General features: G+C 44.2%; 4 protein-coding genes across 10 annotated transcripts; 1 reads left to right on the top strand and 3 right to left on the bottom strand.

The window, feature by feature from the left end:
• Positions 1–73,925: 73,925 nt before the first annotated feature.
• SRL (sarcalumenin) lies at positions 73,926–144,036 on the bottom strand. 2 transcript variants are annotated; one of them, XM_043976774.1, is made up of 7 exons: positions 143,960–144,020; positions 97,313–98,560; positions 89,356–89,454; positions 87,814–87,909; positions 82,796–82,912; positions 80,639–80,872; positions 73,926–79,174 (listed from the first exon to the last, which is right to left on the bottom strand). In XM_043976774.1, exons 1-7 carry the CDS (start codon positions 144,018–144,020, stop codon positions 78,363–78,365), a joined length of 2,667 nt encoding a protein of 888 aa, XP_043832709.1. In that variant the 3' UTR covers positions 73,926–78,362. The 2 variants fall into 2 exon arrangements, with proteins under 2 accessions (XP_043832709.1, XP_043832710.1); XM_043976775.1 differs by lacking the exon at positions 97,313–98,560 and having other exon boundaries at positions 73,939–79,174; positions 143,960–144,036.
• An 11,938-nt stretch (positions 144,037–155,974) lies between these two features.
• TFAP4 (transcription factor AP-4) lies at positions 155,975–225,628 on the bottom strand. Of its 4 annotated transcripts, none has more exons than XM_043974983.1 (7): positions 225,548–225,628; positions 164,046–164,211; positions 162,588–162,686; positions 160,533–160,703; positions 159,567–159,713; positions 157,811–157,978; positions 155,975–156,679 (listed from the first exon to the last, which is right to left on the bottom strand). In XM_043974983.1, the coding sequence occupies exons 2-7, from the start codon at positions 164,118–164,120 to the stop codon at positions 156,479–156,481; spliced, it is 861 nt and encodes a 286-aa protein (XP_043830918.1). In that variant the 5' UTR covers positions 164,121–164,211; positions 225,548–225,628; the 3' UTR covers positions 155,975–156,478. The 4 variants fall into 4 exon arrangements, with proteins under 4 accessions (XP_043830918.1, XP_043830916.1, XP_043830920.1 ...); XM_043974981.1 differs by lacking the exon at positions 225,548–225,628 and adding an exon at positions 178,580–178,883; XM_043974985.1 differs by lacking the exon at positions 225,548–225,628 and adding an exon at positions 178,358–178,474.
• Positions 225,055–272,521, top strand: GLIS2 (GLIS family zinc finger 2). Its single transcript, XM_043974980.1, has 7 exons — positions 225,055–225,298; positions 264,832–265,082; positions 265,988–266,196; positions 266,440–266,616; positions 266,705–266,838; positions 267,069–267,187; positions 268,335–272,521. Exons 2-7 carry the CDS (start codon positions 264,911–264,913, stop codon positions 269,120–269,122), a joined length of 1,599 nt encoding a protein of 532 aa, XP_043830915.1. The 5' UTR covers positions 225,055–225,298; positions 264,832–264,910; the 3' UTR covers positions 269,123–272,521.
• A 518-nt stretch (positions 272,522–273,039) lies between these two features.
• PAM16 (presequence translocase associated motor 16) lies at positions 273,040–282,835 on the bottom strand. 3 transcript variants are annotated; one of them, XM_043974988.1, is made up of 6 exons: positions 282,529–282,667; positions 276,559–276,643; positions 275,449–275,585; positions 274,973–275,038; positions 274,133–274,268; positions 273,052–273,425 (listed from the first exon to the last, which is right to left on the bottom strand). In XM_043974988.1, the coding sequence occupies exons 1-5, from the start codon at positions 282,529–282,531 to the stop codon at positions 274,182–274,184; spliced, it is 378 nt and encodes a 125-aa protein (XP_043830923.1). In that variant the 5' UTR covers positions 282,532–282,667; the 3' UTR covers positions 273,052–273,425; positions 274,133–274,181. The 3 variants fall into 3 exon arrangements, with proteins under 3 accessions (XP_043830921.1, XP_043830923.1, XP_043830922.1); XM_043974986.1 differs by lacking the exon at positions 276,559–276,643 and having other exon boundaries at positions 273,040–273,425; positions 275,449–275,581; positions 282,529–282,832; XM_043974987.1 differs by lacking the exons at positions 273,052–273,425; positions 276,559–276,643 and having other exon boundaries at positions 275,449–275,581; positions 282,529–282,835.
• Positions 282,836–288,358: the final 5,523 nt, after the last annotated feature.

The raw sequence follows: 288,358 nt of genomic DNA, 5'->3' as shown, positions 1-288,358 counted from the left end.
ATGGGAAAGGCTTCGGGAATTAGTCCCTTAGGCAGTTGGATGTTGGTCTTCACGTCCCTCTGGCAACTCCTGCTGTGGCACTGGTGCCAAACTGTATTGGCTCTGCCTCTCCTTTGGATCCACCAATGTCGCAGACAGGGAAAACCTGCTGCATGGGCAACAGCTTGTTTTCCAATTGATCTGCCCAGGCCAGCGCCCTGGAGAGGACACTCCTGCTACTCCTTATGGGGTAGATACAACACGGGATGCGACAATTACAGGTTATAAGTCACTCAGGAGCTGCAGCTCCCGTATGGGACTGCACAGCCACACTGTGGCCTGTGACTCTTCAAGGCGCTGATCCATGATCGTCCATGACTGGTGGAGGCCTACTAATAGGGAAGGGAGGACCTCAAACTCTGTATCAAAGATTTGACTTTCTTCTCAGCAAATATCTGTTCCACAATGAACACACATATGGCAAAGAGCAAAGAAACCGATTTATCCAAGTCAATGGCAAAACAGAAATCAGAGAAAGTATAATAGGAGAATATCTATATCAGATAATACAGAATGAGGGAGCTCCCCCAAGGGTAGCAAGATAATTCATCTCAACCAAGAGAGAGAGAGTCTCAGATCTCAGCCAAGAGGAAATTCCCTAAAGTCTCTAGTGTAGCAAACTAGAGATAGGGACATCATGGAGACTACTAGCTCTTCTCAAGTTGGCTTCTTCCCAGAGACTCATTCTCCTTTCAGCAACCCAAATTAGGGTTGGCATTGCCCATCTTCTTTCTGTAAGCTGGAAGCCATAAGGCCCTCCAAAAACTCAAAAGATCCCACAGAAACTGAAGAGCCCCAAAGGTCCTGAAGAGACTGGAGCTCTCTTCTCTCCTGCTCTCAATAATTCTGCCCTGCCATTCCTCACAGGGTACTGCTCTCCACCAATGAAGAGAGAGTCCCATATCAATGAGCTTTGGGACTCAGGTTACACCTATTAAATTTCATCTGATTAGATTTGTCTCTTCCCTTTCCTTTCCTCTTGCTCCATAGCCTTTTGGCTGTTAAATTCTATTGATTCCAGCTCCTCAACTTCTCTTACTTCTGTCACCTTTTCTCCACTTACATGGCAACCACCCACATTCAGGCTCTTATCATTTCTCACCGGTTATATTGAAATAGCCTCTTGACTGATCTTCCTGCTTGAAATCTCTTTACTCTCTAATTTGTCCTCTATACAGCTGCCAAAATAATCTTTCTAAAATATGAGTCTACCTAACCATCTCACTCCTTTATTCTAAAATCTATTGCCTCTAATATAAAATGCAAACTGCTTAGCCTAGCATTTAAGACCCTCCCTAGGCTGGCACCAACCTACCTTTCCAGTATATTGGAACTACTCCCATTCATACACTATGCTTCAGCCAAACTACCATATGTTCCCCAAACTTGACACACCACCTCCCACCTCAATATATTCACACGGGCTGGATGCAACTGCTTTCCATCCTCACATTTGTTTTTCAAAATCCTTATCTTCCTTCAAGGCTCAGGCCAGATGTTCCCTCCTCCCCATCATCTTCTTTAAAGACCCTTGCTGAGATTCTTTTTCCCCTTCAAATATTTCTGGCACTGACCTTGTCCCATCGATCCTTATCTTATACCTACCTGGGTAAATATGAAGCAACATGGCATCATGATTATAGCCCTGGAACTCTGTATTCAAATCCTCCCTTATTTGCTTAGCTTAAGCCTCTGGCCTGTAAGCCAAAATAGAAATGTAAATGCCATTCCTTGTATGGAGAAGTAGCACTTGAGCAGAGGACTTTAGCTAAAACCAGAAATTGGAAGCAAGGGGAAGCTCTACACCCATTGACCCACTGGAGCAATGCCTATCGGTGACCATAAGACCAGCAACCCACCACCCAAAAGAGACCAATGAAACAATGTCTATTAGAGAATACATATTAATGAGACCCCAGGAGAGCAGGCTGGGAAGAAGCAGTGGGAGGATGTTACCAGAAGGGTGGCCCTGCAGTGCTGAAATGATGAGTTGCCCTTCCCCTGGTATGTCCTAGTCACACTTGTTCCTTATGTCCATAGTTCTCCATGTGTTTTCCAAGTCCATATATGTTCACTATGTGCACCTCCCATTGTATGTATATCCTGGCTATACGTGTACCTCACATGTACCTCCATGCCTGAACCCTGACCACAAACGTATAGGCCTCCATGTGGTTTTTTCCTAGGTGTGTCCACACTTCCCACTAATGTTATGTGTATTTGTGAAGGGATGTGTCACAAGTTGATGGGAAAAATGTTTTATTGCTAATTTTCTTACTATGTTATTTCATTAAATGCCTTTGCTTTGAGCTCATTATTTCCTTTAGTAGACTAATAAAAATAAACACATAAGACTTAGGATCTATTTTTCTAACGGATATGCACCCAATAGAATGCCTTAAATCTTGGAATCATAGCTATAGAATTAGAAAAGAAGGCAGAGGTCAATTATATTGTTCACTCGAGCCTTAGTTAATGGAGGAAAAACAATATTGGTCTGTTTTCTAATAGGTAATTGTTGAATCATTTTTTAGTTGTATCTGACCCTTTGTGACCCCATCTGGGATTTTCTTGTCAGAAATGCTGGAGAGGTTTGCCATTTCCTTCTCCGGCCCATTTTACAGATGAGGAAATTAAGGTTAACAGGGTGATTCACCCAGCATCACATAGCTAGTAAGTATCTGAGGCTAGATTTGAATTTAGGAAATTGAGTCTTCCTGACTCCAATCCCAGCACTCCATCCACAGTGCCAACCTAGCTGTCCTTACAGTCTTGATCTTTTAATTAACTAACATTGCCCCTTTATCCTTTGCCTCTTGTTCTATTGTTGATCCTCAATATTCACTTTCTTTGCTCCTCATATGCTGAAGAACACCACCTGGGTCCACAACATATTTATACTGTCTGACTTCAACTGGCTCCTCAGTGCTATTCTTCCCTGATCAACTATCACACTCTCTTCAGTGACTATTCCAAATCTCTTCTCCCCTTAAGTCCCTTATATCACCCTCTTTTACCTCCCTTTAGGCAGTCTATTTTGTCTCCTTTTTTAATTAAAAAAAAAAATAGAGACTATCCTCTCTGAGCTCCTTCTTTTCCCCTATTCCAAACTTCAAAACCCCTTAAGGGTCTGAGGAAAAAATAATCCTTTTTCTTGCCAAGGACAACTCTTCTATTTTTGCCCTTGTACCCATCTGATTTCTCCTCCAGGAGCTTGCCTCTTTGGCTCATTCCTTCTCTTTCTCTCATCTTTAATCTCTCTTTATCCAATTACCTCCTTCTGTACCCTGTACAAACATTTCCAGGACTCTCCATGCTTAAAAAAGGATTCGCTTGACTCTGCCATCCCAAACATCCTATAGCCCTTCTTTTTACAGCCAAACTACTGGAAAGATTCATCTACACTTATTGTCTCCACTTCCTAACTCTCACTCATTTCCCAATCCCTGCCATCTGACTTCCAACCCCACCATTTGACTGAAATCATTCTCTCAAAGGTTGCCAGTGATTTCTTAACTCATATCCAATGGTTGTTCCTCAAGCTTCATCCTCCTTGATTTTTACAAGCTTTTGACACTGTTGACCACACTAACTTTTCTTGAATACTGTTTTCTCCATTGGTTCCATTGGCTACCATGAAACTGCCTTCTCCTGCTTCTCTTCCTACCTTTCTGATCTCTCTACCTCACTGTCCCTTGTTGGATCATAATTTATCTACTTTCCACTAAGTATTGATGGAAATAAAGGCTCTATCCTTGACACTATTCATTAATTTCTATAACTGGAATTATTTATTTATTTATTTTGGTGAGGCAATTGGGGTTAAGTGATTTGCCCAGGGTCGCACAGCTAGTAAGTGTCAAATGTCTGAGGCCGGATTTGAACTCAGTTACTCCTGACTCCAGGGCCGGCGCTCTATCCACTGCGCCATCTAGCTGCCCCTAACTGGTATCATTTATACCAGTTAGTCTGAAGCAAAACCCATTTGGTAATTAAAGGCTATGTAAGATTTGATGAAGATGGCCTAGAATCAATCTGGGAGAGGAAGACCTTCAGAGTTTCTGGCTGGAACAGAGTGAGTGTTATTTACACTCACTCTGAGCCTTCAGAACCAAACAATGAGCAAGTGAGGCTTGGACAGTGACCTCTTACTGGCCAATTAGTGAGAGCCAGAGTGATTTGGGTTTAAAGGCATAGTCATGTAGCTCCATTTGAATCTCAATGGGCTTTATCAAAGCCTGGTTTTTCAGAGCCATATTTCAAGAAATCATAAATTAAAAGCTAGCTCTTCCTTGAAGTTCATATTCCATCTCCCTTTTCCATACCTTTGCTCAGGAAGCTCCTTATGAACACACTTCCTTCTCCTCTCTATGCCCTAATATCCCTAGATTCTTTCAAAACTCAATTCAAATACCAATCCCTAAAGGAAGCCTTTTCTGACCCTCCCAGTTGTTAATGTTCTCCATGAATTATCTTTTACTTATCTGTAAAACATAAAGCTCCTTCAGGACAAGGAACTGCTTTGGTTTTATCTTTGTATCCCCAATACCTAGAACAGTGCTTTGCGTACTGTGAATGCTTACTACTATTTATCAAATTGAATTGCTGAATTATTATCAGTTGCTGCGGTGAAATATAATAAAGGTGAAGGGGGAAAAATGATATCCCATTTGCAAAACTGTGAACTACTGAAGAGTGAAAACATATAATAAGCTTTGCAACATTTGTCTACTGATGGTTCAAAAGTATATTTACATAAGCACACTTCAAGCACTGATAAAATTAAAACCTTGGGGTGGGGGTGGAATTTGTTTTTATTTGTCAGTATATTCTGTAAATAAATTCAAGCTGACAGATTCTAGAGAATCAAAGTATCAGATTTTGTAACAGAGAAAATTAGGCATAACTAAAGGTATTCAAAAAGAGAAATCAACAGGACTCTTTTTCCCTGGGGCTCCATTGAGTCCTTGACAAGGATTTGCCTGAAAGCAGAGGATCAATCGTTCAAGGCCTGCTCTCAGCAAAATTGTGAGGGCAGCAGTGTTTATCTGGTTCTTTCCCACCTCTCTGTCTGAGCTCCCACTCCCCTCCTGACTCTAACCCCTAAGGTACCCAGTCCGATCTTGGTTTCCCACCCTGGCACATTTTGACTTTTATGCTGCCAAGGCTGAGTTCAGGACTGATAGTGAGGGGAACTCAGTCAGGTTCTAGTCTCTGCTCTCCCTGAACGTCAACATTTATTAAGCTTCTACTATGAGCTTGTGACACTTTCTTGGCCCTTTCCCCTTATCTGTGGGGCTCATTCAGAGCTTCCTGCCTTCCCTGAACTGGGCCCCAAGCTTGAACTCATCTCTCCACCCTCCTCCAAGTAAAAATGATAACTGCTCTGGCTATTAGAAAAGAAGCTTATAAAGTGATTAGCATGAAATTCTTGAATCCTGGTGTTAGAAGGAAACTTAAAGGTCAGTTAGTCCAATCCTTGTATGGACCATGGATACTGCCTCCCTCCCCTCCCCCACAACATCCTTAACAATTCATACAGATTCTACTTAAATGCCTCCAGACTCAAGGAACTCACTACTTTTTTTGGGGGGGGGGGCAGGGCAATAAGGGTTAAGTGACTTGTCCAGGGTCACACAGCTAGTAAGTGTCAAGTGTCTGAGGCCGGACTTGAACTCAGGTCCTCCTGAATCTGGGGCTGGTGCTTTATCCATTGTGCCACCTAGCTGCCCCTGCTCACTACTTTTTTTGTTTCTTTTTTTGTTTTTTTGTTTTTGCAGGGCAATGAGGGTTAAGTGACTTGCCCAGGGTCACACAGCTAGTTAAGTGTCAAGTGTCTGAGGCTGGATTTGAACTCAGGTCCTCCTGAATCCGGGGCTGGTACTTTATCCACTGTGCCACCTAGCTGCCCCTGCTCACTACTTTTTAACAGCTGTTTATTCCATTTGGGGATGGTTTTCATGGTTCTGACATTCTGCATCATATTAGGGCTATAAACTATGTCCCTGCAAACCTTCCCTCATCCTGCTCTGCTCCCATAGCCAATTAGAATAATAATCTTTTCCCCCACCCCCATTAGAGTCCTTTCAAGCTAGAAGATAGAAGTCATGTGCTAAGTCCTTTCTCTTCCTCTGGCCCAACAGCCTCCATTTCTTTATTCACATACGTTGGTTTAGAACCCCTCCCACAACCTGGCAGGTCCCTCTGCTTACATTCTAGTTTATCAGTGTTCCCCCTGGTGACCCCACAAGATAGCAGTAAAAGAGCGGTCCCAGAGCAGTCTGAAAGTAAATGAACAAAAGAGTGGAGAAGACGAGGGCTGAGAGTTCAGCAATTTGGCATTAAGGTATAAACATCTGAAAATCAGTCCCCCTAGTTAGCCCTTCTCCCAGCAACAGTATAAAGGGTGGAAGACTTTGAAGCCTAAAGCTGCAATCAGCCTTAGGAAAGGATATTCCAGCACTCCTAAGGACTTTGGTGGTATAGTGTGTCCCTCAGATCACATCACAGAGGCATCCTCCATTAATAATAGATCTAATTTATAGAACACATTAATCACAGCAGTCCTGTAAGGTGGGGAATGGGTCATTACCCTCTTTTTACAGACTGAAGAAACCAAGAAGATAAGAATTTCTCCAGCATCACACAGCTAGTAAATTGGGGGACCAAGCCTTGAACCCTAGGTCTTCTGATTTCAAATTTCCTGTAAATCTGCAAAATGGAGATAATGATAACTTCCTTCCATAGCATACAAGGCTTTTCCCACCACACCATAAAGTCTCTCAGGTGGAAGCAATCCCTAATCATGTTCCTTCCAGCTATATAAGCTCTAGAGATCTGAGATCACACAAAAGCCTGTTTTCACATTAAAGGAAGTACGGCTTGGTGGAAATTAAATTACATTGAGTAAACATGTACTAAGCATTTATTACAAGCCCTGGAACTAAATTCTAATCCCTGCTCTTAAATCCTAATCTGAAACATGAGGACATTGAATTCTCTAGACTCTAAAGTCTTTCACCACTTTAAATTGATCATCCAATGGCCCTTTGATCCCTACCTAGTTATTAACAGAGTGACCTCACACAAGTCACTTTCCTTACTAGTCTTGCAAAATGAGGGAATTGGATTAGGTGATTTCAAATGTTCCTTCCAGTTCCCACCATTGTATGTTTTAAGGGCCTTCCAGATCTAACATTCCAAATGTTCTATGTCCTTTCCAACTCATTCTAAGGTTCCTGCTCATTCTGAAGATTTAAGATGTTACAGTTCTCTTTTTTTTCTAGGGGTCCAAGAACCTCACAAGGAAGCTGGTTTAACAATGTCATCTGCCGGGGCAGCTAGGTGGTGTAGTGGATAGAGCATCGGCCCTGGAGTCAGGAGGACCTGAGTTCAAATCTGGCCTCAGACACTTAACACTTACTAGCTGTGTGACCCTGGGCAAGTCACTTAACCCCAATTGCCTCACTAAAAAAAAAAAACAAACCAATGTCATCTGCCCCTTGACTGATCTGCTAGGCAGGGTGAGATGTTGGGTGCTAGTTAAAAAAAAAATACAATATCAGCCCCTTTGGGCCAAGGCTGGGAAGTCAGTCCAAGAGTCAAAGAAACAAAATTAGTAAATTGTGGCCTAAGGCTGGCTAATCAGTCTAATGCCAGGGGAGGGGAGAGACAGAGGGTGGTGGAACAAAAGCAAAGGTTTTGAGGTTAGATGAGGAATCAGAAAGGGCAAGGCAGCCAGGCCCCAAGAGCTTTGTACCATGTTGCTAGGGCAGCCTTGAAATCACATTCCTGGGTTACTTAAGTATCTAGAGAAGGCTAATACTTACTAATCACCCCCTTCAGTGACCAGCCTGACCTTGCTCTTCTGGTGTTGGGTTGACCTTGTGTGACACCCCAAAGCCCAAGTTGGTCTATTTCCGAATTCCTAACTGAGGGTATCATCAAGTATGGTTGTAAGAGAAGCACAGGCCATTTAGAAACAGAATCTCCACCTTCAAATGAGTCTTACAAATCGGATGTGAGAGCTGAAAGAGGCCTTAGAACACAGAATGTCAGAGCTGGAAGGAGTCCTAGAAAATAGGACACAGAACATTAATGATCAGAAAGAGCTTAGAACATGGAATGGTAGATCTTCAGAGGATCTTGGAACAAAAAATATCTGGAGATGACATGGATTTTATCATCTAGCGTGTAAAAGCAGGAAGGACTCTTAAAACAGAAGATAACAAAGTTGTCATTGAAAGGGGTCCAACTTCACATAGGAGGGAACTGAGGCCTGGACACTTTCCTGATGACTTGCACAAAATCAAACAGCAGCTTAGAGGTAGAGCTGAGACTAGAAGCCAAGTCTCCTGACTCTCCTTGTCCAGGGTTCTTTTCATCAAACCAAATTCATGGGGAAGCAAGGCAAAGCACTCTCAACAGACCCCAGCCAGGGTCGGTTCTAGTGGATAAGGGCCTGTATGAAAGGAGGAGGGGCTAGGCAGGCACGTGACTGGACTATCTCCTTCTCCACTCCCCGGTACAAGCCTTCGGGGCACAGTATTCCATCTGCAGAGCTGAGATAGACCCTGAGCATTAGAACATGTTAGGGCTCCCAAGGTTGCTACAGTCAGGCTGTTGGCTGCATGCAAGATTCTCAGGGTTTCCAAAGGCAGAAATCCATGAGCTACAAATGTGCTTAGGGCTTTTTGCATTATTAGGCCCTGATTGACTTAGCTGAAAGGGGAGACAACCTGTCAGTGCTGACATGATTGGACGATGAAATTAGCAATGTAAGTCACAGAAGCAGACTTCAGTCCTGCCCATTGCTCTCACAGTCAAAATCCAGCATCAGAAAGTCATCAGGATAGCAATAGTTCATGATTCTACGGGGTTTCCAAAGCACTTTCGCCACAACCACCCCATAAGGAAAGGAAGGATAGAATCACAGGAAGTATTGGGTTTGGAATGAAAGTATTTGATTTTGAATTTGGCTCTGCCACAGTGTAACCAGGGACAAAAAGGTCACAAGATAACCTCAGGGCACTTCAGTTTCCTCATCTATAAAATGAAAGGTTAGACTGCATAGATAAAGCATTTATTTACTAAGTGCCAGGTCCCCTTCCATTCAGAGAACCTGACAACAGGAGGTGATGTCAAGACTTACACTGAATTGAATGGCCCTGGATGTTTTTAAGGTAATTGGAGTTAAGTGACTTGCCTAGGGTCACACAGCTAGTAAGCGCATCTGAGGTGAGATTTGAACTCAGGTCCTCCTCACTCTAGGGCCAGTGCTCTATCCTCTGTGCCACCTAACTGCCCACCAGGCACTGTGCTAACACTGAAGATATAAACACAAACAAGCAAACAAAAAAGACAGTCCCCTACCCCCAGGGAGCTTACATTCTAAAGCAGGAAGGGTAGCTAGATATTAAGAGGAGGGGTATCTGAGGAACAAGGCAGAGGAGGGGGAGATGTAGAGAAGTCTGGGAGAACAAGAAATAGAGCCAGGAGTGAAGACTGGAAGAACCCAGGAGCCTGGGAGCTTCATGAAATGGTGCTCTAAGTGGAGTTTACCAATCAGGAGAACAAGCCTCAGGGAGGAGGCATCTCCAGGGTGAGAAATCTGCTGGTATAAAGATAGAGAATAAGGGGCTAGATGATCTCTAAGGTTCCTTCCAGTTGTAGATTCTATTAAGTCAGTCGTTTATCGTTCCCATTTTATAGATAAAGAAACTGAGGCCCCAGAAAGAAAGTTACTTCCTGGAGCAAGAGACTTGGACCTAGGTCTTCAAGACTTCAAGCTCAGGGTTCTTTCCCCTATAGCAGTATCTTGGGGGGTGGGGGGGAGGCGGAATGCCCTCCATGGGAAGGAGCCAGGTCTGGCGAGGTTCTTGGGCGAGATCCAGGTGTAACCACATTGTGCAGAGACCAGGAACATACAGCATTGATTGTTGCATTTCTGAGCCTCAGGTGACTGCATCTGGGCTTTCAGCAAAGAACTGTATCTTACAGCAGGATCTGGAAGAGGGGAAGCTGAGCAGCTTGTCAGATGGGCAGTGGGAGGTTTGTTCCAACCTCCTTGTTCACAGTCCCATGTCAGAGAAATGGTATTTCTGTGGCTGGCCGCCCTCACCCAGAGGAGAAATAGTCAGTGCTGGAATCCATAAACTGACCTTTGTCCGAAAGCCTGGCTCATGCTGTGCGGCTGGAGAGACTTCACCTCCTGCCAATGTGAATAGCTCAGGAGCCAAACAGGTGGAGCCAGCTATCTTTGTGGAGAGTTCCCAGGTGTTACGTACCCACTGTGACTCTCTCCGCTTGTATTTTATAGGTTTCCTACGGCTCTGCCTGCCCTATAAAAGCCCGCTCCTCACCATCCATACCCGTTGGTCCCTTCCCCCTTTTAATACAAATGGCAGACTAGATGGAAGGAGGGGGAAAGTGGCAGAATCATCAACCTAAAGGTTAGAATTTGAGAAGGTCAGAGTTGGGAGGAACCTCGGAGAAGATTCTAGTTCAATCCCACCATGTTACATAGAAGAAAATGAAGACTTGGGGAGGAGACTTACAGAACATATAGAGCAGCAACAGGCAGAAATGAAAGGATGGGGATATAGAAGGCAGAGAGGGAGCTGAGACTAGAGAGAACTCGGGTCATTTATTTCTTAATCTAATGTTCTTTCTGCCATACAAGGTCACATCCAAGGTAGCCTGGGAGTCAAAGAATAATTTAAGTAAAGGCTCTGATGTAGGATAATATGAGACAACACTGTGTATTGGTAGGACTAGATGACAACTGAGGTTGCATTCAACTCTCAGAATCTGTGATTATGCAAGACATAGAGTAGTTTGTTTTGGCAGAAGTATAGTGCCAATGCAGAGAGGAATAATATAAGCCACAACTTCTCTGGGCCTTTTTCTTCATCTGTAAAATGGGGATGATAATAATAACTACCCTACCTGCCCCTTAGAGTAGTGGGAAGATCACACAGATAATATATGAAAAGGAACTTTTAAAAGTATATAGGATTGGGAGCGGCTAGGTGGCGCAGTGGATAAAGCAATGGCCCTGGATTCAGGAGTACCTGAGTTCAAATCTGGCCTCAGACACTTGACACTTACTAGCTGTGTGACCCTGGGCAAGTCACTTAACCCCCATTGCCCTGCAAAAAAAAAAAAGTATATAGGATCGGGGGCAGCTAGGTGGCGCAGTGCATAAAGCACCGGCTCTGGATTCAGGAGTACCTGAGTTCAAATCTGACCTCTAACACTTAACACTTAATAGCTGTGTGACCCTGGGCAAGTCACTTAACCCTCATTGCCCTGCCCCCCCCCAAAGTATATAGGCTGTTTTGCATGACTGCACATGTATGAATGTTAAAAATTGTTCTTACATGAAATTGGAAAAAATAAAATATGATTTTTTAAAAAATGTAAGTATATGGTACATAAAGTACTTAGCATAGTGCTAAATACATAGTTGTTGTTCAATAGTTTGTTCATTGAAAAGAGCTTAAAACCTGACTGCTACCTGTTGCAAGAGAAACTATTCTATAAATTAAATGTTTTTTTAATTGACATAAATATGAGCAACTAAACTTGCCTAATAACTTTACATTAAAATTTGTTAATTTCTTTTTTTAATTTTTGTTCATTTCAATACAATATCACCATCATTTTTCAATCACTCCTCTTAGTCCCCATCAGAATTTTTTGTCCATTTGTCCTTATTCCTCATCCTTAAAGATGGTCTTAGAGATGGTACACAGAAAAGTGTACCACCTCCACATTCAAGAATCCTGAAATCCAGGGCAGCTAGGTGGCGCAGTGGATAAAGCAATGGCCCTGGATTCAGGAGTACCTGAGTTCAAATCTGGCCTCAGACACTTGACATTTACCAGCTGTGCGACCCTGGGCAAGACACTTAACCCCCATTGCCCTGCAAAAAAAACCCAAAAGAATCCTGAAATCCATGTTTTCCATGACTACTCATGTATAACTTGTTTTGAATTTCTTGAGTTCTTGTGAGTGGGGGGCTGGGAATGGAGGGAGGAAGAGAGATTGGAACACAAAGTTGGGTTTTTTTTTTCTTAATTTTGTTTTGTTTTGGTTTTTTGCAGGGCAATGAGGGTTAAGTGATTTGCCCAGGGTCGCACAGCTAGTAAGTGTCTGAGGCCGGATTTGAACTCAGGTCCTCCTGAATCCAAGGCTGGTACTTTATCCACTGCACCACCTAGCTGCCCCTGGAACACAAAGTTTTTAAAAATTGATATTAAAATTTGTTTTTATATATATCTTGGAAAATAAAATTCTATTTTAAAAAATCCTGAAATTCCCTTATCTGACCATAATCTATTGACTTTTTACTTCTCCCTCTGCCCTCCCTAAACCCTTCTCTTCCTTGCCTTACTCAAAACCCTATAATCTTGAACCATGACTTCCAATTCCTTGAGCCCTCAATTCTCTCTTAGGCTATCTCCCCTGCACTAGCCACTCTCTCCTCTTTTCCTCATCTTGATGCTTTGGTGGACTAATTCAACTCTATGCTTTCCTCCATTCTGAATCCTCAATCCCCTTATTATTTTGCCCATTATACCCAACCAACCCTCATCTTTGAATCATTCCCACCATTTGCTGCCTTTGCTCCTACATACACGTGGCTGAACAAAGGTGGAGAAAATCACACCACAGCTTTGAGTCCACTACAAATTTATGTTTATGTTATACAACCTCAACTAGGTCCTCACAGCTACTAGGCAAACCTACTATACCTCCCTTTATCAACTCACTATCTGACTCTCCATAGTGGCTCTTCCAAATCTTTTCATCCCTCCTCAAACCTCCTATTGCTCCCACTTCCCTCCCCGTTAGCTGAGAACCTTTCCTCATGTTTTACAGAAAAAAAGTGAGACCAGGACCTCCCTCTTCTCCCCTCTTTTTCATCTCCTATCACTCACATACCTTTCACCATCTTCTTCTTCATCCCTGTCTCACATGATGAGGTGGCCTTACTCCTTATCAAGGCTAACTCCAATACATGTTCAAACCATCCCTTTCCCTGTCTTCTTCAACAGATTACACCCCCCCCCCCGTTATCCCTACTCTATCATTATTTTCATTCTCTCCAATTCCTTGATCATTCTCTATCACTTACAAACATATCTATTTCTCACCCATAGTAAAAAACAAAAACAAACCCTCACTTGATTCTTCCATCTTTGTTAACCACTGTCCTATGTATCCTCTTAGTTTAGCTTAGCTCAGCCTGTTGTCCTTCCTTCTCAAAGAGGACCATGTCCAGGTGATGTCATGACTTGGATTTAAGTGAGGGAGGGCTGTGCAAAGTCACCAGTCTCCCTCTCTCCCCCAGAGCCATCTGGGTCCAGTAGCAAGATATAGATATAGATATAGATATAGATATAGATATAGATATAGATATAGATATAGATATAGATATAGATATAGATATAGATATAGATATAGATATAGATATAGATATAGATATAGATATAGATATAGATATAGATATAGATATCAGGATGATTGGAGATGGCCCCGGATGTTTAAAGCAACTGGGGTTAAGAGACTTGCCCAAGGTCAGACAGCCAGTAAGTGTCTGAGATGAGATTTAAACTCAGGTCCTTCCAATTTCAGGACAAGTGTACCACCTAACTCCTTGAAAAGGCCATCTACAATAGGTGCCTCCATTTTCTCTTCTCTCCCTCTCTTCTTTTTTTTTTTAAAGTGAGGCAATTGGGGTTAAGTGACTTGCCCAGGGTCACACAGCTAGTAAGTGTTAAGTGTCTGAGGCCGGATTTGAACTCAGGTACTCCTGACTCCAGGGCCGATGCTCTATCTACTGTGCCACCTAGCTGCCCCCTCCCTCTCTTCTTAACCTCTTACAATCTGGCTCCAGACCTTATCATTCCACAGAAACTGTTCTCTCCCAAGTTATCACTGATTTCTTAGTTGCCAAATCGAAACGCCTTTTCTGAATCCTCATTCTTTTTTACCTCTCCAGCCTTTGACATTGTTGATCACTCTCTCCACCTTGATACTTTCTTCTTTCTAGGTTTTCAGGTCATTTCTCTCTTTCCTAGTTCTTTACCTATGTAAGAGCTCACTCCTCAGTCTCTTTCGTCGGGCCCTTATTTAGATCACACCTAATGTAGGTGTCCCACAGTGTTTGGTCCTGGGCCATCTCCTCTTCTCCCTTTATTCTACTTCATTTGTGGATCTCATCAGCTCCCTTGGATTTAATTACCATCTCTGATACCATTTATGTTTTGTTTTGTTTTTTAATTTTGTGGGGCAATGAGGGTTAAGTGACTTTCCCAGGGTCACACAACTAGTAAGAGTCAAGTGTCTGAGGCCATATTTGAACTCAGGTCCTCTGAATCCAGGGCTGTTGCTTTGTCCACTGTGCCACCTAGCTGCCCCCTCCAAGTTTCTTTATAATCCTCATACTTGTCAGTTTTAATTGCATTAGAGTATTCCATTACATTAATATACCCTTCAGAAAGCTTGTGACAAAATAGATGGATAAAGCAGTTAGCCTAGATTCAGGAGGACCTGAGTTCAAACCTAGCCTCAGACACTTACTAGTTATGTGACCCCGGGCATGTCACTTAACCTCTGTCATCTGTAAAATGGGACCAATAGTGGTATCTACTTCCTAGTGTTGTTGCAAGGATCAAATGAGATAATATTTGTAAAGCACTTTGGAAACCTTAAAGCACCATGTAAATGTGATTACTATTAATAATAGATGGGCAGCTAGGTGGTGCAGTGAATAGAGCACCGGCCCTGGAGTCAGGAGTGCCTGAGTTCAGATCCGGCCTCAGACACTTAACACTTACTAGCTGTGTGACCCTGGGCAAGTCACTTAACCCCAATTGCCTCACTAAAAAAAAAAATTATAAAAAAAATAATAGGTGTTTGCTGTATTTAAGTATGTGTTTAATTGGATTCCTACATCTGATAGATTGTCACTTAGCAGCTGTGTGACATTGCGTCTCTGTTAGTCCCCCATGACTGGAATGCCCTCAGTTTCCTCTTCTGTCAAATGGAAATGATAATATTTTCATTATCTCATAGTATTGTTGTGAAAAAAACATGTTGTAGGCTCTAAAGCATTGTATAAACATAAGCATGGGGGCGGCTAGGTGGCACAGTGGATAAAGCACCGGCCCTGGATTCAGGACTCCCTGAGTTCAAATCCAGCCTCAGACACTTGACACTTACTAGCTGTGTGACCCTGGGCAAGTCACTTAACCTCCATTGCCCTGCAAAAAAATAAAAATAAAAATAAATAAACATAAGCATTTATATTCTTTTAAAGGATAAAACAGTTCCCCAATTGGGGATTCAAAATAAATAGACAGTTTTACCAAACCAATATAATTCTGATAATTATCAATGCATTCTTAATATCTTAATTTCAAAATATAATTTCTAGGGGCAGCTAGGTGGTGCAGTGGATAAAGCACCAGTCCTGGATTCAGGAGGACCTGAGTTCAAATCCAGCCTCAGACACTTGATACTAGCTGTGTGACCCTGGGCAAGTCATTTAACCCCAATTGCCTCCAAAAAATATGTTATATATATATATATATGTATATATATATATAAAATTTCTGTCTCTGAAAAGTGGTATGGACCTGTGAAAAGGACACTGGAATTAGAGTCTGGAAATCTGAGTTCCCTTTTCAGTTATACCATTTACCAATTTGTTTGATCATGAGCAAGTCACTTCTCTTTGACTCTGAGTTTTCTCTTTTGGAAAAAGAGGGGTTTAGACTGGATGACAGTAAGATACTAACAACAACAACAAGTAGCTGGTATCTTTATAGCACTTTGCAAAATGCTTTACAAATATCTTCTTTTTTATTCTACAACAATCTTGGGAGGTAGGTGCTGTTATCATCTTCATTTTTGTTGTTGTTCAGTCGTTTTTCAGTCATGTCCAACTTTCATTGACCCTATCTGGGGTTTTCTTGACAAAGCCACTAGAATAGCTTGTCATTTTACAAATAAGGAAACTGAGGCCAACAGGGTTGAGTGACTTGCCCAGGGTCATGTAACTAGTAAGTGTCTGAGGCTGGAATGGAACTCATGAAGATGAGCATTCCTGACTCCAGACTCAGCACTCTACCCACTGCACCACCCAGCTGCCCCATCTCCATTTAAAAGATGAGAAAACTGAGACAAACAGAGGTTAAGTAACTTGCCCAGGGTCACATGGCTAGTAGGTATGTAAGGCTGGATTTGAACTCAGGTCTTTCTGATTCCAAGTCCAGCACCCTATCTACTACATCGTTTCCTGCTCTAACATTCTGTTCCCAAGTCCCTTCTAGCTTTAAGATTCTTTGTTCTGAATTCACATAATCTGTGCTTCTGTACAAATTTAAATCCAAAACCTGCACAGAATATTTGGTTCCCCAGTCATCTTGGTTAGATCACTGTAGTTCTTTTGCTGTGAATCAATTCTGAATCTTCCAAAAGATTAGTTGAGTATGCCCAAAGGTCAATGGGACTGTGCATACCCTTTGACCCAGTAGGACCACTACTAGGTCTGTATTCCAAAGAGATCATAAAAAAGGGAAAAGGACCCACACGTACAAAGATATTTATAGCTGCTCTTTATGTTATGGCAAGGAATTGGAAGTTGAGGGAATGCCCATCAACTGGGGAATGGCTGAACAAGTTGTGGTATATGAATGTAATGGAATAATATTGTGCTATAAGAAATGATGAACAGAGACAGATTTCAAAAAAACTTGAAAAGACTTAATAGACTGATGCTGAATGAAGTGAGCAGAACCAGGAGAACACTGTACACAGTAACAGCAACACTGTGTGATGATCAACTGTGATAGACTTAACTCTTCTCAGCAATACAACGATCCAAGACAATTCCAAAGGACTCATGATGGAGAATGCTCTCCACATCCAGAAAAAAGAACTGTGGATTCTGAATGCAGATTGAACCATACTGTTTCTACTTTTTTTGTTTGTTTGGTTTTTTTTTGCTTTGTTTTGTTTTTTGAGGTTTTTCCCTTTTGTTCTGATTCTTCTTTTCACAACATAATGAATGCCGGAATTTGTTTAATGTGATTATACATATTTAACCTATGTTAGACTGTTTTCTATCTTGGGGAGGGCGAGAGGGAAGGGAAGGAGGGAGAAAAATTTGAAACTCAAAATCTTATAGAAACAAATGTTGAAAACTATCTTTACATGTAACTGGAAATTAATAAAATACTTTTATGATTTTTTAAAAAGATTATTTGAGGTGCCACTCAGTTACCAAAGACCAGTATTCTTCCTAGCATACACAGGCTTGAGGAAATTAGTGAGCTAACCTAACTATCATTTCATTTGGTTAAGAATTTTCTTAAAAAAGCAAAGAAGACAAGGTCAACAAGATAAAACTAGGGAGGGATGTAACGATTGGAATGACGCCACCTGCTGGATACTTACTGTAGAAGAGTTCTGCCCATGAAGCAAAGGTCTTTGAGGGCAAGACCAGGCTTCAGGAAGTGACGCGGACTAGTGGGAGGAGGAAGGAAGAGACGGGGGCTCGGTCTCGGGCTCTTTCCTCTGGACTCTGGCGGAGAAGGGAGCTAGAAATGCGCTCTCCCTTTAATAGATAGGAATCTAGACCTTTCTCTCTCTCTTTACCAAATTCTTATTCTCCTTAATAAATGCTTAAAGTCTAACTCTTGCTAAAGCTTATAATTTATTGGCGACCACTCATTAAATATTTTAGACAGACTAGCTAGAATTTTAACCCTTAACAGGGAGCAGTGACTCAGATAGACTATTAGGAGCCTTTGGTCTGGAAAACAGTCCTCAACAATGCAAATATTAATCCAAAAGTGCCACTGGAAAAACATTCCTCATGAAAAAGGATATAGAAGTCACTGGCACCTGAAGACAATGCTCCTTACCCCACCCCCAAACCCCCACCATCTCCTGGACTATTCTCAGCTAAAACATTGGCTTCCCACCTTATACAACTAAGGGACAGTGTGGTGTAGTGTCTAGAGGTCAAAACTAGAGTCAGGAAGACCAGGGGCAAGTTATACAACCTTTCTAAGCTTTTGTTTCTTTATCTGTAAAATTAAGATATTGGTGCCTATAGAAGGTTTCTCAAAAGTTGTCAAGGTCAAATGAGATCATGTATATGATCAAGGACTTTGCAAACTTTAACATGCTTTTTAAATGGTAATTACTATCAGCATTCATTCCAGTATTCCACCCGGTATCTTGAAATATTCAGTAGCTGGCCTTCAGTGATTCAGAATGATCATTTTTCATAAACCCAGTGTGGACATAGTATTACAAAAGTCCCAGACTGCAAAGTAGGTAAAGTTGAATTTCCTCCTCCTCCCTCCCCTGGACAATTTCTATCCTTCTTTCTTCCCCCTTCTCCTTTTCCCAAGGTCCCCAGTGTCCTTCTGCTGTCCTCAGTCCCATACTATTGGTTACTAATTGTTAAAGTGCCCAGACTCAAGACCTGGCTTTGGATTGCTACCAAGACACTTACAAGGTTGGGTTAGTGGAGCTTTGGAGCATGCCCAAATCATCTAAGATGGAAGGATCCACATGAGAGATGCTAGGGATCTGCTTCTGGAAGAAGACATTCTGTGTTTGCTAACCACATGGGAACAGCTTCTTTCCATTCTCTGCACATTGTTGCTCTGGTTACACTCACCAAAGCATGGTCACCATGCACTAATCTGCGTTGGAGGGAGAAAAGAGCCACCTTCCTGTAGCCCTGAGAAATGGGCTTGGGGTTTTGGTCTTGTTTCATTTTTGTCCCTTTCAGTTCTAGGAGCAGGGAATGAAATCCCAGAGGACCTTAGAACCCAGCATTCTAGGACAGATACTGCCACCAACCTAACAGTGAAGTCCTGAGGAGTTAAGGTCCCAGGACACAAGACCCAACAGTTTTGGATTTGGAACTCAGTGGACTGATGCTTTATAAAGTTGAATTAAGCTGTGAACCTAATCTCTCTCAACTCCTCAGTCCCTGAGGAGATAGGGGGAGGGGGGGAGGATTTTGCCCTTCCAGGTGTTGGGGGAAATGGTTTTATATTTATTCTTGTTATGCCTTTGAAGTAGTACTCCTTTGTAAAAGCTAATCTGATTTAAGTGGTTAAATGGAGCTGGGGGACTTGGACACCTAAAATTGGGAGAACATAATCAGTAGGAGCTTAAACCAAAGATAAAGATGAGAAACTCTCCAACCTCTTAAGGAGGTTGAAGGAGAGCCCTGAGGGAAAAATGAAATGTAATGTTCCTGACTTTCAGACTGTGTGGAGCCAGAGTAGTCACTATTACATTGGGAAAGTCACTTCCATGAACTTTGGTTTCTTCTTCATTAAAATGAAGGTAAACATATTTGCATGACTTACCATTAGCCCCATTTTATGGAGTGGCCTGTGGTCACATGTCTACAAAGAGGCAAAGACAAGACTCAAATGCAGGTCCTTCAGTTCCAAGTCCATTGTCCTATCTAGTATCACCCTGAGAGGTAGAGGAAGTTTGGTAGGGTAAGAAGCCCTTAGTTCTTCCATTTACTAGCTGAGGCACCTTGGGCAAATCATTTTCCATCTCTGGGACTCCATCTTGTCCTCTGTAAAATTAGGAGGTAGGACCAGATCTTTAAAGATCCCTTCTAGGGTCCAACTGGCAGGGGGTAAACTGAGGGGGCAGGTAGTTAAGGGAAAAATTACTATGGGGTAAAAACAAAAAATCAATAATAAGAGGATTATAATAATAAACAAAAGTCCCCAGCCCCTAGATTGAATGTTCTTTCACCCTGTGAGTTGAAGGTTGAGAGGATTAGGAAGCCTCTGACTCAGTCCTGAGCTTTTCTTCCTATCCTCTTCCATTCTATCCCATCACCCCTCAAGAAATATCTTCCAGGTTCTTAAGATGTCAGGAAACTGGGGCATCTAGGTGGTGCAGTGGATAAAGCACCAGCCCTGGATTCAGGAAGACCTGAGTTCAAATCTGACCTCAGACACTTGACACTTACAAGCTCTGTGACCCTGGGCAAGAAACTTAACCCCCATTGCCCCACCAAAAGAAAATTAAAAATTAAAATAAAAAAAAAAAGATGTCAAGAAACTTCCACCAGGTCAAGATACCTCAGTCCCCATCCCTAACTACCACCAAGCCTCTGAGGGCCCCATATTTCAGTCAAGCTAACTCCCCAGAGTCCTATACTCCCCTATTTTGGAACCTTTGTTCACACAGGTCCCTCCCTCCCAGAACCTCCCATCTCTACCCCGTGCCTATATCTCTCAATAGTTTCTTAATACTTCAAGAACCAGCTCAAATTCTACCTCCACCACAAAGCCTTCCCAGAAACCTCCAGACAGAATTCAGTGAACATTTGTTAAACGCCTAATATATACAAGGTACCCCATCTCCAGGGCAGCTGGGTGGTGCAGTAGATAGAGTTCTGAGCCCAGAGTCAGGAAGACTCATCTTCCTGAGTTCAAATCTGGCCTCAGACACTTACCTGAGGAACTCACTTAACCCTGTTTATCTCAGTTTCCTCATCTCTAAAATGAGCTGGAGAAAGAAATGGCAAACCACTTCAGTATCTTCACCAAGAAAACCCCAAATGAGGTCACAAAGAAGCAGACACACCTTAAAAAAAGACTGAACAACAACACTCCCCATCTTCTACATTCTCATACCATTTTACTTGTATGTCTCCCATGGCACTTATCTCATTCTGACTTGTATTTATGTCATTCTCCATTGTAAGAACCTGAATGAAAGTTCTATGTCTTATTCTTATTATAATCTATTATTAATTCTCTATTCTTATTATTATTGAGGTAGCTAGGTAGTATAGCAGATAGAGGGATAGAGAGCTAAACCTGAAGTCATTAAAATCTGAGTTCAAATATGACCTCAGATACTTACTAGCTTTGCGACCCTGGGCAAGTCACCATTTTCCTCAGTTTCCTCACCTGTAAAATGGGAATAACCTCAAAGGGTTGCTGTGAGGCTCAAATGTTACTGATGAAAAGACCAGAGCTGAATAAAAATTGGGGCTTTCAAAGACAAGACTTCAAGAGAAGTATAAAAAGATAAACAGGAAAGAGAAACCACAAGGAATTCAATAAGGTTAAACTGTTTATATTCCTATATGGGAAGATGATACTTGTAGCTCCTAAGAACTTAATCATTATTAGAACAGTTAGAAGGAGTATAGAGAGAGAGGGCATGGGTGTGAGTTGACTATGATGGGATGATTTTTTTTTTAATTTAAAGTTTTGAGTTCCAAATTCTATCCCTCCTTCCCTCCCTCCCCTTTCCCCTCCCTGAGGCAGTAAACAATCAAATATAGGTTATAAATATGCGATTATGCAAAACATTTCCATATTAATCATTTTGTATAAGAAAACTTGAATAAAAAAAAAGAAAGAAAGTGAAAAATAGCATGCTTCAGTCTGTGTTCCATCAAAATCAGTTATTTCTCTGAAGGTGGATAGTATGTTTTATCAGTAGTCCTTTGGGATTGTCTTGGATCCTTGTATTGCTGAGAATAGTTAAGTCATTCACAGTTCTTCATTGAACAATATTGCTGTCACTGTGCACAACGTTCTCCTGGTTCTGCTTACTTCACTATACATCATGGAATGATTTTTTAAAAAAATAAAATTAAGGGGTGAGAAAGAGAGATGCATTGGGAGAAGGTAGAAGGGAAAGGAAGAATGGGGGAAATTATCTCACATGAAAGACGTACAAAATGAAGAGCTTATACAGTAGAGAGGAAAATATAGGGGTAGCAGGCAACACTTGAACCTTACTCTCAGAAATTAACTCAAAGAGGGAATAACATACACAATCAGTGGGGTATAGAAATCTATCTTATCCTACAGGGGAGTGGGAGAGGAAGAGGATAAGAGAAGTGAGGGGGTGGGTCTGATAGAAGGGAGGGCAGTTCAGAGAGAGAGAGAGATGGAGAGAAATACACAGTAATTATAACTGTGAAAGTGAATGGGATGAACTCACTCATAAAATGAAAATGAATAGCAAAATGGATTAAAAACCAGAATCCTACAATATATTGCTTACAAGAAATAATGCTTGAAACAGAGAGACACACAGAGTAAAAATAAGGGACTATTGCAGATTCTATTATGCTTCAATTGAGGCTTTAAAAAAAGCAGAAATAGAAATCATGATTTCATACTAAGCAAAAGCAAAAATAGCCCTAATTAAAAGAGATTAGTGGGTAAATTACATTTGGCTAAAAAGTACCATAAACAATGAAGTAATATCAATACAAACTTATTCACCAAATGGCATGACATCCAAATTCTTAACATAAAATTTGAGTGAGTTACGGGAGGAAATAGTAAAACTGTACTAGTTGGGGAACTCAACTTTCTCTTCTCAGAATTAGATAAATAAAACCATAAAATAAACAAGAAAAAAGTTAAGGAGATGAATAGAATTTTAGAAAAGTTAGATATGATAGACTTCTGGAGAAAACTGAATGGGAATAGGAAGGAGTATACAACTGAGGCTGTATATGGCATCTTTACAAAAACTGACCATATATTCGGGCATAAAAACTTCACAACCAAATGCAGGAAAGAGAAAAGATTAAATGTATCCTTTTCATACCATAATACAATAAAAATTACATTCAGTAAAGGGCTGTGGAAACATAGATTAAAAATTAATTGAAACTAAATAATCTAATCCTAAAGAATGAGTAGGTCAAAGAACAAATCATAGAAACAATAATTTCTTTAAAGAGTATGACAGTAATGAGACAACATACCAAAATTTATGGGATGCAGCCAAAGAAGTATTTAAGGGAAAATTTATATCTCTAAATGTTTACATCAGTAAAAGAGAGAAAGAACAGACCAGTGAATTGGACATGCAAGTTTTAGAAACTAAAAAAGAACAAATTAACGATCTCTAATTAAACACCAGATTGAAAATCAAAGGAAAGATGAATAAAATTGAAAGTCAGAAAATTATTGAACTAATAAGTAAAACTAGAAGCTGGTTTATGGAAAAAAATAAGCCATTGGTTAATTTGATTTAAAAAAAAAGAAAAAAAGAAAGAAGAAAATGAAATTACCTGGGTCAAAAAATGTAAAGAGTGAATTCACCACCATTGAAGATGAAATTAAAGCAATTATTAGGAGCTATTTTGGCCAGTTATATGCCAATAAATCTAACAATCTAAGTAAAGTAGATGAAAATTTGCAAAAATATAAATTGCCCAGATTAACAGAAGAGGAAATTGAATACTTAAATAACTCTGTCTTAGAAAAAGAAATTGAATAAGACATAAATAAGCTCTTTACCAACACACACACACACACACACACACACACACACACACACACACACACCCTGGACCAGATGGATTCACCAAAAAATTGTACAAAACACTTAAAGAACAGCTAATTCTTTTTTTTTTTTTTTTGCGAGGCAATGGGGGTTAAGTGACTTGCCCAGGGTCACACAGCTAGTAAATGTCAAGTATCTGAGGCTGGATTTGAACTCAGGTACTCCTGAATCCTCGGCCGGTGCTTTATCCACTGCACCACCTAGCCGCCCCCAAGAACAACTAATTCTAATACTATATAAACTATTTGGGAAAATAGACAAAGAAGGAATCCTACCAAATTCCCTTTATGACACAAATATGGTGCTTACGCTTAAATCAGGAAAAGCAAAAAATGGAATCATAGACCAATTTCCATAATGAACATTAAGACAAAATTATAAATAAAATACTAGCAAGTAGATTACAGCAATATATTACAGAGATCATACACTATGACCAGGTAGGATTTGTGCCAGGAATGCACGGCTGGTTTAATATTAGAAAAACTATCAGCATAATTGACCATATGAATAACAAAAATGTTATGGGCCTAGCACCCCAGAAGTACTCCAGGGGTACAGCAAAGAACCTTCTCCTTGAGAAACTAAACCAAAGGACAGACACACCTAAAGAGATAAGTGGCACTGGATTGGACTGAGGTAGCTCTGGGACCACCACCCTTCATTGCTGTCTCCCCCACCCTGGGGAGATAAGATTATGTGTGGCTGCTACCTTTGTGGTGTGAAGAGGAAAGAGATGGCTTGAGAGATCTGCAACCACCCCTCACCCAATTCCCCCAGCCACCACCAGTGGGGGATGGTCCTCCCCCATAAGAGAATATTCCACAGTCAGATGATCACCCCCGTCAATCCTCTGTAAAAGTATCTGCCGGGGCAGCTAGATGGCACAGTGGATAAAGCACTGGCCCTCTATTCAGGAGGACCTGAGTTCAAATACGGCATCAGACACTTGACACTTACTAGCTGTGTGACACTGGGCAAGTCACTTAACCCTCATTGCCCCACAAAAACAAAAACAAAACAAAAAAACACCCCCCAAAAAAAGTATCTGCCTGTCTCCTGCTCAAGTAGATAGGTATCTCAGAGCCACGCCTCTGTGCTATGCCTTCTCCCCATGAGAAGAAGTCCAAAGATTTCTCTCTTGGTTTCCTTTCCCTAGCACCCTAAATAAACTATTATTTTATTCTAATTGGATTTGTGTGCAAGAGGGTGTAATTCTTTAAAGAGGAATTCCTAAGAACTCCTATCCCGAACCCCTATCCCAAACTCCTACCCCTATCCTGAACCCCCACTCTATTTCCCCATAACAAAAAAACAACGGAATCATATGATTATCTCAATAGATGCAAAAGCTTTTGTCAAGATAGAATATCCATTCCTACTAAAAACACCAGAATGGGGCAGCTAGGTAGTGCAGTGGATAAGGCACCAGTCCTGGATGAAGGAGGACCTGAGTTCAAATACTAACTGTGTGACCCTGGGCAAATCACTTAACCCTCATTGCCCTGCAAAAAAATAAAATAAAATAAAAAATAAAACACTAGAAAACATAGGAATAAATGGAACTTTCCTTAAAATGATAAGTAGTATCTATCTAAAACCATCAGCAAATATTACCTATAATGGGGATAAGCTAGAAGCCTCCCCAGTAAGATCAGAGGGTAAAGCAGTGATGCCCGTTATTGCCGCTGATATTCAATATTGTACTAGAAATGCAGTAAGAGAAGAAATTGAGGGAATTAGAATAGGCAAATGAGGAAACAAAACTATCACTCTTTGCAGATGATATGATGATACACTTAGAGAATCCTAGTTGAAATAATTAACAACTTTAGTAGAGTTGCAGGATATAAAATAAACCCACACAAATCACTAGCATTTCTATATATTACCAAGAAAGTCTAGCAGCATGAAATAGAAAGAGAAATTCCATTTAAAATGAATCTTTTGTCTCTTTTCATTCCATTCAGCTTGTCGACTAGATCTTCCTAAAACATAGATCTGACCATGTCATCCCCCTATTCAATAAACTACAATGACTCCCTGTCATCTCCAGGATCAACTATAAAATCCTCTGTCATTCAAATCCCCTCATACCCTGGCCCCCACCTACACGTTCAGTCCACCTAACTTCCCACTGCCATACACTATGCAATCTAATGATACTGGCTTCTTTGCTGTTCCTCAAACAAGTCGCTCTATCTCCTGACTGCATTTTCACTCTTCTGTCCCTCATGCCTAGAATGCTTTCCCTCCTTATTTCATCTTTATTTCTTCTTCCCCGGCCTCCTTCAAGTGCCAGCTAAAATCTTGTCTTTGTCTTTTCTCTGTTGATAGCTACAATTTATCCCATATCTTGTTTGTACAGAGCTATTTGTGCACTGTCTTCCCCATTAGACTGAGGGCAGGGACTATATTTTGATTTTCTTTGTAGACCAAGTACTTAGCACAGTGTCTGGCATGTAGTAGATGACTAATAAATGCTTGTTGATTGACTGGTATTGTTTCTTCATCAGTCTTCCCTCCCTATAGCCAAAAAGGTTTGTGTTTTATGAAGGAACCTTGTCCTGTGAGGTTATTACTCTCTTGAAGACTTACTACCAGGACGGTTCTGGAAACTTGGGGGAGTTAGAGAGGGAAGCTGTAACTCCAGGGTCACAAGAGAGAGTCCAGACCTCAGGTAGCAGCAGCAGGCAAGGTAGGATCTTCCTATGTCTTCCCCCAGTGACATGGAGAACCCACATTGGCACAGTCACCCTTTGCTCATAGAGCTGTGAACACTTCACTGCAAAGAAGCAGCCATGACTTCATGACCCATACATTCTTGGTTCTGCCACCAACTCACTGTGTGACCTTAGGCAAGTCACTTCCCTCCTGTGGGATTCAGTTTCCTTATTTACATAGCACTTTGTTGTTCAGTCATTCTTCAGTCATGTCTGACTCTTTGTGATCCCATTTAGGGTTTTCTTGGCAAAGACACTGGAGTGGTTTGCCATTTCCTTTTCCAGCTCATTTTTCAGATGAGCAAACTGAGGAAAACAGGGTTAAGTGACTTGCCCAGGGTCACATAGCTAGTAAGTATCTAAGGCTGGATTTGAACTCAGGTCTTCCTTACTCTAGGCCCTGCATTCTATCTACAATACTATATAGCTGCTCTATATAGCACTATAAAGTTTGAAAAAAAAGCATATTACATATGTTATTTCATCTGATCCTCATAACAACTCTTCAAAACAGAGGCTGGGGGGGCGGGCAGCTCGGTGGTGCAGTGGATAGAGCACCAGCCCTGGAGTCAGGAGTACCTGGGTTCAAATCCGGCCTCAGACACTTAACACTTACTAGCTGTGTGACTCTGGGCAAGTCACTTAACCCCAATTGCCTCACAAAAATAAAAATAATAAAAAATAAATTAAAAAAACAGAGGTTACAGGGCAGCTAGGTGGTGCAGTGGATAAAGCACTGGCCCTGTATTCAGAAGGACCTGAGTTCAAATCTGGCCTCAGACACTTGACACTTACTAGTTGTGTGACCCTGGGCAAGTCACTTAACCCCCATTGCCCCGCAAACAAAAACAAAAACAAAAACAAAAAACAAAAATCAGAGGCTACTATTATCAATCTCTTACAAATGAGGAAACTCAGGCTGAGAGAGGTTAAATGGCTTTTCTAAGGTTACAAAGCTATCTACTAAGTATATAAGGAAGTATTTGAATTCAGGTCCTCCTAACCCTAAGTCCAATACTTTATCCACCATGCCACCTAGAACTGGATGATTTCTAAGATCTCTTCCAGTTCTGACTTTCTGGCTATACTGCTTACTATCTGTGAGCAAATCATGACATCCATCTAATAATAGTGTAATGATTGGAGTGACGCCACCTGCTGAAGAGTTACTATAGGAAAGCTCCGCCATGAGGAGAAGGTGTCTGAGGGCAAGCCATGTGGCTTTGGCGTCAGGAAGTGATGTTTGTTCGTGGGTACTGTCTATCAAAGCTACCAGCCAATTAGCTTGGAGCTGTGTGTGCATGTGGAAAGAATGTTCCCAGTTTCACAAGAGGCTTGTGGGAGGAAGAAGGGGCAAGGCTGGCTCTCTCGCACTCTTTCCTTGGGACTCTCGTGGAGAGCGAAGCAAGAGACATTGGCTCCCTGAGATAGCTGAATCTAGGCCTCTTTCTCTCTTCACCAAATTCTTATTCTCCTTAATAAATGCTTAAAAGTCTAACTCTTGCTAAAGCTTATAATTTATTGGCAACCACTCCTTAGATATTTTAGACAGACTAGCTAGAATTTTAGCCCCTTACAATAGTAATAGCTCACATTTATATAGTACCTACTACATGCCAGGCACTATGCTAAGCACTTTACCATTGTTGTTGTTCATCCTTCATTTCAAAGAGGACCAGTGACATTATGAGGCAATGTCTTGACTCTCAAGTGAATTGGATTTAAATGAGGCAGAGTTTCACAAAGTCATCAGCCTCATTCTCTCTTCCAGAGACATTGAAGTCCAGGAGCAAGACAAAAGTCAGGACAACTGGCAATAGCCCAGGATGCAGGGCATGACCTTGGCATTGTCTTTGTCTGACCAAACTAAGCACTCCACCTCACCAGCTTCAGCCACTGTCATGGCTATTGGAACAAATTGCTATCATTCCACCAGGGAAAGTCTTCATGTGCTTGGTGAAGGCATCCCCCTAATTCGCTGACAGGTTCCAGGCCTGTCAATCACCTTCAACCTGGTTTGTCCTGTCTGCCAAAACTGTTTCACCAGAGTCTGGGCACCTCACATGCTACAGCTTCTTGGAGCCACAGGTGAGAGTTGGATGAAAGGTGGACACCAGAAGTGTCCTGAAAAGGACTCAGCAAGCCTTCACACCAGAGGTGCTAGTCCTCCCTGAACACCCCATATACCCCATGTATATATGTATACATGTAATGTATACATATATAAATATGCATACCCATACATATATATATATATATTTGCATATAGTTAAAATTGAGACTCCAATACTTTACTGACTGTCTGACCATAGGCAAGTTATTTTACCTGCTTGCCTCAATTTCTTCAACTATAAAATGGGAATAATAATAGCACTTACCTCCAAGGGTTGATATTAAATAAGGATCATATGAGATAATATTTGTAAAGTGCTTAGGATAGTGCCTGACATGTAGTAGGTGCTTAATAAATGCATGTTTTTCTCCTTCCTATGTGGGCAAACATCTACATGAACCCACCAACACAATGTCAACTGAGAAGTGTTGGATGAGTGATAGTCATGCAGATTTGTTTATAGAAAAAGGGACTTATGATGGCAATAAAAGGACAAGGTCATCTCTTGTCATCAGAAATGACAGAAACACTTACCCTAAAAGAACCTGGGCTTAGTGATCAAGGCAGCTCACTCCAGGAAGTAGCAGAAATGGGACGACATTATCACCAGAGGTGGCAAGACTTTAGTGTCTCCCAGGATGCTAAGAACAGAATCAGGCAGCTAGAGCTAAACACCAGAACTCACTAACCTTTATAAATGATAGGTAACAAATCCCTGCACCATAAATGCAAACCCCATGATAGTCTTGAGAATTCAGGAAATAAACTTTATAGAAGCCAGAGCATCATTACATACAGAACTATTGCCCACAACTGTCAGGATGTAACATTGGTCCATAAAAATTTAAGAACAAGGTTTTTAATAGCTATCCCCATTCCAAATACTTACCATCTCCTAACTACATGAAATGAAAGGCTTTCAAAATACTGAGAGCTAATGGGAGAAATTAAAACCATGTGAGAACAGGATGAGGTACATATTATCCCCGTTGTCCTGTCTGCAACTGGAATTGTCCCAAAGACCCTATAAAAAGCAGTCACTTTTTTTCACATGCACAATAGTCCACAGAACATTAAATGCAAAAGAATAGCAATGTAGCCATTTGTCTTTGGGGTATCTAGGTGGTAGAGTGGTTAGAATGTAGCACCTGGCATTAAGAAGACCTGAGCTCAAATCCAGGCTTGGACACTTACTAGCTGTGTGACCCTGGGCAGGTCACTTAACCCCATTTACCTCAGTTTTCTCATCTGTAAAATGAGGGGGAGAAGGAAATGCCAAACCACTCCACTATCTCTGCCAAGAAAACCCTAAATAGGGTCACAGAGTCAGACATGATTGAGGTATCCAAGGCTGGATTTGAACTCCAGACCTCTTGACTCCAAGGCCAGTGGGCTAGCCACTGTGCCATCTAGATGCTCAGGATACAGTTAGCCTTCAAAAAAAAAATCTGACTGGCTGGCTGGTAGGCACCATGGAAAGAAAGCTGGACTTAGAGTCAAAAGATCAAGCTTAGCATACTGGCTCTAACACTTACTAGTGTGATCCTTGGCAAGTCATAGAATCAAAGGATTTGAAACTGGAAAAGACCTTAGACTGATAGAAGGTAGGTCAGAAGCAGGGAGAAAAAAGGGAAAGAAAAGGAAGGGCAGCTGATAAAAGGGAGGGCAGATTGAGGGAGGCAGTGGTCAGAAGCAAAACACTGGTGAGGAAGAAAAGGGTGAAAGAAGAAAAAAAGTACAAACAAAGGGGAAAAGAGGATGGAGGGAAATAAACAGTAATTTTAACTGAGAATGTGAATGGGATGAACTCTCCCATAAAAGGGAACTGAATAACAGAGTGGATTAAAAATCAGAACCCTACAATATGTTGTTTACAAGAAATACATTTGAAGCAGAGAGATACACAGCTGAAGTCAGAAAAGACCTTAGGAATTGTTTAATTTAGACCCCTCATTTTACAGTTGAGTAAGATAAAAACCTAAAGCATTTAATGAGTCATCCAAGATCATCTAGATTTTAAGTAATGAACCTAAGATTCAAATCCTTATCCTTTGATTCTAAACTGATTACACTTTACACTACACCCAGGAGTGTGCTGGTAAGTATTCACAACTGACTGGGGAAGGAGAAATGTGCAATGACACACTTTAAAATTTAATCTACATTGTTAATACTTTATCACTTTCTTAAATCTAGACAATGAACAAAATTAATTAATCAAGCCCTGATTTATAGTATTTACCAATTTCTGATGCATAGGTTTTCACACTGAAAATTTAACAATCAGCTCTTGGGAGCTGGTTAGAGCTGGCTCCAGCACACTCCTGAACTACACCACCTCTCTCACAATCTCCCTGAGGTACAGCTTCCTCATTTGTAAAATGGGAATGCCATTACCTATATATCTGTTTCACACAGGATGCTACGAGGATTCAATGGTGCTCCCTTGTTTATAAAGTGCCTTGTAGTTTTAAAGTATTCTATAAATGTAAACCATTATTATTATCATCAAGAACAAGAAGATCCCTTCCATCTCTAACATCCTGTGTCTTAAAGTCCTGACATTCTAACTTCTAAGGCTCACCATCCTCCTCCACTCCTTAGCTCTGATGGTCTAGATTCTATGATTCTGTGGCTTATCTTGAACAATCATTTATGGGGGGAGGGGGGGAAGGGGAAGGGCTATTCTGAGCAAGGCACTATGCTAAATGCTGGAAATGCAAAGAGTGATACCAGAGTTTATACACAAAAAGATAACTGACATACAGTACAGCATATGATAAATGCTAAATTACAATAAAGTCCAGTGGTCTCAAATCCAAACTTTGCATTTGTTTCAAAAGCACTAATCCATTTGTACTATCACTATTTACATTTTTGTTCTTCTCAACAAAGATTTGTTAATCCAATTACATGTTTGTCTGAACAAAGGGACAAAGGGTTCTATAACAGGATTTTGAGGAACTAGAGGCAGACTAAAGAGGAGATGGCATTCTTGACAGAGATAATATATGCAATGGGATTTCTAGGGAGGGAGAGATCCCTGAAGGCTGTGGGGGTGGGGTGGGGTAGAAGGCTTTCATAGAGGAACTGAACCTCAACCTGGGCCTTGAGGGATGACTGGGATTTATATAAATAAAGAAGAAGGAGAGGGCATTTTAGACGTGGGACCTGCATGAGCAAAAAGGCATAGAGCCTGTGCTCTGTAATACAAGAGCAGGAATGCCTGCGGCATGTTTGGGAAATGAGTTCAGTTTGGCTTGCACTAAGGGTTACTTCTGGGAAGCAGAAGACCTTAAAGATGGAGGCAGAATGGGCACACTTTGAGTGCTGCTTATTCCATGGGAAATGCACACGTATTGATTTTTGTGGGGGGGGGGGCAATGGGGGTTAAGTGACTTGCCAGGTTCACACAGCTAGTAAGTGTCAAGTGTCTGAGGTTAGATTTGAACTCAGGTCCTCCTGAATCCAGGGCCTGTGCTTTATCCACTGCGCCACCTAGCTGCCCCCACATGTATTGATTTTTGAACAGGAGGAGTGATTTATAAAAATCAGTCCTTTAGAAAGAAGATCCCAGGATGAAGTTTAGGATGAATTATAAGGGAAGAGAATGGGTGTGTATGGTCACATACAAATGGTAAAGGCTTGAATCTCTACCAGACTCCAATGTCCATTAATGATGAATTAAAGAATGGGGTTAGGCTTCTCAGTCCTCAGGTTATTCAGAGCAGAGCAAAGCAGAGCAGGGGGCTGGCTGGGAATTCTATAGGAATAAAAGGGAGTGCCTGTGGTCCTCAAAGCTAGGCCACTGAGTGCAACAGGCCTCCCCCTAAACTCTCTTAGGCTAGTCTGAAATGAAATGAAACTCACCCCAAAATGGATCTACCATGTTTTGGAGGGTTGTTTAGCATTGTTTTTTTCACTTTATTTTCCATGTTGTTTATTTGACAAACATAAACCTATTGTTTTGGTTGATACTAAACTGTAAGCTCATTGAGGACAGGGGTCTTCATGGTTTAGAAGTGGGTTAGTGGAATGAACACTGGATGTTCAGTTAGGAGACCTAGTTTCAGGTTCTGGCTCTGTTATTTGCTAGCCAAGTGACCCTGGGAAAGTCACTTAAAGTTTCTGAGACTTGGTTTCCTCATCTTTAACATGAAGATAATCTTAAAATCAAATCAAACATTGGATGGAAAGCACATTCTGTACCCCCAAGCACTAGGCAAAGTGATTTGTCACAATATATCTTTGTATCTCTGTTCTCCCCTACCCCCTACCATGGCCAGTCCTTAGTATATACTCAGTAAATATTGGTTGAAGCAAAAAAAATTTGGTCTTTAAATATAGTCACAGTGGTGGTTATGTATCAGGCAAAGGTACCTCAAGGTGGTCAGTAGTTGTTGTTTGTGGATATTTTGTTTTATTTTGTTTTGCTTTCCCTATTAACAAGTAGGCAGGTATTTTCTAGATTGTAAAGTTTGAAGACCATCGTCGTCCACTTGCTTCCTTAACCCATTTCTGGGGTAACAAATGAGGCAATGGCACTCAATGAGAAAGACAGCTTGGTGTGGTGGAGAGGTCACTGGCAGAGAGACAGACAGTCATTTTACTTCTTTTTGAGGGTCTCAGTCTCCCCATATGCAAAATAAGGGGTTTAAACTAAGGTCTAAGGTCTCTGCCAGTTTGAACATGCCAAGATGCTGAGATACTGAGAATGTAGGAAAAAGTATGCTCAGGTAGAGGGAGGGAAGAGAGGGGAGTATAAAGCAGGGAAAAGAGGGGAAGGGAAGAAGAGGAAAGAAAAAAAAAAGAATTTTTTCTCTTCTACATCAGAGAGTATTTAGAGCCACCCCTTTTCCAGATTTACAGGGGGAAGTTAGATTAATAGCTTCCCTTATCCCGATAGCTCCAGTCAGCAAAGAAAGTGATATTATCACCTTGCCTGGAAATTATTATATGTCATACATCTGTCTGAAACATTCTTAGCTTTGTTCTTGTCTGTAAACTAGAGGATGAATAGGTGAGTTCCAGCAGGGCATCATGGGAGAGTACCATGGGGCATAGCATCCGGTAGTGTGGTGTGACAACCCCTTTTATACTCAGAAACGCACCAATTTAGGAGAACTCAGAGTGATGGCACATGGCTGAAGGCCTGAGCCTGATGATGATCTCAGGAAAGCTGTCATAGGGAAAATGCAGTAAATACCAAAGGAAAGATTTTGCGATTGATTAAAAAATAAACCATAGTCACCGCTAAGCCCAAACCCCCTTGAAGCCTATGAAGCAATGTTGTCCTCCCCAAGCTGAGAGAAACAAATGAAGGAAGAACTCTCTGTACTTATTAAATCTGAACTGGCAAGGGCCCACACTTGGTGGAACACGACGATGAGAGGGGAGGAGGGAGGGGGAAGGAGAAGTGCTTAAGATCCACAACAAAGTCAAAATCCCAGATGGTGCAGCCATGGAGACTAAGGCAGCTGAGAGAGAGAAGGAGGAAAAGCTGAAAAGACAGAAAATGTATCAGAAAAAGAAAAGGCCCATGAGCCTGGCCTAGGAGGCTGAGCAGTTGGCTGCTAAGGTAGACAGAGGCTCTCTTGGGATATCTGTGATCAGTATAAAGTGTGGTCAACTCCCTCTCACCCGAATCTTGTTCAGGAACTGATGCTGGGATATCTCAACATCTAAGAGTTAGAATGGAAGCCCCAAGGCTGGCTGCTCTGATTGGTAACTGAACTGGAACCCTGACCCTTGTTCTATAACAGCTCAGACAAGTGGTCATCCTGCCTTTACTCTAAGACTTCTGAGAGAAGGAACCCACTATGCCTTGAGGCAGCCCATGCTGCTCTTGGACAGCTATAATTACTTGGGTGTTTTCCCTTACATCAAATCTAACTCTGAAACTTCCACCCATGGCTTTTACTTTTGCCCTCTGGGGCCAACCAGAATGAATCTAATCATTCTTTTTGAAAGCTCTTTCAAGTACTTGAGGACAACTGTCATATCCCCTTTCCTACCCCGACCTCTACCCCATTTGACTCTTCTCCAAATTAAACAGTCCTACTTCCTTCCATTAATCTTCATATGGCATGACCAGAAAGCCCTTTCCAAATCTGGTCATCTTCCAGTAGATCAGAGCCTCTTAACTTTTTTGTGTGTCATGGACCCCTTTGGTGAAGCCAATGGACCCTTTCTCAGAATAATGTTTTTAAAAGCATAAAATAAGATATATCAGACTACAAATGAAACCATTTATGCTGAAATAAAGATATAATGTTTTTCCCATCCAAGTTTCCCCTATCCAAGTGGATAGACCTCATGAAATCAGAACCCATATTATAGATGCTCTCTCACTTATCTGTGTCTTTTCTAAAATGTGGTACCCAATAGTTCTTGTCTTAGCTCCATCTTCAGTGTTACTGTAGTGCCAAGAGACCAGTGCCTGCACTTAAAAAATGTTTGGTTGCTTAATCAGCAGGTAGATCCCCAAATGGCCTCTCTGGGAAAGACAATAAGGAAAGAGCCCAAATCCCACAATCAATAACCACAGTACTGGGATGGTTCCTGTGCCAAGTCTCTGAAAAGTCAACACAGCAGGATCCCTAAATGCTGATCTTCAACTTCCCACCTGAGCATAGACCTCTGACAATTTTAACCTCCATGACCTCTGAGCCCAGGTTAGGACCTGTGCCTTCAAAGTCCTCTGCTATTCCAAGGGATTCTGAGTATTGAGATAAATTATTTTTCTATCATATTAATAACCAATTATTAAATTAAGATCGTGGGGTTTTCCTTTGTATTAACTCATTCAGGGACCAGCACCTGTAGGCCAATCAATCTCTGGAAGACATTGCTGATAGATGAGATTGCCCAAATCCCTCAGGGTACATGCTCTGCGATCTTGGGAGGTACCCACTCACCTAGAAGATCTTACAAACAGAATCTAATCTGGGTGAATTCTTGCCATTAGGAAATAACCCCCTGTCTTTGGAACCATTTATTAGAATTTAGAGTGACCCAGGTTATGAAGGAGAAAACCATCCAGAGTGGTCTGGATAGAGATGGATTCCTTTGTCCAGATTGCTGGAGGTGGCTCAGTCTCATGATCAAGTCACATTCTCAGTAGGAGGAGCTGAAGACTTTTAGCCCCCCTGCTCATTAATTTGTCCATGCCCTCAGTAATTGTTCACCAACCAGAGTTGATTGTCACCTGTCAGAGGCACCTCCTTTTCCAAAGGTATTTAAGCATTCAGTGACCTCAGTGGTTTTGTCTTTGATTATCCAGAGAAACCACTGACCATCAATTTATTGATTATTTACTAGCCTAATTAATAAAGTGATTATGAATTACCCATTCATTCATCTCAGTTTTTCAAGCCCTGTAACACAAGAGGGGTGAATGGATTTAGTGCCCACTAAAGATTATCTTGACTCAACCTCCTCTTTTCTGGAAGGCTGATTCCTATAGGTAATTTCTGACAACAATGACAGAATTGTGAAGACCTTAATTTTGGTTGGAAAAGCCAGTACCTAGGATTTCTTGTCCCTGTTTTCCAAAGAAGAGTCTCAAAGCACTGCACATTCTTGACCTCAACCGGACATCATTACTATAGAAAGAAATTCCTTGTGGACCCCATCAAAGGGAGTTTAATCAATTAACAAACATTTATTAAGCATTATTATGGGCAGCTAAGTGGCACAGTGGATAAAGCACCAGCCCTGGATTCAAAAGGAAGTCACTTAACCCTCATTGCCCTGCCCCCCCCAAAAAAAAGCATTATTATGTACCAGACTTGTTCAGTTACTGAAGTACCAAAATAAAAGACAGCCTTGTGTTATAGAACCTGGAAAGGAGAGAACATGGGGCTGGGAGTCAAGAGTGGTTCTAGTACTGTCTCTGCACTAAGCTGCTTTGTGGTCTTTGACAAGTCATTTTTCTTCCTGCATCTGTTACTTCCTTGATAAAATCAGGGCCCAAGGTCTCTTCTACCTCCAACATCCTGTGGTTTACTTGTTTATATTTCCTCTCCTTTTTCTTCACAGCAGCCCTGTGAGATGGGTTTGGAGAAAGTGGACCTTCCAACCCATCATCACCACAACAACAATCTCTCCAGAAGAGTGTACCAAGAGTTAGAGCCTGGGACACCATTCTCTCAGCAGAGCCTGTGTTGGGAGTTCTTCTACTTCTTTGATGTTCTTCAGGGCCCCTGTATTTTTCCTACCCTCCTAGTCCCCATCTGTCTAGAGCTTGCCCACAGTGATAGCCCACTCATGTCTGATCTCCTGGTCAATTCCCTATGTTTGAGATCTTTTCTCCTTTCCATACTCCAATCAAAACTTACATGTCCTGTGTCCCATATCTATAGGTGCTGCTTCAATCTTTACCAACCCCTCCACCATATTGTCCTCCCCACCTCCCACTCCCAAGCTCACTCATAGCACTTTGTTACCACTTACTAATCAACTTAGGTTAGATATTTATATTATGGCCAAAGAACAAGATGCTCTGATTATAAATGTCAAATGAGACAAACAAAATAGGCTTGCCAATGGCATATGCCATTATCAAAAGAATGTCTAATGCAGAGTGTAAATGGAAAAAGGATGTCCTACATGTGGTAAGGTCCTCCAGATGCTCTTGTTTGTGGACGTAATTGCATTGATGTCATTAAGCCCTGGAACACTGGAGGGTCTCCTAAATGAACTTGGGAATCACTCAAAAGAATTTGAACTAATTATCCATATAGGAAAAACTAAGTGGATGAAGAATGCTGATTATCCAGACTATGCTGAGATGTAGAATGGGTTAACCATATATCTGCACGTATGTTTTAAGGACAATGACTCATTATCTTTAAATAGGAAGGAAGGTTGGATTGATTTTGGGAAATTGTGAAGTTCTTTTAATGATTCCAAGCTTTTCCCTGAAACAAAGGCCCATCTCTTTTATATCAATACTCTTCCAGTATGTCTCTAAAAGAACTAAAACTGTGGATCCTCCAAAGGGCAATGCTGAGGTACATGGTGGGTGTAAGCAAGCTGCAACACATTACAAGTGAACAGCACAAGAGAAGCAGGGTAAAAGAAATCATGTGGGAGATATGTCAGCCAGGTGGCTCGGTAGATAGCTAGCACAGAGCTTTAAGATTTGCAAAGCCTTTTTTTTAACAAATGACCTCATTTGATCTTCACAATAACCCTGAGAGGTAGGTGCTATAACTATCCCCATTTTACAGATGAGGAAACTGAGGCAGATACCGGTTAAATGAGTTGCCTGGCATCACACAGCTAGTAAAAGTATCTAAAGTCATATTTGAATTCAAATCTTCTTAATTCCAGGTCCAATGCTCTATGCCCTTCTTCACCTCACTTCCCCCAAGTGCTGACCTTGAAGTCAGGAAGACAAGCTAGCTGCATGACCCTAGATAAATCACTTAACCTCTTTCAGTCTCAGTCTCCTTATCTGTAAAATGGGACTAATAATAGCTCCTACCTCACAGGGTTGTTGTGAGGATCAAATGAGAGAAAACATGCAAAACATCCTGAAAACCTTAAACCACTACACAAATGCCAGCTATTGTTATTAGGAGATGTAAAATAGAGAGGGCTTGTCATGTCATGAGATCAAGGGATACCATGTCAAGTTAGGTCCACAAGCACTTATTAAACTCCTACTATATGCCAAGCACTGTGCTTACTGCTGGGGACACAAAGAAAAGCAAACATTTCCTGCCTTCGAGGAGACCAAAGTCTAATGGGGGAGACATGTAGTTGTGTACAAATAAGTTCTATATAGGATTAAGTAGGAAATAATCAACTGATGGAAGGTTCTAGAATGAAGAGGGATTAGGAAAGGCTTCCTATAGAAGGTGAGATTTTAGCTAAGACTTAAAAGGAACCAAGGAAGCCACTAGGCAGAGGTGGGGAAGAAGGGCATCCCAGGTATGGGGAACATCCAGTGAAAATGCCTGAATTGGGAGGTGGGTGTTATGAGAAAAGAACAAGGATCAAAGAGTACATGTAAGGAGGAGGAAGGTGTAAGAAGACTTGGAAAGGGAGGAAGGGGTCAGGTTATGAAGGGTTTTAAAAGAGTAACAGAGGATTTTATATTTGATTTGACCTTTGGGGGAATCCCAGCTACATAATGTTCTACCCCACCTCCCCACCAGCCACCTTGATTGGCCTAATAGGAGGTCTCTCAGGTGACTGTGGACCAGTGTTACCCTAATGAGGATATTACTCCACTATGCCCTGAGCTGTGTCAACAAATGGGTAAAGCTCAATGTTTGAAAAGATCAATGAGGTGTTGTCATAGGCTCTGGAAAGACTGTTAAGAACTGAGTTCCACAACAGCCCGGGGATCTACTCAGCCAGAATTTGCAGGTCTACCGGCTCCTGGTCTTGAAACCTAACCAAAGCCCACTGTGCCTCCAAAGACAGGCAGACCAGAGTCTGGGATGGAGGCATGGCCATCTCAACTGAGGACCTTCTGTGAAGGAACCCACTTGAACTTGGCCACCTTGCTTCATAATGAAACAGGAGCTGCCACCTTTCAACCCCATGGCAGCTTTTCAACACTGCATGAAAGCCCTATGGCTTTTCAAAGACATATGGACATTGTTCTTGCTACTCCAATATAGTCTAGACTTGTATTGATAACTTTTCATTGCCTCATAAGTAATCTGAATGAGAAAGCGGTGTGTGTGCATATAACTTTGAGAGCCCCTGATAATTGTTACTGTTGTTGTCCTAATGCCTCTTTTCTCAAAGAGGACCAATGATGTCACAAGGGTGATGTCTTGATTTACTCTTGGATTGGGTTTAAGTGGAATAAGTAGAGTCTTCATCTCTCTCCCCCAGAGAGAGAGAGAGTAGGCATTAGAAATTAAATGGGAATTTGGGGGGAGTTTTGTGGAAGCCACAGACAACACATGAAGACCAGCACATGATGTAAAAAAAATTGAGAAACTCAGAAATGCCTCAAATCTATGTATAGTATCATATAATATCAATACATTTTATCTTTTAATACCATAATAATTCAGACTTCTCTGGTACAAAGGGAGGGAAAAAATCTTTTACAGGGATTTTCCAGATCAAGGGGGCGCCATGCACCTAACCTCCCTTGATGTGGAAGGGGTAACTGTACAATTCCTAGTAAGTCTGTTCATTACTTTAGCTGTCAGACACCTAAATAACAGTTAACCCTTTCCAAGTACACCTAGGGATGAAGGATTTGTTCATCCACAGTATGGACAGCAAGGATGAAGCTGAGTAAGGGGAAGGACAACATTATCCCTTACGCCCTTGGGCCCTCAGGTCCCAAGGATGGGTATATGTCTGCTTTGATTGTCCTTTTCAGTTCTAGGTGGGTGCAGTAGAGTTCCCATCCCAAGATCCCAAGCCATGGCAACCTTGGATTCAGGATTCCAGGCCAGATATTGCTGACAGCCTAGAAAGGAAGCCCAAGAGGGCTTTGGAGTTGGAACTTTGTGGGACTGTGCTCTAAAGGAACTGAATTAGGCTGCTGTGAACCTAACCTGCCTCCACCACCCAGAGACTGAGGTGGGGAAGTGGGGCGAGGGGGGGGGAGGGGGAAGGTTTGTTTATTCTTGTTATACCTTTGAAGTAAATGCCTTTGTAAAAGCTTCAAAAAAAAAAGAGTTAACCAAGAGAAAATAACAGGTGGAGGAGATTTTCTAAAATAAAAACTAACCACAAACAAGAGCATTTGGAGAATCTCACTAACGCTGGGACAACCATCCCTCTTCCGTTTGGAAATTCTCTGTGACAGCGGCAAACCCCTTTGAAAAGCATACATGTCCCTACTTTATTCTTCTTTTGCATGTACAATTAGAGGATCCTGTTCTTTGGCCAAAACAACACAAATAACTATAATGTAAAATTATGTGACAAGTCAATGTAAGAGTTCATTGTCGAGGGCAGAGAAGGAGGTTGGGAATGGGGGCGGGGAAATCAATACCCAGGGAAGGGGGGGGGCAGGGAGATGGGAGCAACACGCATTGAAATGGGACACAGGAGTTTTGACTGGGGTAGAGGAAGGGAGAAATGTGATCCCAAACACAGACAGTGCCTCAGGTTCAGTTGTGGGGCTGTCTCTGATGACTGTAGAGGTAGCAGGAACAGGCTTGTGTTTAGCCGGAAGAAATAAAGGCACATAAATTAAGTTCACAAGGACCTCTGGAAGGGTGCCAAGGGTGGGCTCAGGCAGCAGCACTCATGTCTTACCACAGCGTGAGTTCCAAATGGTTCCTGCTCTGGTAAAACATGCCAAGGACAAGACCTGGGGAGGGAGAGTATATTTACACTGATTCATGGGCCGTGGCCAATGACAAAGCTAAATAGTTGAAAACATGGCAGGCATAGGAGTGGAAGACTAGAGAGAAATAAATGAATAAACTAATGAAAAAGCATTTATTAAGTTCTTACTATGTGCCAAGCACTGTGCTGAGCCCGGGAGATACAAATACAAATGACTACCACAATAGGCAGCTAGGTGTTCGGGTGAATGGAACCACCTGGATGGAGTCAGGAAGACCTAAGCTCAAATCTAACTTCAGATACTTACTAGTTGTGTGACCCTGGGCAAGTCAATGAACCTCTGTCTGCCTCAGTTTTATCATCTGTAAAATGGGGCAATGTATAACACCTACTTCCCAGGGTCATTATAAGGATAAAATGAGATAATATTTATAAAGTGCTTTGCAAACCTTAAGGTAAATGCTAGCTATTACTATTATTACCATTAACACCAAAACAAAAGCATGGATAGTACTGGGTGTCAAAAGGTTTGCATTCTAATGTGGGAGACCACACACAGATGAAAGAGAGGTAAGGTAGGACTCTTTTGGGAGGGTCCCACTCAATGGGCTTGCCATTTTAACTACTTCTATGCCTTGCATTAATGCACTCCCAAAATGCCCCACTCTCAGAGAAGAGACCAGCAGCCAGGTTAATAAACTTATATGACATATCAAATGTTAAAGCAGGAAGCTGCTGTGGCTCCCTGGCGCCTTGCCCGATGAACAGAGTGAACATAGAGGAAGGGCTGGAGGAAATGCATGAGCTAGAAATCATGGGATCTTACCAGCACAGCTGCCAACTGCCTCAGCTGCCAATACACACTACCCACCTTGAACCCCAGGTGTGGCAAAATTCCCAGAGAAAGGCAACCTGCCATTTGGTGTCTGTGTCCTTGTCATATTACCATGGCCTATCCATAGTCTATTATTAGCTTTCTAAGCACCATCAGAGTAGTATCAACATGTGAGAGGTATAGATTCATATATCTCTTGGGGTCCCTAATAAATGTTTGGGGAATTCAAAAGTGACTCTCTTCATTATTTTTTAATATCAAAAAACCTAGATAAGAGTGAATGAACTCTTAAAACAACATCTTACATGACATTTCCCAATAAATTCAATATGTGACCTGAATATTAAAAAGATCATATCATGGGGCAGCTAGATGGCACAGTGGTTAAAGGGCTGGCCCTGGATTCAGGAGTACCTGAGTTCAAATCCGGCCTCAGACACTTAACACTTACTAGCTGTGTGACTGACCCTGGGCAAGTCACTTAACCCCCATTGCCCTGCAAAAACAAAAAAAAACAAAAAACAAAAAAAAAGATCATATCATTAAAATTAGGGGGGGAAGGCAGCTAGATGGCGCAGTGAATAGAGCACTGGCCCTGGAGTCAGGAGTACCTGAGTTCAAATCCACCTCAGATACTTAACATTTACTAGCTGTGTGACCTTGGGCAAGTCACTTAACCCCAATTGCCTCACCAAAAAAAACGAAAAAATTTTAAATTAAAAAAAAAATTAGGGAGGGAAGTAGATCATATAATTGTGACTTTTAAAAATTGGTTTAAGTGTTTAATAAATCAATAGAAGTTTACTATCTGTGTGACCCTGGGCAAGTCGCTTAACCCCAATTGCCCCACCAAAAAAAGAAAGAGAGAGAGAGAATAAAGTAAGAAAATGGCTATTAAAATGTTTAAATAGACAGACAGATAGATAGATAGATAGATAGATAGATAGATAGATAGATAGATAGATAGATAGATAGATAGATAGATAGATAAATAGAAGTAAAAAAAAAAAAACCAACCCACCACATCTAGGGAAAGATACAGAGGAACCCAAGGAGCAGAAGGAGGGAACTAGGGTTAAGGAAGGCAGGGACAGTGGAATCATTCTAAGAAAAGAAGGAACTCAGTGACCATTTCTGGGGCTCCTTGCCAGCTCTAGGGAGCCAGGCCAGGGCATGGGACAAGGGGAGGCAGGGGTTCCAACAAAATAACTGAGAACTTAGATCATATACTTTTCATAGCTTTCACAGCTATCTAAACAAGCAAAAGAGGCAGCTACAAAAGATCAAATAGATCATTTTGATTACATTAAAGTAAAAAGCTTCTAAATGAGCATAATTAATGTATTTAGGATAAGAAGGGAAGTGGTTGAAAAAAATCTCCATACCAACTATCTCTGAAACGGGTTTGATAACTAAGATAGACAAGAAACAAAACTATATGAGTAAAAGCTATTCATGGTCAAAGGATATGAACAAATAGTTCTCAAAATAATTGCAAATAACTCACAACTCTAGAAAAGAATGCTCCAAATCACTAAAGATAGTAGAATTGCACATCACCCTGAGGTGTTATCTTACACCCAACAAATTGGCTAAAGTGACAAAAGATGGGAATAGTTAAAATTGGAGAAACTGGAAAAGTAGGAAAGCTAACACATTGTTGGTAGAGCTATGAATTAATACAACCATTCTGGAAAGCAATTGGAAATCATGAAAATAAAATTACTACAATGTCCACACCCTCTGACCCAGAGATTCCATTCCTAGGCATCTACCCTAAAAAAGGTTATTGATAAAAAGAAAGGCTCCATATACATAAAAATACTTATAGCAGAACCTTTTCTGGTAACAAAGAACTGGAAACAAAGTAGACGCCCATTGATTGAGAAATAGCTAAACAAATTGTGGCACATGAATGTAATAGAATATTTCCACACTATAATAATAATAGCTAGTGTTCCTATAGTACCTTAAGGTTTTCAAAGAGCTATAAATTATCTTATTTCATCCTCATAACAACTCTGGGAAGTAAATGTTACTATTATCCCCATTTTACAGATGAGGAAACTGAGGCAGAGATTAAATTGAGAGTCACACAGTTAAGTAAGCAAAAATGGCTCATCCAGGATTTGAGACACACTCAGGTCTTCCGGACTCCAGGTCTACGACTGTATTTATTGAACCATCTAGCTTCCATAAATGATAAACAGGGGGCAGCTAGGTGGCACAGTGGATAAAGCACCGGCCCTGGATTCAGGAAGACCTGAGTTCAAATCCCACCTCAGATACTTGACGCTGACTAGCTGTGTGACCCTGGGCAAGTCACTTAACCCTCATTGCCTCCCCCCCCAAAAAAAGAAAAATAAATTTATCTAGGCTGGCCGCTGGAGAAATGGCCATATGGTCAATCACCAGAAATGATAAACATAATGAATACAGGAAAGCATGGATACATGCTTACATACTTACATGAATGAATCAAAGTAAAGTAAGCTGAGCCAGGAAAACAATATATACAATAACTACAACAACGAAAGTGGAAAAAACGACCACAAAAAAAATTGAAACTGAATGTTGTAAAGTTATATGTAACTTGCAGCTAGATTCTCATAATGTTAGTGATATTTGTATACAATAAGCCATATTATAGCCTATTATACTGTGTTTTCTGTGCTTCTCTACTATTTTCTATTGCTGTTAAAGTACATGGCCAGTAACTATAATATTTGTTCAAGCGTATAAGTGCATGGTTTTGGATTGAGAGAGGAGAATCTAACCCAAGTAGAAAAGGGATTTGTTTGGTCTAAGTTGGAGCAAGCCAATTAGAAAGATGTTTCTGCATTTTGGGTAAACTTAAACATATTCATACCTGCTAGACTACTTATGAACCTGGAAAAAATCTTAACTAGGAAACAAGCCTATAAGCAGAGAAGGGTAAGGACAGGTGTAGCTATGCCTAAATGACTCTGTTTAACACGTCTGCTTTCACTTACCCTTGTCTGGCATTAGATGTTTTATGCTTTACAGTCTCTGCTCCATGTTGTGATTTACTTCCTATTATAAATGTAAGCTACTTGAGGGCAGGGACTGTTTTATTTTTTTCTTCATATGCCTAACATTATGCCTTTCACATAGTAACAAAAATAAGTTGAATTTCATTGAACTGAGACACAAGGCAGCTGACGACTAATTCCAGGGTCACAGAGATAGTATCTGAGGTAGACTCAAACCCAGGTTTCTTCTAACTCCTAGTCCATCACTCTTTCCTTTATGCCTTGCTACCCTAATCTATCCCATATACTACCTTATATTTCATACACTGAAATACTTATGTTTCATAACTAATTATGTAATCTAACTTTTTATGTGTATGTATGTCTTATCTGACCAACTAGACTAGAAACTCCTTAATCTCTTGGGGGGGGAGAGAAATGAGGGTTAAGTGACTTGCCCAGGGTCACACAGCTAGTAAGCATCAAGTATCTGAGGTGGGATTTGAACTCAGGTCCTCCTGAATCCAGGGCCAGTGCTTTATCCACTGTGCCACCTAGCTGCCCTCAGCTCCTTAATATCTCATTCATCCTTGTAGCTGTTCTCTCTTCCTCACCTCCCAATAGTGCCTAATTCAGGGCCTAACATACAGTCAGAAGACTTACTGGTTGACTGACAGTTTTGCCCTAGGCTGGCCATAAGTAGGCTGGTAAAGTAGCCGATAAGTGGTCCTTTGATTAAAAGCTCACTATCAGCAGGCAACAATAGATTCTGTCAAAATATGGGAGAGCTCATAATATAGAGGGAAGAGTGCTGGATTTGTGGCCCAAGGATCTGGGTTCTAATCCTGACTCTGCCACTATCACTAGTATCTGTGTGACCTTGGGCAGTCATTTCGATTCTGGGGTCCTCATCTGTAAATCAAGGTGGGCTGGGGGAGGGAAGGGGAGGGACTAAACACCCTCCAAGCTACCTTTTAGCACTCAATCCTCTGCTCTTCAGACTTCACACACCACCCCCATCCACTTCCCATCACAAGTCGTGAGAGAGCTCCAAGGCTGCATGCATCATCTCTGAAGCTCGTCTTTCCCCAGCATTCGTCAGCCTTGTTTTCAGGCACAGGCCAAACTACCATTTCACTGACTCATATCCTGGTATTTTGTGTTTGTACATAACTGGAGGAAGTTTGCAAGCAGAAAGAGAGGGCAAGGGCCTTGGGGACAAAGGAGCTCTCCTTGGTGGTCCTGAGATGAGAAGGCTGAACCTCTCTGAGCCAGAAAAGTTACCGCTAAGGGAATCTGACCATCTATCTATGGAGAGCCAGCGGGAGCTCTGTCCTATGCTCCAGCCTCCTTGGCCCCACCCCCACCCCACCCACGACTACAGTTTGGTGTGGTTTTTTTTTTCTGCCCCACCCTGGGTTCCTATAGCCTAGAAGTCATTCTCTGGATTTTCAACAGCCTTCACAAGTCTAATCCAGGACATTTTAGCAGGAATTGGGCATCTGCCAAAAACCTGGGTGAGAGGACCCCTCCCTCCCCACCCTGGGTCTTGCACAGTTCTGAATTTCTTTGCATTTCTGTCTCTGGTGCCAAATGGGAGGGGGGACCAAAGCAGGGGTCTATTTATCCCACCATGGTTCATGCCATCTAACTGCAGTGTCTGGTGACCTTGTGGAATCTCTAGATAGAAATACTAAGTTCTGGGAGTCTAGAAAAAGGTTGGGAGGGGTAGCTAGGTGGCACAGTGAACAGAGAACCGGCCCTGGAGTCAGAAGGACCTGAGTTCAAATCCGACCTCAGACACTTGACACTTACTAGCTGTGTGACCCTGGGCAAGTCACTTAACCCCAATTCACACACACACACACACACACACAAAGAACTATGAAAGGTTGGGAACAATGTAATAAGGAACATCAGATAATAGTCATGTTTTATAATCAAAAAGTATTGTAGACTTTTTAAAGTGCCCTCACAACCATTATCTCGTTTGGGACTCTCCTGCTCAAAAACAAAGTTTCCCTATTGCCAATCACATCAAATTCAATCTCCCCTTCCTCGATTTCTAGACTCTCCATGATTTGACCCCCATCTAGTTAATAGCCTCCTCCTGCCCCCAACATCAAATTAGTGATAGAACCAGATGGCTTAACTACTAGGGTACAATAGAAAGAATGCTGGACTTGGAGTCAGAGGACTTGAGTTCAAGTCCCAGGTCTGGTCTTTACTAACTGTATGACCCCAGACAAAGCACTCGCCCTCTCTGACCTGCAGTGCACAACATAACAGGGGAAATCATCCTGAACCTTATTCCCTCAACATAGCCCTAGTCAGGCTGATCATAAGGTCATAGACTTAGAGCTAGAAGGGATGGCAGAAGTCATTTTACAGATATGGATTTTTACAGATAAGGAAACTGAGGCTAGAAAGATTAGGTGACTGACATGTCCCAGCTCACACAAGAAAATAGGTATCAAGTAGCAGATCTGGGATTCAAACCCAGGACCTTTGACTGCAAATCAAGGGCTTATTCAATTGTATCACATCATCCTCTCTCAATGTCCCCCCAAAATATTTCTGTTCCTACATCTTCGTTGATGACACAATGAACTACCCCCTCTGGGCCACTCCAAATCCCACCCATGAAGACTTCCATGACTACCCTGGCAGACACTTATTTTAGCATTCCCTGGACCTCAAGAGACCTTAAAACCAGTGCTAGCAAACCACCTCAAACTTAATTATATGAGACAGGTGCTCTCTAAGTATTTTGTATATGTGCATCCTGTCTTCCCAAATAAATTGTGGACTCCTTCAGGGCAGGGAGAAGGTCTCATCTGTAAAGTGAGGGGATTGGACCAGATAATAATGCTTGTCATTAGTACAAGCTTTGAGGTTGTCAAAGCACTTTCCACATGATTTAAGTCCCACTTCAGATTCATACTGCGTAACCTTGAGCAAGTCGTTTAATTTCTTCAAGATTCAGTCTCCTCAACTGCAAGGGGGGGGAGGCGGTAATAATAGCACCTGGTTCAGAGTTGTTTCAAGCATCAAATGAGAGCATGTAAAGAGCTTTGCAAGCTTTAAAGATCTATAATTACCTATGGGGCAGCTAGGTAGCATAGTGCATAGAGTGAGAACCTAAAGTCAGGAAGACTCATCTTCCTGAATTCAAATCTGGCCTCAGACATTTACTAGCTATATGACCTTGGGTAAGTCATTTAACCCTGTTTGCCTCAGTTTCCTCATCTGTAAAATGAACTGGAGAAGGAAATGGCAAAGCCCTCCAGTATTTCTTCCAAGAAAACCCCAAATAGGGTCATAAGTATTCAGTTGTGACTCTAAATGACTAAATAACTATCTATTAGAAAATTGGGCAATATTGTTTTTTCTCTGTTAATTGAGGCTAAAGTGAATAATATAAGTGGCTTCTGCCTTCTCTTCTAACTCTATATCTACGATTCTCTGATCAGCCTGACTAAAGCCATGGTGAGGAAATAAGGTCAATAATGACTGCCCCTGTTGTGTTGTTTGCTCAGGGAAGCCATTTTCCTTTTCTTTTAAAAAAAAAATAACCTTCCCACAATAACAAACTTGTGAAATTTAATTTCCTGATTTTACAGATAAGGAACTGAGGCACGGAGGAGTCTAAACAATTTGCCCTGGGGTTGTACAATTTGAGAGACTGCTTGGCATAGTGAATAGAGTGTTGGACCCCAAGACAGGAAAACCACAGTGTGAATACCACCTATGACACTTATTAACTAAGTAACTATGGACAAGGGGCAGCTAGGTGTCACAATGGATTGAGTGCTGGGCCAGGAGTCAGGAAGACCTGAGTTCAAATCCAAACTCAGATAATTGATAGCCGAGCAAGTTACTTAACCCTGTTTGTCTCAGTTTTCTCATCTGTAAAATGAGCTGAAGAAGGAAATGGCAAACCACTCCAGTATCTTTGCCAAGAAAACCCCATATGGGGTCACAAAGAGTCAGACACCACTGAAAACTGAATGACACAGACAAGTCACTTAAATTCTCTGGGCCCTAATTTCTTCCTCTGGGAAATGGGGACAATAATACTTTTACTATCTACCTGATAGCTGTGAAACTCCATTGAGATAATGTATATAAAGTATTTTAGAAACAATAAAGTGTCAGTTGCTGTTAGAAAATTTTTTAACTAGGCCTGGAAACCAAATTCTTCTAATTCTAAAAAGTCACCAATTCTTCCTATAACACCATGATTTCATTTCAATTCAATCCACATTTGGTAAGCATCTTCTTTTTTTTTTTTTTAATTGTATTTATTTGGGGCAGCTAGGTGGCGCAGTGGATGGAGCACCAGCCCTGGATTCAGGAGGACCTGAGTTCAAAGCCGGCCTCAGACACTTAACACTTACTAGCTGTGTGACCCTGGGCAAGTCACTTAACTCCAATTGCTTCACCAAAATAAATAAATAAATAAATAAATCGTATTTATTTTATTCTGAACTAAAGAAATAAAAAAGCATTTCCATAACATATTCAAATAGAAAAAATTATTACACATGAAATTGCAAATTTATTATGTACAACTTGCTATTCCTATTTTAAACATTTTTATTTAAAGTTTTGAGTTCTAAATTCTATCCCTTCCCTCCTTCCCTCTCCTCCTCCATCCCTGAGATGGTAAACAATCAGTTATAGGCCATACATGTGCAATTATGCAAAACATTTCCATATTAGTCATTTTATATAAGAATACTTGAATAAAAAAATGAAAGAAAGTGAAAAATAGCATGCTTCAGTCTGTGTTCAATCAATATCAGTTCTTTCTCTGGAGGTGGATAGTATGCTTCATCATTAATCCTTTGGTATTTTCTTGGATCATTGTATTGCTGAGAATAGCTAAGTCATTGACAATTCTTCATCGAGCAATATTGCTGTCTCTGTGCACAGTGTTCTCCTGCTTCTCTCCACTTCAGTATGCATCAGTTCATGAAAGTCTTTCCAGGTTTTTCTGAAATCATCCTGCTTGTCATTTCTTACAGCGCAATAATATTCCATTACAATCATATACCAAAGCTTGTTTAGCTATTCCCCAATTGATGGGCATCCCTTTGATTTTTAATTCTTAGCCACCGCAAAAAGAGCTGCTATAAATATTATTTTACAAATAAGTCTTTTCCCCCCTTTTTGGATGTCTTTTGGATATAGACCTAGCAGTGGTATTGCTAGATCAAAAGACACGTTAAACATCTTCTATGTTCAAGGCACTGTGCTAGACCTGGGGAAGGAAATGGCAAACCTGAGCTGAGCCTTGTAAGATAACAAGGATTCTAAGGGGCAGAGAAGAGAAAATTAATTCAAGGCACCGGGGACAGCCTGAACAAAGTCGAGGGGAATGACTTTGACTAGGATCATAGATCAAGTGCTGCAAGGGACCTCAGAGGTCATCTGGTCCAAATCTCTTACTTTACAGATGAAGAAACTGAGACCCAGGGAGGTTAAATGATTTGTCCAAAATCACACAAGTAGTATGCATTTGAGGTGAGATTTAAACCTAAGCAAGGTGACTCAGTAAATAGATGCCTGGAGTCAGGAAGACTCATCTTCCTGAGTTCAAATCTGGCCTCAGAAAAATACTAGCTGTGTGACCTTGGACAAGTCACCTGACCCTGTTCCCCTCAGTTTCTTCATCATTCTTCATTCTTCAAATGAATTAGAGAAGGAAATGGCAAACCATTCTAGTATCTTTGCCAAGATAACCCTGAATGGAGTCACAAAGAGTTGGATATGACTGAAACAACTCAACAATGATAACCTCAGACCACAGATATAGTGCTTTTCACTCTAACTTAGTTCAGAGATAGAATGCTGAGTTGAGGGAAGAGAACAAATAAGTCAGTTTGGCTGGAATGTGGAATGCATGAAGGGAGTAATGTGAAATTAGTCTGGAAATGTAGGCTGAAGCAAGACTATAGAAGTCTCAAATACAACGTTGAGTTTGTATCTAAAGATACTAGGGAGCCACTGAAAATGTATGAACAGTGAAGATGCTCAGCCCTATACCCCAAAGTTCCCTTCTTGTACCAAGACTTTGTGAGTCTTTCCTTTCCCTCTCATCTCCCCCACAGTGCTGAAAATACAACTGGGTACATGGAGTCCAAAAACAACTTGTTGATTGATTGGTGGAGTCTGTGGCCCCATGAGCAATGAGATGACTATTTCACACACACAGTCAAACTAGTAGAGCAAGTAAAACAAGGATTCAAAAGCCCAGCCTAGGCTATAAACAGAAAGAAAAAAAAAATTGGGAGAGGCAATTTGTTTAACATGATCTAAATTTAAATCCACTAGATTTAAGGCCACATTATATAGGACTGCCCTGTATTTCACCTTCCTGTCCCTCTTTGCCCAGAGCTTCCAGATTCAGTTTTTAATCATCTCTTCCAGCTACCCCAGACACTATCATTTAGATCCTATTGAGTGTCCCAGTTAGGAGGGATGTGTGGGATCATCTTATCCAATCACCTCATTTGAGAAGTGTGGAAACAGAAGCCCAATCACATAGGACAGAAGAAAAAAGCTCTGAATTTGGAGGCAGAAGCCCTGGGTTCAAGTTCAAGCCTTATTATTTACACTATGACTTTGGTTAAGTCTTTTAACTTCTTTGGCCATCAGTCTCCTCATCTGTAAAATGAGGATTTGAACTAAAGAGCCTCTCTGAGGTCTTTTCCAGCTTTAAATCTACAAGACTTTTTAAACAAATTTTACAAGATCAGAGGTCAACTTAGTAATAGAATCGAGGTGCCTTCACTGCTAGTCTGGTGCCCTTTCTATGAGATGATGATGTTGAACTCGTTTCCCATATGGACAGCTCCGACATAAGTCTCCCAGTCCCAGACCTTGTACTGTGAAAAAATACACAGACCATAAAGTCAGACAACCTGAGTATGAATCCCAGATTTACTTACTTGCTGGCCTTGGACTCTGTTACCTCGTCAAATGTCAGTTTCCTTACCTAATTGCACTAGGTGATTGCTAAGGTTCCTTTCCAGCTTTTAACATTCTCTGATTCTAAGGCTTCTGAGGTGTTTAGGATCACGACTGTTGAGAAACCTGAGCTGATGTCATTGAATGATTCCCTCTGTGCATCTCCTGGGGAGTGGTGCCATTCCGTGGGCTGTGGAGAGAGTCTGCACCCAGCTGGTGAGTCATCCCAACCCACACCCATTCACTCTTGAAAAGCCTAGGCGTTCTGGCTGAGCCTGGGGAGCGGGTGCTCTGAGCTGGCACCACCCCCGAAACGGGGCCTGCCACCATGGAGGGAGAGCTGACAAGCCAGCCCCGCACCCCCAGCCCCTTCCCTGAAATCTCTGCCTCCTCTGGGGGGAGTGGTATAAACCTAGCTTTTGTCTATCTGAGGCAGCACCAAAAGGCCCTCAGCTATGACCAGTAGTAGCCTTGTAGAAGCTAGAATAACTGATAAAATGAAGACTCCTCTACCACATTAGGAACCCTTCTGGCTGGAGAGATTCTTGTAACTCAAAGGGAATGAAGGAAGAGGGGGAGGGGCAGAGGAGGAGGTGTCCTCTTTGGGGTGGGGGGAGGGGGAACCATTCCTCCATCCATTTATGCTTCCATCCGATTACACGTTATTTCCACAAGCATTTCTTTTCTTTGCCTTTTTTTGGGGGGGGGGTGAGGCAATTGGGGTTAAGTGACTTGCCCAGGGTCACACAGCTAGTAAGTGTCAACTGTGAGGCTAGATTTGAACTCAGGTCCTCCTGAATGCAGGGCCGGTGCTCTATCCACTGTGCCACCTAGCTACCCCACAAGCATTCCTTATTCTCCAACTTTGTTCAGAGCGCTATGCTTGGGCATTTGGGAAGACACAAAGTTTAAATAAGACAGAATGTCGACCGTCCTGGAGCTTAGTCTAGCAGAACAATAAGACTGTAGCCATAATATGCAACAATACAAGATACATGGACTCAAGATACAAAATAAGTGCTGTATAAAGGTGAGGACTAAACCACCATGCCTCACGGGCTTTCTGCCTTCCTCGCCTTCTCCCATCTTGAACTAACCTCCCAGAACCTCCATTTAGAGGAACAGCCCAGACCAGGCATCCTTGATTCTCTGGCCTTTGTTACCATGTCTTTCTGTGGGTACCTTTACCACCCTCCCCATACTCCTCAGCTTTTCAGCTCCATTTTATGAGTTTTCTTTATGAGTTGACTCCAATGTACCTTTCCAGACTTATTATTTGTTACTCTTTTTCATACACTCTATAATCTAGTAAACATGACACACCTTTCCTTCTTTCCTTCCTTCCGCTATACTACATTGCCTGAGTTCTAGTTCTATCCTTGTCATTAATTCACTTTGTGACCTTGAGCAAGTCACTTTTTTTACTTGTGCCTCAATCCCCCCCCCCCGTAAAATGAGGGATTGAATAAAATAATAATCTTTCTCTAAGCTCCTTGCTACCTATAAGATTTCAAGTATATGGATTCCCTTCATAGACAGGAAAAAGATGATTAGGGTCCTTTTTTTTTCTAGTTCAGGACAGATTTCTGATTTTTTTTAACTTTTTTTTTCCTCCAAAGCCTTATGTGCACACCACCCCCTTCTCACCCTCTCCCCCACCCATTCTGGGCCTGGGACCAAAGCACTGCCTCGCCCCCATGAGGAGCTCCCACTCTCAATTGCATCTGTCCACAAGCTTACAGCAGGGCTGGTGCTGCTGGTAGAACATTTTGTTCTTTAGGGAACCCAGGTGTCCTGGTACCTAGTATAGACTTATTTCTCCTCTACCAGACTGTCTCCAGCCTCATCACCAGGTGGACAACCTTCTGAAGATGAGACTGGCCCTATATTTAAAACATTTTTAGCGAACATAGTATATGGGTTGTTTTTCAAGTTTTTAAGTTTCTCTTCATTTCAGAGGTTCCATGTACACAAATTATTTTTTTAAAAATACACATACAGGGGCAGCTAGGTGGCACAATGGATAGAGCAACGGCCCTGGAATCAGTACTACCTGAGTTCAAATCCAGCCTTAGACACTTAACGCTTACTAGCTGTGTGACCCTGGGCAAGTCACTTAACCCTCATTGTCCTGCAAATAAAATAAAATTAAATTAAAAAATTAAAAATGTACAATAGGCAGTGAGTGATGTGGGACTGGGAGCAGAGTAGAAAGTCTAGGGCTAGGGGCAGCTAGGTGGCACAGTGGATAGAGTACCAACCCTGGAGTCAGGAGTACCTGAGTTCAAATACGGCCTCAGACACTTGACACTTAACACTTACTAGCTGTGTGACCCTGGGCAAGTCACTTAACCCCAATTGCCTCACTAAAAAAAAAAAAAGAAAGAAAGTCTAGGGCTGAATACATATATCTGGGAGTTGATGTGGTCACCCAGGAGGATGCAGAGAGAGAAGAAGGCCCAGGATAGAATCTTAGGATATACCCACAGCAAGGGGATACAGAATGGATGACAATTCAGGAAAAGAGAACTAGGAGTATCAAGTCTTGTGCTAAGTTACACGTGAAATACAAAAATGAATAAAAGTGGTCCCTGCCTTTAAATCAGCTCAAATTCAACCTTCAAGGGGACTTTTCTAGCCCTCTGCTTTCCCCTACTAGTGCCTTCCCTCTGAGATTTCCATTCATTCTTGCCTTTACCCTATTATATACATAGTATATAGTACGTAGCTAATTAGCATATACCCACTAAACTATACATAATTATTGCATGCTGGAAATTAGATGGTGCAATAAATAGAGGGCTGGACCTAGGATCATTAAGACCTGAGTTCAAATCCAGCTTCAGATACTTACTAGCTGTGTGACACTGGACAAGTCACTTAACCTATGTATGCTTCAGTTTCCTCATCTGCAAAATGGGGATAATGATAGTGCCAACCTCTCAGGGTTACTGTGGGGGGATAAAATGAGATATTTGTAAAGCTCTTTGTAAGCCTGAAAGCACTGTATTAAATGTTGGCTATTATTACTATTATTATTTTTTTTGCAAACCAATGACTTGCCCAGGGTCACACAGCTAGTAAGTGTCAAGTGTCTGAGGCCGGATTTGAACTCAGGTACTCCTGAATCCAGGGCCGGTGCTTTATCTACTGTGCTATCTAGCCACACACACCCCCCCCCCCCGGCTATTATTATTAAAGGATTCTTTCTACAACATACCTATAAGTATGTGGTCATCTAGTCTTCATTGAAGTAGCTATGCTGAAGGGAAATGCTGTTGCTCAAGTCAACCCATTGTACTTTTGGACATTTCTCATGATTGGGAATTTCTTCCTTACATCAAGCCCATATTGTAGATCCACCAGTCACTCCTACATCTGCCCTCTAGGGTCAAGGAGAACCAATCTAATCCTTTATCCAGCTCTAAGCACAGTGCCTAGTACACAGTAGGCACTTTATAAATGTTGATTGACTGACTGATCTTATCCACCTAAAAGTCCCTCAAATACTGCAAGGCAGCCATGCTGTCCTCCAGTAAGTCTTTTCTTCTCCAGACTAAACAGCCATCATTCCTTCAACCCATTTCCATATGGCATCATTTGGGGGTTCTTCACCATCTTGGTTGTTCATTTCTGGACACTCCATATGATCAATAACTTTCTTTAAATGTTGGCCCTGTAATGATTGGAGTGACGCCACCTGCTGGAGAGTTACTGTAGGAAAGCTCCGCCATGAGGAGAAGGCGTCTGAGGGCAAGACATGTGGCTTTTCTTTGGCGTCAGGAAGTGATGTTTGCTCGTGGGTACTATCAAAGCTACCAGCCAATTAGCTTGGAGCTCTGTGTGTGCGTGTAGACAGGATATTCCCAGTTTCACAGGAGGCTTGTGGGATGAAGAAGGGGTGGTTCGCTCTCTTTCATGAGGACTCTTGTGGAAAGTGGAGCTAAAATGTGCGCTCCCTGAGATAGATAGATGTAGGTATCTAGGCCTCCTTCTTTCTCTTTACCAAATTCTTATTCCCCTTAATAAATGCTTAAAAGTCTAAACTCTTGTTAAAGCTTATAATTTATTGGTGACCACTCATTAGATATTTTAGATAGACTAGCTAGAATTTTAGCCCCTTATAGCCCAGAACTGTACACAGTACTCCAAATGTGTTCCCAACTTATATGCACATAAATGAAACATTCATTCATTAAACAATTAGTAATTAAACAAGTAGTAAAAAATTAAACAGTAAGCATCTCCTGTGGGCAGAGAAGACACAATGTTCAGTTAAATCAAGGTTCTTGCTTAGACTGTACTAAAGACTTCATGAAAGTATATTACAGGACAGCTAAGTAGCAGACTAGCCCTAAAGTCTGGAGGACCTGAGTTCAAATGTGGCTTCAGATACTTAGTAGCTATGTGACCCTGGGCAAATAAATCATTTAACCCCCATTTCCTCAAAAAGAAAAAAAGTACATCAAAAAGGAGCAAAACAAAGTGTTAGATGAATTGTAAGGAAGAAGATCCTTACTAAAAGGATATCAGGGAACATGTCATGGAGGAAATGACATCATGTTGGGCTTTAAAATTCAGTCTCCTCGGGGGCGGCTAGGTGGTGCAGTGGATAAAGCACTGACCCTGAACTCCGGCCTCAGACACTTGACACTTACTAACTGTGTGACCCTTGGCAAGTCACTTAACCCCCATTGCCCCACAAAAAAAAAAAAAAATCAGTCTCCTCATCAAGAGGTAGTGTTGCTAAGATGCAAGAGAGCAGCCCTGGAAGCTATGAAAACCCAAATTCAAATCTACCTCTGACACGTTGTCTGTGTGCCCTCCTCAGTTAATCAGTAAGTATTTATTAAGCTCCTATAAGCTAGGAAAGTGCTTTGACCTGTCAGTGCTTTAGGCCAGTGATGTCAGACTCAAATAGAAATGGGATACTTATAAAGCACTGGCCCTGGATTAAGAAGGACCTGAGTTCAAATTTGGCCTCAAATACCTGACACCTACTAGCTGTGTGACCCTGGGCAAGTCACTTAATCCCCATTGCTTGCAGATTCATAGTGACTTAGAAAACCACAGACTAACATTATCTATGTTGTATTGCATTTTTACTTATTTTTGTTAAATATTTCCCAATTAGATTTTAATCTGGCTCCCTACCACCACAACCACCATACATACATACACACACACTGGAGTGTGTGCTGGGCCTCATGCAGCCTGACCAAGCTTGACATTTCTGCTCTAGATAACTCTCTAAGAATTTCCAAGAAGGTGCTGACCTACACTGGTAGATGGAGAGTCTCCCCTGGGAGTTGCCTTTAACAATGACAGTTCCTATGCCCAGCTCTGAAATATTCAAGAACTCAAGGAATTCAACAACATTCTAGAGATGGAGAACGAGTGAGCATAGACATGGAGATGGGAAAGTGCAGGATGTTTCATAGGATAGAGGGAAGTCCAGTTTGATTGGTGCATAGGTCCCACCTGAGATAAAGCTGGATAGGGAAGGTAACTCCAAATAGGAACTGAATAGAATATCAGTGCATAAAGATTGGTAGAGAAGGCATTCTAGGCATAGAGAAAAAGCCTGAGACATTGTATACAGTAACAGTAATGTTGTGGTTTTGTTTGGGGGTTTTTTTCAGAGAGGCAATAAAGATTAAGTGACTTGCCTAGGGTCACACAGCTAGTAAGTGTCAAGTGTTTGAGGCTGGATTTGAACTCAGGTCCTCCTGAATCCAGGCCTGGTGCTTTATCCACTGCACCCCCACCTAGCTGCCCCAGTAATATTGTTTTAAGGACAACTTTGAGCTACCAAGTCATTCTGACTATTATAAATATTTAGATTAACTGTGAAGGTCCTATGAAGGAAGATGCTGTTTGCACCCAAAGAACTGACATACATACATACATATATATGTGTCTGTGTGTGTATACATATATGTGTATATGATATATATATGTATACACAGACATATTTGTATCTAATGGTAGCCATCTCGGGGAGGAGAGGGGAAAAAAGAAAGTTACTTGATAACTTATATATTTAAAAGAAATAGCAAGTTGTATGTAATAGATCTGTAGTTTCAAGTACAATCCTGTTTTTCTATTCCACTTTCTTATGGAAATGCTTATTTTATCTCTTAAGTTCAGAATGTCTTAAAAAATACTTGAACAAATTTTTAAAAAGGAAAGTTTTTAAAAAAAAGAGAGAGAACAAAAAGCCTGAGAAAAGTAGTAATGAGTGTCCAGTGCAAGACGTAGCCTCTAAGGAGCAGAGTTAAGGTTGGAGACATCCTATAGAGAGCTCCCCACACCCCTGACAGTGAGAAAAGTGACCACGTCTGAAAAGGAAAGAATGGGAACCCAGACAGTAACAATAGCCCCTGTGACTGCTCCCTGCTTTGGACTGATTATAATAGCCACTTTAACCCAGAAAACCTGGGACCCAAACATTTGTCTCTCTTGCTCCTTCCTCCCCTGTTTTCCAGTTGTACTAACAGTGACCTTGAACGCCAGGATCTGATAAACTAATTCTTACTGGGGGTAGTCAAGGCTAACAATGGATTGATTGTTGCCACGCCCAGCTAAGAGAGCGCTTTTTGCAGACACTGTGGGGAGACAATGTCTCAACCTATTGGAGTGATTCCAATGAGAAGAATTTCCACAAGTGACTGCAGAAATATTCTATAATTGTCAAACCACGCCAATAAGCTATAGCTTCCCCCAACTCCTTCTCAGAAATTCAGCTAATAAATATTCGTACCTGGGGTGGCACAAACCTGCTAGCCCAGAGCAAGCGGCACAGACAGGCCTCTCATCCTGTTTTTTAAAGCAAGCACTCCCTGGAACCATGACTCCTGGCCCCAAGAGATTGCTGCAGGCAGGTGAGGGGTAGGTGGAACATGGAGGAGTTCGCTTAGTATTCCATAGGAGGGTGGGAGGAAGGAAAGCAGTGGAGTAAGTAGGCCATCGGGGAGTTTTCTAGTTCAAGAAAGCGCTAAACTCTATTGTTTCTACTCAGTACCCAACATTCTAGCTGCCTTTGCTGGCCTCTTACCTAGAGGCCTAGAACCTAGATACCTAGAACACTCTCCCTCCTCCTTCTTCACAAGAATACAACCTTCTTCCAGAGGCCTTTCCTGAATCTGTCACTTGTTAGTATCCCCTTTCCCAAATTACCATGCGTTTATTTTGTAGGTTTCTCCATAAAGTAAAGGGATCAGGGTGATTCTCTGACGAACAAATCAATGGGGGACCTTTTCTAAATAGCCTGATACCATAATAGAATGTGAACTTCTGTTCATCAATAGTTCTTTAAAAATCTATTTAAACTCTCTAAACTAGAAGTTTGGAGTTGAAAAAGTTATTGAATTTTTCAGGCTTTTGCACACATGTCTTCCATGACCAGATGCTTCTGTTATTCCGATGGGGAGGAGAGAGAAATCTGCCCTCTCTCTTTTGTATTCTTTAAGAGGGGGAAAGAAAAAGGTAGTTGAAGTTTCTTCATCAATCTGGTGGGATTAGAAAGGACTGGTCATTAAATTAAACCAGTTATTGGAGCACCAGGAACTTCTGATTGGCCAAGACAATCAGCTATAGTCCTTATGACCAAGATTAGAATTAAAAAAAAAAAACAATCTGGGGGGCAGCTAGGTGGCACAGTGGATAAAGCACTGGCCCTGGATTCAGGAGGACCTGAGTTCAAATCTGGCCTCAGACACTTGACACTGGCTTGTGACCCTGGGCAAGTCACTTAACCCCCCCATAGCCCCACCAAAAAAACCCAAACAAACAAAAAAACAATCTGCTTCAAGAGTAAGCTTGAGAAGTCAGCTCTCTACCTTTTTCTTTCCCCCTCTTAAAGAATACAAAAGAGAGAGGGCAGATTTCTCTCTCCTCCCCATCAGAATAACAAAAGCATCTGGTCATGGAAGACATGTGTGCAAAAGCCTGAAAAATTCAATAACTTTTTCAACTCCAAACTTCTAGTCGAGAAAGTTTAAAGAGATTTTTAAAGAAAGTGAATCTTGCTTCTCAGGAGATGTTAAGTCTCAGACCTGAGACTCGAACAGAGTAGAATTGAGGAAGTTTCCCATTGATCCTAAAATAAAGATTTTTTTCTCTTTCTGAAGGAGCTGGGCAGTGGCCTAGCCAGGGGTTTCATTCTGGATGGAGACTACAGAGACTAACTAACTGTCAAAGCAATCTGCCCTTCAGGAGAGAAGGTCCAAGGATCTCAACGAAAACAATGTGTCCAGTGGAGACTGGCTTAGTGAGTCTGAACTAAACAACACACCCAGCCAAGACATCTCCCAGAGAGGAACAAAAGGATATCAGCGACCCTGTAGAATCTAAAGTATGAGTTGTCCATCCACATAGTTCTTTTGTGTGATTGCTGAATCACTTTAGTTATATATAGGCTGTCAGGGTGGGGTGTGCTATGAGATTATGCAGGAGGAAGAAGGATATTTTGTATATTATAAACCTTCTTACTTTAGTATCCCAGGAAATGTCTGCTTCAAGCTAATTGTGTCCTCTAAGGGGGCAGCCAGGTGGTACAGTGGATGGAACACCAGCCCTGAAGTTGGGAGAACCTGAGTGCAAATGTGGCCTTACACTTACTAGCTGTGTGACCCTGGGCAAGTCACTTAACCCCCAATGCCTTAAACCTCCAGGACATCCCCAGTTATCCTGATAACATATATTGCCACTTGACCCAGATGACTCTGGAGGAGAAAGTAAGGACGGTGACTTTTATCCAGCCCTCCCTCACTTAAATTCAATTCAGTGCAAGTCATGACATCTGTCATGGTCCTCTTCCAGAATGAAGGACAGGGGGCAGCTAGGTGGCACAGTGGATAGAGCACTGGCCCTGGATTCAGTAGAACCTGAGTTCAAATCCGGCCTCAGACATTTGACACTTAACTAGCTGTGTGACCTTGGGCAAGTCACTTAACCCCAATTGCCTCACCGCCACCACCACCCCTGCAAAAAAAAAAAAAAAAGAATGAAGAACAAACAACAATTGTGTCCTCTGGCTGACTACTGAAAGGTATGTACATTGTTGGGGATCTTCTGAGCTCTAAAGCTTTAAAAATGTATACCCGAAGAGTACATAGAGTCTGAGGTGGTTATCCTCCCCAGGGTCCTGACATGTAGCAGTTGAAAGGTAGCCAAAAGAGACATTCTATTTATATTGTCTTATCTGTATATATACACATATATAGCATATTGTACATATATACATTTATACTATATACACAAATGTGTGTGTGTGTGTGTATATATATATATATATACATATTTTTATATGTATACTTTTTTTGTCCAATAGAATTGAAGCTCCTTGAGGTCAGAGAGTGTTTTCTTTTAAATTCTTGTATGCCAGTGCCTAGTACTGTGCCTTGCGCATACCTGGTGGTTAATAAATGCCATTTAAACTAAAATTGAATTGATTTGATCACAAATGTTTATAGAGCCCTCTAAATCCAGCTACCTTGGGATAAAGCTCTAGTCACTCCCCACTAGTTATGACTCTGCCTCTACCTTTTCCATAGAACTGGTGATTCTATGTCTTAGGACAAGAAAATTGACCAAAGAACTTATTTTGATCCTGACAGCAACCCCTGTGGGGCAGGTATTATTATCTTTATTTTACATTTAAGGAAAATGAGCTTCAGAGAGGTTAAGTAAATTGTCCAGATTGCAAAGCTAGTGAGTGTCAGAGCTCAGAGCTGACCCCAGATCTCCTAACTCCAAGTGCAAAGCTCTCTCTCCTAAAGCAGGCTCAGATCAGTGTATTAGAAGGATAAATCTAGCCACATGCAGGAAAGGAGAACTGCTGAAGGGAAGGAGAACACTTAGAAGTTATTGCAATAGTCCCGGTTCAGTGTTCTGTTCATAGCACATCCCACCCTTCATACCCCATTACTCCTCCCTTGTAAGAATATGCCTCCTAGGGTGGAACAATCTGCTTCACCATCACCTCCCCCTACTTCACCTTTAGAATCACTTGGGACCTAAGAAGTCCCAATTGCCTTATATCTGTATTCTTCCTTTTCAAAATACATTCTCCTGCTCATTTCCCCCAGATAGGGAAAACTGTCACCTATGTGTTGTGACTTTTTTTTTCTTTTTCTTTTTTTGGTGAGGCAATTGGGGTTAAGTGACTTGCCCAGGGTCACACAGCTAGTAAGTGTTAAGTGTCTGAGGCCGGATTTGAACTCAGTTCCTCCTGAATCCAGGGCCGGTGCTCTATCCACTGCCACCTAGCTGCCCCTGTTGTGACATTTTTGCAGGGGGAGGGGGAGAGACTACAAGAAACCCCTCTAACCCCTAAATTTCTCTCCTGTTGCTCCCTGACCTTCCATCATTAGCAACTCATAGACATTAGAAAACAAGATTCTGTCCATGATCAGGTCATATCAATAATTATAGCTAGCATGTATATAGTGTTTTAAGGTCTGCAAAGTTCTTTCTATATATTATCTCATTCGATTTGAGAAGGGGGGTGAGTACTCCCTGGACACTCCTTATCCCCAGGACCCAGATTGTCTCGGGGCAAGAGAAAAATGCACAGAGTATGTATTCCCAATATGTCTAAGCATTCCTAGAAAACCTGCATTCAACCAATGACATCGCAAACAAGGAGATACCTTTGGAAAGCAAGATAAACTTCAACCCTGCTCCTTCTTCCCTCCCCTCAACCCTAAACCCTAGAAGTGTTCTGGTTAGTATGACACAGAACGACTGCCCTCTGCTGGGAGTTGCAAGAATAGTCAGTTCTCCCAACAAATTATATTTATTTGTGATTTCCTTACCCAATGTCTCATGATTTAAGATGTCTCAAATGATTGTATGTTTTTCTTTCTTTCTTTCTTTCTTTCTTTCTTTCTTTCTTTCTTTTTCTCTCTCTTTCCTTTTTTAGCATCATAGGATTTATTTATTTGTAAATAATAAATATTTTTATTTAAAGTTTTGAGTTCTAAATTCTATCCCTCCTTCCCTCCCTCCCCTCTCCCCTCCCTGAGACGGTAAGCAATCAGATATAGGGTATACATGTGCAATTATGTAAAACATTACCATATTAGTCATTTTGTATAAGAAAACTTGAATAAAAGAAAAAATGAAAGAAAGTGAAAAATAGCATGCTTCCGTCTGTTCAATCAATATCAGTTTTTTCTCTGAAGGTGGATAGCATGTTTCATCAATAGTCCTTTAGGATTGTCTTAGATCCTTGTATTGCTGAGAATAGTTAAGTCATCCACAGTTCTTCGTAGAACAATATTGCTGTCTCTGTGCACAATGTTCTATTGGTTCTGCTCACCTCACTATACATCAGTTCATATAAGTCTTTCCAGGCCTTTCTGAAATCATTCTACTTGTCATTTCTTATAGCACAATAATATTCCATCGCCATCTTATACCACAGTTTGTTTAGTGCTCTTCTTTCAAACTCTGGATTTTTCTTCTGCTTTATTGATCTATTTTTTTTCTTTTTCCTACCACTCCACCCCCAATGGAAAAAAAAAAAGTAAAGGAAAACAAAACCCTTGCAATAAATGTGCATAATAAAGGAAAACAAATTCCTGCGTTGGCCTTATCCCAAAATATTCACTGATCTCTTTTTTCTAATTTTTATCCATAACCAAGTAAGCATTCTGCCTGTCCTCTTAATAGTTCAGAAAGTGACTGTGTGAACAGTCACATTTATGGTTTTAGGGAAGTTGATTATACACATAAGTTATTCTGTCCCTCTACTGCCTGAAAGCCAGGGGTATTACATTTCACCCCTCTTCCCAGGCTTTTCTGGTACCCTTAGGAGGTTGGGATGGGAGAAGGAGTTATTTAGTTTCCGCCATTGGCTCAAACCCCCAACCATCGTATTCTCTAATTTTGGAGGGCCTCTAGCACCCCAGTTCCATTTAAGCACTTAACAGTCAGATGAACTTTTACAGAGGAATATTTACTTCTTCTTCTTCTTTTTTTTTTTGGTGAGGCAATGGGGGTTAAGTGACTTGTCCAGGGTCACACAGCTAGTGAGTCTCAAGTGTCTGAAGCCGGATTTGAACTCAGGTCCTCCTGAATCCAGGGCCAGTGCTTTATCCACTGTGCCACCTAGCTGCCCCCTGGAATATTTATTTCAAAGAAAAGAATACCTAAAATAAAACTACAAATATTCCCCCCACCAAACCGGGGTGGAGGGTATAATCTCCCCATTCTCCCTTGGTCTCTGTGAAAGGGAGATGGATTAGCTTCACAGCTCAACTCCTACATAGCATCAGTCCCCCCAAATTGCAAGTTCAAAGCACCTCCCCCCCATCTTATGCCCCATGGGACCCTGGCTTCTCAGGGCTTCCCTGCTAGACTAGTTTTGGTTTTTTTGTTTGGGTTTTTTTGGGGTTTTTTTTGGTGAGGCAGTTGGGGTTAAGTGACTTGCCCAGTGTCACACAGCTAGTAAGTGTTAAGTGTCTGAGGCCGGATTTGAACTCAGGTACTCCTGAATCCAGGGCCGATGCCTTATTCACTGTGCCATCTAGCTGCCCCTAGACTAGTTTTAAGAGCCAGCTAGTATACTGGCTCCAAGGTCCCCATGGTTTCAGCTCCCACATCTTGGACTCCACTCCCTGCACCTCAAATTGAAAAGGACAACTGCAATAGACCACAATTCCAAGTCCATTTGTTGGGACCATAGAGCCTAAGTAGACCAGATGGTGACCCCACCTTCTTTCTCCTCCCTCTCCCTTCCCCCCACAGCTTAGCACATCGTGCCTATGCTGTGGATGAACAAGACCTTTGGCCCTGGATGCCATCAGAAAGAGAGAGTGACCATGCCATCACTGGACAGATTTAAAGACACAGTTAATTCCAGCTGCTCCCACTCATGTGGTAGACCAATGCAAGATGTCTTCTTGCAGAAGCAGGTCCCTAGCTTCTGCCACATGGTGGATGGAGGCATCCACCTTAATAGATCTGAGCATGCACCAAAGTCCTGTTATATAAGGGTCCACTGGATCAGAACAAATTGACTTTGGCCATGAGTATGTACAGGCCTGACTCTAGAGTAAGAGGATAAGGATTCAAATCCTGCCTCTTCCATTTACTACCTATATGATCTTGGGAAGATACATTAACCTCTCTGTGCCTCTGTTTCCTTAGCTATAAAATGAGAATGTTGTACTAAATGCCTTCTATAGTCATGGTAATAAGAGAGCTAGGGAGGTAAAGTGTTAGACTTGGAGTCTAGAAGACTTGAGTTCTTAGACACTTAGTAGCTACTAAGCTATATGACCCTTACACTTAAGTGGAGGTTAAGTCACTTAAACTCTTTCAGCCTCAGTTTTTTCTTTTGTAAAATGAAGATAATAATAGCCCCTACTTTGATAATCAAATGAGACAACATATGGTGTAGAGCACTTTGCAGATCCACTACAGTTCTTTCTAACCCTAAATCTGGGAACCTGTGAAGATGGTGCACTTATCCTGATCGACCCTTGTAGAATACAGTTTGCAGTCTGTCCCAGGGCTGGGACTTCTCACAGGCAATTGTGGCAGAGATAGGCACCTTCTGCTTCAGCCAGTCATTGCTCCTACTTCCCTGACTTTCCTTCTTTCTTCCCTCCTTCTTTCCTTTCTGTACCATACCCTTCTTCTCACTCTCAATGACTTTCTTTTTCTCTCCCTGAAGTGCCAGGCCAGGCTCTCATCACTGACACAAACCAGGTCCTTCACAGAATTAACTGCTAGGTGCTTAGCTGGTGTCAGAGTTCCTCCTAGGGACCAGCCAACACCAGATGGTCTAGGCCACAAGGGTTCTTAACATGGGGCCCAAGAACTTGTCTTTTTAATATTTTTATTGTGTTGTTGTTTAGTCATTTTGAGTCGTGTGCAACTCTTCATGATCCTATTTGGGGTTTTCTTGGCAGAGCTACTGAAGCAGTTTGCCATTTCCTTCCCCAGCTCATTTTACAATGAAGAAACTGAGGCAAACAGGATTAAGTGACTTGCCCAGGGTTACAGTTAGTAACTGTCTGAGGCCAGATTTTAACTCAGGTCTTCCTGACTGCAGGCTGGGCACCCTCTTCCACTTAGTTGTGTCCCCCCTTTTAAAAAATATTTCGATCAAGGGGCAGCTAGGTGGCGCAGTGGATAGAGCACCAGCCCTGGAATCAGGAGGACCTGAGTTCAAATCCGACCTTAGACACTTGACACTTACCAGCTGTGTGACCCTGGGCAAGTCACTTAACCCCAATTGCCTCACCAAAAAATATATATATATATATCACAGTATTTCAATATAATTAGTTTCCTTTGTAACCCTATGTACTTTATCTTATGAACTTATCTTAGATAAAACATAATTCTGAGAAGGAAGGTCAGCAAACTGCTAAGGAGATCCAGGACACAGAAAATGGAAGGAATGTTCTGTGATATCCCTGGGGTCCATCAGCCTCCTTATAATATTCTGTGGCTAATTTCCAGATCTCACAGGCTGAACAAAGATAATGATGAGTAATTTGAGACCCACACCTAGACTATAATATAGACCATATCTATAGCTAACCTAGGTCAAAAGGCTAAAGGCTGATATCTAGGACTCCCCCCATAATACTCTCTTATTGATCTTTTTGCCTTCTAGCCTCTTCCGGCTCCAATACACACTGCTAACAACCTACCCATTGATTTCCTATGATACCACTTTCATAATTACATCTGTAAGCCTTGTATGGGGCAGCTAGATGGCTCAATGGATAGAGCTATGAGCCTGGAGTCAGGAAGACCTGAGTTCAAATCCAGACTCAGATAATTGATAGCTATGTGACTGAGCAAGTTGCTTAACCTGTTTGCCTCAGTTTTCTCATCTGTAAAATGAACTGGAGAAGGAAATGGCAAACCACTTTCTTTGCCAAGAAAACCCTATGGACAGTATAGTCTATGGCAGGGGGGGGTTGGGGAGGTGTCACAAAGAGTCAGCAATAACTGAACAAAAACAACAGGCCTTGTATAAAATGGGGGAGTTGGGCTAAATAGCTTCTAAGGTGCTGAGGCACCAAAGTGGTGCAGTGGATAGAACACTGGTTCTGAATTGAGAAAGACTTGAGTTGAAATTCAGCCTCGGACCTTACTAGCTATGTGACCCTGTACAAGTCACTTCACTTCTGTCTGCTTCAGTTTGCTCAACCATAAAATGAAGATAATAATAGCTCCTACCTCACAGGGCTGTTAAAACACCTAGTACATGGCCTAGCACATAATAGGCAATAAATAAATGTTTGTTCCTCCCTCCCTCTTCAACTATAAAAATTCTAGGGATGTCACTCCCCTCATTCAAGAACTTAGAATAGTTCTTTGTTACCTTCCTTCCAAACACTTTAGTTTGGCAATAAAGGCCCTTTATAACCCCGGTTACATATTACCAAACCTATCATACCACACTGTTCCCTAGTGTAGAAGAATGTCAGGACCTTGAGGGCATTTTATCTCCAATCACAATGACTGGCATAAAGTGTTGAATAAATGCCTGGCAAATTAAAGTCCTCTGTTCTAAGTAAAATGGCTTGTTCTCTGTCTCCACTATCCTTATTCAGGTATCTGGTTCTGCCTTGATGTCTCCTGTATCCATTGGATTTCCCATTCTCTTCTCTATCAATGCAAAACCTTGTTCACGGGGCAGCTAGGTGGCGCAGTGGATAGAGCACTGGCCTTGGAGTCAGGAATACCTGGGTTCAAATCTGGCCTCAGACACTTAACACTTACTAGCTGTGTGACCCTGGGCAAGTCACTTAACCCCAATTGCCTCACTAAAAAAACAAAAAAACAAAAAAAACCTCGTTGTTCAGTCATTTTTCGGTTGAGTCCATCTCTTTCTGACCCCATTTGGGGTTTTCTTGACAGAGATATTGGAGTGGTTTGCTATTTCCTTTTCCAGCTCATTTTACACATGAAGAATTAGGCAAACAGGGTTAAGTGACTTGCTCAGGGTCACAGAGCTAGTGAGTACCTAGGGCCACATTTGAACTCAGGTTTTCCTGACTCCAGGCCCCACACTTTATCCACTGCACCACCTAGCTGCCCAATGCAAAATCTGCCTACACTTCTAATGAAGGCCTCTCTCCTCCTTCCCTGCCTGCTATGGGCTGTACCATATTGATCTCTCCTCTTTCTCAATTGAGACACACAATGTGGTACTAGATTTGGAGCCAGGAAGATCTGTGTTCAAATCCTACCTTTATATATCAGATTACCTGCTGTCTAGGGGAGGGGGGAGGGAGGGGAGGGAGGGAGAAAAATCTGAATTTGTAAAGCTTGTATAAACAAAAGTTGAGAGCTATCTTTACATGTAACGAAAAAAAATAAAATACCTTATATGCAAATCCTACCTTTGACACTTGCTGTGTGACTATGGATACATCATTTAATATTTTGGACCCTATAAAATACCCATAGTCCCTACCTCACAGGGTTGTTCTGTTGCTCAAATGAGGTAATATGGATAACGTGCTTCACAAACCTAAAGTACCTTATAAATGCTAGCTATAATTAACTATATAGTTGGAGTCCAAACCCTTCACAATTGGTCCCTTATTTACAATTGTGTATCATTGTCTAATTATTTCAAAACTGTTGAGCTCCTTACGGGTGGGGGCTATTTCTTATTAGAGATGGCAAGTTTCTGGAGAACGTGAAGCTAAGGGGGAAAAAAGAAACCCAGAAAAGACCTTTGGTGACCTCTTATTATCTCTAGACCAGAGGTTCTTAGTCTGGGATCCATGGAGAGATTTCAGAAGATCCATGAGCTTAGATGGGGGGAAAAATGGCATCTTAATTTTCACTAACCTTAGCTTCCCTTTGTAATCTCTGCATTTTATTTTATGCATTTAAAAATACATTACTCTTAAAAAGGAGTTCTTGGGCTTCACCAGAATACCATAGGGGTCCATGACATTAAAAAATGTTGGGGGCAGCTAGGTGGTGAAGTGAATAAAGCACCGGCTCTGGATTCAGGAGGACCTGAGTTCAAATCACGCCTCAGACACTTGATACTTACTAGCTGTGTGACCCTGGGCAAGTTACTTAGCCCTTATTGCCCTGCAAAACCAAAACAAACAAACAAACAAACAAACAAACAAACATAAATAAATAAATAAATAAATAAATAAATAAATGAATGAATGAATGAATGAATGAATGAATGAATGAATGAATGAATGAATGAATGAATGAATAAATGAATAACTAAATCTCCCCTTTGCTTTTATCACATTCTCCTTTGTGTACTTGTGTATATTACCTACCTTATCTTTCTAATGAGAGTATAAGCTCCTTGAGGGCTTTTTTTTCTTTGTATTACCAAGGCCTCGTATAGTGCTTTGCAAATAACATCTGCCTAATAAATATTTGTTGGATTAGATTAAATAAATAACTTGGTTTGCTCATAAAATGGTCATGTTTATATATTAAATTTGAAAGTTCAGTTTATTTAGACAATAATCTGAAGTTTACTGATTGAAACTCTTCCTGAATGTTCTCAATTTTTATTATAAATGAAGCCACAGATGAACTTTAGGGAATTGAGCACAGCTGGGTGAGCAGAAACTCAAAGAAAGAAATGCCCTTTAACATGAAAACTGAGCTAAGACCTCCACCATACCAAGCAGATGATACAGAGAACATTTTCAGACAAGGAAATGGGGGGAAAGGTAGAAAATGGGGGGACTTGGAGTGGTCTTTGGACACTGTTGAAATGGTGGTGTTTTCCTTTTTTTGCATTAATCTTTTTTCAATTAACAAGAATCTTACCTCCTCCTCGCTGCCCCTCTAACACCTATTCCATGACACCCCCCAAAAGAAAACTCATAGCAAATATGCAAAGGCATGCAAAATAACTTCCTATATTGACCATATCAAAAAATATATCTTTCATTCAGTATATTTAGTATCTCATCTCTCTGATGCCTTCCATTTATTTATTAGGTTCTGGGAATGGTCTCTATTAATTTGTATTTCCTTGTCTTTCTCTTATATCAAAAAATAAGCTTGGGGGCAGCGAGGTGGCTCAGTATATAAAGCACCAGCCCTGGATTCAGGAGGACCTGAGTTCAAATCCAGCCTCAGACACTTAACACTTACTAACTGTGTGACCCTGGGCAAATCACTTAACCCTCATTGCCCTACCAAAAAAAAAAAAAAAGTTCAATCCAGAGCTTGCCCAGGTGGACAAATCTCACATCAGACTGAGAATTCTCTATAACCAAAGGGGCCATTCCCTGTTGGGGCCAGGATGGAGTGGTACAGCACTGCTGAGGCATGATACTCCAGGAGTGGAGCATCCTAAACCAAGGTCCAGGGAACCATAGCTAAATGTAATAGCTAGAAAATGTAGGTAACACCCAGTATGGGACTGGGTATTCTTTTAGGAGGAAAAAAAACTTTCAGCCTCAGACACTTGACACTTACTAGCTATGTAAGCCTGGGCAAGTCACTTAACCCCAATTGCCTCAAAACAAAAAAAAAGAAAAGAAAAGAAAAGAAAAAAACTTTAATTATCTTATCCTCTGATATACTATTTCTGTTTTTCGTTTTGCGGGGCAATGAGGGTTAAGTGACCTGCCCAGAATCACACAGCTAGTTAAGAGTCAAGTGTCTGAGGCCAGATTTGAACTCAGGTACTCCTGAATCCAGAGCCGGTGCTTTATCCACTATGCCACCTAGCTGCCCCAGATATACTATTTCTGAATATATATACCTTCTTTTCCCTTGTCTTTACTTTCTTTTCTCTTTTTTCTTTTTTTTTGGGGGGGGGGCAGGGCAATGAAGGTTAAGTGACTTGTCCAGGGTCACACAGCTGGTAAGTGTCAAGTGTATGAGGTCAAATTTGAACTCAGGTCCTCCTGAATCCAGGGCTGGTGCTTTATATACTGCGCCACCTAGCTGCCTTTCCCTTGACTTTACAACGGTGGAATAAAAGACTAGAAATCTCACTCTTGGGAGTCTCAAATATGTGGCAGATGAAGAAAAAATGGAAAAACATGGTTGCTGGTACCTGGTTAAATGTGACTGAGGAGGATGAAGGAGGACAGATGATGAGCAGTTGGGACTACACATCTGTGAACTGAAGAAGCCAAGCCCGATAGGGCCAGCTAGGTGGTGCAGTGGATAGAGCGCTGGCCCTGGAGTCAGGAGGACCTGAGTTCAAATTCAGTCTCAGATACTTAACACTTACTAGCTGTGTGACCCTGGGAGAGTCACTTAACTTCAGTTGCCTCACCAAAAAAAAAAAGAGAAGCCAAGCCCAAACAGGGAACAAGATCAAGGAAGGCTCAGTGCCTTCAGATGGGGTTCAAAGATCAAGGAAGCAGGGAAAATAGTGAAAACTGAAACCCTGGGGCCCTGGACAAGAACTGCTGGAGTGATGCATACTGCCCTGGGGCTAGACCTTGAACATTCACACATACCCTCCCTCTATCACCACCCCAACCTGTTAAATATCCCTTTTGTCACATGGGATGGTGCATCATTATACATCTTCCCTTCAGAATTGTCCCCAACAGCAACTTTTACTTCCTTTATTGCTTTGTTTTGCCATTTTCATGGACTTCTGAGAGCTGAAGTTTTGCCTGGACTGAAGCAAATACCTACATTACTGGTGCAGGGTGCAGGAAACGTACTGTAGACAGTTTACATACAGCCCTTCCAACAGACGCGACTTTAGAAATCTTTTGTGGAAAATAAAAGCCAGATAGCAGCATATAGAAGGGGTATTTTAAGTATTTTATTCATCATGCTAAACAAAATTCTGAATGATTTGGGGGCAGGAAGAAGTTCTAGAAAAAATTTATTACCCACTCCGACTTTCTCTGCACCCCCACCTTCTCAACATTTTTCCAGGTACATATTTTATTTGCTCTAGGCCTTCTAATTGCTATCTAAAGATCTCTTTTTTAATATATTGCCAGCCCTACCCCTCAGGGGCACATCCCTAAACAAATATTTACTGAGTGATAGATATTTGTGTTTAAATAAAATGTCCTCAGCTAGGTGGTACAGTGGGTAGAGTACCAGTTCTGGAGTCAGGGAAACTCATTTTTCTGAATTCAAATGTGACCTCAGACACTTACTAGCTGTATGACCCTGGGCAAGTCACTTAACCCTGGTTGTCTTCATTTCCTCATCTGTAAAATGAGCTGGAGAAGGAAATGGCAAACCACTCCAGTGACTCTGCCAAGAAAACCCCAAATGGAGTCAGGAAGAGTTGGACACAACTAAACAAAAACAAAAATATCCTCAGGGGATTGGGGCTTTTTATGGCCTTCATTCATCTTGGCAGCATCAAAGCCCATAGGATTAGCCTCATTCCCAAACACTTGACAAATATTTCCTGAATGAAGGCCCTGGGTGTGACATATCTCATACCTGCCCTCACCAAAATGTTATCACCAACCCATGTACACTTTCCCTTCCCCTGCCACCATGCATACACCAATTCTCTCAATCACTACAAAGATAGCCACCTACTGCCTTGCCCTCCTACACATACCTCGATATGCCCATTGCTCACTACCACAGAAACACACACACACACACACACACACCACTCCCACCTCCACTGGCATATATGTACTCACTTATAATGCATACACAGCATCACACACGTATATACCTATATCATCACTACAGCTGTACTCACCTGGCACTTTCCCCAGCTAAGAACAGAATTCAATCAGATTTTGCCTTTTCCACTTTGGAGAATGATTTTCAAGATTTTTTATTTGCTATTGAAAGAGAGGAGGATTATACTAAAGATTTTTCTACTAAAGATTGTTATACTAAAGCTTGGTTTAAAGAGGCTGAGTCTAGGGGCAGTTAGGTGGTGCAGTGGATAGAGCCCCGGCCCTGGAGTCAGGAGGACCTGATTTCAAATCCAGCCTCAGACACTTAACACTTACTAGCTGTGTGACCCTGGGCAAGTCACTTAACCCCAATTGCCTCACACACAAAAAAACAACAATAAAGAGGATGAGTCTGAGGGAAGTAAGCAGTTGCTGATACCACTCATGAGCCTACAATGTATTCACAAAATGGCAATGTTTGACACAACTTATGATAGTTAAAAAAATTGACACCAACTTCATTGTTAATAGGATTTTAGAGTTGAGAAGGAGCAAAGACATCTAGTCCAACAGACTGAAGAAACTGAGGCCCAGGAAGGGTAAATATGTGCCCAACATCTCATAGTTAGTAAGTAGCAAAGCCAAAATTCAGTGTAGATCCTCATACTCCAAATCCAGGACTCTGCCACCTCCCTAGTATCTCAACCAATGTATCTTCTGTCTCTTCATATGTGAAGACTGTTATTTGGTAGAGAAGGGTAGAAAGAACTAGAGAGAGTTAATAGTGGAGGTATTAACTCTACCAAGATAGTTTGAGAATCATTCCTAGGAAGAGTAAAACTGGAAGGGGTAGCATGAAATTCTTTTCCTTTTTTTTTTTTTTAAGTGAGGCAATTGGGGTTAAGTGACTTGCCCAGGGTCACACAGCTAGTAAGTGTTAAGTGTCTGAGGCCGGATTTGAACTTAGGTACTCCTGACTTCAGGGCCGGTGCTCTATCCACTGCACCACCTAGCTGCCCCTGGGTAGCATGAAATTCCAACTCATCCACTCCCTAAGCAAAAAAACAATTAATGAAGGCAATGTGGCATTGTGGATATGTGGGTGACTTGGAATCAAGAAAACCTGAGCTCATTTCCTGCCTAGCTATGTGGCCAAGGGCAAATCACTATTTTGTGCCTTAGTTTCTTCAAATGTAAAGTAGGAGTCATAATACCTCTAGTGCCTACATCCTCTATTGTGAGGGTCAAATGATACAAGGTATGGAGAGTATTTTGCAAATTTTAAATCACCAGATGAATAGCAATGGTAATTACATTAGTGGGTTCTTTTTATTTTCCTCCCTCAGGCCCACAGTATGGCTTCTACAAGAACCAGCAAAATCTACAAAATGCAATTTTCCTTCCTTCCTGAGCAATGGCAGTTGGGACATAGCCTTCTTCTCACCTGCAGCACTAAGGAAAATTGGGAAGCCCTGAGAAATTTATTTGTGGGCCCTGATGCCCCTTTTCTGTTCTAGTCTCACTTCACTGTTCTCCTATTCTTTTCCTATCAAAACATATTCTCAGGAAAGGGGCTAAAATTCCCTCATGCATTGCCCTTCCTAAGAGGATTTGCCTTTTTTTTTCTTTTCTTTTTTTTTGAGGCAATTGGGGTTAAGTGACTTGCCCAGGGTCACTTAGGGTCAGGGTCGGTGCTCTATCCACTGCACCACCTAGCTGCCCTGAGGATTTACCTTTAAAAAAAAAAAAAAAGATGGTAGACACAAACTAGCAGAATGATGCTGTGATGGAATGAGCTATTAACTAGAAATCAGGAAACTTAGGTCGTCATCCCAGCTCTTCCTCTAACTTGGGGAATGACAGGCACATCATTTAAACACTCTCAGCTTCTTTAAGGGAGTAAGAAGGAAGGTATCGGGTTGGGGGAGGTGGGAGGGAAGGAGGAGAGAAGCAGAGACCTTCCCAATAGCCCTGCATGTATGTCACATGTATTTTTTAAATGTTGGCCTTGCTTTCTAGAAAGATAGACACATGACACATGTGGGTTTGCCAAATAAGTAGTTTTATTTAAGTGGCTGTCATACACAATATCGGTAAAATACTATGACTTTACCCCAGTCCATCATGGATCATAGGATTTGAAGCTGAAAAGGATCTTAGAGACTATCTAATCCGCCCCCCTCATTTTATAGATAAAGAAACTGAGTCCCCTAGAGGTAAAATGAGTTGCCCAAGGTTATAGAGAGAACAAGTTGCAGAGCCAGGATTTGAACTCAGGTCTTCTCACTTCAAATCCAATGCTCTTTCCTCTACAGCTTTCTAGGTGTCTCTCTTGGGATGGAGCAAAATGGGATTCTTGCCCAAACACCACTGACAAAAGAATTTAGGACCATGGATCACAGGCTAATTCTTTAAAATTAAAAAAAAAAAGCCAGACTCTTCATAGTATGGCTTAGGATAATTACCTCCTGAGGCAGTCAATGGGAAATGATGTCTTCACATGTTACCACCATAGGCAGGAACTTCTAACTCAGCTGCACATAGTTACCACTAGAAGGGCTTACCTTAGGTATAGGGAAGAGTGGGTGACTGCCTAGTGGGTATGATTTGAGGTATTTGGGGCAGGTTCTCTTCCCAGAAGTCTCTTCCCCAACCTATCACAGTGCCTGAAATTCTACCATTAGAAATTAATTCCTTTTGGTCTGGAAGCCTTTTTCAAGCTACTAGAATGCAAAATGTCCCAAGGAAGTGGAACACCTAAAAAATATCAGCTAACATCCTAGTTAGGAATTAGCTAGCAGAAAGCAGGGCCAGGAGAATTGTCATACAGAATAGGCAACTGATAAGGTGGAACCAAGAGGGGAGAAAGTGGGGGGGGGGGAGGGGGGAAGAGAGGTTTCCTAAACACAAACTGTTGAATTCACAATTCTGCTGAGAGCTGGGCCTATCCACTGACATTTCTACACAAGCAACCCAGTAATTTAGGAATAAACACACCAGACCCCCTTTTCCAAAAGGAAATTAATAACCCTCCTGGACTGTCATCAGAAGATACAAGGTGCTAAGCACCCAACTAAAGCTTTTCCCTGAATGTAATCAGCAAAACAGCATCTATCTATGTCTCCCACACACTTCATCTATGTGAAGAATGGTGGTTGCAAATCACAGCCTCTCCACACCTTCTCATCCCGTATAGTTCTCATCATTGTCGTTCTATCAATCCCCTTCAGAGGATTCACCCAATGAGTGGGAGATCTTTCTCTTATTCTTCCATTTGGTTCAGTTCCTCTAGTACCATGTCAACTGGCTGGTTTTTAGACAAAAATCATATATCAAATAAAACAGCGAAATTAATTTTTGAAGATGATCTAAGAACTGTGTGATTCTGTGTCCTACCAACAATCCATGCAATAGGGAAGAAGAGGTGCCTTATGCATAGTAGTTGCCTAATAAATATTTGTTATGTGGAATTGAATGAATAAGCATTGCAAAAGGGCAAGATTTGGAGAGAAGCTGGGTATCAGGAGGTACTTACAGATTTCTCTGTTCCCCAACACCCAAAGAAGGGTTAAAACTTTATTTAAAGCCCAGCCTCCTCCCATTGCCCAGTGCCTAGCAGTGTACCAAGTATCCAGTAAGTACTCCATAAATATGTAGTGACTGATTAAATGTCCTGATAGGAGAGGGACAGAATACAAAGAAAAGGTAGGAGAAAAAGAACAGAAAAGAGTGGAATAAAGGAAAAATAAAAGGCAGGAATTATGTGGGGGAGAAAGACATAAAAGAACACATTGATCATGTAGCCCTTGGAAGTATAAATAGTGTAGGAATTTATTATTAGCCTTATTCTACCAAAAAAAAAGGAGCAACAGTGACATTCACATCTATGACAAGGCCTAGACAGTTCTGCCATTTTTTTGCCTCAGTTTCCATAATGAATAAAACTGTTACATTGTGAAGTTTCCTGTGAATGTAAGATAGAGAGGAAAAGGACTCATTGAGGAAGGAGGAAGTAAGAATAGAGAAGTATGAGAAGAAAATCTAGGGCAAACACCAAACTTTCTCTTCGTTCTGAATCACCATTTGTCTTTTCACAGCAGGCCCTCTAGATGGCCCTAGACATTGGCCTGCCTGCTTTTTTGGCTGGCTGTATCCATTTTGGGCTGAGCAGGGACCTCCTTTCTGGTCCACCCTCTACCAGGCATTTTCCCTGCCCTTCTTCCACTGTCTCTTAGCTCCTGTCCTCAATTCCAACCCTAAGACTATCACCTCCAGGTAGGCTGACTAGATGACTACTGGGGAATTGTGTAGAGCCAAGTTCTTAGGGACTTTAGAAATTTTTCTTTGGAATCATTTCAACCTCCTTTCATACCACCATGCCCTGGAAAAGCCAAAAGCAATATAGCTACTCCTGAGATACCCCTTTGAGAAGGCACCACTCCCACAGTGGCTGTTCTCCCAGATCTTTCAAAGAGACCTCTGAGGCCATCCACTCCAATACCCTATTTTTCCACATAATGAAGCTGAGTCCCAGGCAAGTTAAATCATTTGCTCAAGGTCACACAGGTGGTCAGCATCTGAGGCAGAATTTGAATCTAGTTCATCTGGCTCCAGAGCTAGTACCACATTGCTTCCATTGTCTCACCTTCTCCATCTTCCCTTTCTGGCCCAGGGTACCTTTTTCCCCCTCTTTCCTCTAGTGTAGGTGAACTCTGACTTGGAGGCAGGGAAAACCCCATTATCTGCCCCAGTATCAGGGCTGGCCCATTGATTTTGCAGGATGGTCCACATGACAGGTCCCCAGCATTTCCATGCATCTCTTACCACCCGAAATATTATCTCACCTAAGGGCTTCTTCCTTCTGCTCTAAAAGCTGACCCTCCTCTCTACCTCAGCCCTTTGATGTCCTTGGGGCCAATCGGCAGTATTTTCTCAACAAAAAATGTCTGTCTATACATCCTCTACTCTATGATTATGTCCATCATCACACACACATGCACACGAAGATTTATACACACATTTCTATCCATAGCCCATGGCTTTCCCACGTGCACTGTCACATGCTGGCTGTAACTGGACATCAGCATGAAGCTGCTATTGAGATGAATGAAGAGCTGGAATTGGTTCTGACTCTGATTGCTTTCTAAGTCAATGGAAATCATTCCTAACTTGGGATGTTGGTACATCAGGGGGTGTGGAGGGCAGGACAAAAGAAAGACAGAGAAACTACCACACAGAAGACATCACTCTTCCCCCAACAGCCCCCACAGATAGAGCACAGAGTTTGTCTCCTCCAAAACTTACAAGAGATAAATCCAAAGAAAAGTCCTTAATGGAGAAGAAACATAACCCCTGCCATCCTCTTGGAGGCCTATGGGCCTCAGTTAGCTGTCTCTTCCAAAACATGCAATAGACAAGGACACACTGCAAACCTATTAACCCTCTGAGCTCTACTCATGCCTTTGCTTGACTGGTAGTACAAGAATGGCATGAAGCAAACTATTTGCATACACTGAATGCCTATTCTCTCCTTTAGTGAGATAGAAAAACTAGGTTTCACAGTGGGCTTGGGTGGTGGGCTGTACTGAGAAGCAGTTTGTCCCTGAGGAAGGGATGATCTAATCCCCAACTACCCTGGGGAGCTCCTATTTCCTTATGAGGTGCCCAAAGAATCTGTGAATGAAGGGCCCAAAGGAAGAAGATAACAGGCTCTGGAGTTGGGTTTGAACACGAAATCAATCCTTGTATTCAAACTCCTTAAGGGGTCAGACCCTGAATGTCCTCCTCCTGCCCATAGCCAACCCAAAAGTTGATCACCAGGTATCTATACTTCCTGTTGCCAGAAAAAGGATGATATTCCTTCTGAATTTTAAGACTGATGATGAAAAGGTCAGGATAGAGAAAATAAAACCAGTATCTGACCTTCGAGTCAAGTCCTGGAGTTGGCTTGGGGGGAAGGTTTCTGGTCATGGATCCCCTTCTCTAGCTTCTATCCTCACTCTTTCCCAAGTTTTTCAGGAAAGGGAATCTTAATAACCCTACTGTATTTGAATCCCAACTTTTTTTTTCAGTGTATGCAAACTGTCCTTTGACCCTCCAAGTCAGTGCCAAGGGAAAGCAACTATACCCTATTTGACGTTTTTCTGCTTTTGCTCATAGGGAAAATGGGGCCTCCTAATTGAAATAGCAAATACAAAAAGGTCTATAATTCACAGTTTCCATTCTCTTTACTAGGCCCTTGCACATTCCCCCACAATTGGCCTCCATGAACTCCAAGCCCTCCATTGTACAATAGCTCTTGCCAGTTTGGCTCAAAGGGTTAATAAACCGGGGCTTCTCATACACATAAGACACAAGCTCATTCACCAATAGAAACACAAGAACCAGTTAAATTCCACATCATTAAGGTTTCCTATAGCGGTTCTTTGGGGTTTCACCACACCCTGTTTTGTCGCAGTTGAGAGCACCCGGATTCTTCCCCAATCCAATGCTTCCCAAGAGACTGGGAAGCTCATGGGTGATGGCCCGTTCAATCTTCTCCAGAAAGCATCCTCCCATGTAGGAGCACTGCTGAGAGAGAAGCTTGAAACTGGAGATAGGATTGATACCAAAGAAGTCCTTATAGGCCTCACGGTTGGGGAGGTCAAACTTGCTGACGTTGGTCTTTGCCAGAATGGTCTTGAAGATGTAGAACTTATCTGGATCCTCCACAATGTCCTTGAAGACCAACTCTCCATCACTAAAGAAGGTCATTTTGTCCTTGTAGGTCTGCAAATAGCGGTCAACCAAGAGAGCATGAATTCGTACCCGGATAGCATGCTGACGGATGAAGGCAATCTTATTCTCCATCCTGTTCTCAATCACCTGGTTCAAATCTTCCAAGAGAGAGATTTCTTCTTTGAGGAATAGCTCCCGGTGGGTGTCAGGCTTATAGTCCTGGGGCCAAAAGGAGCTGACATAAACTCTTGGGGGTTCTGTGACATTAATGAGAGGGGCCAAGCTCCAAAAGAGGGCACCATAAACTCGCATGAGCATCTGGGTAGCCAGATTGTCAGCTTTGTTCAATATTATTCTTATTTGGGATTCACGGCCTTTTAGTTGGCGAAAGAGCATCTCCAGCTCCAGACCCACATCTAATTTGGTTGGGTCAAAGACAACAAAAATAAGATCAGCTCGGTCAATGAACCACTGGCACACATCATTGAATGGGTAACCTTTGGAAGAAAGAAGCAAAAGGTGAAATTAAGCTAGCATTCTCTTCAGCACCTTGAACCTCCTTACTATACTAATCTGTAAAAATGAGAGCATTTAGCATCCTCTAGGTTTTTAAACAGTTTTGCAACAACCTATATGCATGTCTCTAACTCCTTCTTTTATACCATTGACTTTTGCCCTCTAGTGGGAGAGGCCTAGAAGAACTACTTCCAATTTTGACCAAATCCTAAGTCTCTAATATAGAGTATTCATCCTGAGTTAAGAGCGTTCAAGCTTCTATTCAGCTGTTCTTCTAGGCTCTAGGTTGACAAATTAAACAGATTCCTTGGGAGGTAAATATTATTTTTAAGCAAAGATCTTTCTGGCCTCTGAACGTGCAGTAGGGTGGAGAAGGCATGGGCAATGACTTTGATGTGGGAGGTAGAAGCTGGAGACCTGGAAAGAGGACCTAAAAGAAGATGACTTTGTCCTCTCACTTATACAATGACCACATCCTTGGGTCACTTGGGTAGATGAGTTACACTCAGTAGTGTGAAGTATATCACCTAATCACTTATCCCCACAAGTACCAGATTCAGGAACTCATATCTGCCCATGGTCCCTGGCTGTGATGGTGCCACAGTGAACTACCATGTCATCAGCCTGGTGTTTGCCCAGTCTTATGATCCCCCACTTTACCCTATAAGGTCTAACTTTACTCTAGAGGTTCTGGGAACATGGATAAGCATTTGTATCAAGGCAAACTCACTGGAAAGAAGGGAGAGTTAAGAAGAGAGTAGAGTATCTTGAATAATCCCTTCAATTCCAGTACCTGGTTAGACAAAGACCAAGTTAAGAAGGCCAGTAGTGGATAGAGTGCTGGCCTTGGAGTTAGGAAGACCCAAGTTCAAATCCTGTCTCTAACATTTTCTAGCTATGTGACCATGAACAAGTCACTTGACCTCTCTTGGCCTCAGCTTCCTTATTCTAGATAACATCCAAGGTCCCTTCCATCTCTAAATCTATGATCCTATAAGTGCACTTAGGTAGGGAACTATGGTCTGCTTCAATCCAGGACCCTGGACATCTTAGAACCCTGACATCTCAATTACTACTCCAGGTCAAAACTAATTTAACTCCAGACTGGATCTCTAGGGAACAGCACCCCCAAAACCTAGCATAGACTGCCTTGGAACCAACTTAGCCCTAAAGTGCAGGAGGAGGGTCACTCCCTCTGTAGTCTGGGCTGATGATGAGGGACACATCATCTTCCAGCCCAGCAATTGCCAGGAGGTTCACCAGGTGACACAGAGAGGCAGTGTGATATAGTGGTCTTGGAATCGGGAACACCTTTGTCTAACCTTAGGCAAGTTGTTGACCTCTCTGGGTCTCATCTCTAAAATGAAGGTTCCTGCTAGACATCTGTGATGCTTTGATGTAGTATTCCACTCTCCCTCTCCCCACACACCCTGCTCCCAAATTACCTCGTTCTTGCTGCTTGCGGTTTTCAATGATACCCGGTGTGTCCACAAAAGTGACCCTCTCCAAAAGCTTATGAGGGACCTCAATGCCAATCAGCTTCTCCAAGAAGTTCTGGCCAAACTTTTCAAGGGGTGAGAAGGATCGAGCACTGTCAGCAGCCATGACAATGCCCTCTATGGTTTTCAGCTTAGGGCCATGCATGAGGACTGTGAACTCAGAAGTGGTGGGCTCAGCACCTGTGTCACAATGAGAGAAGCAGTGGCAGGTGTTATGGACTCTTTATGTTTGGAGGTGACTACAGGAAGCATTCCAAGGTCATATTTGCCATTAAAAAGTGTTCCTGAGGGGCAGCTAGGTGGCGCAGTGGATAAAGCACCGGCCCTGGATTCAGGAGTACCTGAGTTCAAATCCGGCCTCAGACACTTGACACTTACTAGCTGTGTGACCCTGGGCAAGTCACTTAACCCCCATTGCCCCATAAATAAAAAGTAAATAAAAATTAAAAATAAAAAAATAAAAAAAAAGTGTTCCTGGGGGCAGCTAGGTGGCACAGTGGATAAAGCATCTGCCTTGGATTCAGGAGTACCTGAGGTCAAATCCGGCCTCAGACACTTGACACTTACTAGCTGTGTGACCCTGGGCAAGTCACTTAAGTCCCATTGCCCCGAAAAAAATAAAATAAAATAAAATCTTCCAAAAAGTGTTCCTGTCTTTGATGAGTCACTAGCCTGCAATTTCTACGTCCACCATGTCTGTCTCTATATGTGTTCTTGTTTTCCACATTCTGATTGCAACCATTCTGGTCCTGGACCCCTCACCTATCACTTTATCTATTAACAACCATTTCCTGACTGACCTCCTTAAGGAAAAGGCAATTCCTGACTAGAGTCAAGGACGTAAGGTCTGAATTGGGAGGAAAGTTAGCATAAATATTAACAGGCCAGAGTGGTACTAGGGAAGTGGGGAGGGGGGGGGGTTGGTGGAGAGAGAGTTTTAGAGCACCAAGATCCAAAGGTCTGAGTTGGGATTTCAGGAGACAGATTGCCAGGGCAGACGATCAGCATCACAGAATCTAACTCAGGAAGCCAAAATGCAGGAGGTCTCAGGAAGTTTACTGTTTGTAGGGCTGGACTCAATTCCCCAAAGGTTCAGTCTTTTTATTGTGGCTGCTTGTGTTCACCATCTATAACTTTTTTGTTTGTTTGTTTGTTTTTGTTTTTGTTTTTTTAGGCAATGGGACTTAAGTGACTTGCCCAGGGTCACACAGCTAGTAAGTGTCAAGTGTCTGAGGCCGGATTTGAACTCAGGTACTCCTGACTCCAGGGCCGGTGCTTTAACCACTGCGCCATCTAGCTGCCCCCCATCTATAACTCTTAATGACAGTGTAGTTATAGGTAGAGTCTGTTCAGGTGATTGATCTGTTAAAGTCTATAACTGAGGATTTTTTTTTTTTTGGACAGAGCATGCCCCATGGCAACACTGGCCATATTAACCTATATAATGAACTATTTCACATATTAAAAAAGAGCTAAAGCATACCAGTTCATTGGGTCACCAAATTTATGAATCTCTGAATAACTATGGTGGTTTTTCACAATCCAGTGGCATAACCTATTATATATTTTCCCATACAGAGGACTGGATCAGGAAAACCATCTTTCACTCATCACTCCTTCACAGACCAGACTTCATGCCTCCCAGGAGTCTAACTGGGTGAATGACAACACTTCTAGCCAAGTGGTCTGTTAAATCAGATATCTATGTATTGGAATGCCAATTAAAAATGGTAATGTTGTCAACACTTCTTTTGTCATGCCAGAGCCTTGGCATTTTACATTTTTCTTTTAATTAACAGCACTGGTAGAGGGTCAGATGAATTCCTTCTTCCAGTTCTTTTCTAAGAATAACTATAAGGTCTAACTTGGTCAATAAAGTAGACTCAACCTCTTTTAGGGCTCCAGGAACCAAGTTGATTACACACAAAAAATAACCTTTGCAGAGTTAACTTTTCTGTCTCAGCCATGCTAAATGCATCCCAGTAATCCTCAGTGCCTAACATAGTCTGTTGTATTTAGTAGGTACTTAAGAAATTTTTCATTTAAAAAAAGACAAATTTTCAAAGCACTAACAATCATATCATAACAAAAGACCTCAGTTACCTGTGTAAAGCTGGTAACGAGTGTCTTCAAGCCCAAGGAGATAATTTATCATGGTAGATTTGCCAACACTCCACGGTCCCAGAAAAAGTACCATTGGTTTGGAAGTGATCTCCCCGTCTGTAAGGAACGGAAGTTAGAAATTAAAGTGAACAAACAACAGAGTTTTCCATTACAGAAGCAGCACATTTGGGGGGGGGTGGCACAGGGCAGTTGGGGTTAAGTGACTTGCCCAGGGTCACACAGCTAGTAAGTGATAAGTGTCTGAGGCCGAACTCAGGTCCTCCTAAATCCAGGGCTGGTGCTCTATCCACTGCATCACCTAGCTGCCCCCAGCAGCACATTTTTAATAGAATCTTTTTGTAACAAATGTTCTACCTAGACAAGCTGGTTGGGTTAGATTTAAGGAAACAAAAGTGTGGTGGGGTTAGGGATTCTTAGTGCACCCTAGATGATAGATTTGCAAAACATGAAGGCACATCTCCAGAGCATGGGCTTTAACAAAGAGATGAAGAAGGAAAATAGTGATAGAGCACACAGCAACTACCTCCCTCCCTGTCTCCCTCCTCCTTATGTTGTTTGCCTTAGATAGGTCTCTGATTGCAGGACACTGTGGAAGAAGCCAATGGACCACTACTTTTGGCAGCATCCAAGTCAAGAGAGGAAGTTTAAGGCCTGAAGATCCTAGAAAAGGAAAACCCAGCCTGGCTGTCTCACCCCCTTGACCTACAATTTTCAGCCTTTGGGAGGGGGGCATCAGAGGTCCCACATATTTCTGAATGGATCATCATAGGCCTATTTGTGATTGAATGATCTCTGCCTGGTCCCCAAGTAGGGGTAACCAAAAACTAAACTGCTGGGCTAGCTTTTATCCTTGGGCTGAGAGACAAGAGACACATGCTGCTAAAGAGCTTCTGCCTTTGGGAGGGGCTGGGTCAGGAGATCAAATGGAATGTACGATGTAACTTATATGCAAGTAATGCTTTTACTTTTATTACCTTTTATCTAATCCCATTAAATGTCCTATAAATTAATGATCTTCCTGGAGAATAGATCATAAAACAAACCTGTCTCCTCTGGCAGAGAGGTTTAGATTACTGGGGCAGGATGTTACATATGCTGTCAGTTGGATCAGTGTCAATTATTTTTGCTTAACTGTTTAGCTTTATTGCAAAGAAGGGTTCAATTTGGTGTGGGGGTGGGGTTGGGGTACATCTGGAAATAGCTTTCATATAAGAGCAAAAGCCATTAATAATTTTTTTTAATTAAGGATTTTAGGAGAGATTAATTAATGAGGCACATGCAATGGAAGTGATCAATGGGAACTGGTTAAGTAAAGGGGGCAAATACAGTCAAACGTCTGGATTGGTGGAAGCACAAATTCACATCCCTAGATATGTATAGAATATACCAATAAAAGCACCACCCATACAGAAGCAGAGCTAAAGGATAATGAGGAACCAGCTCCTTGAAATCCTTACCAAGACAAATAGTTACGTTGGTTGATGCCCACAGTTCCCCTTAGTGTTTGTTGAATCATATTACAAAAGGAAAAAAATAAATGGTCTTTTCTCTAAACAGCAAAATGTTAACGGTAGAATCATCTATGAAAGACTGACTGTTCCTTTCTCATATTTTCATCAAGTATGCCCTCAATACATGTATGGAGCAATCTCATAAAAAGTTTATGAAATGAGAAAGGAGGCACATAGGTTGGCACTTGGTGTTTTCTTAACCATTTTTAGTAGTAATCTCATCAGTACTTGTTTTCCCATCCTTTTAATATCTTCACCTCTTTATAGTTTATAAAATTATTCTTCAGTAAGAAGATTCATATGTTTAAATATTTATAGCATCACTTTTTGTTGTAGCAAAAAAAAATAAACAATGTAGATGCCTGTCGATTGGGGAATGGCTGAATAAATTGTGGTATATGTGAATATAATGGAATCTTATTGAGATGTAAGAAATAATGAAAAAGACACTTTAGAGAAACCTGGGAAGAGTTATCTGATTCAGAGTGAAGTGAGCAGAACTAGAACTGTTTATACAGTTGAAATATTGTAAAGGAAAACAGCTTTGAAAGGCTTTTTTTGGGGGGGGGTGAGGCAATTGGGGTTAAGTGACTTGCCCAGGGTCATACAGATAGTAAGTGTTAAGTGTCTGAGGCTGAATTTGAACTCAGGTCCTTCTGACTCAAGGGCAGGTGCTCTATCCACTAGCTGCCTCGAAAGACTTTAGATCAATGATCAATGCAATAACCAAACACAACTCCAGAAGACTAACAAATCATGCTTCCCACAACCTGGCAGAGAAGTAATTGAAACATACATTTTCAGACTTGGACAATGTAGAGTTTTGCTTTACTTGGTTATGCTTATTTGTTACAAGGGAGGGCTTGTGAGGGGTGGTTAATAGTGATACTAATGCCAGAAAAAGAAGAAAAGAACATCAATAAAATGTTTTAAAATGTGCTGGAGAGGGGCAGCTAGGTGGCGCAGTGGATAAAGCACCAGCCTTGGATTCAGGAGGACCTGAGTTCAAATTTGACCTCAGACACTTGACACTTACTAGTTGTGTGACCTTGGGGAAGTCATTTAACCCTCATTGCCCCACCCCAAAAAAATGTGCTGGAGAGAGAAGAAGGAAGTTCATAAGGGGATAGTGTTACAATTACCATGGGTTTTTTTTTGTTTGTTTTTTTTTTTTTTTAGTGAGGCAATTGAGGTTAAGCGACTTGCCCAGGGTCGCACAGCTAGTAAGTGTTAAGTGTCTGAGGCCGGATTTGAACTCAGGTACTCCTGACTTCAGGGCCGGTGCTCTATCCACTGTGCCACCTAGCTGCCCCCTACAATTACCATGTTAAATTTCATATGTACTGGGGCAGCTAGGTGGCGCAGTGGATAGAACACAGGCCCTGGAGTCAGGAGTACCTGAATTCAAATCCAGCCCCAGACACTTGATACTTACTAGCTGTGTGACCCTGGGCAAGTCACTTAACCCCAATTGCCTCAAACCAAAAAAAAAAAATTTCATATGTACTTTTTAAAAACCTAAGCTGTATATAATAGAGATTTATCAATTTGTACTTTTTTTGTTCTCCCTTGTATATGAAAATGTGTACTTTTAACATTTATCAGATTCACAAAGATAAAAAAGAACATTTTTAAAGAAAAAAAATGTCCCAATGTTTTCAAAAACCTGTTGCCTCCAGTATAGATAATCTATGGGTATACTTGATCTGATCCATAGAATACCCAGGACCCCAGACAAAGAGAGTTTATACTTTATTAAGGAGATACAAAAGGAAGGAGAGCATGTCTACAACCTGCACTATACATAGACCTAGAATAGATGTTGTAAATGAACCAGAATTGACAAGGAGGAAAAGAGCAGACGAATGAATTTGAGAAATTGCCTAGTGCTTTCAATGATCCCAAGCTGTTCTCTAACAAAAACACCCAAAACCCCAAGATGGCTAAACTGCTTAACACCTGTGTTCTCCTAAGAAATCTTGAAAGATCACAATCTCCAAAGAATAAAAACTGTAAACACAAAAAGCGATGGAAAGATGGATGATATGTATAAATAGGCTGCAGCAGATTTCCAATGATAACCTGCAGGTATTTGTTATTCAGGAAAGGTATCATTGGAAAAGAAGTTATGTAGCAAGAATGTGGGATCACAGCCTGTGTGTTTGCGATGGTACCTGCAAAATGAGGAGGAGAAGGAAAGAGGAAGATGAACTGAAGAAGGAAATGACAAACCACTCTAGTATCTTTGCCAAGAAAATCCCAAATGGGGTCACAGAGAATTGGATAAGACTGAAAATGACTGAACAACAACACCACCAAAGCTAAGTGTTCAGTTCATGTATCCTGTTTCTCTGTATACAGTGCTAAGCATATAGTAATTGATTAATAAGTAGGGGCTGATTGACCTATTGGGACTATTCTAAGGAGTGTCTGTCTCTGCTGGCTAGAAGAAACAATCTGCTTTCCGAGGAGAAATTCTGTAACTCCCACTCAGTCTCAGAGTAGCTCACATAAAGAAAGCCCTTCTGTTTTTAGACACAGCTCAGTGAAGCTGAGAGAACATGAACTGTGGACTCCTGGGCTTTCTGAGATAGACTATAATTAGAGTTGTTCATTGGAGAATGAAATTTGAGCAAGGGACACTGTTGTTTCAGCCTTTTTACACCAGAGGGCATGAGAGCCATAGCAACATCAAAGTAGGAGACGGGAGAGAGCTGGAATAGGGGGTAAAGCCTGGATGAGAGTGTTGTCGGCAGTAGAAGCATGCCAGAGGAATGCTAGGGACTGGAAAAGAAAGTAAAGCCCAAGAAGTGAATCCCCATCCAAACAAGGGGTCCCTGGTCTCTGCTTCCCTAGCCTCTGGCCAATGTTGCTATTGATGCAGATCCTTACAATCAGAACCCAGTCAGGTGAAAGCAGATCAGCCTGCCCCAAGGAAGGATGAAGTTGGGTCAGGGGATTAAGGAGTGGGGGAAAAAAAGAAAGTAAAAAGTGAATTTTTGCACCTCTAGCCATCTCATGACATCAAGCCCATGATATATAGAGAGTGAGGGGCAGCTAGGTGGTGCAGTGGATAAAGCACCGGCCCTGGAGTCATGAGGACCTGAGTTCAAATCCGACCTCAGACACTTGACACTTACTAGCTGTGTGACCCTGGGCAAGTCACTTAACCCCCATTGCCCTGCAAAAAAATAAAATAAAATAAAATAGATATATAGAGAGTGAGAAAGAAATTGGTCTTTAGATTAGGGGTTGGCAACCTGGGTGATTAATGAAGTAGAACTTCTGGCTTTATATGTCTGGGTCTTCATTTCTGGGTGGGACTCCCTAAGGAGCTCTCCTGGGCCCAGCTCTCTAAGCAGAATTCTCGTGCTTGTGCCTGATGCCAAAGAGGCTAGGAGATCAGACTAAGGCTTCCTGATTACCCCATGAGCAGTAGGACTTCTAGGGCCCTTGCTCCAGGACCTTTCCTAGAATAAGGTTTACCTGTAATCTCATGCTGCCTCAGTTCATTGTACTTGTAGGATTGCTCCAGAGGTTTGATGGAAGAGTGGTAGATCTTTCTTAACCGCTGCATCACCCCTAGGGGTAGAGGAGGAGAAAGGAAAAGGGTCAAACCAGATAGCCTCCAACCTGCTTTAATATGCCAACATAGAGTGGACATACCAATCCTCTGGGTGACCACATTATAACTACCTTGCCAACAGCCGTGGTTTCCAAGTAGCCCCTCCTATACCTATTAATGCTACATCAGATGCACAGATGGAGGGTAGGGGGAGCTCTTTGGTCATTATAACCATATTCCTCATCCCACTGATGTAAATTCCCATCTAGCAACCACACGGCCACACAAAGAATCGTATAATTTTTCAAAGTCATTTACTCCATCTCTCTGCCTCTAGGCCAAACCTTCTCAAAAGTCTCCCAGATCTATTTTTAAAGATCCTCTCAACAGTGTGTTCCAATGCCTGACTTCTGGATTAAAGACTCCATTGGAAAGGCCCAGCCTAACTGAAGTTCCTACCTACCTGTACCCCTTTGTGGGATAGGCATCCCTTCAGCCCAGGCCTTCTGAGGAACGGGGAAGTTTAACCTAAGGGCTTCTGTCCCCCAAAGAAGTTCCTATAGTAAATGGGCATCCCATCTTACTCCTTTCTATCTTTTATACCACAGTGAGGTTTCAAAGACAGATTTCAGTAGAGGAATTATTTAACATCATAAAAAATTTAAGAAATCTCTCCTGGGGAACACTGCTGAAATCCTTTCTTTGTGAGGTTTTTCTTGTCTTCTTAGCAGACCAGACTAAAATCAGCTGTAGCATTTAAGTCAATAGAATAGACCACCCAGCTTCCTGGTCAGTAAAAAGTTTCTCCCTCTGACATCACATAGCAATTTTCCAATGAACCCACCATGCAATGGTGTATATTATGATTATTTGTACTGGGGTCTTATCCCTTTACTAGACTGCAAGTCAAATGAGCGTATAGTGCACTGTATCCAGTAGTCATTCTCTCTACTACTGTTCTCAACGGCTCTTTCCCTACTGTTCTCATGATGCCAACCATGTTTCTGGTTTTGACATCTTTTTAGAGATCAAAATAACTCTAGGGCTAAGTCACTCACTGGACATTGCAAGCCTAGTTCTTGATTATTGATTGATTGAATAACAATTGTCAGGGCAAATCACAGAGGCTGTCTGTATGAAGATGCTTCCAATGCCACCACAGAGACTTACAAGTCTCCCCCCAAACTACATACGTTTGCTTATGCTATTCCCCCTGCCTAGAACATCCTCTCTTCTCCTGTCTGTCTAAAGTATGTATTCATCCTTCAGGGTCCAGCTTAATGAAGATAACCTAGCTCTACAATCCCAAGTTATCTTTCAATTTATTGTGAATTCCTTCAAAATGTATAGACATGGCCCCAGACCACATTTGCTTATGTGTAACCTTGATACATATGCTCCCAGTAGTCATTATTGGGCATCTTTCCTCTCCCTGAAGCTCATCCCAACCTTACCATCCTTACCTGAAAAGTCATCTGCTGGCTTGTCTTCCTTCAGCATCAGGGTTTCCTCTATATGAGAACGGTCCCTTATAGGTGCTTCACTTACATCCTCTGCCTCTTCTGGGAAGAAAAGCATAGCAGGGCATTAGTGTCTCAGGCATGTACCAGTCCTCCTCCAGGAAAGAGACTCAAGATTCTGCTCGCTTCTCCCATACTCTCTTCTTTTTATGGCCTTGGCTCTTCTCTCTAGCCAGCTTTGGCCCCTTCATTCTCATTGTTCTGACAGGAGTCGGCATTGTGGGCTAGACAGAGATGACCATCAACTCCCCACACCTTGTCTGGGCTGATTTCATGGAGTCACTATTCCCCACATAGATAAGACACCTTAAAGTACACTTAAAGATCCTACAAGGCATCAACGTCAGACTCAACTAAAAACAGAAATGGATCTCCACAAGCCATATGTTGACTTAGAAAACCATAAATTAATATCTCCTGATTACATTTTAATCTGGTTCAGACTACACTAGGGAGTTTTTCAGGTGCATGTAGCCTATGGCTGTGACTTTAATACCTTCACTCCTGGGCATGTCTCCTACTTCTCTTGTATTCTCTACATCACTGAGCACTGAGTTGACACTCCAGGAGCTCACTAGATATCTATCCTATGAGTCATACTCGAATCCCTGCATTGAAATCACCAAAGGGTCATCTATGATCCTTACCTGAAGCAGGAATTTCCTCTACAACACCTCAGTTACGTTTGCGTTGAGAGAACTTGAACTGTGGATTTTATAACAAGGTTATTAAAATTAAAAATGGGATTAAGACTGAAGAATGGAGAGGAATCCAATATTTAACCTAAAGTTGTTACAGTCTTGTGCTACATAGCCTCTGGGTTTGAGAGGGCAGGTGATATATAACAAACCTAAAAAGAAACAAGGGTCATATCCCAACCAGGAACAGCAGGTTATTGTTAAACCAATTAAACCTTGCACAGAGGTATAAATCTAGCCCAGTACAGTAGACAGTGAGGGAACCAATATAGCTAGAAGCAGCATGTAGAGGAGAAACAAATAGCAATAATGCCTTATATTTATAGGTCCCTGCAAGGTTTACAGAATACTATACTCAGAACAATTCTATGAGGTTGACTGGGTACTATGGGCAGAGAAGAACTAATATAGCTGGATAGAGTAAGCAGAGAGAGCCAGACACTGAGCATAGCAGGTACTACTGCTGCTGCTGCTGCTGCTGCTGCTGCTACCACTACCACCAATAATAATGATGATGATGACAATAGCTAGTATTTATATAATACTTTAAGGTTTGCAAAGCACTTTACAAACATTATTTTATTTTATCCTCACAATAACTCTGGAAAGTAGATGCTATTATTACCCCCATTTTACAGATGATAAAACTGAAGCATCCAGAGGTTAAGTGATTTGCCCAGGTTCATACAGCTGGTTAAATGTCTGAGGCCCAGTCGGAAGTCAGGAACTCCAGGTCCATGACTCAATCCATGACCACCACCTAGATGCTTTATATACAACTAAACACAGTAGGCAGAATGTGCAGAGTAGGAAAAGGGGTAATGACACAGAAAGACAGGACAGACAAAAGGAAACTAATACATCTTGTCTTACCAGCTGTGTGACCTTGGCCAAGACATTTAAACTCTCTGAACCTCAGTTTCCTTATTTATAAAATGAGGGGTTTAAGGGGCAGCTAGATGGCACAGTGGATAGAGCACCGGCCCTGGAGTCAGGAGTACCTGAGTTCAAATCCGGCCTCAGACACTTAACACTTACTAGCTGTGTGACCCTGGGCAAGTCACTTAACCCCAGTTGCCCCGCAAAAAAAAAAAAACAAAAACAAAAACAAAAAACAAAACAAAATAAAATGAGGGGTTTAGACAATAGCCTCTGAGGTTTCTTGTAGCTCTAAGTCTATGTGTGATTCTATGATATGAGCACATTGGGTAAAAAGGAAACCAATACTTCTGGGTACAGTGAAGAGAAGAAAAACAAGAACTAGGTGACAGAGGAACAAATGCCCCAAAGGCTATTGAGCAGCAGAACAGCCCCTCAGGGCTAAATCTTCCAAAATGGCTAGGGAGGGCTGTCAATCAGTCAAACATGGAACATTCATTCATTTATACCCAGAATAGCTTCTGGCCAAATGGAATTGACCTTACCCCTGATCTTTTAGAACCAAAGTAGGTCCACCTTGACCACCAAAGGATATCAAAGGGTAGAGAGGCCACCGGAAAGCCTTGTTTCTATGGGTCCTGGATTTGCAGTCCAAAAACTCTATCAGGGTCCACAAAGGAGACAGAATTTAATCTTGGTAAATGAGGACTAGCCTCATTTTATTCCAATGAGGCGTGTGCCTAAAAAGTTGCATGTAACTGTGTGATTTGAGAGGACTAACAACGAATCTCTGCCTTCTGGCAGAAAAGTGGTAGACTAAAGGTGCTGAATAAAGTATTCCTTTTCCATACACGGCCAATGTTTTGATTCATCTTATTTAACTGCTCTTTCTTGGTAAAAGGGAGGATTCTATTGGAGGTAGGGAAGAGTCATCAAGTAATAACAATGAAAAAAAAACAGATTGATAACACCCCCTCCCAATAAGTTATATATAAATAAAATGCTATTCTAGGGCATAGGGAGGTATTGTTATTGAAAAATAATCCTACAGAAAAACTTTTTTGGTTGTATGAATGACTCCAATTTTTCCATTCTGAAGTCTTAGATTTTTATAGAGTTATCTTACTTAAAGTGGGGTCCATCTGAACATTTAGATGAGGAAAAGGTCACTGGTTGCCAAAGTTTTTAGATATATTATCCTAAAAACCTCTTCCCTTTCACATCTTATCCTGCCAGTTAATCCATACCACTCACCTATCTATGTTCCCATTGCCACCCTGTGCAGGTAACTGCCTCTGCTGGGTGGCTAAAATGGAAATATCCGCTCCTAAAGCTAACCTTACTTCTCTCCCAAGTGGACCTAACCTCTGATGGGGAGAGACTTAGGGGTGTGGTAAGGCTTAAATGGGATAATGGATGTGAAGTACTTTGCAAACCTTGAAGAGCTATACAAATAACAGTTATTATTATTAGCATACAGTCACCAGGCCTCCAGTCTGGTGATGACTTTATTCCATGAGCTTTCTATTGTCCTCCTGCTAAGCCCAAACAATATTTATAGAGCCATAAAGCATGTACTGGTAAATATTTAACAACAGGGCTGGGGTAGGGAAGAGGAAGAAAAAAGGAAAATACATACCTTTAAGTTTAATTGGCATTATTAACACTTTCTAAAGTATAGACAATAAATAAAACAACAAATCAAGCCCAGATTTGTAGCAACTGCCAATTTCTAAGGTGCCTCCACTGCCTACACAGAATTTAACAAAGGCTGGCAAGCTAGTTAGAGCTGAGTCCAAAACATCTCTGTTATGGGTCCAGTTCTATGCCTCTGCTTCTTTGGGATGGCACGTGATGCCCTTCTGCCCAAAATATCTCCTTTTCACCCACCTGTGATGTCAACCAGTGCCCATCATTAAAATCACTCATATGATAAGGCATTTTCTCCAGATAGTCCTGGTTAAAATACAAATGTGTTATTGGGAATAGGGGTTATCCTCCCCCCTCCCCACCTTTCTATCTATGAATACCCATTAACACACCATCAAGGATGAGTTTATGAGAATAGGTAGCAGCAGGCTTGAAAGTCAGAAAGCAGTCCTATACTAGAAAGGAGCCCAGAACAACAAAGGCAACTGAAAGGAGAAATTCTGTAATCTGTGCATTCACCCTCAGAGAAGCAGGAGACTGGGAAAGAAATGGAACTTTGGGGAAGTTAGGGCAAAGGAACCTTTCTCATTTCTTCCTTTCTCCATCTTGAAATCTTGTGTCCAGACAAAGGGTCCTAAAGGATGACTGGCTTATTTAAGTTCCCCATCCCCCGGGCAGCAGATCAACTGCATGTGTACATCTGAACAGAGGTGGAGAGAGAAGAAATCAGGCTGGTTTGTGATCTGCCTCTCTGGGCTCCCCTAACAAAGGGAGCCAGGTGACTGTCTCCCACCACTTTCCTTGGCAAATGTACAAAGCTGCTTCAGTTCTACTTAGATCCCTGAGAGACCACCACCAACTAAGAGGGCCACCCTGGAGAGAACAACCTCAACTAGCAAATTTGAAGACTAGGCCAAGATGTGCCTGAGGCAAGTCACTTGAAATACTACTTCAGTTCAGTTTTGGTTTTGATTTTTTGGGTTTTGGTGGGAGGGGAGGGTTTGGGGGGCGGGGAGGGGGGAGTGGAGAGATTGCAGAGACAATGATACACCTTGAGGCTGATGTTAGGTGGCCTCCTGGGCTGGGGAGAACAAAGGGACAGGAGCAGAGTGGTGCCAGGCCATCAAGGAGCTAGCTTAGCCAGGAGGAGGAAAACTAATCATTTTTCCTAATGAGATACCATTAAATTCAGCTATTTCTATGATACTGAAGAACCTAAAGGGCTATCCTCATCTGCCCTGGGAGAAAGGTCTGGTTATACCACCCATTCCTGGTTACAGCTCTGCTGGAAAATATATCACTTGATGGGGCAGCTAGGTGGCGCAGTAGATAGAGCACCGGCCCTGGAGTCAGGAGTACCTGAGTTCAGATCCGACCTCAGACACTTAACTCTTATTAGCTGTGTGACCTTGGACAAGTCACTTAACCCCAATTGCCTCACTAAAAAAAAAAAGAAAGAAAAAGAAAATATATCACTTGAGAGGCAGTGTGTTGTAGTGAATAGAATCTTGACTCAGGAAGCCCTGGGTTCAAACTTAACTCTAATACTTTTTAGCTGAGTAAACCTTATTTTTTTTTTTAAGTGAGGCAATTGGGGTTAAGTGACTTGCTCAGGGTCACACAGCTAGTAAGTGTTAAGTATCTGAGGCAGGATTTGAACTCAGGTCCTCCTGACTCCGGGGCCAGTGCTCTATCCACTGTGCCACCTAGCTGCCCCTAAACCTTAATTTCTTTACCTATAAAATGAAGGGGTTGGACCAGGTGGTCTCTAAGACCTCTTATAGCTTTAAATCTGTGATCTGATAACTTCTGAGTAAGGGTCTGGGAGTTGAAATCTGCACCATCCCAGTCACTTGCTTTAGCTAACTTCAGTCTGCGTTGGACTCAAAGAAGCCAAGATCTCTGTGGTTTATGGATCAGAATGATAACTATAACCAGAGTTGTCTAGTCCACCTTAGGGTAAAACTGCACATCTGGCTGTCTTCCAGAAAAGGTGTCACAGTTTGCCACATGTACCTAAAGTCTATCCTAAATCTATCCAACTACAAATTAAAACTTGCTTCCTGGGGGCAGCTAGGTGGCACAGTGGATAAAGCACCGGCCCTGGATTCAGGAGTTCCTGAGTTCAAATCCGGCCTCAGACACTTGACACTTACTGGCTGTGTGACCCTGGGCAAGTCACTTAACCCCCCATTGCCCCGCAAAAAAAACAAAAACAAAAAACTTGCTTCCTTTTCTCGTCCTCAATAAAATTAGAGAACAGCTGTTGATCACCATCAGTACCACATTCCTCCATATACTTTTTGGCTGCCTACTCCCTCTCCCAGATCCCCACTTGCCTTCAGCCTTCTCTTTCCCAAGCTAAACAATCCCCATTCCTGCAGCAAAGCATTTTCCCATCTGGATCCATTTTCTTTCTTTAAAACTCTTTGCCTCAGGGCAGGAAATTTAAACCAGTTGTACTTCCCTAGGAAGGCCAAGGAAGTTCTGAGATGCAGCAGGGAAGAGCAGGAGACAAAAAGGTGCCTGCAGAAGAAGAGCTTTCAAAAAGAGGGTAGAGGTCAAGGTTCCCATGGACCAAGGGGTGAGGAAGAAGGCATAGCCCTGATTCAGTGAACCAATCCCCTCAGTACTAGAGAGACAGAACTGTCTCACCAGCAGAGGGGTGGCACAGGATCCAGCCCAGATAGGGAGGCTCCAAAGGAGCTATCCTTTAGCATCTTCTGCTGAGGAAGGGAAGGAAGGGGAAATAGCAACTCAGTGCCTGCTAGTAGGTCATTCCTTTTCTGAACAAACCTCTGCCTCCTCTATCCCAGGGACCCTTTCTCCCCCTCAAAGTTTTGCCCTTCAGGGCTTCTCAAACTTTCTTGACAAAAGGAGCTGTAAGCAAGTCAAGGCAGGAGAGGGATACTGTAGCTTCCTTGGGATGCAGCTGCCCTCCCAATCCAGAAACCTTTTCTTTCCCTCTAAAATTTGTGCCTTTCTCACACATCCTCCCAGTCAGACTCCTAGAATTTTCCTTCCTATGAGAAATCAGGGCCAGAATATACCCAGAAGAATCATGGGCTCCCCCCTTTCAGCTGCTCATCCTAAGAAATGAGACCAGGGTCCTCTGCTCCAGATGAGCTGGTTCATCCATTCTTCTTAGGGAAACCAAACTTCAACAACCGGGCTGAAAGAACACAGAACTAGGAGGAGTCAGGACACCTGCTCTGATACAGATTGGGCTTCTGTTTTTTCCTCTGTAAGATGAGGGGGATTGGATAAGGTGGCTTCTTAAGTCCCTTCTATGAATCTTATGAGATCTGAGTTGCATGATTTAACCTCAGCTCACCCTCAATTTCACAGCCTTCCTTGCTCTGCAACATTGGACATGTTACGTGCCCTCTTGTTTTTGTTTGTTTTTTCTTTTTTTTAGTGAGGCAGCTGGGGTTAGGTGACTTGCCCAGGGTCACACAGCTAGTAAGTGTTAAGTGTCTGAGGCCAGATTTGAAGTCAGGTGCTCCTGACTCCAGGGCCGGTGCTCTATCCACTGCGCCACCTAGCTGCCCCCACGTGCCCTCTTAAAGACCTCAGTTTTCTCCCCTCTAAAATAAAGGAGTTGGAATAAATGATACCTAACATCCCTTGAGACCTAACATAATATTTAGAGAGCTAGAGATTGGTTGGTTTGGGTTTTTTTGTTTGTTTGTTTGAGGTTGTGGGGAGGGTGTAGTATGGTCAAGCTTTCTTTTAATGCATTCATTAAAAAAAAAAAACACCATTTCTCTGTTGGCTGTAAGCATTGCAACTCCATCCCCTACCCCATCCCCAGTAACATAGTGGGTCCTTTGATGCCAACTTTAAAAAAAAAATCTGGCCTTATAACCTAGTTGTCAAGAATACAATAGAGAGGGGCAGCTAGGTGGTGCAGTGGCTAGAGCACCGGCACTGGAGTCAGGAACCCCTGAGTTCAAATCCGGCCTCAGACACTTAACACTTACTAGCTGTGTGACCCTGGGCAAGTCACTTAACCCCAATTGCCTCACCAAAAAAAAAGAAAAAGAAAAAAATACAATAAAGAAACAGAATAAGGTCTGAACTGTGATTTCACTGATATAGAAAATTCCCTCTACCAAGGCAGGTAGGCACCTTCTCTGTAATTTATAGTCCTAGTGAGTTGCCTGGGGCACTAAGAGGTTAGGTGACTTGCCCAGGGTCATCTAACCTATATGTTTCAGAGGTGATACTTGAACTCAGAACTTCCTAACTCCAAGACCAGTTCTCTATCCACCATGACAATTTGCCTCTCTGGAATTACTTGATGGTCTGTGTCCTAGGGGAAGGCAGGTGTCAGCTAGCTCAGCAGTGGCCTTGACTTCTTCCAGGAATTCTGCCTCACTGCACAGGGTACTGTTCAAACCCCCTTACACCCTACCAAAACTGAGGGCGCCCTTTCTTCCTCTTGCTTTAGGAGCAGTTTGTAACGCTTGCCCCAGCTGCAAAAACTCCCTAGCAGAGGTTACAGGGATCCTCATGTCACTCCCTCCACTCCTTCCTGCCTACAGGGTCAATAGCAAATGCCTACACCATTGGGAGGACTGGGGCCCTATTTCAACCTAGGAATATTAGGGCTTCCTCCCCTGAGGGGATAACTGTCAGGATCCCCTCACCCTGCCCCCTGCCTGAGGAACCTGGAACTTCTGAGTCTTCAGGAGCTGAGGCTGCCTCTTCTGGGCTCGATTTGACTGCTTCATCCTCATGGCCTGTGGTTCCTGGCTCTTCCTGGGTAGCCTCAATTTCCCCAGAAACCTCCCTTTCTTCTTCTGAGCTGACTTCCCCAGCCTCTTCTTCGGAATTCTCCTCAGACTGGTGTCCTTCCTCATCCTCTCCTCCTTGTTCTTCAGAGGATGCTTCCTCCAACTCCTGACTGGTTACTTGTGAAGTCTGATTTTCAGGAGAGAGCGACTCAGCCTCCAGCCCTGCACCAGCGACGTCAACGTCTTCAGACTTGCCACTGTCCTCGGCTGGGGCCCAGCTCTCTCTATTTTGATCTTCCTCCAAGGTTCCCTGGGGTTCTTCTCCCTGAGCCTCAGTCACTTCTCCTGTCCCAGCCTCCGGCTCTTGTTCTCCTTCCTTAGGCCCTTCTGCATCAGCATCAGCCTTGGGTAACTCATTTTCCTGTGTCATTTCTGTCTCCTTGACTCCTGGGGCCTCTTGAGACCCTTGGTCTCCATTTTCTCTCCCAGGATCCTGACCGCCATCATGCTCTGAGCTGGGAGAGGACTCAGGTTCTAGGGCTGCTATTTCTTCTTCTCCCAGGGCCTCTCCTGGGTCTTCAGTGGCCTCCCCATCCACTTCTGCTGGGCCTCCAGCCTCTCCTGCACTAGAAGGTTCTGGGCCTCCCTCAGTCACAACCTCCCCACTCAAGGGGCTAGCCCCAACCCCTTCCCTTTCTGAACCACCTCCCTCCATAAGCTCCTGCTGCTTTTCCTCCAGGGATCCTCCTTTTCCTTCTTCAGCACTAGCCTCTGTCTCTTGCCCTCCAGCACCATCTCCCTCCATGAGTTCCTGCTGCTTGTCCTGCAGAGAGGCCTCTTTTCCTTCTTCAGGGGCTTCCTCTTCCCTTCCAGCTCCAGCCTCTTCAGCAGCTTCCCAGGGAAGAGCTGGCTCTAAGGTAGAGGTATTAGCTTCAGGGTCAGGAGCAGGGCTTCCGTGGCCTTCAGTGTCAGGAGGGGGCCCAGGATCCCCCCCAGCCTCTCTCCTCTCCCAATTCTCAGCCTCACTGTCATCTGTGTAATGGAGCTGCAGGTTCTTCTCTGGAGGGACTGGGTCTGCATAAAGTGCCCTCTCCTCCTCTAGACTTGGATCTCCAGCTGAGAATTGATTCTCCAACAAATTGGCAACATCTTCCGTGCCACCCGAGGCAGAGACTTGCAGTTCTAAACGATTAGAACATGATCAGTCAGTTTCACAGGGTTGGCACTTGGTCTGCTCCTCAAAAAAGCCTAACTAGGGGGCAGCTAGGTGGCACAGTGGGTAAAGCACTGGCCCTGGATTCAGGAGGACCCAAGTTCAAATCCAGCCTCAGACACTTGACACTTACTAGCTGTGTGACCCTGGGCAAGTCACTTAACCCTCATTGCCCTGAAAAAAAAAATAAAGCCTAACTATATCTAGCTCTCACCTTCAAGGTATGAGGAGTTAGTTGGTATGCATAATACCCTAGGGTCTTACCCTTACTAGCTCATTTTATTCTCATAACAATCTTTGAGGTAGACAGGAAAGATGTTATTAGCCTCCCACTTTACAAGAGGTCTAAACTGATGTAAAAAAGAGGTTAAATGAATTTAACTTTTAATTTAATAGACTGTAAGTTCTTTGAAGGCAAGAACAATTTTTTCTGTTTTTTTTCTATTGTATTACCAGATGCCTTGCACACAATTGACACTTAATAAATGTTGTTGTATTGAATTGTGCAGCAGAAGTGGAAGTAAAACATAGCTCTCTAGCTTAGAGGTCAGCCCCTAACCCAAGGTACTTTCCATGAGATCCCTGTCACTGCAACAGTACATGGGAATCTGTGTATGGCAAATAAGTCTTTCTAAAAGGGTTTTATGATTGGCTCAACACCAACAGGACCTGCCAAATTGTTGAAAGAACATTTACTTATTATGTTCCGCCCCTGTAGGTTCTAGGGTCATTTACCTTGCTATTTCTTTTTAATATATTTATCCACAAATGGTTGAAAACAGGTGTTTGCAAGCATGATTATCTCAGGTTACACATCAAAACACTTAGGGGATTACTTAGTAGGTCTCAGCCTCATCAAGTCACACACAGCCTCTGGTAGCCTTTAGGGCAAGTATTTCATTAGGCCTCTGCTCTAGCCCCTGATTGAACCCAGCAGGGGAGGTAAGGTATGTTTAAAAAAAAAAAATGCAAGAAAGAGAGTTCCCCATGGCCTGGGCTCTAGAAGCCAATCTTCTAAAGGAATGCTCTCTAAGGCCTCTAGACTTGCTAGAAAGGTGAAAGTGTGAGAAGAGCAATCAGAAAAAAAAGAAAAACAAACTTCAGCCCCAATGAACTCTCCTCCTATGGGGGAACTTGGGTAGGAATGGCCAGTTAGAATAAACAGACCTTCCCCAGTCTTGGGGCTCCTTGGAGCCCTGATATCCCTATGTTAGGCAAATGTTATGGGCCCAGGCCACCCCAGAAGTCCTCTGGGGTACATCAAAGAACCTTCTCCTTGAGAAACTAAACCAAAGGACAGACACACCTAAAGAGATAAGTGGAACCTGATCAAGACTGAGCTAGCTCCGGGACCACCACCCTTCATTCCAGTCTCCCTCACCCCTGGAGAGATAAGATTAGGTGTGGCTGCTGCCTTTGTGGCAGAAGGAGGAGAGAGAGATGGCTTGAGAGATCTGCAGCCACCCCTTGATGGAGGAGGCAAAAAGGGGTTAATAGAAAAACCTAAGATCCAAGCTTTAATTCAGGCATGAGCTCCAAAAGGGAGTTAGACCCCAGTTAATGGATAACTTATGCTAGGTTCTTGTACCCACAGAAATCAGTCCCCATAACAGGAACAGAGGGAAAGAGGCCATGATGACCTCTAAATGACAACAGTATAGAAATTCTAATGAAAAATGGATATATTTTGAAACTAGCCATGGGAATCAGAAAGAGACATGCACAAAAAAGGCCAAATTTGTCCCCAGATTCACCTTATGACATGTAAACCCCCCAAAACACACCTCCACTGAAAAAGGTACCGCCTCAGGGGTTGGCTTAGGACCCCATGAACTCCAAATTAGGATAAGCCCTCCCCTGTAACACCCCTAGGTGGAGAGTATTATAATAAGTAGGACAGGCCTTCCCCTGTACCTCCCCAAGGTGGAGATTATTATAATAAGACTGATAATCAATTTATCCATACTATAAATATAACTGGGGGCAGCTAGGTGGTGCAGTAGATAGAGCACTGGCCCTGGAGTCAGGAGGACCTGTGTTCAAACCCAGCCTCAGACACTTGATACATACTAGCTGTGTGACCCTGGGCAAGTCACTTAACCCTCATTGCCCCACAAAAAATAAATAAATAAAAATAACTGTCTTTCCTTTCACTACTGGAGAGATACCTTTCCAATATTCTGGTTCTCTCCCTGTGGTCACCCACAGTATTGCAATAAAACTTGGGAAACTGAGTCACTGAGTCTTGTAATTCTTTTGGGACATTCAATTTGACCCTAAGTTCCATCCCACATTACCCTCACCCAATTCCCCAAGATACCACCAGTGGGGAATGGTCCTCCCTCAATAAGGGAACTTTCCACAGTCAGATGATCACCCCCATCAGTCCTCTATAAAAGTATCTGCCTGTCTCTTGCTCAAGGAGATTGGTACCTCAGAGCCATGCTCTGTGCCATGCCTTCTCCCCATGAGAAGAAGTCCAAGGATTTCTCTCTTGGTTTCCCTTCCCCAGCCTCTAAATAAACTATTATCTTATTCTATTGGATTTGTGTGCAAGAGGGTGTAATTCTTTAAAGAAGAATTCCTAAGGACCCCCAACCCCTACCCCTATCCCCAAACCCCCTACTCTATTTCCCCACAACACAAACATGCCTAGGCCCACCTGAGATCCCAGACCCTAGGTTGCTATGACAGCATCTTGATTTCACTTCTCTCCTCCACTTCTGATCCCCAGATAGGGCCTGGGGAACCATGCTGGCCTTCCTGGGATGAGGATGCTCTTCTGCTGCAGACAGAGCCACCCCTGTGATCTGGTATTCCCTAACTTGTCTCTTTAGACCTGGGGCACCAAAATCCAGGCTCAATCCTGAAGGCCTGAAGCTGTTTGGGAGGAATAATTTTTCAATAGACTCTTTAGGGTCCAAAGTTCTGGAAGAAGGTTTTAGTTAACTTTGACAATAAGAATAACAATAATCTAATCTATTTGCATAGCTCTTTGAACTTTCCCAAGGTCTTAGCATCCATTCTCTCCTTGGATCCTTCTAATATTCCCTTGAGAAAAACAGGGGATTGTTTTCTCCATTGAACAGAGGAGGCTGACACCCAGAGAGGTGAAAGATTCCTCTGAGGTCACACAGATATTTAGTAGGAGAACAAGAACTAGAAGATTAGGTCTTCTGACTTCTAGAGTCAGTGTACTTTCCATGATACCAGCTGTCGGTCTGATACCTCTCTATCCCTCTTTTAGCATCCCCTCCTATCTGGTATTTAGTGCCCTAAAGTTACCTAGGATACCATATTTGAATCTCAATGCCCTCAAGTTGCTTCCTGATCCTTCTCCACCATTAAAGCTTACCTGTCCCAAATTCTAGTCCTCCAGGAAATAAACTAAGCCACATTAAGGTGTTAATGGCTTACTCTCTTACCCTCTTGGATCACAAGAATTATAGAAGAATAGAATGTCAAAGCCAGAAGGAGCCTTAGGGATCATCCATCCCAACCCTATTTTATAAATTCAGAAATAGGCCCAGATTGTTGAGATACCTGTCCATCTTAACAGGGGCCTTAAAGAGACAAAACCCCTCCAAAAATGGATTGTAAATGGTGAAATCCTCTGGCACTCTAGTAAGCTGGAGGAACGGAAGAGTTTTGATTTGCCAGAGGAACAAGAGGGGCTTTTGGTTCTTCCCCAAATCCTACCACAAAGGTTGTAACCATCCAACTACATGTAAGCCAGCCCTAGAACATGCTAGAGGATGCTAATCCTTTTGCCCCATCTCCAGTTCTCATGGGGCCTAGCATTTACTCCTGGGGTAGCCAGTGCTTGGGGTTTTCTCCAGGGGAGCTCTTGGTTGTGAAAGCAGTACTGTGAGGTAAAGCAACATGTATTAGACTAGGGCTTGGGAGACTTGGGCTCTAGTAGCAGTTCTGTCACTAATTCCATGTGGAGACAGGAAGAGCTGGATTCAAATCATGCTTTAGACTCTTTTTTTTTTTTTGGTGAGGCAATTGGGGTTAAGTGACTTGCCTAGGGTCACACAGCTAATAAGTATAAAGTGTCTTGAGGTCGGATTTGAACTCAGATCCTCCTGAATCCAGGGCCGGTGCTCTATCCACTGCGCCGCCTAGCTGCCCTGTGCTTTAGACTCTTACTAGCTACAATGACCCTGGGCAAGTCACCTAACCTCACTGGGTCCCAGTTTTTTCTTCTGTAAAGAGAGAGGGTCAGATTTAATGACCTCTAAGGACCCTTCTAGCTTTAAATGTTTGATCTTATAACCTCTCTAGGTCTAGGTTTCCTCAATTCTTTAAAAAAAAATTTTTTTTTAAAGGAGTGGGGGAGGGGGGAGGAGGAAGTTGAATCTGTAAGGTCCTTTCCAGTGCTGTGGTCCTAAGCCCCATTTCCCCATTGCCCCGTTGCCCCGTTGCCCCATATCACCCTGAGGGGAGGAGGTGGAGAGAAATTGACTATGAGGGAATGGAAAATGGCAAACCTCCCTCTTGATTTCCATGCACCTGGTCTGCCCTGGGGCCAGAGGAGGGGGAGGAAAGCCAAACTTCATTTACTTCCCAGTCCTGGAGCTACAGCTCCTGGAAGCATGCAGCCTGTTCCCTTACACATTTGCCTGGGGAAGTCAGTACTGGTTAGTCATTCATTTGTTAAGTCCCTACTATGTGTGATACGTAACAATAAGCACAGCCACGGAGACAAAGCTAAACAAGACAAAGTCCTCACTCTCAAAGAGCTTCCTATCCAGTGGAGGTGATCAGACACATACTCAAGGAAATAGAATTCAAAATAGAATGTGACAAATGTATAAGGAGAGTGAAATGAGCTATGAAAGCAGATAAGGGAGAGATCAAGGTGGAAGTATCTTGGTAAAGTAGAAAGAACTCCTGAGCTAGGGGACCTAGATGCAGATCTTACCACTGACAATTTACTAGATGAATGACCTTAAGCAGTTCACCTCCCTTAACCTCCTTGGATCTCAGTTTCCTCATCTATAAAATGAGAGGATTAGACTATCTAGCTTCCAAGCTCTCTTCCACCTCTAACCCTTATTTCCAAAAGCTCAGACATGAGAAAGCATAGGATCTCCCTGGGAGGGTCGTGTGTCGAGAGTAGGGCTTCTTAAACTTTTTCCACTGGAGACCTCTTTTCCACCTGGGAAATCTTTACACAACCCCATATGGGGTCATGAGCCACAGTTTAAGAAGCTGAGCTCTAGAGCATAGAACATATGTAAAGGGAAAAAAAGCTGGAGAGAGCAGATAGAAATTAGGGAGGGCTTGGAATTCCAGGTTAAGATAGGTGTGGTCAGTCCCTTTATCCATGACCTTACCACTTAGGTTGCACCTCTATGCCTACCATTCTTTTTTTGTTTGTTTGTTTTTTGTTTTGTTTTTTGCAGGGCAACGAGGGTTAAGTGACTTGCCCAGGGTCACACAGCTAGTAAGTGTCAAGTGTCTGAGGCCGAATTTGAACTCAAGTCGTCCTGACTCCAGGGCCAGTACTCTAACCACTGCGCCACCTAGCTGCCCCTGTGCCTACCATTCTTTTTTTTTTTTTTTTTTTTTTTTTAGTGAGGCAATGGGGGTTAAGTGACTTGCCCAGGGTCACACAGCTAGTAAGTGTGAAATGTCTGAGGCCGCATTTGAACTCAGGTACTCCTCACTCCAGGGCCGGTGCTCTATCCACTGCGCCACCTAGCTGCCCCCTGTACCTACCATTCTTAAGTGGTCACCTCACTGAGGTGGTTTAGCCAGCATTCTTGCCAGACCCCAGTAAGGTTCTGGGATAACAAGAATAGCCCTGGCCAATGGTTGTGGGTGCATAAGAATGTAGCAACTACCTGCCAAGATCCCAGGATTATTAGAAGAACCCCTTCTCTGACTAGTACTTGTCCTCACTTTAGGAACTCCTCCAATTCTCCATGTAACAGGAGAGCCCAAAATCAAGCTGCGCAAGGTAGAGGGGAAGGAGAAGGTTGTGCTCTTCTACAGATGAATAATTCCTACAAAGAGCCCCTCAAAACCTAAGGACAACTCCTTACCTCCCAAACTAGGTTCCCCCTTGAAGGTTCAGAGATAATTTTGATGGAGGAAAGGAAGGTAAATGTGTTTAGGTTGATCACCTAAGTGTGATATCAACAAAAATACAAACATTCAAAAAACTAGCTAAATCTATAAGGGGAATCAGGGAGGAATGCTTCAAACATCTAAGCGGTGAGGTTTTTATCAGATGAGAAATCTCTCAGTACCCTCAAAAGCTGCAGACACAGGAAGCCTGGATTCTAGTCTCAGCTGTGCCACGAACATGTCAAGTGTCTGTAGATATGTTGCCTCAATTCTTGATTTCCCCACTATGTAAAAGCTGGTGAAGAAATGGTTTAATGGCCAGACCCAAACAGTGGTTTTGTATCACCTTGAAAGGAGGTTTCCAGTGGAGTACTGCAGGAATCTGTACTCAGCTCTGTCAGGTCTTGAACATTTTCATCAATTACTTGACTGAAAGCATGGCTGGTATGTTTGCCAAATTTGCAAAACTGGGATAGAGAGCTGGCACCCTACATAACAGAGTTAAGATCCAAAAAGATCTTAAACAAGCTAGAAAAATGGGTTGAATCTAATAAGATGAAATTTAGTAGATATATACATAAAATTTTGCAATTCAAAAAACCAACTTTACATAAGAGAAGCAGGTAGTCTGAAAAAGATCCAGGGCTTTTAGTGACTACAAGCTCAACATGTCAGTGATAGCTATGGCAGCCAAGATAGTTAATACAACCTGAGGCTGCATTAAGAGAGACAGTGGCTAAGACTGGAGAGATGGGAACAGCTAGGTGATGCAGTGGATAGAGCACTGGCCCTGGATTCAGGAGGACCTGAGTTCAAATCCAGCCTCAGGCACTTAACACTTACTAGCTGTGTGACCCTAGGCAAGTCACTTAAACTCAATGCCTCACCAAAAAAAAAAACAAAAAAACTGGAGAGATGGAAGTCCTACCATATTTTGCTCTGGTCAGACCACACTTGGCACACTGGGTTCAGTTCTGGATACACATTTTAGGAAGGACTTTAATAAATTAGAAGAGGGTGACCAGGATAGTGTAAAGCCTCTGATTCCTGTCATAGTAGAGATTGGTGGGAGGAACAAGGGATGCTTAGTTTAAAGAAGAGATGATTTAGGAGGAACATGATCACTGTCTTCAAGTGAAGGGATGCCATATGGAATAGGAATTAAACATGTTCTTTTTTTTTTTTTTAAACGGGGCAATGGGGGTTAAGTGACTTGCCCAGGGTCACACAGCTAGTAAGTGTCAAGTGTCAGAGGCCGGATTTGAACTCAGGTACTCCTGAACCCAGGGCCAGTGCTTTATCCACTGCGCCACCTAGCTGCCCCCCCCCTTTTTTTTTTTTTTAATTTTTTTTTGGTAGTTGAGTCTCCCTTTTTTTTTTTTTCAGGGCAATGAGAGTTAAGTGACTTGCCTAGGGTCACACAGCTAGTAAGTGTCAAGTGTCTGAGGCTGGATTTGAACCCAGCTACTCCTGAATCCAGGGCCAGCGCTTTACCACTGCGCCATCTAGCTGCCCCAACATGTTCTTCTAAGCTCCAAAGGCCACAAATAGGAGCAGTGGAAGGAAGATACAAAAATGCTAGTTTAATCATTTAAATTTTTTTTTCTAATTGTAACATATTTTTATTTTGCTAAATATTTTCCAATTACATATAAAAATTTTAACATTCATTTAGTTTAGTCTTGATATAAGGGAAGTAGCCTTAATAATTGTGCTATAACCAAAAGTGGTCAAGGGTTTTTTAAGAAGGGAGGGGGCGGGGCAGCTAGGTGGCACAGTGGATAGAGCACTGGCCCTGGAGTCAGGAGGACCTGAGTTCAGATCTGGCCTCAGACACTTGGCACTTGCTAGCTGTGTGACCCTGGGCAAGTCGCTTAACCCCAATTGCCTCGCTAAAAAAACAAAAAACAAAAAACAAAAAAAACAAAAAAAAAAGAAGGGAGGGGGCTTCAAGCAAAGGCTAGATAACCACTTGCCAAATAAATCACAGAAGACTGTTGCTCAGGTCTGGGTTGGACTAGGTGGCCTGTGAGGTCCCTTCTAACTCAGAAATACTGCCTATTCAGCTCATTTCTGCCTTGTCTACCACGTGGAAAGCTTAGGTTGATTAAATGAGAAGGTACAGATGAAAGAATTTGGGAAAATATACATTTCAACACAAATATGTTAATTATTATAACACAAGAAAAAAGAATTAAAGTTTTAGCTTGGCTTCTTGCTAGTTGGGTAACTATAAGCAAAGGAGTTAACCTCTAAGCCTCAATTTCCTCATCTGTAAAAGTGGAGGGGGGTGGTGAACTAGGTCTTTTCCAGCTCCAACATTCTGTTTCTATAAATAACCACACAGGAGCTGACCCAGTGTAGCAATATCAGTCCTGCACACCTCACAGAGTTCTTGCAAGAATTAGAATGGCAGGATCAAATGACATTTCATATGCAAAAGTGCTTTGAAAACTATAAAGAAAAAGAAACAGTGTGAAATAATAGAAAGTACATTGGGCTTAAAGTTAATAGACCTGGGTTCAAGTCCTAGATCTACTTTATTAGCCATGTGACCTTGTACAAGTCATATAGCTTGTCTAATGTTTCTTCCTCCTCATCTTCAGTACAATTGGGGCAGCTAGGTGAGGCAGTGGCCCTGGAGTCAAGAGGAACTGAATTCAAATCTCACCTTAGACACTTACTAGTTGTGTGACCCTGGGCAAGTCACTTAACCCCAATTGCCTTAAACATCCAGGGCCATCTCCAGTCGTCCTGATATATGCATCTTGCCACTGCACTCAGATGGTTCTGGAGGAGAGAGTGAGGTTCGTGACCCTGCATAGCCCTCCCTCACTTAAATCCAATTCACTGCAACTCATGACCTCACCTCTGATGTCTTGGTCCTTCTCAAGAGCAAAGGACAAACAACAACAACCTCAGTACAACTAGTGCTTAGAAATTTTCTAAGCACTATGTTATCTCAATTGATCCTCACAAAAACCCTTGGAGCTAGGTCCAATTATTATCCCCATTTTACAGATAAGGAAATTGAGGGCAGACAGAGGTTAAGTGACTTGCCCAGGGTCACATACCTAAAGAAGTGTCTGAGGCTGGATTTGAAGTCACATTTTCCTGACTCCAGCCCAGCACTCTAGAGTACCAATTAGCTGCCTCAAGAGAGTAGTAATGAGGGGCAGCTAGGTGGCATCGTGGATAAAGCACCAGCCCTGGATTCAGGAGAACCTGAGTTCAAATCCAGCCTCAGACACTTGACACTTACAAGCTGTGTGACCCTGGGCAAGTCACTTAACCCCCATTGCCGCCCCCCTCAAAAAAAAGGTGTTTGAAACCCAATTCTCCCTGACACCAATCTATTATCTACTATTTCCAAGAGGATGATCTATACTCCCCACTGGGAAGGAAGCATTCTTTCCCATGACCTTCAAGGTATTATATAAAGTGACTGAGGGACTTTAAAGTTTTTCTTTCTTGGGCTTTAAATATATGGTGCTGAGCCACCACCACCCCCCCCCCCCCGCCCCCGACCTATTGCCAACTAATTTGTAGTAAAATGAACTGAGGCTTTGGGTGAAGATTTCCACCAATGACTTTTCTTCTAGGGATTAAGATATGACCGACAGCTTTGAAGGAGACACCAGAAGGCACAGCAGGCCTCCCAATGAAAGTCCTTTTGGGCCCCCTGTTCTTAGAAAAGAGCTAATGCCATTGGGCCAGGTTTCTCCCCTGGGATCATTCAGAGACTTCAGAAGCCTCAAACAAAATTTAATTAAGTTAAATTGAACCCAAGTGGGATTAGGAGGTGGCTGGAGGTGGTAAGAATGAGAATGGAAAGGGAGGATGTAGCTCACTCTCTCTCTCTCTATGGAGTCTTCTGTCGGCCCCTAAGACAGTGTGCAGAAGGGGCAGAGGTGGGAGCAGGGGAAAGTTGACACCAAGGATGTGATGAGTCCATTGTAAGATGAGCCCTGGTCTATCCCCAGGACGTGGAGTCCAGTACTGTATGTGCTGCTGCCAAGGCAGCCGGCCGGCCCCTTGACAGCAGCAGGCAGTTACATCAGAGCACATGCTTCGGCAGGGCCCCAGCCTCAGCCCTGGGGACAATGGGAAAATCCATGTGCCAGGACAAATTGGTACAGCCTTCCCACTCACCCTGCAGGCAGTCACCCAAAACCACAGGACTGCGTGGGCCATTTTTGTATTTCTCTGCTCACATCCCCACTCTGGCACTAGTCTCCTTTTGGGAGATCCCCTTTCAATTCCCATACTCAAGTTCCTTCTTCCCTCATGATCCACAGCCTCTGTGGTACCTCAATGCTCCTATTCTTTTCTCTTCTCTCTTCCACAAACGATTCCATCTTGAATTTGGCCTCAATACTTTTCAAAACCATAGAATGTAAGTATTGGAAGGAACCTTGAAAACATCTAATCCAACATCTACTCATTTTAAAAATTAGTAAACTGAGGCCCAGAGATGAGAAGTAATTTAGTCAAAGCTACATGACTCATTAATTACAGAGCCAGACCTGGAAGCTAGGTTTTCCAACTCCTAAGTTGGTACAGAAGTTCTCTCCACTATTTTACACTGGACATGCTTTCTCCCTGAAATATGGTACAGTGGAAAGAAAGCCAGATCTGGAGTCAAAAGATAAGTTAGAAGACTGATTCAGGTATTAGCTAGGTAGCGATGATAGTAAATTGACTTCTCTCTTCGATTGTCAGTTTCCTCATCTGTAAAATAAGGATAATAATACTCACACTGTCTAACTCATAGCATGGTTGTTGAGACAAGTGTTTGCAGCTCTTAAAGCACTATAGAAAAGTGAGCTATGAATGTGCCCCTTTCATACTGGTAAATTCACTGGATGAAAGGAAGAAGCAAAGAGACAAAGAGATTTTAAAACATACCTCTCTCAGATCTGAGGGGATTATTTTGTATTTTACTAAAGATATAAAACTTTGAATTGGCTCATTTGTACAGTCCTCCATAGTTTATGAGACTCTGAGTGGCTCATTTGCATATGAAAAGCAAGGGAAGCTATGGAGTGACCAGCAGAGACAATTAACGTGTCCCCCATCAGAAAGCCTCTCTACATTTTCCCTACTTGCTGATATGCTTGGACTATCAGGAGTTCTTTGGTCATTATCAGGCAAATGGTCATTGCCTAGTTATGATCTAGCCCATAGAGATGAAATGTTGGGAAATGTAGTCTTTAGTCACATAAGTTAGAGTGACATCTCTCACTATAAGAAGCTGTAGGGGCGGCTAGGTGGCGCAGGGGCGGCTAGGTGGCGCAGTGGATAAAGCACCGGCCCTGGATTCAGGAGTACCTGAGTTCAAATCCGGCCTCAGACACTTGACACTTACTAGCTGTGTGACCCTGGGCAAGTCACTTAACCCCCATTGCCCTGCAAAAAAAAAAAAAAAAAAGAAGCTGTATACTACGAATTAAAAGTCAGTGCCAAAGGATCTCTCTTTCTCACTTCCTGTCTGGAAAGTAGTAAGCTTCAGGACAGAGGCCCTGGGGAAACAGAAATGGGGAGGTTTCTTTGAATCCTAGGATAAGGTCTCTGCTCTTTCTGAAAGAGCACAGCAGTGCCCCAGCCAAGGACTTCAACTGTCTTGAAGCTGGAGACATGAAAGGATGTGAAAACTACATATTATGGGTTATAATTATGAATTGCCTTGTCTTTACACAAATTCCTTACAATACTTGTAAAACTTATAGTTTTGGTCACTTTCCTTGTGGACATGGTGTACATTTGTGGGAGAGTGTATTTTAGGTTTATCAAGAAAATGTTTTGTAGTTATCATTCTTGTTAGCCCTTTGGAATAAATGCCTTTACTAAGGGTTAATTGAATCTACTGCATGATTGTTAATGAAAAGCACACTCGTAGGGGCTCATAAGTTTTAATTTTAGAGTGCCACAGGGTACACCCTTGAGTCCTAAAAGTAATCACCTATCTGGGGACCCATCCATGAATACAAGTTGGGGCAGTAATCCATAGGGGGTGCTATATAATAATAATAATAATGATATCATGCTGAATTAAGAGCACAATTTTGCCTGAGTTGTAATTCCAGCAGTTGGGATAGACTCCCACTGAGTCATCTACATATTCTTATCCAGTCTTCAAATGTGTGACTAATAGCATACACATTTGCAAGACAGCTGGCTGAAGCCAAGGGTATAGTTAGCAGCCATGAAACAGAACAAAGCTACCTAACTCCCTCAGGGACCATGCCTATGACCTTGTCTTCATTAGCAACATGTGTTAACCCACTGTTACTAACAGATCCCCATCAGCCTTTACCCACAAGAAGGGCATTTAAGCTGATGGTAGAAACAAAGAGCAAGGAGTCAGCACCCTAGACCTTGTGTTCTAACTGACCTGGGCCCTCACTTTTTTGTTGTTGTAAATTGGTGCAGAAGGCAAGGAACTTAGTTCAGAACTTCAGATCCTCATAATAAAAATAGTTCACACTTAATATAGAGCTTTACATGACAAAATCATTTTCTATCATCTCCACTTTACAGATGAGGAAACTGAGGTTCATAGAAGTTTTTTTGTTTGTTTGTTTGTTTGTTTTAGTGAGGCAATTGGGGTTAAGTGACTTGCCCAGGGTCACACAGCTAGTGCCAAGTGTCAGAGGCTGGATTTGAACTCAGGTACTCCTGAACCCAGGGCCAGTACTTTATCCACTGCACCACCTAGCTGCCCCTCATAGAGTTTAAATGACTTGCCAAAAGGCAAAACAAGGTTTTGGGGTTTTGGGGGGGGTTGTAACAAAAATTTTTTGGGGGTGGGGCTGGGCAATGAGGGTTAAGTGACTTGCCCGGGGTCATACAGCTAGTAAGTATCAAGTGTCTGAAGTCAGATTTGACCTCAGGTCCTCCTGAATCCAGGGCTGGTGCTCCATCCACTGCACCACCTAGCTGCCCCACTTAACCTCTTTTTTCATGAGTTTCCTCATCTGTTGTTGTTTGTCCTTCATCCTCAAAGAGGACCATGACATCAGGCCCAGATCTTCTATTGACATGTCCAGTGTACTTTCCAGTATATTAGTAGCATCCTTCACATATTTGTAGAGTTAAGTCCCAATGAGTGTGAATAAGAAATCCCTTGAAGTGGTCTTAAAGTGGTTGCAATATTGGAATTTGCACTGCAGATTTCCCTTGGGCTATAACACATTTTACACATAATTATAATTTTGAATAATGTGACCACTTCCTGGAATTCATCATTTACACTAATCCCACTAATGGGACCTAGCTGTATAAGTTACATTTCGACCTGTATTCCTCATCCATTTGGCCTTCCTGTAATGACCCTCTTGTCTTTAGAGTCAGTGCCTTCTCTTTCGACTTACCCTTTTTCATCCTCATCTCTTTTTTCCCCAACCCCCTCATCTCTATCTATTGCATTAAGTCTATAGTCACAGGGATATTTTTGTTCTTTACAAGTACAGGCATAAAAATGATGCATACCGGCAACAGAGCGAGGGTTCCCAAAGCAATCATTTCTATTTCCTTCCCTGAAAACATCTGTCCAGAGAGGTAAGGCTACCATTGTACCCAGCTTCCAGAGAAATCACAAGTCATTCATAAGTCAGGCATTTTGGCCAGACTCTTTGACATCTCATACAGAGCATGCAGCTGGGAACATTTTAGGAAGCTATGGTAAGTAGTGAATCATAGCTACTGCAGATTTCTTCCTTTCTCTGAATTGTTCTTAGGATCCCAAGTTTCCTTCAAAGATCAACTCAAAAGCCACCTCCCACATGAAGCCTTTCCTGGTGCACCTGCCCAAAATTATCTTGTATTTCTTTTATGTATGTGTTGCATCAACCAATCAGTTGACAAACATTTATTAGGTGCCTACAATGTGTCAGGCATTGTTACATGTACACAGGTACATGTTGATTCTCCCAGTAGAATGTAAGTTTTTTGAGGGAAGGGAATATTTCATTTTTATCTTAGTACTGCTGGTGCCTAACACAATGGCTGGCATATAGAAAAAATTCTTGATGGATTGTAAGCTCCACTGGAGTTAATAAAAGTGCCTCAATGGCTTCAGCTGGCATCCAAGACTTATTTTTGGTCTCTTTTAGACCATCATATGTTTGTTATCCAGAATCACTTAATCTTTTTTTTTCTTATTTTGCATGGAATTTTCTTTAAGCAGCTAGGTATTTAAGTGGATAGAGTGCCAGACCTAGAGTCAGGAAGTCCTTAGTTAAATCTTGCCTCAGACACTTAATAGCTGTGTGGGCAAAAATCGCTTAAATGCTGTCAGACTCAGTTTCTTCATTTATAAATGGGAATAATAATAGCATCTATCTCCCAAAGTAGTTGTAAGAATCAAATGAGATAATATGTATAAAGTGTTTCACAAACCTTAAAGTCTTGTCTAAAGGTCCAGACCACTTTGCAGGCAGATAAACAGGCAGCCTAGTCAGGAGGAAAAAATGTTTGCTGGAACCTTGGGAATCCCCTTCCCTAGAATTGCATATTTAGATATTCTGTTTTCTACATAAAGGTGACTAGGTATGTTCTGTATATAAAATAACCAGTGGAAAAGGCAGTGGTCCTTGGAGAGTTTCTTGAGCCTCCTGGCAAGTCCTAAATATGAATCTGATCCCATCACTACAGACTGTCCCTGTACTGGCCCTGAGATCATTCAGTCAGAAGGCAGAGCAATGACAAAGGTACTCAATTACAGGAATGACTTCTCATGCGTCATTTCTCCCCCCCCCCCCTCCACTAAGAGAGGTTTTGTCTCTGCCAGGTATGGCAGCTAATCCAATTCTTTGTTCCTTCCCATTCCCTCACCACCACCACCCTCCCCCTCCCCTAAAAAAGGTTTTGTGAGATCATGGGACAAAATATTTTTCAAAAACATATCACAAGGTCTCAGAGTATGAGTAGAATTCATTATTACCCCAGAGAGTTTCCCAGGCTTATAGTTGAGGCAGTGGAGGGACAATTACCAAAAATTTCTCTGTGCTCTTCTCTTCCCCTTTAAAGAAAAATTATTTCCCACAGACCTATTACTGGTGCCTAAGTAATTTTTTTCTTTGGGTTAAGCGGTGCCCTCTTCCCATTTTCTTTTAAAATGTAAAAACCAAAAATCCACTCATAAAAGGCATAACACTTTAAATCCCTAAACTCTCCACATGAATAAGTTTAATAATTCCTTTCCTACCACTCTAAAAAATGACCAATAGGAAGAATTCACAAACATATAGGAAGACCTGTAGATGCAAGAAAGTAAAATCAAAAGAATAATATACACAATGAATACAATGGTGTAAATGAAAGACAGTTACAAGAAGACAGCAAAACTCAAGCCAACAACAAACAGAAAAAGGGTGGTAACAGAGGATTAAAGAACACCCTGCATAAATGACAAAAGTGGAAAATGACGTGCCAATCATTTCAGTGGGTGCTTTCCTATGAGGAGTTTGCTTATTGGAAAGTGTCTATGGTGTCAGGACAAACTTTATCAATTTTTCAAAAATCCTTTCCTACTTCACAGAAAAGGGCTGTAAGAGAGCATGGGGATTCTTGGGGAAGGTATGGAAAAAGGATTGAAAGGGAAGAAGAAAGACACAGAAAATGGGTGCCAAAGAAAACAGTGAACACCAGATTAATTTGTTTCACTATTTTACCCTAAAATGGTCCTTACTAGAGACAATGGGAGGTCTATCCCTTGCATTCAATCATTAGATACACTTAGCTCTATCCAGAGGCACCTAGGAATCATCACCCTTCAGCAAGAGTCTGAGCTCTACAGGCTTCAGGAGAGGGGATAGGTCAGGCTCAGCAGGATAGACTGAGGCAGGTGGCTAACCTCCCTCCTCCTGGGTTCTGGAAGGAGGACAGCTTCAGTCTCCCTACTAGAAGCCAAATGGAATCTCCACCCAGCTCCCTACATGTTCTAGGACAGGCTGGGCCCAGGGGAAGGGGGGTGGATCTTTGGATGGAGAATTGAACTCAAGTCAGCCCAAGAACCCTGGTAAGACTATATTAGTTCTAGGATTCTTTTTGAAGTGCCTGGCTTTGACTGGTCTATGGAAACTCAGACTTGCCTCCTATCCAGAGATGATAGTAGGGAAGTAGCAACAGACTTTCTGCTGTGATCCAGAGACAGTACAGTTACCTTTGGTCCCTTTCATGCCTCAGAATTAACCCTGGCTAGCTAAGAATTGAGACAAAAGATGGCCCAATTTACCATCACTTGGCTTTAGTCATTGAATGGGCATTGCTTCAGACAAACTAAGACCTGGGAAAGATCTTAATTTAGAAAGTCCAAGGTTGCCCACTGCATCCTGGGCCATGGCCAGTTGTCTTAATTTCTGTCTTGCCACTGGACTTTGATGACTCTGGAGGAGTGAGTGAGGCTGATGACTATTTGAAGCACTGCCTAACTTAAATCTAATTCATGCGCAAGGCAACACATCACCCTCATGTTATCATTGGTCCTCTTCAAGAACGAAGGACCCACAACAATAACAACAACCCCTGACTGGAATGGACTCCCGAGTTCACATCACAGAGCTCTAGGCTAGAAGTAAGGTCTAGTTTCTGTAGATGGACAAATCTTACCAAAAAAGCCCCTAAAAACTCAAGGGCAAATCTTCACATCCTAAACTTTTGAGGTAATTTTTTTTTTAGTCCAGACTTGTGATTTCATCATATTGGGAAACTCTCAGTATGGAAACTCCTTCTATCAATGTACACCAGCAACTGCATTGTAGTTTGCCATCTCAGAGAGTTGTCTGAGGGCACTGAACGGTTAATTTACTTGCCTGTTATCATATAGTGTGAAAGAGCTGGAAGGGACCTTAGAGGTCCTAGTGGTCCAATCTTTCATTTTACAGAGAAGGAAAATGAGGCTCAGACTTGCCCAGGATCAAACAACTAGCAATTGTCTGAGGCAGGATTCAAACTCAGGTCTTCTAGACTCCAGTCTTCTAGACTAGCACTACATTCTCTTTACTATGTGTCCTTTTGAGGTTATTTTTATGTCAGTAAAAATCATGGAACTTGGGGGCAGCTAGGTGGCATACTGGATAAAGCACCAGCCCTAGATTCAGGAGGACTTGAGTTCAAAGCTGGCCTCAGACAGTAGAAACCTACTAGCTATGTTATCCTGGGCAAGTCACTTAACCCTCATTGCCCTGCAAAAAAAAAAAATCACAAAACTCAAAACCCCAAAAGGTGGCACAGGCAAAAAATATAAGCAGTTTTGAGGTGAGATGACAGAGCCATTGTGAGATGAGGAGAGTTATGGTTAGATGTTTAGAGTACTACTTCTATGATTAATGAGGTGTACAGCAGGTAAAAACTAATATGGGCAACTTGTCCCTTAATGCCCTCATCAGAAGCAGAATCTTCAAGAAATCCAGGTTTTAATCCCAACTCTACCACCATACTCATTATGTATTCTCAGGCAAGTTTCCTTCCCCTTTCCTGGTCTCAATCTTCTGACAGCTTGCACTTCCCTGGTGTTCTACTGCTGGGAAAGAATTTTCCATACACCATCTCATGTGATCCTGTGATTATTATTGTGATATAGTGATTATTACATTCCCCTGTGACAATGCTGTGGCTCATAGAGGTAAGTGACTTGAACAATGGAACAGAAAATAGGATCATAGACTTAGATTGGAAGGGATTTTTGGAGTTACTTAATCCAATCCTCACTGCTCCCCAATTCTACAGAGGAAGAAACTGAAGGCTAGAGAAGTAGAGACTTGCCCAAAGTCACACAAGTAGTTAGTGATGAGCTAAGATTTGAACCCAGGTCTCTGGACTCCAAATCTAGAGCTCTTCACTCCACCACATTATTTTTTTTAAATTTTTTTTAGTGAGGCAATTGGGGTTAAGTGACTTGCTGAGGGTCACACAGCTAGTAAGTGTTAAGTGTCTGAGGCCGGATTTGAACTCAGGTACTCCTGACTCCAGGGCCAGTGCTCTATCCACTGCACCACCTAGCCACCCCACACTCTACCACATTATACCCATACAGTTACTAAGCGTTTCTTTGTAGTGGGATCTAAACACAGGTTTTCCTGACTCTAATACTATCAGTCCGTCTACAATGCCTCACTTCTCATTAAAGGGAGATAATATGTGGTTTTGGGGTTTTGGGTTTTTTTTTTTTCATAATATATGGTTGGTTTTTTTCTGGTAAAAGTATTTTATTTTTTTCCAGTTACATGTAATTGGATAATATGTATTTTGCCTACCTCATAAAGATAACGTGAAAATCAAATGAAATAATAGATATAAAAGAGCATTTCCTAATAAGGAATTATTATTATAGAGAAGGACAAAGTCCCCCAGGCCAAACTAGGGTAAGCCCATACCTCCCGACTGGGCTAGAACCAGAATAAGCTTTGGACACAGGTGTCCAGTGGTATGCTGATAAATGTTTAACAATGAATTCTATAGGGGCAGCTAAGTGGATAAAGCAATGGCCCTGGATTCAGGAGGACCTGAGTTCAAATCCAACCTCAGACACTTGACACTTATAGCTGTGTGACCTTGGGCAAGTCACTTAACCCTCATTGCCCTGCAAAAAAACCCCAAAAAACAAAAAACAATGAATTCTGTGGTGGGGGGAGGAAGTATGGAAGGTGAAGATGTACCTACAACATACTTTTAAGTTTTTTCTGCATCTGTATCTGCACCTCATTCTCAAATATACGGGTTCTATGTTCATCTTTTGCCTTTTCCCTGAGATCTGTTGGACCTACAATTGCTTGTTTGCAAGGACAAGATGGGGCATTCTAGAAAAAAAGTCTAGTGTGGATCTAAGTCTAGATGATCAACAAAAGAACAAATTAAATCCTGGTTTGTATAGTTGGTTGATTTCTGAGGTGTAAATGCTCACTCTGAAAATTTAACAATCAGCTCTAGAGAGTCAGATTAGCTGACTGCAGCACCTGACTCAGCGCAGGCCAAAGTGACCCTTGCTTGGATTTACTCTATTCAATTTCCTGTGAAACTTGTGTAGCTCAGCTGCCAATTTCAGCATGTCCACAGTCCAGGGAGCCTCAGTCTCCCTTTACTCCAGCAGCCAGCAGACCATCAGAGAGAGAGGTTGCTGAGAATCTGCAATAGCTACAACCTTGTGGCAGCCCCATTCCTGGCATCCAGTTCCAGCTGGCTAGAAAGGAAGAAGGGGGCAATATGCCATGGAGGAGAGCAGGGGCCAAGAATGGGTCCCAGCTGTCAGCACTCACCCTCCTCAGACCAAAGTTGACTAATAGCTCCTATGAACACAAACTCCCTCTCTTATTCAGCCCTTGTTATACCAGAGTATGGTCTCCTTTCTCTTCCTCCTCAAATCCCCCAAATCCATCAGTTCAACGACATTCTCCACCTCCAACATAGACCTATATGGAGAGTGTGACAACCATATTCAGAAACTAGCCCACTTGCAAGTGGATATTTCTATCTGAGAAAGAGAATGGGGGGTTGCCAGTAGAGGAGAAAGATGGATTGGAGATTGAATGCCCAAATGGAGAAAACCATTATGGTCCCTTCAAAAATCCCCTAAAATGTCAACACCCTTGAAAAGGCTATCATCGGGGACAGGTAGGTGGCACAGTGGATAAAGCACTGGCCCTGGATTCAGGAGGACCTGAGTTCAAATCCAGCCTCAGACACTTGACACTTACTAGCTGTATGATCTTGGGCAAGTCACTTAACCCTCATTGCCCTGCCCCCCAGGAATAAAAAAAGAAAGAAAAGGCTATCAGCAACAACAGTTATGACCTCATTTGTCCTTGTAGCAGGTTGAGAACAATGAACAAAACAACAAAGCTACCAAAAGCCATTCAGACTTTGACAACTTGGCTTTGACCTGATACACAGGCAGAGAAATAAGGTCCCAGTTCCCATTTGGGCAATCAATTGAAGTCACTTAATAGCCCTGCTAGTTTTGAAGGACACTGTAAGTGAGCCAGCTTCAGCATATGTAAATAGTCCACCTCCTGCTACCCAAGGCCTTTCTGGATCTGCCCCATTGCTAAGTCCTGCTCTTCAAAATTATCTGATATTTATTTTGTACATGCTTATATGTATAATCAAATAGTGTCAACAAGCATTTTTTAAGTACTTCCATTGAGTCAGGCACTGTGCTAAGCGCTGGGGATACAAGTACAAACAAAAAGTAAGCCAGTTCTAACCATCTAGTTGGCATGAAGAATAGAGCATTGGGCCCTAAGTCAGGAAGACCTCGAGTTCACGCGGAGGCTCGGACACTGCCTATCTGTGTGGCCCTGGGCAAGTCACTTAGCCTCTGCCTGCCTCTATTTCCTCCACTGTCAAATGGGGATATTAATAGCACCTGTTGGGGCAGCTAGGTGGCTCAGTGGATAGAGCACTGGCCCTGGATTCAGAAGGACCTGAGTTCAAATCCAGATCCAGACACTTGACACTTACTGTATGACCCTGGGCAAGTCACTTAACCCCAATTGCCTCACCAAAAAAAAAATAAATAAATAAAAAGGAATAATAGCACCTGTTTCCCAGAGATGTTGTGAGGATCAGATGAGGTTATATTTGTAAAGTGCTCTACACAGTGCTTGGCACACAGAAGATGCTTAATAATGCTTGTTTCCTTCCTTCCTTCCTTGAAGAGCTTACATTATTTCTTTATTTCTTTTTATTTTATTTCTTTATTTTTTTTTCAGGGAAGTGAGGGTTAAGTGATTTGCCCAGGGTCACACAGCTAGTAAGTGTCAAGTGACTAAGGCCACATTTGATCTCAGGTCCTCCTGAATCCAGGGCTGGTGCTTTATCCACTGTGCCACCTAGCTGCCCCACAAGGAGCTTACATTCTAATGGGAAAACAACAGCACAGAAAAGAGAGCAGGAAAGAGAGGGATGGGGGAGGTGAACGAAGTCTAGATAATGAAAGGAGGTTGGTCTGGGTCTTTCCTCAAAATGGAGGTTCTAGGAAGACCTCCTCAATGAGACAAGGGGCTCATGTTGGGGAAAAAGGGAAACATGTTGGTCCCCCTTTAGAATGTAAGTTCATTGAGGGCAGGGATGATTTTATTTTTGTTTTTGTATTCTCATCACTTAATATAGTGCTTGGTACTATGGAAATATTTTTGTTAACTAGGGCTAATTTGGGGGCTGAAGCTGACTGGAGGACTAATCTGGGGACTTTTGACTGACTGGCTATCTGACTTCGTTAATTTAATGTGGACCGTTTATAAAGTTCCACCACACTGCTCCACTATTGATAATCTAAAGATTAAGAAGCCTCTTAACCAAATAATCAAAGCAGAGTTTATTTATGAGATACTGTTGAAAATTAAGAATACAGGGAAATAAAATGTACAACCTGACTGTTTCCCTGCGGTCTCTTTCCACTGGGTCTCTTTCCCACCTGCTGAGCTTCGAACTTCTTGAATACAATAAGGGCCTTAGCCGCCTCCGGCCTCAGGGCACGTTACACTTTCCCTGGTTTGTATTAAGGCCTGTAACCTTCTGTCTGTCTGCTCTGTCAGTTTGCCCTTCCGCCTCTCTTTTGCCAGCTCCTAGTCCTTCTCGACTTCTCCTTCGTCCTTGTAGCCCTGTCTCTATTCTCCAATCTTTGCCGTCTCCTCAGCCGCCTCTTGACCTCTATTTGTCCGTCCAAACCCCTGAGTCTTGCCTACCTAGTCCATCCTCTAGTCCGTCTCCCTTCTCCTGTCTCACTCCCAGGTCTATATATACCTTTTCTTCTCTCCACTCAAATCTTGGGGCTTCCTTCGCCCCCACAGACCAAGCTAATCCGCCAGCCAGAGCTGCAGCTGCGGGGGGGGGGGGGGGGGGGGCTCTCTCGTCTCATGCCTCAGCACAGGCCATCCGGGATCCTCCAGATAGCTCTGCTCAGGTCGGAGGGAGCTGGGGGCTTTTTTTCCCCCCAGCTGTCTGACCTGGGGTCTTGTATAGCCCACGGGGCTTTTTTGCTCAGCTGAAGCTGAGGAGGAGGGGGAGAGACCCTGAGGGCCTAAGGCTTTCTAATCTCAGCCTAAAGTCCCCAAATCAAAATAAATTTCCACAGTACATGGCAGATACTTAATAAAGGCTTATTGATGGATTAACAGAATAATTGATATATACAAAGTACTGGAACTAGACTGGGTCATCTTTAAGATCCCTTCAGTTTTAAGTCCTATGCCTGTATGATACCTCCTGCTTCCACTACTTCCACCCCCTCCCAATTTGGACACAAATCGACAAAGTCAGTGGTGGAGGGGTGTGACTGGGGGGAAGTTCACCCAGAATGTTGGACACAGGGTATGCTATGATGTGCCAAAACTCTCACCACCCAAGGGCTGCTGAGCTTATGCGTTCTTCTCTTTAGACAGCTTGATACCCAGCTGCCAAGGAGAAGGCCATATAAGGCTCCTCATTCCTCAGCCCCTTCGGATTCCTGCCCCCTCCCCACCAGGGAGGAAGGTCAAAGCCAAGGGAAGGAGTTGGGGGCTGACATAAACTTGTGCAAGATCTTGTTCTTCCCTTCCCAAATTAGATAACGTAAAGCACTTTGCAAAGCTTAAAGCAATATATAAATGTTAGCTATTATTATTCTTGTATAGCTGAGATGAGGCTCAGATAGACAAACTCGATATTCATCTTTTGCTCCTTCCCTGAGGCCTGTTGGTCCCACAATTGTTTGTTTGTAATGACAAGATGTGGTATATTAGAAAAAAGAGACTATGTTTGGTGTGGATCAGGACACAAATTGGCTCTGTTTCTGGGTTCTCTTCCATGTGATCATAGAGGAGTGAGATCTAGCTAAGGATTCCTTGGGTCCTATTCACAATATCAGTCAGGTATCACCAGGAAGATAAAGATAGAGGATTGCACTAATGACTCTTAGGGTCCCTTCTGGCTCTAAATCCTAGGATCCTACTCTATCCCCCAAGGTATAGAAACCAGCTCAATTCCAATTGAATTTTGTAGGCTCAGGTCTAAGCTGGTCAAGGTCAGTAGCAGAGGAGACGGGGCCATAGGAAGATTAACCCAGAAGGATCCTTAAATTTAAGGTCACCACAATTCCCAAAGACTCATGATAGAAAATGCTATCCACATCTAGAGAAAGAACTGATGGAGTCTGAATGCAGATGGAAGCATACTATTTTCACTTTCTTTGTTTTTTCCCCATGGTTTTTTCCTTTGGTTCTGTTTCTTCTTTCACAACATGACTAATGTGGAAATAAATACATTTTAACATGATTGCATATGTATAACCTATATCAGATTGTTTGCCATCTTGGGGAGGGGGGAAGGAAGAGAGGGAAGAAGGTGAAAAATGTAGAACTAAAATCTTATAAAAAATGAATGTTGAAAACTATCTCGGGGCAGCTAGGTGGCGCAGTGGATAGAGCACCGGCCCTGGAGTCAGGAGGACCTGAGTTCAAATCTGGCCTCAGATACTTAACACTTACTAGCTGTGTGACCCTGGGCAAATCACTTAACCCTCATTGCCCTGCAAAAAACGAAAAAAAGAAAATGGAAAAAGAAAACTATCTTTATGTGTAATTGGAAAAAAATAATATTATTTACATTAAAGAAATTTAGGGGGGCAGCTAAGTGGCGCAGTGGATAGAGCACTGGCCCTGGAATCAGGAGTACCTGAGTTCAAATCCGGCCTCAGACACTTAACACTTACTAGCTATGTGACCCTAGGCAAGTCACTTAACCCCAATTGCCTCACTAAAAAAAAAAGAAAAGAAAAGAAATTTAGGGTCACCAAAAAGAATGGAAAACTTCTCCTTGTTGTCCATGAACTAGAGCCCATGTACTACAGCAAATCAGTTTAGAGATCTAAAATATCACAACCGAATTGACCAGTATCAAAACCTCTATATTAGTCTGGTCTGAAACCTTATAGTTATGATCAGTCTAAGGACAGATCAACTCAACTTAATTCAGGAAGTAGTGAAGAGGGAGGGTTATAGAACATCTATTGTAGATAAATCTACAATCTTCAGGACCTCCTCCAGAGTAAACTAATATGAAGCCCCTAAGGTGTACCCTAAATTAGTCTCTATCCCTCAGATCTAGTAGGCAAATATTTATTAAGCAGCTACAGCAGGCACTGTGCTAGGCACTGGAGTCTAAAGACAACTGCATGACTGTCTCGGGTATGTCTTTCAAGCATCACTGGGCCACCTTCTACAAAAGATTTAGTCCCATGCCGGGTAGGCCCAACACTTTGCATTCCTTCTCTCTACATTCACTCAAGGGTGGAATTTCTCTCCAGTGGACTGTCCTCATATGTCCTTTTTGCCTCAACCCCAAGGAGAAGCACCTCCATATCTTTAAACAGTGAACAGCTTTTCTCACACAGAAGCCAGCGTTACTTAGTCCCCGAGTTGTCTTCATTTAATCTCATCCCTTCAACATACTGAAACCAGATAGGGGTCTTACCACCCAAAGACTGCTAGGCTAATGAGTTCCTTTCTTCCCTTAGAGCAGCTCTCCCTTCTGCTGCCAAGGAGAAGGCCATAGCAGGCCATCTCTCCTGCGCTATAGAGGATTCCCCCTGGAAAGAAGAAAGGTCAAAGCCAAGGGTAGGAGCTAAGAGGTGGGCATGAACACTGCTCTCTTTCTCCCTACCCAGCCTTCCCTTCCCTGTATTTGAGTTGCAGGCAGGGAAAGCTTGTCATGGGACCCCAAATTCCCACCACTGAAAGTACAAGTAAAAGATATGTTCTTCAGGACATCCCTACCAAAATATACAGTGCCTTTGCTCACACTGTTCTCTCCACCCAGAAAGCCCCTCCACCTGGAAAGCTCCTGCCAACTAATAATAGCTCACATAGCACTTCCTAGTTTTACAAAATCCTTTCCTCACAATAACCCTGGGAGTTAGGCAGTGCAAAGTTAGTGAAAGCTTCAAGGGGAAGAAGTGACTGATTTATGTGAGAAAATAATGGGGTTTGGGGACTCAGACCCCCCCCACACACACACATACACAGAAACTCCCAATTAACTAAAAGGAAGTTAACTAACTTAAGACCACCTTCATGTCATGTCAATCAATGGACTTGAATGCTACCAGCCAATTATCTTGGAGTGGTGTATAGGGACAGCCTCTCTTCCAGACCACAGGGAGCTTCCACTCTCCCAGGCACAGGAACTTCCTTTTCTGGCCTGAGACTCGAAGGTGAAGGCGGCTCTTTTTCTCTTCTCTCTCCCGTAGATCCTAGCTAGGCTTTCCTATCTTTCAGAGGCATGTGTTCTCTTTTTACTAATATCTAATATACTTTAATAAATGCTTAATGCCCCAAACTGGTGCAGTGCCCTCTAATTTCTCATGAACTTTTTGTGTGTGTGTGTGCGGGGAAATGGGGGTTAAGTGACTTGCCCAGAGTCACACAGGTAGTAAGTGTCAAGTGTCTGAGACCGGATTTGAACTCAGGTACTCCTGAATCCAGGGCCGGTGCTTTATCCACTGTGCCACCTAGCCGCCCCTGGCCTCTAATTTCTAAGTAACAAATATATTAGAAACTCCAGCTAATTTTCCCTACACTTGGGACAGGAATAGGAGAACCATACATTTAATTTTACCTGTCACACTTACCCAAGGTCACTTGGTTAATAAATAGCAGAGCAAAGATTTGAACTCAGATCTCTAATTCAGAGTCCAGTGCCCCTTTCACTGTACCAAGTGGACTCTCTGAATCCTACCCATCCTTTAGGCCCAGCTCAGTCAATCTCTCATCCTCTATAAAGCCTTCCCTGTCCTCCAAGCCTACTGAAGCCTCTTTTTCCTCTACCCTGTAGCATTCACTGTCACAATCACTCCTTTGGCATTTATCCTGGGCTGCCTATTTCAATTAGTCAACTTTTTATAACTGTGTCCTGTCTTCTCAAAAGAATATGTTTGTGGAAGGTAAGAACCATGATTCCTTTTGTCTCCTCCAGAGAACAGAATTCACTTCTGGCATACAATGAGTGCTTCATAAAGAAATCTGCCTGGGTGAGCTACTGGAGTGAGGGGGTGAGAACAGGAAACTAATAGCTAATAGCTAATGATCCACATTTAATTCAGATCTTCCCACTGATTCAGGCTGGTATCTCTCACCACCATCCCCACTCTTTCACTTCTGTAAGATCTGAGATATGAAGAACTCTCTTCTAGGGACTTCAAAGTAGGATCAGTCAAGAAGCCTTAGGCACTCACTATCTGTTGGTCATTGTGCTAGGTATCAGGGGTACAAAGACAAAAATGAAAAGGCCATGCCTTCAAGGAATTTATAATCCAGGGCAGCTAGGTGGCTCAGTGGATAAAGCACCAGCCCTGGATTCAAGAGGACCTGAGTTCAAATCCAGCCTTAGACACTCGACACTTACTAGCTGTGTGACCCTGGGCAAGTCACTTAACCCCCATTGCCCCACCCCACCCCCAAAAATCAAATAGGATCTTATAATCTACTGGGGAGACAACATGCATAAGTAAGCATGTACAAAATGAATACAAGGTCATTTTGGGAGGGGAGGCACTAGATCCTGGGAACATCTGGAAGAGCTTCATGTGGAAGTCCTGAGCTGAGTGCTTAAGGTGCATCTTGAAAGAAACAGGGAATTCTAAGAGCCAGAGGTGAGCATGGCGCGTATTCCAGGCTTAAAGAACAGTCAGTATCAAGCACAAAGAAGATGGAAGATGGAGTATCATGTATAATAAGAATGACACAAGCACGAGCCTATTCAGAGACCCCCTGCTGTGAAAACCAGAGCACAGGGCCATTCTAATTTGGTGTGCACCTGTATGATCAGATTCTGGACTCAATCCAGCTTCAAGGCCCCAGGTTGCCAGATTTCCTTCTTCCTCTCGGGGCTGCCCCAGTATGTCCTATTCATGATCACGGGCCTACTACTGTACAGGGCAACAGTGAACATCTATGGAAGTCCACCCTGCAACCCTGCCAGAGTGAGATGCAGGGCACAAAGGGGGAAAGGAAACAGGGGTGCCAATCTCAAGAGTTATTGGCAGCAGCCAATGATCTACATGCCAAGTGGCCAAAACATGGCAATAGGGCAACACTGTCTGGTATGGGAAAGGCACAGAAAAGCCAAAGTGGGATGAGTAGTAGGGAACAAGGAGCTAAATCCATAGTGACTTTGAGGGAACAAGAGGTGGTACAAAGAGAGAAAGAGTAAGCTTCCTCTCATTTTAGTGGCAAAGAGCAAGAAGTCAGGAGACCTGATGCTGATCTCAACTCATTGTCTAAATTAAACTTACTCTCAACTTCAGTTCCCTCATCCATTGAGTGTATACAATACCTACTCTCCTGAGCTACTATAAGGATAAAAATAAAATAATAGTGAGGCAGCATCATGGTACTATGGGAAGCATCCTACATCTGGAGACAGAGGACCTGAGGTTTCAAGGTACAGCTTTGCCACTTACAACCTATGTGACCTTGAACAAGTCACTAAGTTTCTCTAGTCCTCAATTTCTTTATCTGAAAAATGAGGGGGCTGGAGGAGATGTCCCCTAAGGTCCCTTTCTAGCTTGAAATCGATAATCCCAATAGTTCTTCTTAAAGTACAAAATGTTAAAGAAATAGAAGGAATCGTTATTCTCTCAGAAGGGAGGGTCAGTGACTACTGACCTCAAGTGAACTGGGTCTCTCTAACAACAGCTGCTGCCTTCTCCATCCTTCACCTACTGGTCAAGCTGCCAATGGAAACACTTACTCCTGGTTGAGTGTTGCCAAGTTGGCTCTTTATCCTGTAGAATGAAACTCCTTTCTTGAGCATCTATACCAAAAACTCACCCTCGCCACCTCATCCAAAAGCCAGGGTGCCTTGAAGATGCTTAAGCAAATGAGAATAGCAGGGAGAAACCTGATTTCATGTCCACAGCTTTGTCCAAAGTAGTTAGAAGTTCTTCACATGAAGGTTTCAGGTTCCACAAAATAAGTATTGATTCTAAGCATTGACTCCTCTCTGTTTCTAACAACACAAAAGTCTTCCAGAACATTTAAATTGATTAATATTAACTTTGCTTAATATCAACTGCAACATTGTACAAAAGCTAATTTTCCTCAATAATTAGTGCATTTACACAAATAAATGGTAAATCTCCTGCAAAACAAAGAGATGAAGGATTGCTGGTACAGAATATTGAATACCTTGTCAGTATGTCTTTTATTATTTTTGTCACAATGAGGAGTTCAGTAAGGGAGGAAGAAGAGAAGATGACTCATACGAGGACAAAAGTATTACTAAGAGAGGCGTCCTGTATTGATGGGTAGTGAGTTAGAAGTCCTGGGTTTAATACTTGCTCTAGGCCTCTCCAAGACTAAGTTGCATTGAGAGAGAGCTTCCTCCCTTGGGGATTCCTTGCACTGATGAAATCACAGATCCAATCCCTATACATTTTCTTTAATTAAATCTACAGAAGTATTTATTACAATTTTAAAATTTTAATTGCCTTACTTTTTCGATACCCTATAATGTTTCCTTGTCTCTCCACTCTTATTTATTATGTCTATAGGGTGTTCAAAACCATAAGGGTTCCAGGCCTTTCAGAGGCTCTGATAATGATTTGCAGCGAAAAGGACCTCTCTCTCTAGGCCGGGTACTGACCAGCGCCAATACTGTTTATATTCATCCTCCATTCTCTATCATACAAGGATCCCTGCAACATTAGTTTGTTTTCTGGGCCCACCAGTCCTTTTATACTCTAAGGAGATGATTTTACCTTTCCCTTGACAAGGTGCCTGGCATTTAGTAAAAGTTTAATAAATCCTGGGGGCAGCTAGGTGTCACAGTGGATAAAGCACTGGCCCTGGATTCAGGAGGAACTGAGTTCAAATCTAGCCTCAGACACTTGACACTTACTAGCTTTGTGACTTGGGCAAGTCACTTAACTCTCATTGCTCCACCAAAAAACAAAAAAAAGTTTAATAAATCCTTACCAGTTGACTAATTGATTCCCTCTATTTATTCTCATTCAACTAATAGTTTTTTCATCACTAAAATGGAGGGACACTTACTAGCTGTGTGACCCTGGACAAGTTACTTAGCCCTCATGGCCCTGTAAGTAAATAAATAAACAAACAAACGAATGAATAAATAAATAAATAAATGAACAAACAAATGAATGAATAAATGGATAGATAAACAAATGAATATATAAATACATAAATAAATAAAATGAGGGGTGCCACACAATACCTTACAACCTCTATTTTCTTTTTTTTTCTTTCTTTTTTTTTTTGGAGGGGCAATGAGGGTTAAGTGACTTGCACAGGGTCACACAGCTAGTAAGTGTCAATTATGTGAGGCCAGATTTGAACTCAGGTACTCCTGACTCCAGGGCCAATGCTCTATCCACTATACCACCTAGCTGCCCACAACCTCTATTTTCAATCCTTACATTCTATAATAGCTCATATTTAAATAAAGGGGCTTATGAAGTTTATAAAATTTTACAATTTATATAGTACTTTACTTGCAATAACCCTTCAAGCTAAGTGGTAGAAGTATTTTTATATTCATTTTAGAGCTGAGGAAATTAAGGCTTAGGACATTTAAGCCATACTTGTCCCAGGTTACACAGCTATCAAGTGTCAACACCAGAACTTGAATCCATATCTTTTGACTCCAAGCCCAGTGTTCTTTCCATCAAACTGCCTCCTGAGCATCTTCTGTGTACCTATACCCATACCTATACATCTGGATACTGCAGAAGGATATAAGAAAAATAAAAAAACACTTGCTGTTGAGGAACTGAAAATCCAGGTATTGCTTGTGTTGGGGAAACAAAATATATATATGAAAAGATAACCACAGGACAAAATGATGAAAGCAGGGAGGTGGTATAGGAGATAGGCCACTTAATTTGTTGTTGTTTTTTTTTTAATTTTGTTTTGCAGGGCCATGAAGGTTAAGTGACTTGCCCACGGTCACACAGCTAGTAAGTGTCAAGTGTCTGAGGCCAGATTTGAACTCAGGTACTCCTGAATCCAGGGCCATTGCTTTATCCACTGCACCCCAGGCCACTTAATTTGACATCAGAAAGACCTGAGTTGAAATCCTTCCTCAGATACTAACTGCATGACCCTGGGCAAGTCACTTAACCTCTCTTAGCTTTGGTTTCCTCATCTGTAAAATGGGAGTGATAATGTCACTTATTTTCCAGTGTTGTTTTGAGGATAATACATGACAAAATATATGTTAAGTACTTTGCAAGCCTTAAAGTATTATGGTGATTCTGCTCTCTCCTGGTTTTCCTCCTACATGTCCGACCATCCCTTCTCAGCCTCTTACTGCATCGTTATCTAAGTCATACCTGGTAACCATGGGTGTCTCCCAAGGTGCTGTCTTGGGCCCTCTTCTCTTCTCCCTCTATACCATTCACCTGGTGATCTCATCGGCTCCCATAAATTCAATTATTATCCCTATGCTGATAACTCTCATATCTATTTATTCAGAAATAACCTCCCTCCTGATCTGTGGTATCAAATTTCCAACAGCCTATTAGATAGCTCAAACTGGACATCCCATCTACAACTCAAATTCAAGATGTTCAAAACTGAACTCATTACCTTTCCCTGACAAATCCTCCCCTCTTCCTAGCTTTCCTGTTACTGTCGAGTATACCACTATCCTTCCAGTAACCGAGGGTCACAACTTAGATATCATCACCAATTCCTCATTTTCTCAACCCTTATCCAATCTCTTGTCAAATCCTATCAATTCTATTTTCAAAACATCTCTCCTCTGAAACTACCAACATCCTGATACAGGCCCTCATCATTTCACACCTGCTCTAATGAAATTATGTGTTCGTTGGTTGTCCTGCCTCAGATCTCTCTCCATTCCAGTCTATTTTCTACTTAGTTATTAGAGTCAGCTTCCTAAATTGCTGATCTATGTCTTTTCCCCTATTTGATAAATTCTGGCTCCCTATTGCCTTCAAGATCAAACAGAAAAATCCTCATTTAACTTTTAAAGCTCTCACAACCTGGTCTCTTCCAATCTTTCCAGTCTTCTGAACCACACACACACAAACACACACACACACACAGAGTCTGAAGTCCAATGACACTGGCCTCCTTGCCATTTCTTTTTTTTTTCTTTTTTTTTTTTAGGCAATGGGGTTAAGTGACTTGCCTAGGGTCACACAGCTAGTAAGTGTCAAGTGTCTGAGGCCAGATTTGAACTCAGGTACTCCTGAATCCAGGGCCGGTGCTTTAACCACTGTGCCATCTAGCTGCCCCATCCTTGCCATTTCTTGAACAACACACTCCATCTCCCAATTACAGGCATTTTCACTGGTTGTCCCCCATTTCTGAAATTCTCTTCTTCATCTCTGTCTCTTGGCTTCCCCAGCTTCCTTCAAGTCTCAGCTAAAATTCCTCTTTCTGCAAGAAGCCTCTGCTGGTTCTTCTGAATGTAAATGCCTCTCCTCTGAGACTATCTCCAATTGAACCTGTATGGAGTTTGTTTGTACATAGTTGTTTGCATGTTGTCTTCCCCTTCCCAGCATTAGATTGTGAGTTCCTTGAGGGAAGGGATGATTTTTGTCTTTCTTTATGTCTCCCCAGCTCTTGGTATAGTGCTTGGCACTATAAATTCTTCTTGACTTGACTTAACTCAACTAACAATACCTGATCATGTACAGTAAATACAGAATGAATGATATGAACAGTAAGTGCTATGGAATCTCAGAGAAGAAAGGGCAACAGTAGTCACTGTGGGTTGGAAATAGCATGAGTAAAGTTTTGAAGGCAGAAATGAAAATGGAATAGGCCGGGAATAGTGAAGAGACCATTCTGGCTGAATTGGAATTTACCTTGGAAAGGCAAATTAGAGTCAGATTATGGAGAGCCTTGAAAGTCAGACTCATGAATTTTTCACTTTAGCCTGTGCTCTAGGGCTCCCCAATCTTTTTTTTTTAAGAAACTATTTCTCAGGGGCAGCTAGATGGCGCAGTGGTTAAAGCACCGGCCCTGGATTCAGGAGTACCTGAGTTCAAATCCGGCCTCAGACACTTGACACTTACTAGCTGTGTGACCATGGGCAAGTCACTTAACCCCCATTGCCCCGCAAAAAAAAAAAAAAAAAAAAGAAACTATTTCTCATTTCCTTCAAGGTCCTAAAATTACTAGAAGGTGGTAAGAAAAATATGCTGATGGTAAAGTTCCTGAGCAAAATGGGAAAGGAAAAATACTGTTGCTTCTATCTATGCTCCCTTCCTACCCCACCTAGAAAGCTGGCAAAAAATTGTAGGGAAGGGAAAAACTCTTTAAGGTAGATTGTGCAAGTCTTTTTATCTCCATTTTAGAGACAAGGAAACTGAGTTTTAAGAAATGTAAGCCTGACTTTTCCTGAGTCATACAGCTAGTAAATGTCAAGACCAGTATTTGAATACATGTCTTTTGACTCCTAGCCCAGTGTCCTTTCTACCAAACTGCTTTCTCAGCATCTTCCAGGTGCCCATACCGTTCAGGAACCAGGATAAGAAGTAAACTAGAAAGCTGTATTCTGATAGCTTTAGAACCCTGCTCCAGGAAACAGAAACATTGTTTGCAGCAATGACATGTTTTCAGATGTGGAGATGACAGTTAGCCATCATGAATAGGACACTTTTTTGGGAGGGGGGGGCAATGAGGGTTAAGTGACTTGCCCAGGGTCACACAGCTAGTAAGTGTCAAGTGTCTGAGGTCAGATTTGAACTCAGGTCCTCCTGAATCCAGGGCCAGTGCTTTATCCACTGTACCATCTAGCTGTCCCCAATAGGACACTTATTAAAGATGTGACCACTTTTTCCTCTCTGAGCATTAGTTTCTTTGTCTATAGAATATAGAATAATAATGCTTTCACCAGTGGAAATAGAACTGGACTTAGAGTCTGAATAACCTGGATTCAAATCCCAGATTTTACTCTGTGTGACCTTGGGCAAGTCATGTCACTTCAGCTTCAGTTTCCTCATCTGTAAAATGAAGATAATATTTACATTATATGATGTATCAAAAAAGTATTAGGAGGAAAGCTTTTTGTAAAACTTAATTCGCTGTGTAATTTATTATTATTATTTCATGTACTTAATATTTTTTCCTCCAGCAGTAGGAATATCTGCTTTGAGTCATTTATACCCATCTGCCTGCTCTCACCTTGTGACTACACAATTCTGAACCAGATGGGCTAAGGCTAAGGGTACAATCTGTTGCTGGGACTAACTGACGCATTCAGAAATTAAATCCATAACCTTAATGTATGAGCATCATTTCCTAACTCATAGAGCTAACCAGACTTTTGTTACTAATATGACCTCTGAGATCTATCAACACTCAGATTCAAATTTGTTCCTTATCAGTCAATCAACAAGCATTTATTAAGCATTAATTTTATTCAAGGCACTATGCTAAGTGCTGGGGATACAAAGAAAGGCAAAAACTCAGCTCTCAAGGAAGTCACATTCTAATGGAGGAGACAATATAGACAAACAACTATTCACATACAAAAACATAGTGTAAATGGAAGGTAATATCAGAAGAAAGAGACTGGGAGATTGGGGGGGGGGGACCAGGAAAGGCTTCCTGCAGAAAGGTAGGATTTAAGCTGAGTGTTGAAAGCAGTAAAGGAAACTAGGAGTTAGAAGTGAGGAGGGCAAGGGAAACATCCAGGGCAAATACACAGAGACAGGAAGTGGAGTGTCACATGTGAGGAATTGTAAGGAGGCCAGTATAGCTAGACAGTAAAGTACAATACATGGTAAATAGGAAAGGCAAGGAGAAAAATTATCATATGTTAAGAGTAGTAATGATTTTTTAAAACCAACTGAAAATTATTGGAAAAATCAACTATGTAAATTATCTATAAATATTGTATAATTTGCATTAGGTGAATTTCCACATTGTATTGACTCTACCCTGGTAGGCTCTCTGGAAAGTTCTATGAGAAACAACTGGGCTAGCTTACTCCCTTACTAAGCAACATCTTGGAGGAGTGCCAAAAATGGAAAGTCTGGCAGTAACTGGATTAGGGGTAGAATTGCCCTCCCCACTCCTGGGATGGGGGGGGGGGGCTCCCAAACCTCAGGATTCTCCCTACCCGCTTTGCAGGGCCTGTTTGGTGGGCTGAATTCCCAGCAAGAACATACTTCCTGCAGACTCATAACTCCAGGCCCAGCTTTCCCTACACCTGTTGTAGCTAGAAGGGCAGAAGCTTTAGACTTCTGTAGATGGATATGAATGTCAGAGAGGGTGGGGTCCCTTAGAAAAAAGTCCATATGAGGAAAGGGACCGGGGAATTGCCACTTAGCTTGTAATTCTAGACTCTTTTCAATCAGGCCCCAACCTACATATAGTCCTATTAGTAGTTCACATTTCTCTAACAATTAAAGATTTACAAAGTAGGCCCAAGGACTCTCTGGAGAAAGAAATGTAAATATCATCATCCCTGTTTTACAAATGAGGAAATTGATGCTTCAGTGATTTGCCTTTCACTTACTAGCTGTGTGACCCTGGGCTAGTCACTTAACCCTCACCGCCCCACCCCCACCCCAAAAAAAGAGTAAAAGAGGAATAATGATATCTGGACTACCTACCCCATAAGTCTGTGGTGAAAGAAGTGTTTATAAAGTGTTATAAAACATAAGTTCAGATTATTACTATAATCACACATTTGATTTTTGTTTTGGTTTTTGTGAAGCAATTGGGGTTAAGTGACTTGCCCAGGGTCACACAGCTAGTAAGTCTCAAGTGTCTGAGGCCGGATTTGAACTCAGGACCTCCTGAATCCAGGGCTGGTGCTTTATCCACTGTGCCACCTAGCTACCCCACACATTTGATTTTTAACATCTAAGTCAATTCCACAAATATTTATTAAACACTTACTATGTGCATATTCATATATTGCCTCCTATAGCTAATTATCTTTTCATGTATATACGACATCTAGCAACTATATAATACATTCCTTGAAGGCATGTCTTATACTCTTTCCATATCCCCAGTAGTGTTTTTTGCACAAAGTAGGTTCACACTAAATAAGAATATAAAAGGATTTCTTCAGTGTGAGAAACTTTCCTTCACTAAAAAAGCAGCTAGCACTCCATCTCTACCTTGGTAGATAAGTCTTAAGGAGTTGCCTGAGTCACATAGAAGTTAAGCGACTTTTCCCAGTCATATAACTAGTAAATGTCAGAAGAAGGATTTGACCTCAGGTTTTCCTAACTCCAAGCCCAGCACTCCATTCACCTCTGCCACATCACTTATACACTCAATAAATACTGGAGTGATTTATTGAGAAGGGTCGTTGGACCCTAAGTATCAGAACAGAGGACTCCCTAAGCTTGGTCTGTGTCAAAAAAACATTTTGTCCTCTGAATTCCCTCCTGTCCTTGCTCTGGGAATCTAGCTCCTCCAAAAGGTCTGTTCTGACCAACCCCACCCCAGAAATGCCCTTTCCCATCTCTGAATTCCTAGTACATTTGTAATCTGTCTCACATGCCAGAGTCATAAGTAGACATTTTGAGACCCCAAGGCAAGAAACACCGAAGGGCACTTGGGTCCAGCTGCAATAAATGCACCTTCAAATTAAACATGGGAGACATGCCCTGACACAGGCCTGATGAGGAGAGACACCCAAACTAGCTCATGAGGGGAGACCCTGGGTGACTGTGAGATTACTGATAAGGAGAAAGTTACCCAAGGAAGGGCTGGGCAGGACCTGGGCAGGGAGGAACTCATTTAGAGAATAAAAGGTTGGAGGAAACAAGCTACCCGAGTTTCCAATTTAACGAATTATTCTAGTTAATTAGTTGCCACACTTCTGAAAGAGTGAAAATACAGTCAGAATATAAATGCAACTAATTTTGAAATTGAATAATATTTTTAAATATAATTTGAAATTTCTTCACCCTCTCAATTTTTTGGTGCCCTGGGAAAAGCCCTGGTTGCCCAGCCTCATTCGAGTTCTGAACACATCTTCACACTTAATTAGGAAGGCATGCAGGGAAAGGGTGCGGAGGGAAGCACAGGATAAGGTGGCAGCAGAAATAGATTCTAATCTCAGCCCTATCCCTAACTATGTGACCTTGGTCAAGCCATTTAACCTTTGGGGGGGGACCTTCGTTTCCTTCTAGATTTTGGACCACTGATTCTCCATCCATTAAATGAGTAGGTCAGCCGAGATACTCTCCAAGATTCTAAAATTCCAGTCCGTGACTCTGAGTCAACATGTGATTGTTTCTCCAGTTATGTCAAGTAAGATCTTACCTAACTAGACAGTGAGCCACGCTTCCTATTTCTTTTGTATTCTCACAGTACTTGGCATATGCTCAACACATAGCAGGCACTCAATATGTGCCTAATAATAATAATAATAATAATACACATTTTTGTAGTAGTTTACACACATTATTCTCACTCAACAACCTTGTGAGATTAGAAGTGCAAATAGGATGATCCCCAGTGAGGTGGAGTCTAAATGACTTACCCAAGGTCACACAACTAACTAAATAGTGCAGCTGGGGCTCCTAGTCCAAGTTCACTGTTCTTTCCACTCTATTGCCCTGCCTCACATTTCATGTTTGCTGAACGAAGGCATGACACAGAGGATGAACTTTGAGATGGGGTCAGCAGGGCCTGGGTCCCATGCTCTAGGCTGAGGTCGGTAAGGATCGTTTGCAGCAGGTTATACGAGAAGAGGACTCCCTCAATCTTTTAATACCCTTGGAATGAGATGGTGAGGAGGCTGCCTTGGCTAGCATCCCACCTGAAATCTCTCTATGCCCCTGTTTGGAGCTCATTAGAGCAACACCGATTACACTTCTCCCATGGTCTCACTGACGTTATCTGAGGGAAGATAGGCAACTGGCAGTGTCCCAGACCAAAGGCAGTGCCAGGCAGGAGATGCCCTCCCAGTGCCCACAACCTCATATTTTCCTCATAGAGACAGCCTGGCACACTCATCCACAGGAGAAGAGGAGGGGAGCCTGTGGCCTAGAAAGGGTTACAAAGAAGTCAGGTCACTGAGGACAAGTTATTCTTCAATTCCACTTCCCTGGGAACTGTCTCTTCCTCCACCCATTCCATGAGGGATTAGGGATGAAGGGGAGGCGATTGCTGTACAGGTCCCCAACTAAAAAGTATGAATGGCTAATTCCTCTGTTCCATCACCCCCACAATAGCTCAGCCAAGAGACCTTGTGAAGGTTCAGCTCAGTTTATTTTATTTCATTTTTAATTTTTTGTGGGGCAATGAGGGTTAAGTGACTTGCCCAGGGTCACACAACTAGTAAGTGCTAGTCAAGTGTCTGAGGCTGGATTTGAACTCAGGTTCTCCTGAATCCAGTGCCAGTGCTTTATCCACTGTGCCACCTAGCTGCCCCCTCAGTTCAGTTTAAATACCCCAAGCCAGCACCTCACTCCCTATCCAGAAAGGGGGCAACAAAACTTAAACTCAGGAATGATTGAGCCCTTAGTGTTAGGGGGGCTGGATGAGAAAGAGAGGTGGGATTCAAAGAGGGGATGGGAGTATCTGAATAGACCTATCTATGAGAGAAGAGAATTAAGTCTACAGCCCACTAGGCAGCAACAGGGACTTTCTTCATTGCAGGAAGTCCTAAACAGGATTGTTACTAGTCCAGAACTGGAATTTGTCCCCATCTAACCCCCTCATAGCTCATTGCATTCTGCCCTCGACCCTCTTCAGGCTTGAGAAGCAATAAGGATCAGGATCGCTAAGCTGGGGAGGTGTTAGGGCGTTCAGGGTTCTCACCTTTCATCAGGCTGAGCCCCTAGGAGACAGGGAAACTCTGCAGCTGACCTCTCTGGAGGTCAAAGCCAAACCCTCCTTTCAGTAGCCTCGACGCCTCTTCTACAGGGTGGGCTAAAAGTCATGATGTTTTAATAAGTTTTAAAAATTATTTTTCTTTATTTTTTGCCATTTACAAGATTTGATTTTTCACATATAATATAAATTCATTTCCTGTACATACTGTATATGATGCTATGGTATTATCAATTTTTTTAAAAATAAAGGAGTTATTAAATATTGAAACCTTTTCGTGACTTTTGGACCACCCTGTATTATTCCTCCTAGAGCTGGAATCCTAGTGCTAAGAGAGGCCTGTGGAGGAGCAGCTAGATGGCGCAGTGGATAGAGCACTGGCCTTGGAGTCAGGAGTACCTGAGTTCAAATCCAGCCTCAGATACCTAACACTTACTAGCTATGTGACCCTGGGCAAGTCACTTAACCCCTATTGCCTCACTAAAAAAAAAAAAAAAAGAGAGAGGCCTGTGGAATGGATAAGGAACCCAAGGTTTTACCCTGAGTATAGGCCTAACCTAAAATTGGCTCCCCCATCCCCCAAAATCGTCACACCAAATTCAAATAGAAATGAGGCCACTAAACCATACATGTCATATGGGGTATATATTGGTTTCGAAAACCACATATTAATATTATCCATATTTTATTTTAATTAATTTCATTAAAGTTTTCCCAAATACATTTTAATTGGGGGGGGGGCAGGGCTATTTGGGTTAAGTGACTTGCCCAGGGTCACACAGCTAGTCAAGTGTCTGAGGTAAAATTTGAACTCAGGTCCTCCTGAATCCAAGGCTGATGCTTTATCCACTGCGCCACCTAGCTGTCCCTTCCCAAATACATTTTAATCTGGTTCCTGTATATGCTGACCAGCAGTGTGTTTGACAACTCTTGCCCCAAAACATCTCTCTTCAAGACCCACTGCCTGGAATTCCATATTAAAGTTTTATTCCTTTAAATTAAAATTTTGATCCCTCTGAAACAACAAATCTTTCAGGAAGGTAATATTTTAAATAATCATCAGTATCTTAGTTTGAATAAGTTTCTAATCCTCTCCTAAAAGCAGAATTTGGTAGAGAAGAGGAGAAAGAAGGTACAAGATGACTGGGGGGGGGCAGGGTGGCACAAAATGTAAAATGACATAAAATGGGGAAACTCTGCACCATAATTTCCATTTCAGTTCATTAAGAGCTTGATGTAGTGGAAAGAAAACTGGACTGAGTCAGAAGACCTAGTTTTCAGTCCCTGCTCTGCCACTAATTAGGTGTGTGACCTCGAGCAAGTTACATCCCACCTCTGGGCCTCAGTTTTCTTATATGTAAAATGAGGGCTTTGGATTCGCTTGATAGCTATGTTTTAGGAGAAATTCTCAATCTGTGTCCATGAACTGGCATTTTATCAATATTTTGATAACTGTATTTTAATATAATAGGTTTCCTTTGTAATCTATGTATTTTATGCATTAAAAAACCCCATTATTCTGAGAAGGGGTCCCATGGGCTACCAAAGGGTATACAACACAAAAGAAGGTTAAAAACTCCTGTTACAAAAGTGGTGTGATGTGTTGGAAATAGTGCTAGACTTAGAGACTGAAGAACTGTTTTCAAATTCCATCTGGCAGGGCTGCTAGGTGGCACAGTGGATAAAGCACTGGCCCTGGATTCAGGAGTACCTGAATTCAAATCCGGCCTTGGACACTTGACACTTACTAGCTGTGTGACCCTGGGAAAGTCACTTAATCCTCATTGCCCCACAAAAAAACCAAAACAAAACAAAAAATTCCATCTGGAACAATTACTAGCTATGCGTTTATGGACAAGTCATTCAACCTCTAAGCAGTTCAGTTTCCTCATCCATAAATTGGGGACAAGAATAATTGTAATGCTTTCCCCACTGGGTTGTTGTGAGTGAAAGTGCTTTAAAGCACTACTTAAAGGTAAAGTATTATTTGTCTAAGGTGCCTTCCAACTTTAACAAACATGTTGATTCACCTGATTTCATTCAGGCCCTGCTGGATTTCTAGACTAACAGGTTAATTGTCTGGCCACCAGCCTTTCCCTGGTCCCAGTTCAAAGACACCCCTAGGTCAAATTCTCAAATACAAATCTTCATCCTCTTAGTGCAGAGAGTAACCTTTTTAGAGCCATAGTCTCCTGTGAAAGTCTGGTGAAGACTATGGGCTCTTTCAGATATTAATGTTGTTTATTTTTTAAATTCATAATTGAAAGAAATATTATCTTTAAGTTAGAAGTTAGTGAAAATAAAGGTGTCATTTTTCCCATCCAAGTTCACGGATCATAGAAATCTATCCATGTTGTGGGGGTCTATTAACCTCCAGGTTAAGAACCCCTGCCTTAGGGGGCAACTAGATGGCGCAGTGGATAGAGCACCAGCCCTGGAGTCAGGAGTACCTGAGTTCAAATCCAGTCTCAGACACTTAATACTTACTAGCTGTGTGACCCTGGGCAAGTCACTTAACCCCAATTGCCTAACTAAAAAAAACAAAAAAACAAAACCCTGCCTTAGAAGAAAATACCTACATGGAAGCTCAGATCATCAAATTAAATTCTGCATTGTGATGATACCAAAGCAGGAGGGTAGCAATAGCTCAGAATTCCATACAACCTGACTTGTATCATGTCACTGTAGTTGGAGGAGGTGGAGGAGAGGGAAAGATAATACAAGTCCTCTTAACACAGACAAATATAAGTCATGATATACAAATTCCAGTTCCCCTAGATAAGACATAATCTTTATGCCCATTTTCTTCACATCTGAAAAGTCTAGGTTTGCAGTTAGAAATGACCTCCTTAGTCAATATGTTATTCTCCATTCTAGCTAACTAGGTCAAACTCCAAACTTCCTAAAGCATCTATCTTTTCTTCCATTTAATCCCAGCTCCTTCGTGCAACTCTAAACCCAAACAGGCCTATGATCTGCCAAAACTCATCCTTTCTGTCTCTCAAAGCACAACCATAAGCTTGCCTCCTCTAGTTAAAGGATCTTAGTCATGAACACATAACCAATCTGCCAAACCCCAAAATTTCAATAATGTTTGAGTTTGCTAGATAGATTCAGGGCTAGATAATTTTCAAGATAATTTTATATGCACATTTATTACATACCAAGTCTAGCTTTCCCTGTTTTGAAACCTTATGACTTAATAGAACTTCCTTCTCTTCTGAATAGCCCATGTGAAAGAACATCCATTGATAAGAGTGACTTTCAAATTAAACTGAGACACATGTATGCACACATCTAACCCTTTCCCTACATCAGAAACTAAAACATTGGTTTTTTTCATGCTAGTAATTAATCTGTAGGAAGCACCTTGGTGTAGTGAGGGAAACCCTCAATCAGGAGTCAGACAATCTAGGTGCTAGTCTTGATGCTACTGCTAACTAGCTGTACAATTTGAGCTAGTCAACCTTTCTGGGCCTCAGTTTCCTGAGAGAGAATCCAACTAGATAAACATTAAAGTTGCGGACAACTTGAATATTCTTCCAAGAACTCCTCAAGTTCTAAATTTCTATATTCTTGTTTTGTTGTTTTTTTTGGTTTTGGTTTTTGCAGGGCAATGAGGGTTAAGTGACTTGCCCAGGGTCACACAGCTAGTTAAGTGTCAAGTGTCTGAGGCTGGATTTGAACTCAGGTCCTCCTGAATCCAAGGCCAGTGCTTTATCCACTGCGCCACCTAGCTGCCCCTAAATTTCTATATTCTAAGCTTTTCCAGCTCTATATATGATGGGCCCCTTTCAGGTCTGCCATTCTAAGTTCTATGGCCCCTTTCAGCTCTACCATTTCTACCAGCTTCTTCCAGGTCTATATTCTAAGTTCTAAAGTTCCTTCTACCTCTAATAGTCTATGATTTCATTATGATGATTTAACGTCTGATGACCAAGTCAGTTTACACACCCCCAGATCTTTAGAGAGGAAGAAAGAAAATGCAGCTTAGAGAGCTTTGGTTTGTTTCAGGATCAAGCTGGCCCAATCATGCATGGTATTCTCTAGTCCTAGAGGGTGGAGGGAAAGGGAGGGAGGAAGTAAAGGGGTTCTCTAATTAGAATATGACCCATAACACCTACCAGATTGGTCAGCCTCTACATTACTGGTTTTATGGAAAACAAGAAAAGGCCCTTTAATCACAGATTGGGCATGAGAGTTGGGCAGGGCCCCAGCCCCTCAGCATACCTCCCTATTGTATATGTAGCAAGCAGCAGGGCAGTATCACTAAGAAGGTCACTATGAATGACAGCCACTTTCTGGGAATCATCAGAAACCAGACCTTAGGGGGTTTGCTGACTATAACCACAAGCTCTCAAGGAGGGTCAAGTTACCATTGGAGCACCGAGGGACCAACAGTGCCAGAGCACATCAAATAGGAGCTTTCGACACTATGGTGACAAGATAGTCTGTGAGCAGGAGAATCCTAGGAGAACTGGGATACAGTAGAAGAAAAGGCAGGGAAGCATCCAGATCTAACTTCACATCTCCATGTCAAATGGATAGGCAGCCATTATGTTCCTAAACCAATCTTTGCCAATGAGTGCCAATTGTTAGGCAGCCCACAGAAATATTTTCCTAACTATGACTCTGCCCCCACAGGAAGCTCCTGGGGAGACAGATAACTGAAAGCATCATTCTTACCATGCTCTCTGAGTACGGCTGCACAACAGATGTGTGCCCTCTTCCCCATCCCCATGGTCTGGGTAATTACTACAGAATCTCTGGCTGGACCTGTAGAATGCCTCCCCAGGCCTAGTCTAAGAAGAAGTCAAGGTGGAAGGCTGTCACAGTACACTCATCTCTCTCCTCTTTTTAAAGACCATTCCTTTGTACAATGGAAAGAACACTGAAATAAGAGATAGATCAGACTATGCTAGTGTATGACCTTAGGCAACTCATTTTCCCTTTCTTGGCCTGTTTTCCCTTCTGCAAATTGAGGTTTGGGCTAACTTATTTCTGAGTAGCCTTTAAACTCTAAGATTTTGTGATTCTAAGGTATTTGAGAGGGATATCACATCCTTCCATTGTACATAAATCACTAAGCCAGGTCATTGAGATAAAGACTGGAAAAGGATCATCCTTCAGGAAAGGGGAAGTGGACAACAAACTTTAAAAGTTTGTTTAAAAGCTTAAAAGTCATAGCAGAAAAATGGGATGTTGCTATGGATGTGGCCCACATGGGCTTATCTGCGTTTTCTAAGGGCATTCTGGGTAGAGAAGCTAGATATCAAACAGATGATGACCAGGGAACAGAGGTTATATTAAGCCTTAAAACAGGGGCTTCTGAAAGGAAAAACCCTATCCCACCCAAAGAGCTTAACCCAGAGTTACTCAAGAGCATACGGGATGGAATCAAAGAGAGGGAGAAAGAGGCTACCTTGGAAATCTTCCTCTGTAAGGAATGGGCAGGGCTTTAAAAGGATAACCTGCCTCCTCATTCTTCTTGATTCTGCCACCAGAAGTCCACCCAGTGGGGACACCTTGGGGTGGCTGAGTAGAAGTAGAATGGGCTTGGAGTAAGGACATATAATTTATCATAAGAACGGGGATACATAGTTCCAACCAAAGATGGAAGAGCTACCATTCAGAGGGTAGAATTTACCTCTGTGGGGGGTAAAAAGAGAGCTACCGTTCTTTGTGGTGGAATCTACCAAGGGAGGCGCCAATCCAGGGACATAATCAGCTGCAGTCTGGGGAGGTGAGCAAAATAATTCTGGAGGTGGTATCTCCCAAATGGAGGTAGAAGAAGAGTCACCTCTTTCCTTAGAAGTAAGACAAGGTTTCCATCAAAGCCAGATATCAACAAAGCAGAAAAGTCTAAGATGAAAAGAGAAAGACCCTCTCCCCTTATCCTCTCTCCATGATGGATAGAAAAGGACAAGAGTCTAAGGAAAGAATCTTGCCTACCCACCCACTGGGGTCAGGGAGATAACAGTCCACACAGGGTTCAAGCCCCTTTCTTTAGAAGGAAGGATAAAGGATATCCTTAAAAGGCTAAAACTCCCTGACCCCCTGGCCCGTGTGACAGTGCAGGGGAGGCAGCAGCTGTGGCCCAGCAGGGTGGGGGGAAGAGGCCAGAGCAGGGGAGAGCCAGGGAGAGTAGGGGTGGTGGCGGCAGCTTGGGGCTCAGGATCCAATTACCAAGCTGTTTCCATACTTAGCCACCTGACAGCCGCCTGGAATACGCAGCAGCTTCTGCCGTTGCAGCCCCAGGGAGACCAAATTAACTCAAGGGCAGACAAGGGCAGGGCCCAGCAGCACATGCTGAGGTCTGCAGGCCCCTTCCCCACCCCTCTATGCCTGGGGAGAGGTGCTTCTCCATCAGGCCTGCCACATTCCACTTCTAACTGTGACTGCCTACCAGTAGGCAACAGAGTGAGGATGGCATGAGAGAGCGGATCAGAGCTCAGGTCCTTGAGTGTCCCTGGGAGCACAGAATAGCAAGCTTAGGCCTAGGCTGGGAGTGCTCCATCTTGAAAAGCCAAAATGGTAGTGGGGAGGAGGTAAGGTGGTCAGAAGATCCTGAGCCCCTGAAGCAGCTCTCCCCATTGCACTCCTGAGAGCATGGCTGAGAAGAGCCTAGCCCCAACTACTCGTGCACCAGGACTCAAATCAAGGGAGGGGTAGCAAACTGATCCGGTGTCCTCTCCACAGCCTATAAATAACTTCCATGCTGTAACCCAAGCTACCTTCTCGACCACACAAAATGCTGAGATGTCAAAAGAAAAGCAATAGCTCTGGACCTCTTTTCAATCCCACTCCTGCCTGACCCCAGGCCAGACCCTGTTCCAAACTCTGTCTTGATTCTCCATAGAACACAATCACTATCTCCTTCCCCATCCTTGATTCTGTTCCCAGCTGATCTCAGTCCTACAAAGCAGAAAGGCACCTGGAGTTTCCTGCCACCGTCTCTTTCATTGGGCATGTATTTGAAACAGGTGACCTCTAAGACCCCTTCTAATTCTAAGATTTGAGGGGTTTCCTCCAGAGGCTCCCTCGAGACCAAGGAGTTCCCCACTGCCCCCAAATCCACTTCCATTCCCAATCCCATCCTGTATGTATGCCCCTCCAAGGTCTGGCCTAAGATCCAGGCTGACTGCTCATTTTAGAATTTCCTCCCCACCCCCACCGACAGGCTCCCCACCTACCCTTGGTTCCCAAACTGCTTCCCACAGTTCTAGTACCTAATCCTTCCTCTGCCACTGCAGACACAGGGGAGGTCAAAAAGGTGATAGCTGGATGAGGCCAGAAAGCTAGGAAAATCTGACGTGAAGGAGTCTGGAACCTCCCCACCCCAGAAAAGACTTTCAGAGTGAAAGCTGGGAGACGGGGGTAGGAGGGGGTGGGCCAGGGACAAGCAAAATCCCCTTTCCAACTTTTCTCATTTGCTAGGTTCCTCAAACCCCATTGTGTCCAGCCACCTAAGCCAAGAAGTTTGCCTGCCTCCCGCTCAAAGAAGGGTCATACCTGCTTTCCCTGAGAGCAGGAGAGAAGCCATGCAGCAGCAGAGCAGAGCCAGCGTCCTCATGGTGACTGCCAAGAACTCCCAGTTGTTCTGTGCCTCTATTTATATGGTGTCAGGCAATGGGGGGGGGGGAGAAAGGGGAGGGAGAAGGGTCACACAGTCACTAGGACAACCAAGCCAATGTGGCAGGGAAAAGCCCTCAAAGTTCTCTCATTACTTTGTTGAGAAGGCCACTAATACTTGGATCCAGGAGATGAGACACCTAGCTTTGTCTTCCTCCTCAAATGGGCAGCCTGAGCCTACATGAAAGTGACTTGCCACCCACCACCATAAGGAAGAAGTTAGGAGAGGGAGAAGGGTGAGCCCAGAGTCAGGACTTTGCCGGCTTCAACTCTGCCTTGGGGAAAATGGAAGTATTAAACAATACAAAGTGGTCTCTTTAGAGTGTAATGAATGAGTTCCCCCAGGACAGGGAGTACAGAGACCTGCGTTCTAATCTTTGTTCAGACATTAACTTGATGTGTAACCTTGGATGAGTGAACTCCCTTCTCTGGACATCACTTTCCTCATCTGTAAAAAGGTGTGCTGGACTAGATCATTATCATAGCTGTAATAGTAGTTTATTTTATTTTTTCTAATTACGTGTAAAGATAGTTTTCAATGTTCATTTTTGTAAGATTTTGAATTTCAATTTTTTTCTCCCACCGTCCTTTCTCTTCCCTCTCCTGAGGACAGCAAGCAATCTGATATAGGTTATACATTACAATCATGTTAAACATATTTCCACATTAGTTGTGTTGTGAGAGAAGAATCAGAACAAAAGGGAAAAAACACAAGAAAGAAGCAACAACAAAAGTGAAAATAGTATGCTTCAATCTGCATTTGGATTCCACAGTTCTTTTTTCTGAATGTGGAGAGCATTTTCTATCAAAAGTCCTTTAGAATTGTCCTGGATCATTGTATTGCTGAGAAGAGCTAAGTCTATCACAGTTGATCATCACACAATGTTGCTGTTACTGTGGACAATGTTCTCCTGGTTCTGCTAACTTCACTCAGCATCCATCGGTTCATGGAAGTCTTATCAAATTTTTCTGAAATCTGCCTGCTCATCATTTCTTCATATAGTCCCTAGGTTTGCCTTGGCAGGTAGACTCCCCAGTCACAGCTTCAGAGCTGGAGTCTTCCAGAAGAGCTCCCCTAAGACTTCTAGAGTGCTCTACACATATCCGTGTTAGCTCCCAGCGAGAATGTCAGCTCTTTGAGGTCAGGGATTGCTTCCTTTTCATTTTTGCACCCCCAGCACCCAGTACAGTGCTGGCACATAAAAGGAATTTAATAAATGCTCATTGATTGACTGACCTCAGGTGCTTACAATCTACTTCTAAATCATTACCTTGAACAAATAACTTGATTTCTTTGAATTTCAGCTTCCTCTTCTCACAAAAGCAGAAAAGAATTCCTGCCATGACTGTCTCATAGGGTTGACATGAGAATCAAAAGAATGATAATTATGTAAATGTTTTATAAAATGTGAAGTGTTGTAAAATTTAATTTTACTAAGCTTATTACTTTAGAACAAAGGGGTTGGATCTGGGCAGACAACACACAAAGGCAATGGTACTTGGAAGTAAATGTCCTGAAAGATTGTGTTACAGCTGAGGAAACGAAGAACCTGGTGATTTGCTCAAGGTCACACAGGTAGCAAGTGTCACAGTTCAGATTTGAACCCAGCTCCTCTGACTCAAGATCCAGGAATGTTTCCATGACACCAAGCTATTGCTTCTAGATCTAAAAAAAATTCTACAGTTCTAGAATTGCCTGAAAAAGCCGAGGATGAGAACCTTAAACATTAAATTTATATAAAACCTTAAAACAAAGAGATGAGGAAAACATGGATTTAGGGAAAGCAGTGTGAGGTAATAAAGAAACTACTAGACTCCCAAAACTTGTGCTCTTATCACAGTTCTTCCACTAACTGGTATGGCTTCAGATAAATTACTTAGCTTTCCTGGGCCTCAGTTTGAAGGAGGCTATTTTAGGACAAATAAAAGGAAGTCCTAACTTGTTTTACACATCATGGATATACTACCTGTTACTCCTAAGAGGTAGTATGGGCTAGAAATAGAAAGGCATTCAAAACGAACTCAGGGATGACAGAACCAGAATGGATAATAAGGAAAATTAGGGTGCTTGCTGTCAAGATCAGCCAGAGAGGACAAGCTCCACGTTTAAGCCCCTTTTGGGGACAAAATGCTAGATAGGCAGCACTATGGAATGAACCAGATCAGAAATTTTTTACGTTGTTATGTAGGTAAAGCCTTTGGAGAGTGGGGAAAAGAGGGAATGGGTCCAGTACCAGAGAGCCAGCCCTGAGATTCCTTCCTTATGTCGAAGGAACAAGTTGGTGTTCCATCACCTCTGCAATGTGCTGTCTGATGCTGTCATAATTAGAGCATGTGATGGACCCTGTGAGCCAGGCTTCAGAAGCTGGGTGGGAAGCAGACACCAGCTTGTCTAAGGGAAAGCAGGATATCACTCAGGGTGTCTGGAAACAAGAATGAGACAGGAGATGGGGGACAAAATGTACAAAGGCACATGAGCGAGATCTGTCCTTAGGAATAGGAAAGCCAGAAGAGCCCAAATCTGGGGAAAGAAGAGGACCTGCCCATAGCTTAGATGGGTTAAATGGGTTTGAGTTGAGATTTAGTTGGTGGTAAGCCCTATTCAGAAATCAGTGATGACCTTGGGCAAAGTCATCTCATTTCTCGGGGCCTCCATTTCTTGATCTATAAAATAAAAGGGTTGGATTTGATTATCCTTAAGGTCCCTCCTTTAGGCTCTGTCATTCTGTAATTCTAAAGAAGGGAGTGAGGAAGTTAGAGGAGACTTCAGGAGAAGCAGTGCATCTTTTTAGTAGATACAGCCTCAGATTTCAGCTTGTAGTGAACGATCCGTGAGCATGGTACCTAGAATCAGAAGGCCCTGGGTTTAAATCTATCCTTTAGATGTGAACAGGCAGTTTTCTGACAAAGAAGTCAAAACTATCTATTGCCATATGAAAAAATGCTTTAAATCACTATTGAAGGGGCAGCTAGATGGAACAATTACTAGCTGTGTGACCCTGGGCAAGTCACTTAACCCCAATTGCCTCACAAAAAAAATTTTAAAATTTAAATCACTATTGATCAGAGAAATGCAAATTAAAACAACTTTGAGTGCCACCTCACACCTATCAGATTAGCTAATATGACAAAAAAAGAAAATAATAAATGTTGGAGAAGCTGTGGAAAAATTGGAACACTAATGCATCATTGGTGGAGCTGTGAAGTGATCCAACCATTCTGGAGAGCAATTTGGAACTATGCCCAAAGGGCTATAGGACCGTTCATACCCTTTGACCCAGTGGTACCACTGCTAGGTCTGTATCCCAAAGAAACCATAGAAAAGGGAAAAGGAGCCACATGTACAAAAATATTTATAGCAGCTCTCTTTGTGGTAGCAAAGAATTGGAAATCAAGGGAATGTCCATCAATAGGGGAATGGCTAAACGAATTGTGGTATATTAATGTAATGGAATACTATTGTGCTGTAAGAAATGATGAGCAGGGGCAGCTAGGTTGCTCAGTGGTTAGAACACCAGCCCGGGAGTCAGGAGTACCTGAGTTCAAATCCGGTCTCAGACACTTAACACTTACTAGCTGTGTGACCCTGGGCAAGTCACTTAACCCCAATTGCCTCACTAAAAAAAAAACGAAAAAGAAATGATGAGCAGGAGGCGTTCAGAGAAACCTGGAAGGACTTACATGAACTGATTCTGACTGAGAGGAGCAGAACCAGAACATTGTACACAGTAACAGCAATGTTGTATGATGAACAATGGGGATACACTTGGCTCTTCTCAGCAGTGCAACAATCCAAAACAGTTTCAAAGAACTTGATAGAAAATATTCTCAACATCCAGAAAAAAGAACTGTGAATTATGAATGCAGATTGAATCATACTGTTTCTACTTTTGGACTGTTTTTTTTCCCCTTCTTGTTTGAGGTTTTTCCTTTGTGCTCTGATTCTTCTTTCACAAGGTGACTAATGTAGAAATATGTTTGATGTGACTGTACATATACAGCCTATATTAGACTGCTTTCCGTCTTGGGAAGGAGGGAGGGAAGGGGGAGAGAAAAGAAAAATTTGGAACTAAAAATCCAGTGTAAACAAATGTTGAAAACTATCCTTATATGTAATATGTAACTGGAAAATAATACAATAAAAATTTTAAAATAGATATATAAATAGATAAATAAATAAATAAATCCATCCTTTAATTCTAACCAGCTATATGAGCCTCAGTGTCCTTACTTATAAAATGGGAATAAAAATAGCACTCGGTTCACAGTGTTACTTTAAAACATAACTGAGATAATGTTTACAAAGCACTTTGCAAATATTAAAGCTCTATGTAAATGTCAACTATTATTATTTACCATCTATGCCATATATATGTGTATATATATATATATATATATATATATATACACACACACACACACACACACACTCTCATATATACCCCTACATGGAAAGGGGGGCACTGCAAAGATTCAACATGTATACAGATAAGTATAAAATAAGATAGGGAAAGATCAAGGTGCTCTAGGAAAATCTGAGGAGTAAGACAGTACTAACACTTGAGGGGATCATGGAAAACTTCAAGAAAATGTGGCACCTCAACTGAGCCTTTGAAGGAAGGGTTCTGAAAGAAAAAGAGGAAGGACCGAATTTCGGACATGATAGACAGCCTTGGTGAATGTAGAGAGCCAATCAATATGATGGTCATTTTGGAGAGAAAAATTGAAAGCTCATGTTGGCTGTAATTGACAATAGGTGAAAAAGAGTAATGTTAAATGAGGTTAGAAAAGTAGAATAAGTGGATAAAGCATCAGCCCCGGATTCAGTAGGACCTGATTTCAAATCTGGCCTCTGACACTTGACACATACTAGCTGTATGACTCTGGGCAAGTCACTTAACCCTCATTGCCCCACCAAAAAGAAAAGAAAGAAAAGTAGAATAAAGTCAAATCACAAAGGGCCTTAAACACCAGGAGAAGAAATTTGTATTTTATCCTAGAGGCAATAGGGAACCACTGAAGGTTTCTGAGCAGGGGAAGCAGCAATGAACAAGGACTCAAACCCCAGTCTTCTGACTTTCACTCAAGTTCTCTTTCCAACACACTTTACTGCCTATCCTATCCCTTCAGGGCTGTTTTGAGAATTAAATGTGATCATTTAGAAGATGATTTGGAAAAGGTATAAATTGTTATATAAAGCTAAGGGGGTTTGTTTTGGGGGTTTATTTTTCTTTTTTTACTATTATTATGTGCTTGGTAAATACTTATGGGTTATCTGTCACTAAAACTACCTAGTCATATGAGTTTGGGTGTACTTCCTTGCCCACATACTGCCTGCCATTACCATGTGCATAACTGTCTTCTACTTGAAACTCCATCACCGTTCAACTCATGAAAAGAGGATGTGCTGCTTCTAGACGGACCAATGCTGAAATCCTGGCCATCGGTGGAGACTTCAATATTTGCATTTATGTCCCTTCAAACAACCTTATCTTCTCAGATCATCAATTTCCTCAACTCCAATGACCTACATCTTCACTCTATCTCAGACATCATAAGACATAGCCACACCTTAGACCTCAAAGATCACCCAAGACTATTCTACACTCATCTCAAACTCTGAAATTCCCTTTTCTAAAATGAATCTGATGGTGCAGCTAGATGGCGCAGTGGTTAAAGCACCAGCCCTAGATTCAGGAGTACCTGAGTTCAAATCCAGCCTCAGACACTTGACACTTACTAGCTGTGTGACCCTGGGCAAGTCACTTAACCCCAATTGCCTCACTTAAAAGAAAAGAAAAAAAGAAGAAATAGCGCTAAATAAATGTCTTCTTTAAACTGATTATTATCTCGGCTTCCCAGGAACCTCATTATTACATACTTTTACTCTTCTCTGATGCTCTTTTATAAAAAATGTTTTATAGATGCTTTTTTTAAAAAATCACTGCTCTTTTCCCATGATTCCCCTCATCCCTAAAACAGAATTCTCCTTTGTAAGAATTGCAGTGAAGTAAACAAATAAACACATTGGTCATGTCTGAAATTATGTGCCTCCAGTTCTCTCCTGAAAATATGTACCTGCAGTCTACCACTTCCTGCCCAGAGACTGGAAGCATGCTTCAGTCCTCTGGACACATGACTTGAGACTGCATTGACCAGAAGTCTGACATCTTTCAACATTGTTTTCTTTTGCATTACTAATGCCATTGTACACATCGTGGCTCTAGAGCTCTCACTTACCTCTCCAGCCTTCAGTTTCTTCATCTATAAAGTGAGGTGAGTGGACCAGCTTTCTAAAGTTCCTTTAGCTCTAATATTCTTAATCTATTATCTATGTGTTTATATTCCCCCTGCCCTAACCAGATATAGCTAAATCCTTTGAGAGAAGACTTTATGTGATGCCCTGCCAATGAAATCTGGAGCCTAATTCTACTGAAGGCTTTTTTTTACAGAGGAAGGAACTTCTGCTCAAAGAGGCAGAATGTGTTTTTCTAAGGTCACACAATAAATTAATAGCAAGGGCAAGATTAGAACTCAGGCCTCTCAGGACAGCTGGGTGGCGCAGTGGATAGAGCACCAACCCTGGATTCAGGAGGACCTGAGTTCAGGTCCAGCCTCAGGCACTTGACACTTACTAGCTGTGTGACCTTGGGCAAGTCACCTAACTAGCCCTCATTGCCCCACCAAAAAAAAAAAAAAACACCTCAGGCTTAATTCAATTATTCAGTTCTCTGAAAGTATGTAAGAAGATGACTTAGGGGACCATCTGAGGCCTCACCCTAATTCAGAAAAATTCTCAGCTGGTGCCCTTCAGCTCTTGTCATAAAATAAGAAAGGGGTAGAGAGAAGGGCTTTAGGAAGCTCATTCCTTCCCACAGCTGCCAGATATAGGGCTATATCTGCACCCCGGCCCCCAGCCCAGCCCTCTCCCCTGAATCAGCACCAGCCCTTGTCAATCAACAAGAGAAAATTGCAACTCAGCAGGTCAGAGGAGATCAGAACAGATGAGAGAGAAACCAGGGAGTAGGGAGGGGTAATCGGAGATATATTCCAACTGTTATAGGGCAAATAGGTGAGAAGAAGCCAGGACAAAGGAAGGAAGAGGCAGGGATAGATTCGATATACTATAGAGTAAGAGAAGGATGGAATTTAGGCCAAGAAAACCAGGGGCAAAGAGGCAATGTGGGCTAGTTCCCGTGGGTGGGGGGTGGGAATGGAGGAGGAATTCTAATCTATTTTACAAAAGATATCACACGAAAGTTTTGTTTGAGGAGTGGTGTGGCAGAAAGAAGGGTGTCCCTCGGGCAATGCAACTGATATTAAACAGTGCAGCCAGCAAGGCCCTCTATGTCTCCATAATTATTGACCATGAACCCATCCACAAAAAGTCTTAGGAGCCCCAAACTAGGCCAAGCACTTCAGAAACTGGCAGTTGTATTTCATCTTTAAAATGACAAAGTGGTACTAAATAATTTTCCCTTCCTTCATACTAAAAAATCTAGTGTAACCTGTAGGCTGTGTCACCGCAGAAAGGCAACCCTGGACTGAAGCAGATTTGAATCTTGAATTTGAATCTTGGAAGCATCTCAATATTTCTTATTCTTGATGGTTTGTATTTGCAGGAAAGATGGGGTGTGAGGAACTAAGCATGAGAGAGACTATGATGGAGATGGAGTGTGTGAGAGAGAGAGGGAATTTGGGACAGAGAGAAAGGACATGACAGAAACTGTACATGTGAGAGAGAGACAGAGTGTGTGGCAGACGGTTACAGAGTATGTGAGGGAGACTGTAAAAAAGACAGTCTAAATAAAAGAGACATGAAGGGTGTGACAACAGACACAATGTCTGTGACAGGGAGATTGAGCATATGACAGAAAGAAGAACATGTGAGAGACAGAAGATACAATAGGGAGATAATGTAGGAAGATAGTGAAAATATATTATATATATATATGTATATATGACAGGGAAATTGAGCATGTGACAGAGAGATAGAGAGACAATGTATGATAGATTGTATGTCGGAGAGACTTTGAGAGATGGAGTATAAATAAGAAAGCTGGAGTATGTGACCAAAAGGCTGAGGGTGTGATAGACAAGATGACTGTGAAACTGACTTGCATGACTGAGATTCAGAATATGCAACAGGAAAATAGTTTGATCTAGGGAGACAGTATGACAGGGAGATACTACATGTGATAGAAACTGCATTTGACAGAAATGTGTGAGAGGGAAACAGTTTTTACTCCAGAAAGATAGAGCAAGAATCTCTGTAACCGAAAGACAATGCATGACAGAAGGATCATGTGTGAGTTTATAACAGAGTAAGTGTATGACAGAAGGACAATTGTGAGACAATGTATGTAGCCAATCCTGTGTTGTGACAAAGAATACGACAGAGAGTCGATGTGTGTGAGACAGTGAATGACAGAGACAGTGTATGGCTTGATAATATATGACAGAGTAAAAGACAATGTGTGACAGGTGTGCGGCAGAAAATTTAACGGAAAAACTGTTAGAGACAATGTAAATGGAAGACAGCAAATGACAGCAAATGATGTAATGTGAGCAAGAGACATTGTCAGAGACATGTGACAGAGAGAATGTGCATGATGGAGGAGAGCATGCGGTGGGCAATGCGTACAACGGGGAATGTGTACAACAGATGAGAGATGGTATATGAAAGACAATGTGACAGAGAGGCAATTATATGATAGTGGGACAGTGTGGCAAAGACACTGTGTGTGATGATATATGCCAGTGTGTGAAAGAGTATATGGCTGGGGGCAGCTAGGTGGCGCAGTGGATAGAGCACTGGCCCTGAAGTCAGGAGGGCCTGAGTTCAAATCCAGCCTCAGACACTTAACACTAACTAGCTGTGTGACCCTGGGCAAGTCACTTAACCCCAATTGCCTCACCAAAAAAAAAAAAAGAGTATATGGCTGACTATGACAATGAAAAGCATGTGACAAAGACAGTCTATAACAGATTGTGCAACAATATGAAAGACAATGTGAGAGAGTATATGACAGACTGTGACGGTGTAGGACATACATGAGTGAAAGAGATGATATATGACAGACTGAGACAGTGTATGAGATATGGGTGACAAAGTGAGAGGTGCCACGCCCGAGTGTTAGTAGGGGTGAAGGTGTAGGGTGTGTGTGTGTGTGTGTGTGTGTGTAGGGGTGAGGGTGTAGATCTGTTAGAGGATGCAGATGTGTGTATAGGGGTGAAGGTGTAGTTGTGTATATATAGGAGTGAGGGTATAGATGTATGCATGTATAGGGTGAGGGTGTGGGTGTAGGTGTGTATATTAGAGGTGAGGGTGTAGTTGTGCATATATAGAAGTGAGGGTGTAGGTGGCCGGGGTAGGGAGCTCGAGCGCGTGGGGGGAGAAGAGGCAGGTGTGGTCACAGGGCAGCTAAGAGAGAAGTAGCGTACCTCCACCTCGCGGCTCTCCAAGCCTAAGCGCGCGCGCCCGCGGCCAAGGCTGCCCACGCGCAGTCCCTCTCCGGCCAGTCGGGCCAATGGAAGCGGATCTTGGCTCTGATCCCGCCAATCAGAACGGAGCAGCGCCGCCACAGGGTGGGGCTCGGAGAGGGGGAGAAGGGATTCGGCCCTTTTCTCGCAGCCCCGGGTTTGAGGCCCAGGCACTCGGGGACCCCCTGGCGCCAGGCTGAGGAACTTGCCTGGGAGTCAATGGAAGCAACCCCGCCCCCAAGCGGCAGGTCAGTGTGACCTGTCGCCGCCTTACAGGAGGCCAGGTGGCGAGCACAGAGCACGTAAGCCACGGGTCTGGTCAGTCCTGCCTTCAAGGCCTCACGATCAGACCTTTTCAAAAAATTTACTATTTCGTTTTTCCTTATTACATGCAAACAGACCTCTTCCTAAACTTCCCTCCCACTCCCTCCTACGGCACTCACCTTTGCCCCCTGCCTAGCAGGTCCTCCTGAAACTGACCTCAAGGCCCAGCTCAAGTCCAACCTCCTCCTCCATGCAGCCCTCCAGGACTATTCCAGTCCACAACGCTTCCTCCCTTCTCTGGTCCTATCTGCACCTCTTATTTCGCACTGAATTTAAACAACATCTGACTCAAACTTCCCAGTTTAAAGTTCCTTCAGGCCGAGGCCTGAGTATTCCATTTCTATCCCTCACTTTACTTAAGACATGGCAAGTGTCCAATAAATATTGGTGGATTGACTGAAATGTCCTTACTCCAGACTGCAAACTCAGGGGGCCCCAATTCCTCAAAACAACAGCTCACCTTTATACATACCTTGCTGCTTTAAAAAATGCTTTCCTCACACCAAGACTCTGTGGTCAGAGCTCAATTATTGATTTTTCTGAGACTTTTTAAGTCCTTGTTGTTGTTGGGTGGTGTCCAACTCTCCATGATCCCATTTGGAATTTTCTTGACAAAGATCCTAAAGTGGTTTGCCCTTTCCTTCTCCAGCTCATTTTACAGATGTGGAAACTGAGTCAAACAGGGTGAAGTGACCTGCCCAGAGTCACACAGCTAGGTGTCTGAGGCCAGAACTCAGGAAGGTGAGTGCTCTATCCACAGTGGCAGCTAGCTGATCAAGCAACTTGCCAAGTCTCCAAACTAGTTAATGGCAGAATTGGGACTTGAACCTGTATCACTGGACTTGTGTCCTATGCTTTTGCTCTACAACACATTATCTTTCTCTGTTTTACAGATGGAAAAACTAAGACCCAGATGTAACATCCAGGCCTTTCCTAAAATCACCTGCCAGAGCTGGGGTTCAAAGCAAGTTCAGCTGCCACAGCTATTACATAGCCCCAGGTATGTTTGGGGAGTGAGAAGGGATAGTGAGTGACTGAATGATTTTCTCCTCTAGAAAGGAGTTGATGCTCCTTTTCCTGCCCAGCTTCCTGGGAAAAAGGGGGAAAACAGTCCCTCTCCTTCCCCAGTGAGATTTCCACCCCAAAAAAGAGCTAAGAACTGCTGAGATTGTCTCTAATCCTAATGAATTCTCCCTTCTCTCCAAGCCTGGACAACTATTTAACAAACAGTTCTGTTAACCTCCCTGGGGTGAGGGGGAGCTAGGTGGCACAGTGGATAAAGCACCAGCCCTGGATTCAGGAGGACCTGAGTTCAAATCCAGCCTCAGACACTTGACACTTACTGTGTGACCTTGGGAAAGTCATTTAACCCTCACTGCCCCACCAAAAAAAAAAAAGTCCCTGTCCCTCTCATCTCCACTACTCTTCTCCATTCCTTCCCATCACCACAGCTTCAACACCTATCATACTTCTGGGAGCCAAGAATATTCTCTTCCCTGCCCTGAGAATGTCTCTGTCCCACCCACCCCACCTCCCTTTCCTCACTGGTGAGCCCTTCTATAGGTACTTGGCTCCTCCGCACATAACAGGTCAGCTCCTGACTTCCTGGGCCTGAGTGTAGGATAAGGCCCCTCGCCACCACCAGCCCAGACCCCCAGGACAGAAAGCTGGCACAAGGCAAAGGCTCTAAAAAACAAAGTACAAACTTTATTTTGTTTCTTTACAAAGGCACTGTAGCCTTGGTTTTTTTTCCCCATTTCTTAACAAAATATAATAGCTTCTCCCAGAACACAAAGACCTCAAAATTGTAAAAAACAACAACAGACAAAACCAAGAAAGAAAGGAAGGAAAGAAGGAAGGAAGAGGGAGAGAGAGAAAGGAAGAAAAAAAAGAAAGAAAAGGACAGAGACAGCTGTGGCTGGAGGAGGGGGTAAACCTAGGGGGAAAGGTTGAGGGGGGTAAGAAATAACAGCTAATTCTAGTGCTGAGCCAGGTGGAAAGGGAGGAGGGGGCATGAGGAAACCCCAAACCAAGAAGCAACATACAGAACCCACCCCCACCCAGGCCCCCAAACAGCCCCAGCCCAGCCAGACCCACAGCCCCCAAATCCATTTAAGTGCTTAAAGGGGAAAGAGGAAAAAACAAGAGGGGGAGGGGGGAGGGGGAGAGAGAAGGGAGGGGAATGAGTGGCGAACTGGAGGGGTGGTCACTTTTCCAGGACTGGCTTCTAAGAGGAGGGAAGAAATATCTTGGTACTTTTCCCCCTTTTTTAGTTAAATGCAAAACAGTTTAGTGGAAAGGGGCCAGGGAAGTCCCTGACTTCCTCCCCGGCCTCTTCTAGCCATGCCCTGGCCCCCTGGTACCACCTGTGTCCCAGCTCCACCCTCCATCCTTCCCCAGCCTCCTCCAAAGTTGGGTGTGTTGGCTTTGTTAAGAATTACAGTATTGAAAAGAGGTCATAAAAGAGACCCAAATGACATTGTAATTTTGTAAAAATCTCTCTGCTCTGAGAACTCGAGCGTTTCTCCCCACGATTGCCCCTGCCCCCTCGCCCCCCTGAGGGTGGGGAGGAGAGGAGGGCTGTGGGGGGGGTCAGGGGAGATCCCCATCCCCCGCTGGGTCCTCCTTGCTCTGGTCCATAGCATCACTGTCTGAGGCCTCTGAGTCTGAAGCTGTGTCAGAGGCAGGGGCTCCAGGGCAGGCCCGGACTGGCGGCTTCACGATCACCGCCCGTCGCTGCTCTTCTCGGTCCTGTTCCTCTTGCTCTTGTGTGCCCTCGATGTGCTGAATTGCCTAAGGAGAAGGGGTTGGGGTTGGGGCAAGGACACCAATCAGGCTTCCAGCTCCTGAGATCTCTAGCCCCACAGCAGGCCCAGAACCCCACTCCCAGAAAACTCAGCCAAAAGAGCTCTTCCCAAGCCCTCCCTTTTCCTCTAGAATCTCTCGCTGGAAAGACAAGGCCTCTCCACTTTGGTCAGTCTCAATGGGACACACATGGGAACAGATCAGGGCAAAGGGTGGCCAACGGTCCCTTCCTGGCCCTCTATACCACCACCTCCCATGCCTACAACAATGTGCCTACGGGACATTGACAAGCGAGACCTAATTCACTACAGAGAAGTTGGACTGGGGATTTGGAAAACAATGAAGCTGGTTTAAAAAGTGCTTTTACCAAGTTGAGAAAAAATTTTGTCAACAGGCCAGACCAGCTATTTTCCTGAGGGAAAGGATTAGAATTGCCTTTTTTTTAAACCTCACTACCTATTGACTCAATAAAGCATTTGTAACTAACTTTCTTCATTTCTCTATCAAAAGTAAAAGTCTTTTAAATTTCCTCATATCCCTCCCAGAGCTTGAGCAACCACTGATGAAAACCTGAGTCTCTGATCTAACCAACATGAGCCTGAGACAGATCAAGCCTTCCCTTACACACTGGGGCACAGCCGAGGCCAGCCCACTTCACTCCTGTGGACCACCAGATGACCCAGGAGTGAGAAAGCAGGGAAAGCACTTGTTATACCTAAAGACCCAAGGCTCAGAAATTAAAGGAACCCTAAAAGCCCCTGGCAGTGTGGTCAGCATGTGTACACTCTCAGTTCTCGCCTCCCCCAAGTCCCTCCACTCCTGTCAGACTATCCCTCTTCACTATGGGGCTTTGTGCATGTCCACTATCTCTGATCTTCCCAATGCATCACTAGGACACATGAATATTATTCTCATTTTATAGATGTTGAAACTCCAAGCAGTTTCACTCTAGTGTAAACAAAAATTTCATTCCCGCCCCCCTCCCCATCCCCATCTCCATTCACAGAGCCTGTAGACCCGACCCGTTTGGGTCTTTCCCTCTACTTCCTTTCCTCTTTTAGAACTAGACACCGCCCCTACCAACATCCCTAGAGCACAAGTTGTCCCTCCTTTCTTTACCTGCACAATGGTGTCCAGGTTCTGCCGGGACGTGGAGACTGAGTTGATGACTGATGAAGGGCCCATGGTGACTACGTTGACATGGTGGGAGGGTGGGGGCTGGGGAGCAGGCACAATCACTGTGGGGTGGTGGGTGGGAGCTGGTGGAGGCCCGTGAGGAGGCAGGAGCTGGAGAACAGAGATAGTACAAGAATTGGCCTCAAGATACAGTTTCTGTCTCCCATCAGACTGATTATTCACTCTTCCTTTGTCCCAGACATCCAGTTACACACCAAATTCCCCCAACTCTTCCTACAAAACATCTCTTGGATTCATGAATACTTTCCATTACGACTGCTAATCCCCCTAGTCTAAGCTCTTATTATATCATGCCTGGATTATTACAACTGCCTCCTAATTGGTCTCTCGCCTCTCCCTTCAAATCATTCTGCACATGTTGCCATAATCTTCCTCAAATGATAAGACAGTGAAAGTGCCCAAGAGCTGGAAAAAAAAATTCAAACTCCTTCCTTAGCCTGACATTCAAGGCCTTCCACACCCTGTCCAACCTCCCCAGTCAGCCTTCGATACCACCACTCCCCTGCACCTACCCCAAACAGTCTGAGGAAGAAGTTTTCCTCACTGTTTCCACTATATAACATGCTGACTCCCATTTCTATGCTTTGGATTTATGGTACCCCTCCCCAAGTCAGAAATCTCTTCTCTGTGCCTCTCCAAATTCTAATAATCTTAAAGCATCCCAAATCCCTCATGAAGCCTTCTCTGACTGACGAGGATCTGGTTCTCTTCTCTGAACTCTTACAGCCCAATAATCTATGCAGTGGTTCCCATCCTTTAAGTATAAAGACCCTCTTTTAAGAACAAAAAAGTCAGAGATGCTATCCCACCAGAAAGTAATTGTCCTACTGGTTGGGAAAGGAGAATGAAAACTTATATAAAATGTTTTAAGTTGCAAAAAGCACTCTCTTCACAATCCTATGAGAGAAGTAGTCATTATTGCCCCAACTGTGTGGATGAGGAAAATGTGGCTCTAAGAGGTTAATGGCTCGCCTAGCATAAGTACATGTCCCAAGTGGAATGGGAACCCAATTTTCCTGTCCCCATATCCAGCACTCTCCCCACTGCCTCTCAACACTCATAACAACAAAGTGACAGTTCACAGATCCCCTTCAATAATTCTACAACCCCCACAGGGGCCATAATCCATAGGGTGGGAACCACTGGTCTACACCACTGCTAAATGAGACCATTACAAACTGCCTTCACTTGCTCTCCAATTCTCTCACGTATGACTGCCTTGTGTATCCCACATGCCCCGTAAACCTTTTAAGGGTGCCCTTTCATCTCACTTACAAAACCACCAGCACACGGTGGGGTTTGCAGGAGGCATCGGTAAAGGTTCCCCAACTGCCAGGCCGAGGTACAACCCAGAACGTCAGGGTAGGGAAGGGCTAGATCCCCACGTCAGGCCCCCTCAGTATGTGGAGGAGATACCTGAGGCCCAGAATGGCAATGACTTGGAACCAAGGTCACTTGGCTTCTGGCCAGTGATTTCTCCATTGTGCCAGAGCCTCCCTCCACAGCAACCGAGCTCCCAAAGCCAGCCTTGCCTGCTCTAGTCCCTCCCAACACACAAACAGAGACAGAGACAGAGACAGAGAGAGAGAGAGAGAGAGAGAGAGAGAGAGAGAGGCACGCACACGCGCACGCACGCACACACACACACACACACACACACACACACACACACACTCACCTGAGTGCGGAGCTGCTGCTGTTGCTGCTCACGCTCCAACTTCTCCTGGTGCAGCAATCTCACCTGCTCCTGTTGCTGCTGTAGCTGGACTTGCTGGGCAATCACCTTCAGCTTCTCGGGGTACATGTGAGCCTCCAGAGAACGTACCTGCGGGTAGGGCTGGCTCAGGAGGCTGGGCCTAGGACCTTTCCTACCCCACCACCAACCTGAGATCAAGGGACTAAGGGAACAGCCCTCTCCCCCAAGCCCCCAGAAGTCCTAGTAGCAGGCCAAGGCCCATGTAGCCTCAAACGCTTTGTACGGTCACAGCCGGAAAGGACCTTAGAACATGGCACGGCAGAGCCAGAAGGGCCCCAGGCAGGCCACTGACAATGTCGGAGGTGGGACAGGCCTTAGAGCCACAAGAGACCTTGGACCACAATTCAAAGGATGTTCAAGGCGAAGGGGCCATGGAATGCCGTGTAGAAGAGCTCAAGGAGACCTCAGGGGATGGAATGTAGACTGTCCAAGCTGGGAGAGACTCAGCCCTGCCCCTTTATGGGTGAGCAAACCGAGGCCCAAGGACAGAGGTAGCACGTCTGGCGCTCCTCACTAACCCACGGCCCCCTGGTGACAAGTCAGAACTCTGAATGTCCCTAGCACATTGCACAAAGCAGACAGACACCAAAGCTTTTTAAACACGAGAAAGCTAAATAAAGGCCTTCGAAGGGAAGGTCTTGCCCAGCCCTTAGTAGGAAAACTGACCATCGAGGTTCAGTGTTCCTTACTTATAGCTCTGCCCACCACAGAGAGAGAGAGGAACAGCCTTCCAGGGGAACCCCTTGTGCCCAGACCTAGACTGAAACCAGATGAGGAGGAGGATTGGAACTGGTCTATTCACCTCCACTAGGGGGCGCGACAGGCCTACACGATGAGGCTAATGACCTAAGGTGGGAGCCCAACGCCGCCCACCCCCCTCCAACTCACCTGTTCCTCCAGCATCATTCGGACCGAACGCTCCTTGTCCAGCTGCTGTCTCAACTCGATCATCTCTCGCCTCAAGTCTTCAGCCTTCTCATCCTCCCAGATGTCTGGTGAGCCAATGCCCTCGTCCTTATCCTCTGCCCTCCGCCGCTTGGGAGATGAGCCACTCAGTTCCTGGGCACCCCGAGGGGGAGGGGGAGGGAGTCAATGGCCAAAGCATCCCACCCAGGGAAGGATGTATGGCTGGTCCGGAGCCCCGTGGGAAGGGCTGGAGAAAGACGCCAGCCCCCATCCAAGCTGGGGACAATCAATGTGATGGCAGTCAAATGCAGGTGACCCCAATACTAAGCAAACCCACTACATTAAATCCAACTTGACTTACAAGCGGCCTACCAGAGGACTCCTTACAGAGCTAGCTCCCCTAGTAGAGTATTATGATATCACAAAAAGAAGACTGGTCTAGGATTTAGGAGAACTGGGTTCTAATCCCAGAACAGCAAATAACTATGACCTTGATTTTAGAGGCAGCTAAGTGGCTCAATAGATAGAGCACTGGGCCTGCATTCAAAGCTGGCTTTTAGACACTAGCTGTGTGATCCTGGGCAAGTCACTTAACCTGCTTGCTTTAATCCACTGGGGAAGGAAATGGCAAACCACTCCAGTATTTTTTTTTTCCTAAGAAAACCCCATGGACAATATGGTCCATGGGGTCATGAAGAGTTGAACAAAAATGAACAGCTTAGCAACTTGGTCCTAAAATCCTAGCTTCAGGGCTAGAAGAAGCCTTAGGAATCACCTAGAATAAACTGTTTCTTTTTTTGTAAAATGGTGAATAAAGACCTGCCACCCCCCCCCAACCCCTGCCTTATATTTTCAACATCAAAGCAAACAGTATCTTCAATAATATCTGAAAGGGGATATACCTAATGCAAGGTAGTAGTACTATTTACAAAAATCTGCCATATACATTCATGGGAATATAGCGCCTGCCCATAGAGGAACGACTGAGGCACTCAACACTCCGTGTCTTCCCACCCCCTATCTCCACTCCACTCACTATCCGGGTCGATGCTTTATCTAGCAGTTTGGGCTTCTCACTTAGGGCCATGCTTCAGGGGGCTCAGTATGGTGGTGGTTCACATGCAGGGGCCAATGCTCTTTGTAGAAGACAGGAAGGAACAGGTCAAGCACCTCCTCCTCCATTTATCTTCCCCTCCTCTGATCAGCTACTGCATGAACCACTTCCCTGGGCTATTTGTTTCCCTAACTACATGAGGGGGGAAACTAAGGCCCAGATTAAAAAGAAGGGACATGGGGGCGGCTAGGTGGCACAGTGGATAAAGCACTGGCCTTGGATTCAGGAGGACCTGAGTTCAAATCCAGCCTCAGACACTTGACACTAGCTGTGTGACCTTGGGCAAGTCACTTAGCCCTCGTTGCCCTACCAAAAAAAAAAAAAGAAAAAAGAAAAAAAAGAAGGGACATGGTGAGTTAGTGTCAGGGTCAAAAAGGGAATCTGGGGGCAGCTAGGTGGCACAGTAGATAAAGCACCAGTTCTGGAGTCAGGAGGACCTGAGTTCAAATCCAGCTTCAGACACTTGACATTTACTAGCTGTGTGACCCTGGGCAAGTCACTTAACCCTCATTGCCCCACAAAAAAAAAAAAGAAAAAGAAAAGGGAATCTGGGTCTCCTGACTTCCAAGTCAGCGTGTCCTTTCCCCTGAATCCCCATGGCTTGTTGATCAGCTTCCAGATCCCTGATCAGACTTGGTCCCAACTAACCAGGATACATACTCTGTCATATGGAAAAGAAACCCCTTTACTGCCCAATTATGGGAAGGCTGACCAATGCCAGCCAAGTGTAACTTATGCCTCCCTCGGGGGGGTTCCCAGACCAGGGCCAATTGTGTCCTGGTGAAGTGGTACCAGCCAGGATGCCCTCGGCCTGCCAAGGACGGTGGCATGTCCAGAGGAAATGTTCTGATTAGGCAGGGAGACAGGGGATGAACCAGCAAGGACTCAGGGGTGGAAGCCAGGTGGCCAAGGTACATCCTTACCTGAATGAAGCGCTTGAGTTGTGTGTTCTGTTGTAAAAGCCTCGTTTTTTCCTGCTCCAGGGAAAAGATGTATTCTGCTGTTTGTTGGAGAATGGCTGCCTGCCAGAAAGGAGAAAGAGGAGGGTGCAAAAGGTCAGACCTTCCACCCTACCCTGGTCAAAATCAATACACAAGCACTGATTAAGCCCTTGCTGAGGGCCAGGCACTGTGCTAATGGAGGGGGAGCCAAAAAGTAAGGAGACTGTATTCTAATGGGGAAGAAGACATGTCAATAAGCTGATGCAAACAAGACCCATACGGAGCCAGTGGAAGGTAGCCTTGGAAAGCTTCTGGGGGGGTTTTCTCCCTTTCCAGACCCAGCAGTTCCCAGGAACTAAACTCCCCTTCCACCCCGCTGTGTTCCTTCCTTTGGGATTTTATAGTCTATCATTTAACAGCACCCTAAGATCGAATGCTTACAAAGGAGTTGGGGTGCTTAGAGACAATCTCTAGTCACAACCCATCATTTACAGATGAGAAATTTGGAAAGAGCTGGTCAGCCCTTCTTCTTGTTTCCTGGGCTCAGGTGCCAGCCTCCTCTGTGCCATCATCACTGCCCACCCTGGGCATCCCTCCCTCCTTGCACTAGACTCCCATGGCCTTCCTGCCCTTACAAACTCTCCCTACTTTGTTCATACACAGTAGTGCTGTCCCTCCACATGAACAAAGAGCTCCCTAAGGGCAGAGACTGGGTCTTATTTTCTATCCCCCACCATGTTACCACACACAGGGCTGGGCAGAGTAGGTGAATGGAGCAGTATGCATGCTGAAAGCCCAATCTCCAGCCCTCCCTTCATGGCAGAAGTGAGGGCCTACAAGGGCAGAATACTGCATATGCTGTCAGACACGACCACCTCACTGGCTGGTTGGTTTTGCTGAACTGCCTTTTTCTCCTGCTTTCTAGAATCTTTGTTACAGGGTATAGTTCACTAGCTAGAGATAAGAGAGTGATAGATCTGGAAACTCATGTGAAATAAAAACAAAAGGCATCAATAAAAATTAAACTTTTTTTTTACAAGAAAACCCATTTTCTGGCTATTCAAACTGTACAGTTTAATGAGCTAACAAGTTAACCTCTTGCTATGCACAACACCCACTGTGCTAGGCGCTGCAGAGCAAAGACATGAGACCTACCCTCCTATCAAGATGCTTATAGCTTAAGAGAGTCAAGAGTCAGAAAGATCAGCTACCACCACAAATGTCTTCTGTCCCCCACCCAGAGCCACCACCTGCCTTCTCCCGGCCCCTCTTTCCTTGTACACAGAAGAAAAGATGAGACCATCGGGCTTGAAAAGAAGAATCACACGTTGGGAAACATCTGACAAAACCGGCCTTAATGCCCCTTTATTTCTACCCAGAGTCCAATGAGAAGGGGCCCAGGAACCATCCTGCTCCTCTCGCAAGGTGCATCCTACTCACCTTGCTGAGCTTCTCTCCATCTGTGTGGGGGATGAGGGTTTTCAGGGACTGGAACCCCGCGTTAATGCTCTGCATGCGCCTTCTCTCATTGCTGTTGGCAATCTCCCGACGTATCCGACGCTCCTGGTCCCTCTGGGTCTCTGGGGTCAGTGGAATGTTGGCCAGGCTGTAAGGGGAAAGAAGTCTATGAGCCCATCAGCAAGAGAGCACCAGGTGGGGGCAGCTAGGTGGTGCAGTGGATAAAGCACTGGCCCTGGATTCAGGAGGACCTGAGTTCAAATCCGGCCTCAGACACTTGATATTTACTAGCTGTATAACCCTGGGCAAGTCACTTAACCCCCACTGCCCCACAAAAAAAAAAAAGAGAGCACCAGGAGGGGAGGGAAAAGGGACGTGATCTGGTGCGTCCCCTCCTGCAACCCCATCTCTACCAGTCCCCCTCAAACCACTATCCAGCCCTGCTGTTCCCTTACACATCTCCAGAGAGAAAAGGAAGGGAGGGCTAAGAGGGGAACACAAACCCCACATCCTGTCACTAATCCATTCCAAGGAGGGATACGAACAGATTCCTATCAGCCATTTCCTTCTCACTGACACCAAAGCAAAGCAGAGAGCCAAGCTGACCCCGTGCCCACTCCTACTCTGCCACTTCTGGTGTGGCCCCTGATCCAGGTCTGGACACCCCACTGACAAGCAGAGAGAGAGATTTATAGGCTGTCCACAGCATTGGAGACACGTGGCAAGATCAGGCCTCAGAGAGGGGCCCAAGAGGCAAGGTAGGCAAGGCCACCGTTACTTTCACGAGTTGGAAGCTGCATTCAAAACCCCTCAGTGTTGGGGCGGCTAGGTGGCGCAGTGGATAAAGCACCGGCCCTGGATTCAGGAGTACCTGAGTTCAAATCTGGCCTCAGACACTTAACACTTACTAGCTGTGTGACCCTGGGCAAGTCACTTAACCCCAATTGCCTCACTTAAAAAAAACAAAACAAAACAAAACAAAAAACCCCTCAGTGAGTCATCAGGGACCAATCGCCCGAGGGTTTCTCTCAGACCCCTTGGACCTGTTGTTGTATCCAGCTCATATTTCAATCACAGAATTTAAGAAATGGAAGGGACCTTTAAGATCACTTAACCCAACCCCTATCCTTTTACAGATGAGGAAAGTGAGAAGGGAAGGGAGCTGCTGGGAAACACGGGGAGGTGGCAGGCAGAAAGGACACCACCTCAAGAGTCAAAGGACCATGGTTCTATAACAATTGGAATGACGCCACCTGCTGGAGACTTACTGTAGAAAAGCTCCGCCATGAAAGGAAGGTCTTTGAGGGCAAGACCATGCATCTTTTCTTTGGCGTCAGGAAGTGATGTTTGCTGGTGGGAGGAGGAAGGGGGAGCCTGGCGCTCTGTCTCTTTCTCTTTCCTGGGGACCCTGGTGGAGAACAGAGCTAGAAATGCGCTCTCCCTTTAATAGATAGATGAATGTAGGCCTTTCTCTCTCTCTTTACCAAATTCTTATTCTCCTTAATAAATGCTTAAAAGTCTAACTCTTGCTAAAGCTTATAATTTATTGGTGACCACTCATGAGTTATTTTAGATAGTTTAGCTAGAATTTTAGCCTTAACAGTTCATATCCTACTCCTGACAAATATTAACCATATGGCCTTGGGTGAATGCCTTAACCTCCTGGGCTACATGAGGATGCTAAATCAGAAGGCCTCCAAGGTCTCTTGCAGCTCTAAATCCAAGATCGCAAAGTAGGGCAGTGGGAGGTATGGGCCCCCATCGCCTGCTTAGTGAGTGGATGACATGTAGACACACATGCATACAGGGTGCCCCAAAATTCTTGGTGCTGGTTTTAAGCTACTGATGTTTTAAACTGCACTGAAACTTTTGGGATGCCCAGTACATCTCCCTGATTTCTTTGTCCTAAAACATCTTCCTTCTAGCTTCAAAGGGAAGGCGGGCCCTCGGGCAAGAATCTAGGGCTTTAGTAATCCAGCCAATGTTCTCCATAGCCTTCCATGGTTTTATCTATTTTCCTTAGACTCCTCCCCCTCTTTCCAGATTAAAATTGCCTTGCTGTTTGTCTAGTTAGCCCACCCTCAGAGCCACTTGTTCCTTCCCAAGTACCCCGCATCATACACTGACCCCAGAACAGCAGTAACCCTCCTTCTCCTCAAAGGGAGGATTACCTCTCTGCTCTAACTCCCAAAGAACCCACTGTATCATTCCTGCTGCTCCCCAGAGGTGGACATACCATCTAACTTCTTTTTTTTCTTTCTTTTTTTTTTTTTTGCGGGGCAATGGGGGTTAAGTGACTTGCCCAGGGTCACACAGCTAGTAAGTGTCAAGTATCTGAGGTCAGATTTGAAGTCAGGTCCTCCTGAATCCAAGGCCAGTGCTTTATCCACTGCGCCACCTAGCTTGCCCACCATCTAATTTCAGGAAAACAGCACCCCCAGCATCTTTTGGGGTCATTCCACTGTTCAAGAAGAACAGGCAGCAAAGCCCAATAGAAGAAAAGGACAATGAGACGTTGGGCACGGGATTGGAATGCTGGTCATAAGAAGTTCGGGATGGGGAAATAGAAGAGAAAATTTAGCAGGCAACAGGGGCAGATGGACAGATAGTCCTGCGTAATGAATGCCACCACTCCCAAGGGGCCTGTGTGTGTGGCCTGGGATGAGAAGTACCCCCCCAGTTCCCATTCTGGGTCCTTTTCCCTCCTTCTCCCCTAAACTGATGGCTTCCAGATGCTGTGATCCCAGCAGAGGCCAGCTGGCCCCACCCAAAACCACAGCTCCTGCCTGCTTCCTGCCAAGCCCCCTCCCCAGGCGACCTGCCCCAGGGACGGGGTGGTGGGCCCCAGTCCCCCTCTTTTCTCACAGTATCCTCCCTCCTAACCTTGAGCTAGGAGGAGAATCAACAGCAGTCTTGATGCCTACAATCCCATCACTAGGGAAATTCTACAGGGTAAAGAAGCTGGGGGCAAGGAGGCCCTCAGAAATCCCCAAGAGGGGAGATGATTCCAGCCCTCTCAGCAAAGTCATTTTCTCCATCAAGGAGCCCTCAGAAATCATCACTTACCTCCTCCAATACACAAACCCAACATAGCTCACTCAGCACCAGTTAAAAGGGGTCATCCCCAGCTCTTTTCCTCACTCCAATTTCAGAAAGAAAAAAAAAAAAAAAGGAAGGGGGCTTATCACCCAAACCCAGGAAACAAATGCAACATCTAGAATAGTTACCTCCTGTGGCAAAGCAGGAAAAACTGAGGATGACAGCCAAAAGTACCAGACCCACCACTATCTCACTTGGTGACCCTGGCCAGGAAATTTTTTTGGTTTCCTCTACTGTCAAATGAGAATAATCATCCCTACCCTTCAAGAAATAATCTCCCTCCCAATCTTGTGTTTGTGTGTAGTTTGTATGATATGTTTGTGTCCTTGTCTTCCCCATCAGAACGTAAACTCCTTGCCAATAGATTGTTTTGTTCTTTGTACCTGCAGCACATGGGAGATGCTTAATAAGTACCTGATGATTAACACCGATAATAATGATAAGTTTACAGAGTGTTTTAAAGTTTGCAAAGTGCTTTACATACATCACCAGATTTGGGCCTCCAAACAAACCCCATGAGCTAGATACTACCAATACCCTCATTTTGTCCATGAGCAAACTGAAGCTCAAAGAGGTTCAGTGATTTGCCTAGTTACACAGCTACCAAATAAGTATAGGAAGCAGGATTCTAATCCAACACTCCCAGACTCTATAACTCTACCCACTGTTTACAACCCTAGGGAGGGAGTCAGTATTAATAAGCTTCATCCTACTCCTCACCTGATACCACCACATACACATACACACACAGACACATGAGCCCTAGATCACTCACATGCATGCACGTGCTCTCTCTGTCTCCCTCCTCCCTACCTCTACCTCTGCCTCTCCCTCCCTCCCTCCCCTCACTGAAGTAGATATATACCATAAATATAATGGAACGTGACCAGAGTTGCCTCCTTCTAGGGCCTGACAACTAAACAGTCTGTTTAGGGGGTCACCCCAAAGAATTGGGAGCCAAATCCTGACTTTAGGGGCAATTCTAGAACAAAGCAGCACCCCCCCCCCAGGAGAACAGGATCAGGCCCAAGTTCTCTGGACCCGGGACATCAAACCTGGAAAGAACTCCAACTCATTCATTTTTGCAAATGGGGAAAATAAAGCCCAGATGATCAGGGACTTGATCTTCATCTCTGTCTGTTGTCCTAGGGTCTGGCACATAGTAGGTGATAAATATATGCTTGTTAAATGAATGAATGAACATCATTTTAGACTTGCTGAACTGAATTCCCTAGGGGCACAGAACAAACCAGTGGTATTGCCAGTGCCTCTGGGTTTCTAACTGTGTCTCCTGTCTCCCAATCCACTTCATCACAAATGATATCGATGTCTTCGCTAGTGTGAATGGGGTGTGGGGGAATGTTAAGGGTAGGCCATGGAATAGGAAGCTACAGAGACCTGACTAAAGTCAGCTTCAGGACACGCACCTTAGAACCGGGAGGGCCAGAGCTCCCAGGAAGCAGACTGAGCTGCTTGGATGAAAAGCAAAGGAGGCCGGTATTCAGATCTACTTCTTAGTAAATTGTGAAACTTTAGGCAAGCCTCAGGGGACTCTGTGGATCAGCTGGTAGAACTTTCCTTCCAGCTCCAAATTCTTTGTTCCAAAGATTCTCCAGGGAGTCAGTCCCACCCTCACCCCTTTTCAGGGAATATCTAGTCTTTAAAAAAAAAAAAAAAGCTTGATCCTTCAACTAGCCATAGCTGAGGTTAGGGTAGAAAGTTTCCACACTGGCCCTGGATTCAGGAGGACCTGAGTTCAAATCTGGCCTCAGAGACTTAACACTTACTAGCTGTGTGACCCTGGGCAAGTCACTTAACCCCAATTGCCTCACTTTAAAAAAAAAAAAGTTTCCCAGGGGTTCCTAGGGAAGGAGAGGAGTTGTCTGTTCTTTTATTCTTTTTTTCTTTTATTCATTTTTATTGATATTAAGTTGTTTTATTAACTTTTTTAGGTTGTAAGTATTATTGTTCTTCTTCCCATCCCCCCACTTCCCCTTGCAGATATCTCTGGGAAGAACCTAAACTCCTTCAGGGACTTTGGAGATCATCAGCTGTTAGGAAGTCAGCAGCCCAAGAGGACACTTTCAGGAAAGGTCAAAGACCAGGCAGCCTGAGAATCAGATCGGGGCACGGAGCAGGGCTGGGGAGGTCAGGGGCAAAAAGCCTCCTTGCCTTCTAAAACCTCGGGCTTTGTTACTAATTCACATTAGTGTATCCCTGCCCCCACCAAGTCCGGATGCGTCCTTTGCCGGGCTCCCAGTCCCAGCTCAGCTACATCCTAGGAACCGTTTCCCCAAATGAGAGACCAAATGGGGAAAAGAATGGCAAAGTGCTCTGGAAATCATAAAGCTGGGTCCCACTGAAGTGGCGTATTGGAAAGAGCCCTGGCCCCCGATTTAGAATCAAAAGACCTGGATCTGAATCTCTGCCACTTATTTCCCCGCTAAGGGAGTTTAAGCCCCTCCCCTCCCCTCCCGCCTCTTAAACCTGAGGGGATTGAGTTGTACTGTGGTGTTGGAGTCTTTTCTTTAATCCTATAACTCAAATCAAGAAGACTTGAGTTCAAATTCTACCCCTCCGGTTTACTACCTTGATGACACTGAAGAGGCGAGTTCTCCTTTCTGGGTTTCATTTTCCTTATGGTTCAAAAGGGAAAACATTCTGGACACTTTAAAGCCCCGTGTAAATGTTTGGTGTTATTATTTTCATATCCATTCTCTCATCTGATCCCTATTAACACTCCCTGCAAGGCAGTCAGAGTTGGGATTATTCCCTCCATTTTATGGATGAAAAAGCTGAGGCCTGGGTGAATCAAGCAATTTGTCCAAGATCAACAAATGAATTTGAAAGACCTTTTGGCATCCCCCCTCCCCCCTTAGCACAGTGCCTGGTATATACATAATAAGAATCTTGACTAAGTCCCCTTGCTCCTGCCTGCCCTTGGGTCCCAGCTGATTCTTCTGAAGCTAGGTATGTAACTCCCTGCCCCCCCCCCAATTCTGGGACCCAAAATGCTCCTTCAAAGCCCCCAGGTAAAAGTGGCAGCTAGTGTTGGTTGGTGGCTATGGGGCCACAGCCAACTACAACACTTAACTGCCCAATTTTGACTGTTAAAGAAAGAAGGACCTCAGCTCTGTGCCACTCCAGACTTGGGAGAGGTGGGTCCCTGTAGGCCTAGCTATCCCCTGGAATCATACCCGAGATTTGCTTAGGAAACAAAACAGAGGCCAGTGAGGATCCCTGAGAATTAGGAGCTGCTGTTCTTTGTTTCACTCCAATCCCTTCCTTCCCTTCCCTTATACTTTCAATCATCAAGCAGATCGACAATGATCAAAGAAGTTTCTATCTGTGCCTCCCTCAGTGTCCCTTTCAAAAGACTTAAGAGTGCAACAAAACATGCCGCATTGGGCCAAATACGGGCTTGTCCTCCAATATAGGCTGCACCTCTAAAATGAAGGGGTTTTTTTGCTTTTTGGTTTTTGCAGGGCAATGGGGGTTAAGTGACTTGCTGAGGGTCACACAGTAAGTGTTAAGTGTCTGAGGCCGGATTTGAACTAAGGTACTCCTGACTCCAGGGCAGGTGCCCTATCCACTGCGCCACCTAGTTGCCCCTGCTTTATTTTTCTTTAAAAAAAATTTCACCGGCCCTGGAGTCAGGAGTACCTGAGTTCAAATCCAGCCTCAGACACTTGACACTTACTAGCTGTGTGACCCTCGGCAAGTCGCTTAACCCCAATTACCTCACTAAAAAAAAATAAAATAAAAATAAAAGAGAGCAATAAATAGACTAATTACAGATCACACTCAGGTTTTAAATAAGCCAGAGATGGGAGGCAAACATTCCTTTCCTCAGCCCAATGTGGCGCTTAACACCAAAGCTACATTAAGACCAATTTAATCCCTCTTTGATGATTCATAAGGCTCAGAGAGGTCATCATTGTGAGCAACAATCATCATCGTTCTTTAAATGGACCCAAGTACAGGAGAGATCGGAGCTGAAACACTGCACACCAAACCTGATGCCAGATATACTGGCCTGAAGCAAAACGCCAGAAATAGAGGCCACATCAAATCTGGTAGAGATGGAGGAGGGTGCTATAGAAATGCCAGTGGTCACTGGAGCAGGGCAGGTCCAGCGCTTGCCTGGGGAGTTGCAAAGAGGAACTTTTCTCACTCAACCTTACATGCCCCTAATGAGGAGGAAGAAGAGGGACAGTGGCCACTTTCCCTGGACCTTGGTTCTTGACAGGACTAGAGGTAGTGTGGTAGAGCAGTCAGTGTTGGACTTGAACTAGGAAAAGATCTTAGTTCAAATCCTGCCTCTGATATGGAACCTTGAATATGTCACTCAACCTTTCTGAGCCTTAGGTTCCCTATCTCTAAAATGGGGATAATAATACATTTAGAAACTGCTTTACAAGGTAAAGTACAAAAGTCCTTTCTAGACTTAAAGTTTGCTATAAAACAGGAGTATACTGGAGCCAGCTCCAGAGAGCCAATTAAAATCTTTCAGTGTGAGCATTTACACCTCGGAAATTGGCAAGCTCTAAATCAGGACTTGATTTATTGTTTTATTGATTGTCTAGACTTAAGAAAGTGATGGAGAATGTTAATAATGAAGATTAAACTTGAAGTGTGTTGGAGAGAGCCAACTGCTAAACATCTACCAGCGCATCCTGGATAGAAATGTCACTTAATAGCATCTTTCCCTCTGATTAATCATAATAACCCTTCCAGGGAGGTGGGGTATTAGTCCCCATTTTACAAATGAGGAAACTGAGGCTGGGGAGAAGCCACGCTCCCAAAAGCAAATAAATGTCAATGTATGCACTCAAACCCAGATCTTCTGCCTTCACAAGTGTCATCAAATGGTGATTCTTTGAAAAAGTCCACAGGATCAGAGGTTTTGAGCTGGAAGGGGCCAGGCTCTGGTGTCATCTAAGCCAACCCTCTCGTTTTACAAAAAGATAGATATGGGGGCAGCTAGGTGGCACAGTGGATAGAGCACCGGCCCTGGAGTCAGGAGGACCTGAGTTTAAATCCGGCCTCAGACACTTAACACTAGCTGGGTGACCCTGGGCAAGTCACTTAACCCCAATTGCCTCACTAAAAAAAAAAAAAAAAAAGATAGATAGATAGATAGATATGGAAACTGATGTCCAGAGAAATGCATAAAGGCCAAGCAGAATTAAAAGGCAGTACCAAGATTCTAACCCAGGTCCCCTGACCCCAGATCCAGGGCTCTTGACTACTGTGTCATTCTGTTTCTCAAGTCAATAAATCAATCCACAAGCATTTATTAAATGTTTATTATTAGGTGGGTCCTATTTTGATACTGGAAATAGAAGTCCCTAAGAATCTGATGAGGGGCAACAAGTATTCCATTGGGAAAAGTACTAGTTTACTCAATTGTAAAACAGGAACAAGTCTTGCTCTACACCTAGACCACAGGATTGTGGTCTAGCTCAAATGAAGAAAAAAAAGTTATAAATGCACTTTGCCAACTGCAAACCACTATATGGTACAAAGGATTGTCCTTATTATTTAGCAAATCCTTAGTGGGAAGGAGCAGTTAGCTACCAAGGGAAAGTTGAGACACAAGACTAACACAAGACTCACTCTGGTCTTCCTACACTATCCAACAGTTTCTGAAACTCAATGCTTTTTTCTCTTTCTGGGACATTTCCTTTCCTAACCCCCCCAGGTGCTAGCATCAGAAGTTGTAAGACCAGGAGCCATCTGGAAGTTTCTGAATTCTAGCTCCTAGCCAACACTTTACCTTATGCAGGATCCTAGACCCCAGGTCTCAGTCCTGAGTTTCTCAGATCCTACATTTATATTTGGGATCACAGAACTAGTCCAAACCTCTAGCAGGATCAAGTGGAATAACAATATGTAAAGAGCTTTGAAAAGCTCAAAGTACTATATAAATGCTAGATTCATTATTTTACAGAAGGCGAATATAAGGCCTGGGGAAGTTATAAGTTACTTGCTCCAAATCACATACAGTTAAGTAAATAGCATCCATTTCCAAGGAGATTCAGAATGACTCACAGTGCCCTGCATCAGAAAGTCACTTATCATCTTTGTGGGGTGAAAAATAGGTACATTTCTAATCTAATTCCCTTTTATCAAGTGAGCCCAGCTTAAGCTGGGAATGGATTGGAATAGGAATAGGAGGCGCTTAAGATGAGGGGAACTCAGTGCTGTTTAATTTTTCAAAGGTTGATCTGAGCAATACACATCCAGAGTTGATTCTAAATCCCAGTAAATAGCAACTCAACACTCCCCAACTGAAGGAGATACTGCCACCTATATCCAAAAGCCAAAGAACATTACAGCTAGAAAAGAACCTTAAAGACTCATTTCCAAATTCCTCAGCCTGGCTTTCAATACCTTTCCATGGGCCTCAGTTTCCTCAACGGCAAAATGGGGATAATAATAGCACCTACCTCACTGTGTTCTTGTAAGGATCAAAGAAGCAAATATTTGTAAAGCACTTAGCACAGTGCTTGGCACACAGTAAGTATATAATAATACTTAATAATAATAATACTTATTCCCTTCTGTTCCCCAAATTTTCCCTATCCAGCCAGTAACAATCAAAAAATGTATTCATACAGTCCTCTCAAGATTTACAAAGAGTTGTCCTCTTACAACTACTCCATGAAATAGGTAGTGTAAGGATTATTATCCCTGTTTGACAGATAAAGAAACTGAGTCTCAGAAGTAATAGATGACCCATTCAAATATCATACAGAGAGTGAGTTTTGGAGCTGGGGATCTGAAACCCCGTCTTGACTCCAAGGTTGGTGCTTTTCCCCCACCTCATTCTTACTTCCCCTTCCTAGCAGCTTCTGATTTGGTCGGGCCATGGTCATTGGAGGAAGCATGACACACAGTGGAAAGAGCACTGAACTTGGAGTCAGGGGAGAGAGTAGGTTCCTTCCACACCAGGTTCCCACACTCACTAGCTGTGTAGCCACAGGCAAGTTGTATCTTTCTCTCTCTGACTTTCAATTTTCTCAATCTGTGAAACAGAAAGAATAAATGGAAAGAACACCTATAGCAACCATCTCAAGGGTTGTTGTGATTACCAAGTGAGAAATAATGTATGTCAATTCCTAGTAAACCTCAAAGCACTATATAAACCTTGGCCCTATTATTATTCTAGGAACATACCTCTCCCCCCAGTTCCTACCTAGAAGAGGCTTCCAATCATGTCCTCTCTACAGTTCCAAATCTTTTTTTTTTTTTTACGGGGCAATGGGGTTAAGTGACTTGCCCAGGGTCACACAGCCAGTAAGTGTCAAGTGTCTGAGGCCAGATTTGAACTCAGGAACTCCTGAATCCAGGGCTGATACTTTATCCACTTCGCAGTTCCAAATCTGACCCTTTCTTCAAGTCTGCCCTCATCCTCCTTGGTGAAGCAGCCACAGCCATAGATGAAACAGAAGAAAATCTGGATTCTGAAGATGCATCCTGCCATAAACTCACTGTATAACATCAGGCCACACATTTCCCTGCTCTGGGCCTCAGTTCCCTGTAAAATTATGGAATTGGACTCAATCACGGATTCCTAACCTGGAGTCCAATACTTGTTTTAATACTGTAATAATTGAATGTCAATCTAATTTTCCTTTACAAACCGTGGCATTTTATTTTATGCATTTATTTTGTTTTGGGTTTTTTGGTGAGGCAGTTGACGTTAAGTGACTTGCCCAGGGTCACACAGCTAGTAAGTGTTAAGTGTCTGAGGCCAGATTTGAACTCAGGTCCTCCTGACTCCAGGGCTGGTGTTCTATCCACTGCACCACTCAGCTGCCCCTATTTTATGCATTTAAAAGCATGATTCTGAGAAGGGATGCAAAGATTTCAACAGACTGCCAAAGGGATCCACAACACAAACAAGGGTTAAGACCAATTTCAGCTCTGACATTCATTCTTTATTTCTCTGACCACTGCAATCCACTGATTTCTCCCTACTGGTAAACATTCAGCCTATCACCATAATTTCCCTCTGTATCCTAAGCCAAATGTCAAAAGTTTTTCTTTTCACCTGCCCTAAATCCCCTGCACTACAGTTCATGTCCATTCCTCAATGGCGAGGAAGGCTGATGTCAAGGACAAACTTTGCACCTGCTTTACACTGGGCACCAGGGTTAGACAGGGACCATGTATACAGAAGTTCAGGGGTATGATCTGACCCGCAGGACACTGAAATCTAAGACTAAGGCCACAAACTCATACCAGGTGGGCAAACAGCTGTTCCAAGCTGGTGTTTCTGCCATATCTCACACTTTCAGAAATCAGTTTAAGGAATGCACTCCTTATTTTAGATTAGAGCAGACCCAAATTAAGGGAAGAGAAACACATTCAGAGTCCCGCCAGCACAAACATGGGTTCCAAGAGGCCCACAGAAGCTTCAGACCCTGGGTTTCGACTTGGTGAGATGCCCAGGAGCCTCATAGGCAAAAGGCTGCCAAGTGGTCAAAACAGAATTCCTGGGAATCCCATTCTCCACATGCTCAGCCCTGGCTAACTGGACAGCAGCTGCCTCCTGGCTGACTCTGCTTCCTTTTCTAAATCTCCCTCCATACTCCTCCTCCCCTACCAGACTGGCCTCAGTGCTTGGAATGAATGCCCTCTCCTCTTGCCTCATCACACCATACCTAATCATCCTTACACTGCCCCTTTTCTCCTCCTCTGAGAAGTCTACCCTGACTTTCCCAAGACCACATAGATTATCTTCCTGTATCTTTCCCCTCGTGTGCTCCTGATAATCAAAGAAAATTGATGGGTAGAATTTCAATAGCATATGACCATTTTACAAAGTGCTTCCCTCAATAATCTGGAGAGGCATGTAGCAGTGCAAGAACTCATTTTACATCTAAGGAAGTTGAGGCTGAAAGAGAGGTAAAGTGATTTGCCCAAGGTCACTAATTCTGTAGAGTAATTGAGTTTCCTGACTTCCTGTCCACTCTTTCCACTATATACTACACTGACTCAGGACAGATGGGTTGCTAGACATTCTAATACATACTCTTCATTTTACAGCTGAGGAAATGGAGACAAGAGACAGGGAGAGAAGTACTTTGCTTCAAGTCACCTGGCATACAGTATCTTTTTGTATCTTTTCAGGTCTAAGTGTTAATCCTAGTTTGTAGGTAAGCTTTTTGAGGGAAGACTTCAGGTTTATTCATACTAACAACAAACACTTTTCTTTCACACATTTCTTCAAACTTGTGAAGTAGGTAGCGTCACCACTTCACAAATAAGGAGTCCAGTGGATGGAGAAGGGGATTGAGTGAATGGCCTGGGGTCAGTAAGATTCATCTTCCTTAGTACATATCAGGCCTCAGACACTTACTGTGTGACCCTGGACAAACCTGTGTAACCCGTTTGCCTCAGTTTCCTCATCTGTAAAACGAGCTGGAGAAAGAAATGACAAACCACTCCAGTATCTCTGCCAAGAAAACCCCAAATAGGGTTATAAAGAGTAGGACTCCACTGAACACCACCACCACAGATAAACTGAGGTTCAGAGAGAGAAGAACATTGCCAAGGTCAAACAATTTATTAACAGGTCTTCTTCTAAGTCCACAGCTGCCTCCACTAGACTATGAGGGTCTATCCATCCCCAATGTCAGTCCTAGGGAAGTTTATCATAGGATGCTAGTGCTGAGACCTCAGAGACCATGGGGTTCAAACCCTTTATTTTACATATTAAGTGATCGTCAGAACTAGAGAGACAGTATAAATGGGAGGAAGCTACCGATCCTGACAGTGAACTGGAAGTGAAGATCCAAGGCTAAGAACTGATTTTAGTTCCCTCGTTTTCTTTCTGCCCCCAACAGAAGGACCCCCACCCCCGCTGCAATTAACCAACCCAGTCTTATTTCCCCTAAGCCAGTCTAAATTCCTTTCTCTAACAGTTTACTTTCCACTACCCTACTCCCAGGAGAGAAATTTGGGAAGGATTCCACTACAACTCTGCAAAGGTACGTTAGTGGGGTGTACAGGGAGGCCGTGTGTTGGCTGCTCCTAAACAGCAGCCACCTGCCCGGACACACGGCGTTTGCCAGTCATAGTCTACTGAGGCGGGAGGGCTGCCTAACACCCCCAAAACCAATCACAGAAATTTCAGGTCCCAGGGAGTCCAGGCTCTAAAATTTCCCCATTCCCCAAACCACGCGGAGTAGTTAGTAGTTAGAGCCAACTCTACACAAACACAAAGTGCTTGGAAACTAAATTCTTTCAGTTTCTGCCTGGGGGGGTGGGGGTTGGCGGACGTGCTGTCTGGGAGTTTGTGGCGGAGCCCCACGTGGAAAGGGACAGAACGAAACCGGCGGCGGGAGGGGGGGGAACGTGGCCCCCAGACTGGGGAAGGGGAGGGGAAGTAGGCCTACCCCGCAACTCGTGGTAAATCTGTCCCGTCCGGAGCTCCCTGCCCCTCCCCCTCCCGCGTGGACCATGCTTTGTGCATGGAAAGCGTGGCCCGGGCAGCGCCTACAGCTCCCACAATCCCGCACACGAGGGGCCCGCGAGAACTACATCTCCCAGGAGACGGCAGGCGGAGATCCGCCTACTCCAAGAGGGCTGCAGAGTCACGTCCAGGCCTCGCTGGTAAACAGCGCCCCAGCGCTGGCGAGCCGCCCCCAACGTGCCCAAGGGGTCAACGGCGGCCCCATCCCGGGCGACTTATTCCAAAAGCGCCCAGCTCTCTCCGAACCCACACGCACACACAACCCCCCACACACACACAGACACCACACACACACAGACACACACAAACATACACACACAGGGGGACACCCCCATTCCCACCCGGCTGTTTGCAAACACGCACACCGCCTTCCCCCCCTCTCCCCACCCCCACCCGACCAGAGCAGCCCGGAGGAGCAGCATGGCTGCATTGTAACCACCGCCGCCTATAACCTGGCCCCACGCACGCCCCAGCCCCGCAAGCCAGCACCCCGCGGAGTCCCGTCCCCCCCCCCCCCCGCAAAAAAAAAAAAAAGCCTTTCTCAGCGCCAAGCGAGAGCCAGAGAGAAGGGGAGGAGGGAAAGGAAGCCGCCGCGGGAGAGGGGGAGGAGGAGGAAGAGGGGGAAAAAGCGACCAGCATGGCCGGGACTGCTGCAGAACCACGTGGGTCTGTTTGCAATTTACAAACGTCGCGACTCGCTCGCCTGCACCAGACAAAAGTAGCTGGGGCGCGCTCAGGGGCTGCCTGGGGTCCCGGCGCTCTGAAGAAGAAGCCCCTGCGAGCCTCCGCACGCGGTGCAGCAGTCCCTCAGCTCCCAGCGGCGCCTAAGAAAGGAGTCGGGCCGGTGCCATGCCATGCACACACATGCGCCGAGGGCAGGCTGGCCAGGGGTTGCATTAGGAAGAAAAAAAAAAAGGGGAGTGGTACACACCTACAGAGCCCTCCTATCACTTCTTTCTCTGTTTTCCTGAAATGTTGCAAAGAGGGCACCTTCTGAGCGGGCACCATGAAATACTCCATAGCGATCGGCCCCCCCTCCTCTGCAAAAGCCAAGTCCGTGGTCCCGATCCGCAGGAGAATGCAAAATGGAAATCCGAATCAAAGGGCAGCGTCGGAGGTGCTGGCTCTCCCGGTCCCAGATGCTGGCGGCAGGGGGTGGGGGGGAGAGGGAGGGCGGGGGAGGTCTCTCCGGCCTGCCTCCCCGTGCGTGTGTGTGAGTGTGTGTGTATGTGTGTTTGCAGCTGATCAGATGTCTGTTTCAAGGCGGGAAACAGCTGGTGAAAACTCAGCACTCCCCCGGCCTCCTTCCGCGGAGTAAGGAATTGCATGTAAACAAAGGACTATTTGCAGCGCCCCCCCGGGCTGGCGGGAGACTGGGGCGAGAGGGGAGCGGAACCCTGGGGATAGCCTTTGGCTAGGGGCCGGCACCACTTCTTTTCCGCCTAGGGGACTGGGGGGTGCGGTGGGCGGGCTGGGAAGGGACTGTGTGAATGAAGCAAACTGTCTGAGCTTCATGCGCCACTATGGGTGATGAGGTCCATCAGCTGACAGGTTGGCAAGCATTGCAAAAAAAAAAAACCCACCCCAGAAACTGAGAGAAACGCTTCTCCCCCCCACCCCCCTCCGGAGTCCGGCCCCGAACCTGCACTAGGTGCTGGAGGGATGTGTATGCATCCTTGCACCCCCAACCCACGGCGTGGTAAGGGAGGGGAGGAAGAGAAAGGGGATTAGAGGTTGAAAAGCTTTATTCTCGCTTTGCAGCAAGCAACAGCAGCAGCAGTGGTAGCGAAGAAGCAAGCTCTGCGTGGTGTGTTGGGCTGTTTTCCTCTTCTTTTCATACTGCAACTGCACGGAATCCAGCCCGCTCAGGAGAGCTCCCTCGGAGTGGAGGGCCCCCTGGAAACTTGCGTCACACAACCACCACTTCCCACATGTAACTTCGGGGCTTACTTCAGAGGCTGGCTGGCTGTCCCAGCCTGCTGGCTGGCTCTGCCACCAGAACTCCTCCCCTCCCGCGGCTCCAGGCGCTACCTGCGCCGCCGCTGCTCTTGCGACTCCTGCCCTGGGAATCCCAGCCTTGCAGCTGGAAGAAGGGAGCTTCTGAGCTAAGGAATGGTGCAGCGTGTCTTTGGATTCCGAGCCCATCCATAGAGAAGCTGGGCCCTGAGCTGGACCGACCACCCGGAGTGGTCAGGAGGGGGGGGGGAAGGTTTGAAGGCTGCAGACCAGCAATAACCCTAGTGAGGAGAAAGCTGCCTAATATAACCAACACACCCACAGCCTCATCCCTCACATATACTGTCTGGGTGCTGTGTCAGGTTTCCATTCACACAAGTGGGAGAAACCTGGCGTTCTATTAGGAAGTTCTTAAAAAAGCAAAGACTGACCAAGTCAAATGGAGACAGTGCGGACCTGGAGAGGGGAGAGGGAGGGAGAGAGGAATCCCTTTTGCTCTCAAGTGAGCCATTGAATCCCCCCACACACACTACTATTTCAATATTAACTATGTGCTATATTTAGGAATAATCAATCAACAGGTATTTATATTAAATGCCTCCTATGTGCCGGGCACTGTGTGTGCTAGACACTGAGGATACAAGTACAACGAATCGTAACACTCCCTACTTTCGATGGCCTTACATGTGGATGGGGGAGACAAGTGCATTTATAATTTCTGCAGCATAAATACTGTTAAATACAAATCTAGATTTTTAGAAACAAGGCATTGACGTGACTAATGTGGAAATATGTTTAACATGATTGTACTGTGTAACAGATTTCTTGCTCTCTTGGGGAAGGGGAGGGAAGGGAGGGAGAAAAAAATGGAACTAAAAATCTTTTTTTTTTAAGTAATAAATATGTTTCTTTATAGTTTTGGGTTCCAATTTTTATCCCTCCCCCCCTCCCTTCCCCATCAGATATAGGTTATACATGTACGATTATGTAAAACATTACCATTTTTGTCATTTTGTATATGAAAACTTGAAACAAGAAAAAATGAAAGTGAAAAATAACATCCTTCAGTCTGTTCCATCAATATCAGTTCTTTCTTTGGAGGTGGATAGTATGTTTCATCAATAGCCCTTTGGGATTGCCTTGGATCATTGTATTGTTGAGAACAGAAACTCAAAATCTTACAAAAATGAATGTGGAAAACTGTCTTTACATGGAATTAGGGAAAAATAAAATACTATTAAGTGAGAAAAAAAACAAGGCATTGGGGGAGGGCACTAGATGTCAGAGGGCATCACTAAGGGTCATGCAGATGATTTCTGAGCTGGATCTTTTTTTTTTCCTTTTTTCTGTTGTTGGTTTTGGTTTTTTGCAGGGCAGTGAGGGTTAAGTGACTTGCCCAGGGCACACAGCTAGTGCCAAGTGTCTGAGGCTAGCTTTGAACTCATGTCTTCCTGAATCCACGGCCAGTGCTTTATCCACTGCACCACCTAGCTGCCCCTACTGAGCTGGATCTTTAAGGTAGAGGGGGACTCTGCCTCATGATTAAGGAGAGAGTGAATTCCAGGCATGACAATGTATAGGCACTGAGATGGAAGATGGAGTGTCCCCAGTGAGGAAGAGAGAGGCCAGTACGGATTACAGAGTTGGAGAGGAGGAATAATGTCCAGTAATGGGTTGGGGCCAGATCCAGATTATACCCAGGAATACATCTACTCATTTCCACCTCTCCCACTTGAGATGCTGCCTACTCCCCTTTTTGTATCTTTCATGGTTTAACCCCAAATCTTCCTCCTTGAAATGTAATATACATGCTGCACCAAGCTATTTCACACTTCTATGGATGTTGCCTTAAAATTGCTTTCTAGTCCACCTCCCCAGTTTGATCTTCCTAATAAGATTGCAAGTCTTAGGAGGACAGTGACTGTGCCTTTCTCTTGTGTCCTCTCAGTAAGTATCCATTATATAGGATGTGCTGAGCACTTCAGAAGTGTTTATTGAGTTGAAGTCATTGGAGTGAACTAACCTGGTCTTTCTAAGGCTTTGAAGACATTGAAAAGTGATGGGCTGAGCATCTGGACATTCTTGTCCATTCCCTTTAATGTGAAGAAACGAGCTCTCCAGGTACTAATGGGAGTGAAAGCATGGAGTGTGGAGCACAGTGCTCAGTTTACATGGTGCCCAGTTTCCTAGTAGAATGTAATGTAGGTGAATGGCATGTCATAATTACTGTGATCATTGGTGGGGGACAAGGATAGTTTCCATGGGAATTCATCCTACTTTGGCTAGGGTGAAAAAGGGCAGCAATCCATTGACCTCTGATTAATCTAAGAGGCTTGAAAGAGGAGGCAAAACTTAAAAGCTATTTAAATAAGGGGAGGAAAAGAGAGAAGAGAAATATGCTCTAACTCCCCTGAGCTATTTTCCAGAGCCAAAACAAACCTTAACCTCCCTACCTCAGGTAGTACTCCCAGCATGTTGCCTATGGGATTAAGAAATTTTGTCAGTAACCAAAATCTAGGACAAAACTTGGTGCTGATATCTTCCCTCCCCTTCCTTTCTGTCTCAGCCAATGACTTCTCATTCTTCCCCTCTGTGACATTCCTGACAAGGATGTCCTTCAGGACAACACTTCAATCAATCAGCAAACAGATTTACCCAAACCACCTATGTTCACAACACAGGGAACACGAAAGAAAAATATAAGACTTCATGGAGTTTGTGGCCTTGATTCAACATTATACTCAGTAAACAGTTTAACGATAATTTGGGAATAGTACATGATTAGGTGCTAGATAGGTGCTGTGGGGGGGGTCATCAATCAATCAATAAACATTTATGAAACACCTACTATGTGCATAGGCATTGTGCTAAGAGCTCATCACTGAGAGATCTCTCTGTCTGGCATAGTCGGGTGAAGACAGTAACAGGAGAAAGTGGGACTCTTGAATTAGGCCTTGACAACTAGTTAAAATTTGGTGAGTGGAAAAGAAAGGGGAGGTACTTGAGACTGAGAGAAATGTTTCTTCACATTGCCCAAGCCTGTTCCCCTCCACTGTATCCTTACTGCCAGTGCCCTGATCTAAACACTTGGTCATTTATTACTACTCTATTGTAATTTCATCCTCACTGGATGCACCCTTGTTCTCACCACTACTGCTAAAGTTGTCTTCTCCTATTGCTTTGACCAGACCAACCCCACCTTGAAAGCCCTAATTTGATTTTAAGCCAGGAGTTCCAAAGCTGGGGTATAAGGAACTTGCCAAAGATGTAGAGAAATATTTTTATTTGATCCTGAATTGATTTCCAACCAACTATAACAATGGAAGGAAGAACCACCACCACCCAAAAACTGAAGGTAAATGTTGCAAATGACAAAGAACAAACATGGCCCCCAAAAAGAGATATGAGAAGATTGCCCAAGTCTCCCGGCTCCCATTACTTTACAGAGTTACGAGTTCCACAGCTGTGAAACACTGCAAATATTTTCAGCTTTTTTTTTAATGTATCAGTGGGTTTTGCTGGTATTTTTTCCCTTTCCTTTACATTTTGTTTTTTTAAAACTGTTCTATTTTTTAAATGGCTTTCCTGGAGGAGAAAGGAGGACAGATGGGGCGGATTTAGGTTGTGTAAAACAAAGGCTCTCAACCCAAAATTTAGTTTTTTAAAAAATCCTAAAATAGTAACGTACTTTATTTCTTATATGCATGTGAATGGTAAACTTAAAAATGAATTCTTTTCATACTGAATAGGGGGAATTGGTTACTGAAAGCCAAGGAATATAGGGACTAAAAAAATTTAGGAACCTTATTCTAAGGATGGAGAGGAAATATATAGAGGAAGGAGCGCTGGCTTTACAGTCAGATGACCTGGGTTCAAATCCTAACTGTACTATTAACTACTATTAGATGAGCCAAAATAAGGTTCCTACAGGAACTCAATTTCCTCATCTGTAAAATTGTAGGAAATTTGATCCCTCCAACTCTAAATATGTGATCAAGGAAATAAAAGGGTCCCACTCTAACAAATGTTTTAATTGCCTATTATATGCAAGTCCCTGTGTTAAGAACAAAACAAAAAAAAATTCTGCTAAGAAGAAACTTGGATTGGAAGGTTAAGGATGGAATACAACATGTAAAAAGAATTTGAGGATAGAGAACTATCTATTTACTAGGTGAGTCTTGAAAGAAGCTAAGTACTCTAAGAAGTTATGGTAAGGAGCACATCCCAAACATACAAAGGTACTGGCTATGCAAAGATATGGATGAGGAAGATAGCTTGCAAAATATGAGAAACAGCATTAAAGTAGTTTATCCAAAACAGAGTTAGTTCATTTAAGGAAACATTCAAAAACAGACCCAACCTGGAATTAGGAAGATGATTTCAAATCTGATCTTTTTTTGTTTTTTTGTTTTGTTTTGTTTTTGTGAGGCAATGGGGGTTAAGTGACTTGCCCAGGGTCACACAGCTAGTGTTAAGTGTCTGAGGCCGGACTTGAACTCAGGTACTCCTGACTCCAGGGCTGGTGTTCTATCCACTGCACCATCTAGCTGCCCCTCAAATCTGATCTTAAACTCTTACTGTGTGTTTACTTACTGACTTAACTGTGTGACCCTAGGCAAGTCACTTAACTTCTGTTTGCCTCATTTTCCTAAGTGCTAAAATACTTAGCACAGTGTCTGGTACATAGTAGGTGCTATATAAATGTTAGGCATTATCATTATTAGAAAGATAGGCTGGGGGGCAGCTAGGTGGTGCAGTAGATAGAGCACTAGCCCTGGATTCAGGAGGACCTGAGTTCAAATCCAGCCTCAGACACTTAACACTTACTAGCTGTGTGACCCTGGGCAAGTCACTTAACCCCAATTGCCTCACTAAAAAAAAAAAAAAGAAAGCAAGATAGGCTGGACTGAGATTATGAAAGGTTTTAAATGTCAAGTTGTGCTGTTCATATTTATTCTAGAGTCAATAGGAAGAATTCCCCCTAGAATTCCTCTAGAAAAAGAGGAATAATGTGGCCAGACTTACACTTTAGGAATATTATCCGGTCAGCTCTATAGAGAACAGATGGAGAGGGAGGCCAGTCCAGAAGCAGGGAGACCAACAAAAAGGTGTCTGTGAAACTCTGGGTGAGTAATAATGAAGTAGGGGCTAGACTTCATGACATCCAAGGTCCTTTCCAATTCTACATCTTATGATGTTATATCTAAACTTTTTATGCTCTTTCCCAAACCAATTCCTAGGCCTTTGCCCAAGGCACACCTGCTAGTTCTTCCATCTAATTAATTCCTCAAAGGCAGAAATACCATCATTATTACCTGTATTTTAGCTGTTTCTCTCTCCCTTTAAACATCTCTTGAACTTAATCCTCCAAGAAACCTTCCTGAATCTATGTATCAGAGGACCATCCCTACTCCTCAGGTGCCCAAGGAAAGCATAGCCAACCCCTGCCACAATCATTTACTGCTACTGTCCTTTATGTTGTCAAATGTAGTTAAATAGGGGCAGCTAGGTGGCACAGTGGATAGAGCACCAGCCCTGGATTCAGGAGGACCTGAGTTCAAATCTGGCCTCAGACATTTGACACTTACTGGCTGTGTGACCCTGGGCAAGTCGCTTAACCCCAATTGCCTCACCAAAAAAAAAAATTAAAATTAAAAATCAAATGTAGTTAAATAAGTTGGGGCAGCTAGGTGGTGCAGTGGATAGAGCACTAGCCCTGGATTCAGGAGGACCTGAGTTCAAATCCCGCCTTGGACACTTGACACTAGCTGTGTGACCCTGGGTAAGTCACTTAACCCCAATTGCCTCACCAAAAAAAAAAAAAAAAGGTTAAAAATGTAGTTAAATAAGCTTCCTGTCTAAACCTGTGAAGTATATGCCATCTTCTGTTATCACTAATTGTCTAGGAAGTCTCTGTCTGTCTTAGGTTTTATTTTCCTAGAAGGTACCTTTCCTTTGGACAGCACCTAGCATGAGGTCAAGAGCAATTTTTTTTTTCTGTCACAAATCTTCAGTTATGATGATGGTGATGGCAGTATCACAGGGTGTAAGGGAGTCAGGGATCCCTCCCAAATTGGGAAGCCATTTAAGAGTCCGTTACCTCTTTGGCCTGGGCAGTGAGCTGCCTCCTCTTCAATGTTTAGAGGCCTTCTGGCAGAAGCGGGGCCTGAGATGATCCAGGAGGTGGAGACAGAATCTAGCTCAGCCAGCATTACCATTAAGGATCCAGCCCTCGACATCTGCCAGCTTGTCTTACCAGCCACCTTCAACACCAACAAAAGAACCTCAGGAAAGAGATCAGTCAGAAACAATTTAGTGAATGACTACTGTGCACAGGGTACTATGTTTGGGACTATGAGGTATATCTGGGAAGAGGAAAGAGGAATGGAATACAAAAGAAGTATCAGACGTGGGCCCTGCCCTCCCAGAGGTTATACTCTGATTCAGAAAATAGAACATACACACATGAACACAGAAGATTTAACATTGATTAAGCACTGACTGTATATATAGATATATAAATGTATATATGTATAAATATGTGTGCACATATGTATAGATTATAAATACATATGTGTGTCTGTATATATATATATATCCATCACAGTGTTGGTTCTAGAGATACAAAGACAGTCCTCACCCTTGAAGAATTTACATTGTATTGAGAGGAAATGTAACATGCATAAAGAGGAGTAAATGTTAGGGAATTAGAAGAGGGAAAGGACATTAACATCTTTGGGAATTAGGGAAAACTTTTTGGAGGCAGTATCCTTGAAGGAAGATAGGGATTGGTGGAAGGAGAAGGAGGGCAGGAGGGCATTATGGTACTGGGGCTTATAAGAATATATGAGGAGCAGCTAGGTGGTACAGTGGATAGAGCACCGGCCTTGGATTCAGGAGGACCTGAGTTCAAATCCAGCTCAGACACTTAACTAGCTGTGTGACCCTGGGTAAGTCACTTAACCCCAATTGCCTCACCAAAAAAATATATCTATATATGGATACATATGTGGATACATATTTGGAACCAGGAATGGGGAATGGCGAATCAGCTGTCCAATTTGCCTGCCACATAGAGAACAGTAAGGGGAGTACCTTGCGATAAACCTTGTCTCAGATTATGGAGGGTCTTAAACATCAGCTTGAAAGAGTTTGTGTTTTATCCTAGAGGTAACTAGGAGATACTGTAAACTTTTGATGATCAACACAAACGGGAAAATAGTTTAAAAGTAATCGCATGAAAAGTCTATTCAAAAAACACCAAATACGTTGGTCAAACATTGTCAGAAGGCGGCATATGGGAAGAGTCAAACATGTGGCATAGACATTAAGTGCTACAGACGTTCAAAGGGAGGGAGAGAGGGAGGGTGATCCCTGTAGTTTGAGAAGGTCAGGGAAAGTTTTACAAAGGAGGTGAGTGAGACTTAGGGAACTGAAACACAGAGAATAGGTAGAGGGATCCACTTATCCTTCCTGCCAAAACAAGTTGTACTTTGAAAGAGAAAGTGAGTATTGTCAAGGGTTGTTTGATTGTAGAACTCAGCACATTTGCTTTAGGCAATGGGCAAGCTCTTGGAAAGTTATATGAATAATCCTTCTACTTTAAAAGCTCTGGGGAGCTTGTTATTCAAAGGAATCATACAATTAATCCCTCTGTTAAGTGAAAAACCCCTTTGTAAATCAAATAATCACACACACCCCTCCAATTGATCTACTGCATAAATCTGAATTTTCATTTGTTAAGTTTATTTAAGGTAAGGTCCATGTATAGCTGTATTTTAATATTGGTGGTTCTGGAAGTATCATTGCCCCAATAATATATGGAGTCAGTGGGAAGTACAGCTGAAATTAGAGGAACGAGGTATTTGTCTCTTATCAGGCTTAGGTTGTTGGTGTTGCTCATAGTTTTGCTAATGGTGGTGACCATGATGGTGTTGATAGTGGTAATAGTGGTGATGATTACAACCCTATGGTAGTCACAGTGGCACAATTAATTATTGTGATCATGGTGATGATGATATGGACCGTGGTGGTCCTGGTGATGATGGTGCCTATGATAGTAATGAAACTAGTGGTAGTGAATGTGATGATGGTGGTCATGGTGATTATGGTGATGGTGACTGCCAGGATGATAGTAAGAGAGACGACAAAATGATGATAAAATTGTCCTTCCCCCATCTCTTTAAATTGCATTATGAAGGCTGATTCTCACTTTATCTCCTCTCTCATGCACCCATTTGCAGCTATTAACCTCCTTGCCTTATAATCCTGATGCAGTGAAGACTGCCAACTTCCACAACACTAATCTTGGATGTGCCCAGTAGTTTCTGATTGGGCTGATGACTTCCAGCAGGCCTTGTAGATCCCTGGCATCAGTCTTTATACATCATCAGTCCCTTAGTAATACATCTTTCCTTGCCCTTGGCCAAACTCTGTTTAGATTATCTGCCTCTACCCACCCTAGAGTCTAGCAACAGGTATCTAGTAAATGCTAACTAATTAAAAATAGATTTGAATTATAGCAAATAAAAGATATATTTTCAAACATAGCCAATGTGGGAATTTGTTTTGCTTGACTCCATGTATTTGTTATAGGGGCTTCTTGGTGGGGGCAGCTAGATGGCGCAGTGGATAAAGCACTGGCCTTGGATTCAGGAGGACCTGAGTTCAAATCCAGCCTCAGACACTTAACTAGCTATGTGACCCTGGGCAAGTCACTTAACCCTCATTGCCCTGCAAAAACAAAACCAAAAGCAAACAAACAAAAATACAGGGGCTTTTTTTCCCCTTTTTTTCAATTGAGGTAGTTAGTTGGGAGGGAAAAGGGGACTAGAGATAGATTTTTTAAAACAAAGAAAAACAAAATAGAGAAAAGAAAGGCACTGAAGCATGTTTTAATGTACAGAAGAGAAAATAAGGAAAGTCTGAAAGAATCATAGACAAGTAGTACAAATTTGGAAATTACAGGCTGAATGTATTCAAATTTAAAAGTATTTAAAAAGAAAAGCAAGCTGTGCACAATAGAGAATAACAGTTCAATTAATAATCTTCTTTGTCCGTTCTCCTATGTATATGGAAATGTACATTTTATTCAATGTTTGTTGAGCTCAGAATTTTAACAATTAATTTTAAAAATATTTTAATTGTAGCACAGAAGATTGGTCAAGTAGGAAAATGGACTACCAGGAGGGATATAAAATGTCCTTTCCCAAAGGTGTCTGTATTAGATGACTGTCTGTCTAGAATAAGATTTCAGGGTTTTATTCAATCTTTACCTTTTACCTGTATAGTGCTTTGCACTTTTACAAAATGCTCTTACATACATCATCTCATTTGATTCTCTCAACAGTCCAGTGGGGAAGGGAGGGCATCTAGTATCATCCCGAAATGGTGAATATAAAGCCCAGAGATGCCAGGCGCCCTTGTCAAAAATCATGTAGCAAATCAGTGGTTGAGCCAGTTTTTTAGTTCCATGCTTTTCCCACTATATAAATATAAACCTACCTAGAGGCAAGAAAATAGGCAAATGGAAAAAAAAAAGAAAATAGGCAAATGATCCCATAAGTCTTTGGGATGGTCAAAAACCAAACCTGGATAGACTTGCAAAGTCAAGGGACTTAGGGTTCCAGTCTGGCTCTGCTTCCTCAATCCATCAAAAAGCATTTACTAAGCACTTCATTTGTGCCAACCACTGTGCTAGGCACTAAGGTACACATAAAAAAGTCAGATGGTCCTTGCCCTCAAGGAGCTAAAATCTAATTGAGAAATACAGCTGAGAGGATAGTGATCATGGGTAAAGGAATTTTGGTCTGAGCAGTTGGGGACTGGGAGTAGAGCTGTAGTAGATTATCATAACCTTTCAACAATTTTAGTATTTGTTTGATTGCTGTATAACCTTCTTAGGGCAGAGTGGATAGGATGCTGGGCCTGGCATCAACAAGACCTCTTCCTGAGTTCAAATCTGGCCTCAGACACTTGCTAGCTGTGTGCCCCTGGGCAAGTCACTTAACCCTGTTTGCCCTAGTTTCCTCATCTGTAAAATGAGGTGGATAAGGAAATGGCAAACCACTCCAGTATCTTTGCCAAAACAACTCCAAATGGGATCATGAAGAGTCAGACATGAGCGAATGAAAAACAACTGAAGTATCCTTGGGCAAATCATTAGACCTCAGTTTACCCATATGTAAAATGAGGCAATTAGACCAGATGATCTTTAAGATCCATTCATCTTTAATAAGCTATGAATCTTGGAATGAACATTAATACACTGAAAAATCTCTACTCTGTTTCCTACCAGAATCTGCCCAGGAACAAGAGCCAAAATTCCTTATGGGCTGCGGGATACAGATAAGGCCCCACTTCTATCACTCCACAAGGGTCCAGGATATGACCCAGATCTCACCCTACCTTTCTCTTTCCCTCTCCCCCCACATCCAACTCTTTCTAAATGGGGTTCAGGTCCTACATAGCTGGAACTTCCCCCAGCCACTAGGGGGCCCCTGTTGCATGTATGATGATTTGGGGGCAAAGTAGGGTGCAAATTTTTGTAAAATGAATAATTAGATGCCCATGACCTCAACTACAACTTCCTTGAATGCCCCACACTGGATTGGGAAGTTTGAGGTAGCCAAGGATTGTTTAGGGCCCAGGCAGATAACCTTCCATGGGTAAGATGAAGTATTTGGCAATCAAGGATTCAGGAAGCACCTGATTCTAGTTCAGCTCTTAATTGACTGCTCAGGAGCAAATCTTCCGACCTCAGTTTCTCTGCCCTGATACATGGGAGTGCCAAGCTCAAAAGTTATGGAAAAATAACATTTATATGAATTATGAAGCAAATAAGTAATGAGCTTTTATCTATGTAGGACTTTTCTATTTATGAAACATGTTAACATCCATTAATTTCCTCTGTATTATTGAGTATTTCCATGTTGTCCATGGTGTCCGTGTAGTAGGCAGCAATTATTGCTCTCTTTTTACGGATAAGGAAATTTGAGAATCCCCGACATTAGGTGATGCACCTAAATTCATACAGCTTGTAACTGAATGAGTAAATATATTTCCTGACTCCTCGCTCAGGCTTCTTTTCACTAAAGAGGAAGGACAAAGCTGAGCTCTAATGCCTCCAGGTGTGTGTATATATATATATGTGTATATATGTATATATATAAAACATTATTCCTATTTCTGCATTAATCATGTTATAAGAGAAAAATCAGAGCAATGATGAAAAACCTCAAAATAGAAAAAACAACAGCACCAAAAACAAAAGAAATAGTATGGTTCATTCAGCATCTATACTCCACAGTTCTTTTTTTCTTTTCCTTAGATTTGGAGATCCTCTTCTGTCATGAGTTCCCTGGAACTCTTCTGTACCATTGCATTGGTGAGAAGAATATAGTCCATCACAGTAGATCAACACTCAATGTTGATGATACTGTGTACAATGTTCTTCTGGTTCTGCTCATCTCACTCATCATCAGCCCACGCAAGACCCTCCAGGTTTCTCTGAACTCCTCCTGCTCATCGTTTCTCATAGCACAATAGTATTCCATTGTATTCCTATACCACAACTTGTCTAGCCATTCCCCAATTGATGGGCATCCCCTCAACTTCCAATTCCTTGCCACCACATAAAGAGCAGCTATATATATTTTTGTACATGTGGGTCCCTTTCCCCTTTCCATGATTTCTTTGGGAAAAAGACCCAAAAGTGGTATTCCTGGGTCAAAGGGTATGCACAGCTTTATCGCCCTTTGGGCATAATTCCAAATTGCGCTCCAGAATGGTTGGATCAGTTCACAGCTCCACCAACAATGCATTAGTGTTCCAATTTTCCCACAGCTTCTCCAACGTTTATTATTTTCCTTTTTTGTCATTTTAGCCAATCTGATAGGTGTCAGGTGATACCTCAGAGTTGTTTTAATTTGCTAATGCCTCCAGGTAAAAGACAAGACGGGGAGGAGGATGGAGAGGGGGAGGCGTAGAGGGTGGTCCAGCCAGAAATCCAGGAAAACCAGTAGAGGACAGTTACCCAAGACAAAGGTGGTAAGAATATTGAATTGGAGACAGTGGACAACAATAACAGTGAGAACTGTAGGGTAGGGACAAGACAACTGAAAAGTAACTTAAGTTGGACCAGAAAGTCACCAGGGACCTTTGGGAGAGCGGTTACATTGCTGTGCTGAGGATGGAAGCCTGATTGTAAGCACATAAGGATAATGGTGGTGAGAAAATACCCATCAACTGCCTTCCTGAAAGAACTTAGTTGTCCAAGGTAAGAAAAAGATGAGATTGGAACTGGAAAGGGCAAAGGGAATTAATCAATGATTTTGTCAGCATGTGCTTAAAGGTAGAGGAGATCAAACATGAAGAATGGGCAAAATTGAGACTACCCTATGGGGAAAGAGAGGATAGACAAAGAAGTTCAGTCTCTCACTGGGTAAGAGGGGAAGGAGCCCAAAGTAATGGCTAGATAGGGGCTGGGCCCTTCTAAACTAGTCTCCTAATTAATACGACAAACCTAGAATAGGCTGCAGTGACCAGTAAGAATGGGTTACATTCGGGGTGGCTAGGTGGCACAGTGGATAAAGCATTGGCCCTGGATTCAGAAGTACCTGAGTTCAAATCCAGCCTCAGACACTTAACACTTACTAGCTGAGTGACCCTGGGCAAGTCACTTAACCCCCATTGCCCTGCCAAAAAAAAAAAAAAGAATGGGTTACATTTGGTTTTTTTGGTTTGGGTTTTTTTGGTGAGGCAATTGGGGTTAAATGACTTGCCCAGAATCACACAGCTAGTTAGTTTTAAGTGTCTGAGGTCAGATTTGAACTCAGGTCCCCCTGAATCTAGGGCTGGTGCTCTACATTAGTTCTTGATTATGTTTGCATTATATGCCCTTATTGGACTATAAGCTTCATGAGAACAGGGACTGTATCTTATTTCATCCTTGTGTTTCCCTGAGAACTGAGCCTACTATGCTATACACAGTAGGTGCTTAATAAATATTTTCTGAATTTGGAGAATGGTATAACTATTGCCAAGTCACAGTATAATAATAATATAATAATAAGCATTGTGCTTGATACAGTGGTGTGCAAATTAACTGGGACAGAGTAAAATAATTAAATTTATTGTCATACAATAAATTCTGCAACTTCTTACATCTTAGAAAAACTTAATATGTGATATATCTTCACATAGTCATTTGTTTTACACAATTTGACACTGATTTCACAAGATTTTGATGCATATTTTAAAATTCTTCATCATGAAACCATACTTTTATCACATTGGATATTAAACATACCTTTGAAGAAAAGTCCATTTTTCTAAGTATAGTATTGATCATAACCCTTAAGTTTTCAATGAGGTTTAAATCAGGTGAGTTCCCAGGTCACTGAAGCATGTTTATCTCCATCTCTTGGATAAATTTAACTTTTCATAATGCATGAGGTTGTATTTTAGGATCCCATTTTCATTTGAGAATTTCTGTAATCCTGGAAGAATTGTACTTCTCAGCATATCATTATATTTATAAGAATTTATCCCCTCAATGGGACCACTAGAAGTAAAAACCCCCTAAAAGCCACTTTTTGGGCTGAATATTTTATGGTCTGGTGAGGATATCTAGATCTTGCAGAGTCACCTGGACTTCTGAAAAGTTTTGGTAAAGCCTTGAACAAAAAAGCTAATTTTACTAGTAAAAATTACCTTTTCCCAATCTTTATTATTCCTGTATTTTTATTGTCTTGCCCATGACAAACATTTTTTGTTCATAGCAATGATTAGCAGCTGGGTTTTTTGGGTTGGGGTTTGATGTTTTTGATGATGTTGATTTGGGGGTTTTGCTTGTTTTCTTGTCACCCTTGTAGTTTCAAGAAGCCTTCACAGCACTACAGACAGAGGAATCAATAGCAACTCCTTTAGCTACCAAATATCTTTAAAGGAAGCTCTTGGATTGTTTTCTAAGGATTAACTAGACTATATTGAAACAGTTATTTGTCAGTTCTTGGTGTTGTTTTTCCATTTTCTATAGAACTTTTTACTTTAATGTGGCCATTTCATTTTGGGCTTGAATAATCCCCACACCAATAGGCACTTCAATATCTCTAACAGTCATTGAAATGTGCTCTTTAAGGGCTATAATTTTTTGCACATTTCCTTGCAGTAGTATCTATCCTTAAAAAATACAACAACAACAAAATACAACAAAAGAAAGCAATGAAGCACATGCATATGGCCTGAAATCCAGCACTCAACTATTAGAACAGTAACTAAAAGTGGGGAAACAGGCTCAATTCAGTTCATTTGATCAAGATTAGACATTCTGGGGGCAGCTAGGTATCACAGTGGATAAAGCACTTGCCTTGGATTCAGGAGGACCTGAGTTCAAGCCCGGCCTCAGACACTTGACACCTACTAGCTGTAAGACCCTGGGCAAGTCACTTAACCCCAATTGCCTCACAAACAAACAAACAAACAAAAAAACAACTTTATGGGGCAGCTAGGTGGCACAGTGGATAGAGCACCAGCCCTGGAGTCAGGAGTACCTGAGTTCAAATCCGGCCTTAGACACTTAACACTTACTAGCTGTGTGACCCTGGGCAAGTCACTTAACCCCAATTGCCTCACCAAAAAAAAAAAAGAAAAAAAAAGATTAGACATTCTGAGTCACCTTCGTGTAAATAGAAGCACACAGGCATTTGTGACCATTCCTGTAACAATATGAACTCATAAAAATTACTGCCTATTCCAAGTCATTTGAATAACATTGTAGATGCCGTGGGATATACAGAAGAAACAGAGATAGTCTTTGCTCTTGAATGGTTTATTGTCATGAAGCAGAGAGTAAGTTTTTTCAACAGCACTTGGCAGTGTGGTGCTAAGGAAAGATCACTGCACTGGTAGTATGGAGACCTGGGTTCAAGATTAAGTTCTATCACTTACTAGTCATGTAGTCTTAGAAAAGGAATTTCCTCTAATGACCTGTTTCAAAATAAAGGGATTGGATCAGATGATTTGTAAAGTCCTTTCTCTCTCTCTCTCTAACATTCTTTGTTCTAAGGTCCTTCAAACTCTGTGATCGAGTTCTATTGTTCTAAGGTCCAACATGGGGAAAGTAAATTGAAGACTGAGTGGCTCTGCCTTCCTATGCATCTCTACATGGTGCTTTCTTCACAGAGACCACCATCTCTACCTCCTCCCCACTAGAACTTTAGATGCTACCCAGGGCTCTGAATGGCAAACTTTCATCTTATCTTGCCTGGATAGAAGCCTTCACTTCACTTTCCAAACATTGAGAGGCCATACTACCATTAGTGTTTCCACACACATCCCCTTCCAGTTTCCCATCATATCTTCTGTCCCTAGAATATAAACGTCTTGAAGGCAGGGACAGTCTTGCTTGCTTGTATTTGTATCCCTACCACTTAGCATAGTTCCTTGACACATAATAAGTGTTTATTTTTCTTTCTTTCTATCTCTATCTCTCTACTAATGATTATGATTTTTAACATGAAAACAGTGACCCAAAACAGCATATTAGCATAATATAAAAGTGTACTAGAATAGGTCTGACTGAGTGTTGTAGGGAAAGATCACTATGATCTGAAGTGGTCAAGGAAGGCTTGATGCAAGAAGAGGGCCTTGGAGATTAGGTACAAACTGGATCTTAGAATCACAGACTTAGAGCTAAAAGGAATCTAGTCCAGCCCCCTGACTTTAAAAATGAGGAAATTGAAGTCCAGAGTAGTTAAATTACTTGTCTGAAGTTACTCAGGTGGGAAGGACCAGAATTTGAACCCATATCCTCTCACTGGATAAAATCATGAACCAATGGTGACTAGGTCTGCTACAAATTTATGCTACATAACCTCAAGTGGGTACTCACTGATGCAAAGGAATTCACTTACACCTCCTTAATTAACTCACTATCCCACTCACCAGGATAGCTTTGTCAGATCTTTTTCATCCCTACTCAAACCTTCCATGGTTCTCCCTTCTGCCACCCTCTCAGGCTCTTGCCTCATATTTTACTGAAATATTTGAGGACATTTGCCAAGAGGTCCTTCTTCTCCCCTCTTCCTCATCTTGCATCACTCAGATGCCTTCTGCCACTATTTTTGCCTTCACTCTAGTCTCACATGAAAAAGCAGCCCTTCTTGCCAAGGCAAACCCCTCTACATGCACAAATGATCCCATTTCATCTCCAACAGATTTCCTCCTCTATCACCCGTACTCTCTCACTTATCTCCAATCTCTCCTCTATCTACTAGCTGTTTCTTTACTGCCCACAAACATGCCTATGCCTCCCCCATCCTCAAAAAAACCTTTACTTGATTCTTCCCTCTCTGCCAGTTATCCCATATCTCTCCTCCCTTTTTGGCTAAACTTCCTGAGAAGGACATTTACTTCCTTTCCTCTCACTTTTTCTGGGGGATGGGGTGGGGCAATGAGGGTTAAGTAACTTGCTCAGGGTCACACAGCTAGTAAGTGTCAAGTGTCTGAGGTCGGATTTGAACTCAGCTCCTCCTGAATCCAAGGCGGGTGCTTTATCCATTGCGACACCTAACTGCCCCCCTCACTTTCTTTTAAACTCTTTTCAGTCTAGCTTCCTTCTGGCTCACCATTCAACTAAAACTTCTCTCTCTAAAGTTACTAATGATCTTTTATAATGGCCAAATCTAATGGTATTTTTTCAATTTTCATTCTTCCTGACCTCTCTTGCAGCCTTTGAAACTGGCTATTATTATTCTCATTATTAATATTATCATTCTTTTCCTGGCTTCTAAGGTTCATCTCTTACTGTAACCCTACTGTCTTTCCTGGATTATTCCCTATGGCTAGAAGCAATTGTGTAGACAGAGAGAAGGATGAAATCCGTATGGTCTTTGGAAATTGGGTCTATCAAATACCATAACGTTTTCCGGTCCTCCAATTGGAGGCCCCATCTCTTGCTTTCATATTTCCCCACCTGAAACTTTCTTGGGCCTGATGACCTCTCAGGTCCTTTCCAGGTCTAAATATTCGATGGTTCCTGACAGCATTGGCCGGGGCTGCCAAATGCCCCAGCAGTTTACCAGGTATCGCCTCCATCTCCCTAAATGGGCAGGCTGCCCATTTGTCCAAAGGCTCTGGATGTTCCAGTGGCCAGTGGGTGCCTTGGTTCAGTCCTTCCTACACAAGGCCTGACTGGGGTCTTCTGCTTTCTTTCCTGAGGCTACCTTGGGGGAGGCAGGGGAAGGAGCTGGGAAGAGGGACACATCCTTTTCTCTGGCAGACAGAGAGTCTGGCATCTGCCAGGGAAATCCTCTCTCTAACTTCGTCTTCTCCGGGCTTGCAGCTCTCCCCAGCTTCTCACATTTCAGCTTCTGAGTGACGGCACCTACCTCGTGCTGCTGCTGCTGCTGTTGCTGCTGCTGCTAGCACCAGCCAGAGAAATTAACCCCCAATATGCTGGAGGTAGTACAACTCAGGCTGCTGGGGAATTCTATGGGCAATTCACTGGGGAACCCCAGAGGAGAAGGAATTCCTATCTCCATCTCCCCTCCTTCCCCCCATTTCCCTCCTCCAGAGTTCCCTTCCTATACCCTGCACAGGTCTGATGCTTAAGTGGTAAGAACACTGGACCTAGAATTAAAATCAGTCAATTCATATTTATTTAACACCAGGCCAGGCACTGTGCTAAGTGCTAAGAACACAAAGAAAGGTAAAAGATAGTCCCTGTTCCCAAGGAGCTCAGTCTAATGGGGGAAATATCATGCAAACAACTATGTACAAAACAAGCTACACACAGGAAAAACTAGAGAAAATCAATAGAGGGAAGGCACTGGAATAAGGAGAATCAGGAAAAGTTTCTCGTAAAAGATGGGATTTTAACTTGAAGGGACATAAGGAGAAAGAGTATTCTAGGCATGGGGGACAGCCAGTGAAAATGCCTGGTTCCAGATTTCCTTTGAAGAGCAGCTAGGAGGCTAATGTCCCTGGATTACAGAGTATGTAGGGGAGTGGGGGCAGTGGTTAAGGTTTAAGAAGACGGGGAAGGCCAGACAGGCTATGAAAGACTTTCTGGTGTCATTCACACCAGATTTTCTATTTGATCCTGGAGGTGACTGGAAGCCACTGAGTAGAGGGGTAACATTGGTGAGACCTGAGTTCAAATATGATCTCCAACATTTACTATCTATGTGATCCTCAGCAAGTCACTTAACCTCTGTTTGCCTCAGTTTCTTCATCTGTATAAGAGGGATAATAATCACACCTACCTCCTAGGGTTGTTGTAAGGATCAAATGAGATATTCATAAAATGCTTAGCAATGCCTGGCACATAGTGAGTGCTATATAAATTGTTAGCTATCATTATTATGGATCAGTACCTGCCCTAAGACACCCTGGCTTATTAATAACACATTTATATAGCATTTTAAAGGTAGGGAGTATAAATATTATTATCCCTTTGTGATTGAAGGCACTGAGGTGACTTGGAGAGTTTAAATGATTTACTGTCACACACTTTAATAGCCTAAAGCTACATTAAGGTTTTTGAGGACACCTTGTTTTATCGAGAAAATGAGATAAACTACTGGGTCAGTATCCAAAAAGAGATAAAAAACAAAAAGTTAAAGGACCTTTGTGTACAAAAATATTTATGGCAGCTCTTTTCTGGTGCAAAGATGTCAAAATTGAGGGGATGCCCATCAATTGGGGAATGGCTGAACAAATTGTGGAATGTGAGTATGATGGAACCCTATTGTACTGTAAGAAATGATGAGCAGGATGCTTTCAGAAAAACCTGGAAAGACTTTCATGAGCTGATGCAAAGTGAGATGTACTGTATACAAAGTAACAGCAATATTGTGAATGACTTAGCTATTCTCAGCAATACAGTGATCCAAGACAACTCTGAAGGACTTATGATGAAAAATGTGATCCATCTCCAGAGAAAGAACTGATGGTGTCTGAATACAGATTGAAGCATAATTTTTTAGTTTATTTTTCTTGAGGTTTTTTTTTTGGTCTATTTTCTTTCACAACCTAATATGGAAATGTTTTGCATGACTACACATGTATAACTTATATTGAATAGCTTGCCCTCTTAAGGGGAGGAGGGAGGAAGAAAGAGAATTTGGAACACAAAGTTTTAAAAATGGACGTTAAGAATTGTTTTTACTTATAATTGGGGAAAATAAAATTCTATATAAATGTAAAAAAAGAATAAGCTTTATGTGCTTCTAGGAAATTTTGACTTTTACTTTCTCATTATAATCCACTTTCTACAAATAAAAATCACTTGTTTCCTCTATATAAAAGGAAATGAGATGAGGATAGATAGACCTCTTCTGTCTCAAAAGATGAAAGCACAGAGAGGAAATGGTCAAGTCTATAAATTCACGAGGAGTAAGCATAAATTCAACCAGACTTGTTCACTAAATCTGGAAATAAAAGAACCATGGGGGCATTCCTGGTAACTGTCCTGCCCTCCTCTTTTGTTGCTATCTTTAGCACAAACTGTTCCTTATGCCCACAATGGACCGTCTCCCACATCCCTGCCCGTTGAAACCTTTCCCTTCCTTCAAGGTCCAGGTCAGGTACCACATCCTCCATGAAGACTTCCCCAGAAACTATAAAAGTCATAGCATTTAGAATTATAAGCGGTGGCATGCTGGTAAATGTTTAACAACCGTTTTGTTAGTGGGGAAGGCGGAAGTAGGGGGTGTCCCCAAACCACACACTTTTAAGTGTAGTCTACATTATTAACATATTTTCATCACTTTCTCAAGTCTAGAAATCAACAAAACAAGAAATCATACTCTGAATTTTAGCATTTGCTTATTTCCGAGGTGTAAATGTTCATATTGAAAATTTAACTATTGTCTCTGACAGTTCGAGTTGGATCCAGAACACTCCCAATTTCTTAGGGATCTTAGAGATCAACTGGCCCAACCCCTTCATTTTATAGATGAGAAAACTGAGGCCCATCTGCATAAAGAGACTTGCCCAACACCACACAGGTAACAACAGCAAAAGCCAGGATTTAAATGTTGGTTTTCTGGCTTCAAGTCTGATTGCTTCATGCGGTGATCTCTCCCTACTGTAATATCTTATCCTACCCTATACAGACTGCTCCTAAGCCCTTACTGCTTTTATTGTGTTTATTTGTGTAATTGTCTTATTGCCTTCAACTATATTGTGAGCCCCTTGAGGACCAAGGCTGTGCTGGATTATTTCACAAACATTCTGTTGTTTCATCTTTCTATTCCCAACACTGTGCTTTGCAAGGTGTAGGCACTTAATCAATCTTTTGTTGAACTGAACTGAATTGACAAATAAAGTATTTGTATAGTGGGTAATAAATAGACAGGACTTGTTATCCCAAAGGATGGGGGTGGAGGTGGGGATGGTGAAAAGAATAAGACTGAAAATGTAAATAGCTTCAAGGACTTGGACAAATCCAGATTGCTTAAAGAAAACAGGAAGTGTTTGGGGAATATATTGTTCATCTTTTGAGGCTGACATTCCTTAATATCACAAAATCCTGGGTCAGATATAGGAAGAGGTCTGATCTAGCATGGCATTTACTCTGGTATATGTTAGGCATGCTGTTAGTATATGTATATGCTAAGCATGACATCAGAAGAGTTTATTTTGTGAAGTAGGTTTTGCTAAGCATTGTAAGTAGAGGGAAAATGATAGTAGAAATGGTTCTTGCCTCCAAGAAGTTTGAAATCTAATACAGAAAACTGGAAAAACATTTGAAAGGTATCTAATACAAAGAAAAATAGTATAAAACCACTGCTGCTGCCACTACCACCAACATCCCACCAACTTTTTTTTTTTTAGTGAGGCAATTGGAGTTAAGTGACTTGCCCAGGGTCACACAGCTAGCAAGTGTTAAGTGTCTGAGGCCGGATTTGAACTCAGGTACTCCTGACTCCGAGGCCGGTGCTCTATCCACTGCGCCACCTACCTGCCCCTTCACCAACTTTTTCCAATACAAAGTAGGAGCTCAAATTAATCCAGGACATGACTAGTAGCAGGTTTATAAAACTCCATATATGTGGAAATGTGATAAGTGGCTGATGAGATTGGGATAACCACAGCTGGATGGGGCTAATCTGGTAAAGCTTCTTAGAGGTGACTTTTATAGGAGGGGAAAAGACATAGTTGGGTGAAGAGGAGAGGATGTATTCTAGGTGAGAGTAGAAAGAATAACCCCCATTTCAGTGTTTGAAGTTCTGCTAGTTCTCTGAATTCAGCTTGCAATTATAGGCTGATGACATTGTTAGCTCTCACAGATTAACAGAAATTCTTCTGAAAGTACCTAAGAAGCTCCTTCCATTGGCATTTCATTTTTGACCTGGAAAGTTTGGTGTCATAGAGCTGTTTATGCCCCTCTCACCCCCCAGTTCTCCAAGAATTAGAATATCCCTAGCTGAAAGGATTTGCTAGTAGGGGTAGGGGCATCAGGAAGATAAGGAGAACCCATTGTTCTCCCTCCTGCCACTTCTATATTGCAGCTCAGGTGAGCATGGAGGCATGTCTATACCTGCTGCTCTAGAGGCCTCAAGCTTGTACAGGGCAAAGGGTTGTCAAATGCACTACTTAAATGAGTTGCTTCCTCTGCACAATTTAACTGTCAATCCCCACCTCTTCTTTACCTGGAAGTCCCTTTGCAGTATAGGCACGAAATTTTGCAAATCTTGGGGAAGTCCTAAAGTCCCACTGGGTCATGTTAGCTAGCTGCTGGCTCCTCTCACACCATATATGGCAGAGAACAGATCGCACAGAGGCACGGATCTCTGAACCAGGCAACAGGACTTCAGGCTGTGGCAAGACACTGCCCCTATTCCTATCCCAGCAGGGAAGGCTGGGGACTTTGTACTTCACGGGTCAGGCACAACAACTGGCCAACATTCCATATCCTTTGCTAGTTTCCCCATCCCTGCTCCCCATTATGTCCAGCCACTCAGCCAAGGTACAGAAGGTGGGCTGCCCTTCCCCATCCCCCAGATTTGTTTCTTTCTTCTTGACCTTCAGCATTGGCATCTGACTGCAGGAATCTGCTTCTTTCTCCAGGAATTCAGCCTTCCAGATGTTAAGGGGAAGGCAGCAGCACATGGCTCCACTGGAGTGAATCAGCCACATTCCAAAGGTGGAAATGCAGACAGGGCCCCGCCCTCATCAGCCTACCATGGCAGCCTGCCCCCACCCCCCAAGCCAGACCAGGGTTTAGGCTTCCATTCAACAGACATTCTCTTGGAACTAGAACACAGTAGACAGAAAGTCACTGGAACTGGGAGACATCTCTATCTCCTAATTTCCCTCCTCAATTGCCCCAATAAATATTTGACTGACCATACCAGTTGCCCTTTGAAGAATAAACACTATCTCTTCTCTTTTCCTAATACAGGGCAGTGCTTTTATTCAATTCATTTTGACTGGTATTATAAGCACTTACTATACATGAGGCACGGTACTATGGATTTGTGTTGTTCAGTTGTTTCAGTAGTGTCCAACTCTTTATACTCGTTTGGGGCTTTCTGGCCAAAGATATTCCAGCAGTTTTGCCAACTCCTTCTCAAGTTCATTTTACAGATGAGGAAACTGGGGCAAGCAGAGTTAAGTGACTTGTTCAAGGTCGTACAGCTAGTAAGTGAGGCTTGATTTCAACTCAGGTCTTCCAGACTCCAGGGCTAGTGATTTACCCACTGTGCCACCTAGCTGCCTGTACCATGTAAATAAAGACAAAAAAAAAAATAGCTCCTGCTGGTCAAGGAGTTTATATTTTATTGAAGAATGGGTTGGGATTTAGACTGAGGAAGCTGCTGGTTTCCAGGATCAACCTGGGGTCTTTAACCCCTTTGTTCTACTATCCTCTCATTTGATCTTATCCTGTACTTTTAGGACTAGAAGCATCCTGAAGAATTTGGACCCTACAAGTGAGTATGGCTCACTGGACTAAGCCTGGGGTTGGGAATCAGAGGGGATGCAATCTGTGACCTTGCATAATTCTCTTCTCCTCTGTCAGCATCTGCCCTTCTCCAGTATCTGTCATTTTCTGTCTTCACAAGGATCTCCTCAAAAGAAACTCAAGGCTCTCAGATAGAAATAATTGAAGAGAAGACAATGCCCTAGAGAAATGTTGTTTGTCCTTCGTTCCTGAAGAGGACCATGACAGTGGGGTGATGCCATGACTTGCACTGAATTGGATTTAAGTGAGGGAGGGCTGTGCAAGGTCACCAGCCTCACTTTCTCCTCCAGAGCCATCTGGGTCCAGTGGCAAGATACATATCAGTGCGACTGGAGATGGCCCCAGATGTTTTAAGGCAATTGGGTTTAAGTGACTTGCCCAGGATAACACAGCTAGTAAGTATCTAAGATGAGATTTGAAACTCAGGTCCTCCTGATTCCAGGGCCAGTGCTCTATCCACTGAGCCACCTAGCTGCCCAGTCCCAAATAAATAATTATACACTCAAGAAACTTTAACCCTGGGTTCTTGACTTGTAACTTGTGAACTTGTTTTTTCAAAATATTTAGATATTTGTGTTTGTTTCAGTATAATTGGTATCCTTTGTAACCCATGTGTATTTTATTTTGATGAGTTTAACACATTTTTTTCTGAGGAATCCATTGGTTTCATCAGACTGGCAAAGAGATCAATGACAAAAAACGTTAAGAACCCTGCCTTTTAACCAGTTAGTGTAGATTGATATAGAAGGTCCATATTTACAGCCAGAGAGATACTTTCATTCCCTGGGGCTCAATGACAGAAGTGTGGAGTAAAATGTTACCTATTGTTGGGTGGGAACTAGGAGAAGCCCACCTGCAAATGATTCCTAGCCCAGGTTCCACAGGTGCTGGAAATTCCTATCGCTTATATCATTCCTCTGGGTTAAACATTGCCTTCTTCCAGTTCTCTTTGAAAATTTCTCCACCTTATTTACAAATATTTAAGAACTCACACCAGATGTCAGCCATGGAGAATGGGGGGAAATAAATACATAGTTTATTGTCCTTGAGAAACTTCCAGGGCAGCATGTGCACAGTGGATAAAGCACTGGCTCTGGATTCAGGAGGACCTGAGTTCAAATCCAGGCCCCAAACATTGACACTAGCTGTGTGACCTTGGGCAAGTCACTTAACCCCTCATTGCCCCACCAAAAAGAAAATACCCCAAAACAAACAAATAATTGAGGAAACTTCCAATTTAATGGAGGAAACAAGATGAATCAGGAATAATTCTGCTTAGAGAGGCAGAGCATGGTGGAAGACCTGGTCACTAGCTGTATGACCACACAAGTCACTTACCTTTCAATTCCCAAGGCAGCTTTCAACAGGTAAAGTTACCTGCCAGATGCTGATCTGCAACCTGGAAATTCCCTAAAAAGTGAAATCACAGATCCAGACAGAAAAAAACAAATGCTCAAATGTCAAGATGATAGTATAAACCAACAGATGAGCATAGAGGCACTGTTCCCTTATTGTGAATTAGTTCAGTTAATTCTGATAAGGCATGCATGAGGCGGGGGAAGGAGGTATTGTAGAAAGAGAGGGTTAGCCTACAAGACAAAATTTTTCCTGCTTCAAGAACCATACCTAGGGGCCAGCCCTGCTGAGCCAGCCGAAGATCACACTGGATTTGCCATCCCCCCCCCAAGAACTTGAAAAGTCCATTCACTCCTTCCAGAAGTCAAAACATGTGAGCATGAACATTGTTGTAAGTAATAGTTTACAATTAGATACCCTTGGTGCTTTGAGTATATTGCCAAACTAGATTCTCACAACCCCCTTAAGAGGCAAGTTTGTATAAATGTTATCTCCATTTTGCCTCTAAGGAAACAACTTCAAAAAGACTTGCTCAAGATTAAGACCCAGATCTTCTGACTCCAAACCCAGGGGAGGCCCTTTCTAAAAATACCTCTGCACAGTACTAGTTACCATAGGTAGATAGGCATAAAGAAATACCATAAACTGTCTCTAGTCTTAAGTGACTTAGTCTATGGAGAAAATACAGCTAGGGGAAAAAATGCATAAGAACAGCTAGATGTGCTATAATTGTTAAATCTCAATGTAACTTCAATGTATTTGATGTCACAAAACTAACAAATCATAGAAGGACTTTCCTTATCTGTCATCCAGCTAGTAGGACTCTTTTCTTCAAAATGTCAGTATTTACTTTGAGAAAATAATTAATTTTAATAGTAGCCTAATCAAACACTGAGGAAGCCAGTATTCTTTTTTTTTTTTTGGTGGGGCAATGAGGGTTAAGTGACTTGCCCAGGGTCACACGACTAGTAAGTGTCAAGAATTTGAGGCCGGATTTGAACTCAGGTCCTCCTGAATCCAGGGCTGGTGCTTTATCCACTTTGCCACCTACCTGCCCCCCAGTATTCTTTTTTAAAAAGAAATATGGGGGGCAGCTAGATGGCGCAGTGGATAGAGCACTGGCCCTGGAGGCAGGAGGACCTGAGTTCAAATCCAGCCTCAGACACTTGACACTTACTAGCTGTGTGACCCTGGGCAAGTCACTTAACCCCAACTGCCTCACTAAAAAAAAAAAAGAAATATGCATGTAAGTTACAGTGGATATAACATAGTACCTGGAATCAGGAAGACCAGAGTTCAAATCCAACCTCAGCCACTTATAAGCTCTGTGACCCTGGGCAAGTCACGTAACCTCTGTTTGCCTCAGTTTCCTCATCTGTAGAATGGTGAGGATAATAGCATGTACCTCCCAGAATTTTGAGGATGAAATATGATATCTGTAAAGCACTTATTATTATTATGTTGTTTTTTTTAAGTGAGGCAATATGGGGTTAAGTGACTTGCCAGGGTCACACAGCGAGTAAGTGTTACAGGTGGCTGAGGCCGGATTTGAACTCAGGGTACTCCTGACTCCCAGGGCCGGTGCTCTATCCACTGCTCCACCTAGCTGCCCCTTATTATTATTTTTTATTGTCTGCCGTCTTAGCACAACTCTGCAAACCTGGTGGATTATTTCCCTCTGGGTGTGGCCGCGAATTACCACCAGACCATTCTAGTTTCAAGTCCATCTGATGATATCCTTCTTTGATAAGTGACTCTGGTAATCACAAGATAATGGAAGCTAGCTAGCAGAATGATGAGGTGTTAACCTGAGCCAGGGTGAATCTGGAAGGATATATATCAAGGAAGGTGGCAACTTTGCATGGGAGAGGAGACAATCTAGCCTAAAACCCCTTGGTTCTCCCAGGAAGCTCACAACAGATTATTGGAATGGCTCACGACTAAGACTTTGTGCTCTCTATTTGGAAGAGGGAAACTAATTGTTTAAAACTCTTGCTTCTCATCCTCTTAACTGAACTCCTATCTCTCTACCATCAACTAAATCCTCTGACAATCTGCCCAATCTCTGCTGGACCAAACTCTGTTTTCTTTACTGGTCCTCGATTTCAGATTCGTGCTTCCTCTACTCCATTATAACCCTTGCAGTAGCCCAACCAAAAGCAGAAGAGCTTAGTTTAGATGTCAGGAGGGAAAGGGATAGGAGATGAGTGTTATGCTGTCTCCTGCTACATACAAGGTCCAAGACCCTCAAGATGATGCTGGAGAAAGAACCCTGGGAAGAGTTATTAGGTCTAAGTGAATGAGAAACTAGTCTAGAGCCTCAGAGATTGCCCTGAGCCGACAGGGGAAGGGAGATTGCTGGGACAATGATAGATGGGATATAGTATTTGGGGGAACAGAACAGAAGGACAAAAAATTATTTGCCCCAGCCCCACACCTTTGATTTAATTAGATGAAGAGAGTGTGCTGTTGGGGCAACAAATAGGTCTTCTTTGTTCCACAATTCATTTTTTCCATGTTGTCTCATGCCTTTTGTCTTAGTACTTTAAGGGTAACCCTACAGAAAAAAATGGTCGAAGGGTAGCAACCTACGGAACGCTGCAACCCTCTACCAGGTGATCCATAACCCTAGAAGCATCCGCCACAATACCTGCCTTCTCATCCTCATTTCAAATACAATGGTACACCTTTCTGCAGATTGAGGGATTCTCCAGAGAGAGCAGGATTGTGTCCCTACACAGCTAATGCCAGATGGTAGGAAGAACATGTGGCTGGGAATTAAATTACCAACTCACCCATGAAGTATCAGTGAGGTCTTTTTGGTACCTGTGTCCATGCTGGTGCTGGAAGTGCTGCAGAGATGGTGGGTATCTTCACTCTTCATAGTTCAGTGTTGTGGCATCAATGAAGATGTGGTATCACTGAAGATGTGGCATACACTGAAGGGAAAGCATCTTTCTTTCTAGGTATGTATGTTCTTTTTCCCTCAGACTAAGCTCCTTGAGGGGAGGGACAGTATACAGTATATTCTTCCTATCCATCTACCTATCCTGAATCTTTCCAGCAGCAGAAGTGGTACACCCACTGACTTAAATTCTGGTAATTTAGTAAACATTTATTTATTTATTTATTTCTGGCAGGGCAATGTGGGTTAAGTGACTTGCTCAAAGTCACACAGCTAGTAAGGGTCAAATGTCTGAGGCCAGATCTGAACTCAGGTCCTCCTGAATCCAGGGCTGGTGCTTTATCCACTGAGACACCTAGCTGCCCCCAATTTAGTAAACATTTATTAAGTGCCTACTATGTATAAGACCCTCCTGGGGATACAAAGACAAATGCAACACAGCTCCTGGCCTCCTCATTACCTTCTGGTCACCATCTACCCTTCTCATGCCCAAAAGAGGATGAGACAATGAGAGCAATGGAGTAGGGAGGGGAGATGGGTTTGATAAAACAAACTATTTGCAATGATAGTCCTTGAGGGAAGGGGATTGAATTAGGTGTTGGGTATTGAGAGTGCTCAAGAAATATCAATAAAAGGGACAACTAGTGGCAACAGTGGATAGGAGCACTGGCCTTTGAGTTAGGAGGACCTGTGTTCAAATACAGCCTCAGACACTAGTTATGTACTCTGACAAGGTCACTTAATTCCATTGCCTCAGAAAACAAACAAAAACAGAAATATCAATAAAATGGGAGTCACAATACTATATTTTACATTAGTGATACCCAGGGGCAGCTAGGTGGCATGGTGAATAAAGCACCTACCCTGGATTCAGGAAGACATGAGTTCAAATCTGGCCTCAGACACTGGACACTTACTAGCTGTGTGACCTAGGCAAGTCACTTAAAACCCTGATTGCCCGTGCAAATATATAGAATAAAGAGTAGTATAACCCAAAGTATGAGAAAGTCCTTTTATTGCCCTAGTCCCTTAGTGAAAGAGGGCTGCTCCTTCACTTAATATCACGAGGGATATTTAACATCATGCCCTAAGACCAAAAGATCAAGGCTCTGCCAAACTGGAGAAAGAGGGAAAACACCAAGTGCCCCTCTGAGTCTCATAAAATCCAAACTCGAATCCTCCAGGAGCATTTTAATTAGTAGGACCCAGGTAGTAATCCTGGGGGTGCCATTAGCAACCAGAAAAAAAACTCAGATCATTGAATACGAGTTGGAAAGACCCTTAGGATCATCTAGTTCAACTCCCTCATTTTACGAGAGGACCAGATAATTGTCTAAGGTCACAAGTATCAGAGCAGGATTTGAACCCCAAGCTCTCAGACTCCAAGACTCCAAGATCAGGATTTGGATCTGATTCTTCTATTACACTGATGACTCTTGATTGCTTCTATACACAAAGTTTGTTGTGTTTCTGAATTCGTTTGTACTCAAGTTTGGGTGACTGAATCAATCTACCCTGAGCATGAGATCTACTTTATTCTTGGGGTGTGGGCTGCAAGCTCTTGGAAATGCAAGGTCTGCCTGGCTGGGGCTTGTTGTGCTGACATCTCCTTTGTTAGCTCTCCTGAGCACTCAGCCATACACAGCTTCCCCCACTACACCAGGCAGGAATGGGCCTCTTTCTTCCTCCTCCCTCCCCACTGCCACTCAAACAGACTCCCAGGCCCTGGAGGGGTGACAAGTGCTTCCCAGTTGATAAAAGCATTTCCCTCTGGAGCAGATGTCAGTGGAGTTTCCAGGAGAGTCACTCTCTCAATGCATCGAGTTTGGATTGGATTGGGGATTTCAGGGCATAAACTTCAGGACCCAGCGAGCTTTGAGTTTAAGCAAAGGGTGCCAGGGGTTTTGCTTTCTGCCGATATGCCTGGAGCATCTATGTCCCGAGTGTGAATCTGCCACTGCAAAGTAGGCCTGTGATTATAGAATGTTTAGAGCCTGAGGAGCAGTTTTGTGAAAAATAATCTCCAGATTACAGAAGAGGATACTTCTACATGAGAACTAGGAAAGACTTGAAGGCATCGGGGCCAAATGTGATATAGTGCAAATAGGGCACTGGGTTTGGGAGTCAGAAGACCCGGTTCTCAATCTTGACAGTCACTGTTTGACCCTGATTAAATAAATTAACTCGCTTTTTCTGGGCCAGTATTCCCCATTTGTAAAATGAGAGAGTAAGATCCTGATGACCTTTAAGGTGTCTCCCCCAGCCCTGACATCATGTTCTAAATGTCCTTCCCCACTTCACCGTCCGTCCTATATTCTAAGAGCCCTTCATAACTCTGACATCTGTGCATGTCCTAACGGTCCCTTCCAGCTGAGCCAATCAAAGGTTAATCAGCAAGCAATTAAGAAAGCAATTGCTGAGAGCCTACTACGGGTGCTCGGCGGCGAAGGGGACACAGATAAAAAAGTGAGACAGGCCCTATCCTAGAGGAGCTTACACACTGCCGTCCCGAACCCGCCCGGACAAGGACACTCGTGCTCTAAGTCCCCAGCCAGTGGGGGCGGGGTGGGGGGTGGGGCAGAACGAGAGACAGGAGAGGAGTTGGAGGGGGTCCGTGCCTATCCTCTAGGCCTAGCTGGGCGGAGCCTCATTGGCGTAGTACGCCCCCGCCCCTTCAGGGTCCCGCTTCCCGGCCTCACACTTGTCTTGGCCGGGATAGGGAGAGGGGAATGTGGGGGGGAGGAGGAGTGGGAACTCTGGGGAACGGGGGACTCGGCTCCTGCAAGGTCAAGGTCTCTGGCGGAGCCTCACGCTGAGTCATGGGCCAGCTGGGTGGAGGCCCGGGGAATGATTGGGAGGCGGGGTGGGGGGACGGACGGGCCGAGCGCTAGCCTCCCTCCCCTTCGGTCCCCCCCCCCCGCCATCCGGGCCTCCTACGTAGGGAGGAGCGGGGCGCACGCGCAGCCGCGACCCAGGGGGACGCCCCGCCCTATCCGCCCTCACCGCCCCCCCTCCTCCTCCCTCTGGCCCTACGGGGAGACTGGCTCATTAATATTCATGAGGCGCTGAACCGCGGCCAAGCGTGGGGGAAGGGGTGGGACGTCTCATTACCGGTAGCCGGGGGAGGGGGGAGCTGTATGGGGGGGGGGGTGAGGAGGAGTCTGGGAACAGCTGCGGTCCTCTCTTCCCCGGAGATCCCTCCAGGGCGGAGGAGGGGAGTCCAGAGCTCCGGGTCTCAGAGGGGGAGCTCCCTGTTTCCGCCTCAGGGAGGGAGTTTCCACTTGGTCACGTCTCAAAAATGTCCGCCCCCCCATCCTCCACTCCCCAAGGTGGTCTCCTCCCTCGAGGCCCGGGCGGATGGGAGGGGTTGTCCAGAGGGAGGGCGGGGCAGCCCAAGGGTGGGGGGCGGAGCAGGAGAGGTGCCAGGCGGCGTCTCCCGTCCTCCTGGGGTGTGGTCCAGGTTGGGCCAGCCCCGGCACTCCAGGGCGGGATTGGGACCCTTCAGCCTCCCACTCAGTGGTGGGGGCGGTTGCAGTTTTGGTCTAGCTTTTGAGCCGGGGAAGTCTCTTGGGAGAGTGTGGTGGGGTTTCTGTGAATTGGGGTTTAAATTCTGGGCATACCCCACCCCCAGCTGTGGCTGGGGACACGTACTAGGCTTGGGCGATCTTCGCTGTTCGGGAATGAACAGGGCAAGAGGGCAGCTAACTTTCCCAACGAGGAAAGGAGACGGGAGCTTTTCCCCAGCCATAAGAGTTTACATTAATAGAGCGATTTTAGATGTACACTATGCTTTCCTTAGAACAACCCCTGTGAGAAAGGTCAGCTATTCGTCTTCATTTTAGACGAGCCAGTCCTCTGAGGTTAAATGATTTGCCCATGGGCTTACACAGCTGTTAAAAAGTGTGGGAAGAAGACTAGGCCGAACCCAAGTCTTCAGATTCCCAAGTCCAATGCCCCCAGTGAACCACTACACAACCATACTTTATCCTCGTGGTGGAATGGGGAAAGGAGCCTCTGTACTAAACCACCCAACACGAGATCTTTGAAATCCCCTGAGGATAAGTTTCCTCTGATCAGGTGAGCTTGGGAAAGAGGGTGGAGACCCAGTAAGTGAAGCAGGCTGGCATTGCCAAGCAGAGCCAGTGCTTTCTGGGCACACCCAAGCCCTGGGACCCATTCTATTGGCAGGGTGGAGCTGGGTCATAAATGCTCGCCCCGAGCATTTCTCGGCTCTGACCTGGAGTCCTTGCTGGTATAATGTGTAAGGAGCAGCCAGGACTGAGGACTGCTTCCCAGAATAAACACCACGCCCATTCTACAACTCCCAGCACTGAATATGGCAAGGACTCAGGGACACACACACTCACACACACACACACAGAAAATGCTTCAAGGACTGGCTGGCCACAGACACATAGGACACACACAAATACAAGTGGCCAGCCTGTACAAGGTTAATAAGTCACCCTGATCTCATTTTCCCCAATTACTCTTTCTTTTGGGCATGAGCTCAGAGCAGGGAGAAGAACTATTTATTACAGGTTTTGATCTATGTTTGTCCCACATTCATTTACTGTGTGTTCTCTACAAGCTACTCTGTGTCGGGGATGACTTCCCGACTTACAATTTATCAGTTATTATATTGTCTCCTCTTACTCACTGTTGTTCTTATGTGTGGAAGTCTCATTTCCTAAACCATTATAGGGGAAATAGACTTCAGCTGGGAGTCTGGAAACTGAGATTTCAGTTATGGTTCTGCCACCAACTATCTGCAAAATAGTGGGGTCCAGAAGGGGAAAATCACATTACAAGATCTCCAAAGCTGCTCCTAGTTCAGGGGTGTGTGTGTGTGTGTGTGTGTGTGTGTGTGTGTGTGTGTGTGTGTGTGTGTGTGTGTGTGTGTGTGTGTTTACTCTTCTTTTTTATTGTAAACTCCTTGAAGTTAGGAACTTTATTTCCTAATCCTATATCCCTAACCATGAGAAGCATAAGGCTGATCACATAGAAAGCACATGATCTTGATGTGATATGATTTGACCACAAGTAGACAAGGTCCAGGTAACAAATGTTCTCCAGGCAGTATTCCCTACAGGTATAATTCTCTCTTTTATTGGGCATTTACTTTGACCAGCCCTATAGGGAGAGGGGGTGGAAGGGATACACGTACACAGATAAGTGGAAAAGGTCATTTAAAGAGGGAGAGAATACTAATAAGTAGGAAGATTAGGAAAATGTTGATGGAGGTGGTGGCACTTGAACTGAACCTTGAAATAATAATTATGATGATGATAGCTAGTATATTAATATATAGCACTTTAAGATTTGCAAAGTACTTTACAAATCTGATTTCATTTTATTCTCACCAGAACCTTGGGAGATAGGTGCTATTATATTCCCCCATTTTACAAATTGTTTCCTATTTACAAAAACTGAGGCCGAGGTTAATTGACTAGCCCAAGGTCACACAGCAAGCCAATTAACAAAAAAAAAAAAAAAAGGAGGCATAAGGGCACAGCTTTAAGATAACAATATAGGGGCAGCTAGGTGGCACAGTGGATAGAGCACCGGCCCTGGAATCAGGAGTACCTGAGTTCAAATCCGGCCTCAGACACTTAACACTTACTAGCTGTGTGACCCTGGGCAAGTCACTTAACCCCAATTGCCTCACTAAAAAAAAAAAGCAAGAATAACAATATAATTAACATTTCTATAGTACCTGTTATGTGTCAGCCACTGTGCTAAGTGCTTTACCAATATTATTTAATTGGGGGGGCAGCTAGGATGGAGCACCGGGCCTCGGAGTCAGGATAGACCTGAGTTCAATCTGCCTCAGACACTTAACACTTACTAGCTGTGTGACCCTGGGCAAGGTCACTTAACCCCAATTGCCTTCACTTTAAAAAAAAATTATTTCATTTGATCCTCACTACAAACCCTAGGAGGTAGGCTATTATTTCTACTTGAAGAAACTGATGGCAAACAGGTGAAGTGTGAACTTACCCCCCCCCCCATATTGGAACTCAGGTATTCCTGACTCTGGCCCAGTGCTCTATCCCCTAGGCCACCTACACAAGGTGGGAAGATGGAACAAAGAGCAATTCATTTTGACTGGGAATGTAGAGTATTGAAGAAGGAAGTACCATGAAATAAGGTTGTGTAAGTCAAGTTGGAGCCAGATTATTGATGGCTAGAAGTTTGTATTTTATCCTAGATGCATAGGGAGGCACTGGTGCTTCTTGAGCAAGAGAGTGACACAGGCAAGAATTGTCCATAATATTTTGGCATCTGTGTGGAGGATGGATAGGGAGAGGGAAAGAGACTGGAAAAAGGGAGACCAATAAGGAGTCTTATAATAGGTCTGGGTCAGAGGTGATGAGGCCCAGAATGGGAATAAATGGAGGAAAAGGAGATGGATAGAAGGGCGCTAGAGATAGGACTGGTGGGATTTGGCATCTGAATAGGGTGTGTTTGTTGTTGGTTATCCTTCATTCTTTTTTTTGGGGGGGGGGCGGAGCAATGAGGGTTAAGTGACTTGCCCAGGGTCACACAGAGAGTAAATGTCAAGTGTCTGATGTCAAATTTGAACTCAGGTCCTCCTGAATCCAGGGCCAGTGCTTTATCCACTGAGCCAACTAGCTGCCCCTGTCCTTCATTCTTGAAGAGGACTATGACATGGGTGATGTCATGACTTGCAGTGAATTAGATTAATGTGAGGGAGGGCTGTGCAAGGTCGCCAACCTCATTCTCTCCTCCAGAACCATCTGGGTCCAGTGGCAAGATATATATCAGGAAGAATGGAGATGGCCCTGGATGGTTTTGTTTTGTTTTGTAGTGTAGGCAATTGGGGTTAAGTGACTTGCCAGGGTCACACAGCTAGTAAGTGTCAAGTGTCTGAGGCCAGATTTGAACTCAGGTACTCCTGACTCCAGGGCTGGTGCTCTATCCCCCTCACCACCTAGCTGCCCCAGCCCCGGATGTTTTTTTGGTTTTTTTGGCAATGGGGGTTAAGTGACTTGCCCATGGTCACACAGCTAGTAAGTGTCAAGTGTCTGAGGCCAGATTTGAACTCAGGTACTCCTGAATCCAGGGTCGGTGCTTTAACCACTGCGACATCTAGCTGCCCCAGCCCCGGAATGTTTTAAGGGCAATTGGATTTAGTGACTTGGCCAGGGTCACACAGCTAGCTAGTGTCTGAGGTGGAATTTGAACTCAGGTCCTCTTGACTTCAGGGACAGCTGACAAAAGAGAAGGTGGAGCTAGGGAAGATGATTGGTATCTTCTGATTGGAGGCAGTTTCACAGGCTGTCTAGAGATTGAAGCAGGAACCTTTTAACCAGAAATGAGAACATTCTAGTCTGATCAGGTGGGATCTATGTAGAAGAGAGAGAGAGAGAATAACAAGCTGCTTCCTTAATGTCCCTTGCAGTAAAAGTGGCTACTATGTGTAAGATGCTGTCCTTTGGGGGACAAAAAAAATTAGTCAGTCCCTGCCCAATGTAAATAAAACAGGTAAGTATCAAAACAAGAATGTTCCCATCTAGCAGTTTGGGCAAAAGGCATTCAGGAGAGAGGAGGAAACAAGACTGAAAGGAGGAATGGTTCTTGAGGTGGGCACTGAAGATTATGCCACCTTGATCCAACAAGGAAAGAGGGCGCTGCCTCCAGATTCCCAGTGGCAGCAGTTTAATTCTTCTGAACAAAAGTGAAGCCTAGAGCATGGTGGGAGGGAATAAGGCACATTCTAATTGCTAGGATCCAATTTCAGTGTTTAGCAATGTGGTGGTAGAAGGCAATGCCGTAGACTTGGAAGTTGAAGAGCCTGCATTTGACTCTGGCTTTTAGGAACTTGCTGTGTGATCACAGGCTAGTCATCCTTCCTCCATTTCTTCTGTTTTTCCATTTCAGATGCCAAATCTTGTTGATAACAGCTCTTGAGTCTGTTCCCTTCTCTTCATCCACACTGCCACCACTCTGATTTAGGTCCTTATGACTTCTCACCTAGACTATTACAATGTTCTCCTTGCCTCAGATCTTTCCCTTTTCTAATCCATCCTCCTGACAAGCTGCCAAAGGTACAAGTCTGACTGACCATTCACTCTCTTGCTTAGTAAACCAGTAGCTCTCCATTACCTCTAGAATCAGATACAAATTCCCCTGTTAGGTATTTAAAACTCTTCAGGGCAGCTAGATGGCGCAGTGGATAGAGCACCGGCCTTGGATTCAGGAGTACCTGAGTTTAAATCCGGCCTCAGACACTTAACACTTACTAGCTGTGTGACCCTGGGCAAGTCACTTAACCCAAATTGCCCCACAAAAAAAACAAAAAACAAACAAACAAAAAAAACTCTTCACAACCTGGTCTACATTTCCAGTCTCATTACATATCACTCCCCTTCACATACAATATGGTCCAGCCCAACTGGCCTTCTTTCTGTTTCTTACATATTATATCCTCTTTGGATCCTCTTAGAAATCCTACATTTTAAGCATTTTGGGTATTATTATCCTTGCTTTAGAGATGAGAAACCAATACATCACATTTTTAAAAATACCTATCATGGTTCTTTTTCCCAAAGAAATCATGGAAAGGGGAAAGGGACCCACAGTGTACAAAAATATTTATAGCTGCTCTTTATGTGGTGGCAAGGAATTGGAAGTTGAAGGGGATTGCCCATCAATTGGGGAATGGCTGGACAAGTTGTGGTTATAGGAATACAATGGAATACTATTGTGCTGTAAGAAATGAAGAAGCAAGGAGGAGTTCAGAGAAACCTGGAGGGTCTTGCGTGGGCTGATGATGAGTGAGATGAGCAGAACCAGGAGAACATTTGTACACAGTATCATCAACATTGAGTGTTGATCTTCTGTGATGGACTATATTTCTTCTCACAATTCAAGGGTACAGAAGAGTTCCAGGAACTCATGACAGAAGAGGATCTCCAAATCAAGGAAAAAAAAAAGAACTGTGGAGTATAGATGCTGAATGAACCATACAATTTCTTTTGTTTTTGGTGCTGTTGTTTTTTCTATTTTGAGGTTTTTCATCATTGCTCTGATTTTTCTCTTATAACATGACTAATGCAGAAATAGGATTAATGTTATTATGTGTATATATATATAACCTATATCAGATTACCTGCTGTCTGGGGGAGGGGGGAGAGAGGGGAGGGAGGGAGAAAAATCTGAAATTGGAAAGCTTGTATAGACAAAAATTGAGAACTATCTTTACATTTAATGGGAAAAAAATAAATAAAAATGAAAAAATATATATAGGTTGGCAATAAGAAAAAAATAAATAAAAATACCTATCACGGGGAAGCTAGGTGTCACAGTGGATAGAGCACTGGTCCTGGATTCAGGAGGACCTGAGTTCAAATTTGACCGCAGATACTTGACACTTCCTAGTTGTGTGACCCTGGGCAAGTCACTTAACCCCAATTGCCTCACCCAAATAAATAAATGAATGAATAAATAAGTAAACAAATAAATAAATACCTATCATGTGCTAGGTCCTACAGATATACATGGCCTATAGACATACATAAAGGTCTGTACATCATTTTTGTAATATACTTCTTTCCTCCCCTCTGCTTCTACCTTCTCTCAAAGCAAAGCTCAAATTCCACCTCCTACAAGGCCTTTCCTGAGACCTCCATGTACCAGAGCCTCCCCTAGAAATGACCTTGGATCTATTTTGTACATATTGTAGGTACATGTGCTGATGCCGTTCAGTCGTGTCCAACTCTTTGTGACCCCACTTGGCATTTTCTTGACAAAGATGCTATAGTGGTTTGCCATTTCCTTCTCCAGCTCATTTTACAGATGAGGAACTGAGGTAAACAGGGTTAAATGACTTGCCCAGGGTCACACAGGTATTAGGTGTCTGAGGCCAAATTGGAACTCAAGATGATGAGTCTTTTGGGTTCCAAGCTCAGTGGTCTATCCACTACGCCATCTAGCTGCCCTTGTCGGTATATACAGTATCTCTCAAATAGAGCATAAACCCATTGAGGACAGGACTGTCATTTTTGTCTTCATTTTTCCAGCATTTAGTACAGTGCCTGATATATTGTAGCTACTAAATAAATGCTCCATTGATTCTCATGTCTAAAATGGTGGATCATCATAATACCCAATGGACTGCCATTGCAAGGCTGCTAGGAAGAGCCAATGAGATAAAGCATGCGAATTGCTTTGTAAACCTAAAAGGGTTATGTAACTGTCAGCTCTCATTATTAATGTTATTATGAAGGAACATAGCCTTTCCCCTGCCGTGGAGCAGAGCAAGCTCCAAGAGTGGGCAGTGTTGGGGCACAGGAAGTGCAGGTTCAGCTAAGGATTTGGAACCTCCTGTTGCTGGCAAAGCTATTGGAGCCCAGCCCTAGCAAGGTTCTAAGTCCTCCCTCTGCTCTGAGCTTTCCCAGATGCCAAAGAGAAATCCTGCTGGCAGCACACATAGTGGCTCACAGTTATGGAGACAGCAGGCATCCTGACTATGGACATGGAGATGTGGGAGGCAGTAAGACAGATCCTAGATCACCAAACATACATTGGATCTGGAAAGGGACTTAGAAATCAGGTAGTCCTACGCCCTCTTTAAATGAATAAGGAAACTAAGGCCTAAGAGTATTGCTTAAAATCATAGAGGCATGTCAATGACAGAACTAAAACTAGTTCTCTCCAAATTCTAATCATTTTTATTAATCTATTTATTTATTTGTCTACCTATTTATTTATTTTTGCGGGGCAATAAGGGTTAAGTGACTTGCCCAGGGTCACACAGCTAGTAAGTGTCAAGTGTCTGTGGTCAAATTTGAACTCAGGTCCTCTTGAATCCAGGGCCAGTGCTTTATCCACTAAGCCACCTAGCTGCCCCCAGATTCTAATATTTTTTACCTTATGCTTCATGGAACCACTTGCCTGTTACTTGATTTACACATAGGAATCACACATACAACTGAGCATAGTCATTCACAATAATTCCTTTTAATTTGGAAAAAAGCTAAAAATTTTTTTTAATTTTTTAATTGCTATTTTTTTACATCACAATAGTTATTCCAAGTATCCCTCCCTTTCCCTCTTCCAGAGAGCCATCTCATATGACAAATAGTATTTTTAGAGAAAAAAAATCAGCAAATTGATCAATAGTCTGAAAAAGTCTGAAAACATAGGGACTGTATAAACTTGTGGACCTCCCATCTCTATGAAGAGGTAGGTTGGGGGAGGGGTTATCTCCTCATTGCTCTTCATTTGAGTCTTGTTTGATCTTTATGATTTTGTTACATTTATTTTTTATTTTGTTAATGTGTAGTTCTTTCCATTCACATTGTTAGAGTTACTGTGTATGTTGTTTTCTTGGCTCTACTTACTTTATTCTGCATCAGTTCATATATAGCTTTCCTTGCTTCTCTGTATCGTACGTCACTTCTTCCAGCACAGTAATATTGCATTACATTCATGTATCACAATTTGTTTAGCCATTCTCCAATTGATAGACATCTACTTTGTTTCCAATACTTAGCTATCACACAGAAAAAATGCTGCTATAGATCAAAGCTTCTTAAACTTTTTTTTTTTTTGGTGAGGCATTTGGGGTTAAGTGACTTGCCTAGGGTCACACAGCTAGTAAGTGTTAAGTGTCTGGGGCCGGATTTGAACTCAGGACCTCCTGACTCCAGGGCCCGGGCTCTATCCACTGTGCCATCTAGCTGCCCCCAAAGCTTCTTAAACTCTTTAAACTCTATCCCTCTCCATATGGGATGTAGCAACTGCATGTGGGGGTCATGAAAAATTTGGCAACAGTAAAAGGTTATGCATACCTATTTTATATACCTATATACCCAGGATTGCATAAAAATTTATCCAGTGAAAAGGGGTCATGACTGGAAAATGTTTAAGAAGCCCTGCTATAGATAATTTGGGGTATATGGAAACCCCTTTCCCTTTATTAATGGTGTCCTTGGGGTTATAAGCCTGGTACTGGAGTTTCTGCTTCAAAGGGCATGGACATTTTGGTTTCTTTATTTACATAATTCCAAATTGCTTTCCAAAATGGTTGTACCATTTCACAGCTCCATCAACAATGTATTAGTATGCCCACAGTGATTCCTTTTATAGGCAATCCATTTTCCCACCCTTAGCCTTAGCTTTCTCATCTCCAAAAATAGGAACAATATTTGCACCACCTACCTAATACAATGGAAGGATTGCATATTATAAGCCACAGAACACTATATAAAGGTGAGTTGACAATTATTAAGCCTTATTGCAATGCCTCATTGTATTGTGGAAGTGCTTCTAGACTCTGAAGACTGTCAACAGAACACAAGATCTGAAAGGGCCTACCATGATGTAGGACTGACCAACCTACCTTAATTCAGAGAGGCTTGGAACACAGGAAGGTTGGATACCAGGCCTAAGACTATTTACTAAATGCTATAATCGGTGTTGATGAGGAGAGGAGCTACAATCAAGGAAACCCCAGTTCTTTTGATGACTGAAGTGCTAAGAAAAGTTGATATTTGTAAAAAGCATATAGCACTTGACACAATCTTATTCTACCCTTCTTTAAATGTAATACAGGACACTTTATAATTGACTTTTGGAGGTGTTTAGGGAACTACTGGAGCTCATTGAATATAGTTTGAGGGAGATATATATGGTTACTTTGGCAGCTGAGTGGGGGTTGGAGTGGAGAGAGACTTGAGGCAGGAATACCAATTAGATAGATTGCAATAGATAACAGGTGACAGAGGGTCTGAACTAGGGTGGTAGCAGTGTGAGTGGAGTGAAGGGAATGTACAGGAGACATATTGTGAAGGTAGAAGTATCAAGATTTGGCAAGGATTGGTTATGTGGAGTGAAAGCAAAGAGTCAAGGATGAAACCACAATTTCAAGCCCAGGTGACAGGGAGGATGGTGATACCCTTGGTAGTTATAGGGATGTTTGGAAGTAAGTAGGTTCTGGGGGAAACAGCGAGTCCTGTTTTGGACATGTTGAGTTTGAGACGCATTTGCCATTCTGTTCCAGATGTCCCAGAGGAAGTTGTAGATTCGTAACTATACCTCAGTAGAGAAACTAGAGCTGGATATATAACTCTGAGAATCATTTATACAGAGATAATGGAACCTTTGAGAGCTAATGACATCATCAAATGATAGAGTATAGAGAGGAAAGACAAGGCCCAGGATACAGCCTTAGGGAATGGATACCCAGGGTTGGTAGGTGTGAAGTGAATGACTAGCAAAGGAGAGACAGAAGCAAGTTAGACACAAGTAGAAGAATGTGGAGAACATCAGTGTCAGGAAAACCCAGAGAAGTCTGATTCTCTAGGAGAAACAGTTGGTTTAGAAGAGGTTTTAGAGAGGTTAAGAACTATGAGGATTGAGAAAAGACCATTAGATTTGGCAATTATGAGATCATTGGACAAATGAGGAAATGAGCCCAGAGAGGTGAAGGGAATCACACGGATAGTAAGTGTCAGAGTTAGGAGTCAACACCCATTTATCCCCTAGCTCCAAGTCCAATGTTCTTTCCACCTCAGACAGAACCTTTCCTAATAATAAATTTCTGGTCAGTTTCTTATTTTGTTATAAGTACACTTCATTGTCCACAACTTGTATGTCCCTGAAGAAGGTTACAAATTTAACTACTGTGTGACAAACCCTATTTAAATGCATAGGGGTGGGTGGGTGATTCCTATTCAAAGAAGTCCATGAAGTACCTTTTTGTAAACTGCATCTCCCCACCCCCCTCGACAATTATTCTCTGTTAACTCTAGATTTTCACCTGTTATGATTACTTGAGTGGGGGAGGGGAAGATTCACCTTCATTTTGATTCCCTGACAATTATTAAATGCTCACTTCCTGCTGGGGGAAAAATTATTCCTATCAGGACTACTTTTTTATTCTCACTCCTCAGGGTTCCAAAATGTGACCACTAGCCTACCTTGAGCTGCCCAAAGTGCTCTTTAGTCTACCTGCTGAGGAAAGCAGCACTGGGCAGGTTGGAAGACTGGCTGATTTCCAATTGGGTTAAGATGCTGGCTCTGTCATTTACTACCCATGTTACCTTAGGTAAATCTCTCCACCTCTGTAGGTCTCAGCTTCCCTTTGAAATGAAGAATTTGACTAGATACTTTAAAAGTCCTTCAGTTCTAAATCTATGATCTTTGGATCTATTTCTGACCATTTCTTCATTGTAAGCCTTGCCTACTCCCAGTGTAAATGTGGGCTGATTGGGGGAAAAAAGTTAATTATTTTAACACAACCATCTCCTGCTTGTCTACAATAGTAAAAAGTGTGTGTGTGTGTGTGTGTGTGTGTGTGTGTGTGTGAGAGAGAGAGAGAGAGAGAGAGAGAGAGAGAGAGAGAGAGAGAGAGAGAGAGAGAAACCTGTGAGGAGATGCAGATAAACCCATTCACCTTTGTCTTTCCAACATACTATGATTCTGAGAGAATGACATTGGATTTGTAGATTCACTGGATTTGGGATTCATTCCCTTGTAGCCCTGTGACCTTGGGCAACTCAATTTATCAATTTGAGCCTCAATTTGCTTAGCTGGAAAATGGGGACAATACTTGTACTACTCTTTTCACTTCATTTACTTGATCAAAGTATATCAGTGTTGTGGGGGGAATTTTCCCACTATTAACCCTCATAAAGAATAATCTTGGAGAATGGTCTGAGTCCTAGTGAAGTGATCTAGCCATTGTCACATAGTGATTTGAGTGTAAGAGGTAGAATTCCAACCTAGGTCTTCCTGATTCAGAGTCAAGCACACTGTTATATACTATTCTCTATTTCTCCTTTAAAGTTTATAGCACTTGCGATTTCTAGGCAATCTCTTATCCAGATACTCAACTGGTCTAACCTCACTTGGCTTCTAAGACATAGTATGGGCAACAGTGGAGCAAAGTGCTATAAAACTTATGTTAATTAATTCTCTTAAGGTAGGCTATACCTTCTTTTATTTTTTTTCCAGGCAATGGGGGTTAAGTGACTTGCCCAGGGTCACACAGCTATTAAGTGTCAAGTGTCTGAGGCTGGATTTGAGCTCAGGTCCTCCTGAATCCAGGGCTGGTGCTCTATCCACTGCACCACCTAGCTGCCCCTAGGCTATATCTTCTTAAAAAGCAGTATGGGGGCAGCTAGGTGGTGCAGTGGATAGAGCACCGGCCCTGGATTCAGGAGGACCTGAGTTCAAATATGACCTCAGACCCAACTGCCTCACCAAAAAAAAAAAAAGGCAGTATGATTTGTTATGCTAATATTAAAGCACATTGTATTTTCCTGAGCCCAGGGCTGGGGAATATGGGAGAGAGGGAGAAGTAATTGAAAGGGGGGACAGCTAGATGGTGTAGTGGATAGAGCACCAGCCCTGGAGTCAGGAGGACCTGAGTTCAAATCCAGCCTCAGACACTTAACACTTACTGGCTGTGTGACCCTGGGCAAGTCACTTAACCCCAACTGCCTCACGAAAAAGGGGGGGGGGGCCTAAAACTACAGATAATGAACAAAGTAGATAATGAACATGAGGATGCCTAGGAGTTGACTGGAATGGGAGTCCAGGCAAAACCTATTTAGAAAGATTAATATGCTACCTAAAGTAAAAACATATAACCAAGATAAATAGAAATGATTTTTGGAAATCGTTTTAAATTGGAGGGATCAGAACCAAGGCTCCCTCTATTGGCTCAGATAATGGAAAGTTGGCTAATTTCTCTTGAAGTCAGTCACTTCATCTGCTGGCTCCCTTCTGAGGAAGCATGGTCCTCAGTTCTTATGTGGCTCCTGGTAGACTCCAGACTTAAAATACATAATGGAGAAGTATGCAAAGGCCAGAACCAAAGAAGAGAACCCCAAAAACAGACAGCAGGTTACAGCCTTAAAGCTGAGGGGGACATTTGATCTGGGACTACAGTTCAAATGGACCCTCAAATTTCATAAAGAATTATCAGTATGGTTCAAATATGGGTCAGGAACATTTGAATAGTTATGTCATATTTAACACCAATAGCAACATTGCACAAAAGATTTTCCTTCAGTAATTAGTGCATTTGCATGAATGGGGGAAAAAAGGCCAGAAAAGCCTCTGCTAAATGCATATGACACACATAATATGATTTCATGGGTGTAGGAGTTTTGTGGAAACTCCCCTCCACCTATTCAGATCAGCAACTGGTCTGTATAATTTATAGTCTTAGAGAGCTTCCTGGGGCACAAAGAGGTCAGGTGAGGTGCCCATGGTCACACAGCTAAAAGGGGTCAGAGGCTGGACTTGAACCCAGGTCTTTCTGCCAGCATGGTTAGCCCTTTAGCCAATACACCAAGCTGTTATACATGTATATACAAATGTATACAATATTTAAAATGAGGGACATAAAAGCTATATATCATATAGGTATTTGTATGCACAGAAAGATGTATATACACATATATTGAGATGATGTCTCCGGTTTTTTTCTGGTGCCTTACTTTGTCTTAATGTATTTTCTTTTACTATAAGTGTTACCGCTAGGATCTTTAAAAGCTGGAAGTGGCCCAGGTCTCTCTGGTCCTTGGATTCCCGTCTGCTCCCCTCCCCCCATCACCTCCTCCTCTGGGCACCACCTCCTTCAGTGCACTCGGCCGGGCTGTTTTCTCTTGGGGCCGAGACTGTCAAGACTCCAACTTTGGGAACATCTGGCCTTTTGCTCTTCGCTACCCTAGAGGCACACAGAAGGTTTCCTGTCCTGATAAGATTATGGAAAATTAAAGCTCACAGGAATTCCTTTCAGACTAGACTCGAGACAAGGAAACTGAGGCCTGGAGGAAGCAGGGAGGTAACTGGCCAAGGTCAGAACCCGAGGCGCCGAAGAAGCCCCAATTTAAGACGGCTGGATCTGGCTCCTCATTGGAAGGAGTAAACAGCTTTTGCCTCCTTTTTTCCAGACACAGTTAAACCCCAAGGAAAACAGTATGATGGAAGCTGCAGTATCCCAACTAGACCTTCTCCCCTCCCCCTATCACCCAGTTGGGGAACCGCCCCCACAGTGCTCTTCCCCCGACCCGGTCCCATCAGATCTCCCATCCTAGACAGCTCAGCCACCGCCACCACCACACTCAATTCTATCTAAGCGGCTGCTGCAAACCTCCAGTCTCCCCCGCCTGCTGCCTGCCTCCTCCCTCCCTCCCACTGTCTTTTCCTCCCCTCTCTGGTCCGCTCTGGGGCTTTTCTTCCCAGTCTTTTCAGATGTTCCCTCCCCACCCTGGCCCCCACCAGGCCTCTTAGGAGCTCCTTCCCTCCTAGATCACCCTATACCCCTTCAGCTCTCACCCACCCCCATCCTCTCTTTCCCACCCTCCCCAGCTTCCCCCGAAGCTCTTAGCTCCTCCGAACTCCCCCCCAACCCCCATCTGGGCTGCGGACCCCCACCTCCGCGCCCTCCAGCACCCGGGTTTCCCTGAGGGCGGGGGCGGTGCTCCGGTCCCCACCCCCTCTCCTCTTCTCCGGGCAGTACCCGCCTCTTGCCTGTGTCCTAGCGCTGCCCTCCGGCCGGGGGCGGGGCTCCGGGCGGGGGGGTTGAGGGGAGGGACCTGGGAAGAAGTGGGGGGGGGGGGGCATGCGCTGAGCTGCCCGGGGCGGGCTCTGCCGGGTCTAGGAGGATGGGGCTGAAACTGATCAGAGCTGGTCCATTTCAGACAGCTCTGCGGGGTTGTGATAAATAAGGGGGGCGCGGGGGGGGGGTGTAGAAAAGCCCACTCCCCTTCCTCTCTACCACCTCCCCCTACCTCAAACAGGCAGGCGCCTCCAATTCACACAAACCCTTTCCCCTTAACGACGCGCTCCTCCAAGCCGGGAAGGGGGAGTAAAGACCCCAGCACCATCAGCACCACCAGCCTCAGCCCCAGCGCACAGTCGCCCCCGCTTCCCTCATTCCCAACCTCCAAGCTCGGCGGCGGACGTCTTTCCTGGCCACCTCAGCCCTAGCTGCCGGGGCCACTGGCCCGGGGAAGGGTTTGCAAAGAGGACGCCCCCCCCCCCCCGCGCCTGCCTGCCTCCCTCCCTGTGTGTCTCTCTCTCCTTCCCTCCTCCCTCCTCCTCTGTCTCTCCCTCCCTTCTTTCCTCCTCCTCCTCCCCTCCGTCCCTCCTCCCCTCTCTCTGTCTCTCTCCTTCCCTTCTTCCCTCCGTCCCTCCCTCCCTCCCTCCCCTCCCCAAGACATCCCCTCACGACCGGGCGGCTGCCACCTTTCCCCAGCCCGAGCTGCAGATGTGGCGGAGCGGCGGGGCGCCGGGCGGCCGTGCCAGGGGAGCCAGCAGAGCCTTCTGAGCCCCGCGGCCGCCTTGCCCCCCGAGCCGCCATCCTCTCCCCCCTCCCCCTTCCCCAGCTCCCCTCCCCGACCGCAGGAGCCCGCAGCCCAGAGAGAGAGGACCCAAACCCGGCTCGCCGCCGCCTCGCGGGGTCCCTCCAGCTAGAGGTAAGACACTTTATCGGGCCGGGAGAGGCTGGGTGGGGGGCGGGCGGGAATCGGTCCTCTTTCGTGCTGCCACCTCCCCCCCCACACCCCTTTCCAAATCGAGACCCAGTGCACCCCTGGAGTCAGAGCCTGGGCGCTCAAGGCTTTTTTGGACTGTCGGGCTGAGGGCCCACGGGGCTGGCCGGGGACGGGAGGCTGCAGTCCTGGAGGGTCGCCTCTCCTCCCCCTCCCCCTCTCGCCGCTCCTCACCTCGGGCTATTGTGAACCCTCACCGAGGCCCCTTCACTTGCCGGAGCCGCTGCAAACTTCAGCGGGGAAGTTCAGCGCCTCCCCCCCCCTTGCCCCACGCCGTGTTCGGGGGACGGAGGGAGGGGACACGTTTTGGGGAAGAAGGGGGTGGTGGGGCAGGATCGCAGGAGGGGACTTGGAGAACGGTCAAGAAGTTGGCTGGACCTAACCAGCCCCCCCTCCCCAGGGCAGTGAATGAACTGCTTTTCCAGGATGGGTTTTTAAGGGTTCTTCCTTTTCCTTGGAAAAAAAATCTTAATCCCCCTGTCTTCCTCCCCTCCTATTCTTCTCTCCTATCCACGCTTCCAGTACCAGCCAGATACCAGGCTCTGTACCTTGCCTTTCCTTCCCAAGACTCAGACAAGCAGGCCCCGGGGGACCATCAGGATCCTCCGGGTGGCCAGCTGAGAGGGGCCCAGGGGAGGGGGGAAATGGGGAAGCGCTTTCTGAAAGGATTAGAGATGGAGTAAAATCCTGCAGCCCCCTTCAGTGAAGAAAGCCAGAAAGGGAAAGGAGGTGGGGGTAGCTGTACCAGGCACTTGTTCAACCATTGAGATTTCGTCTCTTTCTCTCCTACTAGGCCAGGTAGGGATGGGAGCTCTCCTCGGGTCTGTCAGGGCTGGGGCCCTGGGGCACCCTTTTCTTCCCCAACACAACCCTGAGAGCCAGTAAGGGGACAGGAAGAGGAGGAGAAAAGAGATTGGCTGGTCCTTGGATTGCCTTTACCTGGAAATCAGTGGGTATGGGAGCCAAAAAGAGGCTGGCTGGTCAGGGCTGGGGGAGAGGGGATGATGAAGTGTGGCAGGTGCATACAGAGTGAAGGGAGGTACCTTTTCTGTTTCCTTACTTAGTCCAGGTAGGATCGAGGTAGGGATGGGGCTGAAATTTGGCTGGCACCTTGAGTCCCTGGCTGGTTGCCCTTCCGGAACCAGGGAGTCCCCAAGGCTGATTTGGAGCTCAGAACATTAATTAGCAGGGCAGTGCTTTCTAAAAGCGACTGGCTATGCCTCTTTGTGTCTGTGTAAGAGAGTGTGTGCCCTTGTGCCTGTGCTGGGCCACTCTCTGGTGACATTTGGAGATGATGCTGGAAAGCACCTGGGCCCTCTGCCACTCTGGACCCCATAGCTGATACAGTCCAGATTAACCTGGCTCTGGCCCCAAACCCGAAGAATCAAGAAGACAGGCAAGACTGAAGAAGAGTTTGACAATAAATCTAATTCAGCCAGGCTCTCAGAGAGAGGCTGGAGGGGTTGGTTCCCCCCCCAGCTGTTATGCAAACTGGGTGGCTGGCCTGAGGTTCTCTGTGTATGTCTGACTAAATGGGGAGGAAAAGAAGGAATGTCATAGGATTTAGAGCTGGAAGAAGCCTTAGAGAATGAGTGGAACCTCCCGATTCCCCCCCCCCCATTTTACAGATGAAAGGTGGTAAGTGACTTGTCCAAGGTCACACAGCTTAGTAGTGGCAAAGCCTGAACAAGAACCATGCCTCCTGATTTGATTTTCAGAACATCCCATGTTCCTTTTTTTTTTTTAAATACTGACATTCAGAGGAGTGGCTAAAGCTTAGGGTGATGTTGGCAGTCACAGAATCAGCTGGGAGAGACCTTAGAAATCCTCTAGGCCAACCCCATCATTTCACAGAGAGGGAAAACTTTGACCAAGAGAGGTGAATGGACTGACCCAGGGTCTACCCAGCCCTTTACTCCCCTCTTCCCCAGCCCGTTTTGAGGATTCTTCTGGGCTTCCCATCCAAGACTGACCACAGCTGTTCAAACCCAGATTACAGCAGGAACCACAGGCCCAGAAACCAAGCAAACACCCTCCCCCTAGTGACCTCCATGCCACTCTCCCTTCCCCCTGCCTCTCCTCCCCAGTCTGGGCCCCAACCCCTCTGCTGAGTGACCTGACCTGCCTGCTGCCCTCAGCAACCCCTTTGCTGGAGGATGGGGTTAGGGGAGGAGCTGCACCTGGTTGAGGGGCCAGTGGTTTCCCTGCTCTCCAGTCCAGTCTGTAGGGTCCCCTCTGGGTCCTTGAGCTCCTCCTTCCCAGGGCCTGAATCAGAGCCCAGCTTTACCCCGCCTGCCTCTATCCCAGACAGTTTTTCACCCCTTAGAGCCTAGCCAGGTTGGGGAGTTCAGGCTGCCATCTGGACTCTGAGGCTCCAAGGGCCTCATGGAGCTGGGCTTTGACCTACCATGGGACATTCTGGAATCCTGGTGGCCCTCAGATCCAGATCAGTGAAAGCAAGCTATACTCCCCTCCTCTATCTCCCAAAGCTGCTGTTAGTGGTGACCCTCTGACACCAGCCCCCTCTATCCCTCCCTTCCCTTCCTTGCTGTCTCTGACCTTTGACCTTCAGCTTTAAATCCCTCCAGCTGGGGCTCCTTAGCCCCTGAGTGAACCTGGCCAAATCCCCCTGGTGAGGCCTCTCCCAGCTCCCTCCCTGGCTTCTCCGTCTCCCTCCTCAGAGAGAGGGACACCTGCCAGCCCCTCCTACTCTGATTGAGGGGGAAGGGGAGGGAAGAAGAGAGGAGAGGAAAGGAAAGGAAAGGATAAGCGAGGAGGCTGCCAGGGAAGCCAGACAGTGAGTCACCCCACTTCCAGGCATCAGTCCCCCACAGCTTCAGGAGCTTTGGCTTTAGGGACTAAGTCATTTAGGGGAGAGGGCTTATGGGGAAGATGTGGTTATGAAAGAAAAGGAGGATATTGTCAGTTTATATCCCCAGTCCTCAATTAGCTCGAGGCTGGGGCTGAATTCACAGAGAATCCAAAAGCCTCATTTGAATTCCTCCCTGTCCGGCACTCATCTCTTTATTTTAAAAGATAGAGCTGCAAATCAATAGACTTGATTCCCCTTTCCTCTCTTTGCTCACCCTCTTCTTTGGGATTGTAAGGGGGAGTGTCTTCTCTCTCTTCCCCACCCCGCAGACTCAGAGAGAAATTGAGCGCTCTCAGGAAGACTGTATTTTCCTGACTGTTTTTCCAAAGTCCTAAATTTCCCCAAGGAAATGGGGGCAGAACTTGGGATAGGCAATCACAAGGCATACAAAACCCGGGGGAGGGTAGATAAGCTGTAGCAGGGCCTATGTTGGGAGCTGCCTGAAGGTTAGTAGGGCTAAAGAGTTTGGAGGGGTCTGTTCCCTGGGATGAGATTCCCTAAGGGTGTGCCGGGTCATTAGAGGAGCTCTCCCCCAAGGTCCCTGGCCCTCTAATCTGGCATCTTTCCCAGCAGGATAAGCAGGTGGTCTGGGGCCTCCTCCCCTCATGGGGCAGAGATCCAGGCAGCAAGGGGGGTGGGTGGTGGGGAAGAGAGGAGAGAGAGGAGGGTGAGAACTCTGCCCTTCTTTGCATTACTCTCTGTGTACACACACACTGGAAGGAATGTCCCTTCTTTCTGTCTCTTCCAGCAACGAGGCTATATAGTTCAGTTGCTTCTCTGGAAAGAGCACCAGACTGGAGGAGACCTGAGTTCAAGTCCCAGCTTGAGATAAAGACTATAATTGGAGAGAATACTTGCATTCTTGCCTCAGTGGTGGTTGGAGGGAGGGGGGGTAGGAGCGGGTGGAAGGGCTTAAGCCCTTCATAAAATGTAAGGCACTCTAGAAATCCGAGCTACTATCATCCTTTACCTATAATGCCCCAGTTTGGGGGTAGAGAGAAGAGGCAAGAGTGAGCAGGACATGTCTCTGGGCAGAGGGTTTGGACTCTGGGGAAGGAATACTTGACAGAAGCCTGAGTTAGGAGGCAAGCTTCTGGGTCATTCTGTCCTTTATTATGTACCGGCAGCTCTGCCTGAGTTCTTCCTCCATAAGTCAGTCCTGTGCTTCCTGACCATTGCTGCCTGGTAAATAGAGTTCTAGCTTTTCCTCTTCCATAGTCATTTGGTTAGAAACCAACTCCTGTTGTTAATTCTACAATGATTCTATTCCTCTGCAATATCTTTCATTTGTCCCTTCCTCTAGATTCCAATTGCCACCACCCATGGATAGGCCCTCATTAGTTCCTGACTGGACTATTGCAATAACCTCTTAATAGGTCTCCAGCCTCTACTTTCTTATCCCTTTCTAATCTATCCCCTATCCAGACGCCAGATGAATTCAATTCAATTCAATCAACATCTATTAAGCACCTACTGCGGTCAAATCACTTGTGCTGGGGTAGATGAGGCTGGGTCCCTATGCTCATAAGGCATTTATAGTCTAGTTGGGGTGGGGGGGGGTAACACATAGACAGATAATTTGCTATACTTCCCATGATATTACATCTCCTGTTTCCTGGCCTCTTCATAGACTGTCTATCTGACATGGTCCCTAGAAGTGTGTCACTGGATAGAGGGCTGGACTTGAGGTCAGCAATACCTGAGTTCAAATTTAAACTCAGACACTTCGTAGGCAAATAATCTGGACAAGTGACTGCCTGCCTCAGTTTCTTCTGTAAAATGAGGATAATAATAGTACCTCCCTTCCAGGATTGTCCTGAGGATAAAATAAGATGCTATTTATTTATTTTTTAGTTTTAATTTAATTTAATTCTATTATTTATGTTTTTAATGAGATGCTATTTATAAAGTGCTTTGCAAACCTTAAGGCAATATATATAGAGAGATGTTAGCTATTATTCATGGAGCTTATAGTCTGCTAGGCACATAGAAAAGAAAAAAAATAATTATGATTCACATTATACATGATAAATCCACGAAAGTAAAATGCACAGTGCTACATATAAGCTGAAGGGGAAATCCTTATGGGGGAATCTGAAGGAGGTTGCATTGTAGTTGGGCTTTAAAGGATGGGTAGGTAAAGAAGGAGGACCCTGGGAGCTAGGAAGCATCTTGTAAGTAAGCAAATACTTAGCAGTAGGGGAGAGCTGAAAATGTGGGCTATGCATGGGGGTGAGAGAGTCATCCAGTTTGTTTGGAACATGGAGTGCATGGAGTGACACAGAGTGCTATTAAGGCTATCACCTTAGGTAGGGGTGGTCTCATAAGGGGGACCTCAAATGCCAGGATAAGGAGTTTGAAATTTTTGGGGGGGGTGAGGCAATTGGGTTAAGTGACTTGCCCAGGGTCACACAGCTAGTAAGTGTCAGTGTCTGAAGTCAAATTTGAACTCAGGTCCTCCTGACTTCAGGGCCAGTGCTCAATCCATGGCGCCACCCTAGCTGCTCAGGAGTTTGAATTTTACCTAGTAGTCAGTTGAGGAGCTTTTGAAGAGTTTTGAGAAGAGGAATGACAAGGTCAGATCAATGAGTAAGGAGAACAGTCTAAGAGTGGTATGGGGAAATCGTAAAGGTGTTTCTCATGTATAGCTCTGATCATGCATCTCCACTCAAATCCTCCTCCATCCTCCATTTCATTACAAAGGAAAGTTGTTATTCCTTCACCTGCTATTCAAGGCCTTCTACAGTCTGTAGGCATTCTACTTTTCTAGTTTTATCTCACACTAACCCCGCCCCACTCCCTTCATGTACTCCAGCTCACTGAACAACTTACTGGCTCCTGTGTAGACCTTTCACTTTCCAGACTATCCCTTTCCATGAACCCAGCACAAACCCCATTCTCTTCAAGAAGTTTCTTTTATTCCCTCCAGTTGTTGCTGTCCTTTCCTTCTTGGATCTCAAATCCCTTTGCTTATCCATTTAGCATATCTAATAGTTAACCTGTGGATGCATCATGTCCTCCTGGTAGTTTGTAAGCATCATGAAGGTAGGCAGTATGTTTATCTAAAACTTGTATGTCCCCCAGTGCCTAATGCAGTCTCAGATAGGTCCTTTTTTTTTTTTTTTTAAGTGAGGCAATTGGGGTTAAGTGATTTGCCCAGGATCACACAGCTAGTAAGTGTTAAGTGTCTGAGGCCGGATTTGAACTCAGGTACTCCTGACTCCAGGGCCGGTGCTCTATCCACTGTGCCACCTAGCTGCCCTCTCAGATAGGTCCTTAATAAATATTTTTGACCTCAGTAAAATCATAAAGCTTTAAGGTGCCTCAGAGGTCATCCAGTCTTTTCCCAGTGGGATGTTTATACCTGTTGTCTCTCCAATTAGATGTCAGCTCCTTGAGGACATGGATAGCTTTTTTTTTCTTTGCATCCTCATCACATAATAAGTGCTTAATTAATACTTGTTCTTTAGGGGTTTATTTAAAAATCTTAATAGCATTTTATTTTTTTCCAGTTACATGTAAAGATAGTTTTCAACATTCATTTTTTGGGGGGGATGGGACAATGAGGGTAAGTGACTTGCCCAGGGTCACACAGGTAGTAAGCATCAGGTGTCTGAGGTTAGATTTGAACTCAGGTCCTCCTGAATCCAGGGTCAGTATTGTATCCACTGTTTCACCTTGCTGCCCCTCAACATTCATTTTTATAAAATTTTGAGTTCCAACTTTTTCTCCCTCCCTTCCCTCCCCCATCCCCAAGAAAGCAAACAATCTGATATAGGTTATATGTGCATAATCAAATTAAACATATTTCCACATTAGTCATATTATGAGAGAAGAGTAGAACAAAAGGGGAAAAAAGCACAAGAAAGGAGAAGCAAAAAAAGTGCAAATAGTGTGCTTCAATCTACATTCAGACTCCATAATTCATTTTCTGAATGTGGAGAGCATTTTCCATCATGAGTCCTTCAGAACTGTCTTAGAGCATTGTATTGCTAAGAAGAGCTAAGCCTATCACAGCTGATCATCACACAATGTTGCTGTTACTGTGTACAGTGTTCTTCTGGTTCTGCTCACTTCACTCAGCATCTCTTTGGTTATTTTGAATCACATATTCCCTGCCCTTTGAATCTGAGGGAAAAGGCATAAAGAGGGGGAAAAAAAAAAACCTCTTGGTGGGAACACTTGTCATGAAGGGAGTTTTTTAGCCTAAGGTCTGTAGTTAAACTGCATGTGGCCATAGCCTTTTTTTTTTTTTTTTTGGTGGGTCAATGAGGGTTAAGTGACTTGCCCAGGGTCACACAGCTAGTAAGTGTCAAGTGTCTGAGGCCAGATTTGAACTCAGATTCTCCTGAATCCAGGGCCGGTTCTTTATCACCTAGCTGCCCCCCAGCCGTAGCCTTTTGAGGAAACAGGACAAAGATTATTATCCTGTCTTTTTGACAGATGGGGAAACTGAGGCCCATGGAGGTGTGTGAGGCCAAACAGTTAGTAGTAGAAAAGGAACCCATGTCTGCTGAATACCAGCCCAGAATTCTTTCCACAGCATTTCTCATCAGGCAGTGAAGGGGGTTGAAGGGAGTAATGGTGTCTGGATTGTGTCATCCTCTCTGAAGGAGAGACCCAAATCCCTTAATAGGTCACTGAGGGGTTTTGTTCTTCACCTTCCTTCCCAGAAACTTCTGCCTGCCCCACCCTGATTGAGTGTTTTTAGGGACTAAGAAGGAGAAGAAATAAAGGTAATAGGGAGACAGTTGAGTCCCAGAGTAAGCAGGCCCTTTTACTAGCCACGTCTCCCCAAGACACCCAGTGACAGGAAAGAGGCTGAGTGGAGAGGCTAAAAAACCGAGAAAGTTGAATAATAAATTCTTAAAACAGTCAAACAAAATGCTTTATCTCTATCTATACTTGCGATGGGCTCTTTGATCCTCACAACAGGCCCCTAGGGGAAGCAGGGTAGCAGCTATTATGCTGACTTTACAGTTTTGGGTTGTGTGTTGTTTTTTTAACCAAAGGAAAGAAAAGTTGAATGACTTGTTCAAAATCACACAGGCAGATAGGAGCAGAACTGGAACTCAGACCCCAGGTCTCTGATTCCAAATCTAATGTCCTATGCCAGCTGTTTCCCAAGTTTGTCCTCTGCAGAACCCTGAGCAGTCTAACTACTTTATCTTAGGACAAGGTAGGGACCCAGAGAGGGGAAAGTGATTTGTCCAGGGAGCCACATCCTACTGGAATGAGATGAACTATCCAGGAATGAAGTCCAGATCTCCTTCCCTTAGCCCTAACTTCTTCATTAATAATATAGAGGTCTGGGGGTGTTGGTAAGAAAGAGGCCTCCTGTGTGATGATGGGCTGTCTGCTGACCCTCTCTGAGGCCCTTAGCCTTGAGAAATGGTTACTACCCCAAGTCTTTGGCATCTGCCACCCAGGCCTTGGCCCCTTCCCCTAGCACTTTCTGACCATTCTCCCAGAAGGCCTGGCCTGGCTACTAACTCTTCTCCCCAAACAAGAGAGCAACTAATCTCAGGGGGCTTAAGGACTAGTGGGCTTACTAGATCATCCCTCCTTCCTTCATGGGGCCTGTGAGAAGCGGGAATTCTGATTCAGGGACTCCCCTTCCTAGAGGAGGCAGACTGCATCTCTCACTGTCTTTCCTTTGCCCAGCCCTAATAGCTTCTCGCTATTCCCGTGTCTCAGAGCCCAGGGGAGGAGCAGGGGGAAGGGATAGGCTGAGGAGGAGCCGGTTGGATCTCTGCTGTAGGTCCCCTTGCCTGGCGGCCTGGCTGCCAAGTCCCCTGGTGTGTTCCAAAGGTCCAGTCACGGTGGAGGGTGTCTGATCCCCCTTCTCTTCCCACTCCCCGTAGCTGGGCTCAGCTTCTTGTTGACTGACGGTTGATTCTTGGATTGGGGTTCTTTTCACAGGTCACCCCAGAGTCCTTATTGAGGGGGTGAAGGATGGGAGGAGCCCCAGCTGTGGGCCAGGTTGGAGCCTGGGAGGGGGCTGAAACAGGTTCTGGGGGTAGGGAGAGTGGAACCTGATGACAGCTCAGAACATTTTCTTCTGTCCCACTGGATATCCTGTGGAGCTCCATTCATCCCTTGCTCAGAGGGACTGAGAAATTCAGGAGTAGCTGAGATTGGGGTGTCTGGGCCTCAGCCCTGAGACCAAGCAGGTTGGGAATGCAAGACCCAGTTTAGATGGCAGGGTGCAGGGCCCTTGGGATAGTCTGTGCAGACCCCCCAAAGGTGACAGGCCACTGAGGAATGGATAGGGTGGGGAGACGGTGCCCGAGTCTCTTCCCAAGGTTCCTCAGATAAGTGGGGCAGTATTAACCTTTACCACTTACCACCTACATGACGATAGGCAAGTCACTGCCTCTTTTTGAGCCTCAGTTTCCTCATCTGTAAAATGAGAGGGTTGGACTATAATCTCTGATTCCAACTCGAAATCCTATGGTTCTTATTATGTGATCCCAGTGTGCTCCCAGCTTCTTGCCTGGGGCCAGTTCGGGAGGGGGCTTTGTTGGGTGGGGTGCGTGCAAAACTGCAGTCACTGGCAGAAGAGAGCTGAGAATGCCCAAGGGGGCACAGATTGGCAGACAGGGGCCACTTCCTTTGTTAATTTTGACAGAGGGCAGTGACCACTACAGAAAGATGAGGGAGAGAGAGAGAGAGAGAGAGAGAGAGAGAGAGTGTGTGAGTGTGAGTGTGAGTGTGTGTGTGTGTGTGTGTGTGTATGAATGATGCAGTTGGACAGATGGCTGGACAGCTGGGTGGAGGGGCGGAGACAGACATACAGACCCCACCCCACCCCCCTCCTTCCACCTCCTTTCCCATGTGCCAGGACTGACAAAGGCCCCTGATATGCCCCTCCCCCCACCAGTCCCTCAACCCTTGACATTTCTGCCCCAGATACCCTGGAGGGTGGGGAGTGGGAAGCAGGGAAGGGGGAGGAGGAGGAGGGAAAGAAGGATGAGGGGAGAGCTGAGTGTATAAGTGAACTCGCAGGGCCCCCTCAGGAAATGTCTGCTCAGCCCAGTCCCCCCATTCCCTGTGACCCCTCCTGCCAGGCTGGCCCCTCCCCTAAGGCTTCTCAGGCCAGGCTTGACATGGAGATAGCAGATCCCCAGGGACCGCTGGCCGGAAGGAGTATATCCTGAGAAATCTTTCTCCTCCTCCCCTCCTTCCCCTGCCCCCCACTTCCCCCCAACCAGACACCTGGTTGGTTTTCCATGTGGCCAAGTGGTTGGGGAAGCAGCAGCCAGCCAGTTCCCCCTCAGGACTCCAGCCAGCATCTCCCTTTGTCTGAGGACTACAGATGCTGGGGTCAGGCACTATTCCCTTCCCCCTTCTAGCCAAAGTAGGAGCAGGGATTTTTCCCAGCTCCCAGAGGCTAGGGAATAAACCTGCCTTTGCTGTCCCTGTTAGAAGCAGTGTACAGGCTGCTCAGGGGCTGGGGTACAAGATATTCAGGGATAACTGCACTTGGATTTGGAAGACCTGACTGATTCTGAATCCCAGATCCGTCTATAATTAGTGGGGTGATTAGGGGAAAGTTACTTCTCTCTTAGGTTTTCTCTTCTGTAAAAGCCTATTTTGTGCTGCCAACGTCCCAGAGTTGTAAGGTTCAAATGAGATTTTGTTTTTTACATTTGAAGCTGTCATCAGTGATACAGGTGAAATGTCTGAGGTCAGATTTGAACTCTAGTCTTCTTGACTCCGGGTCTAGTGCCTCATCCATCATGCCACCAGCTGCCTGGAGATAATAATTTGAGACTCTGGTACTACTGGGTAGTATGTAGCCTGGTGTTTGGAGAAAAGGAGGCTGTTTCCCCTTTTCTATCCTATGGATGCTATAGAAGACTTGGCAGCTGATTGGACATTGGGGGAGGGAAGGTGACGAATTGAGGATAACTCCAAGCTTGTGAGGCTGGGTGATTAAAAGGGTAGTGGTGGTACCTTCCCTGCCTTTGAGGAGGTCCTAGTCTTGGCCAGGAACCTACCAAGTCCACAGGCTCTGAGCCACACAAAACTCAGACACACCCTGGATGGGGATGAGTCACAATTGATGCCCCTTTCGATGGGAAAGAATACTTCTGATAGAGTTCTGCTGACAAGAGCACCCTAGGTCCCCACTTTGCTGCCTGCTGAACAAGGTAGTTTTTCCTTCAGGAAGAGGTACAGGGGCAGGATATTAACAACCACAGGGCTGACCAATTTGGATGCTGCTTTTTATATCCAGACAGTGTTCCTGCCTTGAATCTGCAGAGAGCAGGAGACAAGGGGGAGGAAGGAGGGAAGGGAATGAGAAAGAGGTCTGAAAAAGTGATGGGAGGGGGCCCCATAGAAAGGGGCTAGTTTCAGGGCCAGAGGCAAGGCAGAGAGTCCAGAGTTCACGCCTGGTACTGCTGCTTCTCTCTCTCTCTCTCTCTCTCTCTCTCTCTCTCTCTCTCTCTCTCTCTCTCTCTCTCTCTCTCTCTCCCCCCTCCCCTCTCCCCCCCCCCCCCCCGTTCCCTGCCCTGCCCTGCCATTCTGTGGCTGGGTGCCTCGGGCACTGGAGAGGGTGAATGGGAGGGGAGCTGGGCTCTATGCCCAGCCACCCCTGCTGAGCAGCTCTGCTTGTGCTCCTGTCTAGGAGGGGGCTGTTGTGGTGGAGTGGAAAGAGCAAAAGGGCTTAGAGTCAGAAGACCTGGTGTTTGGTTCCAGCCCTTCCACTTACTTACTAGCAGTGTGATCCTGGTGAAAGGGGCACACCTTAGTCCCATCTGGAAAATAGGTATGAGAGGCTGCTCAGAATCCCAGGCTCATTGGCAGAGTCAGGATTCAGACCCAGGTCCTCTGGACTCCAAATCCAGTGGTCTTTTGTCTACTAGAAATATTTAGACACTAAAAAAAAAAAAAATGAAAAGGGAGGGGCAGCTAGATGGCACAGTAGATAGAGCACTGGCCCTGGAGTTGGGAGTACCTGAGTTCAAATCCAGCCTCAGACACTTAACACTTACTAGCTGTGTGACCCTGGGCAAGTCACTTAACCCCAATTGCCTCACTAAAAAAAAATTAAAATTAAATATTTAGAAGCACAGTTGGAAAGGATCTCAGAGACCTTTGAGTCTCACTCTTTCATTTTACAGATGAGGAAACCGAGACTCAGAAAGGTGAGCTGCCCAGGGTCATGCAGGTAGTAAGTCTCGAGGTGGGATTTGAACCCATGTCTTCTGACTATAAAACTCATGCCCTTTTTACTGTACCTACTGCTAACAGGATAGAGCAGTAAGCCTTGGAATCAGGAAGACCTGAGATCAAACTCTTCCCCTGACACAAACACTGACTGGCTTTGTGACCCTGGGCAAGTCATTTATTGTTTCAATGTCTCAGGCTACTCTCTTTTCTTTTTGTTTCTTTTTCTTTTCTTCTTCTTCTTTTTTTTTTTTTGGTGGGCTAATTGGGGTTAAGTGACTTGCCCAAGGTCACACAGCTAGTAAGTGTTAAGTGTCTGAGGCCGGATTTGAACTCAGGTCCTCCTGACTCCAGGGCCAGTGCTTTATCCACTGCACCACCTAGCTGCCCCTCAGGCTACTCTCAGAGATTATAAATGACCGAGAGTTGACTTGTCTGCATGGGTGGAGAGACTCTGCACACCAGGGGTTCCACATTCTGGAGTTCTGCCCATGTCCGGACCAAAACCAAAATTGATAAAGTAATAAAAACACTAGACTAGGTAATGGGGAGACAACACTTTTGAAAGTTAGTATGATGTGAATATTAAATAATTTTATGGCGACACAGTAGGGGCGGTTTGGAAGAACATTGACTATTATAGCTCAAAGGGAGGAAGTTGTAACATCATGTCTGTGGCTGGGAAGGTTAATACACAATCATAGGTTGTGGGGTTAGAGTTGGAAAGGACTTGGCAGGTCCTCTTAATACAGCTTCCTTTTTTATAAGTGGTGAAACTGAGGCCCAGAGAGGTTAAATTACTTCCCCAAGGTCATATGGTAATAAGTGTCGGAATCAGGATTCAGATTCAGATCTTTTGACGCTGGATCTCGTGGTTGTCTGTACCAGGCTGATGGAAAGGATATTAGAGGGCAGCTAGATGGCACAGTGGATAAAGCACCAGCCCTGAATTCAGGAGGTCCTGAGTTAAAATCCAGCCTCAGACACTTGACACTTACTAGCTGTGTGACCCTGGGCAAGTCAATTAACCCTCACTGCCCCACAAAAAAAAAAAAAAAAAAGAGGAGGAAAGGATATTAGAACAAAGAATGTCAGAAATGGAAGGAACCTGAAAATATAGACCATGGGATGTTAATGATAGACATGGCGTTAGGACATAAAGCATTGAATGGTAGTGCCAGAAGAGATCTTGAAGGTCAAGATGGTGGAGGAAAGACATTAAACGCACAGAGCTCCTGATACAATTACTCCCAAAAGAGAAGAGATCTTAGAGATGCTTTTTTGTTTTTTGGTGAGGCAATTGGGGTTAAGTGACTTGCCCAGGGTCATACAGCTAGTAAGTGTTAAGTGTCTAAGGCTGGATTTGAACTCAGGTCCTCCTGACTCCAGGGCCAGTGCTCTATCCACTGCACCACCTAGCTGCCCTGATGCTTTTATTCTTATTCTTTGTACAGATGAGGAAATAGAGCCCTAGAGGAGTGACATGATTTTTAGTTCAGGAACACACAGATAGTTATTGGTGGAGTTGGGAGAATTTCAGCTGCTGCCAGAAACCCTGGTAGGTTAGGGAGAAAGAATTAAATGAGATAAGATGTGTAAAGCACTTAGCACAATGCCTGGCACATAGTAGGTGCTTAATAAATGTTTGTGTCCTTGTTTCTTCCTACTTTAAGACCTGGATGTGTCTAGTTCCCGACTTTTTTGCCATCTGCCCTTCTCTCTACCTGGAGGAAGGTATTAGAGCTTAAAAAAAGAATACAACCAAGAGGATGGAGCCCAAAGGTGGTGGTGGGTAGCCAGAAGCCTTCTCAGGACCTCATGATCATCCCTGGGGAGGTTAGGCTTTCAGAGCCAGGGTTGTGGTGACCCCGTTGCTCCACATAAGCTTTGGCTGCCTTTCCCCGACTTGTGTGACAGAATCTCCCAAGTCAGTGCCACAGGGGAGCTAGGCATGGAGCATAAGAGACAGGCAATGGGCACCATTTGTGGGACAAGTTCAGTCCTGGACTGGGGGCACTGAGGATCACTAAGGCAGAATTTAGAGAACATTTGCTGTGTAAAGAACCCTGTGCTGGGTAGGCACCTTCCCCTACCTGTGGCCACCACCTAGTTCAGCCCTTCGATACCTCTCTCTAAACTATTGGAAATACCCTTTAACTGAACCCCGTTTTCAGTTTCTCCTTTCTCTAATCCTTTCCTCGAGGCCATCACAAGTTTCCAAAAGAGCAGATCTGATGATCTCACTTTCTTATTTCCAAGTTAACATATATAAAGCCTTTGCAAATCTTAAAGCACCATATGAAGCCTTCCTTCCTCCCTTCCCTTCTTTCCTCCTTGCCTTCCTTCTGCCTTCCTTCTCCTCCTCCCTCTTTCCTTCCTTTCCCTCTTTCCTTCCCTCCTCCCTCTCCCTTCCTCCCTCCTTTCCATCCTTCCTTTTCCTCCTTCCTTCCTGTTGCCTATAGGATAAAATGTATATATTAGAAGCTGGTTCTCAAAGCCTCTTCACCCTGGCTCTGACCTACCTACCTTTCCAGTCTTATGTCACACCATCCCCTTCACAAATTGTACATTCTAGCTATACCAGAGCCCTTGTCATTCAGTCATCTCACCTTGACCTCTTTTGCATCTATGCCTTTGTTTTTGTTTTTGCAGGGCAATGAGGGTTAAGTGACTTGCCCAGGGTCACACAGCTAATTAAGTGTCAAGTGTCTGAGGCTGGATTTGAACTCAGGTCCTCCTGAATCCAGGGCTGGTGCTTTATTTACTACTCGACCTAGCTGCTCTGCATCCATGCCTTTGGGGTTTTTTTGTTTTGTTTTGTTTTGTTTTGGTGAGGCAGTTGGGGTTATGACCTGCCCAGGGTCACACAGCTAGTACGTGTCAAGTGTCTGAGGTCAGATTTGAACTCAGGTCCTCCTGAATCCAGGGCCAGTGCTCTAGCATCCATGCCTTTGTAATGGCCATGCTCTATACCTGGGATGAACTCTCTCTCCCCAGGTGGCTCATCTGTTATGGTTCTCCTCTCCCTTCAAAATTCAGCTCATCAGCTACTCTCTCCATGAAAGCTTCCCTTATCTCCCTATTGGAAGTAATACCTCATCCTCAGTCTTTCATCCTTTTTGTTTGGTCTCTCTAAAATTCAACGGTTTCTTTTTAAATATACACATACACACATAAGGGGCAGCTAGGTGGCTCAGTGGATAAAGCATTGGCCCTGGATTCAGGAGGACCTGAGTTCAAATGTGACCTCAGACACTTGACACTTACTAGCTGTGTGACCCTGGGCAAGTCACTTAACCCTCATTGCCCCACCAAAAAAAAATTAAATACACACACGTATATTTATTTATTTGATTTTTTATGTTTTCCCAATTACAAGTAAAAATGATTTTTAACATTTGTTGTTTTTTAAATTTTTAGTTCCATGTTCTCTCCCTTCTTCCTCTCCTCCCCCCTCATTGAGGAGACAAGCAATTAAATTCAACCATTGCTAAAGCACTTAGACACATGACTATGCCCCTTTTACCCTCACTCTCTTTTTCTTGGATAGGCCCTAAGATTTCTTGGGTAAAGGAGCCTAACTTCCAATAAGGAAACTTCTCCTACCACTGCAAATTGGTAGCAGCTCTGCAATTTATTGTTTTAAAGTGTTGCCTAAGTAAGACACAGGGAGGGTGAGTGGTTTGTTCACTTTTCCATAGCCATTGTGAATGCAATGTGGTATCTGAATCCAGTTAGTTCTTCCTCACTAAGGCTAGCTCCCAATCCACTGGGTATATTGCCTTGCCTTATATTCTATCTCCTTTTGATTTTTAGCTCCTTGAATGAATCAGCTTTGGAGTAGTGGCAAGAATATGCAACTTGGAGTTAGATTTAAATCCAGCCTTGATCCCTAACTAGCCATGTGACCATGGGCAAGTTATTTCACTTCTCTGAACCTCAGTTTCCTCATTTGTAAAATAGGGATAATCATATCCCTAGGGACCCACCTCCTGGGGCAGTTGTAAAGATCAAATGAGGGGGTAGCTAGGTGGTGCAGTAGATAATTACCAGCCCTGAATTCAGGAGGACCTGAGTTCAAATCCAGCTTCAGACACTTGACACTAGCTGTGTGACCCTGGGCAAGTCACTTAACCCTCATTGCCCCACCAAAAAAAAAAAGAAAGAAAGAAATAAAAGAAAAGATCAAATAAGGTAGTCTATGTAAAGTGTTTTGCAAAACTTCAAAGGGCTCTGTCAGTTGTCTGGTTTTTTCTAACTTGATAGTCTTTAAGCGCTGGCACAGGACTTAAATATTTGTTTTTGTTTTTTTTTTAGTGAGGCAATTGGGGTTAAGTGACTTGCCCAGGGTCACACAGCTAGTAAGTGTTAAGTGTCTGAGGCCGGATTTGAACTCAGGTACTCCTGAATCCAGGGCCGGTACTCTCTCCACTGCACCACCTAGCCGCCCCCTAAAATATTTGTTAATTGGAGAATTGACTTGATTCCCTGTCCATGAAGAGTCATGGATTCATAGCATTCATTCACAAAAATGATTGCAAGTGGGGACAAAAATAATAATAACTGACATGTATAGAGCATTTTATGGTTTATAAAGTACTTTCTTTGCATTATTTCTTTTGATTCTTTTAGCATCTCTGTGACTTAAGTATTGCGATATTAATATTCCCATTTTTCATCTAAAAAAAAAAAGAGGCCCAGAGAGAGGGTAGGAGGTTTTGCCAGTGTGACTAATTTAGTCGTTGGCACAGCTAGGATTTGAACCATCTCCTAATTCTCAGTCCATTGCTCTTCACACCTATTCCAAGCCTACTACCAGGAAGCTTCAGGAACTTTTTTTTTTTAGCTATTTTTTTTTTTTTTAGTGAGGCAATTGGAGTTAAGTGACTTGCCCAGGGTCACACAGCTAGTAAGTGTTAAGTGTCTGAGGTCGGATTTGAACTCAGGTACTCCTGACTCCAGGGCCTGTGCTCTATCCACTGCGCCACCTAGCTGCCCCAGGTTCAGGGACTTTTACAAAGCAACCTACATTTGACTTCAGCTGTGAGAGAATTAGGGCCTGATCTGTTTGAGTTGGGGTTAATCTGGGAAGATTTCCTGGAGGGGAGGTATTAGAATTGGTCCTCACCATAAGCTAGAGTTTTCTATTTCTAGGTAGGGTCTCTGGTTGGAAGCCAAACCATGATGTAAGGAGCATGAAAATTGCCAAGGGGGGGAGGGTTGGACTGGAGAGATTTGAACATGTTTGGCTGGAATGATGCATCTGTGCCAAGGAGTACCGAGAAGGGAGTTTAGGGGTGGGCAAATGAACTTGACCCAGAATTCTAGGAGCCAGAGCAGAGCGGATGGGAATGAGGAGAGAGGCTAAGGGAAGATTAGCTAGGGCTGATAAAGTACTACAAGCATGGGTAAATGGGAGTCTGGACCAGGGTGATAGGGACATGGAAATGAAGAGGCAGATGGCACATAGTATCAAAAGATCCAAAATGTGAAGCTGGAATGGACTTAAGAAGCTAATTAATTCAACCTGCCTCTTTCTATGGATGAGGAAACTGGGGCCTAGAAAGGTGAAATCACCTGCTCACAGGTAGTCAATATCAGAGGTGAGATTTAAACCCATGTCCTTTGTTTCCACTGAGCCAAGCTACAGTTGCTGTCTGGGTGTAATAATATTACTATTAAGAATTGTTGTTTAGTCATTTTAGTCATGTCAGACTCTTTGTGACTCCATCTGGGGTTTTCTTGGCAAAGATAGTGGAGTGGTTTGCCATTTTTTCCTCCAGCTCATTTTACAGATGAGGAAACTGAGGCAAACAGGGTTAAGTGACTTGCCCAGGGTCACACAGCTAGTAAGTGACTGATGCCAGGTTTGAACTCAGGAAGATAAGTCTTCTGACCCCAGGGCTAGCTCTCTATCCACTGTGCTATACTACAGCAAAACTAGCCTGTGTTGACCCCTATGCCCAGTGGTCCAAAATATTGCCATGGTTTTGTACAGGTTTTTCTCTGTACCTGGCTCTTCCTCTTTACCTCCGTCCTGATTTGTTTCAAGATTTAGCTCAGGTGCTACCTCCCTCAAGAGGTCTTTGCCACTTCCTGTGGTTATCTGTGCCCCCTACCCAGTCACTATATGTATATATGTATATATCTATATCTATATATACACATATTCACACACATCTATTTCTATATCTACCTACCTATGTACCTACCTATATATATTCATAATATGTTATATATTAATATATATTCTGTATGATATGGGGAACTAGGTGGTGGTAGATAGAAGGCCCAGCCTGGAGTCAGGAAGACTTATCTTTGTGAATGGCCTCAGACACTTACTAGCTGTGTGACCCTAGGCAAGTCACTTAACCCTGTTTCCCTCAGTTTCCTCATCTGTAAAATGAGCTAGAGAAAGAAATGGCAAACCACTCCAGTATCTCTGCCAAGAAAACCCCAGATGGGGTCACGAAAAGTCGGACATGACTGAAAAGGACTGAGTAATAAGGATATATCCTTCCTTCCAGTAGAATATAAGCTCTTTTAGGATGGGTACAGCCTCATTTTTGTATTTCCATCCAAAGTGCTAAACACAGTGCCTGGCATATAGTAGGTGCTTAATAAATGTTTATTGAGTGGTTATTGAATGTTGATTAAAGTAGGCTTCGTCTGCTCACCCACACTGCCTCAGGAAGAAAGAAGAATCTGGGGGCCTGGCTGATTTGCTGGAGAGGGAAGTAATGTAGAAGGAAGGGGTTGCCAAAATGCAGAGTTGGAACTGGAACATCACCAGCTTGGGGCATCATAGCCAGGTTGGATAAGGGGTGTCCAGTGGTAAGGGTAGGGGGAATTTTTCTCCTTTTAATAATCAAATCACAAAACATTGAGGTTTTTGAGGGAAGAGAGAGGGGTTCCTCTTCTGCTTTAGGGAAAATATTTAAATCTTAGCTTTGCCACTTAAATACTGTACTTGTAACCTTGAGCAAGCAATTTAACTTTTTCTTAGTTTTCTCATCTGAAAAAAATGAGTGTAACAATACTTGTTACAATCTTGCTTGCCTTAGTGAAGAGTACACCTTGTAAACTGCCTCACAAAATAGATAGGAGAACTATTCTTATTTGGAAGTCTGGATAGGTTTGAGGTCTCAAGGCATGAAAGCAGCTTGATCTATGTGGGGATTTTTTGGGGGGATCTCCCCAGAGTTTCAAACCCCTGGGGATTCTTAGAACAGAAAACTATATAGGATATGGAGATGGCAAGCTGGAAATTCAAGTCTAACCAGACATTTTTTTCCTTTTGACATGTTTTAAGAATGCTATTTTTAAAAATGTGACTGTTTCTTCCGAGTGACAAGTGACCCATCCCCTTCACAGAGCCTTTCCTTGCAACAGTAGTCAAAATAAATCAATGTACTGTCCTTATTCCTTATTTATTTGGTTTGTTTGTTTGTTTGTTTTTGTTTTTGTGAGGCAATTGGGGTTAAGTGACTTGCCCAGGGTCACACAGCTAGTTAAGTGTCTGAGGTCGGATTTGAACTCAGGTACTCCTGACTCCAGGGCCGGTGCTCTATCCACTGCACCACCTAGCTGCCCCCTTATTCCTTATTTATATAAAAGGAGGGGATCGAACTCTATCTCAAACGTTTGGATCTCAGGACCCCCGAACACTTCAAAATTTTTGAGACTCTTCTCCCCCCGCCCCCCCCCAGCCAGGACCTTTTGTTTATGTGGGTTATATCTATGGATGTTTACAATATTGGAAATTAAAATTTCTTAGGGTTATTACAAAAAAGTTTTGACCTCGTGAACCCCTTAAAAGGGTCTCAAGGAATCCCTGGAGATATCTAGATCATATTTTGAGGACCTCGAGACTAGTTAGCTTCTAAGGTTCCTTCTAGCTCTAAAAATCTATGACACTATGAACCTGTTTGAAAATGTAAGCCAGTGTCTGCATCTGTAGCCCATGACCTCTCTCTCCAGAGAGGCAAGGCATGCTTTACCATCACTGCTTTAGTTTGTTAGTCTTTTTTTTTTTTTTTGGCAGGGCAATGAGGGTTAAGTGACTTGCCCAGGGTCACACAGCTAGTTAAGCAGCAAGTGTCTGAGTCTGGATTTGAACTCAGGTTCTCCTGGGGGCAGCTAGGTGGAGCAGTAGATAAAATACCGGCCCTGGATTCAGGAGGACCTGAGTTCAAATCCAGACTCAGACACTTGCTGCTTAACTAGCTGTGTGACCCTGGGCAAGTCACTTAACCCTCATTGCCCCACAAAAACAAAACAAACAAACAAGTCATAATTGGACACTGCTTTAATCAGAATTTTAAAGTCTTCCACTGGTGTTTTCCTTTCTGTCATCGTTGGTATCACATGCATCTTCCCCCTGGTTCTGCTTATTTCACTCGACTTCAGTTCATATATGTTTTCCTGTTTCTTTGAATTCTTCATCTTTCATCATAACTGATGATGCAATGACATTCACATATTCAGGTGGTCAAAAATGGTCAATAAACATTTATTAAATGCCCATTATGGGCCTGGCCCTATGTTTAGTGCTGAGAATATGACTATGAAAAAGAAAGATAATCCCTGCCCTCGAGGAGTTTCCCATCTAATGGGAGAAAGACTACACACAAAAGGCAACTGAAAAGCTGGTAGGAATGGGGGAGGAGAGAGTCCTGAATTCAGAGGATGTTGAAAATGGAGTTCTGCCAGATGGTTAATAAAGGGGTGGTTGGCCTGAGTGCTCTCTTTAAATGCAGATTTTGGAAGGAGATGCCTATGTTTTTTTCAGCCATTTCTCATTTGGTGAGCACTCACTTTCCTTCTAGCTCTTTGCTACCACAAAATAATGAGGATGAGGATGAGGATGATGACGACGACAACCAGGTGGCCCAGTGGATAAAGCACCTGCCCTGGATTCAGGAGGACCTGAATTCAAAGCCGGTCTCAGACACTTGACACTTAACCCTCATTGCCCTGAAAAAACAAAAACAAACTAGTAATAATAATAATAATGATGATGATGCTACTATAGATATTTTTGTATATAGGAGACTTTTCCCTCCAAAGGTCTTTGACCTCCTTGGGATATATGAGTATTAGGTATATATTTATATCTATTGGTAGGTTAAAGCCAGTTGTTCCTTATTGGATTCCCTAGGATGGTTATATATGTCTGGCTCACATTTCTATAACGCTTCAAGGTTTTTGAAACAACAATATGGTGAGGCAGGTAGTGCAGTGAGGATTATCTCCTTTTTACAGACAAGGACACTGAGACTCAAAGAGGAGATGGGCCTGGCTAAGTCATAAAGGTCAGACCTGGTATTCAATCTCAGGTCTTTTGAATTCAAAACCATGATTCTTTCTAAGGTCTTAGACTCTCCTCAGGAAGTTTGTAGTCAAATTGGGGTAAATTCTAGAGCATATTATTTTTTGTGGTGGGGGGGCAATGGGGGTTAAGCGACTTGCCCAGGTTCACACAGCTAGTGTCAAGTGTCTGAGGCTGGATTTGAACTCAGGTCCTCTTGAAGCCAGGGCCAGTGCTTTATCCACTGTGCCACCTAGAGCATATTATTAAAGAGAGAATTTATGAACACTTGGAAAAGGAAGCAATGGTCCTTAAAAGCCAGCACGGGTAGAAGGTAAGCTCCCTGAAGGCAGGAACTGTTTCATTTTCTTCTCTGTATCCTTAGTGCTTAACAATACCTGACATACAGCAGGCACACAATAAATGCCTGTTGATATACTGATTCAGAGCAGGTGATGTCAGGTTGACCATGTTTGTAGGGGAGAGAGGTTGTGGTGGTTCTTAGGTATTCCTCAATAAAGAATTACGCTTTCCCACACTGTCCAGTTACAATTAAAATAATCTTTTAGGGGCAGCTAGGTGGTGTAGTGGATAAAGCATCAGCCCTGGATTCAGGAAGACCTGAGTTCAAATCCGGCCTCAGACACTTGACACTTACTAGCTTTGTGACCTGGGCAAGTCACTTAACCCCCGTTGCTCCGCCAAAAAAAAAGTCTTTTAATTGGTGTTAGGGAAAGTGACCTAGTCAAAGACTTCACCCCCAGGGGGAGGAGGGCTTGTAAACATCCTCCTCTTCCTCTTTGAACAGAGGGTAAGCAAAAGCTTTTATAGAGGATAAATGGTGTGTCCACTTGAAAATTTGAAAGTTTCCTTTTGGGGTGGGGTGGGGAAAGCCTGGATGCTTGTTATATTCCTGAGAATCAAGGGGAACTTTCTTGGAATGATGGATCTCTGTCTCCTAGCTCCAGTCAGGTAGTAGCCATGCCTAATTGACTTTCCTGTTATAGAATTTTATCTCCCCTTACTTCTTAGGTATGTCTGTTCTGATATCTGGTTGGTCAATCTAAACTTTAATAGTCCCTTGATTCCTCAGTATATCTGTCCTGCTATCTGGTCATCTTTGGTTTTGCTTCTTACAGGAGAAACTTCTGATTTATTCCAAGCTCATGTCAGACCGTGCTTCTCATTTTTTGATAGGGTTGCTACTAACTAGACTGATTGCATACTTGGATTTCAGTAAGGTATTTGACAAAGTCTCTCACGATTTTCCTATGGAAAAACGGAAAGCTATAGAGTAGGAGATAGCAAGTAAACCAGTTAAAGGACTGGACTCAAAGAATGGTGATGATCACATTGAGGTCAATTTAGTGGGATGTCTTGACTAGAATGGTGCAGAGTTCTGTCTTGGGTCATCTTCTGTTTATCATTTTTTCAATGACTTAGATAATGCATGTAGATGATGTAAAGCTTGGAATAACAGTGTCTACTTTAGATGGTAATGATTAGGATTCAAATATCTCAATGAGGTAGAACTGTGGGGTTGATCTGTCTAATGAACAACTCTGAGATACAGGCTATTTTTGTTATTGTTGCTCAGTCATTTCAGTCGGGTTTTCTTGTTTAAAATGCTGAGTGGTTTGCCATTTCCTCCTCCAGCTCATTTTACAGATGAGGAAACTGAGGCAAACAAGCTTAAGTGACTTGCCCAGGGTCATACAATTTAGTGTCTGATGCCAGATTTGAACTCGGGAAGATGAATCTTCAAAAGCCTGATGCTCTATCCAACCTAGCTGCCCAATAGAGGCTATTATTACCCCATCTTACAGAGGAAATTGAGGGCCAGAAAGGTTAAGTGACTTGCTAGTAAGTATCAGAGGCATTATGTGAATTCAGCATCTATCTTGTAAAGTTCAGGAGGAATTAGATGTGTTCAGTTTTGCCCCAGAGTGTAGAATGAGAAGCCATAGGTGAAAGTTATAACAAGGAAGATTTCAAGACAATATAATAAAAACAAGCTGATTTTATAGCAAGACTGATAGGTAAAGGGGGGTAGCTAGGTGGCACAGTGGATAAAGCACCAGCCCTGGATTCAGGAGGGCCTGAGTTCAAATCTGGCCTCAGACACTTGACCTTTACTAGCTGTATGACTCTGGGCCAGTCACTTCACCCTCACTGCCCCGGAAAGAAAAAAGAAAGAAAGAAAAGACTGATAGGTAATGGACAATGATTGTGCTCCATTGGTATTCACTCAGCGTTTAACACACACACACACACACACACACACACACACACACACACACACACACACACACACACACACACAGAGCCTCCCAAAGGAAGGGTCCTTAGACTAGAAGAGAATGTCTGGTCCAGCTGTCTATTTCAGGGAAACCTGAAGTCCGTCCTTCCTTCCTTTGATTTCTTCCTCCTTCCCCACTCCAGGAAGTTAGTTTATCCCCTCTCCAAGTGCCTTTCTTGGGAGCTTAGCACCCCTAACTTCCCTACCCTTACCAATTACTCAGGAGGCCTTTGAAGGCTAAGGAAGCCTATGAGGACCAAAGCTAGTTCCCCTCAAGGAAAAGGAGCAACATCCTTATCACATCTTTCAATTTAGGGAAAACCAAAGCCCTTTATAGAGATTGTCAAAAATTTATTGACTAAATAGACTCATTAGAAGAAGACTAGTGTGGGGCAGCTAGGTAGCGCAGTGGATAGAGCACCGGCCCTGGAGTCAGGAGTACCTGAGTTCAAATCCAGCCTCAGACACTTAACACTTACTAGCTGTGTGACCCTGGGCAATTCACTTAACCCCAATTACCTCACTAAAAAAAAAAAAAAGAAGAAGAAGAAGACTGGTGTGAAATGAATGGTAAAGAAAGAAGTTAGGAGAATCAAGAGAAAAAGATAGATTATGACTACAAACAATTGTGTAAATGAAAACAACACTACTAGGAAGTGGAAATCAGATTAAGTGCAAAGGCTAATCTTGGTACTGGAAAACTGATAAAAAGAAACAAATAAACAAAAAAAACCCACCAGACTTCCCTCTTCTCAGTAGAGCTAGGGTTCCACGGGAGAAGAACCTTGCCTATACTGTCAGATGCAAAAAAATATTTACTCCAAGGTATATTTGGTCCTGCTCTGTCATCTTAAAGTCACTCTCCCTTCAGGAAGCCTTCTTTGAGCACTCTAGCCTATAATAAAATGACTTCTCACCAAACTTGGCCTCCAATAGCAGGGCTACTCCCTGACATTTTATGAGAAATTTTCAAGAGATGTCCTCTAATTGTTCCTTAGGTATTCATCTCAACCTACACTTAAACACTCACAGTCAGGAGAGCCTTCAGTGGTTACCTGCTATGACCTAAACCTGAACAAGAATCCTCTCTTCAACAGCTCACCAAAAATGGTCAGCCATTCTTTGCTTGAATACCTCTAGTCACAGAGAACTCGCCACTTCCAAGTTCCAGCTCCAGTATTCTGGCCTAAAGTCCAGTCCAGCTTTTTATTTTTATTTATTTAAGGAGTGGGGTCTTTAACTATTTTCATGGTATGGACCACCACCCCACCTTGGCAATTTTTGAATGTACAAAATAAAATACATAGGTTACAAAAGAAAACAATTATACTGAAATATGATTATATTAAAAAAATTTTTTTAATTTTTGTGGGCAATGAGGGTTAAGTGACTTGCCCAGGGTCACACAGCTAGTGTCAAGTGTCTGAGGTCGAATTTGAACTCAGGTCCTCCTGAATCCAGGGCCAGTACTCTATCCACTGGGCTACCTAGCTGCCCCAAAAATATTTTTAAAAGGTCATGGGCCTTAGGTGAAGAATTCCTATTAAGGCCTCTTTTGACTCTTAATTGTTTCTAAGGTCCTTTCTGTATCTCACAAAGTGTATTCTGAGTTCCAAGGTGACTTCCACTTGTATTTAATGATTCCATAAGTCTTACTTTTTAGTGGGGAATAGGGACTGAGGTCTGGAAGACAGGGAAATGTGTAGTGATTCCAAAGTTAATATGTCTTGAAGCAGGTGTTTCCTGGAGAGAGGTAGGGGTGTATAAGGGTGTGTGTGGGTGTATATCTACACATGTATTCATGCTTGTGTACACACGTATACATGTATAGGTGTGTGTGTGTGTGTGTGTGTGTGTGAATGAGCATATAGCACCATTTCTTTGCCTATGTGTCCTAGAAGAAGGCATTACCCACTCCCCTCCCCAGCCCCCAGGCTGTGCCTTCCTCTTGGCTGTGCCCCCTTGCAGTGGTGGCCAGGAATGACAGAGGAGCTTGGTCCAGGGCCTTACTCTTTCTTGTGCGTCTGTCTCCCCTTCACCTCCAGCTTCTCCATCTGCCTCTCTGGCTGGCTGGCTGTGGTGTTTGTCCCTGGGGCCAGGGGTGTGCCCATCTGTCTGGTTCCTGTGGGGCCAGGAGGGCCTAGGGGCCTCTCAGCGGGGGTTGGCTCCCCCTCCTGTCCCCTTACCCCAGGTTCCTGCTATTCCTGGCTGGGCTCCGGGCTCTCCTCCCAGCTGCAGCTGCTCGGCACAGACAGCTAGGGGCCTGGCGGGCTCCCCTCTGGCAGGGGCCCAGGTGAAACACTCTGAGGAGCCAGCAGAGCCCCTGCCTGTGGCCAGGCAGCCTGGCCTCCCTCCCCTCCTCTTCCTCCACCCCCTTCCCTCCCCAGGCAGAGAGGAAAATACCAGACATAGTTGTGCAAAGGTGGCTGGGTGTGTGTGGGGTGGGGGTGGCAGAGTGAGGGTGGGTGGGGGGAGAGGAGGCCCAGCCAGGAGCAGAGCCCGAGAGGGCCTGTGATAGCTAGGCCTGCCTCCTTGCCAAGAAATCCTTGCTCAGCCACGGGGGGCCTGGCCTCCCTGAGGGGACTGTGGGCAGCCTCCCTAAGGACCTGGCCTGGTGAATTCTGTACTGGCTCCACCTGAGAGGGAAACCAGGGGGGAGAACTCTGAGAGAGCTTAGGGGCCCTGCAAACTGAGAACAATGGGAGAAGCCCCAGGGTCCTTTGACAGGCCCCCTCCTACCCTCCCCCCACCTTAGCTTAAGGAACTAGGCCTGTGGGCCTGGCCTTCTGTCAGGACAAAGAACTGATGACTGGACACCAGTAGGGGGTACTCCCATCAATACCCCATCTCCCCATAGCCCTGAGCCAGAAGAGGCAGACTTTTTGCTGTAGCAGGAGGGGGTCAGGTTAGGTATTGGGAAGAGCTTCTTGTGAGTAAGGGTTATTTAAGCCCTAAAATGGGTTAGTGGGAGGGGGGTGAGGAATCCTCCTATTCTGGGAATCTTTTGCAGGAAATGAGACTCCCTTCTGTCCCAGGATGGTCCCAAGGGCTATGTGGGGGTGGGAAGTAGGCCACCTTTCAAGTTCCCTGTGAGCTCCCCCTCCTTGAAGGGAAGGGATAGAGGAAAGAGGGAGGAAGCAATTGAGGACCCAGGATCTGAGAGATGGGAGGAGGGGTCCTTGAGCCCCCAGGGGAACTGTGGACTGCCTGGGAGATTCTCCACCCCAAACGAATTGTTAGGAACTTTCATTTCTGGATTCAGACCCAGGCCGCCTGTCACTTTTCAGTAGCATCATTAAATATAGAAACGAGCCAAAGGAAATTAGAATACAGTAAGAGTCCTGCCCCGAGCATCTTGGAGGCCTGGGTTCTAATCCTAACTGTGCAGCTTACTGCCCTGGATAATTTTGGCAGGAAATTATCCTTTTTGGGGGCCCCAGTTTCTCCATCAAGATGGACTCTGAGGTTCCTTCTGGCTCTTACATCCTCAGTGGCACGAGAGAGACACACTTCTCCCAGAAAGGCAGGAATAACTGTGCTGTCTTTATGAGACCCTTTCAGTGAATTGCAGAGCTAGTATTGATGGTGGTTCCCCCCCAGACCCAGGTGAGTCTGGAGTGGGGTGGTACCTCTTTACAATTCTCACCCATCTGATCTATTGTTTTGCGCACGTGTGTGTGTGTGTGTGTGTGTGTGTGTGTGTGTCTGTATAAAAGTAAGAGAGAGAGAGAGAGAGAGAGTGTCTCAGGGAAGTCAGTCAATAGGGTTGGGGGAAGGGGAACATTTAAAACAAGGATTCTTGACCTGGATGATGGACTTTAAGAAGCATATTTTAATATTTGTATTTCAGTATCATTGGTTTCCTTGTAATCCTATGTATTTTCTTTTATGCATTTAAAAACTCTGAGAAGGGTCCATAGGCCAGACTGCCAAGGGGGATGTGGTCCTGAAACAAAAAAAAATTAAGAAACTGATTGAAGCGCTTTAGAAAGTCCACAGCTCAAACCCTGGCATAGTTCCTGGTTACACTAACAGGGGCCCTTTTCCAAGGACCCTACCCCCGCCCAGGGCACACATACATATGCTATGTAGACTATGTATTTATAATGTATGTACATAGGTTTACAATCGGTTTGAACACACAGGGGAATGCAACACTCCTGTTCTCAGCCCTAGAGTGAGCATTTCTGCCTGGTTTGACCCTCCGGGCTGAGCCTTGCCTGGCTCCTAGGAGTATTTGGTGAAGGATCCCTTCCCTCAACAGAACAAGTTGATCTAGTCATGATCTGGGAAATGGGAAGCAGAAGGAGGAGAATGGGGGCTAATCCAAGCCCTTCCTTCTTGATCAAACCCTGATAGCCCGTCCCTGGTTAGCCCAAGGGCTGGAATAAGCCTGGAGTTGTGAACAGAGGGGGCTCAGCTTTGAGCAGAAGGGGTTGTCATCCCAGGGCACCAGTCTGAAGTACCCACAAATGTTTTGCATCACCCTCATTGTGAGGAGGGGCTCATTTAAGCCCTCCGAAGGTGGGAAAGTGCAAATAAAAAGGGTTTCAGGCTAGGGCCTGTGTGATCTTCTGAGGTCCTGGCCTGGGAGTTGGGCCAGGGCCAGCTTACTAGGGAGGTGTAGGGAATGGAGGTGCAGAGAGAAAAGCTGCCCCAGGTTCAGCAAAATAGCTGGGTAGAGGCCACCAATGAGGGCTCTGGACAAACCTGGGGAAACTCTGGCTGGGGCCCCCCTGCTGAGAGCATGTCTAACCCATTAGGATATAGGGTTGCAAGGGATTTAGCTAGCTTGGTGCAGGATCATTAGCTCTAGAGCAGAAAGGGGCCTCCGAGGCCATTAGTCCAGCCCTCTCATTTTGCAGGTGAGGAAACTTTGGCCTAGGAAAGCTAAATTATTTGCCGAAGGCGGTGCTTGGCAATCATGGGCACTTAAAGTATACTGATGACTGGTCCAGGGTCACACAGATAGTAAGGAGCATAGCTGGGATTTGAATTCAGGTCCTGATTCCATATTCAGTGCTTTTCCCACTCCACCAGGTTGCTAGTCCCATCCATTTGCAAGTGAGGAAACTGGAATCCTTGGAGCAATCAACTTGTCCGAGGTCATGTTATAAATTGGGAGCAAACTAGAGGTGGGATGTCTGGTTTAGGAGTGGCCTGGGGCTGGATGCTGGACATGGGAGGCAGAGGTAGAGTTACATTGGTCACCAGAGATTTGCGTCCCCCCTGGATGCTAGGGGTTTCACTGGGTTGGCCTGGTTTAGTTGGGCACTGTGTACCTCATTAAGTAGCTAGCACATCAGGAATTCAGGAGGGTAGTTTAGGAGTTTGGCATCCTTCCCCTTCAACACACACACTTAAGAGAACATGGAAAAATGGGCACCTGGATTATGCTTAATCCTAGAGTGAGAAAGGACCTGGAAGAGACCTTAAAATTTTGTCAGAGGGGCCAGATAGGTGGCCCAGTGGATAAAGCACTGGCCCTGATTCTGGAGGACCTGAGTTCAAATCTGGTCTCAGACACTTGACACTAGTTGTGTGACCCTGGGCAAGTCACTTAACCCTCATTGCCCTGCAAAAAGACATACACAAAAAAATTGTCAGAGCAGGAAGGGACCTGAGAATATTGACCATACTTTTTTTTGTTTTTTTGTTTTGTTTTGTTTTTCTTTTTTAGTGAGGCAATTGGGGTTAAGTGACTTGCCCAGGGTCACACAGCTAGTAAGTGTAAGTGTCTGAGGCTGGATTTGAACTCAGGTACTCCTGACTCCAGGGCTGGTGCTATCCACTGTGCCACCTAGCTGCACCCCCTCTTTTTTTTTGATGAGGCAATTGGAGATAAGTGACTTGCCCAGGGTCACACAGCTAGTAAATGTCAAGTGTCTGAGGCCAGATTTGAACTCGGGTCATCCTGAGTCCAGGGCCAGTGCTTTATCCACTGTTCACCTAGCTGCCCCAACCATACATTTTTGTTCTTGTTCTCTCCCTCCTCCTTTTCCTTTCCCTCTCTTTTTCCCTCTCTTCCCCTCCTCCTTCTTTCCCCTTCCCTTCTTCCCCCTTTCTCCTCCATCTCTTTTCTTCTCTCCAATTCTCTTCCCCTCTTCTTCTGCTTCTCTCCTTTTTCTCTTCCCTTCCTTTCTCCTTCTCCCCTTAAAAAAAATTGAACCATACAATGTCGGAGATAGAAGGGATGACCTTAGAACCTAAAATAAATGTGTTAAACTAGAATCTTAAAGAGTCCTATCCCCTCCCCACCTTTTCATTTTTAGATTAATGAGTATTTGGTGTTTTCCTCCCAATACCACCTCCCCCAATTTAAAAGGAAAAATAAAACCAGACACATTTAAGCAAAACAAAATCCCACATTGTCCATGTCCAGAAATCTTGCTATTCTGAGTCTTGAATCTATCACCTGTATCAGGAGGGGGATAACAGATATTCATGAATCATGTTTAGTCTTTGCATAGATCAGTTTATACTTTCAAACCCTATTATCTTTCCAGTGTTACTTTGTAAGTTTTTCTGGTTCACTTCCCTCACCCCCTATTAGTTGTACAAGTCTTCCCAGATTCTCTGAACCAAAGAATATAATTCTATCACTCTCATATATTATAACTTATTCAGCCATTCCCCAGTCAATGGCCATCTTCTTAGTTCCCTGTTCTCTGCCATTCTAAAGGAGCTGTTATAAGTATTTTGTAAATATGGGTCCTTTTCATCTTTCTTTGATCTCTTTAGGGTGTTGGATTAATAGTGGTAGCCATAGGTCAAAGGGCAAAGGTCATAGTGACCTTTTTGGGAATCCTTCCAGATTGCTTTCCAGAATGGCTGGACCACTTCACAGCTCTACCAACAGCACATTAATGTGACTTTTCCTTCAGTCATACCCTTTTATTCAACGGATTGAGGAAACCCAGACACAGAGTGAGGAGGTCACTTGCCTGGGTCACAAAGTTAATGAATCTGGGGGCTGAGGCGAGAGGAAGGTTGTCCTGGACTTTCCATCTCCTAGCCCAGTCACTTCTTTGGTTGTCAGGGGGAGGAAGTCTGCGATTGCTCAAGTCACCACACCGGCCTGGAGTGAATCGTTACCTCTACAGATAAAAGAAGTTTGGGCCAGAGTTGGAATACTACTATTACTAACACAACATGACGGCTTCAAGGATCTGTGATTGTCTTTCTGTGTGTGTGCGTGCGTGCACGTGCGCGCGCTTTTTTCACCAGAGTAGATAGTGACCCCTTTGTGGATTTCCTGTAGATGCTTTTAGAAGTTGGCCAAAAAAACTCATGGCCCCAAGGGCAGCGTTATGATGAGCCCTCAGGGATCTTAGTTAGACTGTGACTTCCTTGGATGACAGACATCCCCTGGTGTGTGATTGAAACCTTTCCACCTTGGTAGAACTTGCTGTCTACTAGCAGAGTCTTGAGAAGCTGGGGTCACCAGCCCATGATGAGCCAATCTGATGGTGAACACCAAAGACTTCACCGTGACCCTGTGGTGAGGCGGCAGCTCAGCTCAGCTCAGGGATCATTATCCCTATTTTTATTTATTTATTATTTTTGGGCAGGGCAATGAGGGTTAAGTGACTTGCCCAGGGGTCACACAAATACTGTCAAGTGTCTGGGGCAGAATTTGAACTCAGGTCCTCCTGAAATCCAGGGCTGGTGCTTTATCCACAGGGCCTCCTAGCTGCCCCCCTCCTCTCTATTTTAGAACAGGGAAAGACTGAAACCCAGAGGACTTGTCCATGGGTCACATCCACATCAAGCTAAACATAGGGTTGATGAGTCACAAGAAAATAGATTTAAAGCTAAAAGGGATGTTGAGATCATTACCATAGGTTGTAAAGGACAGAGAGGGTGACTTGAACCACAGGTCCTCTTGTTCCAAATCCAGTGTTCATAGTGACAAGGCTAAAACTAGAACACAGGTTTCTTGACTTGAACATACCTTCGAGATCTTGCCTTTTTCTATTCTGTCTCTTATATGCGGTGGGAGTGGGGGCTAGAACTAAAATTTCATTTGGGATGGGAAAGTCCCAGTGGGGGAAAATCCCTCTACCAATGCAGATCAGCTACTCTTTTAGGTGGGAAGGGCTGGGGGTGGAGGTGGTGGGGAGGGACAGGACTGAGGAGACTGAGTAGTGATTTGCCCAGGTCGCACAACCAGTATGTGTCAGGAGGTGGAACTGGAACCTTAACCTTGCTGAAACTGAGGTCAGCTCTCTGCTCAAGGAAGGATCTTTTCTACATGTTTTTATGAAGAACATACCTTGTACAAGGTAACATTGGTACCTGAGGAAACAAAAGACAAAAAATGCAATAGCCCCTGGCACCAAGTTTACTTTCTACTTGGGTGGGTGGGTGATAAATAGATAAACACAGAAAAACAAATATGAATTAATTTGAGGAGTGGGCTTAGGAAATCCTATAGGAGGAGGCACCTGAGAAGGCACCTAAGCTGGCTTGAAGTCAGGAGGTAGAGGTTCTAAGGGCCAGTGACCACTACCACCATCACCATCACCATCACCATCCCTGGAGCAGGGACAAGGGATGCTGAAAGACTCTGCTGGGGACCATGGGGAGACATGATTTCATGGTACGTTTTTTTGTTTTGGTGAAGCAATTGGGGTTAAGGACTTGCCCAGGGTCACACAGCTAGTGTCAAGTGTCTGAGGTTGGATTTGAACTCTGTGTCCTCCTGAATCCAGGGCCGGTGCTTTATCCAGATGTCATATATTTTCGATATATCCTTCTTAGGAACAGCTTTAGGGGAGATGAGTGCACAAAGGACGGTCTCTTCCTATTACAGATTAGGAAACTGAGGACAGAGAGTATTAGGGCTGCACATCGAGGAGCCGGGCTGGCCCTGACCCATGTAGACTTCTCTTCCTCTGGATTGGGGACTAGAAGAGTGAGACCAGTTCTCCTTTCCTCCCCCTCCTCTCCCTCCCTTCTCCTCTTCTGCCCTGCGGGCTCTGTCTTGGGCTGGTCCAGCCTGCGGGGTGGAGTCTCCTTGGCTCTGCCTGGGCCTCTGAGCCCAGAGTGGGGATTGGAGTCGGTTCCAGGAATGCTGGGCTTTGGGGCCTTCTGGTTTGGCAGAAGTCCTCTCTCCTCCTGTCCCTTCTAGCCCGACCCACATGGCCTCCCCATTACCTCCAGGCTTGGCCTGAGCTAGGGAAGGGGGAGGACTGAAGGGGAGAGGACTAGCCTTGCCCACTGGCCTGCTTCTTCTCCCCCCCACCCCCCTTCCCCTCAGGGAGGGCTGGGAGTGGTGCTACACCCCTCTCCATACATCCATACATCCAATATACACACATTAGTGCATGAATACTCGTATACACACAAACATTCACATACACAGATGACAGTCAAAAAAGTCCCCAGCCATGAAGTCAGAAGGCACTCACTGTGCATGAGTTCCAGTCTAGCCGGGTGATCTTGGCAGCCTCATTCCCTGATCCTGAATTTCCTTATTTGAAAAAAAGGAGATTGGACTGACCTACGATCTCAAGATTCCTTCCAGCTGTATGTTTCTCTCCTTTTTTTTACCAGTCTTCTTCCCTTCCCACCCACCTCTTCACTTATTCTCCCTACTTCCTTTTATATTTTCCCTTAGTTTTTCCAAATGAGATAGATGATATGTGTAAAGAGCCCTTGGAAATCTTCACACAAATGTCAAAGCGCTGGGCGAAGTTGGGAAGACCCGAGTTTGAATCCCCACTCTGACCCCCGACCCTGGGCATCAGAGCCCCTTCAGAACCTCTGCTTCCTCACCTCTAGAGTGGGTATAATCATGGCATCTGTCTGACAGGGTTGTTGTGAGGACTAAATGAGATAACATAGGTAAAGTACTTGTGAACCTTAAACTGCTTTATGAATATTAAATATCATCTATCATTATTATTAAATGTTAGCGATTTAATAATTTAATAATTGGAGCCGGAAGGAACTTGAGAAAACCAAATGTCAGGACTAGGAAGTTAGAATGAAGGGAAAATGTTAGAACGCCATGTCTGGAAGGAATCTTAAAACCTAGATATCAACTGGGAAGGACCTCAGAGATAGTTAAGAATGGGGGGTGGCAGGTGTGGGGGTGGGGTGGGGGGGAGGGGACCTGCTATTGGGGGTAACTCTCTGCATGCTAATGTGAAATTGGGCACATGTAAATGAGATGCAAATGAACCCCAGATTGACATCTGTTCTATTGGAGTTAGCAGGTCCTGGCAGTGGTTATAAAAAGGCCTCGGGTCTGGGGCTGGAGGCAGCCTCAGAGCCAAAATAGCAACCTCCAATACCTGGTCCACTGGGGCAGCCGGTGCTGCAGCTGGGGAAATGCCTGCCCGGGGCCGACAATGATCCCCATTGTCCTAGGATGCAGAGAGGGGTGGGGGTGGGGGTGGAGGTCGGGGGCATTGGTAGGGAGGGCTCATCCCATTCCGTGGATGTGCCTCGTGGCGGGGGCGTCTACCTTGCTCTGCATGATCCCTCTGCTCTGGAGATGCCTCCCTCCTTCCCTATTCATCTTGCCCACTCTGCAGGTTCATGGATGGAGTGAATGGGGGGGGGGGGTGCGGTTTAGGAAAGGGCGAACAATGGGAGGTCCTGGTTTTCTGGGCCCCCTCCCCCTCCCTGCTGTCGCACCTAAAGCTGGGCCCCTCTCTCCTCCTGGTTCTGGCTGCCCTCTCCCTTTCTCTCCCTGCCCCGATGGTGTGTGTCTCTGGCGGCTGCTCCTTCAGCTCTCTCTTTTGTAAGCCCCCCACTTCCTCCCTCTCCCCATCTCTCTTAATTAGTTCCTTTTGGCAGCTGGTGAGGGAGGCTCAGGAGGGGGAGGTGGGGGGGGGGGGGTGTGGTAGATTCCGACCACCTCCAGTGCCTGAGAGCTTGCAGCCCCCGGCAGGGGCCCACACTGCAGGGGGAGGTGAAAGCCCCCTCTGTCTAGGAACTGCTCGTCTGTTCCCTCCCCAGCAGAGCTGGGAAAACCCTAGTTAGCTGAGCCGCTCCTCCCCTGGGGGGTCCCCAAAATTAAGGGCAGGGGTGGTGAGATCTCCTTAGGTTGGCAGACCTCCCTTAGGAATTAGCTTGGGGGGCTGGTGGTCAGGAGACTAGGGTTGAAATTTGTGCTTCACAGGGTCATTTAAAGCTGAGGGGGAAAAAAAAAATCTTAGAGATCTCCTCCAACTCTCACTTAATAGATGGGACAACCCAAAAGGTCAGAGAGGATAGGTGACTTCCACAGGGTCACACAGTTGCAAAGGGCCAGTATCATGGACTGAACCCAGGTGTTCCGAACTCCAGATCCCAAGGCTGTTTGTACTCTATCATTTTGGCTTACTCTGCTAATAAATGTCAAGTGACCTCGGGCAAATCCTTTGACTTCCCTGAGCCCCCGTTTTCCACATCTGCCTGATGGGGAGAACAATCCCTGCTCTAATCTGTGTCTCCTTGGAGGATGTGAATGTGAAAAACTGTTGAAAGATAAATATCCTGGGGAGGTTTATTGGCTCCGGGCCTACCTCCTCTGTTACACACACACTCAGCCTCCCCCTCACCAGCCAGGACCGAGATGAGCCCAGTGGCCCTGACTGGCTGCACTGGTTGGGGTGGAGTGGGTGAGCGTTGCTGCCAAGGTCTGTGGCTGTAGGGGTGGGGGGGGAGGAGGTGGAGTCACTTCCTGTCTACCTGGGGGAGCGAGCAGGGGGCTGAGTTGGAGGGAGGAAGAGAGGGAGGGTGGATGAGCTGCAAGCGATGGAGGACCCAGGGAGGGCTTCTTCCGGCTCCGAGCACTGAGGGAAGGAGGGCCCCAAGGGCTGGTAGGTTAGCCTCCTGCTTCCAGCATAATGAAACCCCTCTGCCTCTGCTTCTCGGCCTGGTGGTTACAGGAAGCTGGGGGTTGGGAGAAGGGACTGTGTCCTTGTAAACCCGAGAGTGGGGGGGGGACATCTGGGGATTGTTGGGGGGAGGTGAGTGGTTTTACCCTGAGAGGGTTGCTAGGAGGGGTTTGGAAGAGTCAGAGTTCTTGAAGGATGTCCCTCTGGGGATTACTGGAGTGTTACTTGGGGGGGGGGTGAAAGGGAGAGGACCAGGTCACTAGGAGAATGTTATTTGTTTTCAGGGTTATTGAGAGCTGTTGCTCTGGGCTGGCTTGTCCAGGGGTGCTTCCTGGGGACTGGTCCGGAGGAATTCCTCCCTTCCAAGGTTTCTGGAGGGGATTACTAGGGTGTTACTGTGTGTGGGTTAATCCTAGAGATAGTAATCTGGAGGGAAGAATACTGGAGGTGTTGTTAATTGGAGATGTTATTGGTAGAGAATTTGAATTTAAATCTACACCCCCCACCTCTTCCCCAAGAAAAATTTTGCAAAGCCTAGAAATGTCCTGGCCCTCACTAGGCCTCATGGTGTGGGCCCTCTGACCTGGGGCCCACAGGGGTGGTTAGATTGAGGTTGTGGCTGGAGGCCAACAGAGAGAGCAGTAGGGGGTGGGAGGTGGGGGCACCAACCTTCCCAGCCTTCCTGGCTCCTGAATTCTTAATAAGCATAAATATTTACTTCCTTCCTCCTCCTTCCAGGCTCCCTGCCTGCCCAGCCTGGGCCCCCAGCACTCAGGGGGAGCTGCTGGGAGGTCCAGAGCCCAGGGCTAAAAATAAACAGGTGGAGGGACAGCTGGCCAGAGGGGGAAGGGGCAGGACCCCACCCTGCCTCTCCCAGGGCCCTGGAGATGCCCTGTGCTTGACCTGGGAGCTCTGTCCAGGGTCTGGAAGAGATGTGGACCCCAGCTGGTGTGGGTGTGGGTCTGTCCCTGCAAATCACTCCCCTGCCTGCCTCAGTATCCCCATTTGTAGTCAGAAGGGGGGGAGCTTAGTGGTACCAGAATGACAAGATCAGCCTATATCACCCATAAGTGGAGTTGATTTGAGGGAGAGGGGAGGATTTACTTGAGGGTTCCAGGTGGGGCTTCAACAAAAGAGGAAATAGCATGGAATTAGTGGAAAGTATATGGTTTAGTCATTTCAGTCATGTCCAACTCTTTGTGACCCCATTTGGGATTTTCTTGGCAAAGATACCGGAGTGGTTTGCCATGTCATTCTCCAACTCATTTTACAAACGAGGAAACTGAGGCACACAGGGTGAAGTGACTTGCCCAGGGTCACACAACTGGTGAGGACAGGTTTGAACTCAGGAAAAAACCGGTCTTCCTGAGTGCACTATGGTGCCCTCTAGCGGTGTGACCCTGAGCAAATCACTTTTGAGACCTGAGTTTCTTTTTTTATTTCTTTTTTTCCTGAGACCCGAGTTTCTGCCTATGTGGATGGACCAGGTTGTAGCTTTTCCAGTCCCAAATTCTAGAATGTCATGGCTGTGGCTTTTTCTTTGCTCACTGTCCCAGTGTCTGAAATCCAGTCATGTCATTGTGGCTTCATCCCTTTCGCTCATTCACGAAGGACCTTCGTGGAAATACCTAGTGCTTTAGGACCCTCAGAGGGACGCGCCGGAGCCCTGATCAAATCTCATGCGGGAGGACCCCGAAATAAGAGTTGTGCACTCCCTGTACCCCGAATCATGCTGCTGATGCAGAAGGTGCCCGGGTGAGTTGAGAGTTGCCCTGGGATGAGGAGGGGGTCCCAGCCTCTAGTCTGGGCAGCTGCCCCAAGAGAAGCCACTCACACACCCATCCTTCCTCCCAGGGCCGGGGCTCTTGGCAAAGAAAGACACTCTCCTCAGGTCCTCCCTGAAACCTGGAGTGTGGCCAAGCCTGTTAACCAGGAAGAGTGACGCAGTCACCAGCGCCCCCTGGTGGCAGCATTTGGGATATTAGCTCCCCACCCCTTCCCTCCTTGACAGTATTTCCCTGCTTTAGGGTTGCTCTTTTTTAAGTCGCTTGCAGGGGGAGACCCTTCCTCACACCCATTTCCTATTCCCCTTGGCTACCTCTGGTCCCCTTGGGAGCTCCTGATTCGCATCCTGGTGGGTTTTTGCTTAGCTTTGGCTCATGCTGCTCTTTGAGGATTGACTCTTTTTTTTTTTTAATTTTTATTTAATTTTTTTTTTTTAGTGAGGCAGTTGGGGTTAAGTGACTTGCCCAGGGTCACACAGCTAGTTAAGTGTTAAGTGTCTGAGGCCAGATTTGAACTCAGGTACTCCTGACTCCAGGGCCTGTGCTCTATCCACTGCGCCACCTAGCTGCCCCAAGGATTGACTCTTAATGGCCTTAAGAGACCTGGATTTTGTTCCTATTTAGCTCTGTGACCTTGGGCAAGTCATTTACTTCTATGAAGTAGTGGGGGAGTATTGTGGTGGTCTAGGGAGAGTGTCTGTGAAATGTCTGGCAGGAGAAATGTATTGGGATATCCTCACCTTGAACATCACTGAACAGCAGGGCTGCCTGGCCACTCCCTCCAGGATTGGGAGTCCCTTAGCTCTCCGGAACCCCTGGGGCTGGGGTCTTACTTACCTTTGTGTGCTCACTTATGTCTTGAGTTTGGTCATGCATACTTTGACATGTAATCCACCTACACGAGGATGGGGATAGGCAGCTTGTGTGGTTGTAGGAGGGATCTCAAAGGCTGTCGTTAACTTGGCATAAGTTTCCCTTCCTCTGTAAAGCTGCCCTTCTTTCTTTCTGTCTGTTGCTAAGTAACTCTGCCCAGGATGGACAGATGTATGTACCACAGGCTCTACCTCCTGCAGCAGGTAGCCAGGGCTTGGCAGGTATGAATCAATGGTCCTTAGACTCCTGGTCCCCAGATATGAATAAATATGGCTATTACCCTTTCCCCAGCCTAACCCCGGCCAGCAGGTTCTCAGAGCTGAAAGAACTCTTGGACACCATCTAGGCCAACACACCCATTGTACAGATGGGAAAACTGAGGCTGAGAAACAAAGTAATGTGCCCATGGCCACACAATTTAAATCTTAGAGCTGGAACGCAAATCCAGTATTTGTTCTAAGATGATTGGATAGACTAGTAAATGGGTGTTTATACCATGCCAGGTATTGGAACTATTCGCTTCCCAAAATGTTCTGGTGCCCTGACTGCATTCTGACCGAACAGATTCAGTTCTGGGTCAGTCTGGGTTTTGTTTGTTTGTTTGTTTTTTCCTAAAGAGACTTGGGTTGGGCTCATGGCTCAATAAGAAATATTTGGATTTGGCCAGTGCCTAGATTTAGCTGCTGGTTCAGTTCCAGGCCCTGAAATTCCAGACAGTTGGATGGCTGATGGTGAGAGCTGACCCTTTTCAGTGGGATAGAGAATGAATTTTTCCTCCCCTTGTAGGGATGGGTTTGTACTGAGTCCTCTCCATTTTCTTACTGGGTCCCTTTGTGACCTGGCCTTGCTTCTCCTACCTGAAATACCCTCCCAGCCCTTCCCCCTTTCCTCAACATTCTCTCAGTTCTGCCAGGCCCGGCTCCTTTGTGAAGCTCTCCTTGTCACTCCCTTTTTGTTCAAATCAACCTCATCTAATCTCTTAGCATTTTATGCTGTGTCCCCATTCCAATTTTTGTATATGTGTCTTATCTCCCCCTATAATTTGTAGACTATGAGCTCCTTTGCAGCAGTGGCTTATTTTTGCATCTTCTGCAGTGCCTGGAATGGTTCTTTGTACATAGTAGGTGCTTAATACATGTTTATTAAATACTTAAAGAACAGAGTGATGGTAACTGGCCTCCCTGGGAACACGAGACCCCAGACTTCTAGGACCCTCCTCGGCCCAGTGGCTGGGAAGCAGCTGCTGCACAAATGAGGTTGGGCCACTGCCGGGGGAGTTCCTGACTTTGCTACCCGTTTCCTACCACAGGTTCCTGCCTGCCCCCCATCCCCTTCCCTCCTGCCAGGGAGTGTCTCTCCTGCACCCACACCGGCCCCTGGTTGACACCATGCACTCTTTGGACGAGCCGCTGGACCTGAAGCTGAGTATCACCAAGCTTCGAGCAGCGCGAGAGAAGCAGGAGTGGGCTCTGGGACACGTCCGCCACCGGACCCTGCACCGGGAGCTCGGCCTGGTAGATGATGGCCCTGCCCCTGCATCCCCTGGATCCCCTCCTTCAGGTATTGTATCTGTGAGTGGAGTAGAGGGGAGGGCTAGCCTCTGATGACTTAGGGTCATGTCCTGAGACCAGATATAGCCATGGGTACAGTGCCCAGCTGAGCAGGGATCCCCAGAGGGGAATGACCTCTTGAGGAATCATACTTATGAAGGATGCTGTTTTTCGGATGATGAGTATCATGGAGAGAAAAAATTGCCTGCGACAGAAAACCTGAAGGGGACAATCAACTCTAGAGAGAAATTCAGAAGGCATAAAACTTGGAAAATCAGAGCTCATCTAGTCCAGTCCTCAATTTTAAAGAGTGGGGGAAATGACTCATCTAAGGTCACACAACAGATCCTTGGCAGATCTGAACTCAGGTCCATTGGCTCAGTCCTGTGCTGCACCAGTGTCTCCAGCAAAGCCTTGCTCACCAGGTTTTTCTTCAGTCGCTTGTTCTTGAGGCAGGAGTGAATGATAGCCAGACTAAGATCAGGCATGGAATCAGAGGATCTGAGCTGGAGGGACCTCAATGGCATGGTCATGTAGCTCAGCCTATACCAAAAGTGGGGGCCTTTCTGCAGTTTTCCTGACAGTCAGGTTATCTGGCCTTTGCTTGGAGACCTTCAGTGATGGCCAACTCACTACCTCCCAAGGAAGCCCATGTCTACTTTGGGGTATTTCTGATTGTTAGAAAGGCAAAAAGGAACGTCCTGTTCTGGGTGGGCACATACTTGGTACATTCTCTACCTCTACATGCCCATTCCTTGAAGCTTAGTACTGTAATGACTGAAATGATATCTGGGAGTCGTTTTTGTGGTCACTCTAGGGTAGGAGGGATAGGCCTGTGTCTCACAGTGGGTGGGTGGGTGGGGGCTCAGAGAGAGAAGGGCACTGACTCTTCACTCTCTTCCCCCTTCTTTCTAGTCTTGGGCCACCCTGATTTCCTCCCCTCCCACTCAGGATTCTTGCTGAACCCCAAGTTTCCTGAGAAGGGGGATGGCCGCTTCTCAGCAGCACCGCTGGTGGATCTAAGCCTGTCACCGCCATCAGGACTGGACTCTCCCAGTGGCAGCACCTCCCTGTCTCCTGAGCGCCAGGGTAACGGGGACCTGCCACCCACTCCTGCTGCCCATGTGAGTCTGGGATATGGGCATTAGGGTGGATCTTCTAGGAAAACTCCTGGAAGTGAGGTGTGGGAGGAAGTGGAAAGGAAGTGGAAATGGTGGGGCTGATCCAGAGGCACAGGATGAGTGGATCTTGGGTTGGGGTGATCCTGGGAAAGGTAAAGGCAGAAGCATAATGAGGGAAGGGGGAGGTGTCCCAGTACAGATCCACTGCCAGTTCTCTCCCAACCTTCTCTCTGCCCCCCTCCCCAGGACTTCCAGTCTCTTCGTTACATTGATGGAGTTCCCAGTTCCTTCCAGTTCTTCTTGCCACTGAGCTCAGGGGGGGCACTGCATCTGCCCTCCTCCTCCTTCCTTACCCCACCTAAGGAGAAGTGCCTCTCTCCAGATGTGCCCCTGCAAAAGCAACTTGTCTGTCGCTGGGCCAAGGTGAGGATGGGCAGGTGTGGGGGGGAAGAGAAGGGAGCCCAATGACGATCCAACGAGTCTGACGGTTCCTCTCCTTCTCTCCCTGCAGTGTAACCAGCTCTTTGACCTGCTGCAAGACCTGGTGGACCACGTCAATGATTTCCACGTCAAACCGGAGAAGGAGGCTGGCTACTGCTGTCACTGGGAGGGCTGTGCCCGCCATGGCCGAGGATTCAATGCTAGGTGTGCGCATGGTGGGGAGAGGGAAGAAGCATGGAGGGGCTTCTCGGGCCAAGCATGGGACCTAACTGGACTTGGTCTATAGGGCCTTTCATTTAAGGGAGCAGAGATTTCGGGGCGGGCCTGGCCAGGGCAGGGAAGCCCTAGGGAGGGCTTACTTGGGACTAGCCTCCCTGGGCTCAGCTCCACTCATCTTGGCTCACCTGGTGCCCCTTCCTTTCTTGGTCTGGAAGGTACAAGATGCTGATCCACATCCGGACTCATACTAATGAGAAGCCACATCGATGTCCCACCTGTAACAAGAGCTTTTCTCGCCTAGAGAACCTTAAGATTCACAATCGATCACACACAGGTGGGCCTGGGAAGGGTTCAGATGAGAGAAGGGGGAATGGTGGGGTTGGAGGAGGAAGTAATCAGGGACAGGGAAGACTCACTTATCTCACTTAGGCTTGAGAAGGGCTGGGGAGGTGGCCCAGGAAGACAGCGTCACACAATTCACTTCTGGATACACTGTTGTGTGCTACATATGGTCCTGAACACTAGGGAGAATAGAATGATGAATGAGGCACCATCCTCACTGTACTGACCATTATAAATCAGGAGCAGTATGAGACAGAATGAAATAATAATGAGAGGCACAAAGTATCCTGGGTATTCAAAGGAGGGAGGAATCAACTCCAGCTTCAGAGGCAAGGCTTCAGAGAGGAGGTAGCACTGAACTGGACCCTGAAAGCCAGGACAAGGCTTCCTCTCTGAATTCCAAGTGAGCAGAAGCACTGTGAGGAAGCTCAGGACTTGTTTGAGGAAGTTAGTCCAGTTTGGTTGGACAGTAGCATATATATGAGAGTGGTCGAGATAAAATGAGAAAAGTGGGATCATCCAGTCCCATTGCCTCATTTCATGGCTGAGAAAACAGCTCCAGAGAGGAAATGGCTTTCTCAAAATCAACCGATCAGTATGCATTTATTAATCACCAACTGTGTATCAGGCATTGCATTGAGCTCTGGGGACACGAAGTCAAAAATGGAATTGTCCCTTGTCCCCAAGGAGCATACTTTAGCGGGGGAGATGACACAGAGAAGACAGGAATGTGTCATGGGGATGAGACCTTGGCAGCTGTGGCTTCATGGGGAAGGTGCTGCCGAGCAGTGTCCTAAAGAACTCGGGGTTCTGAGAGGTGGAGGTGGGGAGAGGCAGCGCTCCAAACACAGGGAATAGATGTGTCATTTACATGGGTTGGTAGGAAGGCTACCTTGATGAGAACACAGTGTGTGGGAAGGTGAGTAACATAAATGCAACAAAAGCTCGCCAAGGGCAGAGCCAGGCCTCAAACTCCACAAGATGGGACTCTCTGGGGAGGCATCGGGTTGTTGAGAGCTTGGAAAGCCCAGCTAAGGAATCAGGGAATGAGACTGAAGGTTTTCTAGAGGAGGAGGTGGGCGAGATCTGAAGGGTCACACTGAGGCTCTCAGCCTCCTGCTACTGTCCTTTTTCCCCAGGGGAGAAGCCGTACATCTGCCCTTACGAGGGCTGCAACAAGCGTTACTCCAATTCAAGTGACCGCTTCAAGCACACACGCACCCACTACGTGGACAAGCCCTACTACTGCAAGATGCCTGGCTGCCACAAACGCTACACAGACCCCAGCTCCCTGCGCAAACACATCAAGGCCCACGGCCACTTCGTCTCCCATGAGCAGCAAGAGCTGCTCAAGCTTCGACCACCCCCTAAGCCCCAGCTGCCCACTCCAGACAGCCCCTACGTCAGTGGGGCCCAGATCATCATCCCCAACCCTGCTGCACTCTTTGGGGGCCCAGGCCTTCCTGGTCTGCCTGCCTCCTTGCCCCTGCCCTTGGCGCCTGCCCCCCTTGATCTAAGCACCCTGGCCTGTGGTGGGAGCAGTGGTGTAGGACCTGGTCTCCCAGGACCTGTACTCCCCCTCAACTTGGCTAAGAACCCACTGTTGCCCTCACCCTTTGGGGCTAGTGGGCTGAGCCTGCCTGTTGTCTCTCTACTTGCAGGCTCTGCGGGGGGAAAGGCTGAGGGTGAAAAGGGGCGCGGGATGGTAGGTGCTAAGGCTCTGGGTGCCGAAGGCCGCAAGATTCCCGGAGAGAGGACTGAGGGTGGCCGTGTTCGGTCTGGTCCAGATGGACTTTCCCTGCTGCCAGGTACCGTGCTGGACCTATCTACAGGCGTGAACTCAGCAGCCAGTCCTGAAGCGCTACCTCCTGGCTGGGTGGTCATCCCACCAGGCTCTGTGCTACTCAAGCCTGCTGTGGTGAACTGATGTCCTGAGGTCAACCATGGCCAGGGAGAGGGAAAAGGACTGGACAGAGACTCCTCCCCTCAGCCAGTCACGACGAACGGAAATTCTTCTGAGAAATAGCAATAATGTCCTCCCTCAGGGCTCGGCCATATCTGGTCCAGTCCCGGTGAGGTGGGCAGGAGGTAACCAGGACACACTGGCAAGAGGCAGGCCTTGGCCTGGGGCTAGCTTTGTGCTTGTGTGTACAGATAAAACCCATGTGGACAGAAACAGGTCACTCTAGGGGCTCCTCATCTCCATGGCCTCTGAAATGATGGCATGGAAGGAGAAAGGTGAATCCCATCAGATAAAAAGCAAAGCAGTTTTGGCCTACAGTGAGCACCTCAGATCCTATTGACCTCTCTCCCCATCCAGCTCCTCTGCCTTCAGCAGAGGGTCTGGTCCCGATTCTCTCTAGGGAGGGAACCCCAATAGCCAGTCCCTTTGTCCATGCTGCACCAAATCTACTCCTCTGCTCTCCCTCCTCAGTTTCCCTTTGGGAATGCTGCTCCGCTGTCTGGCTCTTGGCATTCAGGTCTAACCTTCCATGATTATCTGGTGCCAACTGACCACTGTCCCATCACATTCTCCTTCCGGCCAGACATGCTGCCTTCATAGCCTGAGTGGGAGGGAGCTAGGTCAAAGGACTAGCATCTCACTCTCAGCAATGGAGGCCTCATCCCTGACATTTTAACCCCATGGCTGCCTGGAGAATCCCAATGGTCCCCATAGCCTCTCCTTCCTCCTCTTCAGAGCTGGCCCCAGCCCAGCTTTGGGAGACTACAGACGCCTCTCCTTCTAGACCCGCTTTTCAGAGGGAGAGCAAGACAGACGCAGACCTTGGCAGTGCCAGGAGAGAACAGGTCCTTCCCTTTCCCCTCCCTGCTGATTGACAAGGTATCTCCCACCCTAGGGGTAGGGTGGGAGGGCTGCTCCCCCTAGCTCTGTCAACTTTGTGCTGAGGAAGAGGACCAAGGCAGGCAGAGCTCCCTCCTGCCCCTCTCATAAAGCCGTGCCACCCAACTCAGGCCATCAGGGCAGAATCCTTTGTTTCCTGGCTGGGCAAAAAAACTTGAGACCCCAACTCTGGGGTGAGGAGAGGCCTCACCAGGGCTGGGGCATTCCCATAGCCAAATATCTTGGAGACGGTAGCCCTGGAAATCCCCGAATCTGCCTCTCCTGAACTTCTTTTTCTTTTGAGGTTCAACTACAATATGGTTGCTTAAGGTCACCACACTGATGTTTTCACAGTAAACAGGAGAGGAATAGAGGAATCTGATCCATCCTGAGGTGGTTTTCAGATCAGCCATGGTGCTCGGCTGCCAAGCCCCATCATTCCCTGCTGTCACCCTTCTATGTAGGACCTCTGCCTGGGGAAAAGGATGGGCAGAGAACATGAGTTAGGGTTGCCGTGCTGCTTCTAGAATTCTGTTGCTTTCCCTTGGCCATCCATTTCCTAGGAGACCCACTAAGCCCATGGGCTTAGTGCAGGGAAGTGGGTTCTAACCTAGCCTCAGCCTTTGCTGGGGCTAGCAGAAGACGGAGGGCATTGTCAAGACCGCTTACCAGGAAGGCATTCTGGCTGGGTTCTCACATTACAGAATTAGAAGGGAAGAGAGCAGAAAGGTTGTTAGGACCAAGAAGCAGTAAGGAGGTAGGGCAGTAACTAGGTAGGGTGTTCGGTGGGGTCAGCCAGCGACACTCAGGACCAGAAGGAAAGTAGAGGTACCCTCCTAAATGGCCCATGGCTTCCATCACTGGCTATTTCAGAGCGGAACAGGCTCAGCTTGCTAGAATAACTTTGGTTGGAGCCACCTGGTTGAAGCCTTGAATCCTGGAGGTTGTGGCTGTGGTTTCAACTCAGTTTGTATGGGAGGTTAACCATCTGTGATCCTAAGGAATTCAGCTGGGAGATAGCAGAAGATGAAGAAAACCAGCATTCTGACCCCACTATTTCCACTGATGGGTCAGCCCAAGCCATTCCATTTCTCCCTGTTCCCAGCCCCATGCTGCTCCAAACCCCTTGGCCTTGTAAATTCTGGGAGATCTACAGCCAGAGAAAAAGGGACACTGCATGTGTTATTGGACCCCCCCCCCAAGGATGGGGAGCTTCTTGGTCGGCTCCCCTGGTGTGCTACCCCCCCCTATCTGTTTGATGATGGCTGGATTGCCTGGACCTGAACCCTAAGTACTGTAAGCTCATCTAAGACTCTCCAGAGCCAGAGAAGGCCTGGCCTGTACTGCAGGCATGAATAAGCTAAAGAAACCCTTTAGATGAAAGGGCACCTCAGCAGGATGCTCCTAGTCCTGGATGAGGGTCCACTCCCATAGCCCCGCCCTTCCTTGTTCTTCTCTGCCCACCACCCTCCTATCCCAGCTGTGAGACAGTTAGGACTGCTCTCTCAGGAGAGCATAACATTGGCTCGCTCCCTCCCCGGGGGCACTTTACCTCTTGCCTCTCCTGAGGGAGCCTGGGTGTCATAGAAAGAGCACTGGACTGGGGAGTCAGGAGATCCATATACGAGCTCCCTGCTCTGCCACTGACTTAGGATGTTCCGTCACCTAACCCTTCTATTGACTTTAGTTCAAGTCACTTCTTTTGTCTGGACCTCAGTTTCCTCCTCTATAAAATGGGGTTGGACTAAATGATCACGAGTCTCTTCCCACTCTGACATCCTTGATTATATTTGCCTCTTCTCATTTGGGTGGCTCAGTGCCGCCACACCCCCCCCCCCCCCCCCCCCCCGACTGCCCTTCTGTCACAGAGGGGTCACTCTGTCCTGGCCCTCGCCTCTGCTGGGCTTTCAAACCCCAGACTGTGATCACATTACAGCAGCTGGGGTTTCCCACTGAAGAGGGGACACAAGTATGGAAGGAGGGAGCTGGTCTTCCTCCTTCAGTCCCCTACTAGGAACCAGACACGCCACCCTCACCCCAACCACCTCAGGGCCCCAGGCCTTAAATGACTGGCTGGCTCAGTGCTAGGGCCCACAGTTACCCCTAGACAGGGGTATTTGCCCTTCCTGACTGGCAGGAGTGACCATCGAGGGTTGGGGGTGGTGGTTTGAGATTCAAGCCCATGGAGAATAGCAACATGGCACTCAAAGAGTTAACATTAGCTCAGCATGTGATTTGGTGATAGACTAGGCTTTAAAGGGCCGGTGTACTTTTTTTGTTGTCATTGTTGGTTTGTTGTTGCACATTCCAAGATATCAGTATTTTAACAGTTTCTAAGTGCCTTTCTATTGTAGCTTACGTTTTTTCCTCCTCTTGGCTCCATTGCTGTTAGCATAGAGTTAAAAAAAAAGAGAGATAAGCTAATGACTATAACAATATATTCCTCCATGTGAGAGGAAGTTTATAAAGAAACAATAAAAGTGACTTGCAAAGATGGCCTGCATGTACTGGAGTGTGCTGGGAAATGGGGTCAAAGATCAGACCAAATAAAACACTAGCTCCACAACTAGCAGCCACCTCTCCTGTTCACCAGGATTCACCTCACCTAATCACATAGCACTTGGGAAGCCTGGGTTTATCATTTCTCACACTGGAGGGGGCAGGGTCTGTACTGAGGTGGGAACAGGTAGGACCAGGTAGGGCTGGGAACATTTCCACAGTGCCTTGGTTTTGCAGCAGCCAGATACTCATAGAAACCCAAGGCGGGCCCTGGAAGTAGAACTCAAAAAACGAGCAAAGGTGAGAAGTGACCCCCACCCCCCACCTTCTCTTGACCTTGTAGCTAACACTCTGTATGACACATTCCTTAGTAATCATTCACCAGGGACTGTGGGAGCTCCAAACCAGAGTAAGAATAAGGCTACAACTGGAGATGGAGCCCCCTTGAGACAGCCCCAGCAGAGGGGGCTCTAAATTTTGCCATTAGGCCTCTCCCTCCTGCTTCCTACCTTGATTAACTCTCTGCCTTACCTCCCTACCTCAGACTGCTCATGTCACACATGGCTGAGAACAACCGCCTTAATTGCTCTTCGGTGCTCTTGTGGGTATCCAAATTCAAGTTTAAGGAAACACCACAAACACAAGCATTTAACATTACACACAATACTGTTGCATTTGTCCAGGGGAAATTGCAAGCTTGGGATGAGGCAGAAGTTGCTCCTTACACAGACAGAAGAGACTGGACTCTTAACGTCCCCCCAGGCCTGAATGCAATTATTCAATGAGTGATCTTCAGAGGGCCTCTTAACCCTTTCTGTGTCACAGACCCCTTTTGGAAGTCTGGTGAAGACTATGGCCCCCCATCTCACAATTTCATGTTTGGAAATGCCTAAAATAAAATGTATAGGATTACTGAGGAAACCAATTATACTTAAATACAGTTACAAAAATACAAGAAAAACTAAGCTCATGGGTCCTAAACTAAGAACTCTTAGTTCATATCTAAGGCCCAAGACTATTCTTAAAACACAACTTTTGGGAAAGTAGCTGAACTAAGATCAGCGATGGAAAATGAAGCCCAGGACAAAAGCAAAAGTGAGGCCATAAAAAGTACAAGGGAGTGGGGGGTGGGGTCGGCAGGCGGTCCAGCAGGTCAGCTGGAGGACTGGGGAAAACAGACTCGTCTCTCTGGCTGCTCTAACTCAGAGGCTTCTAGTTTTTCCTTTTTTTTTTGGGCAGGGCAGTGAGGGTTAAGTGACTTGCCCAGGGTCACACAGCTAGTAAGTGTCAAGTGTCTGAGGCTAAATTTGAACTCAGGTCCTCCTGAATCCAGGGCTGGTGCTTTATCCACTGTGCCACCTAGCTGTCCCCCGAGGCTTCTAGTTTTAACAAACTAGTGCTAGCTGAGGATGAAGCTCTCTGGCTTCGTTCTGTCATCTGTTGAGGTTGTCGGTACAACATTATATGGAGGTAAATAAATGCTCCTGATTTCTTTTCCAGTCTAGAGACTCCTTGCCCCAACCAAGGCTGGCAAGAATGAATGATGTGCCTCGTCTGGGCACATGTACCAAAAAATGCAGAAAAGAGATTTATTACCGAGCTATAAGTTATTCACACTGAAGCAAAGATAGGCGAGGCTAGGTGGTCACGTTTTGGGCTGCTGCCCTTTCTCACTCTCATCCTGGGCCTGGATTTTGAGTTCTTCATCTAGCCGCTCCTTAGCTCGAACCACCTAGGGGACGATAGGGAACCAAGATTTCACTGTTTTCCTTGACCATTTACCCCCACCCAAGGCTGGCCTCAAACAGGAGGCACCTCTTCCTTTTCTATGATTTCCCAGAGCCATAAGGAGACCCTGTATCCCACCCACCCACCCTCAGAGAATTCAATGGCCAGTTTCCTGAAGTTTTGGGGAAGATCTAGGATGCTGCTTTCATCTCATGGAAAAGTTCCAGGATTGTCCGGGGGTCTTCTACTATGGTTTGTCTTTGTGCTGGCTGCTCCCAAGGGGGGCAAAATACAGGGCAAAAGCTACAGTCTGTGCTCTAATATATGATTTAGTCTTAAATTCTAACACAGTGAGAACAGAAGAATATGTTCAATAGATCCATAAGCCATATACAAGCCAGTATACTGGTAGCCAAAAGTAGCAACACTGGGAGGCTAACCATAGACTCTTCATGACAAGAGTTTAGTTTGAGTTGTGACAACATTCCATTGGAACAGAAGTAAAAGAAATGCATTATGTCCAGGCACTGGTCAGAGACCAGGATGTCAGGATAGAAGCCCAAAAAGTTGCTTCGTTGACTGGGACCCACTATATTTTCACTGACTGGAAATGAATGATCTTTTTAGCCCTGTCCGCACCAACCCCCACCAGTGGCAAAACTGATCCTGCAGTTTAACTAGGTTACCATAAGCCTTGAGGTCACTCACCTTTGACTGCAGGTAGAAGGAGCCACCTACAGACTTATCATTTACCTTAAATAAATGATCAAAGTTCTGTTGAGGAAAAAAGGAAAGGATATTTATAGTAAGCTTAATGTTTACCAGAAACAATGGGGCTAGGGTGTCTTCTTGGTTGCTGCTGGATTAAATGGCTTTAAGGTACCTTAACAGATGTGCTACACTGGATATAAGGAAAATTCCAAGTGCTTCCATCTGCCCAGAGATGGCTGTAGCTATAAAATGACAACCTGAAGGAAACCATCAAGGTAGACGCTCCTGAGAGGTGCCCAGAAGCTTTACCTGGTGGGACTTGACTTACTGCTCCTGCCATGATTCCTTCTCCAGAACCATTAGCCGTACCCTCTCCTGAACAGATCAGAGGCTTCCTTTACCATCTTTTTCTCCCTTGACTCTGGACACACCACAGTTTCAAGTCCCTCCTTGTCACACTGCACTCGACTTACCTTCTGGATCTCCTCTCTGCTCAGCTTGGAGACATTGAGGATCTGCTGGGCTTCCTGAAGGCTAAGTCCAGAAAGGTTTGACGCAGCTGCAGATTGATGACCGGCTCGCCCACGAGCATCTGCTGCTGCCCGGCTGGCTGGAGAAACACAAAATGAGTTTTTGGCCTCGTATAACCACTCCCCTGGCAATCCCATAGGCCAGCCTCAGAGTTCTAATCAGTCACGCCCAACTGGAAACCTCACACGATGTGGCCAGGGAACAAAGGGAAACCCAAGAACCGAGGTAGCCAAGAGAAGGCCATTCAGCAGGGGATGGCAAGGCTAGTGTTCCACAACAGAGACAAGGATTCCTACATGCTGCCAGCTAATCTGGGCAACACTTATGGCCACGTAAGTTGGCCCCTTTCCAGTTCTATCCCACTCCCTTCCCTACCATCTCCTAGAATCACCCTTAGCACAATCATATTTGCTCTGCATAAAAACATTAGGGGAAATGGGGAACCCCTAAATGTGATGATCTATCCTGGACTCTTATCTCCACCCTTCCCCCCCACTCCCCAGCCAGCCTTGATTTCCTCTCTTTTATACTACGGTAACATGAAGGTCTCTCTCATCTGAAGGCAAGTGAACTTAGAGGCTTATAGCCCATTGCAACGGGCAGTGTCTGCCCTAAGGCCTAGGCTCTCATGGGACAAAGCACCAGGAAGGGCACTATACAAAAGTACATCCTGTCTTTTCAGTTCCTTCTGCACTGTGGTAACGGCTCAGGTGCAGCACGTGTCACTGGGTCTCAGTTCTGGAATGCGTGTGAAATGAGGGAGTTGTTAAGTGTTAAGTGGAATGGCCTCAAACTCAAGAGAACATGGAATAATATTGAGAGCTTACAGAGTTTTCCTCACATGACTCTGAGGCAGGGAGTGCAAGTATTATTATTTCCATTTGATAGATGGGAACACTGAGACTGAGAGGCTAAGTGACAGTTCAAGGTCATACTGTGAAATGTCAAAGCTAGGATTTAACCCCGTTCTCTGACTTCAGTCCAGAGCTCTGTTCTACCACACCCTGCAGCCTCTCAAGATTGGAAACCTGGTTTGGGGATATGCTGCTTACCTGCAAATTCCTGCCGGAGTGCCCGGGCAAAGGCCCTTCCAACCACCTGCACCCCCATCACGATGATCTGAGCTAGGTATTTGGCCTGTGGGCAAACCAGCAATCAGTCAGCAAGGTTCGCTCTGGAGCCCAAGTCTGGGGGTGCTCTCCACTGGGCATCTACCAAAGAGTCGCAGCTAACAAATTCAGGTAAGGGCGAGAGGACAGGCATTCAGCTGATCTCTTCTCTAGGACCTGGGAAGACCACTACTCCTAACTTTCTAAGCTTTCTGCTTCAGCTGAGTTGCCCATTCCAAGTAAACCAACAGCAGGTCTAGCACGGTACTGTGAGGCTTGATAGGAAGGAAAGAAAGGAATTCTACTCTCTTGAACAATGCAACTTAACCAATGACCAGAAATAAACAGAAAATGAAAATGCAAGGCTCCACTATAAGGTGGAAGAAGGAAGACAGATAACTTGATGGCTTATGATAGTGGGTCCCAGATAAGCCGAAGACTGAAGAACACCCCAAAAAACTTAATTGTGTGTATAGCTGACAGGCTTTGCCTTAACAAATGAGTGTTTGGATTTCACAAGTGGTCTGACCTTCACAAGTCTTCCAATTCACACCAGGAAGTATGGCTCAGTTAACACTTTTGTACTTGCACCTATGATCAAAGCACTATGTAACTGAAACAATTAGCTAATTTGTTTAAAGACTTAATGGGGGGGGGGGGCAGCTAGGTGGCACAGTGGATAAAGCACCGGCCCTGGATTCAGGAATACCTGAGTTTAAATCTGGCCTCAGACACTTGACACTTACTAGCTGTGTGACCCTAGGCAAGTCACTTAACCCCCATTGCCCCACCAAAAAAAAAAAAAAGACTTAACAGGATAGTTTATGAATTTAATTGTCTTTCCTAGCACAAACATAGAGACATAAGTGTGTCATATACTTCAAGTACCTGTGGTTTCAGCTGGTATTGGTGTACTCCTTCTAAAACTTGATGGGTTTGCCAATGAACTTATTACTCGGTGGCTGACCTAGAGCTGAACCTTGTCTAACAGAGCTAGGCTGGTCCTTGGGTAACAGACATCCTACCAATGGGGCTTGCCTTCCCATGCAGACCTACCAGAAAAACTGGATCCCACTGACAATTTCTTAGAGAACCCATAGTTCCTTTCTCCACAAAATGAGGTTATGTATCTGCTTCTAGGCAGATGTCCAAATGCATCAAATGAGGCTAGACTGGATGCTCTCTAAAGTTCTTTCCAGTTCTAACATGTGATGACTATGAGGCTACTGACAAGGATTATCTGGGTAGGGGATGGATGAAATATAGAATGTCTGACTAAAAAATCCTTCCTGTGCTTTATATAACTAAGACCATCCTTCACATAGTGAAGAGAGCACTGAGCTGGGGATGAAGAGATCCAAATCAAAGGGTATGATCTGGGACTGGACAGAAAACTGAGGCAAGGCAAGTGACATGACTTACAGAGTCACAAAGGTGCCACACAGCAAAACTATGAACCGAGGGGTTCCTAGTGACAGAAGAGAAAGAATGCTTAACTTGGAATCACACATGTCTGTCCTCTAACGTCCCTTCCAGTTCTAGAGGACCCCAAGGCTCTTGAGTCCAGGCCCTGCTTGGAAATCTAGCCTCCTTTCCATTGCATCCTTTGCTCCCCTGGGTTTTACTGTCAGACTGTGTGCCCTTGACGAAGTCATTCCTCCCTCTGGCTCTCCCCTGTTAAACAAAGGGCTGGACTACATGACTTCCAAGATTCTTTCAACTCTTAAGAAATGACAGAGAGTTTAAGCTTTGTGAAGCCCATCTGAGGTAGGGTGGCACAGATGGTGCCCACTGCTACTTCTACCTTTATGATGGCAAGCAAGACATGTAACCTTCTCAGGCTCAATTTCCTCATCTGTAAAATGATCTCAGTTTCCAAATTCTATGGTCTTTCCTCGGTTCTCAACCTTCTTGTTCTCTTGAAAGTATCTGATACCATTGATCACTTTCTCCTTGAGTTTTCCTGACACTGCTCTCTCCTTTTTTCTCTTCTCTGACTGCTCTTTCTTAGGCTCCTCTGCTGCACCATCATCTACAACCCACTGGGTGCACCCCAGTACTCTGTCCTGGGGCCTTTACTCTTCTCTCTTCTGTTTCTCTCCCTCTCAGTTGATCTCGTATTGCAGTTCCAATGGAGATAAATTCCAAATTTTTATATAGAGTTCTAGTCACTCTCTTGAATTCCAATAAGGCATCACCAATTGACCAATGGACATTTCCAAGTAGATATCCCATAGCTTATTTCAAGCTCATCATATCAAAATATAACTGATTACCTTCCCCCAAACCCATCCCTCTTCCTAACCTTTTCCTGTTTCTGAGAAGGACCCCATTGGCCACCATCCTCCCCAGTCATCTAAATTTATAGCCAGAGTCATTTACTACTTGTTATTCTCACTCACTCCTCATATCCAATCAATTGCATCATCTTGTCAATTCTACCTCTGGAATATTGCTTGTATTTGTCCCCTTTGCTTTGCCTATAATCTGGTGCCCATCTAATTGGTGTCTCTCCCTCTAGTATGACCCCTCTCCATCTTCCACATAACTGCCAAATTGATATTCCTAGAGCAAAAATCCCACCGTGTTGCTGCTCTGCTAGGTCCCTCTTGCCTCTAGGATAAAATAAAAACTCCCAGGTGGGCAAATTGGCTACTTTGCCAAGCATACTGCATATGACTCTTCTTCACATACTCTATGTTCCCTACATCCAATGTTCTATCTCTTGTCTCTATGCCTTCCCACAGGCTGATCCCTACTCCACCCTAAACCCTACTTTAGAGACTCCTTGGCTCCCTTCAAAGTTCAGTTCAAATCTTACCTCCTACAGAAGTTGTTGGTGCTTTCCTCCAGAAATTGCTTTTCTGTCTACCTATTGTTTTCCCCTAGTGGAATGCAGGCTCACAGAGGACAAGAACTATTTTTGGATCTATCCCTGGGTCTGGCACAGTACTAGCACATATTAAATACTTCAGGGATTGAAATGAACTGAGGGAGATGGACTAGACTTCTGGGGATCCTTCTAGCTATAACTGTGATTCTATGATCCTAAGTCTCCTCTTCTGAGCTTCTACTTCACAAAGCACATTCCTTACAGTAGCAAACCAAGCAGGTCTAGTAGGTACTGTCTATAACTACCCAGTATATAAAAGGCTGGATTTACTCAATCTTTAATGTATCTTTTCAGCCCCAGTGGTTCCCAGCCTTCTCCCTATCTGGGATTTTTTGTTATTCCATTTCAGCCTGCCATGTGAAATGAGCTATCTGATTTCTACACATACTATTCCAGTATTTCAAAAAGATCTATCAATCTACCATTTCATCAGTGTAGGTATTACTTTCACTCATGCAGGCAGTGAATCCTCCAAGCCTCATCAGATGGTTTTCAGAAGTTGCTGTGCTTCTCACCCCAATTCATCATTTGGCAGTCAACCTTCTGGTGTTAAATCTCTGCACTTAGCTATACTGGTCCTTGGATAAGACAGTCTGTCACTGGGCCATACTCAAAACCCTTCCAGCTTGGTAGGATCTGCCAGCCGTGAATACCGCTAGCCTAGCCTTTGAAAACCAGTCAGGGTCACTGACTAAAGTAGACCTTCAGTGAAGGACACATGTGTTGCCACTACTACTATTAATCATAAAGTGGGTGCTATAGAAATCTGAATGATTAAATCACCTTATATTTGTAAAACATTTAGTAATCCTTTCCAAAGTATTTTCCTATTCATGACCTCATTTGATTTAGGCCACCCTTTGATGAGCATCACTCTAGTGTGAGCAGCCTTTCTGTATTTCAGGACCTTATCAGTGATAATCCTGTCCCAGTGTTCAATAGCTCATAGATGACATAGATGAAACTGACTAGCTCCACTTCTGAAGCACAGAAACTACAAGTGCAACATATACATACTACCCTTCAGAACTGTTACAGAATGGGGCAGCTAGGTGGCGCAGTGGATAGAGCACCGGCCCTGGAGTCAGGAGTACCTGGGTTCAAATCCGGCCTCAGACACTTAACACTTACTAGCTGTGTGACCCTGGGCAAGTCACTTAATCCCAATTGCCTCACTAAAAAAAAAAAAAAAAGAACTGTTACAGAATGATGTAAACAGACAATAAACCTACTTCGGAGAAACCCTACATGCAAAGATTGTCACTGGCTGACAATGACCACTGAATTCTAATTATGTGCAAAGCAGCACTGATTTGACAGGGAAAGAGAAAAATTGAGCCAGGTAAATTGGGAAATTAGCAAGTAAAATATAGTCTCCAAGTAAAATGAAGCCTCAAACTTCAGACAAGACTGGGTGCATACATCCAGATATATTTAACTGGAGGCAAGACCTGGAACCTGGGCCATAAGCTGTACATATGCTTCTGATCAGTAAGAATTACAGCCTTCTGTTCATTTTTCCAAACTCACTATGGAATTCAATGCTGATAACTACAGCCCAGGAAACTAACAAACGAGAACAGCTGGGGGGGTGGTCTTCAGAGCAGTAGCTTGAAGCAGCAGCCTCCAACACTGAATACAGGTTGGAGGTAGGGACACTGGCATGACAGTGGTGAGCCTGACAGTGATAAAAGGAAGAGACTGGAAGGAACAGTGACACAGCATGTCTCTCACTCAATATCTCTATCTTAGAAGCGAGACCTAGAAAAGGGGCCTGTTGTCCCCTCTCCTATTCAAGCACAGCTTCCACTTTTAGGCAACTACTACAATATCAAGCCTCAGAACTAAGGGTGAATCATCATGGTCATATATTAGGAAATGCACAAGAAATCTTTGTTTATTCTCTTTCAACAGCTCTCCTGGTGTTCAGAAGCTATCTGCCTTGCTTAGTTCCAATCTCCACTATGCTTGACAACCAACAGAGAATGTTGGAGGGGTGTTAGAGATTATCTCACCCTATCCCTAGAGAGGCAGCACGGTATAGTGGATAGAATGCTGGACTTGGAGACAGGAAAACTGATTTCTTTAAACTGTAACTTTGATACTCAGCAGTTTAATTTCTCAGGCTCTTAATTTCCCCATCTGTAAAATAGAAGAGATCAGACCAGATGGCCTCTATGGTCCCTTCTGGCTGCAAATCTATATCATGTGACCTCTCATTTTACAGATGGCAAAGCAGAGGCCTAGAGGGGAGAAATGACTTGCCTAAGGTCACAGGGAAAGTCAGGAGCAGAACTGAGAGCAGGGTCTGAATATATACCACATCAAGCTGCTGCATCTGTGCACACCACAGGCTCCTGACTCCAAGAACCACTGGAGTGGAGAAGCCCTGAACCTGGGAGTCGGGGAGACCTGGGCTGGAATCGAGCTGTGTGAGTCCTTTCTCCTGTCCCCCTTTGGAGATAACCATACTTGCACTGCCCCTATTTCACAGGGCTAGGAGGAAAGCTATTTTTCTAACGAGTTATTATTGTTATTTTCTCGGCTAGGTGAAGACCCCTCCCCCAACAATTCCCTAAAAAATTCTAGACCTGCCTGGGGACTGGGCAGCCCCCCCAAGAAGGACCGGCAGGAGAGAGGGTTCTGGTGAAGCCCTCCGAGGTTGGGGGGTGAGGGGAGAGGGCTCCCGGGAGCTCCCACTACCGGCTTCTCCGATGGGAACGAGCCGGGCAAAAGGGAACAGAGGGAGAAGTATCAGTCATGTTGTCCAACCCCCATGGTTGACAGATGAGGAAACTGAGGCCCCAAGGTGAGTGTGTGGGCGTCGGGGGTGGGGTGGGAACGGGGGGAGACGTGCCCAGGGTCTCACGGCTAAGTTAACAGCAGAGTCTGAACTCGAACTCGTCTCCCAATCCTCAGCCTTCCCCCATCCCCCCAGGAAAGATCGGAAACGGCCCTCCGGGGTTCCTCACTCCCCGCGGCCCCCTCGTACCCCACGCCCTGCCGGGCCTCGAGCTCACCATGGTGGCGGGACACGGCCTTCGGGGTTGCGGCGACTGCCGCGACTGCGGCCCCGGCTGAAGGGCGGCGGGTCAGAGGTCGAGGAGGAGGAGAAGCTCTGGTGCCCCGACTTCTTCCCTCGCGAGCTGATGCGCATGCCTGCAGAGCGCAGGGGTCGCGGGGTTACCGGAAGTGACGCCTAGGCAGGGAGGGGCGGGGCTTCCGGCAGGCGAGAGATTCTCCTCTCTGCAGTCCTTCGGTCTCAGGGAGAGTCTAGGTGACCTTGGGACTCGCTCTCCTCGACCTTGGACCGGCGGAGGCCGGGCGAGATGCTGGTGCTCCTGTCGGGAGAACGCCGATGGCAGAAATCAGACGACGCCGGGGGAGGGAGGGGAGGGGAAGGGAGGGGACAGAGGGAGGGGAAGCGCGACGCTCTCCAGCTCTCTTCAGGAGCCTGTTATTCCTTCAGGACAGGAGGGATCCGTGCGCTTGTTTTTTAAATATCGCGGTATCGAGTTCAACTTAGTAACAACATAGCGATAACTTAGGGTTTGCACACATATCCTCCTAATAACCCTGGAGAGGAGGCAGATGAGGAAGCTGAAGGGGGGGGGAGGTTTGGGGAGCTTGTCCAGGGTCACAGCTAGTAAGTGCACATTTGAACTCAGGTCTTGTGACCCCAAGGCTGGGTCTTTATCCGCTTCACCACCCGGCAGGTTTCCGTTGTACTCCTATGCATTTTATTTTGTACATTGAAAAACGTTCCGGGAAGGGATCCAAAGGCTTCCACGGACCTCCAGAGGCGTCCTTGACACACACAGAAAAGGTTAAGAGATCCCGTATTTTAAGGCATAATCCAGAAACAAGTGAATGAATGAAATTTGCTCTCGGGCACCAGTTTTGCTGTATCAGGTTCCATGAAGGCTGAGGCTCTTCTGAAGCCCTCTTCTGCCTGCTCTCAGCAGCCCTGGGCTTCACGTATCTCAGCCACACAATGGGACCTTGGATACTGGACCACATGGGGATCTCTGAGACATGGTGGGATGGAATCTGGAATAAGGTTCTGGGAAGTTATCTCCTCGAAATGACTGGGATAGGTAAAAGGGGGAGAGGATATGAGGGAGGGAAGATAGACCATATTAATGTATTTTAATATTACTAATGTAATGTTATGGGGAAATAGATGGGAATTTGGGATAGGGGTTCTTAAGAATTCCTCTTTAAAGAATTACACCCTCTAATTTTTTTTTTTTTGCAGGGCAATGGGGGTTAAGTGACTTGCCCAGGGTCACACAGCTAGTAAGTGTCAAGTGTCTGAGGCTGGATTTGAACTCAGGTACTCCTGAATTCAGGGCTGGTGCTTTATCCACTGCACCACCTAGCCGCCCCAGAATTACACCCTCTTGCTCACAAATCCAATTAGAATAAAATACTAGTTTATTTAGGGTACTAGGGAAAGGAAACCCAAACAAGAAATCCTTGGACTTCCCATGGGGAGAAGGCATGGCACAGAGATACCTATCTCCTCGAACAGGAGACACGCAGATACTTTTATAGAGGACTGATGGGGGTGATCATCTGACTGTGGAAAATTCCCTTATTGGGGGAGGACCATCCCCCACTGGTGGTGGCTGGGGGAAGTTGGGTGAGGGGTGGCTCTGGATCTCTCAAGCCATCTCTGTCCTTGTGCCACAAAAGCAGCAGCCACACCTAATCTTATCTCCCCCGGGGATGGGGGAGACTAGAATGAAGGGGGGTGGTCCTGGAGCTAACTCAGTCTTGATCCTGTGCCACATCTCTTTAGGTGTGTCTGTCCTTTGGTTTAGTTTCTCAAGGAGAAGGTCCTTTGATTTACCCCAGAGAACTTCTGGGATACTAGGCCCATGACAGTAAGATTAACAGTAAGATAATATGTCAATAAGATAGAGGAAATTGAGGGACCAGAGGTCCCAAAGAATAATAAGAGATAACATTTATATAGCACCTACTATGTGCCAGGCACTGTACAATGACCATCTCGTCTAATCCTCACAACCCCTTAAGGTAAATGCTGTTATCATCTCCATTTTACAGATGATGAAACTGAGGCAAACACAAGTCAAATAACTTGAAGTAGGGTATCCTGTTATCAGGCCCAGGACTTTATCCATTGCGCCACCTAGCTGCCAGTATGTGGTGCTTTAAGTTTGCAAAGTGCTTTTCATGTTGTCTCACTTGAGATAAACAACAGCCCTGTCAAGTCAGGTGCTGAAGAGGTCCCTCCTTTAAAGTAAACTGGCTTAGAGAGATGAAGTGGTCACACAATTAGTGTCAGATATAGGACCTGAATTCTGACTTTTCTAAATTTCAATTTCAGCATTCTCTCCCAAGATAAAAACTGATTGTGAGGGGCAGCTAGGTGGCATAGTGGATAGAGCACCAGCCCTGGATTCAGGAGGACCTGAGTTCAAATGTGGCCTCAGACACTTACTACTTACTAGCTGTGTGACCCTGGGCAAGTCACTTGACCCCAATTGCCCTGCAAAAAAACCCCAAAACAACAACAACAAAAACTGATCATGGACTACAGATCACCTGGACAAAAAGGAGGCAGCTTAGTATAGAGAAAAAAAGCATTGAGTCTAGAATCACGGGACCAAAATTCAAATCTTTCCTTAAATGCTTACTAGAGTGACCTTGGGCAAAGCAACTACCTTTCTGGGCTTCCATTTACCTCCTTTGTAAAATGAGATAGGACTAGATGTTTGCTGAGGTTCCTTTCAGGTCTAGATTTATGCTTCTATGAAATGGATCACAAGCCCAGCATGGAGACCTAATGAACAGTGATGGAGGCCTCTTCTTATTTGGGCATGTGGAAATGAAGGTCAGGGGAAGTAGAGGCACATGGTAGTGTTTGAAGACCTTATGTTACCACCAGAGAAATTGGCTGTCATATTGCAACATGTATCCACCTTGTGTCAGACTCAGAATTTGAGTTGGAAGGGACATCATCTAGGGATCCCCAGGGTAACACAACCTACAAGTAGTTAGAAATGATGCTTGAAATGATCATTTTCCCTTTCTGGGGGGAACCCACTACCTCCCCAGGCATCTCATCCCACTTAGTTCATTTTTTTCCTGACCTCAAACCTAAAATTCATCTCCTAACCATTGCTCTTGGTTCTGCCCTCTAGGGCCAAACAGAACAAATCTCATGCCTCCTCCATATGACAGCCCTGTGCCCCTTGAGTCTCTTAGTTCCTTTATCAGATCCTCATATGATATCGACTCAAAAGCTTTTCACCATCCCAGTGACAACTTCCTACTTGATTCATGTGGGTCAGTGTTTCATATAAAAAGTACTGCCAGGATCATGAGGCCTTAGGCAAGAAGCTGAAAACTTTAGGGGCACAGGTGTTATGATCAGGCAATCAGCATTTATCAGGTGCCTACTATGTGCCTACTAGATCCTTGTTGCTGATCAAAGATAAGGGCTTCAAAAGATAAAAGTATATTTGAATTAAGAAGATGGTATCTAAAAAGAGGATTTAGATTTGTGAAATAATGCCTAAAATTTAGGAATGATGTGCTATTGGCAGGGAATAGAATGCCCCTCCCAAGGGCTGGTAAAAAATGTCCTACAAAACCACTCAAAAGGACCTTAAACTAAAAGAAAAAACCAGTAAGAAACTTGCCTGTATATTTACAACTACAGAGTATAGTTACAATGTATAAAGAAAAATAATAGGGGCAGCTAGGTGGTGCAGTGGATAGAGCACTGGCCCTGGATTCAGGAGGACCTGAGTTTAAATCTGGCCTCAGACCCTTGACACTAGCTGTGTGACCCTGGGCAAGTCACTTAACCCCAATTGCCTCACTAACCACCCCCCCCAAAAAAAAAGAAAAAAGAAAAATAATAGCAATTCCCCCAAGTGTTCACAAGAGAAAAAAATCTAAGAAGCTCATGATCCTGTCAGATGTTTATACACACACTTGAAAGTATAGGTAAGAGATATGGTAAATTAGAAATTTCTAATGTCAGACTGTAGTAGTAGCCTGGTAGGCCTGGGTCCAGTTAGGGATTCTCTGACCCTGAGGGGGACACTCTAACCTTGGAGAAATGTGGTTGATCAGCTTGCTGGGGTCAGTTAGAGATTACTCCTTCCTTGGAAAAGCAAAGTAGTTAATTAACCAGATAGTGGTTAGTCAAACAGATAACAAAGCAGACGTGTCATGGACACCCAGAAAACTGGGCACCTTGAAATTTATATCATGAGCTTAATTGGGAGCTAGTCTTGTTTGCTATGTCATTAGGACCAGGTAGTGACAATAATCTCAAGTTAGAAATGTGGAATTTTTATTATTCATGTATTCATGCATCATCATTTTCCAAACTGCTGTAACTTTTCAGTCCTAAGTTTTCCCCCCCCACCCCCTTCTCTCTATAAAACTATCACCTTCTTCTTTGTTCGGGGAGTTGAAGTTTAGACTTCTTCTCCCAGCCATACCTCTGTGTGCCGAATAATAAAATTTTTACTTATATTTTGATTGGATCATGTGTGCGAGTAATTCTTTGAAAGAGGAATATTTTGGGGGCAGCTAGGTGGCGCAGTAGATAGAGCACTGGCCCTGGATTCAGGAGGACCTGAGTTCAAATCCGGCCTCAGACACTTAACACTTACTAGCTGTGTGACCCTGGGCAAGTCACTTAACCCCAATTGCCTCACTAAAAACAAACAAAAAAAAACAAACAAGAAGATATATCTGTGGGGCAGCTAGGTGGTGCAGTGGATAGAGCACTGACCCTGGATTCAGAAGGACCTGAGTTCAAATCCAGCCTCAGATACTTAACAGTTACTAGCTGTGTGACCCTGGGCAAGTCATTTAACCCCAATTGCCTCATCCAAAAAAAAAATATATATATATATATGGTCAATATTCTCAGGTCCCTTCCTGCTCTGACAAAATTCTAAGGTCTCTTCCAGGTATATATATCCCAGATATATCTGGGAGGAAATGTCAGAACCAGAGGAACATGTGAATAACATTTTTGGGAAGATATCAGAGTCAGTGTGATAGAGTGGAAAGAATACTGGCTTTGGAATTAGAGGGCCTGAATAAATTACCTAAATCCTATCTCTTTGCTCTTTAGTCACTGGTGCCATGTTGATTCATTTTGTCTCTCTGAGTCTTAGTTTCCTCATCTATAAGATTAAGTGGTTGGATTCATCTCTGTGGTCCCTTCCACCTCTAAATCTGTGATCCTAAGAAATAAATATTTCCACTGAACTATACTAAAAGCTACCTGGAAGGAAAGAAGTTGAAGAAAGATCATGAGCTTCACATGAAGGCATAATATAGTAGTGATAAGCTTTCTCTCTACTAAAAACAGGAGTTAATTTTATGGTTTGCCTTCATTTATCCTTTTAAATTAGAAGAAGCAGGGGGAACTGTTCTCTCCCTGATTCTTACCAATAAAGAGGAACTGATTGCTGAAGTAGAATTGATGTAATTGAGTCCAGGAAGCCTTAGGAAAACAGAAAGAGCTTGTTTAAAGCCATACTGGAGAAAGTAGGACAATGAAAGAAAGATGAAGATTGCTTGGGGGCCAATTGGATGATTAAAGTCGGGGCTGCTCAATTCTTACTATGCTTGTTTTCTCTACAAAGAATAATCTTGGACTGAAACTGAGACACAAGATACATAAGAAACTAACTAAGCAATGGGGCAGCTAGGTGGTGCAGTGGATAAAACATCCACCCTGGATTCAGGAGGATCTGAGTTCAAAACTGACCTCAGACACTTGACACTAGCTGTGTGACCCTGGGCAAGTCATTTAACCATCATTTCCCTGCCCCCCCCCCCAAAAAA

The sequence above is a fragment of the Dromiciops gliroides genome, chromosome 1 (genome assembly GCF_019393635.1).
Source record: "Dromiciops gliroides isolate mDroGli1 chromosome 1, mDroGli1.pri, whole genome shotgun sequence".
Classification (NCBI taxonomy): Eukaryota; Metazoa; Chordata; class Mammalia; order Microbiotheria; family Microbiotheriidae; genus Dromiciops; species Dromiciops gliroides.
The sequence above is the reverse complement of the archived record's forward strand: the minus strand, read 5'-3'. Positions and strand labels throughout refer to the sequence as shown.

Excerpts from the sequence above, each read along its gene's own strand:
- PAM16 (XM_043974987.1), bottom strand. The coding sequence starts at position 282,665 with ATGCGCATCAGCTCGCGAGGGAAGAAGTCGGGGCACCAGAGCTTCTCC. Across the intron at positions 275,039-275,448 it reads GCAGAGAGGAGATCCAGAAG|AACTTTGATCATTTATTTAA; the intron begins GTAAGTCGAGTG and ends TTTCCTCAACAG. Across the intron at positions 274,269-274,972 it reads CCTTCTACCTGCAGTCAAAG|GTGGTTCGAGCTAAGGAGCG; the intron begins GTGAGTGACCTC and ends ATCGTCCCCTAG.
- TFAP4 (XM_043974981.1), bottom strand. The coding sequence starts at position 178,668 with ATGGAGTATTTCATGGTGCCCGCTCAGAAGGTGCCCTCTTTGCAACAT. Across the intron at positions 157,979-159,566 it reads AGCAGCAGCTCCGCACTCAG|CTCCTGCCTCCTCACGGGCC; the intron begins GTGAGTGTGTGT and ends TCTGTTCTCCAG. Across the intron at positions 156,680-157,810 it reads ACCTGGACACCATTGTGCAG|GCAATTCAGCACATCGAGGG; the intron begins GTAAAGAAAGGA and ends CCTTCTCCTTAG.
- GLIS2 (XM_043974980.1), top strand. The coding sequence starts at position 264,911 with ATGCACTCTTTGGACGAGCCGCTGGACCTGAAGCTGAGTATCACCAAG. Across the intron at positions 265,083-265,987 it reads CCCTGGATCCCCTCCTTCAG|TCTTGGGCCACCCTGATTTC; the intron begins GTATTGTATCTG and ends CCTTCTTTCTAG. Across the intron at positions 266,617-266,704 it reads TTGTCTGTCGCTGGGCCAAG|TGTAACCAGCTCTTTGACCT; the intron begins GTGAGGATGGGC and ends CTCTCCCTGCAG.
- SRL (XM_043976774.1), bottom strand. The coding sequence starts at position 144,020 with ATGAGGACGCTGGCTCTGCTCTGCTGCTGCATGGCTTCTCTCCTGCTC. Across the intron at positions 89,455-97,312 it reads TGAAGACTCAGAAGTTCCAG|AAGAGGCAGAGGATGTAAGT; the intron begins GTTCCTCAGGCA and ends TTTTCTTCCCAG. Across the intron at positions 80,873-82,795 it reads TCGTTACCAGCTTTACACAG|GTGCTGAGCCCACCACTTCT; the intron begins GTAACTGAGGTC and ends ATTGTGACACAG.